Source organism: Lissotriton helveticus, chromosome 1_1 (genome assembly GCF_964261635.1).
Source record: "Lissotriton helveticus chromosome 1_1, aLisHel1.1, whole genome shotgun sequence".
In the NCBI taxonomy this organism is placed as follows: domain Eukaryota; kingdom Metazoa; phylum Chordata; class Amphibia; order Caudata; family Salamandridae; genus Lissotriton; species Lissotriton helveticus.
In genome coordinates, this window is record NC_136057.1 from 53,999,701 (window position 1) to 54,288,058 (window position 288,358).

Here is a 288,358-nt window from a genome sequence, read left to right on the forward strand (position 1 = left end):
TGGGCCCTCCCCCACCAGGCTGGCCCCACCCCCCCGTGGGTGCGTCCAGTGTCCCTGGCCTGGCCAGCACCAAGAAATTCCTTATAACCAGTTCCAGCTGGTTCTCTCCCTGCCTGCCCCTTTTGGAGACAAAGGGAGCTCCTGTATAAAAGGAGGGTGGGCCCTTTTCTCTCTCTCTTCTTCTTCCTGCTTGGGACCCTGCCAGGGTCGTGCTGCTGCTTGGGCTCAGGGAAGGGCGTGCCTCCCTGGGCCCTGCCCTGCTCCTGGACTAATGGGGTCCCTTTTTTCCCTTCTGAGCGCTGATATGCTCCACCTGAGCCCCTGGGCTCTTCCTGGACCTTGCTACTTTTCCCCTAGCGCTTGGGAGCGCTGTTCCGCTGACCTAGCGCCGAGGAGCGCTGGCTCCTGCCTCTAGTGTTTGGAGCGCTTCTTTCAGGTGGCCGGCGCTGGGAGCGCTATACCCTACAAGCCGGGGCTTACCCGGCGCTGTCCCCGTTCTAGTGAAGTGCCGCTTCATTTCCCCAGCGAGTGCCTTCTTCGCCTACTTGCACCCGTGATTGCTATCCGGATAGAGGGAGCCTGAACCCTCGTCAATTTCCCCGAGCTCACCGCCGCCGCCCGGGACCCTCGTGACGTCATCCCCGGGCCGCGCTGGTATTGGGCGCCGGCCCGGGATTCCCCTGTCACGTGGTCCCCCAGGCCGCGCCGTGATTGGCTGCCGGCCCGAGGAAAGGAAGGAGGCCGGCCGATGGAGTGCGTCGAGGCAGGAGCCGCGGGAGCCTACTCCGCGCTCCTGCCCTGCCCCGAGAAGCTGCCGACACCCCCCCGGGGCTCCCGAGAGTGAGGGAGGGCCCCGGGGAGCAACGAGAAGCCGGCGCAGCAGCAGAGACCGGCGCGTCGGACCGGTGAGTGCTGCAGTGCGCGAGAGGGAGGAGGGGCGTCGGGCACATTATCGGTGCTCGCCCCTCCCCCGAGTGAGTCCCCAGTCGTACCCTGAGGCCCGTGGGGCCCCCAGTGATGCCGGGTCCCCCGACGGGGACCCCGCCTGCCCTACCTTGCCTCCTGGGCCCCCGAGAGGCTCCGCCCTTGTCCTTCGAGCCCGAGAGGCTCCACCATGGCTCTTGGTTCTACGAGCCCGGAGAGGCCCCATGTGCCCCGCATTTCCTCGAGCCCCGAGAGGCTCCACCTTGGGCCCTTGCCCTGCCGAGCCTGCTAGGCTCACGCCCCGCATCCTCGTTCTTGAGCCCTAAAGGCTCCCTTCATGGCGCTCATTCCTGCTGAGCCTGCGAGGCTCCACCCCTGTCCCTGTGGTCCGAGCCTGCGAGGCCCCAACCTGTGCCCTCATCATTTCAGCTGCCCAGCACTTCGTGGGCAGCTGCCACGTTTAGGCTGATGGTAGGCTACCTGCAGCCTACCCTGACATTGAGACTCTAAGGCGCCCCTGCCCCAGGACGGTCATCTGGCCTAGGGGGTGCTACTGACTAATATCAATGTGATGCTGAGAATTACTATGTGTTGCCCTGCTGATTTACTATGTGTTGCCCTGCTGATGGGGGCCTCTGTTGTGTTATGTACCTTGTCCTTTCCCTCCTGAGTACCCAATGTCTCATGTATGTGATCCCTGGTCAGAGTGGGTTCTACTTCTAGTTCTAGGAAGCTCCCAGGAGATATGTGTTCTAATGCCAGTTCCATCAGATGCGTACCACTGGCAGTGGTCCCTTGGCCCTGCCCTGTACCTTTTCCCTGGTAACCCCTGCCGTGCCTTGAGCCCTTGTAAAGTGTATGTTCCTATGTGTCCTGTCTAATACAAAGACTATTTTCATATATACTTTGTGTGGAGTTCCTTTTGTGGGAGGCCTGGGATGTTGCTGTTGGTGGGTGCGTGCGCAAATGCTTCACACATGTCCTCCGAGATAGGCCTGACTGCCCGCGCCGCGTTACTTAGAGGGCGAGCAGGGGTCGACTTTATATAGGAGTGGCGGTCTCTGACTGGCTGGGGCGCAAGCCCTGGCCGGCCGGGGGTCCCATTTCCTACACTGGTGGCAGCGGTGGGATCCGGACTTGTGTTTGCGCAGTACCACAACGATAACTGGCCTCCCTACAAAAACTCTGTATTGTAACTGGTCGCAAAGAAAGGAGATTATTGTTTTTAGGAGGTTACTTAAATTCTGTTCTGTGAAAAATGTGTTCTGGTTAGGTGACCCTAGCCCGGGAGGGTAGATCTACCCCCTAGTGCAATGTGTTTTCTGGATTCACCAGAAGGGTGGGATCCAGTGGTGGCAGCGTAATTGTGTTCAATGTGTATGGTCCCTGTCCCTTCCCTGGAGTAATGATACCTGCGCCACATGGGGTCAGGTCAGGTTGCTAAAAATACCTGTTCTGTGGAAAGTTTTAAAGGTTACTTAAATGTCGGTTCTGTGGAAAAAGTGTGAGTGTACACTGTTAGTTAGTTGCCCCTAGCTTGGGAGGGTAAATCATCTCCCTAGTACAATATGGTTTTCTGGATTCCCCGGAAGGGTGGGATCCAGTGGTGTCTGCATAGTTGTGTTCAAATGTATATGGTCCTTGTTCCTCCCCTAGAGTAATGGTACCTGTGCCACAAGGGTCAGGTTGAGGAATCAGGGGCGGTGGAAACTGTCTTACCAGTCCAGGGGAGGGTGCATGGATGAATGTTGAGGTGTGCTGAATAATGGAGTGTAAGTTCTCTGGGATGGGGAGCTTGCTGAATCAACGATAATCCTGTCCTTCCTTACCCCGCTGAATGTGTTGGATGCATCAGGTTTCCTTACCCCGCTGGTTGTGTCTTAGGCGTCAGGTGTCGCCCTGGCTGAATTTATGTTGAGTTGTACTGAGACCTGCTGGCGCTGCCGCGGCTCATCTTGTGGTGTTTTAGGTGTCAGGTGTCGCCCTGGCTGAATTTATGTTGAGTTGTATCCCGGACAAGGAAGACCTGCAGGCGCTGCCGCGGCTTGCCTTGGGGAGAGCTGAACACTGAGACCTGCTGGCGCTGCCGCGGCTCATCTTGTTGTGGTTTAGGCGTCAGGTGTCGCCCTGGCTGAATTTATGTTGAGTTGTACTGAGACCTGCTGGCGCTGCCGCGGCTCATCTTGTGGTGTTTTAGGTGTCAGGTGTCGCCCTGGCTGAATCTATGTTGAGTTGTATCCCGGACAAGGAAGACCTGCTGGCGCTGCCGCGGCTTGCCTTGGGGAGAGCTGAACACTGAGACCTGCTGGCGCTGCCGCGGCTCATCTTGTTGTGTTTTAGGCGTCAGGTGTCGCCCTGGCTGAATTTATGTTGAGTTGTACTGAGACCTGCTGGCGCTGCCGCGGCTCATCCTAGTACAAGAGGGAACTCCTGCCTGCGGAGGGAGGAGAGGAAGTGTTAGATTCCATTTTTTTCTTGTAAAAAGTCCTGGTGCGCCAGGCATCTGGCCGGTAGGGTACTGCCCGCGGTTGGGGAGCCAGTAGTCGGTGTTTCCGGATCTGGACGTCGGGGCGACTGTAGCCAGTGTCCTGGCCGGTTTTGTCTTCAACATGATCCGGTGAAGTTAGTTCCCAGGTGGAAGACCAGTGCAGGGAGGCAGTTCCAAGACTGGTAGGAAAGTGTGTTCTGAGGGTGTTTCTCCTGGGAGAACGCGGAACCTCAGAAGTAGAGGTAGGGTGGGGCATTCTTGCCCGTGACCTCTGGCAAACCTGAGGGTGCGGACCCTAGGTGGAAGGAACAGTGGTAGTCATGGCTACACTGAGAAAGGGAGTGGAGAATGGCTATTGTGGGCCAGGGGTACCGCCCCCCCACTTCGGATTAGCAGGGACCAGTGGTATCTGGATGGCTTAGGGCCTGGTCCTAGTCATGGACAACTAAGGAGTACCAGGTGGGTAGCCTGGTTGGGCCTATGTCTTCCTTTTTTTTAATTTTTTTTTGTTTTAACGTTTATGATTTTTTAATCTGGGTATGTCTATTGGTCCGGCAGTGCGGGCCGCGTCCACTTCCTATCGCCCTGCCGCAGGGAAGTCCATCACGGTAGTGATTGGTCTGCCCTGCGTTTGGGCTGGGAGGGGCATGTGTTGGACTTGGCCCGTCTGGCAGGTCCGCCCCTGAGGTTTTGTGCTTATTATATGTGACCGGGGGATGGTGATTCCCCTTCTGAGTGTGTGTGTGGTGAGAGAGACCTGCCGCCCATAGGAATGCATGGGGGATGTATGTGGCTCGGGTAGTTCCTGAGGCGGGGGGGGCGTGCCGGGCCGTGTTTGGTATGTGTGCGCTCGTGAGGTTGAATGCTACAAGATGATGTATGCGGCATGCGTGTGGCTAGAAGGGAAGGGCCACTTCTAGACCTTGGTGTATGTGTGCAGTAGGTGTGCTGGCGCCTGATTGGCTGAAGCCGGCTGGGCCCTCCCCCACCAGGCTGGCCCCACCCCCCCGGGGGTGCGTCCAGTGTCCCTGGCCTGGCCAGCACCAAGAAATTCCTTATAACCAGTTCCAGCTGGTTCTCTCCCTGCCTGCCCCTTTTGGAGACAAAGGGAGCTCCTGTATAAAAGGAGGGTGGGCCCTTTTCTCTCTCTCTTCTTCTTCCTGCTTGGGACCCTGCCAGGGTCAAGCTGCTGCTTGGGCTCAGGGAAGGGCGTGCCTCCCTGGGCCCTGCCCTGCTCCTGGACTAATGGGGTCCCTTTTTTCCCTTCTGAGCGCTGATATGCTCCACCTGAGCCCCTGGGCTCTTCCTGGACCTTGCTACTTTTCCCCTAGCGCTTGGGAGCGCTGTTCCGCTGACCTAGCGCCGAGGAGCGCTGGCTCCTGCCTCTAGTGTTTGGAGCGCTTCTTTCAGGTGGCCGGCGCTGGGAGCGCTATACCCTACAAGCCGGGGCTTACCCGGCGCTGTCCCCGTTCTAGTGAAGTGCCGCTTCATTTCCCCAGCGAGTGCCTTCTTCGCCTACTTGCACCCGTGATTGCTATCCGGATAGAGGGAGCCTGAACCCTCGTCAATTTCCCCGAGCTCACCGCCGCCGCCCGGGACCCTCGTGACGTCATCCCCGGGCCGCGCTGGTATTGGGCGCCAGCCCGGGATTCCCCTGTCACGTGGTCCCCCAGGCCGCGCCGTGATTGGCTGCCGGCCCGAGGAAAGGAAGGAGGCCGGCCGATGGAGTGCGTCGAGGCAGGAGCCGCGGGAGCCTACTCCGCGCTCCTGCCCTGCCCCGAGAAGCTGCCGACACCCCCCCGGGGCTCCCGAGAGTGAGGGAGGGCCCCGGGGAGCAACGAGAAGCCGGCGCAGCAGCAGAGACCGGCGCGTCGGACCGGTGAGTGCTGCAGTGCGCGAGAGGGAGGAGGGGCGTCGGGCACATTATCGGTGCTCGTCCCTCCCCCGAGTGAGTCCCCAGTCGTACCCTGAGGCCCGTGGGGCCCCCAGTGATGCCGGGTCCCCCGACGGGGACCCCGCCTGCCCTACCTTGCCTCCTGGGCCCCCGAGAGGCTCCGCCCTTGTCCTTCGAGCCCGAGAGGCTCCACCATGGCTCTTGGTTCTACGAGCCCGGAGAGGCCCCACGTGCCCCGCATTTCCTCGAGCCCCGAGAGGCTCCACCTTGGGCCCTTGCCCTGCCGAGCCTGCTAGGCTCACGCCCCGCATCCTCGTTCTTGAGCCCTAAAGGCTCCCTTCATGGCGCTCATTCCTGCTGAGCCTGCGAGGCTCCACCCCTGTCCCTGTGGTCCGAGCCTGCGAGGCCCCAACCTGTGCCCTCATCATTTTAGCTGCCCAGCACTTCGTGGGCAGCTGCCACGTTTAGGCTGATGGTAGGCTACCTGCAGCCTACCCTGACATTGAGACTCTAAGGCGCCCCTGCCCCAGGACGGTCATCTGGCCTAGGGGGTGCTACTGACTAATATCAATGTGATGCTGAGAATTACTATGTGTTGCCCTGCTGATTTACTATATGTTGCCCTGCTGATGGGGGCCTCTGTTGTGTTATGTACCTTGTCCTTTCCCTCCTGAGTACCCGATGTCTCATGTATGTGATCCCTGGTCAGAGTGGGTTCTACTGCTAGTTCTAGGAAGCTCCCAGGAGATATGTGTTCTAATGCCAGTTCCATCAGATGCGTACCACTGGCAGTGGTCCCTTGGCCCTGCCCTGTACCTTTTCCCTGGTAACCCCTGCCGTGCCTTGAGCCCTTGTAAAGTGTATGTTCCTATGTGTCCTGTCTAATACAAAGACTATTTTCATATATACTTCGTGTGGAGTTCCTTTTGTGGGAGGCCTGGGATGTTGCTGTTGGTGGGTGCTTGCGCAAATGCTTCACACATGTCCTCCGAGATAGGCCTGACTGCCCGCGCCGCGTTACCTAGAGGGCGAGCAGGGGTCGACTTTATATAGGAGTGGCGGTCTCTGACTGGCTGGGGCGCAAGCCCTGGCCGGCCGGGGGTCCCATTTCCTACACTGGTATACTTGTCCTTTCTGCCATACTCAGTCCTCTTGCAGAACACTGATCATGATCCACCCTTAATGGACTCCTGCAGTGGAAGAGAGTCAGTCTTTCTTTTGTGTTTAGCCTGCTGCTCCTTAGTTTTGAGGGCAGCCTTTTCTTTACCAGAAACCTCCTATTCGTTTTTTGCTTTGACTTGCAGTTTTGCAGCTTGAGAACCTAAAATATTCCGGCCACAAAGGAGCAGATTTCTGATTGATTCAGTATAGGATGCTCCTATTCACAATCACAATCCTAAACAGGGTGTGCAGCCAAGCGCTAGCTCACTCCCAGAGCAGACCCTTCTCCTTGAATACTGCGATAAACGATCAGGGAAAATGTTTCAATATTCCATATTGACCTCATAGCTAAATCAACAGGTGGTGCGGCTTGATAGGCTTATTTATAGAGCGTACTTATACCCAGAGGTGTCAAGGCGCTACAGCAGACAAACGAGGAGAAATGAAAGAAGTACACCTGTAGCAACCTTAGTTGAGATAAGCCAGGTTTTCAGATGTTTTTTAAAAACCGGAAAATAGTCCACGCTGGAGGTTATGGTGGGTAGGGAATTCAATAGCTTGGCGGTCTCTACCGAAAAGGAGCGACCACCCCATCTGGTCCTGCAAAATTTGAGATTCACATGTTTTTTCTGTGAAGGGGATCTCAGGAGCCTCCCTGGTGTGTACCATTGAAAAGAGTTTTTGTAGATGTGGCGTACCAATACTCCGCATGGCCAATGCAGGGAACAAATCCCATTCCTGGCTGACTGGCACTTTGGAATTTTAAGACTCAGCCACGCCGCTGCGTTTTGTACCACCTGGACCTTGTTAAGGGAGGCCGCATTGATGTTCAGGTACAGAGCGTTGCAATAGTCCAGCCGAGACTGGAGTGATGATGATTAACTGGTGCAGTTCGGACAGAATAAAAGGCAAAATATTTCTAAGAGTCCTCAGAATATAAAAGCAAGTGCTAACTGTGCTGCTGACCTGTGCGTCAAAGCTGAGACCATTGTCAAAGATGACCCCCACATTTTTGCTGCCCTAACCCGGGACAGGGAGAGACCACAAACTGCCGGCCACTAAGGGTTTCACCAGATGGAAATCTGCGAGCCAAATACCAGCACTTCAGTCTTGTCTGCATTGATCCTCAGTGAATTGTCCTTCATCCAGCAGATAATGCTGGACATCCACTGATTGAACCTCTCCGAAACAGATTGCAGGTCATTCGAGATGGAGATGATGATCTGCGTATCATACGCATAGGATAGCACCTGGAAGCCAAAGGACTGCACCAGGTCGGCTAAAGGAGTCACATAAAGATTAAAATGGGTGGGGCTCAAAGGCGAGCCTTGGGGCACCCCACAAGCAAGACTAAAGGCCTCGGCTCTAAAGCTTCCACATCTGACGAGAAGGGCCTTATTTGACGTAAAAGAATGGAGAAGCTGCAAGACATTCCCAGCGTTTTTCCGCTTGACACATGCACTGAACTATACGCCCGGGGAAACGGTGTCGAATGCCACCGATAGGTCGTGCATTATCAAAACCAACGCCCCTCCCTGATCAACCTTGGCGGGGATACAGCCAGTAGCCACAATGAGAGCAGACTCGGTGCTGTGACCAGGGTGGAACCCGTTCTAAGACAGATCCAAGATCTCCAGGGATTCAACATATTTCTTCAGTTCTTTATTGATGAATTTCTCCAGGATTTTAGCAGGGGTGGGGAGAAGAGAAATTAGGCAAAAGATTTTCACATCCAGGGGGGATCAGCATTAGTTTATTTTATTTTTTGTAAACACATTTTATTTGGTTATTTTGCAATATAATGGGCGTAGGCCCTACTATGACCTGTGTGAGCATAAGGATAATAATCGCATCGGTAACCCTTGTGATGATAATGAACAATTCCTGCCGAACATGCAGGTAAAACAATAATACAACCAATATGCAGATAGTTGTCAATCTCCGTAATACAGTACATGATTCATCAGATACGAAATATGCATCATGGCAGAGTAGTAATATGACCAAATGATAAACCATAGGGTGATACACGCCAGGGATCAGAGGGTGCCACTCATGGATCCTCCTCGGGCAGGGGGGTAGGTTGATTCCACAATATGACGCCCACCGTGTCCAGATCTTGCGATGTTTTCTGGAGCAACCCGGGCCTCAAAGACTGCAATCTCAGCCCCCATACATTTATCCAATTCGTTCTTCCATTTGCCTATAGTCGGGGGAGATGATGCCTTCCACCCCTGTGCAATATCCATTTTGGGGATAGTAAGGGCAAGAAATAACAGATGTTGTTTATAGCGGTTCCCCCCGATGTTGTCTGTGGAGTGTAATAGAAACAGTCGGAGGTCCAGTGGGAGCACCCACCCCAACACCTCATTAAGACATGACCGAACCCTGTTCCAGAAGGGCTGTAAGGCCATGCAGCTCCAAACCGTATGTAGGAAGGGTCCATCTTCCCAGCCACACCTCAAACACACTGGGGACTGAATAATCTCCATGCGCCACAGTCGTACCCTCGTGTAGTATACTCTATGTAAGTATTTGAACTGGATGAGCTGGTAGTGTGTGGAGACTGCCGCACCCCTCGGGCTGGCTATCGCTTCAGCCTAGTCATCGCCTGTTAATTCAGGAATGTCTGCTTGCCAGGACAGTCGGGTTTTGTCGAGGGTGGTAGAAGTGTGTGTTGTCAATGTTTGATGTATTTGTCTGATTTTGTGCAGACCGAGGTCCCCCATAAGCAGATGGCCCTCTAAGAGCTGGAACTCGGGGAGAGCCTCTATATTATGGATCTGAGGGGAGAGTACGTGGCAGAGCTGTAGAAATTTATAAAATTGTGATTTTTGGAGGCCAAATTCTGTCTGCAGTTGTTGGAATAACTTTAGGGTAGTGCCCCATAAAATATCCCCAAGGGTCGAGATCCCCACCAGGTCCCAACCCCGAAACCCGCATAGTGTGGTTTGGAAGTATGTGCTGTGCCACAGGGGAGTTTGTTTAGTGAGTTTCCCTTTCCACCCCATTTGTCTGGTCTTGGCCCTCCACAACTGTATGACCACCCTGACAGCCGGTGGTAAGTGGTCTAACCCTGTGGAGCTATACAATAAGTGAAGAAGGGGGACTTGTTCCATTGCTGCATGCTCAATAGCATATACCGGATCTGTAGGGGAATTACACCACCATTCGTTGATTACGAGGATGTGAGACGCGCGATAGTAGAATTAAATATCGTCTGCCACTATCCCCCTACAGTAGGTGGACTGTGCACAAGTGCGGAGTGCCACACGAACTGCTCCACCTCCCTAGAGAAAATTGTTTTGTATAACGTTTACCTGCACAAACCACGCGTGAGGGAGAGGGTAAGGAACATTTTGGAGGAGGTATAGGATCTGAGGCAAAGAAACCATCCTAAAGATGGCTGAGCACCCGTAGAGGGGGAGGGGAAGAGCGGACTATAGCATTGTTTCATTTTTAAGGCTAGTTAACAATGGGGTAATATTATGTGCCCAGGAAATCTTGGGGCATGGGGAAATATAGATCCCTAAATATTTGAACCCATCTGTAGCCCTGGAGAGCTGTGTGGTCCATGAGTCTGCGACCCTGATGTCCACACACAGGGCATAAGATGGACTTAGCAGGATTGGCGTGGAGGCCCGTGGTGCCACCAAATAACCTATACATTTCCAGTATATGGGGTCCAGAATACCAAGGGTCCATCATAAAAAACATCATCAGCATTTAATGCTATATGATCTGATTGCAAACGGGACCAGTCAAACCCCCTGAGCACTGGGTTGCTTCTAACCCAGGCCTCTAGAGGTTCGACTGCGAGGGCGAACAGAAATGGAGAGAGTGGGCAGCCCTGACGGGTACCCCTCTGGATCTGGAAAGAGTGTGAGCGGTGCCCTGCAATCCGTACTGATGCAGTTCAATCTGTGTATAACAGGCGTATATATGTCAGGAAGCGAGGCCCAAAATTGATCGCCTCGAGCAGTTGGAAGAGGTAGACCCAGCTCAGCGAATCAAAAGCTTTGTCAATATCAGCTTACAACTGAGCAGCGGGTCGGCCCAAGTTAGGGGCTCGCCTGATATTGTGCCTAGTGGCTCTCTGAGGCATAAAGCCGGACTGGTCAGAGTGTATCAGGTTCGTAATACATCCCCGAAGGCGATCAGCCAGGACTTTCCCTAGCAGTTCGGGTTCAAAATGAATAAGGGAGATGGGGCGATACGAAGAGGGGTCCTCTGGGGGTCGACGAGGTTTGAGAAAGAGCACAATCTCCGCGTGTCGCCAGTCCCGTGGCAAACTTGCCAGGTCTTCGGCTTCCGCAATGGTCTCCAGTAAATGAGGCCCCAGAAGAGACGTGTGATCGGAGGAACTCCATGGGGAACCCATTTGGACCCGGGGCTCAACCAGGGTGTTGTGCATTAATGGTGCCAGTCAATTCCTCCAATGTGATTGGGGTCTCTAGTCGTTCCTGGACGGAGTGGGGGAGCCGTCGAGGAGGAATGTCCACTAGAAATTCCGCAAGGATTTTGGCAGAGATCTGCTCCTTCCGGGCGTATAGGGATGTGAAGTGCCTCGCGAACTCCCCCGCAACACCTTCTGGTGTCGTATATATGGACCTATCTGGACCTCGAATAGTGGGCGTACGGCCGGGGTACCATTTGCTTGGCACAGAGCATTAGGTTTTTTTGAGAAGCGGTGAAACAATGGCTTCCTTACTGATGGCCAGATAACTACCACATTAAAGTGTGTTGTTAAACACGTTGCACAGGAAATTGGTCACTGGATCTGGAGCCAATTTGAGTATGGAGGGCGTACAAGGGTCAGATGGGGTGCCCGATTTTAGGCTCAGCCAATGTTCCTTCGTTTTCTGAACCATGATCTGTGGAGAGGTGGTGAAGAGATTCTTCCTAGAACCCTGAGTTAAGTCCACAACGGCCGGTTCCTTCCCTCCAGAGGGGACGAGGTCTTGAACAATCTCAAGGACCTTGTCCTGAAAATAGACCGCATCTTATCCCCGAATTCTTGGAAGGGGTTCAGCAACTATGTACTCGGTGTCTCAGATATCTCCTTCATGACTTTAAACAGCATACTAATGGAATTGTCAGCCTACTTGATCTCTGCTTTCCTTTTTCACCGGGCAGAGGTTAGTACGCCATTTCTGTTCTTGTCTTTGACATTCTCGCCTAAGGGATATGGGGCCAGATGTACAATGGTTTTTAGCGTGTGCAAAAAGGTTTTAGACCCGTTTGCACACACTAAAAACCATGCGCATATTTACAAAACTTATTTTGCGAGTTGCAAAATAGGTTTTCTGACTTGCTATTAGGAAAGGGCGTTCCCTTCCTAATAGCGACTCATGAGGCATGTATGAATATTTTGCAACTGCAATTGCGGTCACAAAACACTTGCAAATTACAATGTAATCGCAAATGGAAAGGTTGCAAATGCATGTAAAAATATTGCATGCCCTTAAAAAACAAGCATTGGCAATGCCAATCGGTCTCGCCATTAGGATCTTATATGTATTTAACTATGCAGCATAGTGACAGGGCTGGGTTTTAATTCTCACCCACTAATTTGATCCAATTTTTGTGCTTGAAATGTCCGGCTTAATTTCCCTTTGACCATTATTACCTTGATTGAGCTAAGAATCTGGGGCGCATCTACGAACAGTGCAGCAGGTGCAGTGGCACCGGAGACCCGGAATGTTGGCTATCGACCCCAACTAGGGCTGTGTTACTACAAACTGTGCGGAGCGGATGGGTGGAGGGAGCATTTTCACTGTTTGCAGGAGGGCCCATTGACCCTTTGCTATGCCACTGCTGAACATTCAACATTAGGTTTTTACACTGACGTCCACAGTGCTGACATAACGTCACACGTAGCTATGTGCTTAAGACCATTGAAAGCCTTAAACAAACAAAATGGTGCTATGAAAGAACAGTCGGTCATCAGTCACGTTATAAGACTAAAGCTGTGATGACTTACTACCATATAGCAAACAGGTTTGCATTCGTAATTGCAAAGCTGTCCGTTCACAGGTGAGTCGGTGCAGTATAATCACCTGTCTCTCCCATGCCTTTCTTGTTCTGCTCGGCCAAGCTTCTTATGCCATGCCACTAGATTTACTTGGATTGATCAAGCACTTGTGGCTGATACACAACTAACGCTGCATTTTTAGGCCTTTTTAATGGTCAGTAAATTGACTTAATGCTTTTTGTCGCTTTGCGCCATGAGAGCACGCATGCAAAGCCACTGTAAATAACTCCGTTGGGATGTTGGTGTGCCACTGTGTAGCTGGGTTGGCATGTAGTGGTAATGAGCTGCATAGGGCGAACGCTGCTCCAGGTGGGACATCCTACTTTTGCCTTCATTATGAGCAACAAAGCGTGCATCAGGGTTGACTAAATTACGCGGCAAGAAAAGCCAAAAACAAGTACGTTACAACCAGCGCCACTTGAATTATATCATTTTGTAAATGCAGCATTTTATGCATAATTATGGATAATGGATTTACCACATTGACACATAACCCTCTGTAATGTCGGGCGCTAGGCCCGCATTATGCTAAATAAGTGAGACACAGACACCAGGATGATTGGCTAGTGAATGGGCCCCGAGCACGTGCTCTCCGCCCTCTTTATTGACTGGGTCACGTGACTCGTGACACTAGTGGTGGGTGGGTGTAAAGTATGGGTTACAATATTTAAAACAACTAGACCGTGTCCAGCAGGACACTACATTCCTCCCCAACTTTAATAACAGTTGAGACAAAACAAAGTCCGAACCTGTGGGAGGAAAAACACAAAATATGCAATCTCATAACTTTAGAAGGAGTCTCTTCAGCTGCTTGCTAGAGGACGCCGGTGGAACTTGACGCTGAAAAATTAGTCTTCTCGGGCCCGACGTCCTGGTTCTCGGTGGGCGTGCTCGTCTGGACTTGCGCCATGGCAGTGTGTTCTTCAGTCCATTGAGATCTTGCTTTTGGGGTGACACCGAACAGGATGACCAGATGGTAGACTTGATAGAGGTTGTCTTCTATTAGTCCGTCGGGTTTCTTCCTTGTAGGCAGCTTGGCTTCACATTGCAAAGGAGGGAGTGGATGAAGGACATCCCTCTCATTGAGACGTCCCACTCGCGGGTGTTCTCCTGCCACGAGATGTCCCGGAGGCCCTCTTCTTCAGGTTTCTGCTGGGCTGGGTGTTCTCTGCAGCGTTGCTCCAAATCCACAGTCTGGGTGTGAACGGAGGAGGCGATGAGATTACTACCTCGCAGTCCATGGCTCCATCTGGAGGGTGGCTGTTGACTCCTGCCTTTGCGCACAAGTTCCTCTTCTTCCCAGGATGTGCAGGATAGACGGCGGTGGATCCATCTCTCTTGTCAGGACCCTCTGCCACCGGTGTCCCTGAGGCCTTTGCCCCTTGGATATCCACGGGCTGGTGTGGAGTGGTCAGTTCTCCTTCTGCCGGACATCTGAGCGCTCTCCGCATCCAATCTTCCACTCAATCCCAAAGGTAGGTGTCACCAATGGTCCAGTCTGTACTCTCCAGTCGTAAAGGGGGGACTTGTAAATAGATGCATGTTCTGTTCTTAGTGCCATCAATGTTCTCCTGGACATGTGGGTCACTGTACGCAGTGTTGTGGTGCGTGTCACCTCTTCTTCTGGTGGGTGTGTAAACTTGTCACACCTCTCCTCACCTTTCTGGATGTTATTGTTCTTGATGGCGTCGTGCCACTTGACTCCTTTCTTCTTCCCCTTTTCCTTTTCGCGAAACGGTCTGGTCATCTCGCTGTCCTTATCTTCCTGACTAGGCTTCTCCAGGCAGCGTGCACTCTGCCTGTTTCCCTCTGGTCTTGTCCTGGCTTTTGGACACTGTCTTCTTCTCTTCTGTGACTGGACCGGTCGTTGCGATCTTTCTTGCTTCCTGTTACTTCTGGTTCTTGTGGGTGTTGCGTCCGTCCCTTCGAGTTCTCTTCCGGACACTCTCTTGGGCATGTGGTTCACGGACATCTTCTGTCTTCAGAGCAGACCTCCTGCCAGGTCTCTCTGCGCTGGCGACCATCTGACTGGTCGTTCCATTTTTCTTTCTAGGCGATTCTCTGGCTTAGTCTTCCTTGTGACCAGGCTGGGTGGTCACCCTTTTTCCTTGCAACTTCATCTTCGTTGGCGACCAGACAGGGGTTGGCTTTATCTTCTCCTTTGCGACTTCGCCCTGCTTGCGACCAGGCTGGGTGGTCTGTTTTACCTTCCTTGCGACCAGACTGGGTGGTCGGCTTCCTTTCCTTTGCGACCAGGCTGGGTGGTCGGATTCTTCTCCCTGGCGACCAGACCGGGCGGCCGGCTTTCTTCTCCTTGTGACCAGGCTGGGTGGCCGGCTTTCTTGTCCTTGCGACCAGGCTGGGTGGCCGGCTTCTCCTGGTGAGTCTTCATGCTGTACGTGACCCTTGGGACCGCCGCTTGATTCCGTTGCAGTGCTTTTGCGTTGGCGCGCTTTTGTCCGCGCTTTCGGGTGCTTCACTGTGTCAGTGTAGTGCTTCAGGAGGGTTGCGTCACCGCTCCGTTGACCTTTGTGTCTGGTCTTTCTTTTCGTACGCTGATGGCTGTGCTTCTTGCTTTCTCGGTCGCACTCGCTGCGCGTCCTCTTATGTGTTCTGTGTGGAGTTGCTTCACTCCTGGTGCGTTCTTGCGTCGTCTCTATTTCCTTAAAGGCAGTGTAGCGATTTTGCGCCCCTCGGGCGTGGCAATGTTCTCGCGTACTCTTCCTGCGCTCGCTGTCTCAGGAGGGTTACGTCACCGCTCCTTGGCCCTTCTTCTTGTTCAGGTCGCTCCCCGTTACCCCGCGGGGTGTGCTTGCTTTCTTTCTGGGACCCTGGAGCAGTGTCGGCGGTTGTCGCGCTTTCTCATTGTGTCGCACTTGCCTGGTGGGGAGTCTCGGGACCACTGTCTCTTCACGTGGTGGTGCTCCTTTCTCTTCCTGCGGTGCAACGACAACCTGTAGCCATCAGGTGCCGCTCTGCCTTCGTTGGTAGGTCTCCGTTTGGCTCAGTGCGTCCGGTGGTCTGTGCCTCTGCTCCGTCGTCCTCCTTGGTGCGTGGAGTACCTTCACTCCTTGCGCCGTCCTGCGCGGTGCAGCGCTGTCATGGTGTGTGGAGTTCCTTCACTCCTGGCGCACTTCTGCACCTTGTCACACCATCCTCCGGGGCTGCGTGTTGGCGTCTCCACACAAACAACCAGATGGAGCTGCCTCTGCAGCAACTGTACATCCTGGCAGTCTCTGCTTATGGTGGCACCTGGTCGCAGGCCTTCATCCTGGGGTTTGTCGCTCTTGCTGTTATGCTGTCTTACGTCACTGTGCAGTGTCCCTTTGGTGGCAAAATTCAATGGTGACCTGGCACACCTTACCACTGTTCGCAACTTGTTCCTCAGGGGGTTCTGTCGCTCCTACGCGTGTGCTGTGTGCAGCCTGCTCGGTACTGCCATTGCGCTACCTTGTCTTGTCCCAGGCTTGTTTTACACTGTTGTTTCTTTTCCTTGATTTGTTAAAGGCTTGTTTATTCCCTTTTCTGCAGTTCAGGAGGGCACCCACTGGGTGGCAGTGTTTCTTAGGAGCTCGTTCAAAACTCCGGTATTGCAATGAGGCAGGTCTTGTGCTCACGGCTCTCCTGAATGGGCCCTCTCCACGGATGCCTGTCACTCTGCACACCTGCAGGGCGATCCATGGGGCACACGCATTTAGGCACCGCCGGGAGACTCCTCTTGAGTGCCGGTGAGTGGCTCTTCATTTGTAGGGCCTTCACCTTGTCCTGGCCCGCAGCAGCCTCCCAGCACCTGCGCTGCGCGGGGGCGTGTGTGTGTGTGTGCATATACCTTGGGCTCTTCTAGTGGGTGGGCTCCTCTTTGCTCTGTTAATGCCCTGCAGCTCCCCACATGCTGCGGGCCCATCCTTGAGGATCTTCCACCCCCACCGCCGCAGCAGCTCCAATCACACGCTCTGCGCAGCGGGGGAGTCAGCGCATGCTTCCACTGGGTGCAGCGAGGTGGGCTCTCGCTGGCCTTGCGTCGTCAAGCACTTTGCGGCTCCCCTCAGGGCTGGAAGCAGCAGGGTGAGCTCCCGCTGGCTCTCGGCAGTCTGGCGCTTCAACGCGGGTGGGCTCCGCTTACTGTGCATTTCTTAGCGGTGCTAGCTGGCAGCCGTCATAACTTCTCCTCCGGCCACAGCGGGTGGGCTCTGCTTGCAATGCATTTCCCGCCCGGCAGCTCTCCACACGCTGCGGGCGCTTCGCTCCTGAGTTTATTCACCCCGCCGCCGCCGCAGCCTCACATCACACACGCTGCGCGGCGGGGGACAGTGGATGCTGCAGGCAGGCTGCGGGTGGGCTCCGCTGACCCTCTTGCACTCGGGGCATGTACCTTCTATCGCGCAGTCCCCCCCCCCCCGTCTTCTCTCCGGGCTCACCTCTGTCCGGCGGGCCTGTTCGACCACGCGGGTGGGCTCCGCGTGGTCCTCAGCATTCCGGGGCTCCGTTGCGGCCATCTCGGGTGGGCTCTGGTCGGTCGCTTCCACGGTGGGGTCACTTGGTTGCGGCCAACGCGGGTGGGCTCCGCTTGGCCGCGACGTCAGACTGCTTCTCTGCAGGCGGTGGCGGTGGCCGGCAAATTAGCAGTCCAGCCATACACACAGGTTCCTCCTTTTTCCGGGGCTTCGCCTGGCAGACAGGGCGGCAGGCATTAACGGGGTGGGCACCCGGTCGCCGTATCTTCACCCCAGCTTCACAAGCGCTCAGAAGTGCTTTCACAAGCGCTCAGAAGTGCATTCACAAGTGCTCAGAAGTGCATTCACAAGCGCAAACAAGTGCATTCACAAGTGTTCAGAAGTGCATTCACAAGCGCTCAGAAGTGGATTCACAAGCGCTCAGAAGTGCATTCACAAGTGCTCAGAAGTGCATTCACAAGCGCAAACAAGTGCATTCACAAGTGTTCAGAAGTGCATTCACAAGCGCTCAGAAGTGGATTCACAAGCGCTCGGAAGTGCATTCACAAGCGCAAATAAGTGCATTCACAAACGCTCAGAAGTGCATTCACAAGCGCTCAGAAGTGAATTCACAAGCGCTCAGAAGTGCATTCACAAGCGCTCAGAAGTGGATTCACAAGCGCTCAGAAGTGCATTCACAAGCGCAAATAAGTGCATTCACAAACGCTCAGAAGTGCATTCACAAGCGCTCAGAAGTGCATTCAAAAGCGCTCAGAAGTGCATTCACAAGCGCTCAGAAGTGCATTCACAAGCGCTCAGAAGTGCATTCACAAGCGCAAACAAGTGCATTCACAAGCGCTCAGAAGTGCATTCACAAGCGCAAACAAGTGCATTCACAAGCGCTCAGAAGTGCATTCATAAGCGCTCAGAAGTGCATTCACAAGCGCTCAGAAGTGCATTTACAAGCTCTCAGAAGTGCATTCACAAGCGCTCAGAAGTGCATTCACAAGCGCCCAGAAGTGCATTCACAAGCGCTCAGAAGTGCATTCACAAGCGCTCAGAAGTGCATTCACAAGTGCTCAGAAGTGCATTTACAAGTGCTCAGAAGTGCATTTACAAGCGCTCAGAAACAGCCCTCGAGGCTCCCTGCTTTATTTATCCTTTATTTGCCAACGGGTCACATGGATTGATCCCGGCTGAGGTTTTCAAAGACATTTGTTGCAAGCAGACTGTTCTCACAAGAGTTCCCACAGGGCGAGTGATGCTGTGTCTGGATGGAGATTGATACTGTTAGCCTAACCACAGAGGGACCTCTGTGAGTGGTGCCCGGAGAGGCGGTCAATGAATGCACCTTCCTGCGGACTGCATGGTATGTGAAAGACAACAGTGGCTTCTGCAAAGCTCCCCTAGAGATGTGTGCACGAGACCCCTTCTATCCGTGCATCATCATATGCACCAGTACTCGGGTAAGATGGGGGAGGGGGTGCAGCCCCGCCCCCTCCAGGGTCAATTAAACCAGACCTTTTCAAGTGAGAGAGTTGACAGAAACTGACTGGGATACAGCTTTTTAGAGAAAGAGTTTTTTTTACCAGAGTGTTGATTCAATTATTAGTTTCTTCTTTGAGACTGTCAGTCTTTTGCTTGCCGTCCAAAACAGAAAAAGGTGCACCTGAACGTTCCCCTTAAATCGAACAAATTGAGTGACTTACTTTAACCTGTGGTTCAATACGAGTCGAGCCGTGGATGAAAGAGGTCCACAAGTGGGACCAGTGGAAGCTGCGCCGGCGGAAGCATCACCATTCACCGGACTTTATATAGAGCCGGTGACCTAGGAAGTTGATAGACAGGGTATACTGTCGCGTCTACCACCCCAATCCTAAATAAGGCTCTCAATAAACTGGCTATACATTTTATCCCAATAAACATGGAACTATATAAATCTGGGCCGCCACTGCTGCTGTTAATAAGGAGATGGAGGTCAGGGCATTGCAAGCTGTGGGCCAGCCTGAGCCCTTGACTGATGTGATCCGGCATATTGGCTATTTAACATAAAACCGCATCAATCAGCCACAGCGCCCACTCTGGCAATGCAGGGAGTGGGCGTGGGAGTGCGGAGAGACAAATAAAACAAGCATTGGCAATGCAATAGTATGGGGGTGTGAGGAGGCATCTGAAGAAAGTAATCTGTGCAGTAAAGGGGCCAATAGCTGTGGAAGGACACAAATGAAGACATGTCCATCATAAGGGGGGGACTAACAAGCCTACAACCAATCAGAAGGAACCATTTAGGACACCAGCCATGTCTCCCCTCTTTTTACTGCACGCTTATTTGTTTTTGTATACAGTGTACTGTCTTTATCACCAACCACCACATGTCACTTTTTCACCACAGTCATATATTCCATATTGCAATTGAAATTGTAAATTGCAACAGCCATAATTATTTGATATTTTTTCTGAATAGACAATTGAATTCTAATTTTGGTGTGTGTTATATTATTTTCTCTTCTTTCGCAAATCATGGATATGTGTTATAAGTAAGCTGTAGCTACTTGCTCAAAGCAATTAGAAATTAAAATAAGGAAAGCATGTCGCAATAGCTAAGGAATTAGGTACTATACATTCTTATTGCTCTTTGATCTACCTGACTTTTTAAATCTATTCAAATTATTGATCGTTACCTAGAATTTTCAGATCAATTGTATATATACTTTTCAAATAATCTGGAGATTTGGATGGACGGCACTGCCTTATCCTGGTTTGCTTCATTCCTTGATAGTCACACTTTTCAAGTCTTTTCTGCTAAGGCACCATCTAAGATCTGCGTATCAGCATATGGAGTCCCACAGGGATCCATTTTAAGCCCCAGCTCTTCAACAATTATGTCAGACCTCTGGTAGAGATTGTGGAAGAGGCGGGTCTTTCCCTATATCCGTATGCGGATGATACGCAGATTGTATTTTCGTTTTCCACCACTAAAGACGCTACAACATCTGCCCTTCAGTGCGGCCTCTTCCAAGTGACAGAGTGGATGCGACTTAACTTTTTGAAGTTAAATAGGGATAAGACTGAGGTCCGTATCCTGGGCAAGCGCAAGGACCCATGGGGCCCTCACCACTGACCTCAGGAAATGGGTTCCTTTCCTCTACCTGTCACCCATGTCCGTAATCTGGGCATCATTATTGATGATAGTCTCTCTATGAGACAACAGGTGGCGAGTGTTGCTGCCATCTGTTTCCCGATCTTGAGATGGCTTCGTAAGATCATTTGGATGCTTCCTGCCTCAAACCAACGCACGGTAGTACAGGCACTCATCTCCTCTCACCTCGATTACGGCAATGTTCTCTATCTCGGTAGCTGCCAAACGGTATTGAGAAAGCTACAGGTAGTCCAGAACTCTGCAGTACGCCTTCTTTGTCAAGTTCCTAGACAGGCTTCCATCTCGCCGTATTTACGTGACCTTCACAGGCTTCGAATTGAACAAAGAATTAAATTTAAAACCCTGTGTTACATCTTAAAAATCAAACAAGGAGTGGCACCAACGTGTCTGCAAGAGCTCATCCATCCTTACATTCCTTCTCGTCCCCTGCGCTCTACAGCCCACGGAGACTTCGTGATTCCAATATTTAAACTTGCAAGAATGGGAGGCCGTTCCTTTTCTTGTCTTGGCCCCAAAATCTGTAATTCTCTTCCGGTGTCCCTGATGAGTGACCCGTCCTTTCTCAGCTTTCGAAGAAATCTTAAAACTTGGCTTTTTTAGTAGCAAATGGTTCTTGACTGCTCTTTCTCTAGCAATTTGTGTGCTAGGCGCCGGGAAAGCCTTTTTGGGTAGCTGTGTGCGTTACAAAAGTAATTTAATAATAATAATAATAATGATGGATAGCGGATTTTTGTTGTTTGTGTTTAGATATTTGTATGTGTTTTTAACTATGCACTTTTATGGTTGTACTTTCCTTTTCACCGAATAAAGTTTATTATCTGAACTGAGATCTCCAAGGAATGTGTTGTTCAGAGATAGTATCTGTTCTTCTGCAGTATAGTCTTCTGTTTGCTGGAAAACCCATTTTAAGATTAGGTGGATGGTAGATTATGTGGAGGTAATGAGAGAGTGAGGATGCAACTTTGAAGTATTTGAAGGTAAATGAGTCAGGTCTTGGCACCTGAGTACAATCGAAGGGCTTTTTGTGTAGGTTTCCCCCATGTTTGAAGTCTATCTTTGTAAATGATCTCACAATTTGGTTTCGACAAAACAATGTGCTAGTACTACGTGATGGTTTCAGAAATTTCACAAAACAATGAATAAAACAATTGTTCTGTAAAGACCACGGATTCCGTCTGCATAAATCTTAGAATTGGATTATTTTATTTTTAGCAATTTTTTCAATTTTTTTTTTTTTTAATTTTAGAGCAAAATACACAGACAGTCTATTTACAGATTATGTCCTTATATTAGAAAAGGAATATGTACAAGACATTCAAAAGAGAATCAGTGGTCCTTACAGAACAATTGTTTTATTCATTGTTTTGTGCAATTTCTGAAACCATCACACAATGCTGGCACATTGTTTTGTTGAATCCATTAGCGGCGTGGCCTTGCTGCGCTTTAGCCAAACCCCTTTGTTTTTATGTCTCACAATTTGGTGGCACTAAGGAATCCATCATGGGATTTAAGAACTCATTCAACCACATTTCAGTGATATAGAGGATAACAAGGTGACGTGTAATGACGGGGTCTGCTGTATACCCACGGTGCGCGTTAGGAGATCTGATGTTGGACGGTATACGCGATCGTTTGAAGTGAGACGGTATGGTAGGATGTGGTGCTTGGGTTGGAGAGGTATTTGAATGTGGGTGACTTGTTGTCAGGGGGCTTTGTTGTTGTAAAATGGTTAAGACCTTGAAGCCGATGATTGATGCTTGTAGCAGGATAAGGAAGGTATCTGAGGATGGGCCTGGAGTCAACCCTTGGATGTAAACACAAGATGTTTATAGTTCTCGATGCAGAGCCTGGAAATCTGGACGTTGTTGTGTTTCTGACTGGTTCTAGTGGTTATTAAGCCTCGGGCGGCTAATGATGGCTGTCGAAACAAAGTCAGCTAATAAGGAGGAATTACCCAGAGTGGATGAGGGGTAGTTAAACCTATGATGTGACACAGCAAAAGGATACTTTAGAGCCGTGTACCGGCTACAATTAGCCAGCAGCAGTCTGTACTTAATCATAATGCTGATTCTGGTAGTAGATTAGAAGCAGACTGTGTTCAATTCTGGGGCAAATATTTTATTTATGTTTCTGAATACAGATTCGGCACTCCTACTTCACTTTTGATGACTAGACAGTTTAGGAGTGTCACTATCTTATTATTGTGATGACGAAGCAGCTTTATTTAGTCCTTTCCTTATTTATTTATTTTTTGCTTGGCGTCATCCATATCGCCATTCCTCCTGCACCTCCTTTCGTGCCGTGTGACCTTGCCCACATCACTCACTCATGCCAGGTAGCCATACTCCCACCCAGGGTCGGATTGGGATCACAATTCGGCCCGGGCACCCCTTAAAAATGTGGCCCACATTCGCGGATTTCACCCTTTTATAAAACAGCATTTGGCTAGTCTCATTGGGCTCATTTTCAGGAAATGTTTGATAAATTACATATTTTAAAGCTCATAGAACCATACACATTGGTGAAAGCTGGAAGCGCTACCTTTCGGCTGGTAGAGTGAGGTGAAATAAAGTGGCAGAAACGCCAGAACTCCTGTTGCAGACTCTTAAAACTTGGCAAACTGAAGATTATTTCTTATTGTAATTTTAGAGTAAACTCAGCCCGAGGGCAGTGATTATGTGAGCACCAGTCACATTCAAAAAGATCAAATTAATGTCTATTTTAGACCTTAAGCAATTAGGTTATTTGCCCAGAATCACAGCATGTTGCGTTGAAGCTCGGACTGGAACCTATTTCCAAATTCAGCAGCGCTGACCCTAACATTACATCCTCTTAATTTTTCTCGCTGAAGATGCCTCACAGTGAGGCCTATCCAAACATATACCCATCCGTCTACCAAGACCTGAAACACTCTGGCACTAAGGTGCCAACAATAGGCCCCCAGTGGTGCCCTTCACTTACCCTTCAAACTCCCCAGCCAAGTAGAGCCTCAGGGCGATGACATAGCAGGGAGGGGTGAAGTAAAGTACAAAGCTGCTGCTGCTCCAGGGAGCGGAGGTGATAATGGCCCACCATCCGCATAACCTGCTCCCAGCCAGGCGCCTCCGTTTAACAGCACAGCAGGGAAGTGAGACACTGCTTCTGAGCATCTGCCCCGGCCCCACAGGGGCCAAGCTAAAGTCTGCAGGGGCAAGTAAAAAGATCAAACACCCCTGATTTAAGGACAGTTGTCGGATGGCCAAGTTAGCATTAATATAGGCAATCAAAACAAGAGATAGACCCCTAATCAGAGAAAAGACGGTGCTATACAGAGCTAGCATCACCGAAGCAGAAAAACAGTGGGAGCTGGACAAGTGGGATACTTTGAAACAGGCCCTATCCACCCATGACATGAAGGCTTTCAGGTGCATAGTTAATACAGGTAGAAGGTAAAGGGAAGCAGGCCATCGAACCAAACATTGCAGCCGATGTATGGAAACAACATTTTGAGGCCCTGTATCTTAGGTTGGAGGATGAGGGCACTAGTGAAGATTTTTCTCCCCCACAGGACATCTGCTCCGAGGCCCCTTCGATAACGCTTACAGAAGTTATCAATGCCATAAGCAAAATTGCCTTCTCCAAAGCCCCAGGTCTTGACAAGATCCCAGGAGAACTTTTTCACACCGAGCCTACTATTTGGGGCCCCTATTTGTGGACCTTGTTTAACGCCGCACTGCAGGGAATGGCAATCCCAGCAACGTGGACAGGTGTGGTAATTTTGCCAATTCACAAGAAGGGTTCTCCACTTTTCCCCCTCCAACTACAGACCCATTTGTTCTATTGATGTTAGCCAGAAAATCTTTGCCCGGGTACTGTTGGATCGTCCCCAGACCTGGATGGATGAATTTAAAAGATGGAGCCCATTCCAAGCTGGCTTTAGGAAAAACAGGTGCACTATAGACCAAATATTCAGGCTCTAACTCTTGTCCTGGAAAACAATGACCATAGGGGCCTCTATCTGATCTTTGTGGATCTAAAATCCGCATTCGATCTGGTACCAAGAGATAAACAGTGGGTTGTCTGAAGGGATCTGTGAGTGCCGTCCTATGTTTGTTATATGTTTAGGTGTTTGCACGAAGGCAATTATGCCCAAGTCAGGTTCATCAAACATGGTGAACTTACCACTCCCATAGCTATAGATGGAGGGGTAAGACAGGGATGTGTGCTAGTGCCCAGTGTTTATTTATTTATTTAGAAAGTTTTATATAGCGCTAGCTAGACCCGGGGGTATAGGAGCGCTTTAAATGCACAAAGGAAAAGAAAATGTTGCACTACATTGTAGGACAAGAGGATGCATAAAATATACAAGCAAAGACATCACACTTAAATATATATTGAAGGAGTGAAAAATGCAGGAGGTTGAAACAGTCAGATAACCCCCCTCCTTGAAAGTCTGAGTCAGAAGGGAGACCATTAGTCTGTTAATGCCTAGGTTGGTTGAATTGGTCAGAGAGGTATTGGTTGAGGAGCAGTAGTTTCAGGTCCTTTTTGAAGCGAGGGAAGGAGGGGTTGCATTTTTGTCTATTTATAAATAGACTTGTAGATCCATAGAATGTGTGGAAGGATAATGATGCACCCAAGATAGCGAACTACAAAGTACCTTCCATGATGTTTGCCGACGTCACTCTCCTGCTTTCAAAGTCACCGATGGGTATACAGATTCCTCGACAACTTCAAGGCTTTCTGTGACAGTAGAGGTCTTGTGATTAACTTCCAAAAGACCAAATATATGCTCTTTAATACAACTAGCTCAACTTGCCCTAATCCCAGCTTGCACGGTATCCCACTGGATAGGGTCTCTGTATTTGAGTACCTTGGGGTCACTCTAAAGGAAAAAATGGACTGGGGGCCCTAATCGAAGTCTGAAGCTAGCGCAGAACACAGGAGGGTTGATGTAGATATTCAGGAACTCCTTCCATAAACCTATAGGACCACTTTTGGAAATCTATAAAGTGAAAACAAGAGGCGCTGCAATGTACGGGATGAACTCTGGGGATACAGGGGCATATTAGCAAGAACATCGCTAAAATTATCGCCCCATAGTTCTCTCAGAAATATCACCAAGTCCGAGAACACTTTACCAGGCACTTATTTGGTCTACCCCTCAGCTCTCCCTTTACACCGCTTCGTTTGGACTTGGGGGTTAAGCCAATTGCAAACGAAATTGGCCTTAGAGCCCTGATTTATTGGCGTCACATATGGGTAACCCCGGAACTGGCTGTGTATAGGGACGAGTTAAAGGAGATACTGGGCCTACAGGGCGCAGGGAAACTACCGTGGCTAGCGTATGTCAGGAACTCATTACTGGAGCTGGGCAGAGCGAGTTTATGGCATAACTCTGAGGTAGCTTGTACTACAATCGCTAGAAAGGACCTGGTTTGGAGCTACAGGGAGGGCAAACTTGCCCGTTTACAGGGCTGCGCAGCAACAGGTTCACTAACAGTTGCGTTTCTGAGAATCAAAGACCAGTACATCTTCGAGTCTGTCCTGGATAAGATACAACCTGCGCTAGCGAGGAAACTGTGTATTCAGTTTAGACATGAGGTTCTCCCGCTGCACGCTTTCTCTACAAATGGGCATGTACACTCTCTCCAGGTTGTCTGTCCTGTAACAAAGCAGTGGAGTCAGAGCTGAATGTATTCTTTTTCTGCCATGGCTAAAGAAAATCCAGAAGCCGTTGGCTGATCCAAATATGTAGAAACCTTGGGACCCAACACTGTGAAGAGGCTTTTAGATTGATGAAATACAACACTCTATCCCCAACTGTATGCGCAGTGTCCACTTCCTGCTCTCTATGTAGTGTATGTGCACGTCGCTTCTGAAAATTAATGCACAGGATTAACCTGACAAGACCATCTTTTTCTATTTTTAATCGGGCTCCCTCTATCTTTCTTAAAGTAATTTTTATATGTGATTTTAAAGAGTGTTTTTTAATGTTTTATTATTCTCGGATGTATCAGATCTATTTCTGTGTATTAACTGTATATTTTATTAATACGGCACTATGTATGTGTTGTTATGTACCTTGCTTATTTATTGGGGTGTGGGATAATAACTTGCAATAGTAATATAGGACCCTGGGGCCTTGAGTTTAGGCCCTGGTGGATACTTGTATTATAATTTTTATGCACTTGCATTTTTATGGTCTAATGACCACAATAAAGTATTTGGATTGAATTGAATATCAAGTCTTTCCACATATTCGCCGATTGTTTCACCAACGTTCTGTTTTTCTTGCCTGAAAATATATTGCTCATAATAAAAAATTGGCATTGGATTGAATTTTATATTGAGCACCTCTGTGATTTGATGGTAAGAAGCCTCGTTCGCTTGTAATATATTCTTTATCAGTTGCTTCACTCTTTCACCTGCAAGGTTCTTGAGGTATTTGATTATCTTTTTGTTATCTACTTCTTCCAATGCATTAATGAAATCATCAAACGTTTCAATGCAGGCAGTCCACAATGCGCCAATATTTTGGTTCTTGGCTGTATGAAATGGAAGCGGTCGTTTTAGGAATGCATATGCTGTTAAGTGTAACCTGGGACTGCCGGATAAACTAATAATAAACATTGAGGTTGGAGGTAGACGGATATGGAACCAAGATGATGAAAACCACACAAGTACCAGTCAAAATGACAATGTATGGTCGTGGTTTCCAAACAACTTAAATGGAAACAAACATGAAAAGACTGTTAAGCTTCCTTTTTGGCAACAGCTCCACTATCGTCTTGTGAAACATAGCGGGTTTAAACCTTGATAAAATATCTCAGTTCCTAGGTTTCCAACTTTCAATAGTATGCCTACAGGAAACTTGGTTAGTCGATAATTTTGACCAATAAAACTACTTAGTCTTCAAAACTGCAGCCACAGGGACCAGACGGGGACATGCAAAGGGAGGCCTGGCTATGCTGTTATCAGAAGAATTAAGCTGGGACCAAGAAATATTTCACCTAACTAGCCCTAATGTACAATGGCTTAACCTAAAGCACTTAGATAAAAATGATCGTACTAAGTCAATATTTCTGTTTAACATTTATTTATGTGTCTCCTGGGTTTGAACATGATACAATAGTCTTAAACATATTCGACCAAATAAATATCACCCTAGGTTCAAATGAGAATGCACAGATACTCCAAATGGGTGATTTTAATGCAAACATTTCTAATTCTTTACTGCATGCATTTCGGAATTCCTTCCTGCTCTATCCCAGCTGCAGTTTTCCCAGACCATGTCAAAACTAATAAAAGAGGGAAAATCATCTTGGAACGAATCAATGAAATCAACAGGATAATTTAAAATGGAAGAACAAGAGGAGATGTGCCAGGTTCATATAAGCGGAAGGGTCCATCAGGGCTATCTATATTGGACTATATTATCAGCAGTTACGACTTATTCAATACATTTTGCAGTTTATCTACACAATTTGTCCAAAGAAGTGACCGCGCAATACTTCGTCTGGAAACAGACCTCCGTCTTCAGCCAGTTTCTAAATGGTCTCTATCACATGGTAGAGGAGAGGTATTAGTCAAACAAAAGCCAGCCTGAATATTTTGGAATAGCGAGAATCAGAAACAAATTAACAAAATAATTAATAGGATAATTGAGTTCCGGTCGCTTGAGCACACCAACAAGAGAGCCAATCCAATCTCCTAGTTTGAAAGTACTAAAATCTTGATATCGAGTACTATACAGAGGAAGTCACTTCCCATTAAAAATAGTCCCTTAATAAAAGAAAGACTCAATAGCAAACCTCCTTTCTAGGAAATTAAATAAGCTAATCAAGCCGCAATTTACAAATTTCTTTCCGGCTGGGAAGGCCAAAATTTCAACATTGAAGAAAAAACTAAAAAGGCTCTGCATGAAAGAAAATAGAAGAAGAATGGACAGATACTGGGTAGACCTGCCAGAAGCAGTGCAACAAAAAAACACCAAGGCCTTCTGGGGTATATTTACAGAAGCCAGCGTAAACAAAATATCCCTGACAGCAACTCCAGTCACACAAAAAGAATGGGTTGCTAATTTATCCAAACTGTATGGAAAAAACCTATCAACTATCGACATTGGGAAATCTCTACGTGATGGAACCTGCAGCAAGATCTATCAGCAGATAAAGTTGCCTACTGAACACCAAATTGCCGTATATATAAGGAAAGCGAGAGATATAGCAGCAATGGGACCAGGCAGGATCACGGTGAAGGTCCTAAAGAAAAACATCGAAGGATGGAGTAAATTCTTGGCCCATCGTTTTATGTACTGCCACCAAACTGTCCAAATTCCGAGCTCTTGGACGGGCAGTATAGTGGTCCCTCTTCTGAAAAAAGGTTCCAATTTTCCCCCAAATAATTATCGCCAAATTGCCCTCCTTGATGCTAAAGGTAAAATATTTGCAGCCAGCGTTTTGGACCTTCTGAACGACTGGGCTACAGCCAGGGGGGTAATTCCTATGGTACAAGCAAGCATCCGTCGAAATCACACTGAGATTGATAATATCGCTAGCATGAAAACTATTATTGATAAATATGTAGTTAGTAAAGCTCAGGTAGTCTAGAGTTTATTTGTGGATTTATCTGCAGCTTTTGACGAGGTGGATAGGCCTTCCCTGTGGAGAAAAATGTTGAAGTTAGGTGTTCCTTATTTAGACTAATAGTAGCGCTTCATACATCCACGTGGTGTAAGGTACAAATGGGAGGAGATAAGGGTTTAACTCAAGAGATTTCCATGCAAAACAGCCTTAAACAGGGATGTTTACTTAATCCCCTCCCCTTTTCACTATTTCTTAGCAACTTACCGAATTGTTTCCAGAAGGTAAATCATTTTCCACTTCAATTAGCATCACAAAAAATCCATATTTTAATGTACGGTGATGACGTGGTTATATTTGACTTAACCCCAATTGGGCTGCAGCGCAATATGGAGGCTCTTTTTAACTACACAGAGATTTTTTTATTTGAATAATCAATTTTATTGATTTTGAGAAAAAGACAAGAAAAGAACATAAACAGCGGAGCGCATTGCTGTACTGAGCGTCTCGTGCGCTCGTGTTTTAATTTTATTCTTAGACTCGCTTTGCGAGTTATTGGCCCTAGGGGCTGTCCGTTTTTAATTACCCACTCACTTGCATTTTAATCTGTGCCCACACCGCCGTTTGGCGGGCTTGGTTCCCGGGTGGCCGCCATCTTTGCCTGGGCAGGGGAGGTTGCATTGACCAGCGCGTGACTGCGCATGAGCGGAGACAGGACGCCTACTTAAGGCGAGTCCTGACAACTTCTTCCTGACAAGACAGCGGAGCGCATTGCTGTACTGAGCGTCTCGTGCGCTCGTGTTTTAATTTTATTCTTAGACTCGCTTTGCGAGTTATTGGTCCTAGGGGCTGTCCGTTTTTAATTACCCACTCACTTGCATTTTAATCTGTGCCCACACCGCCGTTTGGCGGGCTTGGTTCCCGGGTGGCCGCCATCTTTGCCTGGGCAGGGGAGGTTGCATTGACCAGCGCGTGACTGCGCATGAGCGGAGACAGGACGCCTACTTAAGGCGAGTCCTGACAACTTCTTCCTGACAAGACAGCGGAGCGCATTGCTGTACTGAGCGTCTCGTGCGCTCGTGTTTTAATTTTATTCTTAGACTCGCTTTGCGAGTTATTGGTCCTAGGGGCTGTCCGTTTTTAATTACCCACTCACTTGCATTTTAATCTGTGCCCACACCGCCGTTTGGCGGGCTTGGTTCCCGGGTGGCCGCCATCTTTGCCTGGGCAGGGGAGGTTGCATTGACCAGCGCGTGACTGCGCATGAGCGGAGACAGGACGCCTACTTAATGCTCCTCCCCTAGCGTAGCGGGCGTGTCCTCGCGTGGCCGGAGTCGTGCCAGAGTCCTGCCCGTCTGCGCCCGTCCGCGCTAAGGACGCGCAGGACGCGGCGGGCTCTGGCCCGCCTTTGCCCCTTCTACCGCCATGATAACATACTCTAGGGAGCGATTGTATTCCATCGGCAAGGTGAGTTGTCACTGTACTCTGCAGCCCGTTTTACCCCTATATGGTTCTTACCGTTGCCCTTGCAATGGTTTGGTGCTTGGTCCCCCGTTGCCTCTCTCCCGGTGTAGTCCTTCCGCCGCTCAGCGTAGTAGAGGCTTGCCATCATCATTGCGGATATTGCATCTCAATGTCAGGTCGCTTCTGAAACATCAGCAGAATGTGTACGATCTGATTGAGAATGAAGCCCCGGACATTTTCGCTTTAACCGAAACATGGCTTCAGGCAGCTGACACTGCCATCCCCAATCTTGTATGCCCTCCTGGCTATTCGATGTATGTTGCGAATAGGCCGTCCAGAGGGGGGGGCATAGCCTTAATAGTGAGATCTAGCTTTGCTTGTGTATGGACTGTCCTTAAGACTGCGGGATGTGAAAGTGCCTCCTTTAAAGTCCTTGTCAGCCCAGAATTTACACTCTCTGGGATGGCGGTATATCGTCCGCCGGGCAGTGACGTGGCGTTCAGGAATGCTTTCCCGGACACTGTTGCCACTTTGGTCACTGACTGCGCCAATTTTTCCATTCTTGGCGATTTAAATCTGCATTTTGACGACCCATCCTGTCTGACAGCACGTACTATTCTTATGGACTTAGAGGCCTTTCAACTATCTCAGCTGATCTCCCAGCCTACTCATTCCGGGGGACATATTCTCGACCCGGTCTTTACTAACCTGACAGAGGCCAAAGTCACGTCGATTTCTCCTGTAGAGTGGTCTGACCACTCTCTGGTATCAATTTATTGTCCTATGTCAGCCACGACCTTTACTGCTCCAGCTATACGGGTACCCAGGAGACCCTGGGGCAAACTTAAGCTGGAAGACTTTTACCATCTTTTGTCTCTGGCACCTTTGGGCCCTTTTAACAACGTAGAAGAAGGGTACGATCTCTTCTGTTCCTGGCTCACTGGGGCTCTGGACACCTTGATACCAGTTGTAACGACGAAGATCAATCCTCGTGTGTCGAGCCCTTGGTATAATGACGCTTTGCGTGCCCTGAAGGGAGCCTGCAGACGGGCGGAGAGGGCTTGGCGGAAGACGTATGGGGCTGAGTTAAAAGCTGCATATGCCATGTCCGTCAAGCTCTACCACCGGGCTATCTGTCGTGCCCGAGCAGCTTTTTACGCTGAGGAATTTCGGAACAGCACGAACCCGGCGAAGGCCATCTTTAGGGCGGTTAAAGACCTTATGTCTAAGCGGTCAACTGTTACGGCTGAGAGCTCTGTCGCACATTGTGAATCTCTCGCCTCATATTTCGTGGGAAAAGTCCAGGCTATATATCGGACATTCCCGAATACGGGTAATGTGCTGGGTAGCCCTAAGGAGACACTACCCCAGACCACCCTGCTTTCATTCCCCCCCCTCACTCAGGAAGGGTTTGACAAACTTGCTGTGCAAGTTAAAACTGGGTCTCCATCTGACCCAGTGAGGCCGGCCCTCTTCCGCGACCAGACTTTCCTGGGACGTACGGCCATACGTTCCCTGGTCAACCTCTCCCTTGAGACGGGGGTAGTCCCCACTAGTTGGAAGCAGGCGGTGGTGTCTCCGATCATTAAAAAATCTACTCTTGACCCGTCTAAACCGGATAACTACCGTCCCATTTCGCTGCTACCCTGGCCAGCCAAGTTGACAGAGGCCCATGTCAACCTGGCCCTGTCTGAACACCTAGCCCGATCCAACGCCCTCGACCCCACACAGAATGGCTTCCGTGCTGGTCACAGCACGGAGACTGCCTTACTGGTGATGGTGGAACATCTCCGTGCGAGGTTGGATGCAGGTCAGACAGCGGCGCTGATTTTGTTAGATCTCAGCGCCGACTTTGATACTGTATCACACAGCATCCTCCTCCAGCGGCTCGAGGAGACTGGTATCGGTGGCCAGGCGCTGCAGTGGTTCCGCTCCTTCCTAGACAACCGCTCCTTCTGTGTTGCCATCCCTCCCTTCAAGTCCAGGTTCCAGCCGCTGGCCTCGGGGGTTCCGCAGGGTTCCTCGCTGAGTCCCACGTTGTTTAACCTTTACGTGAGACCGCTGGCTGATGTCGCAAGGCAGTGGGGCCTAACTTTGGTCTCATATGCCGACGACACACAGCTGGCGGTTACTCTCAGCGGGGATGCGGAACAGGATGCCCCCAGGTTCCAGTCCGGACTGAAGGCGGTGGCCAGCTGGCTGACAGGCAACTGCCTCCAGCTTAATGCCACAAAAACAGAGGTCATGGTTGTCGGGAAGGGAGTGGAGCTTTGGGGCGATCAGTGGTGGCCTTCGGAGCTGGGCCCCACTCCGACCCCGGTGTCGGAGGTGAAGAATCTAGGGGTCTGGTTAGACGCCGGTCTCACATTCATAGGGCACACCAAAAAAATCGCAGCCTGCTGCTTTGGACTCTTAAGAGGCTTACGGCCAGTGCTTAGGTTCTTTGATGCCCCTACCAGACAGCTTGTAGTCCAGGCAACTATCATCTCTCGTCTGGACTATGTTAGCTCTCTGCTGGTCGGGGCTAACCAGGCTGAGTTAACCCGCATGCAGCGGGTGCAGAACGCCGCGGCGAGAGCCATTGTTGGCTTGCCTAAGTTTTCTCCGGTGACCAATGTCCTCCGCTCCCTGCACTGGCTCCCGGTTAGGAAACGTATTCTGTTCAAGGTCCTGTGTTTGACCTTTAAAATTCTAAGAGGCATAGGTCCTGAGATTCTGGCCAATTCCATTTCTTTCTATGCCCCCACCCGCAACCTCCGGTCTCAAGGTCAGGCCCTTGCCGTTGTTCCTAGGTTTAGGCTCAGCAGGATGGGAGGTCGCTCTTTCAGGGTGAAAGCAGCATTAGTCTGGAACACCCTCCCAGTCGAAATCCGGTTGCTTGAGGACCTGTTGTCCTTCCGCAGAGCCATCAAGACTTTCTTGTTTTAGCTTCCTCTCCGTGGCACTGTATCCTAGTTATGTTGTGTTGCTCCGTTGTCTCTGCGCCGGGATGCCCCTTCGCTGGGGTCGCTGAGCGCATTATAAATTGTTATAACATAACATAACATAACATAACATAAACAGCATAGCACCTTCAGCAGTGTAATAACAGATGATAAAAGGCAAGTAAAACAATATTATGGTGGTTTACATTGCCATATCTCCACCCTCCGACTGATACATAATGTTAGACCCAGAAGAGACGAGGACTCTGGGGCCAGATTTGCCGGCTCTGCAAGGAAGAGTAGGACGTCAACTGCGTATAAAGCGATTTTGTCCTCATAAGAGCCTCCAGCCATGGACCCGGTCATCAGCACGAATAAGCCTGGCCAGGGGCAAGATTGCCGGGCGAAGAGATGGGGCGAGAGAGGACATCCCTGCCTCGTCCCCCTCCTTATTTTGAATGTGTCCGAGAGTGCTTTATTGACAAGCACTCTTGTGGTCGGTTTGGAGTACAGGACCTGAACCAGATGGCGGAAGTCCAGGCCCATGCCCATAGCGGCCTGGACATCATCCAGATATCGCCAGTTGACTGAGCTATCTTGGGCTGCTCGTTGGGCTTTAAGGTGGCCCGTGGTGAAACCGAGTATGGTGGCCTTACCCACCTCCCAAAGGGTACCCGGGGAGGAGACAGAATCTTGATCAGTGAGAAAGTACTGCCTAAGTTCCCACTCTGATTGCTTCCTTGAAATTCTAGTCTTGGAGAAACCAAGCGTTCATCCTCCACATGAGGCAAAGTGTATCAGGGCGGTCACCTAAGGTTAGGAGCAAAGGTAAGTGATTCGAGATGCCTCGGGGGGAGGATAACTATTTCTCTGACCCTGCGACAATCGGGAGCTGGCATAAAGATCATGTCGATGTGGGCGTGAGTGTTGGGTGCTGCTGAGGTTGAGTGTATTGGGTGTCCTGCGGGTTCAATGTCCTCCATACGTCACAAATACTCCATTCTGGGCCCACCTCGGAGGTCGAGGACTCAATCACCGTCTAGTTTTGTCCCCAGTACTCCTGTGGCCTCCGATTGCTGCTTATGTTTGATGCGGGGGCCTCAGGAATGTGTCGGGCCACATCTACATCGCTGTGAGGAAGGAGGGTGATCTCTGGCCTTTATGATTTGGTGTGGTGAGTGTGAGCCGCCATTTTGTCAGGGGTGCAGTTGGGAGGCCCGGGCAGATCCAACTGCTGCCCCTCGCATTTCTTGGTTCTGCTCCATGCCAACACCCCCCCCCCCCTGGCTGGGGTTAGATGGTATCTCCGCTGGAAGGGGAGGACAGCTGCCTATGGTGGCGGATACTCGGAGCGGATGACATAGGGGTCCGGAGCACTCTCAGAGTGCGACCGCCATCTTTACGCTCCAAGCCACGCCCTCCAAGAAATTTTGTTTCAGAATAAATATCTCAAAAACAAAAAAATAGTACCTTTTGCCTGGAAATTAGGAGGAAATCCAGTAGATACTTACATTTATTTAGGGAGAGTTTTCTCCCAGTCTATTGGAACTGTGTTGCATTTTCAATGGACTGAATTAAAAATAGTATCCCATGCTAGCGCTATAAAAAAGTTACTGGGAGGCAACATTTTTCAGCCCTCTTGGAAATTTATCGAACAAAGATTACCCCTATTTTAACGTATGGTTTAGAATATATTCCTATAAATCGATGGGTTTTTTTTTATCTCAAGGAGGGAAAACTCTTACGTATGCTTACTACTACAAGTCAAGCCACTCCTGTTCGCGCACCTCAACTGGAATTAGGGGTAGTGAGTGCATTTACAAGAGCCTTTGCAAACCTTGTCAGGTGGGCTTATAACATATTGCACGCACCTGAAGGAACATTGAGAGCAATTATATGTCAAGAAACTTTTAAGGCTGGGCCAGAAATAAATACGTTTAAAGGAAATTTAGAGATTGCTTTGGAGCACTCCCAGTGCTCCAAGAATCTTTTAGAAAGTTGGTCTCCAGTACTCCTAAAGTTTTTTCAGAAATAATCTTCTCCGAGCTTGCGCTGTGAAATGGATAAACTTTATTGTCAACAGTTATTGCATTATAAGCTCTCACTAGCCAGGGTGGAGTATAAAAAGATCCCAAAATATTTGAGTTTTACACTAGACAGTAAGGGTAGGCGTTGCATCCTGATGCTTAGACTGAGGACATTACCGCTAAAAGATATAACAATAAAATGGGGCAGTAATTTTGATAAAACCAGCCAATGTGATTTGTGTAGAGGAGGAATCCAAGATTTGGTACATGTCCTATTTATCTGTCCAAATTGATGCACGCAATTGATTCTTAAAACCGATTTGCACTAATTATAATATTTTTAGAACAATGGATCTGCTTGAGCTTATAAGAACCCCACCAGATTAATTTGTATGTCACAAAGTTTTACATTTTTTTAAAGCGTTTCTCCCACTATTTTAGAGATGTTTAAATTAAGAATAATAATCTCTTTTGTATATAATGTATTTCATGATATATCATGGTACTATGGAATTGGAAACATGTATAAACTATTCAACATATTCTGGATCTTGGAAGAGGTCTATACCAATAACATTTAATTTAATTTCACTAACACTCCCTCAACTCTCCTGATATTGTCACACCTCTTATCCGATCCCACTCCATTCCCCTTCATCATTAGCGCGGGCCGCTCTCATACCACTGCTGGCCTGGACAATCCCATGAGCCTCTGCAGTCTCTTCACACCTTTGACCCACCTAGGGCTTTAAAACTTCATGTTCATGCTCTTAACTTCATTTCTCAGAGATGACTTAAAAACCCTAACGTCACCCAGGTCAACAGAGCAGACCCCGCTCACATTTCACATGCTTTCATCCATCTTCCATTTCCTAAAAGATTTTTGTTTGTTCAGATGATGTGTTTCTGTGTCTTTATTACATACAACATATGACTATAATGTATTACAAATGGTAAAGCCGTCCCCCTCAGGTCTGGGTGAGCTCAGACTGTGGTTGGGTGTTTATGATGGGCACGATTGAGAGTCCGGAGACTGACGGCTCGACATGTTTCTCACAGTGCTGCCAATGCAGGGTGGAGCTTGTGAGATAAACAAGGGACACACTCTTGTATTCCCACATGTTAAACTGGAGCGGTGCACCTGGCTCTCGTTATTACTGGTAAGAAATATGAGAACTGCCCTGCAAACGCAAGGGGTAACAAAGATGGGAGATCTTTTTCACACAGTAAAGGTTGGGAATTGGAGGAATATCCCTGAGCAAGGCACCCCGCCATCAGCCCTGACTCTTTATCACTGCCATGGAGTCCGGTATGAATTGAGAGAACTATTAGGGCAAGTCTTGCAAGAGCCAACAGACATTCCGGCACGTTCTGCCGTGATACAGACAAAGCCCCTGACAAGTTAGTAAGAGTGCTCTATGCTGATGTGCAGGAAGCGCGCAGACCCAGTGCGATTGAAGCAAGATCGGACTCGCAGAGAGACTTGGGTAGGCCCGTAGAAGAGAAGGTATGGCTGTAAATGGGAGACACCAGTTAATACACTTTAAGTACATAAACTGTGTGTATTATACGCTGGAAAGATTGTTCCGATATGGCCTACGTCAGTGGTTCCCAAATATTTGACTCCTGAGGACCCCCATTGAGTCACCACTGGAAGACGGGGACCCCCAAGCAATTTGCATGATTTAAATTTAATTAAAACATTAACTTGAAAAAAATAAGCACATGTGCACAATAAACAAATACTCGAATTACTAAGGATTTTAGTATTTTATATTGAAAGAATTGCTAAAAGTGATATGTGTTAATAGGAAGGTTGGTGCTGCGTCTCCCTGACTGACTTTTAAATGCTTTGTTTTATTTCACGATAAGAGGCTCCTGTCAGGGGCGGACTGGAAACCCAAAGAAGTTCTGGCAAATGTTTTCAGAGCAGTCTACATACGGTGCACAGCAAGTGCAGTGAGTGAGCCTGGCCACAACAAAGGGGACTTTGGGAGGCTCTCCCCCAAGAAAATGTAGGGAACAATAGTGATTCTAAAACACATTTATCATTATATATTGAATTGTCTTAGCTTTTAAAGAATCGTAAATTATGGCCTTACTGTGTACCAGGATATGACAATCTTTCCTGGGGTTCTTCAATGATTCCTCACTATCACCCTCCAAGAGTGCCTCTCATCTCTCCTTAGCCCCTCTCTCACATGTATTTCATTTGTTTTATAGCACCTCTTATACCAGTGTAGGATGTCAGAGCACTTTACATATCAGACATATAGAGACAATGAATCATACGTGTAAATCAGCGTTTAGAAAATGTTACATAAGGCAAAGGAGACTACAAGGTGTAGGATCCACACGTCATCCCACTGGTCGGCATTTTGAAAGAGTGCTTGTTCTGGAGAACCAAAACCCCAGGATTCAGAACATAAATTGGTTAGCATGGACTTTATTAAAAAAAAATGTATTTCTGCACAAATAAACCTTTTTAGCAGCATGAAGATAATGAAAGACTGGGAAAAAACATAAGTTACTAACTTGTACCATGCAGTTTGCAAGCAGCTCTTTAACAGTTTACAGGTCACTGTGTTAGATTACAATAGTAACTTATGAACTGTGAAGTAACAAAAGAATATCAGTGAGAAAAGCAGTAACTTACTGAGCTATGCAAATACAAGTGTTTTAAACTGTATGGTACACGTTCTTTGCAGGAGGCATATTAACCACCTGTGCTACCTTAGATAACTCAAAGCTGCTACTGGACAAAACTCTAATCTCTCTCCAGCAGGTACATTAATCACTGGTGTTCTTTTGACACTTTTTTTGGGGGGAATCTTTTTATTGAAACAAATCAGCTCCATAACATGCACACATCAGTTAGCAACGGAGGTTCATTGAGAATTCATACAGAAAATCGGCCACAGAGTCAATAAATAAAAATCAATTCGCCCCAGCCACCCCGCCTTTGCCCTCCCCCCACACACTGAAGAAGCCCCAGTAGATCTCCAATTTTGAACCCAGCAGCACAGACAAATTACAAACCCCCCCTCCTCCCTCCCCCCATAAGCGTAGAGCATGTCCCGCCCCAGAAGAGTCCCAACTAAACAAGCCTAATGCACCGCAGTCTCTCTTGACACTTTTATTGTTGCCCAAAAACTTCTAATTATACAAGGAACTTTGCAGAGCTTTTAAAACTGCGGACTGTGGACCCCCTGGGGTTGTGTCACGGACCCCAGTTTGGGAAACACTGGCCTACGGGGATCTACAAACTGCCTGCGATGCAATGAGCAGGAAGCAGGGGTTATACATGCAGCTTGATACTGTCCAGCGATACTTCTATTCTGGGAGGGAGTTTTCCAGGTATTGACGGCCTCACTATACAAATGGAACCAATGCTCTCATCTTATTTCCTCCAATTTCTTCCTTTTTATCTTTGGTTAATTTCCCTGTATAATTTTCTATACTATACGTTCTATTCTTTTATAATTTTCTGCATTGATACCTTTCCTTTATTATTCTTCATTTTCTTTCTACCCACATTTGCTTAAAAATTACTTTGTATCTCAGCATAAGTCATTAGAGTTTTTCAATCAAATAGCTTATTGTTTTATTCACAACTCAATTCTTTTATCCTCCTTTCATCTTATTATTGTATTACTTGTATTAAAATAAGATACAGTCTTCATCCTTATGAATTCCTATATATTTACCTTTATGTATTACTTCCAATGTAATTTATGTTATCATATTGCACATTTCTGTATTTTATTGCTTTTATTGTCTTATATTTAATAAATGCTAATAAACCATTTCAACACAAAAAAAGAAAGCTAGTAGCTAAAGGACTACTATTAGCTAAGCGCAGAGAAGCGATGCGCTGGGCAAGGGGCCCTACCCCAAAATTGGGGGATCGGCACTCGGACATGGCATACTGTAATGAGTAGTTGGACACTTTTAATGAGCTTCAGTCTGTGCAGAACCGCCCTAGGGACTACTGGGCCCTTTATAAGGCATACTTAGTGGACAAATGCAAAAATGCCGAGGAGGAAGGGCACGCAGAGGGGCGATGCTGGACACAGGATACTAAAAGAGGATTGCAGGTTGCAGCGTGGTGGGCTATGGAATGGGGCTGCGGTAACACCAGACCCCCGCAAAGGACGAACGAATGTATACAGTTGAAGAATGTACGGACGACAGGTCCTCTGGGGCAGATGTGTGGGGAGAGGTCTATCGAATGATTGTCAGCAGCAGAAAGGTATACTGAAGAGCGCCACTTACCACTGAATGCTTTGTACTACTTTATGTATCATACAAGAACTATGTTGTAAAGTGGGACTAAGAGGTGGTCAAATATGCATATGTGATCTTTAAAATGTTAATAAAAAAGAATAAAATTAAAAAAAACAGCAGCAAGGGAGTTGGGCAAAAAAAGAAAGGAAGCCCCTGAGAGTGTGAAAGATGTTTCTGGACTATACAGCTGTTTCTGATATTTCAGGAATTGCCTTAAATAAATGAAAGCTCCAAACTACTTGCGCGTGGAACGGTGGAGGATGAGTGCAGCCTGCAACCTGCAACCAATTATAAAGTAAAGTAAAGTCCACATTTGTAAAGCGCACAATCACCCGTAAGGGTCTCTAGGCGCTGGGGGGCCGTCGGGAAGATTAAGCGAGCTATTGCCCAGAGTCACATGGTGCTGGGCTAACCTGCCGCCGGAGCCGGGGATCGAACCGTGGTCCCCAGATTCCAGCGTCAGTCGCCCTGGCCGCGGCGCCACACCTCTCCCACCTCTCCCACACCTCTCCCAATTATCAATTGCATTTTGTTTTCGGTGGACTGGTAATGGTGGGCCGCAGCACAGTGAACATGAAATGCAAAGTGCCTCAGAAAGAAAGTGCTTGTAGCTACTAAACAAAAAGGTTTAGGCGATCCTCTAAACCAAAAAGTTTGTTGATCCTCAGTTACAATTTACACACATACACCGTTGTTCCTGTGTTGTAGTAAGCATGTAAGGTAGCGCAGCTGGTTAACGCATCCACTGTGAACATCTGCAGCATGCAGAGCACAGGCTTGATGCCTTTTAAGATGCAACACATCCTCGACCCTTCTTTTGTGAAGGCGTATCCTCCTTATGATGGGGAATGCTATACAACACATGGAGTGGAGTATAATGGACATAAGGTGTGGATATTCTAAAAAGGGTTGATGCGTATGTGTGTCTGTTTTGTATTTCCAAAACACTTGCAGGTATAATCCTATGTGCTGTTCCTCCCACTAAAAGCTAACTTTGCCGTTGCATTTAGGAAACAAACTGTGTTGTTAAATGAAACATACGGGAACCTTATTTTAGGCAGAATGAAGTCCCACATGAATCAAGAAGAGGTAGACGAAGGGTTCCTGCTGCTCAGGCGTCAGCAGTGCAGAGACTCGTAATAATGATCATTTTATCTGAGCATGGTCCTGAGAGATCGACTCTCCTTCCAAAGCGTACAGCCCCCCTCTCCATCAGTGCTAGCAGTGACGCCCAGCTCGGGTTTATGCATATTTGTGGAAAGACCAGGATGCCATGAGCTCAGGTGCAAGCAAAGGAAATCACCAATTTGACTGTTGTTGGGCTGCTAATATACAGTAATTTACAGGGTTAATTAGCCCCTCACAGTCCTGGGCCCCGTGCCACTGCACCTGCTGCACCAATGGTAAAGTGCACAGAAGCATAAAGAGTCAGCAAGCACCAGCAGGAGTGTACGATGAATGGACCAAAAACAGCAGGAGCATCTGCCGTCCGCTGGGAAAACACGAACACGGACTTCAAACAAAATATTATCTCCAAGCCTAAGGCTGAAAGAGACATCTTCAATCATGAGGAGCGCTAATAAATGAATGGTTGCAGTGATTCATTTGTTTAAAAAAAAAAACGAAGTGCCAGTACTCATGCCACAGCAGTTGCTGCACACATGCAAAGCTGGCGCTGCGCCATTAGTTTAGGGCCCTATTGGCTAGTTCTCCTGCTGGGGGAGTAAATCATTAGGGGCCACTTGTACAAAGCATTTTTGCAGTCGGAAACGTCCAACCACAAAAATGCTTTTACAAAAATGTACCAAATACAAATTGTGATTCGGTAACACGCTACCTACTCGCAATTAGTGTGTGCGATTTGGTATTTAAAAGGGGCGTGTTTACGGCATTTCTTCCAATTACTGAATCTGAATGTGCTGTATGAATGTTTTGCGACTGAATCAAGGTCAAATTTTACTAACTCCCTGAAGTAGGTGGTAACCCATTTGCAAATAGGTACGGGTCCTTTGAAGAATGGATAACACATATTTTTAAGAGCAGGCAGCAGTCCCACGGACCCCCCTACTTATCTTAAGAATTAAACGGAAAAGCTTATTTTTTTTCTTTTTAAATGCATCCCATTATCCTTTAAGGAAAACGGGCTGCATTAAAAAAAAACAACAGACTGCTTTTTTAAAAATCAATCATAGACATGGTGGCCTGCTGACCTCAGCAGGCTGCCATCTCTGTGATGGTTTTGATTCCAAATGGGTCTCAAATTGCGACCTACCTCACTAATATGCATGAGGCAGGTCTATTTGTCACTCGCTAGCAATCGCTAATGAAACTCAAAAGAGTTTCATACATTACGTATCCTGATTTCCAAATTGCGACGCGTAGAGTTTCGCAAATAGGAAATCGGTATTCCTGATGCTAGTACATCCTGCCCTAAGTCTTGTTGTATTTTGCATTCTTCGAATGAGGAAAGCAAAAAAGGGCTGGGAGCTGAAAAAAAGAAATTAAAAAATCAGTCTGGACAGAGTACTTACTCCTTACAGGAGGTAAATCAAGTTATACCTGGCGGCACTCATAGATAAGAGGCTGCTCGGTGGGTTAGCTGCTTTCCATTTGGTTGTGGCCGCACTCTTCATTACCGAAGCCTGAGCGCTGCAGAGCTTACAGAGCGACACAAAAATAAATGTACGCCCTATAGGAGGGGATCTTAAATGCACAGAATGCTGACTCGAACCCATTGAAATGCAAGATACAGCAGGATTTATTTAGAAAAAGATGTCTACATACATCTGCAATAACCACAGTTCAATTACTAACTCTTAAACATATGTGGTAAAAGGTATGAAGGGAAGGGAAAAGTAATCACACACCACAAAGAGCGAGCAGCACCTGGGCTGAAGACGGAAGCAAGTCTGTTCCGCGAGGCGAGTACCTCTGTGCGTTGCAGAGGGGCATCGGGCTTCGATTTGTTAGCACATTGGCATCTGCAAATAGGGGGCTGTGCTGAGAGCCCTAGCTGTGAGCTCAAAGTTGTTGTGACGTGTAAGTAGTAGTTTAGTGTGTGATTCGTAAGATGGCATGAGAGCGTTGCGGCTGTGCCCTCATGTAATGGCGTGAGCGAGGTGGTAAATGAATCCTATATTCGGTTGGTACAATAGAATCAACTAGCAGTGAGATATGCTCTGGACATTTATAGAGAACTAACACGAGGATGTGATTGGTTACCAATCATATCTCCTTACATTCTTGTATGGCTGCTAGCAATCACGCTTCACAGGTGACCAGAGCTGCAATTACGGAGCCGGGAAAAAGACTCATCTGAATGATGCTGCCTCACTGGGGGCACATATGACTAAGCATGCTTGCGGCAGAGTCAGAAATTACTTCTCTAAATACGTTTAGCACAGGCATACCATTATGCACCGAGTGCTTGCCTTTTGAACACTTTTAGCTGGGACTTAAACATCAGTATGACGCACATCGTGCCCTTAAATACCGAACAATGCTAATTAGTGCATGGACTTTTAAAATAAATTAATCTGCAAGGCGCAGATCATGCCCGGACAGCCACTGCTGCCTGTAAAGCCCTACAGCCTCTCTCAGAAACTAGTGCAGCAAACAGCATGCGAAGAAGAAACATGCTGCACAACTTGTGACCCTCGGCAATCTGATACCTGCCGTTTAAGAGGCACGCTGCAACGTTCTCCCCTCTTCCACTGTGGTATCTTGCTAGGCCCAAGATCTGCTCTCTGTGCTCCTTCACGCTAGAGATCTTTTTTTCCACGCTGCTCGCTTTTTAAAAGCAAGAGCTGCAAATGGTGCCTCAGTGATGTGTGAATTGTATGTGCTTCGCAACAGAGTTTGCGCACTCAGGGTTATTACACTAAATGCACGCTCCTTACAGGGAACACTGGCCATTAGGAATTTATGACTATAAGCCCTCGCTAAGTTGCAACATTCCAGTAAAACTTACTTTGGGGTAAGCAGGACATAAGATTGTTACAGTGAAAATGGATCTATTTTGTTTTTATTAACTGGTGTTGTAGAAACTTTCGTTTTGAGTGAAGTTCCTGGCATAAACTGCGCAGTGATAGGGTTCAGTTTAGTGAGTATTATTTGGTGCCGTTGCATATGTGCCTTACCAGTAAAGCTCTTCCCACACACTGTAGTGATAAGGCCTCTTTCCTGTGTGTGCCCTTTGATGCCATACATGGCCTTTCTTTCTAAGGAAAACGCTTGGAAGACACTTTGCAGTGATAAGGTTTCTCTCCAGTGTGTTTGGTGTTACGAGACTTGACTTTTGATTTAAGCTCTTCTCGCACACCATGCAGTGAAAAGGCTTCTCTCATGTGTGTACGCTTTGATGCTGTACAAGGGATCCCTTATCAGCGAAGCACTTGGAACACACTGTGCAGTGATAAGGCCGTATCCCCGTTGTGTGTTCTTTGATGCAGTACAAGGTAAGACTTACGAGAAAAGCGCTTTGAACACTCAGCGCAGTGATAAAGCTTCTCTCCTGTGTGTACAATTTGATGCCGTACAAGGGCGCTCCTATCAGCAAAGCGCTTGGAACACAGAGTGCAGTGATAAGGCTTCTCTCCTGTGTGTGTTCTTCGATGCAGTACAAGGTTTCTCTTCTGAGAAAAGGTTTTGGAACACACAGTACAATGATGAGGCCTCTCTCCTGTGTGTACGCTTTGATGCTGTACAAGGGTCTCCTTACGAGAAAAGCACTTTGAACACACAGTGCAGTGATAAGGTCTCTCTCCGGTGTGTATTAGTTCGTGCTTTAGTAGATGCGCCTTTTGACGGAAGCTCTTCTCACACATGGTGCAGTGAAAAGGCTTTTCTCCTGTGTGTATGCTTTGATGCAGAAGAAGAATTTTCTTTTGAGTGAAGCTCTTGGCACATACTGTACAGTGATAAGGCCTCTCTCCTGTGTGTACGCTTTGATGAGGCCTCTCTCCTGTGTGTAAACTTTGATGAGGCATCTCTCCTGTGTGTACACTTTGATGAGGCCTCTCTCCTGTGTGTACACTTTGATGCCGTACAAGGCCTTTCTTATAAGCAAAGCGCTTGGAACACACTGTGCAGTGATAAGGCCTCTCTCCTGTGTGTAAACTTTGATGAGGCATCTCTCATGTGTGTACACTTTGATGAGGCCTCTCTCCTGTGTGTACGCTTTGATGCCGTACAAGGCCTTTCTTATAAGCAAAGCGCTTGGAACACTCTGTGCAGTGATACGGCCTCTCTCCAGTGTGTGTTCTTTGATGCTGTAAAAATGTTCCCTTTTGAGTGAAACACTTTTTACACGTTTCGCAGGGATATGCCCTGAGGCTGGTGTGTCCTTTTTTGTGCCTCACATAAAGTGTCTCATTGATAAATCCTTTGTCACACACATTACAAGCAAAGCGTCTCTCCCTCATGTGCATTCTGTGCCGTTTCTTTAAGTAGATATTTTGAGTAAAATTCATCTTGCCTCCGGAACCTTTATGGCTTTTTTTTCCATTCATATTTTCTAGATGTGATTGTTGTTCTGCAAAATAGAAAAAACATTGAAAATTACATGAAGAAAATCTTTCTTGAAAAAGCTGCATTGATATAATATGGAGAAGTGAACAGTTACAATTCAGGCAAAAACATGTATGTTCTAGGAAAAAGAGTCACACTTCCCTTTGAGAAACAAATGGTGGCTAGTCCTCCTACATAAAGTGCGGTGACTTAGTTCTGCAGCAGGAGCATGCTGGGAAATCAAGTGATTCACAAGAACCACTGTTGGACATGGGGTTTCTGGTTGGCTAGGGTAGGCACCTAAGCCAGGCAGAATCCACCACTCTAGTCAGGGTAAGCCAGATACACACCTGAGATAATCTGCGCTCACCCTCTGGTAGTTTGACACAGAGCAGTCAGGCTAGTTTAAAGAGGCAATGTGCAGAGCATTTGTGCAACACACTCGCGCAGCAACACAGTGAGTAAACCACAAAAGGGAATCCACGCAGGATTAGGTAAAAATAAATTCTATATTGTAAATCATACAAGACCAAAATGACTTAAATCACACCGTTAGTGCAAATAATGCAGGCTTGATAGAGAATAACACAAATTAATATGAAAACATAGGTCACAGCGCACCTGAGCTCCTATTACACTTCATACGGTAACTGTAGTGAACGTGGTTGAAGTGATTGCATTTAGAAACCAAACATACGGCGCAGGAGCACCTACTAAACGCTAAACAGTAATTGAGCTTGAGTCTTCCAGTGTAGTCTAGTTCCTATATTCCCAATAGGCTCTGTGCATTGGAATAATATAAACAGCAGTGTAGACGTAGGACTGAGGTCGACTAGGTCTCTACTGACTATATTAGACTTAAGGTTTGCCAGCTAGCTCAGAGGTCACTAGAAACTTTCTCGAATAAACGAGGAGGAGTTTAACCTCCCTGGATAGACAAGAATGGATTAGCTTCTGACCATAAAACATGACAACTTTGCTCCCTCAGAATAAGAGTGTATCTCTAGAGTCGTGTGAAAACAATAGACAGTTATTTCACTCAGTCACGTGTGCGTACTTAGTTTCACCAGAATGCAGAGAAAAGAAAGACGGGCGTTTTCAATAAAAGGTGTGATTTATTGAGCAGTCTGTTTTCTCATACAAGAGAAATGAATTGCCACAATTGCAATACTCATAGTAAAGTAAAGTGCGTACAGTAAAAGGAGGATTATAAAATAATACTGTAAAAGCATTGATATGATTTCTTAGCCATATGATACTTTAAAATAGATAAAATATATACATACATATATACATTGACTAACGTACTCAACTGGTGCTTCTAAATACGCCTACCCCGGTGTACCTGACCTAAGCCTAATATGTGGGAAGGAGTAAGTAAGTAGCAGTTTAAGTTAAGTTTGTTTTTGCCAATAATCTGACTCAAGAATTCTCTTCAAGGGTTTAGTCAGCTCCGTACCTGGGTAATAGAAAGCAGGAGGTCTTGTATCTCTCTTTCAGGACTCGATATCCCAGTAACCCGCGAAGGTATCTGGAAACACCGGAGCTGGATTTCTCGGCAGGTGAAAAGACAGCGTCTATCTCAGTGCGTCAAAGGGGAGGGGCAGTGTCCGTGGGCTCTCGCATCAGCTGGGCTCTCGGGCAAGTAGATAGCTGCTCTGCTCCAAAACCACCACCGTGTGTTTGCTTAAGGCAACGTTGGTATATTTATACCTGAAAGGTGCCGGGTTTGACGTAAGGTTGGACATAAGACGTCAATAAAGATGTCACTAAGAACTGGCCGTTCTTACAGTGTTTCACCGGAGTTCTAGGACGAAATCAAAACAAAATCAAGGGGGATTTCCCAGGTTGCTGGAGGTTTGGTTTGTTTAGAGAACTCGTTGTGCTTTCTAGGGGTCCGGGGAAGTAGCCTTGCTTAATGTGACTGCATGGGCTACGACTGAATATGGATATGATTACTATGCCGTTATAGGGATATTATTGATTATAACCGAGCAAGGGCATAAAATAGAAATATCGATATAGGTTCCTAGATAAAAACACAATACCCACTCCACGATCTAATGTCCATCATTACTAAAACTAAGCAATAGTAAACATTTTAAAGGTGCATGTGTATTTTGCATTTGAAATGGAGTATGCGAAATACATGAAAATGATTAATAGTACTGTACGCTTTGCAAGCAGTATAATCATTCAGTCAAAACGATGCATATATATAATTAGCTGAATGATTTGCGAAACTTACACATGAAATGGCTCTTAATACAGAAAAGAAGGTCGAGACCATTCCATCACATATAAATACAGTTGCTGAAATGTGCTAGAGGCTGAGGTAATATATTGTCTCTAAAGTTACTAAAAATAGAAGCTCTGTTCTTTAAGAATAGTTCTACTTTAAGCAGAGTACAAGTGCCAGAAAAAAAAGGTAAATATTTTGGAATTGGGAAAAAATAATTTTGTTTTCAGGAGAAAATAGTTCCAAATATTTTCAGTTGCTTTTGTTTATCAAAGCTGAAGGCCAAATTCAGAGTTCAGGGAACGCTGTGTGCTTGTTGCTTAAAAGTTTATTCTTTTGGTTCAGGGGAGAACATAATTTCAGATAGACTCGCTAAAAAGTTGTCTACGGCTTCAGGTGAAAGTTCGACCAAGTTTGAAAATGCCGCAACTGAGCAGTCTCGAGCATGATTGCTATCGTCGATGTCAGGATCAGCAATGCTCACAGAAGGTCGTACCTGGGTGATGTTGCTCTCATCTCGTACTTCACTACCACCTAATCGTAGTGGCGAAGTTTCAACGAATGCCTTCATCAGAATGGGTGGCCGCTGGGGACAACACGATGCATGAGCCGTTACAGGACTTAGCAAAGTATCTGTATCCAATGGTACTGCTGATGGTAGTGTAAGACAGACGTCCAACACGCATTCTTCTCCGCATAGCATACATCGAAGCACAGGTAAGATGCAATTCTGCCAGATGGGTCTGAATGAAAGAAACCAGGTCATATTCAGATCTCTTAGCCGGGCTAATCCAAGGACTTTAGTTATGCGGTCCCGATAGCGTATAGCTAGGATCGTTTCTTCCATTGTTGCTGGAGTCTTGTCTGCGACTTGGCTTGCCATATCGGAGCAGAAGTATCAAAAATAAAATTCCTGCTACGAGTCCCAAAACAAGTGGTAGGCCGCCAAAGACAGAATGGACAAAATTAGGAAAAATGCCCAGAACTGTTTTGAAGGGTGTTAACAGTCCCGAAACAATTGTCTTAAATACATGTGGGATACCACTGGTATCAGACATATTTAAGATTTGGCTTAGCAGCATTTCTGCGAAATGGACCGGGCAATTTGTTGATAAAAGGCTATGTCTCTCTGCCATTGTCCTTGCAACTTGCAGATCATACGTTTCTTTTGATGACGTTATGGGCACAGTTGTCTGTAAAAAAACAGACTTCATTCTGCTTAAAGTATCAATTCGAATAGAAGAGATATTCAAAGAAGGCCAAATTTTTGCTTGGATACAATACTTGCATACAGCAAGTGACCATGGAACTAACGCTCACAAGATAAGCTTTCCCTGGCACCATGCCACAACAGCTGTGGTCCACTATTAGAATATAGCTCCCGTTAGAAAGCAGTCTAAAGAATGGCTCTATTTGTGTTGCAGGTGTGCCATGCTGGTGACATGAAAGGTTATTTGAAGTCCCCTCACAGGCCCCATGCAAATTAATACCTTGACACAGAAGTATACCACTTAGTGATCGTTTACAATTGCTACCACTAAGAAATACATTCTGTTTCTTTTCACTATAACATGTGTGTGTATAAGGCAATTTCCATGATGACTTAATGTACCCTTTACCCAACCTTTCATACTGGCCCGCTGGTATATACTCCTGACAGTATTTAAATTGGAAAGTTGTTATCGGAATTGTTATTATCCCGTGTATTATCCATTCAATGACAGGTCTTTCTGACATTGTCAATGGTAATCTCTCAAGTTTTTCAATGCTCAGAATCGTATAGTCTGCTCCTTTTTGTGCCAAACTGATTTGTTTATCAGTAAGGTTAAAGATAGAGAATAATGACTTTGTATTGATTAAACGCCATGGTACGTAGCCTGAACGCAGATTTTGCAACGTCCAGCCAAGCTGTACAATAGAACGTAATTGGGACTGACCGTGTTGTAACATTAGTAAGTCCTGCTCTATTATATCAATAGCAGATGATACAATACTGTCCAGTGAATAAATTCTGGAGGACAGAGTCATTAACCCATTGTCCACAACAGAAAGTGATTTTTCCAAATTAATACGATCAATTTCTCGTATATTTTTTCTGCTGTTTCAATTTGTGTTTCTTTCCAAGCTTCGTTGTACGCGGCGTATATACCGGCCGCTATGAAACGTTTTTGACGCTGTTTGCGTGGTCCCATTATGAAATCACGCAAGTCAGCACCGTCTTTAAGTAAAGTCAAGTGTTGCTTAATTTCTGCCAGTGAGGATTTTTGTAGCCATTAGAGGCATAGTTTCCCTACACTGTATGTTGTAACTATCCCTGGATGTTGTCTCTGGGAGTATCTAGGGTCTGGCCTGGTCAATTTGAACCCCTGTATTTTGTTCAGGAATCTATCTTGACAGTTATTTGTGTCTGTGGGCCAGATCAACCATTTTTTCCAGTCAGGATGTGTTCTGTTTTGGTTAAAAATATGGGATACGTCTATCTCAACATCTGTAGTGCTATTACTGTCAGGTGTTGGCTTTGGAATAGACGGTTTGTTTAAGTCTTTAATTTTGGCTAGGCCAAGACAGGTTGTCTGTTGAATTGTGTCATTCAAGAATATAATTTGTTCTGGGATCATGCAGGCTCTAAATAATGCTTCTAAACCTTGGACCTGCCAATCTTTCGTACCCCAGATGTTTTTCGTTTCAATGTTATGTTTCCAAAAATCAAAAACAAATGTAGTCATTTTTTCATAAAATGTTTCCGAATAGATTAATTTAGTGTTTGTCAGCATTGTTTTTACCCCTGTCTTATTTAACAGTTTGAAATAAAATGTTTCTGCTTCACTTGTGTTAAGCCCTGAGAAGTATGGGAATTTTTCGTAAAATGTTATCGAACTACCTTTTGGGGGAGTTGCACAATGTTCCCATTGATTATAATTAAACACATTTCTAGGTTGAGCAGTTTTATGCAAATAATGGTGTGCAAAGTGATTGTAGCAGTACATTTCTTCATAATTAGATGAACCCTGTAAGTAATCTTGTTCTGTGAATTTTGCTGACATAACTAAATCTGAGATCTGGCATTAATGCTTTCAAAGTCTCAATCATCAGAGAATGTGCTCGGTTTTACAAAGTCACTTAATGAAACCTTAAACTGGTGTGGATACTTCAAGAGCTCGACCGGGCCATAGATTTCGTAATCTGTTTTGTCCCAAGCTACCCCACCGGGTATTGGATTGGCTGTGACATTCACTGATGATAGTTCTCTTTTCTCGATGTGTGATGACTTGTGTGGCTTTAGGACCAAGTTGATATTCTGACTTGCTGTGTCCATTGTACTGTATTTTCCCTCAATTAATTTTCCCAAACAAAGAACCATGATGAGCCAAAGCAGGAGGAAAAGTACATCTAACACAATCCAAAATTCAATCCATGGAGAAATCAGATAGGTTTCTTTGAGTTGATGAAATAGTTCAGTTACTTTGTCTTTAAAAGTTTTTGTTGCTGGTGTTTCTTTCGGTTCGCTTGGATCTTCAGAAAAGTTATCGAAATTGATGAAGTAGCCAGATGCAGTTCTGTCAATTGTTGGAATTGCTTCCGGATTTTCATTTGCTTTTGGAATTTTCTTTGTTTCATTAGCATAGTCTGAGGCTACATCGTTGTAGACAGGTGTTTCTTGACGAACTGTTGCAATTTGGGTTCCAAGAGGCATAAGTTCCATGGCTTTGTTGCATAGTCCTTTTTGATTCACTGCAGGTTTATCAAATGTGATTAGTCTCTCAGTTTGAACCTCTTGTATTGTAGCAAGTTTTGGTACTCTGCTATTTCTTGGGAGTCCACTGGGCCTACTACTTATTATTGGCCACATGATTGTGGTTCTACCAGGTCGATGGATACAACTCGGTTCTCCTTTTTATCAGCAAGGGGCGGTAGCACAACTGATCCCGTTCCGCTGACAGCTAAGACAGGTACTGCTTTTCTGTAAGAAGGCCCAAATTCCTTCTTCACCGCGATCTTCTCTCTGACCAGATCCCCAATCTTTGGAATCCAGACAGGCCTTGCTGGGACAGATGGCTTATCTTCAGTGGCTGTTGGCTGCTGTTTTAACTTTACGTTGCTCAGGCCTTTTCTTGTTTCATTTAGGTCCTGTAAAATAGCCAAATGATCTTTGATATCAAAGCATTTCTCTTCTACCACTGAAGTCTGTCTATCTAAGTCCTGAATATGCATTCTAGTCCCGAACAATAGTTCGTACGGACTGAAACCTTTTAGAGAATTTCTTGGCAGATTATTAAGACTACGTTGGACACTTGTTAAATGTTGGACCCACCCATCACCCGAACCTAATACCCTCGCCGTTATAGATTGCTTTATGTCTCGGTTTTTTCTTTCCACAATCCCATTTCCCTCAGGATGGAAGGGACAAGAGTACCGCAATGCAATGCCCATGCTGGTCATGGCCTCCTTATAAGCTCGAGAGCTAAAAGCAGGACCCTGGTCAGAATGTAGCATGCCAATTGCGAATGTGCCGATATAGACTCGCAAATCTTTTATAACAGTTCTGGCATCAGCCAAGTGCTGGTGTCTACATTTTTAAGTGAATCTAGTCTCTATATGTTAATGTGACACATTTTTCCCGCTGGGTTTTGTGTATAGATAGCCTTTTGCGTTATCTATTAGAAGAGCCATGGCAATACTCCGGTCGGTTCGCCACTGCGATCTCTGTTGCAGTTTGGACAGTTTATTGCAAATTTGTGTTGTTGCAGGCTCATTCCCGGCCACCAGTATTCTGATTGCAATTCTTTCAGAGATTCCTTGATCTTCTGGTGTCTTAGACCCTCACCCATGTGTGCGTCTGCTATTAACAAGATTCTCCTGTTCGTGTTTGGAATTACTCTATCCCCCACTCCAGGGATTCGAGCAAAAGGAACGGAGTTTGCATCAATTATGTATGTATAATTGAGTGGATAGTTTACGGGTAGTGCTGCACAGTCGCTTTTTGAAGACGTTTTTACCGCCAGCATGGTTTCCCCGTCTATGTATTTTTCTGAACTTTTTTTGTGGCTACGGAAGCCGTATTAGTTGCTTCCGCTGTGGCTGTGTCAGCCAATGAATTCCCTGCAACGTGAACGCCATTACGATGATGACTCAGTGTATGTATCACGTGAGTCTTTTGTAGTTCTTTTTGTAAAAGAACTACTTGTTCCCAAAGCGTTTTATGCTTGATTGTGGCACCTGTGTCATCTTTGTAACCATTTTGAACCCAGTTCTGCAAGTCATTATTGTAGGATTTGACGCAGTAATGCGAATCGCACACTATTAGTGTCGGGAATTCGCGATCGGCAATATCGAGCGCCATTTTTAAAGCCAATAATTCAGTTCGTTGACCTGAACTGTCTTTTATAGATTGAGACATAGTTACCAGTGGTCTCAATTTACCTCCGTGCCACCGGCATTTAACAACCGCGCACGTAGCACTGTAAGCTTGCTTACCCCAAACTGAGGGTTGTGCTAATCCGTCTGTATATATTACACAGGCGTAAAGTTGTAGGGGCAGAATTTCGATTGGCAGAGGATATTCTTTTTCATATGTTAGATTTTTCACTTTTTTTATGTTCGGGTCAAAATAGTATTTCACTTTTTCTGTTGCAAGAGAATTTTCCCATTGTATCCATTTTGGATCTAATGCCACGGTAGTTAAATTGCGTGGGCTTGTTAATGCCTCAAAGGCTGATTCTGCTGTTAAAACTGTTATCTGTCTGCCTTGGGCTCTTTCTTTTGCTACAGCTGTTTGAACCGCATTTACAATATTTTCCGCAAGACTGAATGTTTTTTCAGCTTGTGTGTACAAATGTGATTTGTAAGCTATTGGTACCGTTTCTCCCTCATTAGAGGTCAGGTACGTGAATCCGCATCTTCCTGGGATGACTTGGATTACAAGGTTGCGTGTGTTTTCGCGAGTTTGCAATTTTGTTTTAGCATGTCTGTTTGCAATGATCTCAAAATTTCTGTGTGTTTTTGAGTCCAATTGATTGGTTTAAAATCAGGTTTTATTAGTTCATAGAGAGGTTTAACCCTCTCTGTATAATTTAGAATGTAATTCTTCCGAAATTCAGAAAACCTAGTATTGATTGTAAGTTTTTCAGCGTTTTTGGTGCTTGGAGTACCGCGCATTTCTCTAAGAAAGTGTCCGCTAGGCTTTTGCCTTCACTTGATAATTCATATCCTAAAAACAGGACTGTTAGATGGGCAATTCGTGACTTTTTAAAGTTGAATTTGTAACCCTCTGCAGCAAACCCAAGTATAATGGTGTCCACTCTTTTAGCATGTCTGTTTGCAATGATCTCAAAATTTCTGTGTGTTTTTGAGTCCAATTGATTGGTTTAAAATCAGGTTTTATTAGTTCATAGAGAGGTTTAACCCTCTCTGTATAATTTAGAATGTAATTCTTCCGAAATTCAGAAAACCTAGTATTGATTGTAAGTTTTTCAGCGTTTTTGGTGCTTGGAGTACCGCGCATTTCTCTAAGAAAGTGTCCGCTAGGCTTTTGCCTTCACTTGATAATTCATATCCTAAAAACAGGACTGTTAGATGGGCAATTCGTGACTTTTTAAAGTTGAATTTGTAACCCTCTGCAGCAAACCCAAGTATAATGGTGTCCACTCTTTTCAAGTGAGTATCCAAGTCATCATCTGTTAGATAGATGTCATCGACATATGATAATGCCTCATCATCATATATTTGTAGTAACTCTGTTACTCTTGCTGAGAATAATCTGGGCTATTCTTGAATCCCTGTGGGAGTCAACAGAAATTTTTCTGCAACCCCATTATTGAGAAAGCGGTCAAATACCTTCTTTCAGGTGCAATGTTTTGACAAAAGAATCCATTAGAGATATCTAATGTCGTTTCTTATTTTTTGCGCACGATGTTATACATCAGTGCTGCACTGTGTGAATTTTGTACTGCAAAAGTCTTGCAACATGAGTTGAGGTGTCTGTAGTCCAAAACTAGACGATATGAATCGTCTGGCTGGGAGACAGGAAATAAAGGATTGTTCATTTGTGAGGTGCATGTTTCAATCACCCCCTGGTATTCAAGTTGATCTAAGATCTCCCTGACTTGTTTTTTAGCTTCTTGCTTAATTGGGTACTGCCTTTGTGCAGTCAGTTGACATTTTAACTGGATTTTGTGAGGAGGAGAGTCCTCATCTCATCCCACATGATTTTTATATAATGCAGGAGCTTGGGCTACTGCCCATTTTCTTGCATATGTGTATTTTTTATTAATTGAAATATGATTTGAGAAGGCAGGCATAATCATTTCTTTGCCACGAGGGCACTCCCTGACAAACTCTGGTGGCCAGTCTTTCTCAGCTAAAAGGATGTCATAGCCTTTGGAAAGGTTATCCCAAAATAGACCCCTTACTTTCCTAGTCTTATCTCCCTCAATACGTAATGGTATTTCGTATATTTTATGAGGTTTGCTAACTCTGGTATCTGCAGTTTCCACCTGAATGTATTCATTCGTGTCCACTGTCTCCAGATGATTCATCAGGATCTTGCGAGCTATGGTCACTTCTGCTGCACTGTCTAGCATTGTCTGGGCCCACTCTCCGTTTTTCAGTTGTGCACTCAGTATCCACGGCATGTTTGATTATTTTAATACTGGCTACCTTCTTTTTTGGAAAGTGTAATTTTTTACTTTGATGAGCAGGTTCCTTGTCTTTGGACTTGATGTGCTCCTCCCTGTGTTCTGACCGTCCTCTTCTTTCCGATTTCTGCGAGGTCTGAAAAGATCGAGAGGGACGTGTATCAATATCTTGATATCTATCAGGTTTCTTCAGATTATCCCTATTTCTAAGGTTCTATCTTTTCTCAGAGGGCTCCCTCTAGGGAGACTTGTGTCCTTGGTCCGGAGATTTTTCTCTCCGCCGAGGAGACCTTCCTCTGGACTGGAATCTTTTTTCTTTGGGAGTGGATTGTTTATTTCCATCCCAGCTCTTTTTTGGAGTGTTTAGATTATTTTTAATAAATATCTTTTCAGGATTTTCAGTTAGTTGGGGTTTTACTGGTTTCCCACCCAAACTATCTCTTCCTAGTTCTTCATAGGATTTTTCTATGATTCTGGCAAGTTCAAATGGCTGTTCTGCTATATCTGTTTCTTTCAATTTCTGGCGGATCGCCACAGTTGCTGCTTCTCCTTTTATGTTGGCTAATAATATAGCCAAGACCTGCTTGATGTCTTTCAGTAATTTCATACCCAGAGTTAAAGCAGGTTCTGGACCGTATTCGTTTTGAATCTGTCTCAGTACATCTGGTATTATCGCCATAGACGGAACACCATGTGTTTTTGTGTAAATGGAAGCAAAGACTGTGCCCCAAGTGTCACAGTCCTCCACATGTCGTGCGATCCCCATTGGAAGGCAGATAGTCAGAATTCTGTGTTTCTCAGAAGGGGTAGTATCCGGAAATACTGCCTCTATTTGAGTGATTTTTTGTGCTAACCAGAATGGAATTTGTTCCTGTTTTGCGGGTACTTTACCCAGACATGATTGTATGTTCTGTGGTGTAATTTTGTTTGTGTTCCCCTGATGAGGGGTCAGCTGTGGAATGTTAATAGCTGGTTGGACTGTTGAAGTCCGCATTACATATTGGACTAATTGTCTATGTATTTTAATCAGTTGTTTTAGCTGTGCTAATAATTCCCGGTCTAACATTTTTTCTATGTCGGGATGTGGTGTGTAGCCGGCTAGAACCAGCCACGTTGCTCCTGGTCTACCTAGTGGACCGAGCCTGTTGATGTGCTTATTATGTTTTAGGGCGCCTTTAAACCAGAGCAGGTGCTCTTGGTAATTTAATGGGATTTCCACCTCCTCGAAAGGGGTGTATTCTTCCGGAGGTTCCTCTATTTTGTAATAGTGGAAGTCGTGTGTGACAGCGTTTGCTGCTGGAAAGTTTATCCATGAATAGAATACCTCTGTCTGCTGATATTCGTGTGCCTCAATTACGAATATGACTGTACCACTTCTTGGTGTCAGTCCATTTTCTATAAGTTTAAGAGTTATAGTTTCTCTTATGGTGACCGGAATGAGTATAGCATCCGGGTCATTCTGTTGGAGACTTGTGTCATCCGCTAGGAGTTGAGCTGCTATTGTAGCTGCCTCCCTTTCGTCGTCACTTTCTGACATTTTTACTGACAGAAAGGTTTTTGTTGCAGATCAGGTTTCAAGGAAACAAAGATTAGGTGCACTATATTTTAGAACACTGTATCCTTCAACGTTGACTAAACCAAAAACTATACATAGAAATCTCTTCCTACTAAGTTCCGGCGGATTTTAACCTTTTACCCACTCCAGACGTCTTTTGGAGTATTTACGGGAAAAAGGGTCTGTGTGAAAAAGCACGACTGAGTTAATCTAACGTCTTGCGTTAGATTTATCGCCTTACCAAACGTTGGGCGCCATGTAGTGTAGTTCCTATATTCCCAATAGGCTCTGCGCATTGGAATAATATAAACAGCAGTGTAGACGTAGGACTGAGGTCATCTAGGTCTCTACTGACTATATTAGACTTAAGGTTTGCCAGCTAGCTCAGAGGTCACTAGAAACTTTCTTGAATAAACGAGGAGGAGTTTAACCTCCCTGGATAGACAAGAATGGATTAGCTTCTGACCATAAAACATGACAACTTTGCTCCCTCAGAATAAGAGTGTATCTCTAGAGTCGTGTGAAAACAATAGACAGTTATTTCACTCAGTCACGTGTGCGTAATTAGTTTCACCAGAATGCAGAGAAAAGAAAGACGGGCGTTTTCAATAAAAAGTGTGATTCATTGAGCAGTCTGTTTTCTCATACAAGAGAAATGAATTGCCACAATTGCAATACTCATAGTAAAGTAAAGTGCGTACAGTAAAAGGAGGATTATAAAATAATACTGTAAAAGCATTGATATGGTTTCTTAGCCATATGATACTTTAAAATAGATAAAATATATACATACATATATACATTGACTAACGTACTCAACTGGTGCTTCTAAATACGCCTACCCCGGTGTACCTGACCTAAGCCTAACACGTGGGAAGGAGTAAGTAAGTAGCAGTTTAAGTTAAGTTTGTTTTTGCCAAGAATCTGACTCAAGAATTCTCTTCAAGGGTTTAGTCAGCTCCGTACTTGGGTAATAGAAAGCAGGAGGTCTTGTATCTCTCTTTCAGGACTCGATATCCCAGTAACCCGCGAAGGTATCTGGAAACACCGGAGCTGGATTTCTCGGCAGGAGAAAAGACAGCGTCTCTCTCAGTGCGTCAAAGGGGAGGGGCAGCATCCGTGGGCTCTCGCATCAGCTGGGCTCTCGGGCAAGTAGATAGCTGCTCTGCTCCAAAACCACCACCGTGTGTTTGCTTAAGGCAACGTTGGTATATTTATACCTGAAAGGTGCCGGGTTTGACGTAAGGTTGGACATAAGACGTCAATAAAGATGTCACTAAGAACTGGCCGTTCTTACAGTGTTTCACCGGAGTTCTAGGACGAAATCAAAACAAAATCAAGGGGGATTTCCCAGGTTGCTGGAGATTTGGTTTGTTTAGAGAACTCTTTGTGCTTTCTAGGGGTCCGGAGAAGTAGGCTTGCTTAATGTGACTGCATGGGCTACGACTGAATATGGATATGATTACTATGCCGTTATAGGGATATTATTGATTATAACCGAGCAAGGGCATAAAATAGAATTATCGATATAGGTTCCTAGATAAAAACACATTACCAGCAGTTCTCCTCTATGGACAGCCCTGCACCATTCTTGCGGTCATCTCCAGAGCAGAGACACTGCTGAACAAGAAATGCCCCTCAAGCTCTTGCGAATTTGGGGCCCGCCGGGGGCGCTTGAATCGCGTCTCTTTGCCCAAGGGAAACCAAACCACCCGTGAAGGGGAGCACGGTGGCTTTAACCCTCTTCTAGACCCAACCCGCCTCACAGTACCTTTGTGGGTGCAGGGTCACTGTCCTCAGGGCATCTGTAACTTGCTAACAATGTTGTCATGTCTCAGGAGTGTGACCCAACGTGGAGAGCTTTGTGCAGTATACGCTTTAAAACCAGAGGGCGAGGCTGGCTGGAATGAGCCTCAGAATGCTGGCCCGACACATGTTACAGAACAACGTGTCGTCGAAAGGCCTGCCTTGAAGGCTTTGTGCAGCTCCTGTAGCTCTGCAGCCTTAGACGCTGCACTGTACCACCTCAGAACAGTACAAGTCTTCAGGGGGCTGTTCCTCGAGGCTCACGACCAGAGGGGCCACACTAGTTTATGGTGGCTTCTGATGGTGGAGATATCCTACCAGACTCCGGGGGTGAGGTTCAAAAAACAATTCAGCTGCAGTGAGCACGCTGGCTCAAGGACGTGTTTGTTTCTCTGGTAATGCCTCCAGGCGAAACAACGCTGTTCATGCTAGAGAAAAAACGCTCACCACGTGCTGGTTTGTAAAACATGGAACACTTCCCTAGAATGCACAAAGGCACTCCCCTGGTCAGAGCGCTGCACTGTAGTCCCATGGTGCACTGTCCTGTAATGCACAAAGTTTTACCTTGGTGCAGAAGGGAGCACTGGCGATATGCTAGCCCTTGTAAAATGGGCTCACCCAGCAGAAGTCTTGGAGAAAAGAGGCAACAGGGTCTTTGATGGCCCTAAGATCTCGAGAGAACAGGGGGCAAGCAAACAAGCCCTTGGAGAGCACTCTGGGGCACAAAAGGAGGTGGCAGGCAGCAGACAGCACATACAGTTAGGTTGCAAATTGGTAGTCCGTCCTGCAGCCCAGCTGCAGCAGGTCAACACAACAAGGCAGTTAGTTGAAATGGTTGTTGCTCCTGACAGCACAGCAGTCCTCACGGCAATGAGCAGTTTGTAGTGCCAACAGTGTCTGGCTACCAGTCCCAAGAAGCGTCTAAAAACATGGGATCAGAGCTCCAGTACATATACTCAAAAATGTCTTTGATGAACGGGTGACTTCAAAGGAACCCTCAGAAGTGTGCAACAGTCCCTTGCAGCCCATTCCTGGCTCCAGACAAATCACTAGGGGGTAAATCAGCCCTTTGAGTGAGGACAGGACACAACCTATTCAAATGTAAGTGTGAACCATCTCTCTACCTGCCCAAGAAGACTATCAGCATGCAGATATATCCCCGGTCACACCCAGCCCCTCCCATTGGGAAAGCTTGGTTGTCATGACTCTTCCAAACATGATAGTTGCAGGGGTTTCCTCTGTGGTTGAGTAAGGGGGTCAAACGCTAACCTCAAAGAATAGTGTTCAAAGCACCTTCGAGGTCGAACTTCCTCAATTCAGAATGCTGAAGAGCCTTCTTTAGAGTACTCATGAGGCGTTCTACCAGACCATTGGCCTGGCGTCAAAGGGGAGTGCTTCTTGGCTTGGCTGGGGCAGCCGTGCGCTATACAAATTCCCATAACATAACATAACATAACATTTTGATTCTTTATATTGAGGTGATTTAGAAAGTTTTTGAATTCTTGACTATTAAAAGGTGGGTCGTTGTCAGATTTTAAGATTGCAGGTACAAGTCATGACGCAAAGATGCCATCTAGTTTTTGAATAACCCTGCTCATGTGTAGTGGATGAAAGGTCTTCTACCAATGGAAAATGGGAGTATTGATCAACAATAACTAGAAGATAATGTCCATTATCCAGAGGGCCATAAAAAAAATCAATAGCAATTCTCTCCCAAGCATGATGGGGCAATTCTGACATAATCAATGGTTGCTGACTAACTTGAGATGAAAGACAGTTGCATATGTGACAAGTCTTCAATTCTTTTTTGACCCTTTTGTCAAGATACGGAAACCAGACTCGATCACGGAGAGCTCTCTTAGTGGCAACCAATACTCGATCTCCTTCTTGGGCAAATTCAACTACTTGTTGTCAGAGACTTTGGTGAATAACAATCTGTGTACCTTGTAGAATGAGGCCTTCCTGCGTTACTGAAAGTTCATCTCACATTTCTGAACTTCATATACTCGCTGCCATTAGTGAGAGGTCTAGAATACTGGTTCCACAACTTTTAATCTTGACATGCCACTACCTTGGCTTGTGGCAGTGGCAATTTGCTCTAAAGACATGGCAGTTGGTGAACTCGATTTCACAATAAATTGGATGTAATCCTCCACTGTCTTACATGGGGTACCAGGGCATAATCAGCCAGTTTCTGATCTTTCCCTGGACGATGAAGAATTGTTTAGTTGTAATTCTTGTGACCTCAAACCCCTAGCGCTCAATTCGAGGAGGCACTTTTGCTGTGGGATTGCCAAATACCATCAACAATGCTTGGGGATCAGCCACTAATATGAAGGGCTTTCCATACACAAACACATGGAAATTATTCACAAGCCCAAACCAGTGCCACACTTTCTTTCCCAGGGTGCGAGTAAGCACGTTCAGTTTGTGACTGGCTCTTATTGGCATGTACCACGATATGTCTCCAGGCATTTTGTGGTCCCTTGTGCTGTGCAAGGATTGTGCCTAACCCGACAGGGCTAGCATCAACTACAACTTCTGTATGGAGTTTGGGATCAAAGTCGAGCATTTCAATGGCGCTCTCAATGGCTTGTTTGATTTTTTTGGACGCTCTTCTCACACTCATGTGACCAATGAAAAGACACATACTTTTTGGTTAGTTCTGGTGCAATGACCTTAGCAAAGTCTTGTATGTATCTAGAACAGTAATTGACCGTTCCAAGAAATGACTGTCATAGAAATGCCTTGTGGGGGATTTGCAGTAGACAGTGCTTGCACACTAGCTGGATCAGGTTTCATACCCCCATCACAAAAGACAAGGCTGAAGAATTTCAAGCTTTTCTTCTGGAATTCGCATTTGTCAGCATTCAGAGTTAAGGCTGCATCATTCAGCAAACGACATACTTGCATGATTGTTTTGTAATGCTCTTTCTGTGCAGCCCCAAAAAAACAATATATCACTACAGTTAAATGCATTTACTAGATGCCAAATGACGACTTGGAAAAGTTCTGCAGCAGAGGATATACCAAAACTCAATCGCTTGTAGCAAAACAAACCAATATACGTAGAAAAGGTTGCAACGTATCTGGATTTTTCTTCATGTTCCAATTGGTAAGATCCTTTATTTAGGTTGAGTCGAGAGAAGAACTCTGCGCCATTCAATTGAGTTATCATATCAGCAATGTGCGGACTGTGAGGTTTCTCTCGCTCAGTTGTCTTGTTGGCCTGACGCATGTCAACACTTATGCATACAGCTCCTTCCCGGTCTCTTTTAGGCACTGTTACAATGGGAGAAAGCCATGGTGTCGGACCAATGGAGAATTCAATGATGTCATGTATAAGTAAAAAATGAAGTTCCTTTTCAGCAGCTTCTTGCAAGAAATGTAACTCGTCTATGTTTTTGATGAAAATTCTCATTTATGTGTAACCTTACTTTCATTGTTTGAGTTTTCCCGACCCATGAAATAATGAAGGAAATTGACTTACAATTTCACGATGAGCGTTCATAGTGTAGTTCACTGATATCAGTTCCAAGTAAGCAGCACTATGGAAACTCAGCAAACACTTGAAGCTGTTCCTTGAAGTACATGAATAGGCGCATTCACCACAGTTTTCTTAAGTTTCATCGTGGCTACAAATTTTTTATTTGACTTTTGAAAGGTGTTAAGGCAGCCCATGAGTATACTTTAGTCTTTGAATTCATAAGTTGTGGTACCGGAGATAATTCGCGATAAATCTCCAGCGGCATAATATTTATCGACGCACAGCTGTCTTCATGTTGAATTGTCTTCATTTTGGATTTTTTCTCACATTCGACTAACCCCATATGGGCATGCCTTTTTGAAGTAAACATCAATATTGCACAATTGTCATGGTCCCTTTCATTGTAAACACACAGGGAGGAATTCTTTCTCGATGATTTAGACACGATTATCAACTTCATTTTGCGTTGATTTGCCTCAATTGGTGTGACCGCTTAGCCTTGTGGGAGTACGTCGAATGTCACTGATATAGCGTTTGGTCGGCCATTTTGTCTTCACGCTGCAACACACTTACTTTTATCTTCGCGTTGCAAGTCGTCACGAAATGATTCGCTTTACCACAGTCTATGCATATCTGTCCAATGGCGGGACATTTACCTTCGTGTGGAAATGACAGTCCGTATCTGTAACACGTTTTGTTCTTCTGTGGAGACAGGACCTTGTGTCCCTCGGCCTTGTACCTTGGCTTACTTTTCGTGCTCATGACCGACGCACTTTGGGCACCTACGGCCTCCATGTCAGTCACTTGGCGATAAGTACGCTTGTCAGCGCAAGCAGCCTTGAGGACTTGATACAAGCTCAGTTTCCATCAGCATTCGTCATTGAAATGCTTACGACAAACATCCATTGATCACTCTGAGGAGGGTAGCCTCCTCATCATAAATTAATTGAATTTACAGTGATTTACCAAACATCCAGTGTTTCAACAAACTCATCAATGGTCTTACCTGGTCTCTGGATGAATATATATCTTTTATAATTCACATTTGGCACTGGCTTGAACTTGACATTAAAGGCCTATTGGATTTGATCATATGTCTTTTCACCTTCTTGTAAATTCTTTTTCATGGCTTCTTTCCTCCTTCACCGGATATGTTTCTCAAGATACTTTATACTCTTTTTCATCTATTGCATCTATGAACTCTTCAAAAGTCTCTATCCATCCATCTATCGCCAATATTCGGTTTTTTTGCAATATCAAACACAGTTGGCGGAATTAAGAATGCTGAGCCGTACATACATTGGAGGACAGTAGTGGTCTCTCAGGCACTGCCTGTGGAACTTGATCAGACAGAGCTTCTCTAGCGCCTCGTGATGTGCTGGCTTCGAGGTCAGCCTTAATGACTTTTGGAGCTTGGATCTCACCCTGGCTCTCCATCGGAGCTCTGTATGTTATGGCTGTCTAAGGAGTTGCCCTGGGCACCTTATGCAGCAGCTTTGGTGGTGGGCCGCTTTGTCTGGGGAAACTCAGCAAACCCAACCCAACCCGCTTTCTGGGACTGCTCACCAGCATGTTGTGAGACAATGATTTGTTGATGGTTTAGAGAAGGAGATAAATCTTTGTACACTACAAGTACATGAAAGCTGATAACACTGTTCGATTTTGTGCTGAAATGTTTCTTCACAAACACCTGGTTAATCTCTGCTTCATAGCATATGAATTTCAGTGTAATATGTACTTCACTATTTCTGTGTGCTTTCCTTCTCCACCTTTAGTTTTCTTACTCCATATAGCGTAATCGTATTAATTTGCGTAATGGCCCCATATATTGAATTAGAAGCTGTTTCGTTCAGTTCCTGTCCAGCGACATGTAGACGTTCAGTGTCGCTGTCTTTATCTTTAAGCATTTTATTCAGGCTGGCATTGCACTGAGACTCCACCAGTGCCAGCATCGATTCTGCACTTCAACTGAGGCACATGTGGCACGCACGAGCAGCGTGCTTGACCACGGCAAACTCTCTGGAAGAGCGCTTTTAGTGTACGGGCTTCGTATCCCCTATCTTGTCACCAGTTATAGCTTCCTTCCAGCCCAGGTACTCACCAATAACCAAGCCACACATGGAGAGCAGTTGAACACATCTTGATTAGACTGCGTGTACGTCTGACCTCAACGTTCTACACCGGCCTTTAACTCATCTCTCCAGCGCTTACGTCTTTACCGATGATATACCTTGGAAGTCACTTATGAAGGATCGATGCTACTACTGCAAGAATAAGCTTGTTAGTTGCACTGAAGAAAACAGCTATTGAATTTGGTAGACATGGCCCTCTCTACATGGTCACCCCCAAACTGGTGCCTTCACCCTTCCTATTACTGCTGAATTAGTTTCTGTTGGCCTTAGGACACCCTCCTGTTCTACGCCACTGTGAACCCATGTGGTACCCTTTGTAAAAGCTCTCAGGAACAACTAGGCTACCCCACTGGTACTTCTTAGCTGCCCGCGGCCAGGACCAGGCCCTAGGCCACCCAGATGCCACTGGTCCTTGCCTATCCACAGAGTGGGGGTATTTGCCCCTGGCATATAGTACCTATTCTCCACTCTTCCCCTCATAAGGGCAGTTCAAGACTGCCACTGATCCTCCAGCCTAGGGTCCGCACCCTCAGGCTGACCAGAAGTCAGGGACGAGGCTCTCCTCCCCTACCTCTCCTCCTAGGGTTCAGCACTCTCCTCCTTTGAGAGGCCCCCCCAGAACACAACTCTCCCACCAGTTCAGGACCTCTCTCCAGCAACTGGTCTCCAAACCTAGGGTCTAAACCCTCAGGTTGTACCGGGGTCAGAGGCAAGGGCTCCCTCCCTCTGCACCCACTTCCAGAGTTCTGCACCCTCCCAACTGGAGCGGTACCCCTGAAAGCCAAACTGGTCAAGACACTGGTTACAGATGTCCTTCTCTCCAGGTCAGACAGATCCTGAACCTGTCCTCCCAACCCAGGGACCAACCCCTGCGGTTGAACACTTGCCTGGTACGCCAGGACTTCTGAGGGCGCACACAGCCTCAACCCCATGAGGGTAACACATGACTCATGTGTCGTGTGAAAGTCTGCCTGGCGCAGATCTCCCGACCCCTGTTAATCTGACAGCATGCGAAGATCCCCCAGGACAGAAGTGGTGGCACCATTGCCATTCATCGGTGACTCAGCCCTTCTGGCTGGTCCCTGACCCACTGGTTCTTTCACTGGGGAACACATCCCCCTCTCACCCCTCAATCCGGACTTCTGCACCCTCCCAACTGAAGCGGTACTACCAAACACCAGAACCACTGGAGCTCCGTTTACAGATGCTCCAGGGTCTCCTAACACTAGGAGATCCCCCTCAAATGGATTTCTAGTACAGCCTAGGCCCTCAACCTGGTGTTCCCTTAGGGAACCCTCCAGGCTCTGAGACTGGGTTTCGGGCACCTGGGGACACACAGTCCCACACTCACTCCTACTCCACTGAGACAGGACGTGAGCCCCTACACCCCTCCCACTACACTGGGACCTTGCTGGGCTACACTGAACCTCTTCCCCCACACAGGACGGGAAGGTACCCAAGCCGCTACTTTTGGAATCACTCTCCAATGCTTTGGCAGAACTTCGGGCATTTACCCAGAAGTCTGCTTCCTGTGCAAGTTCCCAAGGATTAATGGACTCACACTCCAACAGGTGTTGGCACAACCCCGGCAAACAACAACTGCGCATGTGCTCTTTGATAACCTAATTGATCAGTCCCTCAAAATCATGCTCCGGGTTAAACGTCACCCAATCAACCAGTTCATCATAACATTCATCCGCAAACTCCCCCCAAGACTGGTGAGACAGTTTCTTACTGTCCCTGAACTTCAACCTGTACTCCTCTTCTTGGGAACAAGGTACCATACTTTGGGAACTGGGAATGGGACTTCCTGCACTGGACTCCATATTGCTACCACCACTGGACCCCACCCTCACTGGTGAATCCAGAAAACCACAACTGCACTCAGGGGATAATCTACCCTCCAGAGCGAATTTCTCCCTGGCGAAAGTCCTCTCAGCCGCTGCCATCTTCTCCTGTGCTAAGACCCTTTTGGTCTCAAGCTTTTTCTTCTCCACCCTCAGCTGTGCTATCTCCTTGGCTTGCTCTAACCTGAGCTTCTCCAAAGCCATCTGATGCTCCCTTTCTTCCCTCTTATCTACCCACTCCTCTGGGGATAGGGAAAAGGATGAGGCACTGCCCCCGACACTGGACCCAGCTAGGGACTCCCTATCTATGGGGTCCTCACTATCTACTAGTGTCCCGGTCCTGTCATTTTCTTCCTCCCCTTCAAACTCCACAGGGCCCCCTCAGACCCACTACCCTCTTGGCATGCGTCCAGGGTCCTCATCTCCTCATTGCGCACACATTCCCATTCACCCTTCTGCCATTGGATCAGGTTTTCCCAAACTTTTGATGTGGTGTCTCTCCCCTAACAGAATCCCACCAACTCCCACATACTGTATCTAGGCAGACCATAGAAATTAAAGACAGGCCCCCTTTTTGAATCGTTTTGGCCACTACAAGTGTGGAAGGGTATGCTCAGACATGAGTCCCTTGCTCACTGCACCATCAGGATTCAAGCAAGCCGGGCCGAAGACGGCTGTAATGCCAGAAACCGGTCCCCGGAAGCTTGTTTCCTTTCCAGTAAAGAATTGGCTTGGTAGTTTGGTCTGCCCTGTTCCCATGATGCACTGGGCCAGGGACAGACTAATTGGCATATAGCCAGGTTCTGAACTGGGATGGTGCAGTGAGCTAAAAAACGGTGATAGATCAAGCCCTGATCTGTTGACTGGGTATGAGTGTTCCGATTAACTCAGATACTCTGTCCATCACCACCCCCTTTTTTAATCGTTTTGGCCACTACAAGTGTGGAAGGGTATGCTCAGACATGAGTCCCTTGCTCACTGCACCATCAGGATTCAAGCAAGCCAGGCCGAAGACGGCTGTAATGCCAGAAACCGGTCCCTGGAAGCTTGTTTCCTTTCCAGTAAAGAATTGGCTTGGTAGTTTGGTCTGCCCTGTTGCCATGATGCACTGGGCCAGGGACAGACTAATTTGCATATAGCCAGGTTCTGAACTGGGATGGTGCAGTGAGCTAAAAAACAGTGATGGATCAAGCCCTGATCTGTTGACTGGGTATGAGTGTTCTGATTAACTCAGATACTCTGTCCATCACCACCCCCTTTTTAGGGCGAGCTGACGTTAGCATTCATGCGAAGCATGAATGCTGTCAGGTCGCCAACTAATGCTATCCGTATTTGGGAGAGTGGACACCAAAGTGTCACGAGCTTTCCCAGTGTCGGATTTCACCGCGGGAGCGAGCGCGCTTGCGCAGACCGCAGGGCTTGCATGCAAACACGGCGCGCACACAGGCAGGCCCCATCCCCTACAGGCACACGCGCGCGCGCGCGCGCAGACAGGCACAATACACGCAGGCACATACAAGCGTGCGCACCCCCCCTCTCCCCTGTTACAAACCCGCACACACACACTCCCAACCCCGCTCACCGGGCACAAGCAGTGCACACAGACACGCAAGCACGGAGCCCCACTCACCGGACACATCCAGCCCCCACCCCTCTGCATGCACGCACGCACACACAGGCGCGCGCGCGTACACACACACATACACACACACATACACACGCTGCAGCCCCACTCACCGGGACTTTTACTCCGCAGGACTCTTCCGACATCAACGGGCACAGGGACACCGGCACTCCGCTCCTTGGCTTCCCGGGCGGACGCCGGCTGCACGCAGGGCTCTCCTCTCTCTGCACCGGAGCCATGCGCCAGCCACTGCAGCCTGCCTCCTGGGAAGCTCCGGTCGCGTGTCCGGCCCCGCCCCCGTCCCAACAAAGGTTGCCTGGCTTCCTGTTGAAGCCGGGCTGCTGCGGTGAGTTTGCGTTTTAACCCTTTTTTTATATCCATGCCTCTGATTTTGGGACTGTGACTAGGTAATGAAGCATCAATAAGTGTAGTGTGGTTAAATAAAATCTACCCGAGCATCTGTTACTGTATTCAGGTGTTCTTGTATCCCCTGTTGCAAGGGTCCTAGGCAGTATCTATCTACGGTCGGCTTCACTCATTAGCGCAATTCTCTATCAGCTTCCCCTTTTCCCATATAAACAGTTCTAAGTTTGTTTGTACCATATTACAGGATACTAGCGAGGGCTGTGATGCTAATAATATCGTCAATTTCCTGCAAGAAGTTGGACAGATCATTCACAAGCGCTTTATCAAAAGTCAAACCAGCTTGTGGAGGAGGCAGAATTAGGTGGGGGAAGGGCAGTCCTAGAAGGACCCTCAGGCCAAGACTGGCTTCATGCCAGATGCTTTGTTGAGTGTCACATTGGTGGGACCTCCTAAGGTGGATTGTGCAGCAGAGACAGACCATCTCCGTAACTCTCCCACCAAGATCCATAAAGATTACAAAATCTTACCTGGAGTTGTAAAACTTAGACCGTTCCCCCCTCCATCCCTCCCTAGAATATTCTACATCACACGCTCTCCTCATATGAGGCAACATTGAATATCCCACAAAGAGACCAGGCAGGGATAGTACATGCAGACAAGTGCCATCAACACGATTAAGTGACAAGACACATAATGATTCCCGCACAGTATAACTTAGACAATAAACACTCACCCACCATATACATCAGGTAAGGCGCAGATAGGCACAATTTCTCATCCTCGCAAAGCATCCAGTAAGAGCATCAAGCCCTCAACAAGACAAACAAGCGTTTGCAATGCAATAGGCCTTTCAGTTACGCAAGTTTAAGCTATTGGCATTGTGAATTACAATGCCTTTTATTTATATTTTTAAAGAAAACAAAAATAAAAGGCATTGTTATTTGCAATGCCAATAGCTCAAACTCGTGTCAATGCGAGACCTATTGCATTGTAAATGCTTGTTGAATCATGTCACTGCAAGCCAGACATACAATTCAAATCAGACAGGCAGACACACAGCAATGCCAACTTCTAAAAGTATGTAACTGGGGGAGTTTACCTAAGCCTCTATTGTAAATTAAACAATGAATGTTTCTTGAGGATAAACATACATTTTTTTATTGGTCTATCCTGGCATTAAATTCTGCCAATTTCTTTCAACAAAATTTTTGATTTTTTTATATATATGTAGACTAGACAAAAATCGTCATCGACTTCATGTGTTGCCATAAAACAACATTTTACACAAGTAGAAAAAATCATGAATATTTACAATGAAATAAACACATTAGTGAACATATAATACAATAGACAATTACAGTGTGCTCACAATTTCAATAAAACATGGAACTATTACTCATTATTGGAATCTCAGTACTCAATACAAGACCAACAGTTAGAAAGAAATCTTAGACAGTGTATCAACCCGATACAATATCAATCCGCTTATATACAAGTCAGAAGGATATAAGCTAATTCGTATAAATTAATCGCTGGCATTGAATGTCGTTGAAAGGAAAATGCCGACGCGTTTCGAGTCCTGTTCTATGATTCAAAGGACTCTCATCAGGGCAGTATGAGTCTGGTCCATGGGAAATGTTTACACAACAAAAAAAGAACAAAGGGGAATTTCAGCTGAAGGGTCCTCGATCCATTAACTATTTACAATGATTGCATCATGGTGCAGCCTACCTTGTTTATTCATATCCAAGGCTGCACTTGTTATGGAATGCGGTCTCTGCCGTGGGTACACGCTGCAATAGAGTGAGTTTTTTAGGAAATTGTTCTACGAACTAGTGCTCGATTAAGAGGGAGGGGGGAAGGCGAGTCTTTACCTTTAGTCGTTTTGTTCCAGCGGCGTGTGTGCCGTCGTGCTGGAATTTGGATCTCTTAGTTGGGATCACATTTCTGTAAAAAATATATATGAACATGCATTGGAGATGTGGTATGTATTAGGTCGATTGTAAGTTTATGGTAAGTTAAGAACTCACTCGTGTCTCGACCCTCGAGATGCGGAATTAACTGCCGCTCCTTTGGCTCGAATGGGATTTTGTTCTGTAGAAACAGAAATTTGAAACGAAGGCGTGTAAGGAACTCTTCACATTTCTTGCATGGATAAGCTACTTAAATCTATCCTTTGTATATTCGAGCATACCTGAGTTATCACAATTGGAAGCATGTCTCATTCACACACGGACGCGGAGTAGATCTGCTTGCGATGATTCCGATCGTCACAGCAAGTTTGAAAGACGATCATGTGATATTCATGTAGCCTATCAGAGCGGTTGAGACCAAAAAGACCTGAGTGGTGTCTTATGGGACTGGTAGTTGTGCCCAGCTGGTGTTGTTGTTTAGAGTTCTCATGCTCTGTTAATTTCACTTAGGCAGTTGAGACCTTTATTCACACTATCGAATTTCATGATGAGATAAGCCTCTTTTTGAAGTAGAGCTGTTTCCACATTAGTATGATGTTTTGGGTCAATCCAAAACAATATAGTCCATTTGAAATCATTTTCATTATGATTACTGTTCACGAAGTGCTCCACCATTGGTGCAGTTAGAACCTTTTTCTTTATTCGTGAACGGTGTTGTGTGATCCTGGTATGGACGGCCTGAGTTGTCTTCCCAATGTACACTCTATTGCACGTGCATACCACAGCGTAGACCACATTCTTGGTTCTACAATTTGTAAATACATCATGTTTCCATGTAACACCATCATGGGAAAAAACATTTCCTTCCAATGTCGCTGCACAAGAAACGCAATTACCACATTTACGGTGCCCACATATAGGTTTTAAATTCCACTGTGTAATGAGATCACTTTTCTGCTTTGGAATATAGCTGTCTGCTTTTATGAGTTGTTGTCCTATGCTTGTGTTTTTCCGCATGGCGAAAATCGGTTTTTGGAAAGGAGGTTCTATGGTTTCCAACAAATGCCAATTACTGAGAATGATGCGCTTGAATTGGTTTGTATGCTGACCGAAGGTCGTCACACAGGCCAATTTGTCAAGCTGTTCCTTCTTTTTCACTCGTAGAAGAGTCTCCCTGGGGATGAATCTAGCTCTTTTTTTAGAGTGAGTGAGCAATTTTTTTGGGTAACCTCTTTTCGCCATTTCATTGCAGAATGATGTAGCGTGAATCTCAAAATCAGAAGTATTTGTGCAATTACGCCTTATCCTTAACAGTTGCCCATAGGGCAGATTTTCTTTTAGACATTGTGGATGTGAGCTCGTGTAGTGCAGAATTGTATTCCTGTCTGTTTCTTTTTTATGTATAGTTGTAGATAGCATTCCATCGCAACGGTCTACTGTGACGTCTAGGAAAGTCATTTTCTGTGGGCTGGAGTTCAGGGTGAATTTTATGTCATTATGGCGGGAATTTAACCATGCATGGAACTGATCGAGCTCAGTCTGGCTCCCCTGCCACAGGAGCCAGACGTCGTCGATGTATCATAACCATTGGTTTATGTGGCCCAAAAATTTATTATTCTTGTAAATGAATCGTTCTTCATATTGGGCCATATAGAGCACTGCCAGCTCCGGCGCATAAGGACAGCCCATGGCCGTCACTTTGATTTGTATGAAGAAATCGTTTTCAAATTTGAAGTAATTGCTCCGTAAGGTGATTTCTGCCAGTGACACAATAAATGAAGTCGGTACCTGGTGGGGTCTGTCACGCTGGTCAAGATATACTTCTATAACCTCAAGTGCCTCGTCTTGAGGAATTTGGGTGTATAGTGAGGCGACATCCAATGTGACCATCAATTGTGTTTCTTTATCAAATGTTTGCCCCTCTACTTTGGTGATGAAATCCGTCGTGTCACGGAGATACGACTTCACTTGCACTATGAAAGGTTTTAAAAAGAAATCAATGTACTTGGACACTGGCTCTAGTGCAGAGTCGCAGCCCGAAACAATGGGTCTGCCTGGGGGTACCTGTTCATTTTTGTGAATCTTTGGTAAAAAATAAAGAACTGGCGTTCTTGGCAATTTCTTTTTGAGGTATTCAAACTCCTTTAGACCCAAAAAACCTTCATCTAGCCCTGTTCTGGAGATTCTAGCAATTTTATCTTGAATTGCGTGTACGGGGTCCTCTTTTGACGGCCTATACCACTCGCAGTTGTTGACATGTGACTGCCCCTCGGTAAGGTACATGGAGCGGGGCCACAGCACCACTGCCCCACCCTTATCAGCCTGTTTTATTATGATGGATGTGTCTGATTTGAGATCACGAATTGCTGTGGTCATGCCCTTACTGATATTGTTTTTTATGAAGCTTTTAGTTTTTTCCAGTTTAGTGAGAGATGATAGGACCGCTTGCTCGAAAGCAATGATTTGCTTTGGAATGTTTTGTGTGGGGGTAAACCTCGATTTTACTCTCAGACAAGTGATTTCTTGACTAGACGTCACTTCGGCAGAAGCGAAGAAGGCTTTCAATCGTATTTTACGACAGAAATCTAACGCCTCTAATTTGAGTTTCGTGAAATCTGTTTTTTTGTTAGGGACAAACTTGAGGCCAAGACTCAAGAGCATTTCTTCATCCTTCGTGAGTTGTTTTTCCGAAAGATTGACTATAGCAGACATCTTCAATTGTTGTAAGTCTTGTTGCTGGTTCGCATCTCCCATGGCTGCTTGAATCGGACACGCGATTGGCCGCCCCTGGCTAAAAAAGAAGAAGATGCAGCTTGGGCACCTCGTCTTTTAGAATTGTTTTGCCTGGAATCTGAAGAAGAATCAGATGAAGTAGTATCAGAAAATGTGAGGAACCTATTCCTTGATCTGCCCTGGACGGACGTGAGTGCCCCCCGTGACTCTCCTGAAGTGTAGTAATCTTCTTTGAGAAAAGGATACACTTGTTCTAATTTGAAAGATGTAGAATCTCTATCAAATTGAGCTGATTTGATGTTCAGAGTGTTATCTTTAAAAGTCGCAATTTCTTTCTCAATCTTATCTAGGAGTGCTTTTGCTTCAGTGACGGTATGTGTATCATTAATAGTTTTAATAAGTTCCTCTATTTCACTCTCTTCTTGACTACAGATTTGTTATGCTGTCTCTATAGTGTGCACCATTAAATCTCTGCTGCACTTGGTATTTATTTGACGTCTAGTCAAGAAATCACTGGTCTGAGAGTAAAATCGAGGTTTACCCCCACACAAAACATTCCAAAGCAAATCATTGCTTTCGAGCAAGCGGTCCTATCATCTCTCACTAAATTGGAAAAAACTAAAAGCTTCATGAAAAACAATATCAGTAAGGGCATGACCACAGCAATTCGTGATCTCAAATCAGACACATCAATCATAATAAAACAGGCTGATAAGGGTGGGGCAGTGGTGCTGTGGCCCCGCTCCATGTACCTTACCGAGGGGCAGTCACATGTCAACAACTGCGAGTGGTATAGGCCGTCAAAAGAGGACCCCGTACACGCAATTCAAGATTAAATTGCTAGAATCTCCAGAACAGGGCTAGATGAAGGTTTTTTGGGCCTAAAGGAGTTTGAATACCTCAATAAGAAATTGCCAAGAACGCCAGTTCTTTATTTTTTACCAAAGATTCACAAAAATGAACAGGTACCCCCAGGCAGACCCATTGTTTCGGGCTGCGACTCTGCACTAGAGCCAGTGTCCAAGTACATTGATTTCTTTTTAAAACCTTTCATAGTGCAAGTGAAGTCGTATCTCCGTGACACAACGGATTTCATCACCAAAGTAGAGGGGCAAACATTTGATAAAGAAACACAATTGATGGTCACATTGGATGTCGCCTCACTATACACCCAAATTCCTCAAGACGAGGCACTTGAGGTTATAGAAGTATATCTTGACCAGCGTGACAGACCCCACCAGGTACCGACTACATTTATTGTGTCACTGGCAGAAATCACCTTACGGAGCAATTACTTCAAATTTGAAAACGATTTCTTCATACAAATCAAAGTGACGGCCATGGGCTGTCCTTATGCGCCGGAGCTGGCAGTGCTCTATATGGCCCAATATGAAGAACGATTCATTTACAAGAATAATCCATTTTTTGGCCACATAAACCAATGGTTACGATACATCGACGACGTCTGGCTCCTGTGGCAGGGGAGCCAGACTGAGCTCGATCAGTTCCATGCATGGTTAAATTCCCGCCATAATGACATAAAATTCACCCTGAACTCCAGCCCACAGAAAATGACTTTCCTAGACGTCACAGTAGACCGTTGCGATGGAATGCTATCTACAACTATACATAAAAAAGAAACAGACAGGAATACAATTCTGCACTACACGAGCTCACATCCACAATGTCTAAAAGAAAATCTGCCCTATGGGCAACTGTTAAGGATAAGGCGTAATTGCACAAATACTTCTGATTTTGAGATTCACGCTACATCATTCTGCAATGAAATGGCGAAAAGAGGTTACCCAAAAAAATTGCTCACTCACTCTAAAAAAAGAGCTAGATTCATCCCCAGGGAGACTCTTCTACGAGTGAAAAAGAAGGAACAGCTTGACAAATTGGCCTGTGTGACGACCTTCGGTCAGCATACAAACCAATTCAAGCGCATCATTCTCAGTAATTGGCATTTGTTGGAAACCATAGAACCTCCTTTCCAAAAACCGATTTTCGCCATGCGGAAAAACACAAGCATAGGACAACAACTCATAAAAGCAGACAGCTATATTCCAAAGCAGAAAAGTGATCTCATTGCACAGTGGAATTTAAAACCTATATGTGGGCACCGTAAATGTGGTAATTGCGTTTCTTGTGCAGCGACATTGGAAGGAAATGTTTTTTCCCATGATGGTGTTACATGGAAACATGATGTATTTACAAATTGTAGAACCAAGAATGTGGTCTACGCTGTGGTATGCACGTGCAATAGAGTGTACATTGGGAAGACAACTCAGGCCGTCAATACCAGGATCACACAACACCGTTCACGAATAAAGAAAAAGGTTCTAACTGCACCAATGGTGGAGCACTTCGTGAACAGTAATCATAATGAAAATGATTTCAAATGGACTATATTGTTTTGGATTGACCCAAAACATCATACTAATGTGGAAACAGCTCTACTTCAAAAAGAGGCTTATCTCATCATGAAATTCGATAGTGTGAATAAAGGTCTCAACTGCCTAAGTGAAATTAACAGAGCATGAGAACTCTAAACAACAACACCAGCTGGGCACAACTACCAGTCCCATAAGACACCACTCAGGTCTTTTTGGTCTCAACCGCTCTGATAGGCTACATGAATATCACATGATCGTCTTTCAAACTTGCTGTGACGATCGGAATCATCGCAAGCAGATCTACTCCGCGTCCGTGTGTGAATGAGACACGCTTCCAATTGTGATAACTCAGGTATGCTCGAATATACAAAGGATAGATTTAAGTAGTTTATCCATGCAAGAAATGTGAAGAGTTCCTTACACGCCTTTGTTTCAAATTTCTGTTTCTACAGAACAAAATCCCATTCGAGCCAAAGGAGCGGCAGTTAATTCCGCATCTCGAGGGTCGAGACACGAGTGAGTTCTTAACTTACCATAAACTTACAATCGACCTAATACAAACAACATCTCCAATGCATGTTCATATATATTTTTTACAGAAATGTGATCCCAACTAAGAGATCCAAATTCCAGCACGACGGCACACACGCCGCTGGAACAAAACGACTAAAGGTAAAGACTCGCCTTCCCCCCTCCCTCTTTATCGAGCACTAGTTCGTAGAACAATTTCCTAAAAAACTCATTCTATTGCAGCGTGTACCCATGGCAGAGACCGCATTCCATAACAAGTGCAGCCTTGGATATGAATAAACAAGGTAGGCTGCACCATGATGCAATCATTGTAAATAGTTAATGGATCGAAGACCTTTCAGCTAAAATTCCCCTTTGTTCTTTTTTTGTTGTGTAAACAGTTCCCATGGACCAGACTCATACTGCCCTGATGAGAGTCCTTTGAATCATAGAACAGGACTCGAAACGCGTCGGCATTTTCCTTTCACCGACATTCAATGCCAGCGATTCATGTATACTAATTAGCTTATATCCTTCTGACTTGCATATAAGCGGATTGATATTGTATCGGGTTGATACACTGTCTAAGATTTCTTTCTAACTGTTGGTCTTGTATTGAGTACTGAGATTCCAATAATGAGTAATAGTTCCATGTTTTATTGAAATTGTGAGCACACTGTAATTGTCTATTGTATTATATGTTCACTAATGTGTTTATTTCATTGTAAATATTCATGATTTTTTCTACTTGTGTAAAATGTTGTTATATGGCAACACATGAAGTCGATGTCGATTTTTGTCTAGTCTACATATATATAAAAAAATCAAAAATTTAGTTGAAAGAAATTGGCAGAATTTAATGCCAGGATAGACCAATAAAAAAATGTATGTTTATCCTCAAGAAACATTCATTGTTTAATTTACAATAGAGGCTTAGGTAAACTCCCCCAGTTACATAGTTCATTGAGGCCCGACCTACCCTCTTTCCCAGTGGGCCCAACCCCTGTTTTCCTAACTTCTAAAAGTGGCATTTCTCCACCACTCACCATAAATCTGTGCAGCATTTATTCTCCCGTGTTCATACATACTAAACTCGCCCCTGCACTCCTCTCATACCAGGAATTACCATGGACACATATCCCCCATGCATTCCTGTGGGAGGGCAGGCCAATCTCACCACAGCACTCAGAGAGCGCGGGCACTCTACACTGGGCCACAGTGCTAAAGTGCACAGAGGTCTAAAATCAATACCACCATGTCAGAGCTTAAGGCAAAAAGTTCAGGGGTGAGCCTGCCAAAATGGCCAAGTCCAATGCAGATGAAAAGTGAGTGGAGTCTAGGGAAGAGCGAATGCTACACTCAGCTTTAAAGTTACAAAATAAACCTTAAACGGCACGGCTGAAGCTGCAAAAAGAGAGGGGGTTGTTTGTAGTGTTGCTTCTGGTGTATGCAGCAGAAGGGGGGTAGGGTTGATGAAGCAATCAGAAAAAAATGTGAGTAGACTGACAGCAACATACTGGTTACCTTGGACTTCTGTGCATTATATACTAGTATCCCCAAATCTGAGGGCATTGCTGCCATACAGCATTTTTTTTTAAATCGGAGACGCCATTCTACTTGAGCATTCTGGAATGCTAATAGATTTGATTACTGTTGTTTTGGCTAACAATTACTTTATCGAGAGTAGTATTATTTTACAGCAAGTTGCAATAACTTAGCATGGCCAGATTATCAGGCACAATCTGTTTTAGGATTTCACCCGATGCACTTGGCTCTTCACAGGGTATCCTTCAGGATCACAACGTTGTTCTTCTTGTTCTATCCAGTGGTGGTGACTTAACAGCTGCATTTCTTATCCCTATGTCATTGTTACAATTGTGTAAGATACTTTCTATATCCTCTTGCAGCCTTGAAAAAGTCTCTATGACAAAACACGTGACGGCTGCCTGTCTGTAATAGATTTTACGTCTCCAACGCAAGAAAGGTGAATAATTGTGGAAACAATAAATCACAACAAACATCTCTGATCTTGCTGTACTTCTTTACTGGCCACAAGGCATGGCCATTGGACTTCGCTGAGTGCTTCGGTATTCCTCTGCTCATTTGGAAGCAGGATAGGCCTCTTTGACTTAACGAGGGGGAGCAGCTGTCACTTATCACATTGCACATCACAAAGGCTCTGCATGAGCACTCTCACAAAGGAGTTATCACTGGTCTTATGTGACTCCAGACAAACTGGACCCAGGGCAAGGAGGAAGGGGATGCCTGACACGTCATGGTGGTGGAACCCCATAGAAACTCCTACAAGTGGGTGCCAGGTATAAATATTGGCCTCCAGACCGCAAAAGAATAAAGGAGGTCCCAGTGCCACCCACTCTCCCTTCTAATACTTCATGCCAGTAAAGACAACTCTCAACAAAGTCCCACAAAATTATAGTGTCAGAGACAATTTACATCAATGACACCAAGTGACCCCTCTTAACATATCTCACCATTAAAATGAACTCTCAACCAAGTTCCACAATGCTAAAGTGCAAGATGTTCTCTTGCGAATATACTGTGTTTTTATATCTACACTGTTATTCTAAGCGTACATTATGTATTTATTATTATTTAGAAGTTTTCTATAGCGCTGACCAGACCCGAAGGTATCAGAGCGCTTTACAGTAGAGGGAATGATAAGGAGAACAACATGAAACAAACCCAATAAAAGAAATCAGCGGGTGACAATTTGGAAAGAAGAAAAGTTCGGACAACAGGGCTTCTTGGTACAGGAATCTACATTACCGAATGGATTCTGGGACGTTTGCAGCTCCAAGTTATCCACAACCGAGGGAGCGGATAAGGCACAAGGATTTGAGTTGACTCTTGAATTCTGCATAGGATGGTAGAGTTCTGATGTGCGGGGGATGGCGTTCCATATTTTGGGGGCATTTCCTGAGAAAGAGCAGTCCGCAGTTCTCTTCCTTCTGGTTTTTGGTGGGATGAGCAGGTGGGAGTTAGAGCTTCTCAAATTTCTGGCTTGGCCTGCTTTTTTGAGCTTGTTAGCCAGGTATTCCGGTTTGCCGGTGTGTAGGGCCTTGTGGGTTAGGCAGGCCGTTCTGAAGGTACTTCGCATTTCCGCAGGGAGCCATTCAAGTTCTTTGAGTGCCGGGGAGATGTGATCAAATTTTTTGCAGCCTGTGATCATTCTCGCTGCCGCGTGAAGTGTTGTTTTTAGTGGTGCCAGGTGCGATTTGGGGATGCCTGTTAGGATTGAGTTCCCATAATCCAGTCTTGATAGAACTAGAGATTGCGTGGCTAGTTTGAGGTCCTTGTTGGGAATGTAAGGTTTAATTTTGTTCAAAAGTCTGAGGTTGAAGAATGCGCTTTTCGCCGAGTTCTTAATGTGGTTTGTCAGGGTTAGTTTTGTTTTGCACATCTTATGCATATACTGTTATCTGTGCATATACTGTTATCTCAAGTTGATGCTGCTTCCTATCCTACCATGTGCCTATAGCAGTGACCCATCCTTTGTGATTTCTAATAGTCTATGCTGATATTGATATACTACCTATGATGTGGGTGTATAACTTGTATATATGCCCTCGAATATAAAGGACGTTTCTGCAGACTGCCCAATAAACTCCTTCAAAACCACCAGCTCCTAGATACCGTGCCCACTAAGAACCCAGTGACATCAACAGACCCTAGGCACTTTTCGGCATTCAAGGCCCCCTTTTCCTCAAAGGGATCCTACCAGATCGCTTTGGTGACCTTTTTCACATGCCTCTGACACTCGCATCCCGCTCTTCCAAAGAAGTGTCCACCAACCGTCCATAGAAAGGGCCCAATGTTACAATCAGGCGGCCATCTCAGCTGTTGGAGGCTGCCTCTTGACCACTATGCACAGCTCTGAATGCTTCTCCTGAAGTCTAACTTTGGTTATCCCCAGAAACAACTTCTGAGTATCACTTCAACTTCGGAAGCGTGGAAAGATACGCCCCCAACTCATTTCTGCAAAACCTCTCCAAACACGCTGCTAAAAGTACAAACACAAAATCCTTAAAGAACACCCAGAGACACTAATAACAGACATCTTGTACAATCCAACACACAGAAGTCTTAAAATGGACTTCATCTTCTACACTACGAAACCCGCCAAAAGGAGAGAAAACGTCATTCAACACTTTCATGTAACTAATGCTACCCATGTCCCTTATGGATCTAAATAAACTATATCCCTATTCCAGAACTTTAGCGGAGATCGGTCCATAACTATATACAGAAATGGGAACATCCTAATCCAAGCCACTGAACAAAATTATCTATTTTCCACTTTGCGGCTCTCTGCGCCGCCATGCCATTCGCTCCCACCACCACCCCTCCACCCTCTCCCATGCACGCCCTCCTCTACTAGCTGAACCTTCTACTCCCAAGCCCACTTGCACTGCCCCCACCTCTACCTCCCCTACAGCCTCTCTGATCGCCAGACACACTGAGCTTCTGTTTAGATACCAAAACTACTTGCCCCCTCTGCATGGCACACCTCCACTGCCCAGCTTGACTTATCTTCCCACAGGAATCCTCTCAGTCCTCCAACCACAGCAGGCTGGATACTACATTAGCCCAGGAGCGGCCTGTGCAGGTAAGAGCAGTGGGGGGCAGGGGGAACGCGAGAGATGACGACAAGGGAAAATTACATAAATCAATCCCCCCTCCTTGTCGTCTATTGAATCCCCCATCCGGCCCCACCGCTCCCCCTCACCGAGTGAGAGAGAAAGAAAGAGAAACAGAGAAACAGAGAAAGAGTGACAGAGAGAGAGAAGGAGAGAGAGAGAGAGACAAAGATAGAGAGAAAGAGAGAAGGATAGAAAGAAAGAGAAACAGAGAAAGAGAGGGAGAGAGAGAGAGAGAGACACCATGGTTTAAGTGAGTTGCAAATCATTTTAAAAAATAAATTAAGATGTTAAAAGCAATCCCAATAATAAACTTCAACGTGACCTTTGTGCTTTTGATCCAAGACTACCAGACAGCGCTAAAGACATCGTGGGGATATTCAGGAAGCGTGATAAGCGTTGTTTCCCTCGGGAGCAGCGTCCCTTCAGTGCACTCGGAAGAACACGTTATTTAATTGCTTTAATAAAAATTTCTTGAAATCAATTCTTGTGTAATCTTTTTATTCTTTTTCTTTGTTTTTCATATTCCACATTATTAATTCATAATGTATTCTCTCTTGTCAGCCTAATGCATTTCGGGCGTTCGCCCTTGGGGACTTAATTCTGAAAGCAACCAAGTAAGCACACATTTAATATGTACAAGTACATATGCTTATAATTGCAAATTAACATCATGCATTAAATCATGTTTATCGATTTTATCATGCAAAAAACGAATATCGGGTTGGATTTTAGTTAACAAATGAATCTTGGTGGAAAGAAACAAAAGAGGAAATGTTAGAATGAAGGAAATTGAAGGAGGGAAAAGGTAGCCAGTTCACTGAAAGAGTGCAGAATGAGAACATAGTTATCCCGGCTAGATACACCTAGGTGTATGTGAATGTTATACACTGTGATTATCCAAAACATGTGAGTCATGCGTATGCATATGGAGTAGACCAAGTGAATCCCTTGGGTCTGACCTGTTGCTGTTGCGTAAGGATACGATCAATCCCGTATGTAGATCGTAGATGGAGTCTATAAAAGATGTAAAATCGTGATAAGACTAATACAATGAAATAACCTGATCGCAGGGGTCGGGTGTTTTAACGCGTGGAACGGCTTTGGTGCTTACCGCGGGTTCTTGACGATGTGGCGTTTAATCCTCTCCGCACGAATGTGGGAAGACAGAGTGTTGAACAGCTGATGCTGTAATGTAAGTGACTCCGACATGTGTGTTGGATTCTGATTGGGTCAGCGCTCGGTCATGTGACCAAAGAAATGCGTAATCATTTCCGATAGGCGGAAAAGCGGTCAGAAGGGCTGTTGCTACGGTGATTGCGTTTTTTTGAGCGTGAAACTTTATTATTCAGAAATGTAGATGTGGGATCACATGTTAGAACAGGATGTGTGCAGGAATACAAAGAGGGAAAAAGTGGTAGTCGAATGTAATGGGAACGGTAAAGGCAAAAGACTTAAAAGTGAACACCAAGGGCAATAAACATGGTTGTAAACACAATTGGATGAAAACAAATTAAATAAAGACAAGTTTGATGAAAACACTATAGTTCAACAACTGCTAACTCCGGAGTTCATTTATAAATGGCAACTAAATTCCAAGCATTCATTGAGTCCGGTGTATCCAATACAGTTCTCTTCTGAGTAGGTACTGGGTATTGTCTCTTCCAGGTAATATTGGTACCATTTCTAGGATGCAATAACGTAGTTGACTGGGGTTGTGATTGTATTCATTAAAATGGGCGGCCACTGTGGATTTCGTTGATTTTAAACTAATGTTACTTTTATGTTCCACTATTCGTGTTTTTATTTTTCTTGCGGTTTTTCCCACGTTATGAGGCCACACGGGCATTTTAACATATACACCAAGTTTGTGCTATCAAATGTTCCATTCGTATTGAGTTTGATTTTGGTCCCATGTAGTGGGTGAGTAATTTCATTGCCTTTAATGATGGAATTGCAATTACCACAGTTATGACACGGTAACGTTCCTTTAAATTCTTTTGCGGGAACATTAATCCTATAGTTTGATAGTTCCTTGATGTTTTTAGTTCTTTCATAGGCAAATCTTGGGTTTAATGAAAATATGCCATTGAAGTCTTCCTCCGATGCTAGTAATGGCCAATGTTTTAGAATTGCTTTTTTCATGTATTGGCTTCTGCTGGAGTATTTGGATTCAAATACAGCCCTCTGTTCGTCCTTTGCATGGGATGGTCGTAGCAGTTGATCTCTATGTATTTCCTGTGCTCTGTCAATGGCCTGATGTAACGTGGTTTCAGGATACCCTCTGTCCTTGAATGTTGGAATGGTGGTAATTTTCTGTTGTTCATAGATCTCTTGAGAGGAGGCGATACGCTACATTCGAAGTAATTGTGAAAACGGTAAATGTTTTTTGAGTGATGGAGGATGGAAACTGTGAAAATGAAGGAGGTTGTTTCTGTCGGTTGGTTTCTGGTATACGCTGGTTTGTAATATGCCCTGGTTGTTGGTGACCAGGACATCCAAGAAAGATAGCTGTGTGTCACTGATGTTGGATGTAAATTGAATTCGGTCATTGACATTGTTGAGATTTTGAATTGCTGTTTGTAACTCGACGGTTGATCCCTTCCATAAGATGAAAATGTCGTTGATTTAACGTTTATATAGGATGAGGTTGTCTTGCCACTCCGTGTTGCTTAGTATATGTTCAGTTTCAAATTGGTGCATGAAAATATTGGCGTACGATGGGGCCGCACAATTTCCCATGGATGTACCTGAACATTGAGCGTAGAATTGATTTTCCCATTGAAAGTAGCTGTGAAACAGCGTGAGGTGCATCAGTTCCATCAGTAATAATTTCAGGTTTTCCTCCTTATCGCTGTTAAGCAGTGCATTCTCAATCGCTGTTAGACCCAGATTGTGAGGGATGGAGGTGTATAATGCCTTGACATCAATGGTGCTTAAGATCATATTGGTGGTGAATGATGTTTTATGTTCTTCCAGAATGTTCAAAAACTGAGTGGTATCTTTAATGTAGGTGGGTATCTTTTGGACTAATGGTTGTAAGTGCTTATAGATGAATTTTCCCACCGGTTCATGGATGGAATTGATGGTAGACACGATTGGACGGAATGGAGGAGTGGTTGGATGTTTGTGGATTTTAGGGATCATATAAATATATGGAATGGATGGGTTTTGTTTCACCAAGAATTCTTTGTCCTTGCTGGTAATGACACCTGTGTCGATGGCGGTGTCGATGATTTTGGTTAGGCTTTTAACGAATTCCTTGGTCGGATCGTTCTCCAATCGCATGTAAGTATCCTTGTCATTGATGTGTTCCATGACATTTTTCTCGTAAAACTCGGTGCCCATGATTATTAGGGCGCCGCCCTTGTCTGCTTGGCGTATCGTGATGTCTTTATTGTTCTCTAGGGTTTGAATTGCCTGTCTCTCTTTTTGTGTCATGTTGGTGTTTTTGTTTCTTGTAGATTTGAAGATCTTGATGATATCCTGGCCTACTACTGTTTCAAATGCATTGAGTACTTTATGACTGACGGGGGGTTAAAGTCTGCTAGGATTTCTGAGTCCCATAAGTATATCCGGTTTCTTCGTTTCCTCTTGGTTCAGTCTCTCAATGATGTTAGTAAAAAAATAGTCTGAGGCGCAAACTCCTTAAGAATTTGTAAACGCAAACTTGTATCTCTAGGATGTTGGAATGATTCGTGGGGACAAAAGATGTTCCTTTTTGTAATGATTGTGTGTTTGGAATCTTGTTATTTCGTGTTTGGATATATTGATTATTAAGTTCTGTGACTCCTCGTGTTTTTGGAGACTGGTTCTGTTGAGAGTCCTGTTTTTGCTCCTGTTCCTGCCCCTCCTGGTTCTTCCTGGGATCCTCGGCCTCTCTCTAAAAAAGGTATCGTTGGTTGTTGTCTTCGATTCTCTTCCGTGAGTGTGCCACCCTGGGCCTGTGTTTCTTTTCTTTGAAATATGGGACCTTTTCTGTGATGCTATGAGTCATCGGACGAAGTATCATCTGATGACCTGTCATGAGTTGGTCTCTGTTGTTGTCGGCGGGCATAAATGTCAGCCCAACTTTATACTTCTCCAGTGCGATAATCAGTGGTATCTCTCTTAAATTTCCAGGAGGAAAAAGTGACATGTGTGCAGGTTACAAAAGCGTCAATAAATGGAGGACACTCAAACTAAAAACAAACATTCAGTAGGCAATGGTGGCACTTGTGCAAGAATCGAAAGCATCGAAAGCAAACAAAATGTAAGAGGTAGCAAACAGTGTGATACAAGAGAAAAGTGACGTGTGCATGTTATAAATGAGTACCAAACATAGGTAGAAGGATAAAGTTTCACGCTCAAAAAACGCGGTCACCGTAGCAACAGCCCTTATGACTGCTTTTCCGCCTATCGGAAAGGATTACGCATTTCTCTGGTCACATGTCCGAGCGCTGTCCCAATCAGAATCCAACACTCATGTCGGAGTCACTTACATTACAGCGTCGGCCGTTCAACACTCCGTCTTCACACATTCGTGCGGAGAGGATTAAACGCCACATCGTCAAGAACCCGCGGTAAGCACCAAAGCCGTTCCACGCGTTAAAACACACGACCCCTGCGATCAGGTTATTTCATTGTATTAGTTTTATCACGATTTTACATCTTTTATAGACTCCATCTACGCTCTACATACGGCATTGAACGTATGCTTACGCAACAGCAACAGGTCAGACCCAAGGGATTCACTTGGTCTACTCCATATGCATACGCATGAGTCACATTTTTTTGACAATCACAGCGTATAACATTCACACACACCTGGGTGTATCTAGCCGGGATAACTATGTTCTCATTCTGCACTCTTTCAGTGAACTGGCTACCTTTTCCCTCCTTCAATTTCCTTCATTCTAACATTTCCTCATTTGTTTCTTTCCACCAAGATTCATTTGTTAACTAAAATCCAACCCGATATTCGTTTTTTGCATGATAAAATCGATAAACATGATTTAATGCATGATGTTAATTTGCAATTATAAGCATATGTACTTGTACATATTAAATGTGTGCCTCACTTGGTTGGTTTCAGAATTAAGTTCCCTGACGAAGGGCGAACGCCCGAAATGCATTGGGCTGACAAGAGAGAATAAATTATGAATGAATAATGTGGAATAAGAAAAATATTGAAAAGCTAAGAAAAAGAATAAAAAGATTACACAAGAATTAATTTCAAGAAATTTTTATTAAAGCAATTAAAGAACGCGTTCTTCCAAGTGCACTGAAGGGACGCTGCTCCTGAGGGAAACAGCGCTTATCACGCAATTCTCCAACCCTCAGCACAGGGGGTTTTACTTCTATGCACCACCCAACTTATGAACTGATTCCATCTTCATTTAACTCGTGTGCGATTTCCACACCCCATTTCCTGGATATGATATTCAGGAAGCATCAGTGGGAATACATTCCACCCATTCCTTATCATTGGATTTGTGGTTTGTAATTCACATCCGTCCCTCCCGCTGCCCAAACCTTGTTTACTGTATTCTTCCACAAACACGCTTTCTTTAAAAAGGCCTTTAAATCTTGTTTTTATCTGGTCACATTTGCTGTGCATTCAAAGACAGAGGTCAAATGTCAAGCTTTCTCTCTTTGAGAAAGCTTGGTGTTTACTTTTCTTCCAATGACTTCAAAATGAGAGAATGTATGTGACAATTCTGCTGAGTATCCACACAAGTGGAGAAGGTGTAAGATTTCTTTACTAGCACACAACAAAAAACAAGCACTGGCAAAGCCAATTGGTCTTGCCTTGCAAACCTACTGACTTTGCAAATTACTTTTAGCAGTGTCCCACACCATCAGTTGAAAAAGAAATATCCTACTGCATTTTGCCGGGTTACAAAGATTGACACGTAGTTACTGAGGCCTACCATTTGAATTTCAATCAAATGTGGTGGATATGATTAATGAAAATAGAGGATCACTGACATAACCTCGACAGACCGAATATCGACTGGACAAAATATTGATGACTAATTATCGACAACAAAATTATCGATTTACTATACTTACACAACAAACATCAAAAATATCGACTACACAATATCGACTACTAAAAACAACGACTACAACAATATCGACTCACAACATTATCGATTTCTAAAACACCGATTATTAAATATTTATATAACAACAGTCAAAATATCGATTACACAAACATAGATAGCAAATTTATCGATTGTAAAAAAATCGCCATTAATAGATCCTAAAATAAATGACTTTATTATTTAATAATTAAGTCATACTGATCATAAAAAAACAGATTTAGTTAATATAAATAGATGACATATATTATTTATTTTCATAACATTTACAACACACAATAAATACTAACATACATTTTATAATACATAAACAATGTTTCGACCTTCTACACATTTTTTACAACTAATTATATATATTCCTCCACTTTACAAATATCAAAATAACATTACCTAGAACATTACCTATACAAAATAAATCCTTACACATTCAATAAACGTTAATTTGCGTCACCCATATAAGGAAAGCAATTAGCATAACAGAAAAAAAAATTCAAATCAACAAATAAAAACAGACTATCCATTTAAACAACCAATCCTATTTCTGAAACAATTAACCTAATACTATATAAATGAAATAATAAGTAACTAAAAACGCAGTATACATCTCCTAAGTAAAGGAAGACGAAACTCTGCTGGATTTCTGGAAGAAAACTGATGGACTTCAACAGAAAGAGACCTACACATATCTAAAGTAAGTACTACTACATTATTAGTCAGCGAAAATGTAACTCTCAAAGCTCACACCTATATTTTAAAGCAAAATACATCAAATATATCTTTTTTTTTTAGCACTCATCCTACAGATGAAAAAAAAAAACAGAAGACCTACACAACACCTGGACATCAAAAGTTACATATAAAAAAGTAAGTATATATTAGAAATGTAAAATCGAGAATTAATAGATAGGTAACTAAATCTAAACTAGCAAAAAACGTCGAACAAATTATCATAAATAGTAATAAAATATTTCTACACATTTTCTCAACTTCCACAGGTACAAAAAGATATACACAGAAAATAACAGTTTGAAGAACATCAACAGCTGAAAATAACGACTTGAAAGCATCAAAACATTTACAGGTAAAATACAAATGTGTGAAACTGTATAATGTGATTAGAACATTTTTTTTCCTTAAAAAATATTTACATTCTCTTTTAATTACCTCCTAGCACTACAATACTATCATGACTGAAGGAGCTAAATTCATTTATTCACAAAAAGGGAAAATGCTTCTTTGTTACATGGGATATGTCTACACTCAAGAGAAACAAAAAGATTTGAAAGTGTTTTGGAAGTGTACGAAATATTATGCCAACAAATGTTATGGTAGAGCTATAACTCAGGAAACTACTGTTACTTATACTAAAGAACATAATCACCCACCCAATGTAACAGAAATAGAGATTAGACAAATGCTAGATTCCCTTAAAGAAGCTAGTACTAGCACTGATCAACCAACAACTGCTATTCTGAAACACCATTTAAGTGTACTTCCCCAACATGCTTCTAGCCAATTACCATCTATAGAATCCCTTAAAAGAACAGTAGCTAGACAAAAAAGAGCAACATGCACTACTCCTCCCACACCAAAAACTTTAGAAGAAGTCCAAATTCCACCTGAACTCTCTGTAACTCACAATAAAGAAAATGTTATACTCTATGACAACAAATCTAAAGATAAAAGAATTATACTGTTTGCCACAGCAAACAACATGACAAAACTTACCCAATGCCAAACTTGGATGATGGACGGTACTTTTTCTGTATGCCCCAAACCTTTTTATCAATTATACACCATCCATGGTCATTTCCAAAATGCAAATATTCCATTCCTTTATGCCCTTCTACCAAACAAACAGCAAACTACCTATCAAGAAATACTAACTGAAGTCAAGCAACATACTAACAACTATTTTCCACAAAAAATTATCATTGACTTTGAAAAAGCTATGATAAACAGCATCCTTAAAACATACCCACACACAGCAATACAAGGTTGCTATTACCACTTTAATCAATGTATCTGGCGACATCTACAAAAATCAACCTTGAGTATCCAATACGCCACTGATAGCACATTTGCTTATCAAATCAAAAAACTCATCGCCCTAGCCTATGTTCCACTAACAGATGTAACTGAGCACTATAACTTATTAATAGACAGCCCCTACTATAAAAGAAACGAAGATAAACTAAGCCCTATGCTTGACTACTTCGAAGACACATGGGTAGGAAGGCTACACAGATCAGGCCATAGAAGACAACCCAAATACCAAATAGCTTGGTGGAATGTCTACCTTAGCACACTAAATAAGGAAGCAAAAACAAACAATGCAGTTGAAGGATGGCACAATGCCTTCCAAGCAACTACAGGCCGAGGAACGCCTACCCTTCACAAATTAATACAATCCTTACAAAAAGAACAAAGTTACCAGGAGCTCCGAATGGAGCAATCAGTAACTTTGATTGGACCTAAACTCACCAAAGAAACTAAAAAAATGTATAACACACTCCAAAGTCAAGTTACCCTCTATCCAACTAGCAAAGGACTAGAATATCTATCAATGATTGCCAAAACTATTCTTTAAAACATTACATAACTATACACGTAAAACTAAACATATTTTTCCTAAAATTCTTCATTATAATATGTAACAAATTGCAATTAAATTATCAAATACATAATATTAACATATATAAAATGTATTTAGATAATGTATTTACAAAATGTTACATACAACGTAAGTAAAGCAAAATTAAAAACAGTTTTCCCACCCATTAAAAATCCAGAAAATACTTATATTTCTGATACAGCTTCAAACGTAATCCAATTCCAAGCAATCCATAGGACACCATTCCAAAAACCCATACAATCCATGAAAGCCCAAAAAAATGCAAAAATACAAACAAATGCATAGCGACTCCTTTCCACTTCAGTAGACACCAGATACCATAGAAAACCCAAAAATCCGTAATGGCGAAAAATAAACGCTCCAAGAAAATGTAAAAACCCAAAAAATAGTGTGCAAAAATAAGAGTATATAATACTCGTTACACAGCTGTGATCAAAAAAGAAGGGAGTCCTCCAAAACAGCGAAACGCGACGATAACCTAGAAAAAATAAATAACATACCCACCCACATAAAAACACCCATACATATATAAAAACACATATTTATACATCAAACATATTATCTTAGTAACATTTAAACATATTACCTCACCTCACACACCTACAACAAAAACGCGGTAAAAATCCAATATCGTACACTCTACCTAACACCGAACACACAATCTTCTCTAATTAACTCTACCTACATAAACATAAACACAGCACACATACACTAGCAATAAGTTCAGAAACTTATAAAACACAATTAAAACAAACTTACCCTCTCTAACGCGAAGCAGCACCCAACCGCGATCTGTTGAAACACCAAATACGCCTAAGTAACATTACGCGGTTAAAAAGTAGTCCCTGTATACAGCTAAATGCTATTTAATTTCTATATTCCAACACTTTAAAAAATACACAGAGTATTATATTAAGTGTAAATATTTATTTAAAGTGTATAAAATTATTTCATAAATATTCATAAGTTTGAAATAATTATTCAACTGTTATGTTATAGTTAAAAAATTAATTTTTGATTTATAAATACATTTAGTAAATAATGTTAATGTAAAAATAAATTGCATATATAAGTTTGTTACAAGAAATTTTATTTTTAAATTTGCAAATATTATGTAAAACATTATGTATGTATATAATAAATGTTTTTGGTGTTTATGTATTTAAAAATGAATATTATAAATATGTTCAATATTCATAATAATTATTTCCAAAAATATAACATGACTTGGTAATAAACAAAAATGTTACAATTACAAAAAAATGTACATAATTTGCAATCACAATAAATTCAATGTGTATCTGAATAAATATTTTGTTATTAAATAAAAAGTACATATTACCAATTTGTTTCAGAAACTATTTAAATGTTAATATATGTAAAAGATAAAAAAATTATGTTAATATAATTTATGTGTTAAAAACATATACATGTACTTCATATTTTTGTTATGTTAATAAAAACATTGAATGAAAATTTTTGATTATAAATAAAAAATGATTCTCTATTTACAAATAAATTTTTATATGTGAATAAACAATTTTTCATTTATGGCATTTAACCCTGTCTATGTTTCCTTCTTTATTATTGTATATAAATATTATTTGCATATTAAATAATCTATTTAAAAATACCTTATACATTTAAATATATTTAAAAATTGTATTAATATTTAAAGTCCTACAATACCAATAATTGTTTTAATGTATATTAATTGAAATATTTTATATAAAATATATGAAAAAGTAACTAATTTAATAGACATTTAAATTGACCATATTTTTACCCTGTATCCCTCTAACCTAAAACCCTAAACTGACCCAAAGCCCTAAAAACACCCCTTTACCCACAAACTAAAAACTGACCCAGAACCCACAAAATACCCCTTTACCCACTAACTGAAAACTGACCCTGACCCCTAACAATAACCCTTTACCCACTAACTGAAAACTGACCCTGACCCCTAAAAATACCCCTTTACCCACTAACTGAAAACTGACCCTGACCCCTAAAAATACCCCTTTACCCAAAAACTGAAAACTGACCCTGACCTCTAAAAATACCCCTTTTCCCACAAACTGAAAACTAACCCTGCAACCAAAAAAATACCCTTTACCCAAATACTGAAAACTGACCCTTAACCCTAAAAATAGCCCCTTACCCACTAACTGAAAACTGACCCTGACCCCTACAAATACCCCTTTACCCACTAACTGAAAACTGACCCTCACCCCTACAAATACCCCTTTACCCAAAAACTGAAAACTGACCCTGACCCCTAAAAACACCTTTATCCACAAACTGAAAACTGACTCTGAAAGAAAAAAATTACCCTTTACCCAAATACTGAAAACTGACCCTGAACCCTACAAATACCCCTTTACCCACTAACTGAAAACTGACCCTGACCCCTAAAAATACCCCTTTACCCACTAAATGAAAACTGACCCTGACCCCTACAAATACACCTTTACCAAAAAACTGACAACTGACTCTGCACACAACATATACCCCTTAATAACCAAACAGAAAAGTAACCCAGAAGACTAAACCAACCTCTTTCCCCAAATACAAAATAATATATATATGAGAATATCTATAATTATATATATATATGTTATATATATCTTTATATATCTAATTATAAATATATTATATATATGTAATTAAATGTAATTAGACAATTATATTTCATATATATATATATTTTATATTTAATTATTATAATATTAGTTATATCTATTTATATCTATATAATTAACATATTTTAAGTCTTTAACAATTATTTCATTATGAATACCAATTAATTAATTAACATATGTCATTACTTATAATTAATTAACTTCCCACCCTATACCCCTATTAACACACAACCCACTACATAACATAAAAATGTGAGATGTAACATAATTTACTATAATAGCATTAATGTTAATAAATTTACAATTACATAAAATATAATTAACATATTTAATTTATTTTACAAATATTTAATTATTCATAACAATTAACTAATTAACATAATTAATTACTTACAATTAAATTACTTCCCACCCTATTCCCCTATAATCCCACAACCCACTACATATCCTAAAAAAGTTTGATTTTACATATTCAACAATAATTCCATTTATTTAAATAAATTAACAATTAAATTATATATAATTAACATATTTTAGATAAATAACAAGTATTTACTTATTCTTACCAATTAATTAATTAACAGATTTAATTACTTACTATTAAATTACTTCCCACCCTAATCCCCTATAATCCCACAACCGGCTACATGAAAAAAATGATTTAAATAAGCATAATTCTCAAATAAGCTATTAAAATAACATATTTACCAATTACATATTATATATTTAATTAAATAGTAATTTAACAATTAATTACATATTAATACCAATAATTATATTTACATATTTAATTAATTAATACCAATTAATATATTTACATATTTAATTAATTAATACCAATTAATATATTTACATATTTAATTAATTAATACCAATTAATATATTTACATAATTAATTAATTAATACCAATTAATATATTTACATAATTAATTAATTATATTTAAAATACTTCCCACCCTATTCCCCTAAAAACCCACTACCCGCTCCTAGAAATTATTATAGTAATATAATTTTTTTTTAATTTATTAATTATTTTTAACATTAATTCTATATAAATAAATAAATAAAATTAATACATTTTAACACAAAATGCTATTATAAAACATTAAAACAATGTACATTGAACTATTACATATTATATATATACATATTAAAATTCGATATCATGAGAGTCGATATTGTGACAGTCGATAACACAACTTTCGATATTTTTAAACTAATAAACATATCGATATTTTTTACTGACGATATTACTTACTCGATATTTTTTATGTCGATATTTTTTACATACATAACAATCGATAAAAAAAAAATCGATATTACTTACCTCGATATTAATGCCATCTCGATATTCTCTAGTCGATATTATGTCCAGTCGAAATAAATGACTCGATATTAAGACTGTACACCGAAAATAGAATGCCGGGAACAGAGAGTTATTACTGTGCCATCAATAAGCTCCTTAGGTGCTGCACCTAAAAATGCTGATATTACATTTTTTTTCAGAACGCCGGGAAAGGGGACTATTAGTCTGATAAGAAGCTACAAATGGTTGCTCTCTGTTGCAGGGAATCCCAGCCCACAATCAGAGCCTGAGAAGTCCCTCCCCAAGGTGAGTAGGTTATTTTTGAAAAGTAGTTTGGCCTCGTCGCCGGTATTGGATTATTTTCCTCAAGATACCACTAGCAAAGTGCCCAATAATTCCAAATCAGCCTACGGGCTTGCTGTCTTTCACAGTATTGGGTGTAAATGCCTGAGATGTCCTGATGGTTTTCTGCTTCAATATGGCCACCACGCAGGCATGAATGTAAATTTTCAGCCCTCACACACCTTCTTCACAGCAGGCACCAGGTGTGTGTGGGGGGGATCTCCCCGCACTCAGGTGTGTTATTTATTTATTAATTAAGTGTTTTATATAGCGCAAACGTGACCCAACTGGGTATCAGAGTGCTTCACAATTCTATAGGACTGTACTTCTGACATTTGGTTTGATTAGTCCATTAAACAAACTACCAAGTATATATATTCAATTTTACGTGGAAAGCATTTCTACTTTACAAATAATACATGTCCTAAACATTACTAGAGATCAACATGCATTACAATAGTATGTGTCCTAAATATTACAACATGTGATATTTTAGAAATACATGTACTAAGAATACCTCATATCATTTAGTACAGTGGATTGTACGCAGCAAGCAACTGTTTACAGAATATATAGCTGTTATCCTATACTGCTTTCGGCCCGGACACGTTGTACAGATGGGGCAGGGTCGCGTCATGATGCTGCTGGTGGGAGCTGCCAGAGGATGCTTCAATGGCATGGCCCTCTGTACATGCCAATGTCCCCTCCACCACAAGCTGTCCTTCCAGTACCTTAGGTGCCAACTTTACAGTCGACAGTGAAGTTTCTGGTCGGAAGCAGTAGACATGAGCACTTTAGTTGAAACGGCTGCTACCATTATGCGAAGGGGAGGTGGTGAAGGCAAGAAAATGAAGTCATTTGCTTTTGTAAATAACAAGCAAGGAGAGGCAAGCAGCGATGAGTGAGATGGTGAGGAACTGGCTCTCTTACTTTGAAGTCAGAGAAAGAACAGGCTGTTTAGGGGAAACATCGTCTGACATTTGAACTCGGTCTGTGAATAAACAGCAAATGTGACGAGATATGAACAAGAATTACAGCCGTTTACAATAAAGCTTGGAGCGAGTGAAAAAAGTGCTCATATGAAGTGCTCTTAGACAAAGAAAAAAGAAAAAGTGCCTAAAGCAGTTGATAATATGGGACCATTGCAAGTATACAAGTAACGGGACGGTTCTCCGTGGGAGGGAACAATCTACAAAAAGGAGGGACAAGTAGGAAAGATTAGCCATTTGGAAGTAAGGCTGTTTAAAGGAGATTCGAAGAAACAAATAAAAAGTAATGGCGGGCAGTAAGCCCACAAAGTTAAGCGCTGTTGCGGCAAGACCTAAAAAAAAGAACTGTGCGGATGTTTCAGAATATATCAGAATTGGTATAAATGAAGCACATTTGTTTTGTATTACTGAAGTGTGGAGAAAAATATTTGAATAAGATTGAAACACATTAATACACTAAGGGATGACATTTGCAAACATTATCATTTATGCGCAGTAAAACCATATTTCGGTGTAAATATAATGATCATTTCAATTGAGAATGTGTTGTCTGTAATGGCAGGGCGCTACCACACCAAGTATACTCCACACTACGCCACTCAACTCCACACCACTCCACTCCAATCTATGCCACTCACCCCATGAAACAACACTCCACAACCCCTCTACTCCACACCACTTACCCCACACCAATCCACCCCACTCCACTCAAATCCACCCCACTCCACTCAAAAGTACCCCAGTCCATCCCACTCCAATTCACCCCATTCCAATCTATCCATTCCCAATTTACCCACCGCAATCTACCCGACTCTAACTCAATCTACCCCCATTCCACTCCAATCTACCCTAATACACTCAATCTAACCCAATCTACCCGACTCCACCCCAATCTACCGCACTCCTCTCCGATTTACACCACTCTGCTCCAATATACCCCAGTCTACCCCACTCCACTCCAATCCACTCCTCAAATTTATCCCACTCTACTCCAAAGTACCCCAATCCATCCACCTCCAATTCAACCCATTCCAATCTATCCAGTACCAATTTACTCACCGCAATCTACCCCACTCTAACTCAATCTACCCCATCCCGCTCAAAACTACCCCACTCCACTCATATTTACCCTACTCTGCTCCAATATACCCCAGTCTACCCCACTCAACTTCAATCTACCCCAACTCTAATCTACTCCAATCTAACTGACTTCACCCCAATCTACCTCACTCTACTTCAGTCCAATTTACCCCACTCCATTTCAATGTATCCAACTGCAATCTATTCAACTCATCTACACTCCTACCACACTCTACCCACTCCAAACTACCAGAATCTACCCACTCCAAACTACCACAATCTATCCAACTCCAATCTACCATAATCTACTGCACTCCACTGTAATCTACCCCACTCCACCCAATCTATCCCTCCCCACTTCATCCAATCTACCCCACTCCACTCCATCCTAATCTACCCCACAAAACTCCACTCCAATCTAACCAATTCTACTCCACCCAACTCTACCCAAACCTTCCTCATTCCAGTCGAATCTAATCCACTCCACCCTACTCCAATCTACCCTACACCACTCCATCCCAAACTTACCTATCCCAATCTACCCCATCCAATCTACCCCACTCAAATCTACTCCCATCAATTCCACCACACTCTACCCCACCCCAACCCAATCTACCCTAAACCATTCTATATAACTCCACTCCATTCTAATCCAGTCAAATGTACCGCAATCCAAACTACCCCAATATACTGCACTCTAATCTACTCCACTCCAGTCTTCTCCACTCTACTCCAATCTACCTCATTCCACCCCACTCTTTCCCAATCTATCCCACTCCAATCCACCCCGATCCATCCTACTCCACCTCAATCTACTCCACTCCACCCAAATCTACCTCATTTCAATCTACCCCACTTGACTCCAATCTACCCCATTAGAATTTAGAATTTAAAACATTTGTAGAGCGCAGCGTTCACCATACGGTTTCTTGGCGCTATAGTAGTAGGTCCAGCCACTGAGGGCGGAGTAACCAGGCGCAAAGGAAAATGGGCAGGTTACAAGGGAAAAGCCTGTCGAAACAGGAACGTTTTTAAATCTTTGCGGAAAGATGAATATTGTGTGGCCAAGCGTAGGTGATCAGGGAGGGAGTTCCAGAAAGTGGGAGCCAAAGTTGAAAAATTGGCTCCACCCCACTTTTTACGCTTAAAACGTGGAATTTGCAGGAGGGATTTGGAGGAGGAGCGAAGCTCTCTGATCGGGACATAATCGTGGATCAGAGAGGAAATAAAAGCGGGGGCAGTGCCCTGGCGAGCCTGAAAGACCATACAGCCGGTATTGAAAAGGGAACGTTCCTTAACAGGGAGCCAATGAAGCTTCTTTAGGAGGGGTGTGGAATGGTGAAAGCGGGGGAGACCATACACCAACCGGGCCGCTTGGTTCTGGATCATCTGGAGCTTCCGCAGGCTGTATGCAGGGATGCCGTTGTATATGGCATTGGCATAGTCCAGCCGCGAAATCACTAGTGCGGACTTGATCAACTTAAGTGCTTGGGGGGAAAAGAAACGGGAGACAGTGCAAATGGTTCGAAGAGTGAGAAAACAGGAAGAGACAACTGAGCTGATTTGTGAGTGTAGAGTGAGTTGGTTATTAATTTTAACACCCAGGGTTTTGACTGTGGAAGAAGGAGTGGGGGAAGTACCAAAAGAGGAAGGCCAGAAAAGTGAATTCCAGGGACTGGAAGAACCACCAGTGAGAACCAACTCGGTTTTATCCGGGTTCAGTTTGAGATGGTTGTGGTTCATCCAGTCCCTGATGAAAATCATAATAGATTGGAAGTTTAAGATAGAAAGGGGTGAGGAGGAAAGATTGAAGATGAGCTGGAGGTCATCCGCGTAATTGTACACGGTGACCTCCAGCTGCTGAAGTGCAAAGATTAGAGGAAAAATGTAAAGGTTAAACAATAAGGGAGAAAGAGAAGAACCCTGGGGGACACCACAAGTGACTTGTAGAGGTGTGGTAGTGAAATCCCCCAACCGAACCGCCTGGGTGCGGTCCCTCAGGAAGGAGGAGAGCCAGACCAGGGCTGAGCCCTCTATTCCCGCCGCCCTGACACGTGACAACAGGATGGTATGGTCCACCGTGTCAAAGGCGGCGGAGAGGTCGAGGAGCACCAGCGCCTGACGATTGTCGTGATCCATACCCTCCCTGAGGTTGTCCAGGACCGACACCACGACCGATTTGGTGGAGTGCCTGGGACGGAAGCCGGCCTGGCAAGAAGCTAAGCCGCCATTTGCTTCTACGTGGGCGCTGAGTACCGAGGTGACATGGCGCTCAAGCACCTTGCCCAGGTAGGGTAACAAAGAGATGGGGCGGTAGTTTGCTGAGATAGAGGGGTCAGCGCCGGGCTTCTTTAAAAAGGGCACTATTGTGGCTGATTTAAGAGCGGGAATCACCACTCCCTGAGTAAGAGAGCTATTAAGGAAAGTGGTGGGGGGCTGGGGACAGGCAGAGTAAATCTGTTGTAGGATTCTTGCCGGGCAGATATCTGCCGGAGAACCCGATTTAACTTTCGAGAGTATCACTAAGAATGCTTCCTCAGTAATGGGGGGAATGACATTAAGATGGTTTTGAACAGTGGGGGGAGAAGGATCAACAAAGGTAGAGGAGGGGAGGGGGATGTTGGCTTTGATGGTTACAATTTTGTCCACAAAATAGGTATTTAATTGATCACAAAGGAACTGGGTAGGGGTGATTTGGGGTGAGACTCTATCGGAGAAAGCTAGGTCGTTCACTATGCCAAAGATCTCCCTAGGTTTATTTTCCGCTGTCATTATTTTTGTTGAAAAATAGATGGTTTTGGCAGCTATAATAGCTTTTTTATACTCAGTAAGAGATGTTAAATAGTGAGTTTTTAATGAGGGGCAGTAATTTCTTCTCCATTGCCTCTCTGCTTGCCGTACGGTCAGTTTTAGATCTTTTAGGTGGTCGGTGAACCACCTGTTGGAGTCCTTGGGTCGACGGGTGGAAATACGGCGTAGAGGAGCAACCGAATCACAACCTCCAGCCAGCCAGGTATTAATGGCAATGGCTTGAGAGTTGGATGAAAGACCGGAGAGGGTCGGACAGGAATTCCAAAGCAGGGAGGTCAAGGAGAGAAGATCAACTCGGTTCCAATTCCGCGCCCAGGTGTTTTTGGCATGTGGAACCTTGGACACCGAGTTGAGAGAGATGGAAAAGGAAATAAAGGCATGATCGGACCAAGGACAGGGAGATACAGACACCAAGGAAACAGGAAGATTGAGGGACCAGACCTGGTCAAGTATATGACCGTGAGAGTGTGTGGGGACGGAAATGTGAGGGACAAAGTTAAGGGAAAGGAGAGATTCGGTAAATTCTTTAGATGCGGTGCACTCTAAAGGGTCCGAGGGCCAGTAGTTAAAATCGCCTAGCACTAAGACCGAGGCGTAGTTGACCGCCAGAGTGGCTAGTAGGTCTTGAAATGCTGGCAAAAACAGAGATGAAGGCTGGGGTGGACGGTACATCAATAGGCATGTGATAGGAGGGGAAAAAGAAAGGGAACGGACTACAAGGAATTCGGTAGGGGGGATAGGAGGGAAGGAAAGAAGTTGAAAATTAAATTCAGACCGAGCAATTAAAGCCACACCACCACCTATCCTGCCTGCAGGGCGGTCGGCGCGCAGAGCAACATAGGAAGGGGGGAGGGCAGCCAACAGTGCGGGAAGGGAAGAATCACAAAACCAGGTTTCGGTCAGGAGAAGTATGTCAGGCTTCTCGGAATCAAGAAGGACAAACAACTCTACCCCAATCTATCCCCCTTCTATCTACCCCACCAACCTCATGCCACTAACTTTTAGCCATGTCGAACAGCAGTCACACTGGTGTACATAATGGATAAAACTCGTTGCCAAAGCCAATAGCTTTCGGATAGGAAACACCTATTTGTTTTGACAATGCTTGTTTTCAGTGGGTGTTTTTTTCATCATATTCACACAGAACAGCCTACAGCCAACTCCAAGCAGGCACAGGTGTTCAACTGTGCCTGGGCACAGCAGGGGATTCCCTAAAGGGCCTGGCTTATGTTTCTTTATTTTTTATTTTTAAGGGTTCCCGGACACTTTCTTGGGGTTCTCGGACCCTTGCAAACTTGTGTATCCTTATTGGATATCGATAGGGTTTCAGACCGAGCAGCAGGTCTCCGAACATCACAAATGTCCACCAGGGTACAAGGCCAATTACTGTGCCTGCGCAGACACCTGCCTAAGGTTTGCGGACCTCAAGGGTCATGATGTGGAATCCAACCTCTGTTCAAAATCAGCAATTTCTTACTACATTTTAACATTAGGCAGCCCCTGTGCCAGGGAGAGACAGGATGCCACCACAGCTCTTTATGGCTTCTTTAGTATTTTTACAGGATGCGGGGAACAAGTCTCTTCATCATGTAATGGTTCAAGATGTAGCCAGCCAATCAGGGAGCTTCAGGTCCGCAGACCCAACTTTGGGTTTACGTATCCGAAATGGATGGGCGAAAAAGCTTCCTCATCCAATTGGATCCAATATATTTTTACATTTGTGTCCGCGAGTCCAGATGCACGGACCATTCATGGGCTAAAGGTCCCGCTAGCTCTATCTTAAATGACTAGCGGCTTGATTTGAGGACCACAAAAAAACACTGCATGAAACTAGCCATGCCAATCCCAAATAGTTTTGTGCAGATTCATTGAACTGTACCAAAGTTATTATATGTGTGTATATATATAATTATATTACATGGGATTCTGTAATCCCTGTATAAATGGCAGCCTCTAATTTCTTTATAATCAGGAATTTGTGATGCACCAAGTCAGTGATTATGAAGAAAAGACGTCAGAACTCAGCTTTTATAAGTTATTACAGACGAGTTCTGAGGGCACAATGTCTGCTGCCAGCGCCAGCAGCTGATGTGAAAAGAAGGTCAAGTCACGAAGCATAATTGAAGCAGCTGTTTAAAGCAACAAACAGAACTTTGCTTTTATTACTTCTGCTGTATGTTACTAGCTTACTATGAGAAGCAGAGGGAATATGTTTATTAGTTTCCTTAGATAAAGAAAGGGTGGAATCTTTCTGCATGTTTCTACACGTTCCGAGCTACTGCAGCTTTTTTTTTTTTCAATGGACATTTATTGAACTGTTTCTAACATCTTTTTGCAACAAATATCTAACAGTTTTTATTTTTACTTTTGCACAAGAGGTTTTAAGTTCATTCTTCATGTTTGCTGCATATATAGGAGCTACAGACCAAGGTTTGAGGGAAAGGTGATGGTGTGACCATGTATTATACAGGATAAAGTACCACCTGGTGCATATAATAAGATTATTTCAAGTCACGTCAGAGTTCCAAAAACCTTTGTGTATCTGTCTATCACGAGGTGGTGTGCACTCCTGGAGAACTCTGCAGTGACAACAACATCCCTGGTCAGCCCTGCTGTTGAGGCTGGGGGTCAGTATCGCTCAGTGGGTTCATTCCAAACCATAATCCTCCCTTCAGAGACTTTCAAAAATCTGACCATACGCATTTTGAAGAGGTTACATGTGTTAGTATGCACTCCGAGAGACCATTTATAGTGAAACACATACCTGGGGTAGCTTCAAACAGCAATAAATGTGATTTTGTATTTCCTCTCTCCATTGAGTCTTCATCTGCAGTATTTGTATCCAGTCCTAGGAATGATGGAGGCACACACTGACCCCGCTCATCAGGACAGAGCAGTTCTGCCTTGCAGTTCTGATGTTGATGCTGTGATTCAGGGTGCAGTGGTTCGAGTATGTAGTTCTGATCTGAACCCTCTGCATCAGTACAGGGAGGTTCTAGCTTGTACTTCTGATCTGAACGGTGTGCATCTGTACAGGCCGGTTCTAGATTGTCATTTTTATCTGGTTCCTGTGCTTCAGGAAGCACTGACTCTAGCTCTCGGTCCTGTGCTGCAGTGTGCATTGGTTCTAGCTTGTACTTCTGATCTGAACCATGTGCATCAGTATAGGCCGGGTCTAGATTGTCATGTTTGTCTGGTTCCAGTGCTTCAGGGCGCATAGATTCCAGCTCATAGTTCACGATTGGATCCTGCGCAAAAGGAAGTTCCTGCTTCAAGCATAGGTGTTGCTGTAGGCACTGGGTTTGTTGTGACCCCAAATCATCAAAGGACAACAGCCCAGACTCTAAGTGTTCGTCTGATGACTTCCCATCAGGTGACACGGGTTGTAGGCACTGGTTCTCCTGGCGATCTTGGAAATCAGAACACATCAATTCTTCCTCCAAGGGATCATCAGGTCCATTCCCATCTGGTAGAGCGGGTTGTGTACAGTGGTTTTGCTGTAGTTCGTGTCCATCAGGAAATAGTGGGTGTGGGCAGAGGTTCTGTTGTTGGTCCCAGCTATTATCAGACAATGGAGATGGTTCTTGCTTCAGGGGCTCATCTGGCTCCCACTCTTCTGGGAACGCTAATTGTACGCTCTGGTCTTGCTCTGGTCTCTGCCCATCAACAAATTCTGAGTGAAGACACAGCTTTGCCTCCAGTGATCTGCCTGAAGGATCTGTCTGAGGGCACCGGGATAGAGGACAATCCTGCTGTACTCCATTTCTATCTGGAAACCCAGGTTGCAAGCACTGGTCCTGCTGTGGGTGATGTCGATCAGGAAACCTTGGCTGTAGACAAAGGCTTGGCTCCTCTGGACGCCCTTGAACATCAGTTGGCGAGGAGAGCGTACACTCCTGCTTTGGTGCATGCCCATCAGAGAACACCGGCTGAAGACACAAGCTCGGTTCCTCTGACCTGTCCAGTTGAGGTGTCGCAGGAGACTGGCTAACAGCACAATCTCTAATGCTCGCCGGACAGACCATCTCCAAAGACACTGCACCATTGTCTAGATAACCTTGATCCTTTTCTATCCAGATTTTCTTAATCAGCCCAGCGACTCTAGAAGGTACGCCCTCCACAGTATTCATCTAGTTATCCAGTTTGGCTTCCAACTCCTCCAGCATGGATAGAAGAATAATGTGGGGCAGGTTCTCCGAAAGCGGTTCCAGGTCCTGGTCCCTCTGAGCATCATTTCGGGATCTTGAAGTTGAGACATCATGAAGAGGTAAAGATGGGACTGTGGCTCTTACGGATTCACGTGAACACTGCGCTGTCACTTTCTTTTCTGGAGCCCGTCTTCTGCCCATTCTGGTAAATTAATGTTCAAGTCTCAAGTTTCTGCAGAGGAGAGGAAAAGAGAAAAGACAACACGTTATCACAGGACAGTTAGCTCACAATACTCCTGATCAGAGAGAATTGCGAATTTCTAAAACCTGAAAAAAATGGAATCATTAAAATTTCACAATACCCGCAACATAGTTCATATATTATGAAAGGCACGGATTTGAAATGTGTTTCCAACATTACGTCTGTTCCTGCTCAAATTGTACACTGTGCAACCACAAAAAGAGAATACAGTAACTGCCTTGCAGCAATGAAAGGTTTATAATACCCTGGCAGACAAGACTGCGCTATCATCCTCAATTGCACTGTACACCTCTCTTTTGCAGTATTCAGGTCAGTGACTGAAGCACGCGCCAACATACCAAACCTCTACAGGATCTACAAAACGCGTGTTATGTCATTGCATATAAAGAGAGCATGTTCAACCTGGGGTTTCTTGGAACTGAATCAGAAATACATGAAAGAGGAGAAAACGAACCATAACGGGGAAGAATCTAGTCTGAATAGTCTTGTGGGCTGTCAGATTTCTGGATGAAAGGAACTTGTACCAAAGCTGCGTCCACCTGATCTGATCCTCTGTAATTTTGCAATAGCAAGTAAATTCAAGCGAGGATATCTCTGCTTTTGTACGGGTGTATGCATTTCCACCTGGTTTGCAATGAAATGAGGGGCTAGACCTCTCACCCCTTTAGGGCTGAGGCAGAAGGTCTCGGAGTGGATTTGTTATTTCAATATAGGTGTGGCGCGTGCCCACCTCTGAAGATGATGTAGTACACAAGCTGCGTCGCTGTGAATTACTTGTAGTTTATGAATGGTGATATTGGGTATTCTTACATATACTCTGTTGGCATAATGCGCTCTAGATAGGACTGCGGCCAGCGCTATTGATTTTCTTGTCTAAAGGGGGAGGAGTGGGGTTAGTTTCTGAAGCAGTTTCATCACAAATCTGCATTTAGATCCTACTGCTCCAGCAGCTGGTTCTTGCTAAGATTGCTATTGATTATCACTCAGAGGCTTTTAGCGGTGGGTTTAGGCTCCGGTAGCAATCTCATTTTTGTTGGAGAGTAAAGTTGGCTCCAAACATTGGTCTTATTCTTTCAAATTACAATCTCAGTTTGGTCAATATTCAGTTTTAGCTGATTCAACCTCATCAAGTAATCATCAAATTGAATCATATTTTGAGACTGGAGTTGTGAGGCTGACATTCCATTGATAATAATAATCTGAGAGCTGGTGTATTTATAAAGCCTGGAACCTCTTGAAGACAGTTCTCTGGCCAATAGTTTTTGCAGGTTAAGGGAGCAGAGGTATTGCCCTGAAATTCTTGGTTATATCCAGGACTTCTCCCTGGTTTTTCAGTAACAAGAGCTCTACAGCATTTTGAAACGCGCTTGGAGCGACAGCTTGAGCTGCTGAATTGATGAAAACGCTTTGCAGGGGACTGCTCAAGACCTCGCTTTTAGATGGAGACACAGCATCCTCAGTGTCCAGATACCCTTGGGGTGTGCCTTATAAATGCTGATTGATTGATTGATGAGGTCAGAGATTCCATGACTGCTGGAGGGCAAGGGTCAGTTGGTGACCCAGATTTGACCTTGATCATTAAATTCATGAAGCCTGTTTATTTCTTCAAACATGGATAAGGTGGTTGAGTTTTTTCAGACTCAACTTCAGAATTACTGCTGCTGTATTTGTTTATACTATCTTTAAAGAAATTTTTTTTGTTAAGTATTTAGATTGTCACAGAATGCCTCAATAGGAGTCAGGGAAGTTCTCATTTCATCTGGGAGCGACTAATCATTCAGGATTTTAAAAAACAATTTTCATTTGCTTCTAAGATTTGTTTTGCCTATTAAGAGGACTTTGCATGGAACGGGGTTGCCTTTATATTCCTCAAGCTCAATTTAAAAATGTGATTTTGCTCTCTTTAGCATCCCTCTCCCGCCACTGTTGACGCAATGCAGGTTTTGCCTCCTTTAACTCTGGCTTGTACCAGGGCACTGGTCTGGTGCGGTTTATAACACGCTGTTGGATTTGAGGGGTGTGGGTCACTACCCTGTCTGAGCCTCAGAGTGGATTATTTTTCTTTGGAGAGAAAGTCTTCAATTGATGGGAAGAGGGGGGAGGGGTTTGAAAGTGTTGATAACACTGGCTCTGTTAATGTATCGCCATGTGTGTATGGTTTTATTTCCTGCTTGTGGATCAAGTTAGAAAAATCTACCGAATACAAACGCTGATCAAATACTGATTGGACCATATGCAAGGAAGGAAGATTATATTCAGTCAATTCGAATTATACGCCCAGATCAGATCTAAGGGATTTCGTTTTATGTGATCTGAGCATGTAATGTGCTGGTGTAAATTCAACATCATTAAATCAGCAAATTCATTATCTTTAGGGACCAAGTTTTCGTCATCAACTCGAAACTTGAGAACGGAAAGCAGATCTACTCCTTCAGTTGGAGTAATTTGGGAACAATGATGGTTCCGGAGTGAAGAGCGGTCGAGCAGCCATCTGCCTCACGCCAGTTGCGTTCGCTTGGCTAGGCGGCCTGTGATGCGCGAGCAGAGGCGCTGGCAGGCAGCGAGGAGAGACGCGCTGCTAAGAAGAAGCAGAGTGGTAGCTTTGGCAAGAATAAGTCCTTGGGGCTTCTGCTCTCTGCCTCGAGACCCACGCAATCCTCGGGAGCGGGAGCAGACTCAGAGGACCCACTACATACAGACGCTGACCTGGCTGTTGGCAGATTTCTCCCTGGCCGCCCTTATAATTCTGGGAAACTTGGCGACCGGTTGCAGCTCGTGGTGGCGAGCAGGCGATATAATCCTTATGAGACAGAGATTGCCGATCACCGATTGAGTGAACAGAGCAGCTCAGAGCAAGCAGGAGCAACCAGGGAGGGCGTGGGAGACGCTGAAAACCGCCGATCCCCCGCTGACATTGCTGCCTTTCCTTGCGGTTGCGGGCGGTCAAGTGGGGGCGAGTGAGCCGGTCAGAACAACCAGGGTACAGACAGAGCAAGCGGGAAGGGCGCGGTAGAGGCGCCGAACCGCAGCTCCCTCGAACCGCAGCCCCCTCCGCACGGAAAATCGGCTGCTCTCCTTAACCATCTCTCCTCTCTGCGGTGAGAGGGCATCAACCCGTGGACTGCAGGCAGCGGGCCGCTAAGTGGGGCTGGGTGCGTTAAATCTGCCGAACCTCGGCCCCCCACCGTCCCACCGTTCAGGTTGGCCCCACCCATCATTGTGCTGCCAAATAATTCCAGACAGCAGCAAGCAGCAACACACATGAGGAGCTGAACAGAGTGTTGGAGCTGTGGGCACGGACGCACTGCACATCAGACGAAGTATTGGCCATTGGGTGAATTTTGCAGGGCACTGCTTCCGGTTCCGGTTCAGAGCTCAGAGTTCCGAGTCCACGACCACGCCTACGACCGCGACCGCAGCGCAGAGCATAGGGCTCGGAGATTTCGTGCCTGCCCTTAGACTGAGCCGAGCCGAGCCGACGGTGCACACCGGGTAGTGACTATCCACCGTCACTGAGCAGTATCCGGAGCACCTTGTGTACCTGGGGCGACCGGAGCATCAAGTGTGTCAAGAGCAGCTGCCGGTGTGGGAGGTAAGAGGTGGTGGTGAGCGCGGCAGCCGTTAGAGGCCGCAGCGAAGTAAGAGCCCGGGGGTGTGGTCTGAGGGGCTGCTAGACTAGGTCTCCCAGCTTGCGGCCCCACCGCGTGCCCCGCTCACCCACCCCTCCCTTCCCCCCCCTCCCTCTCCCTCAAGAAACACAGCTCAACACAGGGGTTACACAAGTACCCCCTCCCCCAGCACGAACTGGCACGAACTGGCACGAACTTGCCCGGAGACATAGAGACATATAGAGACACAGAGACTTAGAGCTACCAATTGCCATTCCAACTATTTAGCTCTGTAATATTGCAGCTTCGTAGCTCGTAGCATACGGGCAGGCGGTGTCCAAAGCCTCAACACTCTCCCTGCTTTCACACCTATCAGGTCTATCTCGCTGGGATGGGCAAGACCTTTTGCGGCCACTAATTTCAGAATCCTTTTTGGCCAAGCAATCAACATTATCAACAGGGGGAACAAGCTTCCCTCAGAAATGTGCTTCCTCGCTTCCTGTTAGAGGGTTTCAGGCACGACGACGGTTGGATGAAAGCACTCGAAGAACTCTAGGCGACGCAGTCCCCCCAGCTTTCCGTCTGTAGATTCGGTCACCCAGACAAGACACTAAATAGGTACATAAGGCACGCACTCACAGGTCTCTCCCTCAATGCTTTTAACCCTCTTAACAAGGCGGCTTACAAGCAGCGAATCTCACCGCTCTTTTTGGCCCCAGCCCCAGTCCCAGCTAACGGAGTATAAAAGTATAAAAGATGACGCTGAGGAAGACTAAATCCTGCACGGAGGACGAGGCGGAAGTGAACCCTGAGAGTTTAGCACAAAGAAGGGTAACCAGAAGTATAAGTACTCAAAAACTCCAGGACCCAGTCACTTGCACTGGCAATTCCCTCCCTCAAGGCCTCATTACACAATTCTTTCAGGCCTCAATCTGCCCATCACCCTTGGAAGAAACACCACAAGGTCCTGTGAGGTGTGCCACACCGGGGCCCCCAAAGATCCTCCAGGCCCAAAGGGACTCTCTCTCCTGCGAGTCTGTCAACTTCGAGACAACTGGGAGCCCTAAAGCACGTTTTCAGCCCGTTGCAAGGGTGAAGAGCCCGATTAGGATCACTGCCGACATTCACGACAGGCCCATATTGGGGGTGAATGCGGTCACAGACACTGAGAGGCCAAATGAGGCTGTCGCACCCTCCTCTCCAAAGAGCACAGGCAAGGGTCTGAATGCAACTGTGACATCCCGGGAAACACAGAGGCCAAACTCCCAGGGAACGGAGGCACCAACAATTTCGTTTCTATTAAAATTGGAACAGTCAATCGAACGCACACTTGAAACAACACCTATAAATCCAGGAAGAGCTAATGTCCCGTGAATCGCACAAACGGAGGGATGGAGCCCGTTCGGCTTAACTCATCACCAAGACCTAACCGACCCAATTGAAGAAGCCACTTTTAAAGATTTTAACTTGTCCGTATTTAGAGAAGTCCAAATCGATCTCTTGCAGTGGATAGCCCAGACGATAAGTTGGCAAAGCTGGAAGCCCTATTCGACGCTCAGCATGCTCACGCTGCCAGTACTAATTCCTGTGCTGCAATAATCGATAAATGGGCAAGTCTACCAGAAGTTCTAAAAGAGATGCTCGCACTAGCCAAGGGTCTGGGCGAGACAACCTCGCAAGAACAAGCCGCACAAATGCTACCAGTATTGACAACAGAGCATGCTGAAATGACAACCTATAGCACGGCGGCCAACAGTGCCCCAAAGGAACTTTTAGTAGGGCCCTGTAATAATCTCATTTTGGCTGAACAATGGAATGGTAACCCCGAGGTATCGGATTTTGATACCGCAAGTGACGACCTGTCTGTCATTACTCCTCTGGAGGAGAAGGCCGAAGGAGCATCAGCAAGCGCTAAAGCTCCGTTGTCAAGAAGAGTTAAAAAAAACTTAAAAAACAACTAAAGCAATCCAAAGCCAGAAGCAGAAACAGATCACCGGCGTCATTAATCTCGGGTGCCACTGAAACTAAAAGCACCCCCAAACCACTCTTTCCCATTTTCATACCTAAACAGGCATCTAAGATCGGCAAGTCTTATGACGCATCCCTCGTTTTTGGCAAAGCCCAAAGACAACAAATCCCTTTGACGGAGGGTCAAACCAACAAGGTTTCTCAAGAAAGGCCTTCACAGGTGGCAGTCGCCGTACCACCAAGTGCCCCCAGCCCTTTCGGCTGGGTTCCTCAACATGAAACTGAAATAAATCCTAAACTAAATCAGGGGGTCCAGCCAGAACAGCCAAGAGTGGTAGGACCACCGATTGAGGGGCCAGGAAATCAGCAGCCAGGCGACACAATCAAAAATCACCCAAATTTGACACCTGACCTGGGGGAGTGGCAAGGATGGCCGTGTGCGGATGGTCGATCTAGCATGGCGCCTAATGGGCAGCAGCTAGAAACCACCCATAAAAACCCTCCAAATTTAAGCAACCAGAGGCCAAAGCTCCCGGGAGAAGGGGCGAGCTGGTGCTCTATCGCACATAAAAATAAATTAATCACCTACGAGCTGCTATTCACCCCAAGGTATATAGCTAAAGGCTCATTTGACATCTTGAACAGGTCCAACATTGTCCGCCTCTTTGGCCACATTGATTCGCTGGCACAAATCACCTCAGAAAATATTGAATGGGTGACATTCAAGAGACTGGAGACAGACACCCACGACGACTCCACCATAATCGGATTTGTGACCCAGCAAGCTCAACAGGCTGTCCTTAAGGAAGCATCACTATTTGCTGAATGGGGCATCGAAGTCGCCGCCCCAAGGGCACCGAAATACCCACACGTCCTGATGCCTCATCATGACATACATGAACCCACATCTGTTCTCAAGGGCACAAGGTCCACCCGCCCAGATGGGGGGCGAAATCAGGGCGGGCAAGAACCCCGCTAAAAATCAAAATCCAGCAAAATGACTGGCAACGGAGAGTGCAGCGGCCTCAGCAGGTATTAGATCACCCGGAGGCCACATGGAGACAGGGTCCCTAACCTAACTAACAGCAATGTAAACAAGGCCCGTGCAAACCCACTCAGGGGACTAGTTCGCGAGTTAACCATTATTTCATGGAACATCGCCGGGCTGAGCTACATTTTTAGGGACACTGCTACACTTGACTACCTTGCACAGGGGGAAATATTGTGCATCCAGGAAACCTGGGCAAGGGCAACGACCGCCATTGGTGGCTTTTACGAACATTTTAAACCAGCGACTAAAAGGAAAATCTTTGGCCGCCCATCAGGGGGCCTTTCCATCTATGTAAGTCATGCCTGTATACAACTGAATTAAAACTGGGGTCTCCTGACCTTCAAGCCATCAAAATAGAGGGGTTGTTATCGGGTCAAAAATCCCGTCCCCTTCTACTAATCAATTGTTATTTCAACCCAATTAAATATCAAACCTTCCAGGCCATGGAATCATTCATCACAACACTGGGAGATCTTTTAATAAACTGGGAGGACCAAGATGTAATAATCGCGGGCGACTTCAATTTCAGAGGCCTGGGTCTAATCCCGGAGGCACCACCAAGCAAGAAGTCAGCCCCATTGATTGAATTTCTCGCTAATTTTAATCTGCACTCCACCCACAGAACACAAAAAAAGAGCCACCCAGAATGGACCGCCAAGTCAACTTTTAGAAACGTCTCCATCATAGACTACATTTTCACCAACGAAGGGCTGGCCCGCAAACTTAGCAACTTCATAGTGGACGACAGAGTTGAAAGCGACCACAGGCCCCTCCGCGCCACATTCAACCTGGCGCGGGAACAAACGGAATCACAAGAAGTCATTGGAACCACCACGGGCGAAGAACATCACAAAGTCCTTAAAAGAATAAAATGGTCAACCAATCTCAGCCATGGACTGTTAGGTTATGTAGCCAGAAGGGAGGAAGAACTAAACCCAGTCCACACTGAGAACATCACACACCTCTGGGAAACACTGACCTCCGACATATTGAAACGTCTGGGCAATAATCACCATCTAAGAAGCTGCCAATTCCATACTGGGTCTCGCCGTTCAAATCCGCAGTGCCTGATACAGAGTAAGCGTGCTCTCAACAAGGCAATTAGGGCACAAAAGAAAGGCGCCCATTTGCCAGGGAGGCACTCCATTGCCCCTCTGCCCACACAGACCGGCTTTAGGGCTAACAGCTCCACCCTCGATAACATCATAGCCCTTTCCTACCTTGCGAAGAAGGCCAATATGAGGAATAAGCCGCCCCTGTTTTGCTGTTTTATAGATTACTCTACAGCCTTTGATCGTGTGAACAGAGGTCGGCTTTGGGTAAAACTTGATTCCTGGGGGCTACCACAAGTCCTGCTAAAAGCCATAAAAGCGCTCTACGAGGGGACCTGGGTCAAGGTGAAATTAAGTCCTACAATAACAACGGCAAGAATCGACACCAAGCAGGGGTGCGTCTTGGCCCCCATGCTTTTTAACTTGTATACTGCGGACATGGGGACAGCCCTGAAAGATGCCAACTTAGCACCCCCAAGGTTGGGGAAGCTCGTCTTGGGAACGCTCCAGTATGCTGGCGACACGGTGATCATGGACCACACTAGGGTGGGGCTCCAAAGAGCTTTAAGTAGCCTTGCCTCATATAATAAGGCAAATGACTTACGGATCAACGTGAGCAAGACTAAGATCGTCATCTTTGGTAAATAACCCCACAAAAAGAAGCTTCATGGACCCTGGGGGAGCACCGTATCGTTACTGCCTCATCCTACAACTATCTGGGCACCTGGGTCTCCGAGAGTGCCACAGGAGTCAAACACCTGAAGGAGCTTAAACCAAAAACAGACAGAACCATACTGTCGCTAAGACGCTTAAGTCATCGCTTGGCCAGTCCCTCAGCTGAACCAATGCTGAGAGTGCTCAGGGCTAAACTGATCCCCGCCATCTCGTATGGGCATATAGCCTACCCAGGCGCATTTGACAAAGTGGTCAATGCGGCCCAGGCGAAAGCCTACAAGATGGTGCTACAGGCCCCCAGACATGCAAGGAACAATAGGCTAAGGCTAGAAATAGGCCTTAAGCGACCAGAGCTGGCACTACTGGGGGACCTGTTAAAATTCTATATTAGAGTATTGAAAGCGCCAGAACACACCCTAAAGCACTTCCTAAAAACAATCTTTGGTGAAGTGGGCTCCCCATGGCACTCCAAGGTGGAACAAGCCATTGATGCACTGAAAATCGAGAGAAGGAGCCTGCCCCTGCATGAGATTCCATTTTCAGCCTGGGCCCAAGCCGTTAAGCGTCAAGTCCAGACCATCTCTTTCGGGCTTGACCTTGCATCCCTTCGGCACAACCCACTAACTCAGGCCCTGGACAAATCATATATCTCTGGAAAACCCCAAATATACCTGCAAGACCCAGTATCCACCCACGCGAGAAAGAAAATTCTGTATTTTCGCCTCTTGGCCCTCAGGACCGCGGACTTTAACCCTAAATGGCCACGAACGGATGGCGCCATAGCCTGTCGTCTATGCAATTATCGCAGAGAATCCTGGCTACACCTGCTGTGTTGTTGCCCAAAGTTGGCCAACGACCGTCATCGTTTGCTGCGTCCGACCTTACGGAACTTAGGCTACAGAACTTGCAGAGAGGCCTCGGACTGGTGCCTCTCTGTCTCCACGACCTGTCTGATAGCCAGAATTGGGAAATTCATACATCTGGTAAAAATGGCTCTCGACTCCCACTTAACGGCAACTAATCCTAAGGGATCCGATATTGGGGTCTGCGCCCTACCGGTGGCCCCAATGATGCTAGCTCACAGCTAACTTAGCGTGTGCCTGTAAAGCAACTGGAATTCATCGGCCCCAGTCATTTAATCTTGGTTGGTCTAAGGGCCCAACGAGGAACCCACCTATCGTCAACTGGCTTTGGTGTATGAATTGATTCTACTGAACTTCTATGCGCCTCTCTTCATCTGTTGTGGAACAATAGAGTGACCATAGTCTCCTCCTTTTAAAAGAACTCTGCTCTGGACAATTGAGCAGTATTAATTGTCACTATTTTAACTCAAAGTGATATCTACTTTTTATGTGTGGATGGGGTACGTCGGGGGGGATGTTCATTAAGTTTTTTTACTGTAAAGATTTTAAGTAATCGTGCAGTCCATCAATAAAAGTGATATAAAAGTGGTGTGGAGCAGGGGAGTCCCGGAGGGGCCTGAAAAACTGTATTAATATGAGCGGCAGGGGGATCAAGAGAGGGAGCAAAGCCAAGAACGTCACGGAGCCTCGAGACAATGCTTCAATGGAGGGCGACACCTGCAACAGCCGCACCCGGCAAGAGGTTAGTGGTGCTAAAAAACTGCTTGGAAAACCCGGTGGGGCCGGGGCAGACGCAGGCGCAGGCAAAGACTGTACTAATACAATTGGCGCGCCCACACTAGCCAAAATCTTCCAAGGGGCCAAAGGGCAGATTAAAGGACAGAGTAAAGGATTAAGCCATAACATTAGTGCAAACAATAACCCTCTGCCGATAGTCTCCCCAGACCTGGACATAACCCTGTCTAAAACTCTTGTACCCACATTAGCCCAGGACCCTGAGATTGACGTAGTACATGGGGGGCTGGAGGTATCGTCTAAAAATAACCCTGTGGCTGCATCAGAACGAGTAGTTGGAGTGGAAGACTTTACTCTCTCATCTCCCCCAGCTGACACCGACACTGACACTGACCAGGCAAGCCAACTGGGTCTAAATGGAACACACAAGGGAGATCTACTTGCACAGAGGTCTGAGAAGCCTGGAGCCCCACTAAGTACATACGAGGCCAGGATAATCAACTATATCCAGGCCCTGGAAGCAGCGGCTGGCTCTCAAGCACCCTGGACCCCGGACGTAGGGCCCGAACATTTTTATTCTGTCTCTGATGGTACCGGGGCATCTTCAGACAAAGGGGGCCTTGGCTCAAGCGAAGGGGATGGCGACAGTGAGGAACAGGCCAAAGACACAGGGACAGTGCGCGCCAAAAAGGGAAGAAGCAAAGGAAAAAGAAGGAGCCAACTGAAGTGGGACTACTCAGACTCGCAAATGTCCTACCCCCTGGATGAAGATGAGGAGGCGCAGCAGACTGACTGGGAAAAGGTAAAGAGACTGCTAGCCGCCATTGATTCATCCGAACCCTCTTTAGCTTCAATACTGGTGTCTATCAAAGAATTCCAAGAGGAGGTGCGGGCGGACAGCCAGGCAGCAAAGAATGCAGCTAAGAAAGTGCAAGGTGGCCTCAGACGTCTAAATAAAACATGCACAGACATAAGTGATCGTGTTACTATGATAAAGGGGCGCACGGAATATCTGGAGACCGAGGTTACGGCAGTCAAAAAGCAAAGCAAAGCCACCACCGCTTGCCTGGGAGATATAATGACAAAGATGGAGGAGCAGGAAAATCGCCAGCGAAGGAACAACCTACGCCTGCTGGGCATTCCAGAAGGTAAAGAGAGGGAGGACCCCAGAAGGTTTATTGTGAAGCTCCTACGAGACCATCCTACCGGGGACTGGGACTGAGAGGTGCAGAGGGCCCACCGCTTCCCCTTCAACCTAAGGAGACAGCGCGGCGGCGTCAACAGCGGCACGGAAAGTGGGCACCCAATGGTGTTTCTAGTTTATTTTGGAAACTTTATACTAAGACAACTCATCTACGATCAAGCCCGTCCTAACTCCAAAAAAGGGGCTAATGGGATCAGCTTCTTTGCTAAACCAGACTTCTGTCACCAGGCAGTGGAGCAAAGGTGGCGCCTAAGGCAACTGATTTCTCCATTTCAGCAGGCAGGAGCAGAAGCCTATCTCATGAACCCTGCCAGGCTCAAAGTCATCTTTAGCGGGAACTCTCAGGTCTTCTTGTCCGAAATTAAAGCCGGCAAATACCTTGACGAGATTAAATCTAAAAAAAGAAGTACCTAGATTAAAAGCATCAAGAGAAATGCTAAAGGAACTTGTCAAATATAGACATTAACAGATATTAACATGAAATGTCTTTCTTTTTTCTCTAAAAATGTCGTACTAATCTTAGGAATAATTCAGATCACGGTTTTTGCATTTGCTTTTTCACCTTTCCACGTGCGAGATATATTTTATAAGGGGTACTTCTTCAGCTTAACTGAAAATACTGGCCTCAGTCACACAGGGTGGCACTTAGCTGTTTTTTGACCTTATGATTAAAGAGGTGTGGGGGGTGGCTGTACTTCACTCACGGCAACCATCACTCAGGTTATACCTGATTGCTAGGGTCTCAAGGGGGGAGGGGGGCAGGAGGGGGGGAACACAAAGAAGATCAGCATGTTTCAGGGACATCCTTTGTTTCACAGTTATTCACCTATTTAGATACTTGTAACGAAGACTACGTCCACGTTCGCTTTAGAGAGGAGGGGGGGAGAGGAGACTGGGGGGGAAATTGGAAAGGAAAGGAGGGAGGAGAGAAATACAATTGCAGAGATTTTCCGACTCGCCATCTCTTTAAAACAAACCATTAATGGCTAGCAAATGAATTCTTAGATTTATTTCTGTTAACGTTTGTGGGTTGAATGATAACGGGAAAAGACAGAAAGTGGCGCATGGATTAAGGTCTTTAGGGGGGGATGTTATATGTCTCCAAGAAACCCATCTGGAGGGATCACAAAAACAGCTGTTGGACAAACTAGGCTAAAAAATCACAGGAGCTACCACACAAGGAGCAAAAATTAAAGGGGTGGGAATATTGGCTGAAAGAAAACTATCTATTAAGAGCCCAAAGGTGAAATCCGACGCACTAGGTAGATGGGTGATAGCGGAATGTCATCTTCCTACAGGCACCCCCTTCACACTATGCTCAATCTACGACAGCAATACTGACAACCCAAGCATTATTAATCAGATATCCGGGGAGCTAGCCCATTGGCCCACTCCAATAATTCTATGTGGCGATCTTAACATCAACTTGCCGCACAATCTAGAACTAGGAAGTGAAAGGAATTACAAAGGCAGGAAGCCTCTAGTCTATAAAGCATTAATTAACCTAGCGCAAACACACAGGCTTAGGGATGTTTGGTCTAAACTTAACCTTTCACAACCTGGATACACATATTTCTAATTTCCACATCAAACATTCGCCAGGTTAGATTATTTCCTGATCTCAACTTCTCTGCTAGACAAATGCACAATAGGCCTAGCCCCACGTTTTATGTCAGACCACAACCCACTCATTCTGACGGTTAGGGGGTTCGAGATTGGGAAGGACACCCCCAGGTGGAGCTTTGAGAAAGCACTTCTACAGGATACTAGCTATCGGACCCATATGCAAGCCTGGATTCAGGAGTTTCATGAAATAAATGTGGGGTCAGCATCCAACACAGTAGTTTGGGACACGGTAAAAGCTGGTATCCGGGGGGGAGACGCTAAGATTCTCAATTAGGAAGAATAAAACAGAAAAGCAGTTAATAACCGACCTACAAATAAAGCTAACTGCAGTAGAAACCGCATTAATCCAAAGGGTCCAGAACGGAGCTGAAACAGAGAATATACAAACTGAAGCAACACTGATTAAGGCTAAAATAGGAGCAATATTCTCGGAAAGAGCTGCATCTAAGTGGGCAGCCGCCCGTGAGACACTATATGAGTGTGGCGACAGTATTGGCCATCACCTCGCCGTCAAAACAAGACAAAAAACGGTAAACTGCGAAATATGTACAATCCGTCTACCTTCAGGGATAGAAACCAGTGATTTTAATAAAATACAAGAGGGTTTTCAAGATTTCTATGGAACTCTTTACTCAGAAGGAAACACCCAGCCTGACGACTTAGCAGAGCAAGAAATTACTAACTACTTGCAGGAAATCTAACTAAGGTAACTTAATACAGGCAACTCTGCCCAGTTAGAGAATGTGCCAGAATGGGACGATATTACAGCTGCCCTATTCAGTTTACTGGATGGTAAAGCGGCGGGTATAGATGGTATCCCCGTAGAATTTTATAAGGTCTTTGCGCCCCAAATAAAGCATTTTTCGTGACATAATCACCACTATTTTTAACGGAGGGCCACCCCCTGCGTCCTGGTCTAATGCAAAAAATTCTATCTTCCCAAAAAAGGATAAATCACCATTAGAAATGGGTTCTTATAGACCCATTACCTTGATAAACTGCGACTCTAAGATCTACTATAAGTTGCTCGCAATCAGACTGTCCATGGTAATAGAATCTCTGGTCTCCGAGTGGCAACATGGATTCATTCCAAAAAAGGGTACCACGGAGCATATACGGAGAGCCATCACCCTGTTTGATGCCGCACAGGTGTCAGGAGAGCCGATGTCCCTGATTTTACTAGATGCCGAAAAGGCCTTTCACCGGGTCTCCTGGCGGTTCCTGTGGGGCATCATGGAGAGGATGGGGTTTGGACAAAAGTTTACGCAGGCAGTGCAAGCACTATACTACCATCCGACAGCCTGTCTAGTGTTAAACGGGAGGCTATCCAAAAACTTTAGTATATCACGAGGCACCAGGCAGGGCTGTCCCTGCTCCCCTCTGCTGTTCGCTCTTTATATAGATCCCCTAATAAAAAAATAGAGAAAGATCCATGAGCACACAGGGACTGCAAACAAAGATACTGGCTTACGCAGACGACTTGGCCATTACCACCCCTGATCCCGAAATTGCTATGATGGCACTAGAAGCAGAGGCCTATAGGTTTGGAAAAATCTCAGGATACGCGCTAAACATCTCCAAAACTCAGATAATACCTAATAGTGAAATTCACTGGAATAACAGCAGGGTAGTAACAAAAGCAAAGTACCTGGGAGTGACTATATCTGCAAATTTGGACAACCTGGTAGCAGAGAACTTAGTCCCTTTGGCCACTGATACGAAAAAGTCCCTTAAGGCAATTGACAATCTGCACCTTACAATAGTGGGAAGATGCAATGTAATTAAGATGACATATTTTCCAAAATTACTTTATTAGTTTTGCTCTATTCTGCTAGAATTCACCAAGATACAGCTAGCAATGTTTCAATTCCAAATAGGAAGCCGCAAATATGTGTTGCCCGGGCCCCACAAATCATTAGTATATCAACGAACTAGAAGTCAGCTTCATTTGCTAGTTATGAATAAAACAACCACCTTACTTTAGGGAACAAAGTGTGGATATCAAAGGGTTCAATGTACAGAACTGTGGACAAAGGTGCTTAATAAAGACATGTATACTGAGAGAAGAAACTAATATTGTTCTGTAAAAATATGCTTTTGATTCCTCCTAGCATACCTCTTAATCCATTGCAGAGACAACCTCCCACTGAATACAAACATCAAAGAACAAGGTCTGAGCAGGTATTGGTGAAAATCAGTAACAACTCCAAACGGACCCATTCTGGACGAATGTATGATGTTACAACGTATACATTTACAACACATGCACTTACAACGCAGTTTTTATATTGCAACATCCACTACAACGCATTCCATTGGATCGCACGACACTACATTGCATTTTAAAAAACTACCTTTACAACGCATTTCATTACATCGCATACTACCTTTACAACGCAAACCATTACATTGCATTTAAGGTAAGTATTGGATAGTATGGGGATACAAATTACTATTCCAACTCCTGAGGGTGCAACAGTAGGGTAAGTGTTGGATAGTGGAGGGGTAAAAATTACTATTCTATCTCCAATGGTATGCGTTGTAATGGTATGCGTTGTAATGCCTGCGTAGTAGTGAATTGCGATGTAGTATCATGCGTTGTAATGCCTGCGTTGTTGTGTCATGCCTTGTAAAGGTTGTTGCGATGCAATGCCTGCGTTGTAAGGGTGGTGCGATGCAATGGTTGCGTTGTAAAGGTTGTTTCCCATTTTCCAGATATAAAGGAGTTAAGACCACACACTGAGGCCACAGTAAATCTTTGATGTATTATAAGAAGGTCACAAAGTGACCCCCTTGCACAGTACACTTCAAGTCCTGAATTTCAGCAAGAATACATAGCATTCTGGGACATGTAGCTTGGATCTAAACACTGTTAATATGGGTGTTTAAATATCATAATGCAATGTTCTTTAAAGAGCCATGGCTAAATGAAGGGATTCATATACAACAGTGGGCCATGTAGTCTCACAATTATTAAACATCACACACACACCTGCAGGCTGCATTCACAGCCCCCCCTCCATCTAACGCCTCACTGGCCTGCTGAAAGTGAAGGGACCTGCAGACAGGCTCCTCCTTGCGCTGGACAGACGGACAGAGCACCAAGGCTTCTCCCTCCTCTGCTGCAGGCTGGGCACCGCTGCTGGTGCTGATTCTGCCGCCGCCGACCCGGAAGCAGACACGTGTGAGAGGGCGGGGGCGGGGCTTCATTCCGCCTCTGCTGCTCGTGCTGATGCTGCCCCCGGTGACCCGGACACTGTTCTTCTCAGGCCTGAGGAGAGCTCCATCGGCTCCGTTGCTTCTGCCGACTCTGCCCCGGGTGGCCCGGAAGTGAAACTGTTCATGAGTATCCAACAGTGAAGGAGAAGAAACCCAGGAGAGAGGAGAGAGGGTGAGACTGAGGAGGAGGGGAGGGAGAGGAGGCAGAGAATTTTATTTATGGGGGCGACTGAGAGGGGGCAGAGGAGAGAGGGTGAGTCTTAGGGGGGAGAGGGGAGGAGGGTGGCACAGAGGGGGCAGAGGGGAGGAGGGGGGGCACAGGGGGCAGAGGAGGAGGGGACATGAGGGAGTGGGTCGAGGTGGGCAGAGGAGGGGGCAGAGGAAGGGGGAGAGGAGGAGGAAGGAGGAGGGCAGAGGAGGGAGAGGGAGGAGGCGGCAGAGGAGGGAGGGAGAGGAGGCGGCAGAGGAGGGGGCATAGGAAGGGGGCAGTAGAGGAAGAGGGGGCAGAGGAGGGGTTGAGGTGACAGAGAAGGGGGTGAGGGGGGCAGAGGAGGAAGAGGGAAGGGGGCAGAGGAGGAAGAGGGGAGGGAGAGAGGAGGGAGAGAAGAGGGGGGCACAGAGGGGGCAGAGGAGGGAGAGTTGGGGGCAGAGGGGGTGGGCACAGAGGAGAGGGGGAGATGGGCAGAGGAGGGGGGTAAGGTTGCAGAGGAAGGGGGGCCGAGGGGCAGAGGAAGAGGGGGGGGACGACGGGGGGGTGAGGGGCAGAGGAAGGGGGATGAGGGGGGCAGAGGAGGGACGGGGAGGAGTGAGTAAGGGGGATCTTAGGAGCATCTGAGGCAGAGGAGGCGGGCAGAGGGGGGTGTCTTAGTGGACCCGTTGGGCTTTAAGGTGGGAGTGAAATAAAAAAGGCAAGACTTGGCCTTCTATAGATATTTTTAAATATCATATCCAAATATTCTTGTACCATATGTTAGAATGTTATTAGTGATGATTCGCTCAGCAATAAATATCTGTTATAGAAGATACCCTTCGAGGTGAACATGCGCTATCCAAGAAACACGTTATGTCTCAGAGATGTGAGACCTTTTACTGCAATTCTTGTAACTCGGCCGTGAGTCGGTTTGACAGTAAAAGGCCTCTTTCCCCGTCTTACACCCACTAGTGCAGGTTACAGTGAAAGGCCTCTTTCCCTGTTTTACACCCACTAGTGAAGGTTACAGTAAAATACCTCTTTCCCCCGTCTTACACCCACTAGTGCAGGTTACAGTAAAATACCTCTTTCCCCGTGCTGTCAGTGTTGGGCGCAGTGCTGGGGGTTCCCACTCCTGATGGACTATTTCACAAAGCCGCTTTAAGATATACGTGGAATTGCGTCAGTATGTGGCCGACGAGAGTGGCGTTCTCATAATGCTTTGTTCCGTTTACCACAGAAAAAAACACAAACTTGTAATAACAAGCATTGGCATAGCCAATTGGTCTCGCCTTTGGTACCTTATAAGTATTTAGCTATGCAGCACAATATCCTTGGTGCAACAACATCAACTGTTCCATGGCTAAACACTTATAAGGTCCCAAAGGCGAGACCTATTGGCTATGTCAATGCTTGCCTTTTTTTGCAAGGGGATGGTGTTTGGGGGGGGGGGACCTTTGTATGTGGGAGCTTGTTGTGGGGAGCTTAGTTTTTCGAGGGGCTGTTTGTAGGGGCCTTGTTGCATGGGTTGGCTTGTGGATGAGAGTACGTGAAGCTACTTGGGGTCGTCTTGTTTGAATGTGGGAGCAGGTGGGGAAATATTGTTTTGGTGTGGGGATGGTTGGTGAAGAACCTTCTAGTATGCTGTGGCTTTTTTTTTATTTCCTCATTTTGCGATTGTATGTATAAGGAGTTTCAGGAGTCTGTTGTTTCAACGTTCTGTGCCGTCACTGCCCCGTATTTCTCATACTTGGATGGGGAGTATCCCTTTACGTGTTGATTGTAAACAGGTTTCTCCTTTATCCTTTATCATTGTCAATAATTCTGATTCTTATGTAGGAGAGGAGCTAGCCATCCTGGCTACTCAGCAGAATTTAATCCACCTGAATTATTGTCATCGCTTTAATCATTGGAATGGTTAGTGGGTCTTTCGGAAGTATTAGTTAGCTGCTTGTAAGTGCTGTTCCCATAGTTTCCAGAAATTCAACTTTTTACTTTTGTTCCCCTTCCTATCCAGTTTATTCGTTGTCATTATAGAGTTTAGCCAGTTTGCATGCAAAGGAGGTGTTGATTTAATCCAGTTAATACAAATCTCTCTCCTTGCCAATAATATTAATACAAACAATAGCTTTTCCTGCTTTTTGGTAAGTTTACTTATCTCCAATTCATTTGTAAGAAGAATCCCCAAAATAATTAAAGTAATACTTACATCTATTTGATGACCCAGTACCATAGTTATTGTCTTACCAACTTCATGCCAAAAAGCGGTGAGTAGTGGACATTCTTGGAACATATGGACATTGTTAGCCTTCTCCAATCCACATTTGGGGCAGGACTTTATGTTTGCTCCTTTGAATTTCGACAGTCTTTTTGGGGTCCAGTATGACCTATGGATTGTTAACAAGTGGTTTCTTTTCAAAGCTGCTGCTTTTAAGCTTGACCAGCATTTTTCTAGCGATTTTTGCCAGAGGGTATGAAGGTCTAGGTCCGGCATGTCTTTCCTCCATGTTGTTTCGGGAACTGAGCATTCTTCCTCTCCGACCTCTACAAGGGCCCAGTACCATTTCGATATTTCTTTTTTTTATTGCTGAGGATTTTATCATTTCCTTCTCTAAGCCTTCGTTGCCCGTTTTTTTTCTGTTAGAGCATTAGCCCAACTGGTCAACTGGTAAAATTTGAATTTTGATAAGTTTAAATTAGTGGCTAAGAAAATTTGATCCCATTTGATTATTAAGAGTTGCCCCCAAGTTTGAAATCCAGCTACTTTCAGAGGTAGAGCCAGTGAATCTTTTAAACAATCTGGTGTACCGGGGGAATCCCATATTGGTGCCATGTTGCTGTAGTATGGTATATTCACTGTATTTCTGATTTGGTACCAAATTTTTGCCACGTTGTATAACATCTTTCGTTTTATTTATTTTTTTAAATTTTGGGTGGCCGAATTTGAACAAAAAATGATCCACTTTCCCTGTCATATTATGTAGGTAGTTTGGCTAGGCTTGATATTTTCTAAGCAAGGGTCTCATATTCTTAAAGTGGAAAGCCCTGTAATATTCAAAAAGATCTGGGCTGGCTATTCCTCCTTGAACTTTCTTTCTTCTTAATTTACTCCATGCGATTCGTGTACATTTAGATGCCCAAATAAAGCTGGCTAGTTCACCCTGGATTTTCTTTAATGCATCTTTCTGGAATTCCAGGGGAATGGTGTTAAATAAGTATGTGAACTTTGGTAGGATTGACATTTTAATGATATTAGATCTTCCCAGAAAGGTTAGGGGTAGCCTTTCCCACACTTTGAGTAGTCTTCTTGTTTCTGTGAGGACTCTATTCAAGTTTAGTTGAGGGATTTTTTCCAACTCATCGACCAGGTTTAGCCCCAAATACTTTATTTTATTTCTGGAGTATGTTGTACTGGGTTGTGTGTTCCAACTCATGGCTTCAGTTTTTTCTTGATTTGTTAAATATCCTGATACGTTGCCAAACTTGAAGATCGTGTCCTCTATTGCATTGGTGGAAATATCATAGTTGACTGTAAATATCATCAAGTCATCTGCATAGATTGCCACTTTCTTTGACCATCCGCGATAAATGAAAGGGGATATTGAGATGTGATTTCTCAGGGAGCATGCGAGTGGCTCGATGTAAAGGTTAAATATGAGGGGGGATAGTCGACACCCCTGTCTTGTCCCTTTTTGTATTTCAATTTTGCTGGTGAGTGACCCATTAATTAATATTTTTGCTCTTGGTTTCTTGTAAATTCCTTTTATCGTTCCGCCAAATCTTGTCCCTAGGTTGTATGTTTTGATGACTTGGTTTAAAAAGGCCCAGTTTACTCTATCGAATGCTTTGGCTGCATCGAAGGTGATTATAGTTAATGGCATTTTTTCACAGATGGCTATGTCATCTGCAAATAGTTCATGTGTTATTTCATATAATTGTCTACCTTTTGTAAATCCTTTCTAATCTGGATGGATTAGTTTAGTCATCACTGTGGATAGCCTTTTTGCTATGACTTGCATGAATATTTTGTAATCACAATTTAGCAATGAGATTGGCCTGTAGGATTCACACTGTTTCGGGTTTTTTCCTGTTTTTAAGATAATACTGATCGTGGCGTCATTCCACGAGTCAGGAATATTTTCCTGGTCCATATAAACTTTATTTATTAAATCTGTTAGCTGAACTACTACTGAGTCCTTCAGTGCTGAGTAAAATTTGGCAAAGCATCCGGGCCAGCAGCTTTTCCTCTTTTTAAGTTCTTTATCACCGCTCTTACTTCTTCGACTTTTGATTTCACAATTTAATTCATTCTCCTCCTCCTTCGTTAGTGATGGTAATGAAACAGTATCTAAATAATTTTTGATTAGGTCGTCAGTTGGATTTATATCTTCTTCATATAGTTTGGAGAAAAACATTGCAAACTCCTGCTTTATCACGGAGTCCTCAAAACTCAGAGTCATTTGGTTGTTCTGAATACAAGATATTGTATTTCTTGTCTGGTCTGTCTTAGTTCCCCACGCCAGGATTTTTCCGCATCCTTACCCATATTCGTGGTTTGACAGTTTGCTTCCTTCCCACTTTTCTAGGAGAGGGAGGAGGAAGATGGCGGCCGGCTAGGACGCTTGGTCGGGAGCTCCGAATTCACCTAGCATAACGTTAAGCAGAAACATGCCTTTTCCTCACTTTGCCCCCATGCAAAACTGAATGACAACCACTACATGAATACCGATTCGATCGAGCATACCTGGACTTTTGTGCTTCTATCGGATGACCCCCGGGATGCAATTTTCCCTTCGACGAAGCAGCCTTGAATCAGACGAGACGCCGCGCACCGGGACCTGGGCAGCAGCGCAGGAGGCTAGTAGAAACTGCCGGAGGGCGCTGGGAAGAATCTCCTTCCTCTTCCGGGGCAGTCAGAGTAGTGGCCGTATGAGGTACTGGGTTTTTCAGAACCGGTACCGAACCGGTAACCCAGTGGTGTCAGGGAACACACCCAAATTTTATTTTATTTTATTTATGGGTTTGTATTGCGCCGGAATCACACCCGAAGGTGTATCTCCGCGCAGAGCTGTACAATGAGAGTGCGATGGGATGAGGCATTTAGTACTGAAACAGCACTGTTTTTAAAGTTTCCTGAAAATTAAATGGTTGGTGCATTGTCTAAGGGGGAGAGGGAGGTTGTTCCACAGCAAAGGGCCCATAACAGAGGGGGCACGTCCTCCTTGTCTGGCTTTTCGGACTCGGGGAACCTGAAGTAACAACTGGTTACTGGAACGGAGGTTGCGTGTGGGGCGGTGGGGGACAAATCTATCAGCCAGATAGAGCGGTCCCAGGTTATGCAAGCTTTTATGCACCACACAGCAGATCTTAAATTCGATACGTTTTCGAATTGGTAACCAGTGTAGCTGGTCAAGAAGGGGCCGGGACGGAGTTCTGGGAGGGGCATTTACCACCAGTCGAGCGGCGGTGTTCTGTACTACCTGCAGTTTGTTCAAAATTCCCTCATTAGCCGCCAATAGAAGACCATTACAATAGTCCAGGCGACTCAACACGAGAGCCTGAACCAGAGTCTTCCTAGAGCTATCAGGTAGGAGGGGGAACACCTTTCGAAGAAGACTGATGACGTGAAAACAGGTCCCCACAATGATGTTGGTATGATGTTGAAGTGTGAGGTCTTGGTCGAGGCGGACCCCCAGATTTTTCACCTCCTGTTTAGGAGAAGGTGCCACTCCTAGGCTGGCGGGCCACCAGTCTGAAGTCCAAAGACCTCGAGTACTTTCCTGATTCAGACCACAGAAACTCAGAGTCTTCTAGGTGAAGTCAAGGATTGATTTTTATTGGCTGCAACCAAGTAACAGGTCCTAGAAGTACAACAACACGGGGTGTATGTTCTCAGGAGACTGCTCAAATTTACAAAGTCAGGCTTCTCTCTTTATACGAAATATTCAGCTTCAGGCAAACATTCTTGGATTTACAGTATACTATTCGCATATTTACATTACAAAAGAAAAGCAGAGTCATGGTGACAAGCCCATATTTCACTTCGTCCAGCCCACAATAAATTACCCGGCAAGGCCCAGCATTTCCATCAGATACCGGTGGACCCCCAATAAAAACGGGCACCTCCCCATCATAAAGCAAGTGAGAGAGAAAAGAGCAGGGACAGATGTGAGCAAGATTCGGCAGGGTGTGTGTGCGATGAAAAGGGTTTATGGCCTGTGGAGCCTTGATGCTATCTCGTTCGGCCACTGGGAGATGAACTGACCAAACAGGTTTGGCCTGGGGCAATGGTTCTAACCTGCCCAGGTCAGAGAAAAGTCAATTAAGGTGTACGTGTCCTTTTGGAATCGAATTTAGCTGGATTATAAGCCTATGTAAAGGGCAACTCACAAAATGGCTGCCGTACACAAAATGGAAGCCAAGGGTTCAGAACGAAAATGACGATTTCGAGTTGAAATCGTCACTCGAATATGACGAAAATGCTTGTACATAGTGTACTAGCCATTTTCGGTCTTTTGATATAAAAATCGTCATGCTACGATGAAGTTTAATTCTCGAGTCCAGAATTTTCAGAACTACAAACCCTCCTTTTGCCCTTACATAGGCAATTAATCTATCCTCATGCTAATCTGAGTCCAGATCTATATTCCTAAAGTCATTGAGATGTTGCTGTAACATCATTCTATTACTTAGTTCGTCTCTTGACACAGGCTTCCTTACACATGATGTAGCACAGAGGTCACATATTGCAGGAGCACACTGCACGCACAGACAGAACAGGAAAAGAATGGCTAAGACATCCCAATGACCATCAGAATTTTCCATCCCCAGGCGGATATCAGTTCCCAGAACCATCCCATTAACGACCAATCTCCTTTATCCACATGAATAGATTCGGAAATCTTATGTAGTTTGGAGATGGCCTGGTACACTGTTGGAGCGTTATCTGGAATGAAAACACAGCAACTCGATTGGATCAATCTACATACCCCACCTCGGTCTGCAAGTATGACATCTAATGCGACCCTGTTCTGAAGGGTCATAAGACGATCCTACCGGAGCTCAGCAGTCAGGTTACTAAGGGCACCGGCAGTTTCAACTACTGTGGACTCAACTACCCTTGTCAATTGCCTTATGTTCCTGCTGTTAACCATTGGTCCCCAGAACGGCAGAAAACCCTTTGCGAAGTCCCCAAATTCTTGTTCTGCAGTGTCTTCTTTACTCAAGACACCTCTAACTATCCTCGTCTTGTGGTAATCTGCCGCTGCTGTGTAGGTGGGGGGCAACAGGAATGAAACAAAACATGAGCCCGAAAAGTCAGGGGGCAACCATGTATAGGCTCTATCATGGCAGATGAAATAGGTACCCTTAGCTGCTAAAAATGCAGGGGAAGTCTGAGATCCAAAAACATACGTTTCAGTACAGACACTCTTCCCTAACTGAGCTCTGGGATTCTTGCCAGTACCTTGCAGACACAGGTGACCCTGATGGCGTACAATCCAAATCGGGGACGATCTCTTAGCTTGCTGTTTCTCACTTAGAGTAGCTCCATATCCTGTTCCGTTCCATCCTATATAGGCAAGTGTCTCATCTTCGGGGGTAGTTTCATAAGAAATATCTTCCTTAATCATGTCGACTATACCCTTAACTAGAGCACTATTCTAAGGATTGTCTTTTACAGAACGTAGGGGGTGGACTTCACGGGCATATATGAACATTGTTCTGTATGCCCACACAGAACCATTGTGGCTGAATGGCAGGACCAGATAAGGGATACCTTTGTCCATGGTGTGAGGCATAAGACCACACACCCAACAGTTAGTCGTGTTCATTACAAGTTGGTGTTGGTGCAAGAGCTGAACAAAGGAGTTATTAATAAACTCTAATCTCCTAGCGGATTCGTGTTCAGAAAGGGGTTGAAAAGAATGTGAGGAAACAGTAGAAGGAGGAGGTATATGCGATGTAGTGGGTGCAAATGTTACTCGAAAAGAGAACAAAACATAGCTTATTAAAAATATCATCACACTGAATAACATAAAAATGCACAATATCAAGAAGCTTTTCTTTGTCATTATATTACATATCTTGGCTTTAAAGTTCACTCTTTTGGCAGGTCTCTCCATCTCGGAAACCTCCATCCTCTCTAAAGTGCTGCCCGCGATGGGAGGTTGGTTCTGCTAAGGAATGCTTCTGTCAGTCCAGGGCAACTCCCTTAGACCGACCAGAACTGCGGACCTAACGTCATCAGCTGCACCCCAAAGACTTTGGGCAATTGCGGCCCTAGCAGCGGAACCCGGATGGCGGTTCGAAAAACAAAAATAAGCAAGTTTCTCAGATGGGAGAGCTGCACTTTCAAAAATAGCAGGATACATTTTTATTTTATTTGTCCATAGGTCTCGGTCTCAAATTGTAGCGCTTTCTCCCAGGTACTGTTTGGTCTTTGAAAAGGAGTTCAGGTTCTGTAGTGTCCAATGGAATTGACGGTGATACAGCTGGTTGCAAAAGTTTATGACTATCTTGTCACTGAAAGGCAGAAAACGTGGCACAGTTTCAGTCTCTGAGTCGGCGACACCCTTCTGGACCCACTGGTTGTACGGCAGAGGCAGGGGGATCCGCTTGCAATGGATCCCGTGGATCCAGTTTTTCTTCCCCTCCACTCGAACAGCTGATCTTGTGGAAAGAAGGACGAGGTGCGGTCCGGTCCACCTGGGCTGCTCGTTCTTGGTCCGCTGGAAGTTTGTCACGAGGACCCAGGATCCAGGGTCGATTGCGTGGCCTGGAGTTTCAGAGACCGGAGGCAGGGCGTCATGAACCTGTTGATGCAAAACACGCAATGTAGCCGTTAATTCGTACAGATAATCAAGCAAAACAGGGTGTTCGAGTTCGCTGAACTTAGTGGGCCTTGGCACTCCCCATATGTTGGCCGGGCGGCCAAAGACAATTTCATAGGGACTAAGTTTCACTCGCGAATGTACAGTCATTCTGGTGGATAGGAGTGCTAAGGGTAGAGCGTCAGGCCATTTAAGACCTGTGCTCGCTTGAATTTTGGCCAATTTTAACTTAAGCGTGCCATTATATCATTCTACTAGTCCAGCTGATTGGGGGTGATTTGCAGCGTGGAACTTTTGCTGGATGCCTAGCCCTTCACATACTCTCTTCATCACTCGACCCACAAATTCACTTCCATTATCACTCCAGACCATTCTAGGCATTCCGAATCTGGGGAAGAACTCTTTCACAAGGGCTTTAGCTGTGGACAAGGCAGTATTGTCTTTTAGGGGATATGCTTCTACCCATCTCGAGAAGGCACAAACAACAACAAGTACGTATTTTAAGTTGTTGCACCTCTCCATGTGGATGAAATCTAGCTGCAAAACTTCGAACGGATACGTAGGAGGCGCAAAATGACCAGCTGGAGTTGGGGTTCCCCTACCAGGATTGTGTTTCAGACACACCATGCAACTCTTGACCACATTCTCTGCACACTTTGGAATTCCTGAATTTTGCCATACTGGAGCCAATAGCTTGAAAATCCCTTTCACGCTGATGTGAGCCATTCCATGAGCCATTGTAACCACTGCAAGCACATACGCATCGGGCAACAACCATCTCTGATGCTCTGACAATACAATCCAACAACCATTTGCATCCATTCTACCCGTACTTTCTCTCCACGTGCTCAACTCTTTCTCTGTGGCCTCAGCTTGAATAGACTTCACACTCCCTATCGTGTCTTCACACATTCCAACATCACCAACCCATCTTGCAGGGCCTGCAACATACATTCGGCTCATCACATTCCTTGCAGTTTCTTTCGCGATTTCGTCGGCAAATGCATTTCCACGACCAACATCATCAGTCACCTTCTTGTGAGCACTACATTTCACAATCGCCACTTGCAGAGGCAAGGTCAGTGATTCAAGAAGCTCATTCACCAACTGACCATGCTGAATCTTAGCTCCATGCGAAGTCAGGAACCCACGTTCTTTCCACAATTGTCCAAAACTGTGAGCCACTCCAAATGCATACTGACTGTCGGTGTAGACAGTCACTTTCATTCCTTTCGACAACACACATGCTCTCGTGAGTGCAATCAATTCTGCTCCTTGAGCTGAATTATGTGGAATACGTGCAGCTTCAACAATTGTATGCAAAGTCGTGACAGCATATGCTGTAGTCGTATCACCATTCGAGAGCTTGAAACATGAACCATACACCCATAATGTACCATCACATTCAGCAAGAGGAGTATCTAGGAGGTCTACTCTTCCTTTCGTTTCTTCTTCTGTTCTAAGAAAACAATCATGCTGTTCTGAGGCGCCTAATTCTTCTACAATTGGCAACAACGTAGCTAGGTTTAACACGTTACATCTTTTTATGTGCACATGACTCGCTAACAATGTTAATTCGTAACCTGACAATGGAGCACTAGTTAAGTGCTGTGTCTTGGTTTTATTTAACAACGTGTCTACTGCATGTGGAACCATCACGACTAGCGTATTATTCATTACTAGACCAGCAGACTGTCGAATAGAAACAGCTGCTGCCGCTGTGGCTCTTAAACAACTTGGCAACGCTCTAGCTACCGGATCCAAAGTCGATGAAAAATACGCACATGGGCGCTGCCTATCTCCAAACAACTGAGTCAACACTGACAATGCACAACCTTCTTTCTCATGGACATACAATGTAAAGGGCTTACTGTAGTTGGGGGTACCTAACACAGGAGACGAACATAATGCTGTGCGCAATTCAGAAAAGTTTTTCTGAACACTCTTCAGACCAAGGAACGGGATTGGGTGTATCTTTACACGTTAATGCCACCAAAGGTTTGGCTAATAACGAAAAATTTGGTATCCATTGTCTACAGTACGATGTGATGCCTAAGAAAGCACGCACTTCTCTCTGTGTTCTTGGCACACTCAATTTCGCTATTGCCTGACTTCTCTCTGGGGTCAGTTTCCTTCCCTCCTTCGATAAGAGGTGACCTAAGTAGGTCACTTCTTGTCGACAATATTGTAATTTGGAAAGTGACATCTTGTGATGTAAATCACACAGATGACGCAACAATGACAACGTGGCTTATTTACATATTTCCTTAGTATCTGCAGCAACAAGCAAATCATCAACATACTGAATGAGGGTAGCGCCGTCAGGTAAAACAATTGTATCAAGCTGTGTCTTTAGAGCTTGACTATATATTGATGGACTTTCACAGTAGCCCTGGGCAGCGCATTTGAAGCGGAAGCTGCGTCCTCCTAAACTGAAGCCAAAAATGTCCCTGCTCTCCTCAGCAATCGTTATTGTTATTGTTATTGTTAATTTAGATTTGTATCGCGCCAATCACCTACAGGTCTCTAGGCGCTCGGAAATCGATGGATTCATACAATAACTATGTGTCCCACAAGAAGGTAATACAGCAGCCGGACTACATTGTGCCCAGAACCCTCCCAAAAAGTAATGTCTTTAGACACTTTCTGAATCGCAGGAGATTCACCTCTCTGCGTAGTTCCTCAGGCAGCTTGTTCCACAGTTGAGGAACCAACACAGAGAAAGTTCTCCCTCCCTTAGTTACGAGCCTAAACCGAGGGCAGGTCAACAGCTGAGATTCAGAGGATCTAAGATTTCTTTTTGGACAATATACTTCCAGCCGATCTCTAATATATACTGGGGCATGGCCATAAATAGCCTTATGGGCCGTGCACATGCTCTTAAACTCTACTCTCTCCTTTATAGGGAGCCGAGGTAGGTTCCGTAACAGAGGAGATGCTCTAGTCCTTCTGGGGAGTCTAAAAATCAGTCGCGCTGCGTCATTCATGACGACCTGCAGTCTGTTCATGAACGTTTTTGGGAGGCCTAGATAAAGGACATTTCCATAGTCTATTCTTGACATAATTGTTGCTGCCACAACTGTTCGCAACATAGACTGGGAAAGGATGGGTGCTAACTTACGTAGCTGTCTGATAATATTCGTGCAGCTCCCGACAACGGCAGAGATTTGACTGCCCATTGACAGGTCGCAGTCCAACTTGATCCCCAAACTCTTTACATTTGCCTTTGGAGTCGGGGTTGGGCCTAGCTCCTGAGGCCAGTAGAGATCATTCCAAGGTGAGGTGACTGATGAAATTACCAAAACCTCAGTCTTGTCTGGATTGATCTTTAACAGATTTCTCGTCATCCAGCCGACCGTGAACCTCAAGATCTTCTGCGCTTGCTGCTGCGCAGCCTCGGTATTATCGATGCTCAGTAGAAGCTGAGTATCGTCAGCGTAGTTAAAAACTCTACAGCCCATGCTAGCCAAAGATGCGATCAGGGGTTGAAGATACAGGTTGAACAATAGTGGGGACAATGCGGAGCCTTGGGGCACCCCACATTTTAGAGTCCCCACGTCTGATGGGATCGGGATGCTGAAGAAAGCATTCTTCAAGTCAATCACCGAAAACCAAGTTGCAGAAGCTGGAATCATAGTTAACAGGGCAGTAATGTCGGGAACAACTGGGAATTGTGGCACAACTATTTTATTCACCTCTCTAAGATCAATCACAAATCTGTACACAGGTGGCTGAGAGGGATCAGTTCGTTTTAAAACAGGCAGAACAGGGCTATTGCAAACGTTGCCTCTTGTCTCTTCAATCACGTCTTTTTCAATTAGCTCGTAAACGATCGCTAGCAAAGCTTTTTCACCTTCACTAGAGATTCTATATTGGGGAATTCGTGGCATTTTAACATTGGCTTTCAATGTTACAACATATGGTGGTATTTCCAAAAGACCCACATCATTAGAACCAGTAGCCCAAAGAATATCAGGAAGAAACGACAATTCTGTTGGAAGTTTATCCCTTGACAAATACATTGGGGAAACCACTTTCTTACCTAAAGTAAGTTGTACTCCTGAAGGAGAACAGTACAAAGTCGCATACAATCTTTTTAACAGATCCAATCCCAACAAATTTTCACCACAACCTGTTGTCAGAATAAGGGGTGCTTCGAATTCACAAGGACCAACAGAAAGAGACAAAGGGTCAGAAATCGGGTTCCTAAGCAGGGCGCCAGAAAAACCTACAGAAACATTTATTTCGCCAGACAAAGGTGCGCCAGGGAGTTTGGAGTGCATAATAGAACTCTTTGTAGCACCAGTATCCAACAGAAAAGGCTCTGACACACCTGATGTAATCACCTCAACGTATGGTCCACTCTGATCTACTGGAACTGAAACAACTCCCTCTCTTTGTCTATGGCTGTCCTAGCAATCATTACCTTCCCAATGCTCATCTTCTGTATAGTAATCATCAGTATAATACTGAGCTGTCCTACCAGATGCGTTATCCTGCTGATCGAACCTATTCATAGAATTTTGAGGTGGAAGGGGACGTGCGTTCTGGGGGACGTTTACACGTCCTCTACCTCTAGGCGCTTGCTGAGCACCTCTACCTCTCGTGTTTGAACCATCATTTGCGCGCTGTAACAGAATAGGGCAACTAGACTTAAAATGACCTTCTTCCTTGCAATATGAACACTGGTTGGGACCTACAGGGACACGTGGTTGAGTATACTCGACTCTTTGCGAGTTCCTCTGATACTGTTGAGGCTGTTGATAATTATTTTGATAGTTACTCTGACCACCACTATTTTGACCACCACCACCACGTGGCGGATATGCTTGTTGTAACAAAACCTTTGTTTTCAGCACTTTAGTTTTCTTTTCTGCTTTATCTTTCTCATCTTTGTCTCTATTTTCGTAGTACTGTGCAGTAGCTAATATCTGTGCTGAAGAAGAAACTGCCCTAGAACTCTCTGAATCCTTCAACTTTTTACACAACTCTGGAAGCAGATTGTGCACGAATTTATCAACAAACAATCGCTGACCACCTTCTGTGCTCATATCTTGACCACTGTGGTCGACAAAAGTTTCTTCGAACCTGGTGAAGAAATCTGACACCGTTTCATCTTTCTTCTGCTTACACGCAGACAACTTATCCCAGTTAACACGTATCGCAGGCATTATAGTTTTCATGTAATCAATTATTTTACCAGGAAGTTCTGCTACTAAAGGCTCAGGTTTAGCACCACCAATTTGTAGGGCATTTGCAGCAGCAATATTAGCCCATGAGTCACCTAACTCCTGATCATGATCTGTATGACGAATCTTACCCCATAAAGGCTGTGGAACAACATTCCCAAATAACATATCGATATCGGCTAAATTCGTGATGCATGACCCAGCAGTCTGTGACAACTCTTTGTAATACCCTGCGGGATTTTTACGGAGATCAGGTAATGTCTGTTTAAGGGCTAAAACTTCAGCTCGCTTCCATGGCACATGTACCCAAACACGCTGAAAGTGTGGCAGAATAGGTGGGTTAGCATTTGCGTCACCCTCTCTCCATTGTGGGGGAACCTCTCTCATGGGTACTGTCGTGCCTTTTTCCTACCGGATGCACCACGCTCAGATTGCGATTGAGAAGTGCTCCCCTTACTCCGATACGACAACAATATCTCAACTGCTCTCTCAACATCGGGACCTACAATCATGCCTTCTGCGAAATCGAACCGCACACGACACAACTCGGGCGGGTTGCATTCCAGATCATTGTCTTCCAAATCCTCACAGAGAAAAACACACATCTGTTCAAAAACATATCTCTGCTTTGGTGCTTCCCATTGACGGAAGACTTCCCTGACAGACTCTACATCGTACCTTACAGTGTCCATAACCCATTTATGCGCTAAACGATTCAGTAAATCTCTCTTTTGATTGTCAGGCAGTTGACTCTGCGACTGTCTTCGTTCCGGGTTAGGGGTCGTATTAGGCGACCCGAGAAAAGGTGAGAGAAGATTAGTAACAGTGTTGGCCATTCTCTGTCGAACGGAAGGAGAAACTGACAGAAGAACGGGCGGAACAACAGTGTGAGATAAGGCAGGAGCAGAGGCAATAGCAGAGGGAGCATTAGGAGAAGTGGAAGGTGCACTAGGCAAAGTCGTAGAAAACACAGTTGAAGCAGATGTGATCGGTGGGCCTTGAGGAGGCTGCACCAGGGGGGCAGGAGCCAGCTGAAGAACAGCTGGTGGGTGCTGTGGAGGAACAGGAGGCAATGCCATCACAGGTTGCGCAACTAAAGGTTGCGGGGGTGCCGTGGCAGTTTGTGCATGGGGGGTGGCGAACTTAACAAATGTGTCATTAACGGATCTTTCTCAAGATCTTTTGCTGCATCTTGCTTAAGAGTCGGAAAAACTGGATAACATTTGTCTATTACCATTTTACGTTGCCTGTGCAACTGCTCACTTATCTGTTCTTCTTCATTGTCTTTAAACTGCATAGCAGCTTGCATTACTGAAATACCCCTTTCTCTCTTATTTTTCTTCTCTAATTTAATTTCTTTCTGTTTGGCTTCCTTACGCCATAGGTGGAAAGCGTCAAACATCGCCGGCCGGGCTTTCTTCTTGAAAAGTTTAACTTCGAGATTATCTAAGATTTCGGTATCAAAACTACCATATTGGGGCCATTTTAAAACACCATCTTTTCTGGTGTATTTGATCCACACTTCGTTATATGTGATGGGGCCTACTCCATGTTTCACATATAATTCATATGTTGGAGTTCCAATCGGAGGAACCGGGCACGAGTCCTCCAATCGGGAGTCCCTATTATTACAACCAAGACAAAACAAATTTCCAAATCTGCTAAGACCAGGCATCTTCGCTCTCTAGTCTTGCTTCAAACTTCAAAGGATTATCGATTACGATATTTCTCGTGAATACACGAGTCCTTCGGTTTTGGCGCTTGCAAGTTCCAAACAAAGTGATCCCAAGGGGATATCCAAAACTAAGAGCAACTAAGGACTGGGAGACGCTCCATTTATACTTAACTGAGATATCGACGACGTCACCAGAAGACTCGTCTTATCGTTTCGCTCTACCAAACTTCAAGGGTCCAAATCAGGGTGATAGCCAGGGCAGCAGTACTTTGTAGCCGTCGGTAAGCGGGGAACCTCGCAGCAAAGACTTTCGGACCACGTCGACATGCAGGGGTCGATGAAGTGGTTGGCCGTCCTCCAGAATTTTCAGACGAAGCTCCTCACGAACCTCTGGCTGGACCGGTACCGCTGGTATCGCCCCACGTTGGGCGCCAACTGAGGTACTGGGTTTTTCAGAACCGGTACCGAACCGGTAACCCAGTGGTGTCAGGGAACACACCCAAAGACCTCGAGTACTTTCCTGATTCAGACCACAGAAACTCAGAGTCTTCTAGGTGAAGTCAAGGATCGATTTTATTGGCTGCAACCAAGTAACAGGTCCTAGAAGTACAACAACTCGGGGTGTATGTTCTCAGGAGACTGCTCAAATTTACAAAGTCAGGCTTCTCTCTTTATACGAAATATTCAGCTTCAGGCAACCATTCTTGGATTTACAGTATAGTATTCGCATATTTTCATTACAAAAGAAAAGCAGAGTCATGGTGACAAGCCCATATTTCACTTCGTCCAGCCCACAATAAATTACCCGGCAAGGCCCATCATTTCCATCAGATACCGGTGGACCCCCAATAAAAACGGCACCTCCCCATCATAAAGCAAGTGAGAGAGAAAAGAGCAGGGACAGGTGTGAGCAAGATTCGGCAGGGTGTGTGTGCGATGAAAAGGGTTTATGGCCTGTTGAGCCTTGATGCTATCTCGTTCGGCCACTGGGAGAGGAACTGACCAAACAGGTTTGGCCTGGGGCAATGGTTCTAACCTGCCCAGGTCAGAGAAAAGTCAATTAAGGTGTACGTGTCCTTTTGGAATCGAATTTAGCTGGATTATAAGCCTATGTAAAGGGCAACTCACAAAATGGCTGCCGTACACAAAATGGAAGCCAAGGGTTCAGAACGGAAATGACGATTTCGAGCTGAAATCGTCACTCGAATATGACGAAAATGCTTGTACATAGTGTACTAGCCATTTTCGGTCTTTTGATATAAAAATCGTCATGCTACGATGAAGTTTAATTCTCGAGTCCAGAATTTTCAGAACTACAAGTATCTGCAGTATTTTCAGAGGCAGCAGTAGCGCGGACATAGAAAGAGCGCGATCACCGCAATATCGAGCAGTAAAAAGCAGAATCTCCCAGTCTGGCAAGAACCCCCTCAGCCTCCTGAGTGACACCAGCAGCGGCAGCGGCGGAAGGTCTGGAGATCCGGGAAAGGGAATAAGAGAAGAAGCGGTGACAGCAAGAGACCCCAACCCGGGGTGGCGCCGAAATCCACCTAAAATTTCAAAGTGGAAGGAGGAGACAGAGTCAAAGCTCAAATTCATAAGACGTCATAAGAAGTCACAGACCCACAGAACAAACCATCAAGCACTGCAGCAAAAGCCTGAGATGACGATCTACACGCCCATGCTTAAGGTACAGGGGGAAGAAGGAGGTGGGAGATCAGCTGCTCCAGATTTAATCACCGGGTGTAAACAGCGCGACCCTGCAGAGTACCAAATAGAGCTCCAGGGTACACAACAACGGGCACTAACTAGCACTAGGACCAGGGCTGAGACTGGGACTGGGACTGGGGCTGGGCAAGGTAATTTTACAGGGGGACGCAAGGAGGAGGTGTGGACTAGAGACACAAACAGAGAGGTAGATATTACACCAAGCACCCAGGAAGCAAAAAAAGTAGAGGGGGGTAAGATTGTGCAACCCTGCAGTGAGATCAGTGGCAAAATACAATCATCCTACTGCCTCAGGAACAGACAATTCTCCAAGCTAAACTTCCCATCAACAAAACAGATCATAGTCCGTAAAACTACAAAAAGAAAACACAAAGGGTCTCCCCAACTGGAAAGTTTATCGCAAAATATAAAGACCAGAGCAGTTAAAGCGAAAGAACAAGGAAAACCTCAACTAGAGCAAAAGGTTAAAGTCACCCCTTCTTTAAGATCTTTCTTTAAAGTCCAACAGCTACTTCAAGTCAGGGGTAGAGGTACTGCCCAACAAGATAAAAACGGTCACCTGAACCCACATATGAGTAAAATTGGGGAATTGACTCCCCTAATGGCTGGCAGAATGGAAATAGCAAACGCAAAAGATACTGCTGCTGTAAGTAGGGGAGAGACCTCACAAGAAGCTTCTCGAGTGGAATCAACATTGAGCCCTAATACTCCTCACATAACAGAACAGCTCGAAGTGACCCTAGAGGAACCAAGGTCCGATCTCACACTTAATCAGACCGAACAGCTGATGGAAAAAATTCTGGACAAAATGATGAGCGAAATGAAGGAGAGATTCACAGTGTCAGAAACAAATCAGAATAAAATACATGAGATGTGTGAGAGCCTAGATCAAAAACTAAACGACCTAGGAGAAAGAGTCACTGCAATTGCATCTACAGTAGAGTCACTCAGCAAAAAAGTTGACATAAACCATAAAGAGATAAGATCGTTAAAAGACAGTGACAGGATCATTAAAGAAAAACTAGAATCGCTAGAGAATCAAGCGAGAAAAAATAATTTAAGAATCTTAAATGTCCCGGAAAATCTGGAAGGGTCGGACATTAAAAGTTTCATTGTCTCAATATTAGAAGAATCCTTTCCTTGGACCAAGGAGACTAATCTGAGGGATGACATTCAAAGGGTCCACAGAGATCCCTTTGGAAAGAGGAAAGAAAGAAGGTCACCACGAAAGATCCTAATTAACTTTAAAACATACACATTAAAACAGTGGTTCCCAAACTTTTGACTCCTGAGGACCCCCAGTGAGTCGCCACTGGAAGCCGGGGACCCCCAAGAAATTTGTGTGACTTAAATTTCAAACATTACAACAGTAATTCGAAGAAAAAAAACCACACATGTGCACACACAGCAAAAACTCAAATTACGCAGGATTTTAGGGCATGTTTATAAGCAACTATTGCCATGGGAACGTCACTTTTTGTGACGATCCCGTGGCGATAGGTGCATCGCCTTATTTACAAGGCAGTGTTAAGCCACTAAACATGGCTTAACACTGCTTTGTAAATAAGGCCCCCTTTCATGCAATGCTTAGCGTGAAAGGGGTGGGCAGTGGGTTTTGCGGTGGACATTCCACCGCAACACCTATTGATTTTGATGTTGTCCCTTATTTACAAAGGCAGCGTAAATAGGATGCAGCGCCAAAATTAAGACCAGGAAAAACTAGGTCTTAACTTTGCTAAACAAAACAAGGAGAAATGCTTTATTTCTCCTTGTATTTGCTTTTTCCATGTGTGCTGACTTGTGCAGCACACATGGAAAAAGCAAAACTCGTTGGATTGTTTATGTTCAGGAAGGTGACCCTTCCTGCACATAAACAATATTTAAAAAAAATAGCATTTTGTATCTTTCATGTGGGCTGCATTAAGCAGCACACATAGAAGTGACAAAACTGCATTGCAATATTGTTTAAGTGCAGGAAGGGCGACCTGTCTGTACATAAACAATCTTCCCCTGCACGCACACACCCTTGCACTGTGGTGCAAGGGTGTCTGCGTTGCCGCTACACTGCTAAGTGTAGTGCCAGCACGGGAGGAAAGCAGGGATGCACAATATTCTTGTAAATATGGTGCAGTCCTGAGTTTCTGAAGTGGCAGAGCGTGTCTTCTGTTGTAAATATCCCCCTTAGTATTTTACATTGAAAGAATTTGCAAAACACAAAACATTTTAATGGGAAGGTTGGTGCTGCATCCCTGGAACTAACTTTTAAATGGTTGGTTTTATTTCTCAGTACGAGACTCTTGCCAGGGCCAGACTGGAAATCCAAAGCAGCCCTGGAAAATGTTTTCAGACCAGTCCCCATACAGTGCACACCAAGTACAGTGAGTGAGCCTGACCACCACCAAGTGGGCTTTGTGAGTCTCTCCCCCCAAGAAATCTAGGAAACAATGGTGCAGTCTAAAACACATGTATCATTATATATTGAATTGTATTAGCTTTTAACGAATAGTAAATGAAGACCTTACTATGCACCAGGATATGACAATCTTTGTTGGGGTTCTTCAATGGTTCCCATATTATCACCCTCCAACAGTACCTCTAATCTCTCCATAGCCCCGGTTGTCACACGTATTTCATTTGTTTTATAGCATCTCTCGTATCATTGTAGGATATTAGAGCACTTTACATCACACACATATAGAGACAATGAATCATACGAGTAAATCAGTGTATAGAAATGTTACATTAGGGAAAGGGGACTACAAGATGTAGGATTTGCATGTCATTCATACTGGTAGGCATTTTTAAAGAGTGCTTGATCTGGAGAAGCACCAACGTGGTATTTACAACATAACACAGTGGTTAGCATTGACTTTAACAATAACAATTTATTTTCACCCAAATAAACCTTTTTAGCAGCATCAGGACAATGAAAGACTGGGAAAAACCATACATTACTAACTTGTACCATGCAGTTTGCAGGCAGCGCTTTGATGAAAGTTTATAGGACACTGCTAGATTATGGTTGTCGCTTTTGAACTGCACAGTAACAAAAGAGTCTCTGTGGCAAGAACAGTTACCCACTCACCTCTGCACATAAAATACTTTGTTTTTAAATGCAGGGTACACGTTCTTTGCAGTAGGCATATCAACCCTCTGTGCTACATTAGACAACTCAAAGCTGCCACTGGACAAAACACTCATCTCACTCCAGCAGGTACATTAATCACTGTTATTATCTTGACACATTTATAGTTGCTCGAAAACTGCTAATTATAGAAGGAACTTTGCAGGGCTTTTAAAACTGCTGCCTGCGGACCCCCTGGGAATGTGTCACGGACCCCTGGGGGTCCGCGGACCACAGTTTGGGAAACACTGCATTAAAAGAAAGAATTCTAAGTGAAGGGTTGAAAAATGGAACGCTCAAAAAAGACGACTGGACTTTTAGGATCCGCTCTGATATGTCCAAAGCCACTCAGGACAGACAATGGGAACTGGGGCAGTTCATGCAGGAACTAAAATCCCTTGGAGCCACAGTACAAATGAAGTTGCCTTTAGCTCTCCGAATTATGTGGCGGAACAAAATGCACAACATAAGGGACCCCAGTGAGGTAGAAACTTTCATTGAACAGATCAAGGACCAACTACGAACAGAGAAATAAAAGGAGAAAAGAAGAAACTAACGACAAAAAAAGTGGGAGATAAAGAGGAAAAAGTAAAACTTTTGCAGGTGAAACAGGAGCTCGAAAAGGGCGAAGAAGAATACCGCCCAAAAAGAAGAAGGGAGGCTCCCTCAGGGAGGGAGAAACTAATTCATTATTTCAAAATAAAACTAGAACACGGGTGGGGAGCAAGATAGGGAAAAAAAAAGAAAAAAATGTCCTCTCTAACTAACAAAAAAGGAGTTATCGGGAACTACATAATCCAACTCAACTCAGATCACATAAATAAATGACGACAGACCAGAAAAAAATTAACATCCTCTCTTGGAATGTCAATGGCCTAAGAACGGTTAACAGGAGGAATAGAATTCTAGAATACCTAAAGGAAACTAATAGTGAATTAATTATACTACAAGATACTCATCTCTTGAGAAAGGAGTGGGACCAAATAGTGAAAAAACTAAACTGGGTGGATGCCTGTGTCTGCACTACACAGAATTGTAATATCAAGGGGGTAGCAATCCTCATCAAAAAATCTCTTAAAGCAAAAACTGAATACGAAGCAGTAGACCGCAACGGAAGATGGGCCATCACTAAAGTGAGAGTAGACAATAACACCTTTTCCATAGCCGGATACTATGGTCCTAACTTAGACGATCCAATACCACTGCAAAAACTTTATTCGGAGCTTCTATCCACCTCTGGCCCCATAATTCTAGGAGGAGATTTTAATATACTACTGGATCCTAAAACGGACAGATCGCCTCCTAGTAAACATGTGAACTTACCCAAGATGAGGGAATGGCTAGGAGTCTATAAAAAAGACCTAAACCTGATAGATATCTGGAAACAAAAGGGGGATAGCAAGCAGCCATTCACATATCATAACAAAAAACTGGGCCATAGATCTAGGATAGACTTTTTCCTGGTAAATAAGAGCCTATCAAAAAGCGCCAGAGTATCGAACACATACCAGAACATCTGTCTGATCACTCCGCAGTTCAACTATCACTAAACATTACAATTAACTATCAACCACCGAGGTGGACAGTGGATCGAACTATATTATCTGACCCACAAAGCATTGAGGAACTAATTAAGGTCTCTGAAAATTTCTTTGAGGATAATCAAATTGGAACATCAAAACAAATTACTTGGGACACATATAAAGCGGTCGTCAGGGGGAAGCTGCTAAGCTTGGGAGCATACAAATCTAAAATCAAGAAACAAGAAATCAGAAACATGGAAAACGAAATTAAACTAATGGAAGAGAAAATTAGGTTAGGAAATTCCTCAGAACCCAAAGAACGGTTAGAAAAAAAGGCCCTGCAACTCAAGGAGAATCTATCTGATTATCTGGAAAATATAGTAGTATGCTGTGGCTTGTTGAAAGTGCTTGACAAGACGTGTGTGTGTCTGTGTATGGGGGGTCCCTGCTTGGAAGTTGTGGCTCAATAGAGTATTGCTTGGACACAAACCTATTGGGTGTCTTCATCGAATGGCTGTTGAGGGTTGTTATTTTCATTGTGTGTGTGGGGGGGGTTCGTTGGGAAATAGTTTGCTTGGAAGTCGAGACTGGTTGTGAAGAGCTTGATGGGTTGTTGGGGCTGGTTTCTTTGGGCGTGGGGCTCTCTGGGGTATTGTGTAGGCATGTGGGTTGCTGGGGGCAGTCTCCAATGGGTGTGGGTCGTGGCAGGTGGCTATATGGTTGAATATGGGGAATGGATGGGGTGTTCTCCTTAAGATGTGGGTGTTCACAGGGCTAATTTTGCTTGGCTTTTGGGACTGGTTGGGGAAGTGTTATTTTGGTTTTATGCAATGTAGAGCTTGGGAAGAGCTTGCCACGGTGTCAGTCCATTTGGTGGTTTGCTCTTGATTGACGTGGAATCACTATGGGATATTGCGTGGGCGCTGTTGCGGAGGATTGTTCAGGACGTTGGGCTTGGTGTACCTTGAAATTGAGTTTTGATTGGTATTGTTTTGGTTGCATGTGGTGCATGGCTGTGCTGATAGTAAGGTTTGTTTGGAAGAGGGTGGGTAGATATGAGGGTTGGACTTACTTAGACACACGGGATGTTGGAAAGTAGCTGTTAATTGGTCTTATGTTGGCTGGGTGTGGGGACTGCTTAAATCGACTGACTGGAGAGTGGGGCTGGTTCGAGGGAGCATGCATGGGCGAGAGGGCTGGTTGGGAGTTGACCTTACTGGCATCTACATCGTCCTTCATCTGATGGTGATGTTGATGGCACTTACTTTGTTTATCTGCTGCCAGCACATGTTGGTGGTCATGCTCAAAGGAGGGGTGCACTGAAGTGTTTTACCAGGGGTTGCGTTTTGCGCACATGTGGATGATAGTTTGGGTGCTTTACCTTTCGGTGGGATGTGAGGGCTCGTTTGATGTCGTTCCCTGGGTTTTATTGGTAGGGAGTCTCGCGGGAGTCTTTTCACAGCGGCTAGAGCAGTTTTATCTAGAGGTTGGAGTGCTGAAATCATGGAGCGCTGAAATCCTGAAACTACGCACCAGCATGAACTACTCCGCTCAGTATCATCTGTGTAGGTGTGGGGGGAGGTGGCGCCAGTCTGACCCCCCCCATGCACAGGTTCTGGGGAGGAGGGGCCTCGCTCCGTGCGCTCTCACCCCTCCAACCCCGGCCGTGCCTGGGCTCCCCGGGCTCTCACCCTAATTACCAGCAGCCCGGGGGGGGGGGACGGGATGTGTCCTGAGGTACCCTTGGCAGACACTGCCAGGGAGTGACAAGCAGACGAGAGGGAGGCGGGGACCGGAGCACCGGGGCAGGGGGTAGGGACAGGGAGCAGGGAGGAGACTGGGGAGCACCAGGGAGGGGGCAAAGACCAGAACCAAGCTCGGTGTGGGGGCCGAGGGGGCTCCTCTCCAAGTCCCCGCACCCCCTCGTCCCTCCGCCGCCGCGTCGCACCGCTGGTAAGGAGAGGAATGAAGAGAGGCGCACACTAAAGAGACGATAAAAAGGGAGAATGGGAGCGACCCCACACCCAAGAGAAGGGTTACCACAGGTAATTAAAGAGCAAATCTCTCCTGGGAAATTGATTTCGTTGTACTAATTGATCCTAACCATCCATACTCATGTACTCAAAATCATTTATCCCCTAGATTATAACGTCACTGATCACAACCACATATAGGGACAACCAGGGCCCCAATAGTCAGCTAGGCAGAACAATACTCATAAACACATGATATGCAAAAGTAAATGAATTAATATAATGTATAGAACTTACACAATGATTAAAAGTACTTACACAAAAAGGTATTTCATCTGATACATACGTAATAAAAAACACCAGTGTGCTAGCAAGATAAAAAAATAAAATAAAAAATGAGAGAACAACAAACAACAATGTATAATCAAAAAAAATCAAGAATTTGTTACTCCATGTAGGATTCATTGTTGTATTATCTCTTGGGTGTCCATGAATCATTTCATTTAGTCACAACCCAATCAAATCCTTGGATGTAACACCCAATAGTACGTCGACGCGTTTCGATGGCCTTTATATTATTATGCACCACCTTCATCAGGACAATGTATATAGAATGTTCTCTTTCAATTTAAAAACACCAGTAAATACTCACAATCTCACTGGGGTGGTTCAGGAACTGAGACTGGGGTGGTTGAGGAATTGAGATCGGGTGCCCCCAGGCACCCGATCTCAATTCAGCGACGACATCACTGACTTCGTCAGCCCGCACGCCCTCGCCTCCGAGAACTACATTCTTCTAGGAGACCTCAACTACCACCTTGACAACATTCTCGACAACAACACCACCACCCTTCTGGACAACTTGTCCAATCTCGGACTCAAACAACTTGTTGACACCCCCACTCACATAGCCGGACACACGCTCGACCCTATCTTCACCTCCAGCAAGCACATCTCCTTCGATCATACTACAGCCCTCCACTGGACGGATCATAGCTGTGTTCACTTCAGCTACAAAACAACCCTGACCCACAACCGTCTACAACCCATTCCCCGAAGAAAATGGAACAAAATCACCACCGAACAACTCCTCACATCACTCAGCCAAAACACTCCCACCTTGGCAACGGACCCAGACCTAGCGGCCACCAACCTCAGGCAATGGATTACCCACAGTGCGGACGAACTAGCACCCCTGAAAAAACACCAGTCGAAATCATCCAGCAAAAAAGCTCCCTGGTTCAATGATGACCTTAAAAAATCCAAGAAGACATGCCGCACCCTGGAGAAGAATTGGAGAAAAGAACCAACTTCAGACAACATGGCCTCCCTCAAGGCAGCCACCCGCAAACACCACCAACTGATCCGATCCGCCAAGAAATCAACACTTAAGGACCGTCTCGACAACAATTCTCATAACAGCAAGGAACTCTTCAATATCGTCAAAGAATTCACCAACCCTCCCGCAGCATCCAACGACATCACTAACTCCCAAGACCTCTGCGATGCGCTATCCTCCTTCTTCTACAACAAAATTGCCGACATCCACAACAGCTTCAAGAATACTCCCAATGACCAACTCACCCCACCCACTTCAGATCCCACCCCTCCAACTAACTACCTCAACTCCTGGAACCCAATCACCATTGAAGACACCATTCGCCTCATGAACTCAATCCACTCTGGCTCCCCTTCTGACCCCTGCCCCCACTTCATCTTCAACAAAGCTGACTCCATCATCGCTCCCCAACTCCGCGATGTCATCAACTGCTCCTTCGACTCCGCCACCTTTCCAGAAATATGGAAACACGCCGAACTCAGCGCCCTTCTGAAAAAAACAACAGCAGACCCCTCAGATCTGAAAAACTACCGACCCATTTCCCTCCTCCCTTTCCCGGCCAAAGTCATCGAGAAAGCCGTCAATAGCCAACTAGCAGCCTTCCTTGAATCCAACAACTCCCTGGATCCCTCACAGAACGGCTTTCGAGCCAAACACAGCACCGAAACCGCCCTCATTGCGGCGACCGACGACATCCGAGCACTCCTGGACAACGGTGAAACAGTGGCCCTCATTCTACTCGACCTCTCCGCCGCCTTCGACACTGTCTGTCACAACACCCTCATACAACGCCTCAACAACATCGGCATACAAGGAAAAGCCTTGGACTGGATCATCTCATTCCTAGCCGGGAGAACACAGAGAGTCCGACTCCCCCCATTCTACTCAGAGCCCACCGAAGTCATCTGCGGCGTACCTCAAGGCTCCTCACTCAGTCCCACCCTCTTCAACGTCTACATGAGTCCCCTCGCCTCCATCGCACGTCAACGCAACCTCAACATCATCTCCTACGCCGACGACACCCAGCTAATCCTTTCCCTCACCAAAGACCCCAACACCGCCAAAATCAACCTTCACGAAGGTATGAAAGAAGTAGCCGAATGGATGAAACAGAGCCGCTTAAAACTCAACTCAGACAAGACGGAGGTGCCCATCCTAGGATCCTCCCCCTCAGCTTGGGACGACTCCTGGTGGCCTTCCGTTTTGGGATCTGCGCCCACACCCACAGACCATGCACGTAACCTTGGCTTCATTCTAGACTCCTCCCTCTCAATGTCCAGACAAGTCAACGCCGTATCGTCCTCCTGCTTCAACGTCCTTCGCATTCTCAAAAAGATCTTCCGCTGGATCCCCCTCGAACTAAGAAAGACTGTCACCCACGCACTGGTCACGAGTCGACTGGACTATGGCAACACACTCTACGCCGGAATCACAACAAAATTGCAGAAAAAACTCCAGCGCATCCAAAACGCATCAGCGAGACTCATATTAGACATCCCACGCCAAGAGCACATCACCGGTCACTTAAAAAACCTCCACTGGCTTCCCGTCAACAAAAGAATTACTTTCCGCCTTCTTACCCACGCACACAAGGCCCTTTATAATCTAGGACCCGAACGCCTCAACACCCGACTGTCCTTCTACTATCCCACCCGCCAACTAAGATCATCCAATCAAGCCCTCGCCGCAGTCCCGCGCATCCGAAAAACCACCATGGGTGGCAGATCCTACTCCTTCCTGGCTGCCAAGACCTGGAACTCACTCCCCACCCACCTCCGCCTTACTCAGAGCCACATCTCCTTCAGAAAAGAACTGAAAACATGGCTATTCGATAAAAAGTAAACCGCTCCCTCCAGCGCCTTGAGACCCTCTGCGTGAGTAGTGCGCTTTATAAATACATGAACTTGAACTTGCCCCTGTAGTATCCCTGCCTCCTCACACTGTCTCTTCTGATGCGTTTGCGAGAGTTAAACATAGTTGTTCCCTCTTGTGTTAGAGCTTGGACGCTATTTCCCGCCTAATGATGCTTGAAGGGAGTTGGACAGTAAAGTTTGTTGACTACTTTTCTGTGGTGCTGTCTGAAGCCTGATGGGGCTGAGCCACTCTAAACGGGATCCAGGTCAACAATAGCCGGTCACATCACAAAAGGTGTGGCTTAATGGCTCAAATGCGGCATTTTGTCCCAGCTCCAGGCGGCAGGTTGTATGCATGATGTGCAACAAGAGGACGTTAGTCTATTCATTATCTTGCTTGGTGTTGAACCTGGTACCTTCAGCCCCCCCACCCCACCCTTACGTTGACTGTCCCTGTTGTAATTGCATTTGTATAGCGCCTAAACCCTCTTGAGGTGTCGAGGAGCATCTGCTTAAGCCAGCACGGTAGGCCATGGGGTAGTGTTTGGATGAACGAATGTGTGTTGAATTGCGTTCGTGTTTTGGGGTCCTGTGTGTCTAGGAGTGTGCTTTTCAGTGCTTGGCGGTGTGAAGGTGCGACGTGGGAGCAAGGAGGTGGCAGTAGCTGAATGCACTCTGTTGCACAGGCCCTGCACATTCACAATTCGTGGCTGCTTATCTCTGGAGAGATGCGCCTTCGGACGTATGCAGGCTCTGTGTAATGTTAGTTGTGGAGGCGCAGGAGGTAGGGGAGAGTGCAGAAACGGATGCTGAGCGCTATTCTGTAGCCAGGGATTGTTGCTTTAGAGGCAGAGGCTGCAGGGACGGGCTAGATTTAAGTCTCCCAGGGTAGATGTTGTAGAGGGTGGTTATTGCACTTTAATGGGAGAGCCATTCCTCCCTTTGTCCACATGTTCTTAGTAAAAAGTTTGATTGGTTTGGGAGGGTTGTTGGTGAGTACACCATCGTCACGTGGTTTGCACAGAGGTAAGTGGCCATGTCATGAAGGTCTTCCTTACTCACCCTGTGAGGATACAAAACCAGCCCGTGGTCTGAGAATGCTTCATCCAGTCTGGATAAATATTTATTCTGGAAAACCCAGTTGTCTATAATGCAGTGATTCGTCTGCACTCAACCCACTGCTTGTGAGTAATATTCAGTTCTCCCCTATTGTGTTTGAACTAGAGTGGCCCTGGGGTCATGCCCATCGCTGTGGGCACGTGGGGCATAAAAACCCCATAATACATGAGTGACCCCAAAGAGTGTGTGGGCTTTCTATCTCTCTCCCATTCTAGGAGCTGCATGTTATCTCTCCACAGATCACAGCTTCACGTACTTTGCTTTCTGAGTCTCTTCCTGTGGTTGTCATGTACTGTCTTGCTCAGGCCAAGGGCACAGCTTGGTCAGTAAGATTGGTGCAATGAAGTTCTGATTTTCCGAACAATCTCACTGCAATGCTTGTTAAAATAGACCATGAAAAGCAGGACAAGAGGGGGTGTAGGGAGCAGTGTGAAGAGGAAGGTGGGCTCTTAAGGGTACTTAAAACTAAATATTTTTCAAACTAACCCTTCTTTAGGGCCTTCAAAACAGGCAAGACAGTGTAATGCTGCAGGGATGGTGACTTATGTCACTTGCAGTAAAACTACTAGTATTCCATGGTATAGAATCCGGTGATTCCAGTGTAGCTGCCTTTAGATCACCTTTCCGTCGTTGTGAGCGCATGGGCAGTCTTGAATGAAAGGCCGTGCAGACCGGGGGGGGGGGGCTCTATTGGGGCACTCTTAATGGAGCAAATGCAAACTGGTTTACTCCGTGACGGTTGGCATAAGACCTCCAGATCTGTACCTGGCGGAGCACCAGGGAAGTGGCATACACTCACCGGGTCAATCTCTTCATCCCCCCCAGGCTGGCACTCCTAGCATTGGCTTCATCTGCAGCTGACCTACTTATTATTGGGTCCTTATCCCAGGCCTGGCAGGCAGCCTGGTGCTAACTGCACCCTCTGGGAAGGTTTGGCGTATGGTTTCCTCTGGGTAAGTGCTGTGAGGATAGTTGCAGCAGCTTTGGCCAAGCTTCCCAGTGGTGTATTTGATGGGCTGGATCACCTAATGCTCTAACTCCACTTTTATCAGGACAGGAGTCCAACTAGGGTTCAGGGAGGCCTCTGACCACTCAAAAGGTACGGTGGCGGCTAGTCGCTCACCGAGATGTAAATCAGGCCGTCCTACCTTTGCAAGGGAATGAATACTTGTTCGTTCCTCAACACCCGTTGGGCTCTGTAGAACGGTGATACCCAAGGGAATCAAGATAATTATGCATCTTTGCCCTCTTTTCTCCCCTCCCCCCAATGCCATGCTCTCCGGTGACATTGTTGCCTATAGACACTCACAATAAAGGGAAGGAAATCTATTTAAAATAGCTTTTGGTTGTGGTGACGCTGACTTGAGAAGTACCTATTCCTATAAATGAAGTGGAGTGAAACAGGTGATTGTGTGAGATGTGAGGTAGACCATGTGGTGTATGGTGATACTTTTTAAAAGATGCATAGTCAGAGGAGCAGTTTGAAAACTGGATTTCCTCATGGAGATGAGGCTTATTGCTAACTGGGGGCTAACAGGGGGCTCTTGGACGATGGGCAAACGGTTGCGCTTGTCCTGCTTGATCTAAGCGCGGCCTTCGACACCATCTCGCACAGCAGACTGCTTGCCAGGCTGAGTGAGGATGGTGTCGGAGGGACAGCGCTGGACTGGATCGAGTCCTATTTGTGCAACCGGACGTTTCAGATCTCGTCCTCTCAGGCTCAGTCAGGCACCTTTGTTTCACCCCATGGCGTGCCTCAGGGCTCAATTTTGAGTCCGCTATTTTTTAACCTGTATCTCCGCCCTCTCGCCGATCTAGCAGAGCGAGTAGGTCTAGAACTCATGACCTATGCGGATGATTCGCAGATTATTTTTTCTCTCACCAACTCGGAGCCTTCATCCCCCTCTGCGCTGAAACTAGGTCTTCACGAAGTCTTCAGCTGGATGTCAACGAACCAGCTGAAGCTCAACGGGGAGAAGACGGAGATCCTTCTCTTAGGTAAAAACAGAGACCTGTGGCAGGATATTCATTGGCCGCCATCTTTGGGCGCTTTTCCTATCCCGGCTACCCAGGTCAGAAACTTAGGGGTGTGCATCGATGATTCACTATCGATGAAACAGCAGGTCAATAAAGTGGCTGGCACTTGTTTCACTATCCTCAAATGGCTGCGGAAGATTATCTGGATGCTGCCTGTTGATACCCAGAAGACCGTAGTCAATGCACTTATTACATCTAGGCTTGACTACGGTAACATCTTATACCTGGGTTCCAACTTAGCCGTGATCAGGCGGCTTCAGCTAGTCCAGAACTCCGCAGCCAGGCTGCTGTGTAAAATCCCCAGGACAGCAAGGATTTCGAAGCACCTTAAGGACCTACACTGGCTCAGGGTTGAGAACCGGGTTCGGTTCAAAGCTTTGACCTATATGTTTAAGATCAAGACAGGAACCGCACCAAAATATTTGCAAAAACTAGTTAGGCCCTACTCTCCTGCACGCAATCTCCGCTCTTCAAATGGAGCAAATTTTGTGGTTCCTAGATTTAAACTGGCCCGAGTGGGAGGGAAATCCTTTTCCCATCTGGGACCACTCCTTTGGAACTCCCTTCCCCCAGCTCTACGAAAGGAGGAGAACTTTGCCAGCTTTAAGAAAAGCGCTAAAACATGGCTTTTCAATAAATAATTGTGGTCCTTGGCCGTGTTGCTTTCTGTGTTGTCGGTCTCGTAGTCCTGGCGCCGGGAAACCCTTTGTGGGTATCTGCGCGCATTATAAATGCAAAAAATAAATAAATAAATAACTGCCTGGACAAGGGAACCCAAACCCTGCGCTTGACCAAGTCATGAAGTTTTACTCTCGAAGAGAAGCTGTATCTTGGGGCAGTGCAGGCACCTGGGTGATGTTCAAGGCCCCAAAGGGCATTTAAGCCATCGGTGGCATTGAGCACACTCCACCGTCCCCTGCAGACCAGGCCCTGGATACAAGCTTCTTCAGAAATAGCTGGGAGTGTCAACGCACCTGCTGCACAACTCATTCTGTCCAGCAGGCAACTATAAAAATTTTAAGATAACTCAAATGATCTTTCTGCTGGAGAGCCAGCGGAGTCTGGTGGGTCATCCTAAAGTATCGTAGAAGCAGGGCTCGAGTCGGGGTACCACCAGGTGGACGGCGTCCTCCCACTTATTTTACCGGGTGGACAGCGTCCCCCCGCCAAACAGCTGGACTTCACTCTTTGGCCTCTCTGGAACGAGGAGCTCAGAGCACGCTGCTCATGCGCTGATTTCTCAGATGCAATCGGATCTAAGGGGTGAGCGAGGGGAGGCAATGAGCCCGATGGGGCAAGCCACCTTTTCTGATGTCACTTCCTGTTGTGACATCACTTCCGGTGACAGCGTCCCCCCACTTCTTTTTTTAGGACATGTACCCTGCATAGAAGGTTTATATGCCTGCTACAAAGAATGTGTAACCTGTACATCACGGAACTGTTTTTTGTAGATAGCTCACTGGGCTACTGCTTATGTCACAGATCCTTTTCTTACAGTTCATAAGTTACAATCCTCATATAACGCATTGAGCTATGAACTCATCAGAGCTGTATGGTAAAGATTAGAAAGTTATGTATATTTTTTTAAGTCTTTCAGTATCCTAATGTTGATGGATTTTGTTTGGGTAGAAATACATTCTTAAGGCCATTCTTGTATTACATTTTAAATCTTGTGTGTGTGCTTCAGCAGACCAAGCAGTTTTGAAGTATCCTGCCTCCCAGTATGGCTGACATTACTTTTACGCCCTGCAGACTTCATTGTTATGTATACACAGTTTGACACACTTCAGATCGTCTTTGTAATGTGTGTGGTAAGTGTTTGGACACACTGCACTTGTAGTGCTATAAATAGAATACATGTGAGAGGGGAGATGACAGGCTTTGTTTGAGGGTGGTAGTTATGGAATCTATGGGGTAAGCGATACCAGGGGGAGGGGCAACAAAGAGAGTCTCACCAGGCACAGCGCCAAAGCCGCCCCTGCCTGACCCTGTCAAATGGCTTCTTTGCTTGCCCCTAATCTGCGAAAATCAGATCAACACACAGGGATCTGGCTATTATTCCTTCTACTTCCCTTCACACCAGCTGTAAAGTTAAGGAGAGAATAAGTCCTCATGTGACGCAACTGGTGCTATGTAAAGTGCTCTGATTCCTTTGCGTCAACTTCGCGCTATATAAAATTCTGTAAAAAATCAAATAATAGGGGGCTCTTCATTTTGGACTGCCAAGTGCATTGAAGGTTAAAATGAAGCCTTCATGAACCCCTTTCTGTTGTCTGTCTTCATAATGATCGAGTCCTGTTTCTACTACTTTCCAAATCCCTGGGGAGCCTACACCCACAACCAAGAACGTCATATTCAAAAGAGGTTTCATTTGACTGCATTAGTGAACACAAGTGGGGAGTAACTGCACTCACCCCCCCCCCCAGTCAAGATATTTGCTGATTGTCAAAGTGAGACCCTTCGTGCAGTGATCTGACCTCACTTTCACTTCACAGGTGTCCTTCTTGTGTATATTCGGCATATGGCCGCGCTTGGGTCTGTTGCACCAATCTTTGCATCAAGATTGTGAGGACAGTGGTCCTACTGCCCAACATTTGCCTACAAAGGGCCTGAGTCATAAAAGTAATTTGAGTCACAATCCTTACTTTACTACGCCTAAATACTTTTTGTGAATGCCGAAAGTCGTAAAGTTAGGATTTTGCCTCAGATTACTTTTGTGAATCGGGCACAAAATGGTTCATTTTTCTGCAATCAAAGCATGAGACCTACCATAATTACCCACAAGCACCTGCTCTGTGTACGGTCAATGCTGCATGACTGGGTTGATGGACCGCAAAAGCCTGGTCTGACATTCAGCAGTAGAGTGTCAGACTTCAAATCTGTATTCACCCCTGGGACTCTTTCTATGGCTTTTCAAGGCAGCTTGCTGGTTCCTTTGACTATTTCCAGTGTCTGCTGGTCCTGGCTTCTCTGTTGCATGATTGCCAAATAGCCACAGTTGTCTCCATGCCTCTTTCCCGGGTTTGAACTATTCTTAATAGTCAAGTCAAGTCAAAAAGCTTTATTTCGATAAAATATCATTATCATAAAAGCAGTTTAAAAAGAAATGGTAATTAATAATAAAATAAGTAACACATATCCAGTTAATAACACGAAATATAACATTTACTAAAATAAATATTGTTTAAGAAAAGATTAAACAGAGTATTTAAGCTTTCTGGCTCGAATAGCCCAAGCCCAAAATAAAAATTTTGCTAGGGCACAGGCATAGGGTACATAACTGTCCGAAACAAGTATCCTGATTGCCTCATCATGGCTCCTAGTTCCCAGTTGCCGACACAAGTTTTTCAGCCACGCCCTTCTTGGATTGGCATATTCCTTGCAGACAAATAAGAAGTGGGCTAATGTCTCTGGGTGGGCTGAACATGATGGACACAAATCAGTTTTGTCTGTACAGGATTTCCATGTTTTGGTGAAAGTGTTCAGTGGGAGAGTACCCGTTCTGAATTTAAAATACAAGGACCGGGCAAACGGTTTCCCAATTATGTCTAAGTAGGGTTCTCGCCTGGGACAGTCTTTAAACATCAAAAAAGCCTCTGTAAGCCTGCCAATGGATGAGCTAGAGTGCCTTTGGGAGCATGTCCAATCCCGATAAAGGTTTTTAAGTACTTGTTTTGGAGGAGAGGTTCTGCTAGACCAGGAATCCAATAGGCCCAGGCTCGACAATAAGGTTTTCATATCAGTTAGCCATTTGACTCTAGCCCAGTGTGGTGACTCCATTATTTCTTCCAGACTTCTGGCATAGGCACTATTCTTAATACTTGAAGTTCTGGAGGCATTCAAGGTCTTCAAAATCTGTACATTTGCAAGTTGTAATAGTCCATGATGAGTCTCACCCCCTGCTTCAAACCCCGCTCCTCTTTTCAGGTGAAGGGTTTCAGAGGATTGACACTGGGTTAAACAAAGCCCCTTTCTCCAGAAGAGCTCTGCACTAAGGCTGGCTGGAATGTAAATGAGACTAGTTTCATGTGGGTAATGTCGCACATGCTTGTTCGAAACTGCATCATTATGCAACATCATGCAAGGGCTCACAGTTTACAGTAAATTTACAGCACCTTAAAATAACCCCACACTGAAATTCACCCGTGCTGCAGAAAATGGCGCAAGGGTGCATTTTGAGCTAAAATATGGTGCTAAAAGTCAGTGTTGCTTTCTCTTTTGTGCAGATTTTTGAAATTGTGCATAATTGCACAAAAACAAATTGCGTGGATTTTACACATCCACACACACACACAGAATTCTGTCCCTTGGGTGAGTTAGTGTTCAGTAACTGAGGGGAAAGCAGCCTGCTGCACTGCAGGAGAATCCTCAACTTGTAACTCTAGTTCCCAGCCTGCTGAAACCTGTGCTCTTTTATAACCTGCAGTTGTCTATGGAGTTGTCTTCCATATCTTAGTCGAGCAGAAGAACGCGCATGGCTTCTTGCGATGGGCCATGTCCAGTGCCTTTTGTTGCTGCCTATACGTAGGCCTGCGGCAGGAACCTTGCAGTGCACCACAATACCACAGGGATCTCTGGAGAAGAGTTGCTCTGACTGCTCCGTCCCATCCCCTATGCACGCATTGGGCTCCCAGAGCCCCTCACAACATCCCATTGTAAGTCTACTTGCAGAAGAGTATGTGGTTCCATAATGCATTCCCCACTCCTGAGAAGAGCTTCTGAGCCACTGGGGTTCTCAGCCTGGAGTGAGTACTTTCTTAATCTTCATGTACTCTAGAATCCACAACCGTGCCAGGATTCTACTATTATCACTTCTGATGCCACCTCTGGCAAGATAAGGGGGGCTTCTCTCAGCTGGTGCAGCCCTGCAGGTACTCCATTTTAATGGACATAGAACTAAATACAGTAAGTTAGCTATACATTGAAACTGGTACATCAGAGTTGGATATCCCCAGGATGTTTAGAACTGACTACATCTGCAAGATGGGATTTAGTTCAGTGCATAGATCAGCATCTCACTTTTGTTGTTGTCCTTGACAAATGATGCATGCTTTCAATATCGCCCCACTCTATGGTCCTTGTGGGTTTTTGTGTGTTTTTTTTGGGCATTTCAAATTCCAGGTACTTTGATGCCATGTATTTAATTTTGAGTATTTCCCCCCCCAATCGGGGCATGTTAATTAAAGTAAAGTTGTATTTTATCATCCAGCCAGAATAAGTTTCCATTTGAACATTCGCTTTACTAAACATTTTATAAACCTTTACAGTCCAACCTTTATAACCGTCACACCAGGCATCATTTTCATACAGTCCTGGTTACTGCATGGATGGCTTCAAGAACTGGCTCAGGTTTGTAGTTCAGCTATTAATGGTTGACATGATCCAAGTCGAGCCAGTCCCAGAAGATCCACTAGTTGGCTCACTTTGAGTGGAAAAAAAAGCCTAACACAACATACAAGTTCCGTAACAGACCCCACCCCATTTGATCAACTAAACCTTTTGGAAAATTACATTTCATGCAGCTATATGGATCAGAAACTGGCCTGTCAATTGTTTGTGGTGCACTATGTGTAAACTTGCCTCGTGGGAAGTGACTTTGCACCATTAGGTCTTTTTAGGTCTCCCTGAGCCAGCGCATGCGCTGCTCGGAGAGACATTTAGTAGGTGAGTTTTCAAAGTGCTACTGGCTGGCCTAGCGCTTGCGTTCATGCGCGCAGGCCGGCCATCTGTCTTTTATTAGCACCACTCGGCCGCACGTCTTTCACTTTGATCGCGATCAATTTTGCTTTCACGGCCGCGCAACCATTACTTTTACTGCCGCGCGGCCGCTCTCTTCTTGTTTATATGACCTCCAGAGGCAGTTATCCATCGTCTCTCACACTGCTTGTGTGGTGTTCTCTTTACAATTCTTTAAAAAATATCAGGTTTCACATGATGGCTAGAAGGCTTCCAGTTTCTTACACACACTTTCTCGAATCGCGTCATTCTTAAGACCGAGCCCAAAAATGCTTTGGTCTCTCAGACAGACTCATAAGTGATTTGGTGTCAGGCGCAGTGACTACAGGTCGACTCGACTGATCTCCCAGATGTGCATTGGTTCCTGACACAGAGCTTAGAAATAATTGTCCCCTATGCCTTGGTCTCCCCTATAGCAAGCACCTCTATGTACTTTGCTCCTACTCCTCTGTATTCTTTTTTCCACTTTATTTTACTGGGTTTCCCTAGAGGCCTGGAGCCTGTGCATAGCGCGAACTTGGCCCAAGGGCATTAGGGCGCTTTACACGAGCATCCGATTGTAATACCGTTTTAAGCACCCGGCTTTAAAGGGACATAGTCAGCCCATTGAGGGTAATTGCCAGCTTGCTCCTGGATGCAGAGTCGTTTGTGTTGCAGTGCTAGCCTTCTCTGCATGCTAATGAGGCCGTGATGTCAGACAGTCGTTCTCCCTGCACCGGGACAGTAGGGGTTTGCCATGGCCAGAGCCTGTGTGTTTCATTTCGATGCAAATCAGCGCCCCTTGCTTGCAAATCAATAATCCCCAGGGTAGTTAAGCGAAACGCGAATTCCCCTTTTAAGCGGGTGCGCATGTTGCTGTTTGAAATTGTTGGCAATGCAGCAACAATCAAAACAGATTGCTTTAATGGCGCTAATTATTCAAGAACGCTGATGCTCTTGGTAGTTGACCAAAAAGTTAGCATACTTTCCATTACGGGTTACTGCTTTATATTAAACGTGTGTTTCCTGTATTGCCGATGCATCTGCACAGCTGAGTTACGCAAGCAAAATGGCTCCAGCCCTACAGAGGGGTTTTAGCGGTGTGGAAAACATCTGCAGCCCGTCAATGTTGCACTGGCATGCTCGCCTCTGGCAGGCCATAACGATGGAGCGTATGTCTGCCATTCTTACAGACACTAAGTAGAGTTTTGACTTTATTTAGGCTCCTCTGGTTCAGTTCCTCTCTTCGGGACTTCCACTTTTCTCCTGCCCCGCCCACAAAAGGGCACTCTATCTCTTTCAAATTTGACGTCTCCAGACTTCATTGTCACCTCACAAATCCCTGCGAAATAACATAGGCTCTCGCCATCCATTTGCTTATCCTGAGCCTTCCTTCCGATGATGTAAACTATTAGTATTCCTCTCACTCATGTTAATTGTTTTCATTTATCCCTTGTTTAGGATGTTTTGGTGCTATTGTTTTAATGGGCAACTGACATGTTTGAATATTCTCTACCGGGCAGATGATGTTGCATGTATCTACTGCTATGCAATTGTTCCCTATATTACTAGGTACTGAGAGCGACTCGCTATGAATCTGAACCTTTCATTAGCTCCATGAAGGGACAGAGGGTCCTCATCTATTGTAACATTGTCATACTGCTTACTTGTGCTTTAAAAACTCAATAAAGAAAGTTTGAGGAAAAGTAATTTCACACAGAATGAAAGGAAATTGAGAAAACCTATTTATAGCCCAAGGCCGTCAGCATCCCAAAAAACAAATATGCATTGCCCCTTAAAAAAACGTAATCCTACAAGGGCCTCTACTCCTAACTTCAGGCCACCCAACAACAAACAAACAAAAAGAAACAAGCATTGGCATAGCCAATAGCTCTCGCCTTTGGGACCTTATAAGTGTTTAGTTATGCAGCACAATATCCTTGGTGCAACAACAACATCAACTGTTGCTGGCTGAACACTTATAAGGTCCCACAGGCGAGACCTATTGGCTATGCCAATGCTTGTTTGTTGTTGTCCTTCTCCCTATTTTTGTCTCTTCTGCTAAGCACGAAAACTTGCTGTTTACCCAATTCACTAACATCTAAATGTTGCCATATCTATTTTTCCATTTGCCTGTTTCCGACTCTTTTGCCTATCTCCGGATCACTCACTTTTGCCCTCTCCCCCCACCCGTCTTTCTTCACTGGTTGGCAGTTACTTGTCCTTTCTCGACAATCCTGTGGTTTAGTTTTCTGCCACTTAACTGCATATTTAATTTGCCTAATATTGTACCTTTTTATTCTCATTGCCTCTTTTCCACTTCTCTTCCTGTTCTCTGCCTCCGTAACCCTTCCCCTTTCACCCTTCCATATGATAATTTTTCAACGCATTGTCACCTATCTCCCTTTATCTCCTCTGCTTTCTCCCTTACTATGTTTCCATCTCTTCAGTTTTCTCCATCTCTTTTTCTCTTACTAACCTCCTCCATTCCCAGTCTTCCTACTCGACACATTCTGTGGTGTGCACATCATGCACACACTTGACACATTCTGTAGCGTGCATATCATGCACACACTTGACACGTTCTGTAACGTGCACATCATGCACAAACTTGACATGTTCTGTAGCGTGCACATCATGCACACACTTGACACGTTCTGTAGTGTTCACACCATGCACACACTTGACACGTTCTATAGCGTGCACACCATGCACACACTGTGCACATACTGGGCCCGCTCTGTAGTGTGCACACCATGCACACACTTGAGACGTTCTGTAGCGTGCACACCATGCACACACTTGACACGCTCTGTAGCGTGCACACCAATGTGCACACCATGCACACACTTGACAAGTTCTGTAGCATGCACGACACGTTCTGTAGCGTGCACACCATGCACACACTTGACACGTTCTGTAGCGTGCACATCAATTTAGTGCACCGCGATCAGTCGGGCTTTATGCCCCACAGGAACACGGCTCTGAATTTGCGTAGACTACACGGTGTTCTGGCCAGGGCCCGAACATTGCAGGAACCAGCTATAATCGGGTCACTTGACGCAACAATGGCATTTGATACGATTGAATGGCCTTATTTATGGGCGGTTTTGGCTAAGTTTGGGTTTGGACCAGTGTTCATTGCCTGGATACGTTTGCGTTACTCACTTACGAAAATCACTTATGGTGGTTTTTGATGTCTTGGCATCCTTTGGGATCAATTCGGGGCTATCAATCAACTGGAAGAACTCGGTCCTGTTTGTATTAAGAGGGGACCCCCCAGTACCTCTTAGAAACTGTCCCATTCGGGTTAATGCAGAGGGGTTTAAGTACCTTGGGATCTTCGTGTCCTTGGAACCCTCCATTAGATATTCCCGAAATCTTCTTCTCCCTTTTCATCGGCTTCGGAGTGATGTTTCCAACTGGAAGAAGCTTCCTCTCTCACTGCTGGGTAGGGCTGCCCTCTTTAAAATTATGGCTCTCCCGCATTTTATATACGCTCTGCAAAATACCTTAGATGTAGTCCCCTAGAGTTATTTCCATAAAATTGAATGCTTACAGCGGGACTTGTTGCGGGAGGGCAGACCTCGTATTGCCTTAGATAAGCTGACTCTTTCTTGGTATGACGGAGGCATTTCCCTCCAGGATATCAAGAGATATTATTGGGCTGCCCACCTTGCAGCAATTAATCACTGCACCTATGGCCGAGTCGATGACCCAGGCTACGCCATGGATAAGTGGCTTTTTCCGGGCGGTAATTACAATAGGGCCCTATACTCTCGTCCCAACAGGGTGCTGTTAACAGGTCCCACTAAACATTCTACACATATCTGGCATGTGGCCACGGGATCCATGGGTTGGAGAAATAAAGTGACCATGGCAACCCCACTATGGGATTCCGAACAACTTGGTAAGCTGTGGAAGTCGAAAGGCTTTGACAGGTGGGAATTCATTGGCATCTCCACGGTTGGAGATATCTGGGGGAAGGGGAAGATCAAATCATTTGAAGAATTGCAAAGGGAATATAAACCCGCACAATCAGAGTACTTTCGATATGGACAGGTTCGACATTCCCTCCGCTCGGCGTTGCCCGGTGAGACGGAACCTTCGGAGGCTTCCCCTTTGGTAGATAGAATATTAGATGGACACCTTCCTGACAAGACAATTTCTTTAAACATATAGAAAGCTGATTAATCATAGGACTGACTCCGTTAAGGCATTAAGAGATACGTGGGTGCAGGACGGCATTGAGCTGGATGAGGAAGACTGGCAGATAGCTGTGTCCTCACCTAGGGAGGTGGCAATCCCAGCTCGCCTCCGGCTGGTGCAACTCAAAATCTTGCATAGAATTTACCTTACGGGACCCAGATTGGTACGTATGGGGCTTTCAGAATCTGGACTGTGTAAAAGGAAATGTGGTCAAGTCCGTACTTTTATGCATATCATCTGGGAGTGCGAGCATGTTGCCTCCTATTGGAGTAGCATTCATAACATCATACATGGAGTACTTGGACTGTTCCTATCTCTAGAGGCCAGGAGATGTTTGCTTAATGTATGGGAGCCCACTGATTTAAACACTTCACAGACGCAATGGGTCACTCTATGTCATATGATCGCCAAGCGAAATATTGCCCAGCCGTGGGGAGCGGAGCAGCCACCTTCCCTGGAGGGGTGGGAGAGAGATTTAGATTGGTCTATGTTTAGAGAAAAAACTACGTACCTAGCTAAGGGACGCCCCCAGAAGTGGACATTGGTGTCGGGCCTTGGAACAGCTATAGGGGAGAAATTTGTACACCACCAAGGGCCGCTGTCCTGGAAGAATCCCCCTCCCCGTGAAGTTCCAATGTAATTGGGAATATTGTCTTACCTGTATCCCACGATGTATGCTCAGCTGCCATATTTGACCCTCTGTAATGTATATTTTTGCTGATGTTTGTTTCAATAAAAAGAAATATAAAAAAAATGCTCAACCCAAACACCGTAAAACACAAAAAAAACCGGACGCCTAAAATTCCCTATTTCAAAAGTGAAAGTATATTAGCAGCACTTGTCCGTGATATTAGCAGTTCAGGAGAGATGCTGGCAACTGGAGACAGTTGCAAAGCTTGCATCTTTGCTGCATTATGCCTTCAGTTTTGGGCCAGACCAAGCTTCAACAACTAGACCGCAATTTAAAATGGCCGACTTCTAAGTAACCTCTGGTTATGATAGATGGGTTTATCCTTGCTGTCACTCAGCCGTCCTGTCAGTAACCTCTTGTCATGTTAGATGGGTTTAGCCTATCTGTCACTCAGCTGTACTGGCAGTAACCTCGGGTTATGATGGATTGGTTTTTCCTTTCTGTCACTCAGCCATCCTGTCAGTAACCTCTGGTCATGTTAGATGGGTTTTCCTCGCTGTCACTCTGCTGTCCTTTTAGTAACTTCTGGTCATGCCAGATGGGTTTATTCCAGCTGTCATTCAGCCATCCTTTTAAGTTACCTTGGGTCATGTTTGATAGGTTTGTTATTGCTTTCACTCAGCCATTCTGTCCGTAACCTCTGGTAATGTTAGATGAGTTTATCCCTGCTGCCACTTATCCGTCCTTTCAGAAAACTCTGGTCATGTTAGATGGGTTTATCCTCGCTGTCACTCTGCCGTCCTTTAAGTAACCTCTGGTCATGTTAGATTGGTTTATCCTTTCTGTCACTCAGCCGTCCTTTAAGTAACCTCTGGTCATGTTAGATGGGTTTATCCTCGCTGTCACTCAGCCGTCCTTTAAGTAACCTCTGGTCATAATAGATGGATTTCTCCTTGCTGTCACTCAGCCGTCCTTTAAGTAACCTCTGGTCATAATAGATGGATTTCTCCTTGCTGTCACTCAGCTGTCCTTTAAGTAACCTCTGGTCATGAGAGATGGATTTCTCCTTGCTGTCACTCAGTCGTCCTTTCAATAAACTCTGGAAATGTTAGATGAGTTACTTTGCTGTCACATCCACGGTGAATACTATTCTGTCTTTTGGAGGATCTTCATTAACTCACGTCTTCTTTCTGAAGTTTCTGAAAATCTTCATTAATATTTTCAATTATTTAAACTTATAAAAGTGATCATAATTTCCCAAAAATCTCTTAGGCTTAGTCTTAATGCTCTAGTACTATTCCATAGGTAGCTTCCTTTGACGTTATGTGATTGGGCGGCCAAGGCTAATAGGGGTTTCAGAGACCTCCAAGTTTATTCCAAGGGCAAATATGTACGCTGGAGAATCCACTCCTGGGCAGAGCACTGGTTATAGTGGGGAAAGTGGTTGTCAGAACTCGAGATCTCAGACCTTGAGGACAAGGTCTCCGTTCAGCATCAGCCCAGCTCTTTGTTCTGGTTGTGCCCTTAAGGGGACTGAGGAAGGTGTCACAGTCCACAATCACTAGAGACATCTTCTTTTAAAAAAAAGGAAAAATAGTTTTACTTACTGTGGTCTTGTAGAAGGTCATTGATAGTGGGATGCACAAGCACTTTGGTGTCTTGTATAAAGGCATTGATAGTGGGATGCAAGAGTGCTTTGGTGTCTTGTGTAAGGTCATTGATTGCGGGATGCAAGAGCGATTATGTGTCTTGTAACAAAGGGTCAGTGTTGGGAGGTATATGAACCCTGCCCAAGCATTTCTGCAAAGTTGTTAGGCTCACATAGAAACAATGCTGTCTTTCATCATGAACATATTTCTTAAGTTGCCTTCCCTTTCACACAATAACCTTTTACACACATGTGCGTGTGTGACAATGTTGGATTCGTTTCTTTGAAACCTCTTCGCTTACAGCGTCCACTTTGCTTAACCACTTGCATGCTAATGACAAGGTCAACTCGTCATGGTGCACAGCTAAGCTGTGCTCATGACAAGGTCAACTCGTCATGTAAAATGGGATTTTCAAATATGCAGCACAGCACGGTAAAACCCCTTAGCAGCCAAGTGGTTAAGAATATCACGACTCCTTGAACACCAAGGCCCGACATACATTGTGCAAATGTTCTATTTTTCATTCACGGGTGACATAGCTATCTGTAGACCATAACAACGCTGTCTTGCACAGGACTCGCAAGGATGCTTTACATTATAAATAAACATCCGTTTCCTGGTGTTGTAAGAAGAGCGATTTGCCGTCATTGGCGAGGTCTCTACATGATGATGCTTCGGCCCAGTAGCTTGCTGATATCTCTGCAAGGGGTGTCCTGCTCTTGACCACAATGGAGACCTCCATTCTTTCCCTTCAGGTAACAAGGGTTGGATCATCCAGTACGTGGATTCTTGGCAGAACACACACACGCCCTTGCCACTTAGGTTAGGGACGCATACTTGGAGTACGCCAGATTTCTATATTGTTTTATATGCTTGCATGTATAAATTGTTTTAGCACTATGGTGGAACTTTTCATTCTGTTTACTGTCCTAATACTTCTAATAACTTTCATTTGCTTCTGTCTATTGCTCATTGCAGCACATATATTCTACACAAGAATCACGTTGGTTCAATAAACTTTGAAAACATCCCACTGTGTATTCCTAATATATTTCTCTGAGAGGACGAGAGCACGAGTGACTGGGCAAAAGGATTCTTAATCTGTGCTTGGTCATGGTAAAGCCTCATTGCCAAGCATGTGTTATGCAGCATCTGCAGAGCTTTTAAGAGCTGACAAAACCAGATCATAGAGGGAATGTTATTTTCCAAAATCAGCTTCCAACGCCACACGATGTCACTCAATACCAATTTAAGGATCTAGGTGACACAAGATTATCCCAGCAAAGACCTTCCCAATAGTGCCTAGATGTATGGTTTGCCTGTCTTGGCCATGGAGCTGACCACTCTTTGCAGACTGAAACAATGGAAGTCCCAGGTCAACTAATGGAAGTGCGTCTGAGAGGCAGGAAATGTCCTAAACAAAAAAAGAAACCTACCAGCTGGAAGGAAACTTTATGTCCTTAATAGAAATCCATTCCGAGCAGGGCATTTTCACCTCTAAGAAAGATGATAAAGTTCTTGATTTGTAACTGGTCCTTTAAAGAGCCACCACAAGCCTGCATGGTAATGTTCATTTAGGGGGAACAACAGGCTCTTACCTTACTCCAACCATGACTTTGCCGTATAATTTCCACTCTACGGTAGGAACTGCACGTTTGTGGATGGCATAACTGTTGGGATGGTGCCAGACTGATTCCAAGCACCCCCTCAGGATGTGTTGTCCTTTAGGCCAGCTAGTTCACAGTGCCACCACAAGCCCCTCTAAACCTAGACGAGTAGCCATGCTAATGATGCCTGCCCATCACCAGTTCTTCCAGTTACCTGTTTTGATTCCCTCCCTACCTGTCTGCGCTCTCGTCTGTCCAGACTCCTCTTTAAAGTAGGTCGACACGTTTGGCCCCAACATTTTGAATTCTGCCAATGGTATCTCTGAGAGGTGGTTGTTCGAGAGCTGGTGGTTCAACTCTTAAACTGTTCTATGTTTGAACCACGGTTCACGCTTTAGCTGTATGAATACGGAAAGTGATCAGTCTTTATTTTTATAAAACACTTTAGTGTAGAACTTAGGGAGCTGCATTAGACTGGATGCAACATTTTGCCTTGACTTTACCAACTGTAGGTTGCACCAGCTTACATAAGAAGTTCATAAAGAAGTAAATATACAAATGTCCGTCCAATGTTGAGAAAAATCAGAGTTCTTTATTCTTCTTTACAATATTGACAATTGTACACCAAACAGCCAACACGTTTCGTTCTATACGAAGAACTTCATCAGGGCTTTAAAACAATATGTAAAACACATATGTAATACAATATAATGAAATGCATATTTTTATACATATGATTTATTGTATACAAACAATTAATAGCATAGCCTAAAAAACAGGAGAACCTGACTTATCTCCAAGAGATTGACAATACTCTCATTTTTAACCTAAAAACCTCACAGATGATTATATTTGTTAGTTTAACCTAATTCCTACTTGTTGACGTTTCTCACAAGTGTTCCTTGTTAAGACCTTTAAAAAGTATACATTATTGCCCATTGGTTGGACATAATTTCTCTCCAGAGTGAAAAGAATTGTACATTAAATCTGCATTTTTTTTAGAAGAAGAGTCAGCATCAGAGCATTTTAGAAAGCATTCCCCAGTTTCAGAACTCAGGTATACCGAGTAATCAAACTCAATTTCATCAAATATGACCCTCATATTAGACAGCCAAACCCATTATTCATAACAACAGAATTGAACCTACCAAATCAACGTACGTTTCTGGTTTGGCCTGGTGGGATTGCTCTGAGATAGATTTCAACTGGAAGGCTAATATCTTGCTACTTGCGCTACCTTTGAGGACGATTTGGCATACGGGACAGTGATAATTACAGAGGGTTGAGAACAGGAGTCGTTTGTAGAGCAATAGTGTATCTAATGCAGTGGGGGAACCTAAATGTCTCTCCATATGGGTATGTGTATGTCGTAAACTATCCAAATATGTATAGCTACGAAATAGGAATGGGCGCCTTTACTGATGAGAGAATATATATTACATATGAGACGAATTGAGGCCGGCCGCTTAATGGTGTATAATTTTATTACAGGCACATCAGCCGTTCATATTTTTTCCGAATCGGATACTGGCCTGATGCAGTTCTTTTATTAGGTAAGCGGGTGCTCATTATTTTGGGCATCAGAATAGATTGGAAGGGCTGAGATTGCTAAATGGGGTTGAATTACCATAAATATACATTTGGAGACTGGAGTTCCGACGGGTTCTATGAACGATGCGTTTTTTTGTTATTCCCTTTTCAAGGGTGCTAGAACCAGCACATTATAGTATGCCAAAGGCCTTGAGAACATGACTATCGTTTTATATTTTCTCTCTTTGATATTTTGCAGGCATAATTAGACTTAATTAGTCTCTGCCTGCAGACACTGTAAACAAAACCGGTAGGCCACGGTGATTGACCAGTGGAATACATTAGAAAACTACGCATGCACATTTTGAGTCGGAATTTGGAAACATCTAATTGATTTGGTAGGTGCAATTCTGTCGTTATGAACAATGGGTTTGGCTGTCTAATATGAGGGTTATATTTGATGAAATTGAGTTTGATTACTCGGTATACCTGAGTTCAGAAACTGGAGAATGCTTTCTAAAATGCTCTGATGCTGACTCTTCTTCTAAAAAAAAATGCAGATTTAATGTACAATTCTTTTCACTCTGGAGAGAAATTATGTCCAACCAATGAGCAATAATGTATACTTTTTAAAGGTCTTAGCAAGGAACACTTGTGAAAAACGTCAACAAGTAGGAATTAGGTTATCGGTAAAAGACACGAAGGCAATAAAAGTGAGTGATGTTAACTGACAAATATAATCATCCGTGAGGTTTTTAGGTTAAGAATGAGAGTATTGTCAATCTCTTGGAGATAAGTCAGGATCTCCTGTTTTTTAGGCTATGCTATTAATTGTTTGTATACAATGAATTATATGTATAAAAATATGCATTTCATTATATTGTATTACATATGTGTTTAACTAGCCCTGATGAAGTCCTTCGTATAGAACGAAACATGTTGGCTGTTTGGTGTACAATTGTCAATATTGTAAAGAAGAATAAAGAACTCTGATTTTTCTCAACATCGGGTGGACATTCGTATATTTACTTCTTTATGGACTTCATATGTTAGGTGCTGCAACCTAGAGTTGGTAAAGTGTATTTGGGTTGTTCTAACCGCCCCAGAGGAGCGGCAGGGGCAGGGGAGTTGCACACATTGTGAGCAGAAGGCTCAGTTTTCAGTTAAAACTATTGAGGAGATTCTATAAGGAGTGAGGTGCATCACAAAACCAAGGGAGATTTTATATAGGTTGGCCGTTCTCTTGTTACTTTGAACTTTTTCCCTTGATTTTCTCGTTTTAAAATGTTTCTGTTCTTTTTTCATTCCCTTTGCAGACAGTGGATCGCAGAACATCAACATTCAGAATGTGGAGAGCGCAGGCTTCAGAAAGGGATGGAAAAGTCCTAAATTCACCTGAAGGTCTAAGAGCAACACTTGCAGCCTTTCCAAGTCATAACTTCTCTGCTGCAAGACCACGACCTGAAGATCTCCACAGACCTGGAGGCGCCAACAACCTGGGCTCCCAGATCTGTGGATGGACCGCCCAGGAAGAGTTTGGAAAGCTACCAATGCCAAACACTCTGCTTTTTGGGTCCTGCCAAGAAAGCATCCTCATAAATGCTTTGGAGAAGGATGTGAACAACTACAGCACAACTGTAAGCAGGACTCGCACCCCCCCTAACATGACCTCCGATGCGCACAGTGGTCCTAATCCAGAGTCCCATGTGGGGCACCCTCCCACTCTGGGAGTGTTTGCCATGCTAGAGCGGCTGGAAACCAAACTCGATAACTTGCACAATTCAGTGGGAGAGGTGCCTTCTCGAGTTGCACATCTTATGGAAAAGATCTGGGTAGAAAAGGGTCGAGATTTCCTAGAAGGTGATGCAGTGTCTTTGGAGGCAGTGAGTCCAGCAGGCGTCAGAGATTGTAGCTTCCCCAGGTCCCTTCCAACTGCTCGTCCAGCGCGCCCAGGGGTGCCTAGCCCAAGTCTACAAGTCTTTCCTGATAGTCATGACCCAATGCGGGCCCCCGGCTTACCACCAGTGTTTTCAAGTGAGCCGGAGTTAGATGAACCCTTGAAGCAAGAGCCATTGTCTGTTGATAGTTGGGACCCAGAAGACAGCCAATTCATGAAGCCACCATCCCCAGGGGTGCATGACTCGCAGAAGGACCAACGACCAGGGCCCATGCTGCAGACTCGGCTGGACCAGCAGAAGGAACTGTACCTACATCCAGGACTGCTGGGGGGGCAAGACCTCAGCATACATCTAGTTCTTCCAGCTGGACAGGGACTGCAGCGGGACCCATGCAAGGAACCAGGGCATGAGCCACAGCAGCACCACAGCTTGGAACTAATGCTTCCAGATGGGAAGGAACCAGGTGAACACCTAAAGCCAGACTCATTGCCCGTTGGTGGGCATGGCCCAGAGTGGAACCAGCGCACGCAGCCGGTGCATCCTGATGTATATGAGGCAGATGTGGATTACAAGGTAGTGTCACCATGTACTGATGCCCACAGTACAACCGCACCCACATCATGCCTCGGACGGGACACTCTCCGTGCAGGTGGGACGGCTCTCACAAGCTCATTGGCGAGAAGAAGTCTGGAATCGGTTCTACTACCAGCCATGCCAGGTATTTGTTTCACAGTCTGTGTTTACGCAGAAGGGTACTTGGCTGTGTGGTGGTGGTTTGTTGGTTAATGTGCACACTTCAAGATCTGTAGGTGTAAGGCATGGGCTGCGGGTGCTGGGACGGGCAATGCGCACCCTACAAGAACCTCCGCGTACAAGACGGAGCCTGTGTGATGTGGTGTGTGGGACAATATGTCCAGTGCAAGGGCCCTGGAAACTAAGAAGGGGCTGTGGTTGTGGACTGGTTTCGGGCATTGTGCACTGTACAAGAGGGTCTGAAATCAGAAAATGTCTCTGTTCTCGGTTTGAGGAGAGTTGAATATCAGAAGTGGTCTGCCCTCTCCTAACATCCTGCAGACCACCCCTGATATTCAACTCTCCTCGTACTCTGCACATTGCCCTGGACACCCCAATGCACCGACAGTCCCATAGGGCCTTGTACTCTGCACGGTGCAGTCACATATACTGCCGCAACGGGTGAGAGTGTTCTATACTATCTCATGGACCCATACCCATACTGTCTGCTTGGGGCAAGAGAGTTCAGTACTGTCTCATGAAGTCACCTATACTGCCTGCTAGGGGCACGAGCATTCTATACAGTCACATGGAGTCACCTATACTGTCTGCTAGGGGCGAGAGCGTTCTACACTGTCTCATGGAGTCACCTATACTGTCTGCTAGGGGCGAGACCAGAGTCACCTCTACTGCCTGCTAGGGGCAAGAGAGTTCCGTACCGTCTCATGGAGTCACCTATACTGCCTGCTATGGGCGGGAGAGTTCTGTACCGTCTCATGGAGTCACCTATACTGCCTGCTAGGGGCAAGAACGTTCCATACCGTCTCATGGAGTCACCTATACTGTCTGCTAGGGGCGAGAGAGTTCCGTACCGTCTCATGGAGTCACCTACACTGCCTGCTAGGGGCGAGAGCAGAGTCACCTAGACTGTTTGCTAGGGGCGAGAGCGTTCCGTACCGTCTCATGGACTCACCTATACTGCCTGCTAGAGGCTAGAGCGGAGTCACATATACTGTCTGCTAGGGGCGACAGCGTTCTATACAGTCTCCTGGAGTCACCTATACTGCCTGTTAGGGGCAAGAGCATTCTGTACTATCTCATGGAGTCACCTAAACTGCCTGCTAGGGGCGAAAGCGTTCTGTACGATCTCATGGAGTCACCTATACTGTCTGCTAGGGGCGAAAGCGTTCTGTACTGTCTCATGGAGTCACCTATACTGTCTGCTAGGGGCAAGGGCGTTCTGTACGGTCTCATGGAGTCACCTATACTGCCTGTTAGGGGCAAGAGCATTTTGTACTATCTCATGGAGTCACCTATACTGCCTGCTAGGGGCAAAAGCGTTCTGTACTGACTCATGGAATCACCTATACTGTCTGCTAGGGACGAGGGCGTTCTGTACGGTCTCATGGAGTCAGCTATACTGTCTGCTAGGGGCGAGAGAGTTCCGTATGGTCCCATGGAGTCACCTATACTGCCTGCTAGGGGCGAGAGCAGAGTCACTTAGACTGTTTGCTAGGGGCGAGAGCGTTCCGTACTGTCTCATGGACTCACCTACACTGCCTGCTAGGGGCTAGAGCGGAGTCACATATACTGTCTGCTAGGGGCGAGAGCGTTCTATACAGTCTCCTGGAGTCACCTATACTGCCTGTTAGGGGCAAGAGCATTCTGTACTGTCTCATGGAGTCACCTATACTGTCTGCTAGGAACGAGGGCGTTCTGTACGGTCTCATGGAGTCACCTATACTGTCTGCTAGGGGCGAGAGCGTTCTACACTATCTCATGGACCCATATCCATACTGTCTGCTTGGGGCGAGAGCTTTCTGTACTGTCTCATGGAGTCACCTATACTGTCTGCTAGGGGAGAGAGCGTTTCGTAATTTCGCATGGAGTTACCTATGCTGTCTGCTATGTGTGAGAGCGTTCTGTACTGTCTCATGGAGTCACCTATACTGTCTGCCAGGGGTGAGAGAGTTCTATACAGTCTCTTCCCTGAGGCAGTCCAACATAGCACCTTCCCTGAGGCAGTCCAGCATAGCACCTTCTTTGAGGCAGTCCAGCCTAGCACACGCCAAGGCAGTCCAGCCTAGCACACGCCGATGCAGTCCAGCATAGCACACGCCGATGCAGTCCAGCATAGCACATGCTGAGGCAGTTCATCATAGCACCTTCCACGAGGCAGTCCAACACAGCACACACTGAGGCAGCCCAGCATAGCAAGCTTTAGGTCTGGCGGTACCATTCCAGTAGATGTCCCTTTCATAGTTTGTCATACACCGCTGCCTCTGGAACCAGTCCACCACCACGGGGCATCAAATATGTAGAGCGAGTGCGCAACTGACTTTATTGTTAACCGGTGCAACATGACAATGTGACCTACTGATCGTTTCTGGAGCTGTGAATAAGGTCTACGCGCTTACACTTGGACACTGAGAACCCCCTTCTTTTGGTGTGGACCGGTTTAGTGACCGCAGACCAGCCCTGGTGTCGTGTAGATTAGAAAGGAGCCGTGCAGGGGTGTGGCAGCGACATTAAAAGGCCATTAGCATTAGTGAAAACACTTACTTTACACTCTTCTGTTGTGCACAAAACCTAGTTAGTGGCCAAGTCACGAAGCTGCAATTACTTGTGTAGACTTACTCCTGCACCCAGGTGTAAATCTGCACTTGTTTGAGGATCACCATTCCTGAGTGCACATTTACATCTACTTGTTCACTTAGATGTCTACACCCCCTCAAATTAAGGGGGTGAAGCTTTCTTTAAAACGAATTACAAGGGTATTGGTACTAATAGTAACTTTTCACACATAGGTGGGGGTCTTTGGCAATGTGGTGGAAATCTCCCTATAGGAAAGTGCAAGGAAAATTATTAAAATGTATTGTTCTTCAAAAAATAATGAGCAATATGTATTTTTATTCACCTAGAACGAATAAAAAGAAATGTTCTTACAGAACAACTCATTAGATTAAATGTTTTTTTTAATAACTAATTTAAATATATTAGTTTAATTTATAAATAACGATTTAATAATTGTATTTAGAAAATCCTACCCTCACTGACATTTTTATTTTTAAATAATACTTACTAAATTTAATTAGAAGCCATGTGGTTAGTTTAGTTAATTTATTTAGTAAATGTTTTTATTTTTTAAATTAGGTTTATTTTTTTACTTTTATGATCATATTAATGCTGTGCTCCTTTGAAACAGACTCTATGACCGCCTGCTGTGTGTCTTCATTAAAAGAGACAGAAGATCTGAGACCTGTTGATGATGACACCGAGAGTAAACATGGCAGTGACTGTCCCTCGGGTGAGTGACACGTGGTGGAAGTCTCAGAGCACAAACACACACATGGTCTCACATGACACACACCAAGGAAGCTTACCACCTGCTCTCCCCTGGGGAGGCTCTCTGAGGGTCCTGTATGGGTGTCAGGGGTGCCCTAATTTGGCCAGAGTGTTAAGTTGTATTTCTTCTAACCCGCAGGCCCTGCCCTTTAAAAACGCTCTCCCTGTGGTGCTTCCAGACTGAACACAATACGGTCTGTGGTGGGTGGGACTTCTCCCTGTAACTGTTCTTTACTGGACAGCATGTCTGGATTCACAGAGGAGGTCTGTGTTTCAAAAGTCCCGCCTACCGGCCACACCACATTACTGTGGACCCCCATATATATAGACAAGCATTTGCAATGCAGTAGGTCTCTGTAGGAACTGGGGTCACCAGTTCCCCGGGGGTAGCCTGGCACGAGCAGGTAGGCACCCGAAAGCTCAGGTGTTAAGATCTAACTCAATGTGCTCTATCTTTGTTGCGTTCATACTAAAAATATTGGAACAAACGGGCATGCCTCTACTTTTAAAATGTGAATGGTCAAACTAAACTTTGGTCAAAATGAATTTTTATTGTTTCCTATTATAAACGTAGTTTAAATAGTGCAAACTCAGTTTGCTTCAGATTTTTTAATATAGCTGTTCCAAAGATCAGGTTTGATTTTGAGATTGAAAATCAGTTTATTATAATAACATCTTTATGTGGCACTTTGTACAGTACTTCTACTGGTTCAAAGTGCTATAAATAAGGTTTGTTTCTGAAACTTAAATTAATGGCACTCAGTTTGCCTCCCTCGAAAGGATGAAAGCGCGAGTTGGCCTTACTCGTGACCTGCAGATCACGGTATTTGTCAGCACTGAGAGTTTAACACCTGTAGCCCTCTGGTATGTGATGGGGACTGGAGTTAAGATCTGTTCAAACTTCTCGTGTCGACAGGTTCACTGGCTCTTTCATGGCGGCTTGAGACTGGGCGTGGGACGTGACAGTGGTGGAGTTCCCATTCGTGATGTATGTTCAAGGGTAAGGCTGGCACCCGTGTGCAGTCTATGTGAGAAAGAATGAAAATGAAGAGCATGTGTGACCGCCCTGACTTCGTCAGACGCGGTCGCTCCCTACTGCCCTTGCCCTCTCCTGCCTACTCTACCTGGGTATCGTTAGCGCTGCTCTGGTGATATTTTTAGCGCTAGACCGTGCCTGCATTATTTTATTATTTCTAAGTGCCTGTATTGTTTGCCTTGCACTGTTTCATTGATTTCGAGTGCCTGTGCTTGCTCGCATTGCCGGATCGTTTGTTTACTTGCTGCTGTGACCCATTGCTTGTGTGCTCCGCTCTTCAGGCGCCTCGCTGACCACCGCGTAATTATTTAATCAATTTCCGCCAACCCAGCCTGCGCTTCCGTTTTCGCCGCCATTATTGTTGTTGTTGTGCCCGGAGCCCGCCCCCTCCACCACGCACCCGCCTCCCAGCTGCTCCTCCCTCCCACTAAGAGGCAAGGCTTCTCCCTGCCCACTGAAGCGCTGTGACCGTCCTGACTTCGTCAGACGCGGTCGCTCCCTACTGCCCTTGCCCTCTCCTGCCTACTCTACCTGGGTATCGTTAGCGCTGCTCTGTTGATATTTTTAGCGCTAGACCGTGCCTGCATTATTTTATTATTTCTAAGTGCCTGTATTGTTTGCCTTGCACTGTTTCATTGATTTTGAGTGCCTGTGCTTGCTCGCATTGCCGGATCGTTTGTTTACTTGCTGCTGTGACCCATTGCTTGTGTGCTCCGCTCCTCAGGCGCCTCGCTGACCACCGCGTAAATATTTAATCAATTTCCCCCAACCCGGCCTGCGCTTCCGTTTTCGCCGCCATTATTGTTGTTGTTGTGCCCGGAGCCCGCCCCCTCCACCACGCACCCGCCTCCCAGCTGCTCCTCCCTCCCACTAAGAGGCAAGGCTTCTCCCTGCCCACCGAAGCACTGTGACCGTCCTGACTTCGTCAGACGCGGTCGCTCCCTATTGCCCTTGCCCTCTCCTGCCTACTCAACCTGGGTATCGTTAGCGCTGCTCTGTTGATATTTTTAGCGCTAGACCGTGCCTGCATTATTTTATTATTTCTAAGTGCCTGTATTATTTGCCTTGCACTGTTTCATTGATTTTGAGTGCCTGTGCTTGCTCGCATTGCCGGATCGTTTGTTTACTTGCTGCTGTGACCCATTGCTTGTGTGCTCCGCTCCTCAGGCGCCTCGCTGACCACCGCGTAAATATTTAATCAATTTCCCCCAACCCGGCCTGCGCTTCCGTTTTCGCCGCCATTATTGTTGTTGTTGTGCCCGGAGCCCGCCCCCTCCACCACGCACCCGCCTCCCAGCTGCTCCTCCCTCGCCCCTCCCTCCCTCACCACCCATTCATGACAGATGCGTCTTCGCGCAGCGTTCACGCGCAGCGGTCGCGCCCCATGCGCGCCGAAGGTGCGCCAAAGGTAAGCCTGTCTACGCCCGTCCGTGCCTGGATCGCGCCCAGCGCCAGACCCCCTGGTCCCCGCCGCACCCAACCCACTAGAGTCACATATGATGCCGCAACTCTCCTCGCCCTCAACCCCGGACGCACACCACAATGCTGCGATGCCATCCCAGGACGTACCCACGGCCCATTCTCCTGCCTCTCCTGCAAGTTCAACTGCTTCAGGACCCTCACCAAATCCACTTCCTCCAAACATAGCTCCGAATCTAACCACCTGAAGTGCATCCTGCTTAACACCCGCTCGGTCTCGTGGTACCCGCACTCAATTCAGCGATGACATCACGGACTTCATCAGCCCACATGCCCTCACCTCCGAGAACTACATTCTACTGGGAGACCTCAACTACCACCTTGAAAACAAACACGACAGCAACACCTCCACCCTTTTGAACAACCTAGCCAACCTCGGACTCAAACAACTTGTTGACACCCCCACCCACATAGCCGGACACACGCTCGACCCTATCTTCACCTCCAGCAAACACATCTCCTTCGACCGCACCACAGCTCTCCACTGGATGGACCACAGCTGTGTTCACTTCAGCCACAAAACCACCCTGACCCACCACCGCCCACAACCTATTCCTCGAAGAAACTGGAACAAAATCACCTCCGACCAACTCCTCACATCACTCAACCAAAACCCTCCCCCCCTCTCACTGGACCCAAACCAAGCGGCCACCAATCTCAAGCAATGGATCACCTACAGTGCTGACGAATTAGCACCCCTGAAAAAGCACCAGATCAAATCAGCCAGCAAAAAGGCTCCTTGGTTCAATGATGACCTTAAAAAATCCAAGAAGCTATGCCGCACCCTGGAGAACACATGGAGAAAAAACCCAACCACCGACAACATGGCCACCCTTAAGGCAGCCACCCGCAAACACCACCAACTGATTCGATCCGCCAAGAAATCAGCATTCAAGGATCGTCTCGACAACAACACTCACAACAGCAAGGAACTTTTCAACATCGTCAAAGAATTCACCAACCCCACCGCAGCATCTAATGACATCTCTCCCTCCCAAGACCTCTGCGATGCGTTATCCTCCTTCTTCTACAACAAAATTGCCGACATCCACAACAGCTTCGAGAATACTCCCAGCGATCAACCCTCCCCACCCCCCTCAGCTCCTACTCCGCCAACCAACAACATTAGCGCCTGGAACCCAATCACCACTGAAGACACCATCCGCCTAATGAACTCCATCCATTCTGGCTCGCCAACCGACCCCTGCCCCCACCACATCTTCAACAAAGCTGACTCCATCATCGCACCCCATCTCTGTGATGTCATCAACTGCTCGTTCAACTCTGCCACCTTCCCAGAAAGCTGGAAACACGCCGAACTCAGCGCCCTTTTGAAGAAACCCACAGCAGACCCCTCTGAACTTAAAAACTACCGACCCATATCCCTCCTCCCATTCCCAGCCAAAGTCATCGAGAAAGCCGTCAACAGCCAGCTCGCCGCCTTCCTTGAATCCAACAACTCCCTTGACCCCTCTCAGTCCGGATTTCGAGCCAAACACAGCACCGAAACCGCCCTCATTGCAGCAACAGACGACATCCGAACACTACTGGATAACGGAGAAACAGCGGCCCTCATCCTACTCGACCTCTCGGCCGCCTTCGACACAGTCTGCCACAGCACCCTCATACAACGCCTCAGCAACATCGGCATACAAGGAAAAGCCCTGAACTGGATCACCTCGTTCCTAGCCGGGAGAACTCAGAGAGTACGACTTCCCCCATTCAACTCAGAGGCCACTGAAGTCATCTGTGGAGTTCCACAAGGATCATCACTCAGTCCCACCCTCTTCAACGTTTACATGAGCCCACTCGCATCCATTGCACGCCAACACAACCTCAACATCATCTCTTATGCCAACATCACCCAATTAATCCTTTCCCTCACCAAAGACCACAACACCGCCAAAACCAATCTTCACGAAGGCATGGAAGAAGTAGCCGAATGGATGAAACTCAGCCGCCTAAAACTCAACTCAGACAAAACGGAGGTGCTCATCCTAGGATCCTCCCCTTCTGCCTGGGACGACTCTTGGTGGCCTTCCGCTCTGGGCACTGCACCCACACCCACAGACCATGAACGTAACCTTGGCTTCATCCTAGACTCCTCTCTCTCGATGTCCAGACAAGTCAACGCAGAATCATCCTCCTGCTTCAACGTACTTCGAATTCTCAAAAAGATCTTCCGCTGGATCCCCCTCGAGACAAGAAAGACTGTCACCCACGCACTGGTCACAAGTCGACTGGATTATGGCAACACTCTATACGCCGGGATCTCAGCAAAATTACAGAAAAAACTCCAACGCATCCAAAATGCATCAGCGAGACTCATATTGGACATCCCTCGCCAAGAGCACATCACCGGACACCTAAAAGACCTCCACTGGCTTCCCGTCAACAAAAGAATTACATTCCGTCTTCTCACCCACGCACACAAGGCCCTCTACAATCTAGGACCCGAATGCCTCAACACTCGACTATCCTTCTACAAACCCACCCGCCAACTAAGATCGTGTAATCAAGCCCTCGCCGCAGTCCCGCGCATCCGAAAATCCACCATGGGAGGAAGATCCTTTTCCTTCGTGGCGGCCAAGACCTGGAACTCACTCCCCACTCGCCTCCGCCTTACTCAAAACCACATCTCCTTCAGAAAAGAACTTAAAACCTGGCTTTTCGACATATAATGAACCCCTTCCCAAGCGCCTTGAGACCCTCTGGGTGAGCAGTGCGCTATATAAATGCCCGAACTTGAACTTGGTCTAATTTGGAAGGGTCTTTCCAGACTACACAGCACACACATCCACTGAGACAATAAATGCACGCAAAGACTGAGTCCACACCAGTGAGTCTTGATTTAAAACAATATGCTTTTATATAAGATCAAGGTTCAGGGTAATAAAAAATTAAAGTATTTCTATTTCAGCAAAGTATTTCATCAGAGGGGAGTAAAGGGAGCAGTTCAATAATCAATGTAGCGTCTTGCAATAACCATTTCATTAAGGGATTAGCATTCCATTTCTTCACAATAAACATTTCCTTGCATCAGAAATCAGCATCTCATTAAACCAGGGGAAAACATTTCATTTGTTAGAAGTAAACCTCTCAGTAATCACTTTGCGCTGAGATAGACACTCCCTTACGCCAGGGTGAACATCTCCTTAACCAGGAAGAACATTTCATTAGGCATTAAATGACCAGGCACCCAGCGAAGGTGAGCATCTCATTAGGCATGAACAACCAGCTCGTCAGGCAAGGATGAGCATATCATGTAGCAAGAGTACACATTTCATCAGGTAAGTAACCTGTTCAGTAGGCAAATAAATTCACTTCTCACCGAGCAAGGGTGAACATTTCATTAAACTCTTTAGCAGGAATAAACTGGTCATAAGACAGGAAGAACCAGTTCATTTCTCAGCAATAAGCCTTTCATTTGAACTCCGGCATAAACCTGTCCTCAGGCAGGGGAAGAACATTTCATTAGATAGGAATTAAAACTTTTCATCTGGTAAGAATAAAAACATTTCCTTAGGCAGGAACAACCATTTCCTTTTTTTTTTTTTTAAATGATTTTTATTGATTTTATGGCAGTGGAAAGTTGCACAGTACATACAGATCCCAAAAAATAAAATAAAATAGACATCAAGAAGAATAAACACTAATATTTACAAAAAAAATGCAATATATTCAGCTGTCAGATTATAACACAAAAGAAACAAATTAAATCCGGTTACTAATGGGTGAGCCAAAGTTTTTGGCCGAATGCCCTCTTATTTCGCCCCATTCAACCTGTACAGCGTGTTTTCTCTTTTTGAGAGATTAACATAGTGTTAAGTCAGAAAAAAAAATGGAGTTTTGATCCATTTTTCAATCGGTGACCATAATTTTTGGCCAAATAACTTTCTTTTCCGGCCCTTAAGTTTATACACAGCCTTTTCTAAACGATAAGTACTAAGCAGTTTCAATTGCCATTGATGAAACAACGGTGGATCAACGTCCAGCCACTGCGAGGTTATACAGAATCGATATACAGACATAACCAGAAATAGAAAACCTTCTTCTTCTAAAGTTCTATTCCCAATCTGATCAGTTTGAATTCCGAGAATGACTAATTCTGGTGATAAAACAACAGTTGATTCCACGATCAAATTTAGAAAATCTTGTATTTTAGATACAAATTGAGTTAGTCTTGGACACTGAAAAAACATGTGAATCGAATCCGCAGCTAAGAGACCACAGCGGCTACAGTTGGTACCCTTCTGAGCATTCCATTTTGACAATTTAGAAGGTGTATAGTATAAATCAAAGGTAGACATGAAATGTTGACTCTTGAATGATCCATTAAATATGACCTTAATGCCCACTTCTAACGACCTAACAATATCCACATTCTCTATACCCAGATTTCCTTGCCATTTGTCTATATAAACATCTAGATTATCTTGTATTCTGCTTAGCATCATTTGATATATTATACCGATGCAGTCTTTTTACCGACAGCTTTCGATCAAATCTATTTTATTCATACATTCGGTACTTAGTAAATTCTTTGACTCTAGAAAACTACGAATCTGCAAAAATTTAAAGAAGTCCCCTCTATTAAGACCATATTTTTTCTGAAGCTCGGTAAATGATGCTAATCGCTTATCTTGATACATGGAACCTAGAAGACAGATGTTAGGAACATTCCATCTATGCATGACCGAATCACTAAAAATCCCGGGCAGTAAAGGATTCTTTAGGAGGGGCGTATAGTAATTCAGATTAGACAGAAGATGAAATCTTTTGTTAATTTGTTTCCATATCTGTATCGCCGAGACCATTATTTTAAATTTAGTTTTTTTATAATAACTCGGTTCTAAGATCCTAAAAAAACATTGTCGAGCTTCTGCCCCACGCAACATTTCATAGATTGATGGCTGTGTCGCTTCATCTATACTCAAATCTTGGAACATTAAGATACCCATTAGTCTCAATGTAGCTGCCCAGTAATATAATCGAGAACTCGGAATTCCCAAGCCTCCCCTTAGTCTTGGTAAAATACACCACTTCAGAGATCGTTTTGCTCTCCGATAGCCCCATATAAATCTAGAAATAATTCGTTCCAGTTTACTAAAAAAAAGCGAAGAAAACAAGAGAGGAATAGAGCGAAATAAGTAAAGAAATTTTGGAAAAATAATCATTTTAATTACATTGGTACGGCCATAGAGAGATAGATGCAAATTATTCAATCTCTCAAGTGTCCTATTAGTGGAAAGTAATAGGGGATCAGAATTAAGGCTGACAATGTCTTCAACTTTAGCGGAAATTGTAACCCCAAGATATGAGGCGGTAGGTGCATATAAACCTCCTTCTGGTCTTCCTTCGGACGAGTGAATAACCTGGGTCTTTGAAATATTCAATTTATATCCCGATAACTCGCCGAATTCCTGAGCAAGTTCGACAATCTTGGGTAATGTTAAGGTTACATCAGAAGTGACAATCGCGACATCGTCAGCGTATGCAAGAATTTTGTGTTCTAACTGATGTAATATGACAGGAGGAATTCCATCTTCATTTATAAGTCTATTCAAGTATGGTTCAATGTATAGCGCGAACAAAAGGGGGGAACAGGGCCAACCCTGTCTTGTCCCCCTAGTGATCGGAAAAGGACTAGAGGCTTCGGTTCCCACACGAATTACAGCCTTAGGATAAGAATATAGCGCTTGAGTGGCCGTAATATATTCTGCAGGGAACCCCTTCTAGGCCAAAACAGACCACAAGAATCCCCAGTCGACCCTGTCGCAGGCTTTTTCGGCGTCCAACAGGACGCCGCCGACCGGGGATCCCGTGGCCTGTCCCCAGTCCAGCAAGGTAATAATACGTCTCATATGATCAGTGGTATCCCTATTCTTAATAAATTTATTTATTTATTTAGTTCATTTATATAGCGCAACAGCTACCCAACAAAGGGTTTCCCGGCGCTAAGGATCCAGTAGTTTGATTTGAAGCAGGTCTTTTTAGATGTTAAACAGCCAGGTTTTTAAGGCTTTCCTGAATTTCATGTAACTTGTCTCATTCTGTAGTGTCTGTGGTAGAGTGTTCCAGAGTGAGGGTCCAAGAAACTAAAAGGATTTGCCACCCATGCGTGACAGCCTAATTTTAGGAATTACAAAATGGTTAGCCGTGGCTGATCGAAGGGTTCGAGATGGACGATAGGGACGTACAAGATTTTGTAGATACTTTGGGGCATTATTAGTGAAGATCTTATGCATAAAGCATAGGGATTTAAATTTTATCCGATTCTCAATTTTCAGCCAGTGCAACTCCCGGATGTACTTGGAGGTTGATGTGGAGATGGGAATTTTCCACAGTAGTCTCGCTGCTGCATTTTGGACTGTCTGCAGTCTGCGGATTGTAGCCTTTTTTGCCCCTAAGTATAACACGTTACCATAATCAAGCCTAGAGGTTATTAAGGCATTGATAACTGTTTTCTTAGTATGTTCGGGAAGCCATGCTGAATCTTTGAGACCAGGATAGGCATTATAGCATTTAGTCTAATGGCTAGTACTTTAGAGAAAATCTTACAATCTCATGTAATAAGTGAAATCGGTCGGTATGACCCTAGTTCATTAGCATCTTTCCCTTTCTTTTTGAATACCACAATAGTAGCCAGAGACCTTGAGGCGGGTGGATGACCTAAAAAAGCTTGGTGGAATATCTTGAGTAATTCAGGTTTAAGGATGTTTCTAAAGCTACGATAAAATTCTAGCGGGATTTGATCCGTCCCCATTGCTTTCCTAGGAGCTAGACTGAGGATTGCTAATTCGATCTCTTCCCAAGTTATAGGTGCTGCTAAGATAGTTATATCTCCTTCCGTCAATGACGCATTATCGATATTCCTCAAATATTCTGATGGATCTTTGGCGCTATGGATTTCGTTACTTGACTTATTGTATAATAACTTATAGTTGCTAGGGGAACATTCAGCAAGATGGCTCATCTTTTTTTTTTTGGCTTCTTTGGTTCTTTTGTACAATTTTAAGAAAACGGAAGGTACGACTTGTTAAGTTTAGATCTGAATGTTCGCTAAAATGGTTAGAAAGATTAAGTTATGCACACTGAATGCCAATGGCCTCAATGACCAAAGAAAATAGGGGTTTTACGTAGATTTATTCAGCTACTATGTGTAGATATTTTGTGCATTCAAGAAACCCATATCTCATGGGACAAAAGGAACACACTGAAGAATTTGGGTCTTGAGGTCCTAGTAACTTCTAAGCAAACTGGTGTTAAAAGAGGAATAGCAATATGTATGAAGCAAGGGACCGGGAAATGTCTCAGATCATTAGCGGATAAACGGGGAAGGTGGGGGTTGGCAGAAGTAGTTGTTGATGTTAACAAATTTATTGTGTATATGGTCCTAACTTGGATGACAACGAGGTTTTTAACACAGTCAATTTAGAGTTTGCATCCTGTTGCCAACCGGTAATTTTTTGTGGTGACTTAAATATTCATGTTGATTCTAATTGTGACATCAGAACCACTGGGAATTATAGAGGTCATAAGAGCAGGACCTATAGAGCCTTAAGAGATCTGGTATTAACTAACGGATTGTATGATGTTTGGAACAAATTACAACCCAGTGATCCCGGTTATACTTTTTTTCCGATCCCTCACAATAAGTTTGTTCGATTGGATTATTTTTTTATCTCCTTTTCGCTTCTGGAAAACGTTGAAATTGAAGTATTACCTCAGCTGGTCTCAGATCATAATCCTGTCATATTGCAATTACTGCTACCCTCTTATCGCTGTTATACCCGTAATCAATGGTCATTTCAAAGAAGCCTTTTGTCTGATGAAAATTATCTCCGTCATATGGCCGAAATTATTAAAGATTTTTTTGAACGAAATAACAATACAGCTTCAATTCAAGTCGTGTGGGACGCTTTCAAATCTATAGTCCGGGGGGAAACTATTAGTTACTCTAACTTTCAGCGGAGGAAGACACTGGTAGACTTCAAGAATAAACTTGAAAGAATAATGATTCTAGAAATAAATTTGGCTGCCAGTATCCAAACAGGTCAGAATGCTGAAGAGGCTCAAAGACTCCTAACTATTGAAAGAGCTGTGTTATACTCTCATATAGCAGATCAGGTTCCTGCTAAATATAAACAATATAAAACGGAGTGTTATGAATTCAACGAGCAAACGGGGAGAATTTTAGCTACAAAATTAAGGCAAAAGGCCACTGCTAACGAGATAACAAAAATTACAGATATGACAGGAGGAATTCAAGATTCTAAAGCGGGGATATTGAAGGCATTTAGTGACTTCTATAAGGAACAACCATTTCCTTAGGGTAAAACCAACACATTACCTGAGGCAGGACTGGACATTAGACTATCCCCATTAATCAGGGATGGACATTTCCTCAACCCGGCATTTTGCAGGAGTTAACATGTCATTAGGGTAAAACCAAACACTTCATTAGGGCAGAGTAAAGCATTCCATTAGCAGTAACTCATTAAGGTAGTTCTCCAGGAGAGTACAGGAAGCAATTCAATCATCAATCGACATGTTTCAATAACCATTTCATAAGGCACTTAAACGTTTCGTGACTCAGCATTACTCATTTCATTGGAGTGGTAAACGCCCCAATGGAGTATCTAGAGGCATTCAGGAGCCACTTCATTAGGCGGGGGTAACACATTCCCTGAAGCAGGAGTAAAACATTTCATTGGGAATAACCATTTCATTATGTAAGCAACCTTTCCATTATAGAACTGTAGGCGTTTCAATCCTCAGGTCCGTGAGTCAGAATAACCGTTTCAGTAATTGACTAGGCAGGCAGAATCTCATAAGCATGGGGAAGACATTTCATTAACTGGGCCATCTTAGCCAGGCATCTCCCAACAGCCCCTAATCAGGGGTTACCTCTCTCTTAGCCCACAACTACTAAATGTTTACTGGGGGCACTTGCCCGGTCCAGAGCGCGTTGTGGGTGCAATAGGGGCCAACGGGGCCCAACAACAGTCTTTCCGGGGGGAGGGGCGCACTCGGGGCCTCCCGCGTGCCTCCCCAGGCATTACCTGCCTCTTTGGTCCTCCAGGGCCCTTTCGGCGATTTCAGCAGGCCTCGGGAGGAAGGGGGCCTATCCAGGGAGGCCCGCTCGGCTCCGCTGCTCCTCCTGAGGCTGGTTGGGGCTCTCGCTCCTTTCGAGCGCTGGTGCTGGCTTCTCCTTCGGTCCCGGGCCTCCCAAGCCTCACCGAGCCCAGGACCAATCAGTGAGCTCCAGGGGAGGGGCGCGCCCGCGGCCGCCAATGGCAGCGCGGCCTGCGGGGCGTCCCGGCCTTCTTCCAATCGCCGGCAATGAAGGCGGGGACGCGGCCGGTGACGTGGCAGGCGTCCCCCACACCACGTGACGGGGGTGATACAGGCTTCACCCCAGTGAGGCCTACCGCGGCCTGACTGACACGATGCGGCAGCCCTCTCCTGGCTCCGAGGGCCGCCAGGGCGATGCGGGCAGAAGTGGGGGCCTGGACAGCCCAGCGCTGGGCAGCAGCGGGGAAGGCGGACCCTCAGTGAGCTTTCGGGCGGCGGCAGGAATGCAGGCGGCGCTCAGATGGCAGGACAGCGGACCGCAGCGCTAGCAGGGTCACAGGTAGGCGGCGCTTCCTTTAATACAGCGCTTCCAGGGGCAAAGGTGCGCTTGGGGCATAACAGTGGTCTCTCGCTTCACAGCGCTTTCCTTAGGGACACATCGGTCTCCAGAGCCCCAGCAGGTCGGAGGGATACAGCGCTTCGAGGATCACAGCACTCCTCGCAGGCAGCGCTTCACGGGGCACAGCGCTGGGGTAGGTAGGCAGACAGCTCTTCAGTGGAGCACTGAGGAGCAGCCCAGTTCAGTTCAGTCAAGGCAGGACAGCAGAGGGCATGATGCAGGACAGCGCAGGGGCCCAGGTTGAGGTAAAGGGACGCAGAGTGGACACGGCCCTGTACCTGGTTGATCCCCAGTAGTCCTGGTTAGCGCAGTTAGGCTTCTTCTTGTCGCTTGATGGTTCTGGCGCCCTTTTGTGGAAGCAGGTTCCTTGTTTCTTGAAGGGGGAGGGTTGAGTTGAAGGCTGCTGACAGGATTCCTCAGCAGGTCGCTGCAGGTGGTCCCTGGGTTCCCCTCCCGCCGGGCCAGATCAGTGGGCTAGTTCAGTGTTCCTTATACAGCTTGGTGGGCAGCGCCTAAACCCTGTCACCCCCAGTGGTATAGGTTTCTGACTAGGCCCTACCGCCTAAGTCTCCTGCGTAGGGTCCCCCAGGTCAGTGATGCCCCAACTGACTGAAAACTTTCCCTCTTTTTCCTTATATAGGCCAAGGTCAGGTGACCGCCCTCTAAGGTGGCAAAAACAGGCTCCGCCCCTATTCTAGAATGTTCCAGGAGCTTCCCTACTCCAGCTACGGGCAGGCAAGGCAGGCTGGAATGGTAACAATGTTTAGGGGTTCCAGCCAGCTCCTGGCAACTAGAGTGTGACTAAAAAGACCACGCCGCAGTAGCAGGGGTTAGTGGCAGCCATGATGGAAGTAGAGAGCACCTGCACCTTAGCATTGATTTTAATATTACACAGGGCATCCCAACCTCACAGGGCCTATACAACTTCGTTACAATGGGGGGACATCCTGAATTAGGGGAGCGAAAAATTTTACGGAAAAGGGCCAAGTCCAAAAGTCTCGCATTAGTGAGCTATTGCCGTTGCAAGTGATAACGTCTGTTAAATTATTTTTGTTTGTCAAAAAATATCCCAGCAGTAGCATAAGGAATAAAAGAAAATCCACAAAGCAAGGAAATGGTGCAGTACCACAGGCTGCTAAGAGGTGTCCCTGTGACATTGTAAAGGGACCTCTATTGATCACATACGGTACTGCATCCGTACTGCAATTATAAAGAGAAACCTTGTAGCTGAGCACAAGTTTCTATTTTGTTTTATTGGACGTGAGATTTTTGTTGCCTTGCGTTTTAAAAATGCACTATTGTTGTTTATTTAGCATCTCATTTCCAATAATAACAAATGGAAACGTTTGCTCAGTTGCAATCTTTCTCTTTATAATTGCATTAAGGGTGCAGGACCTTATATGGATTTACAACTCCACAGGACACCTAGTAACAGCCTGTGGTACTGCACCCTTTTCTTGCTTCGTGGATTTTATTTTATTACTTAAGCTACTGCTGGGAACCGATACAGAAGCAGGGGATAGCAGACAGTGCCTAAAACAGACAACAAAGTGTAAACGTGCTGGGATCGGGAAGCACATGGACAATGGAAGGTAAGTAGCCTTGGGGAAACGCACGTGCAACGGAGCTAGGGTGCGTGTTGATGTGAAGTAAAAGGACAAAGGAATGATAGGGACGCACACAGACATCAGAGGGTGGTGGCATGCAAGAACGGCAAGAAGGTGGGTGGGAATTAATGAAGCAAGAGGGGCAACTGAAGGAGAGTGAAGGGGAAATCCAAAGGCAAGAAAGAGGATGAGGAACTCGAAGTGCATGAGCGAGACAGCTGGAAAACACATGCACTCTCCTAGAATGCTCAACCAAAAAGATAAAAAGTAGAAGCCTGAAAAGGGAGCAGTGGAGAGATGCAAGTAATCAGTCTGTGCTCCAGGAGAGGAACACATACCAGAAGAGGAAGGAAAGCCACAAAAGCTGACTAATAAGAGTCAAGCAAATGTGGGTAAAGACAACCAATGGTAAGCAATGGGCGGGCCTGAAGGCCACTGTAAGTTTAAAATAATAGATCTAACTCAATGTGCTCTATATTTGTTGCGTTCATACTAAAAATATTGGAAGAAACGGGCATGCCTCTACTTTTAAAATGTGAATGGTGAAACTAAACTTTGGTCAAAATGAATTTTTATTGTTTCCTATTATAAACGTAGTTTAAATAGTGCAAACTAAGTTTGCTTCAGTTTTTTTAATATAGCTGTTCCAAAGATCATGTTTGTTTTTGAGATTGAAAATACGTTTATTATAATAACATCTTTATGTGGCACTTTGTACAGTACTTCTACTGGTTCTAAGTGCTATAAATAAGGTGTGTTTCGAAAACTTAAATTAATGGCACTCAGTTTGCCACCCTCGAAAGGATGAAAGCGCGAGTTGGCCTTACTCGTGACCTGCAGATCACGGTATTTGTCAGCACTGAGCGTAGAACGCCTGTAGCCCTCTGGTATGTGATGGGGACTGGAGTTAAGATCTGTTCCCACCTCTCCTGTCGACAGGTTCACTGGCTCTTTCATGGCGGCTGGAGACTGGGCGTGGGAGGTGGCAGTGGTGGAGTTCCCATTCGTGATGTAAGCTCAAGGGTAAGGCTGGCACCCGTGTGCAGTCTATGTGAGAAAGAATGAAAATGAAGAGCATGTGTGGTCTAATTTAGAAGGGTCTTTCCAGAGTACATGCTGTTTTTATTCACCAGAAAATATAAAGTCATTTATTTTACCACCTTTAGGCAAAGTGTGGGCGCGTTATTTCACACTGCTCATGGGCACTGTGCCAGATTTTAATATTTTGTACATGTATCGTTGGGGCCTTTTTATTAAATTCTATTTTCACCGAACATATTTAGAAAATTTTGCTGCAGAATAAAAAGTTGGCCCCGTTTATTTATAAAAAATATCTTGGTGGTGTGGGCATGACAATAATGAAACTGTTCTGGTTTCCATTAAAGTTGATTTACCACCTTTGTGATCGGGGCACTGGGTTGGGACGGCGCATGCATGGCCGTTTATTGCACTAGCGGCCCCACAGCAAAAAGGCGCAGAGGAGAGATATTGTAGCCTCAGCCGCCCGGTGTAAAACAGCCAAAGACCACAAAGGAGTCACTCAGTCCATTTAGACTCCCAAAGCAAGAAATAAATTTCCAAAAGAAATCAAAGATAATTAACTTCATCAGCCTTTCAGAAGAAACACAGGGATAAAAATGTTTCTAGCTGACGCGTCAAGAATTTTCAATTCTATTAAGGAATCGGAGGCGAGGATTTTGGTTCTCTTTCTTTACTGATAAACACAGCAGCCAATAAAACTTTAAATAGCATAACCCGAAAGGACTGCCACGCCACGCCATGGTATGCACCAATCATGTAACCCCCAAAGGTATAAATGTCCTGAACACTAATCGTCTTCCTCTTTCTTTACAAAACATCAAAATGTTCATATTGAAAATTGTAATTTCATGCAATGTTATGTATAATGATGTTGGGTTTCTTCCCGCCCGTAATAATGTTTGAAGTATATCCAGTGAGTGGTATATTACGGCTTATATTCTCTTATATTTTCAGGAGATCAGAGAAAGCCGTAACATACCACTCACTGGATATACTTCAAACATTATTACGGGCGGGAAGAAACCCAACATCATTATACAGAACAATGCATGAAATCACAATTTCCAATATGAACAATCCATATCACATATTGAATATTAATGTTTCTAGGGTGGGTTAATCCTCGCCTCCGTGTCCTTAATAGAATTGAAAATTATTGACGCATCAGCTAGAATTCTTTTTATTCTATGGCAGTCCACGGAGGCTTCGGATTATGCTAGTACAAAGTTACTCCCCCACTGTAGATGCCACATCAAAAAATGGCTTATGATAACATGTCTTAAAAGTAGAATCGGAAGACCAATCTGCCGCAGTCATAATGTCCTCTAATCCTGAACCTGTAGCAAAAGCTTTAGAAGCCATAGCTCCTCTCACCGAATGGGCTCCCAAAGCCAAAGTGTCAATAACTGCCAGACCTAAAAAACCTAGTGACCCACCCGGCTAAGGTTGCTGCAGTGACTGGGCGAAAAGGTCTCTATAAGGAAATCAACAACTGTCCTGCAACGTCATTTCTAAACTCTCAATTACAATCCAAATAGCATTTTAATCATTGTACAATACACAGTTTACTATGGAGAGGAAACACAGGATAAGAAATACACTTAGAGTTTGTTTTTTGAGATTGTAAATAAGACCCCCGAAGGAGTGAAAACCCTACCTGCTAAGTCCAGTGCTCGCACGTCAGATACTCCTCTTCATGAAACTAAACATAACAAAAGTGTCAGTTTCGCCGACAGTTGCTTACGCGACAAACCATCATTTGAAGGCCAATTCCTGAGGAAACACAGAACTACGTCTACATCCCACAGTTGTGAATATCGTGGTTTTGGAGGATTCACCAATCTGATGCCTCTCACTATCTTGCATACCAAAGGATGCTACCCCACCAGCCTATCGTCCACATGAAGATGACCGGCTGAGATGGTGGACCTTAAATTATTAACTGTCCGATAGGCCAAAACTTTAGTCGCCATCTCCGACAGGAAATTAACGATCATATGAGTTCCTGAACCCACGGGATCCCCCTGTCGTTCAGAACACAAACCAACCCACTTACGCCAAGCTAATTCATATCGTTTATGCGTAGAGGGAGCCCAAGATTGAGACAGGAAAAACATTACTTCCTGCGAAACTCCCGGCATTTACCAACGTCTCCTGAAAGTTTCCATGCCATGATGGACAATTGTTCCTGAACCACTAAGGAAAACGGTTGACCCTGAGGGTACGTCAATATCTCTGCATATATAGCAGACTTTTTGGAGGAGTACAACACAAGGTCAGCGCTGCTGGGAACCAAGCTTGTGCTCTCCAACACTTAGATTTCAACAACACCTCACCTTCCAGCCCACAGATCTGCACAAATACTCTCTGGATACTGACAAACGGAGGAAATGCATACAGCATATCCGTCATCCACGTTTGAAGAAATGCATCTGAGTTGATCGCCAGAGGATCTGGTCGCCAACTATAAAACTGAGGCAATTGCGTCTTCAGTCTGGACGCAAACAGATCAATCGAACAAGGACCCCACTTGTTGTTTAGCTATTGGAATACCCTTGGATGAAGTTTCCAATCACTGGAGTGTCGAAGGAAACGTGAGTTCCAATCCGCCACCACATTTCAGGTGCCCAGAATGTACTCCGCTGTCACCGAGGTGTGACGTAGGAGGCAGTAGTGCCAACATTCTATGGCCATTTCTAATAAAAAGACAGGACCTCGTGCCAACTAGACGATTGATGTATCTCACTGCTGAGAAATGTCCATCCGCAGGAGAATACAGCAACTCGCCTTCTGTGGAGAAACATGCCCGCCAAAAACTCTAGACAATTTATATGGAGTTTCAATTCCTCCGCGGACCATCTGCCCCCCATCTCCACTGAGCCGCAGCGGGCTCTGCAGCCCCATCTGCTTCCATCTGATTCTATCACTACTTCTGGCACTGACGCAAATATGGCCAAGCCATTCCATGTGTCCATGTGCTCCAACCACCAAGAGACTTCTGTCTTGGCCTCCTCGGAAAGCAGAATCTGTTCCACATACTCAGGTAAGCTACTGTAGCTCTTGAGCTAACTCTGAGTAGCTCACCTGTGTGCAGCCCAGCTTATTAAATTAGAAAGATTTTGCTTAGTTGAATGAATATACATATAAAGAAATTGAAATTATACTGCACTAATAATATTAGTAGCTGTTAATGTGTTTTATTGAACATAAGTAGCTCTCAGTACAGAAAAGGTTGGAGACCCCTGCGCCCAGGCCTTTGTGTAAATACATAATTTTCAACCTCTGGAGAGCCGTGTAGTGAAGGGGACCCGGAAAGATAGCTAGAATCGATGAGGCTAACAGGCCTACTAACCGGGCTAACATCCTCAAGGATATAGTCGGAGAAGCAAGTGCTCTCCTCAACTCCTTCTTGATCGCTATTCTTTACTTCAATGGGAGCAATAACTCTGCCACTATTGAGTTCACCTGGAACCCCAAAAACTCAGTTGATTGTGCCGGAGTCAGAATAGAGTTGTCTGAATTGATGACGAACCCCAAATCTTGTAAGAGTTGAGTCGTCCATGCTAGATGTCAAAGAACTGTATTCCCATTCTGTGCCATAATAAGGATGTGATCTAAACAAATGATGAGTTTCACACCTCTCTCCCTCAAGAATTGAACCACTGGTTTGAGGACTTTGGTGAAACATCAAGGAGCGGATGAAAGTCCGAACGGCATGGCAGAAAACTAGTACCATTTGGTTCACCATTGGAATTGAAGAAACCTCTGATGTGGAGGGAAAATAGGCACCGCTAGATACGCGTCTTTTAAATCGAGACACACCATCCAGTCTTTTTCTAAGAGCAGATCTCAAAGTAAATGTATGCCCTCCATCTTGAAGTAGCGATACACTACTGAAGAGTTGAACTCCTTGAGGTTTAAAACTAATCTGAACCCCTGATCCGTCTTTGGAACTAAGAATACGGTGCTGATGTAACTGTGATTGTGAGGGGCTGTCTCTACAATTGCCCCTTTTTTCATCAGGTACGCCACTTCGTTGTCTATGAAAGACATTTCTGACCTGGAAAAACTTAGAAGTTGGTCTGTTGTGGGGCCGCATAAAACATTCAATCTGTAAACCCTGTACTGTCTGAAGTACCCACGGGTCGCTCGTCAAACTCTCCCACCTGTGTAGAAACAAGGCAATCTGGTCTCCCACTGTGACCTCCACACTGAACCAGGTTTACCTGAGCAGGAGCCGTCTCTGCTGTTATTCTGTCCTCAATACCCTCCCTTGTGCTGCCTGCCTCTGCCACCACGGTTTCGAGTGGGGTAGAGGCTGGATTGCTGGGCTCAACCACGTCCTCTTTGATCAAAGCTTCTGGATGTCTGATTGAATTCACGGCCGGTCACTCGACCCCTGAAGCGTCCGACCCTGGTAAAAACCTTCTTGATGTTACTTTGGGCTTTGTCTAGTGCCGAGAATGTCGCCACATATTTCCCCAACTCTTTTACAAATTTGTCACCAAATTGTAGCTCATTCGCCAGGGTACCAGCTTCCGTCGTAGCCATGTCCGCAAATTGAGGGTCAATTCGCATTAGGAATGACCGTCTCCTATCAGTTGATAAAGCGCAATTTGGATTGCGAAGAAAACAGAGTGCTCTCTGCCCCCTTTCTAGCATCTCTGTTGCATCTATTGGGGTGTTGGAATCTTTAGCCTGAATGGCTGAATCAAGGATCTTAGTGAGCGGTCCAGGTATATCCAGTGGTTTATCCTGGCACCCTCTCCATGCCGTCTAGCCTTTTTTTTTGTTCTTTAGCAACTTTTTCATAAATGTAGCCATATTAGGATCCAATTCTAGCGTGTCCGCCACTTTGCCCAATAAGGATGGTCTAGGGTATTCTGACCTCAATGTAGCACGCACCTCGCCCTCAGATCCCTGTCTGAGATTTTCCTGTACATGGTGTGCTACCTCAACACGCGGTACCCATTAGGTAGACCTTGGGTGGTAATGTTTCGGGGTTCGAATAGCAGGTTTTTATTAGGTGGGCCACTACTCACATTGTGAGTTTTGGGCTTTCTTTTGTTCGCTTTTTAGGCTCTTCTCTGTCCTGTCCTGCTCAGAGTCAGAGATGTCCGGGGCAGCAGGAGGAGACTCCTCCGCCTCCCCTGGGTTCAGTAGAGCTGAAATTCCAGAAGGGAGGGACCCGCCATAGCCATGGTCTTTAATGACATTAGGCGCCACCAGGGAAAGGACTTCAGCTGAAGAGTGAAATGATGGCTCGCCCCGAGATGCCTTAAATTTGCGCTTTCCATAGTTCTCCAGGGGTTTAGTAAATGGTTGTAAAGCTTCGACCAGCGCCCTGTTCACAGACCCCTTGACGTGGGTATCCAGGGCTTCCACCAACTGCTCCTCCATCTGTTGCTCATAGGGCACCTCCTCAAATTCCGCGTAGTCATTATAATCTGCCCACTGGTCAACCTCCTCGGGTAGTACGCCATCGTGCTATTGGAGGTGTGGAGAAGGTTCCAGAGGGGGGGACCCAGTGGTGAAAAAGGCCCTACAATCCCTCCCTAACCTGAGTATAAGTTATTCCAGGACCAAAGCCTATCTCTTTTATATCCAATATATTTGCAAAAACTCTGTATCCCAACTAACTAGGAGACTAACTAACTAGGAAAAACTATTTACTTTAAGTGTGGAGGGAGCCACCCCTTTATTCCTTTAGGGCAGTGCCCTGCAACGCTTATCCGCCCCGTCGCGCGTTCACTGAGGACCGGGGATTGAGCTGTCCTTAGACGCGTATGCGCACTCAGCCAATCGGTAATAAAAACCTGATACAGCTGTTTGCGCATGCACGAATCCAGTGGCAATGAAAAGAGGACTGCTCCCCTGACGTCCAGAGCGCGTCTGTCCTGCTCCACTCAAGCCACCAGTAAATATATATCGGCAACAATACAGCAATTTACTTGTAACGCGGATTGATCGTGACCATTAAAACACAGTATACATTTGAAATAAATCGCATAGTAACCACATATCACTCTAGATATAGTAAAATTAATGCACTTAACTCGCTGCTGCAGCAGCAAAGAAAGAGAAAGAAGATTAGTGTTCAGGACATTTATACCTTTGGGGGGACCTGATTGGTGCATACTATGGAGGGGCAGTCCTTCCGGGTTATGCTATTTAAAGTTTGATTGGCTGCTGTGTTTTTTCAGTAAAGAAAGAGAAGCATAATCTGAAGCCGCCGTGGACTGCCATAGAATTAGTTTCAACAGAACTGTAACTTTTATTCATTTATAGTAGTGGGTATTTGTTTTTTGTTTTTTACGCCTGCTGCACGCTCTGCTTTCCCAGAACCCCCTTTGAAATCAGATGCATTAATCCCGGCAGGGAGTCCGACAAAATATGTCAGGAAAAGTAAATAAAATCAGTTCATTATTCTAGACAAAGCCAACGCTTGGCTAATGGAACTGGATGAAGGTGGACAACACACCAACCACAAAGCGGCGGCAAGAGAGCAGTGCCCTGCGTACCCCATGCCCAACCACTCCGCTCCTTCGGATACAATCTCAGAAGGGGCTCATGTGCCACCACTAAACCAACTGGGCTCTCTGCAGGACCTCCAGGCGCTGCAAGCATAGTGCATTACATAACAAGCAACAACAATGGCCGAACAGCAACAACAACTCTACGCAGCAACAATAATAAAACAAGCAGTGGCAAAGGCCATCATTTTGGCTTTTGTGTAGCGAACAGGATTGCAAACACAGATCAAACACTGCACATGATTCTCACGCGTAGGACATGTGTGGCATGGGCAGTAGCATAGGTATGTGTGGCATGGGCAGTAGCATAGGCTTGGGTGGCATGGGCAGTAGCATAGACATGGATGGCATGGGCAGTAGCATTGGCATGGGTGGCATAGGTAGTAGCATAGGCATGGGTGGCATGGGCAGTAGCATAGGTATGTGTGGGATGGGCAGTAGCATAGGCACAGGTGGCATGGGCAGTAGCATAGGTATGTGTGGGATGGGCAGTAGCATAGGTATACGTGCCATGGGCAGTAGCAAAGGTATGTGTGGGATGGGCAGTAGCATAGGCATGTGTGCCATGGGCAGTAGCATAGGCACGGGTGGCATGGGCAGTAGCATAGGCACGGGTAGCATGGGCAGTAGCATAGGTATGTGTGTGATGGGCAGCAGCGTAGGGAAGGGTGGCATGGGCAGTAGCAAAGGCACGTGCCATGGGCAGTAGCATAGGCACTGGTGGCATGGGCAGTAGCATAGGCACGGGTGGCATGGGCAGGAGCATAGGTACTGGTGGCCTGGGCAGGAGCATAGGTATGTGTGGGATGGGTAGTAGCATAGGCACGGGTGGTTTCCAAGCGCCCCTCGCATGCAGATTAGTTACAGTGCAGGCAGAAGAACTATGAGTCCTTAAAACAGAACAGGTGCAGCCTGGGCACTAGCTGTGCAAGCTTCTTTATAACGAGCAGGAAGAACTCCGGCAACTTCCCAAACTCCGCTTACTCAAACATACGACATGCACAAGCTGAGGCACACAGGTGCTTCTGGCACTCACAAAGAACACTTGTTTTTTGGTTGTTCCCTGCAAGAATGTAGCTTGTCTTTATGCGGGCTAAACCTTTGCAATGCAAGAAGCCTCACATCAGCAAGTAACAGGCAGTGTTGTGAGGGTGCAGTACCACAGACTGTCAGTAGGTGTCCTGAGGGAACTTTTTGACCACATACAGTACTTCACCTGCAACCTGGCCAAGGAAAGGATATGGCGCAGCGGTGGAAGCTGCAAACTGGGAAGCTGGGGATCCCGAATCGAGTCTGCAGTCAGCTGGATTCTTTAATCCCCCCCCCCCATGAGCAAGTGCGCTATATAAATAAAAGCAACATTTTTTAAATATCATAAAAGCAGTGTTGTGAGGAAAACATCAACGGCCTCAGAGGGGTGTGGGGGTCTGGAGTAGTGCTGTGGGAGGAGTCAGGGGGAGGCACTGGGACCCCACCACAAGCAAATTAAGCAAAAGGAAGTTTAATTGCACAAGTAAACAGAACACTTAAGGAGCAAAGACACAGCCCAATCAAAAAAAAGAGTTCTGCCTAAATAAATAACCTGAACAGTAAGAACATGTGTAAGAGTGCCAGTCCTCAGGGGAGGATACAAAATTCTAAAAGCAGGGACTATTAAGTGTATTCACCAATGAAAAGACAGCATTTCTAAAGGACAGCAATAGGGAACCTGTGAAAATGATGGGTATTTTTACAATCCTTTACCCTAGATACTGCATGTCTCGAAGAGACAGCGCTATTGCTGTCTAGGCGAGACCTAAAAACAGGATGAAGTATCCTCTGCTGTAATTATAAACATATTACAAGTCACCAAGGACTTCCCTTGTGCAACAGATGAATGAGGCTGAAGGGCAAGTGGTTTTGCAAGATCACAGAACTCAGAGGTCACTTGAGTTATGAGACATGGATAGTACATGTCTTTATTTTCACAAAACAGATTACATTAATACAAGTTTGAAATTTCTTGCAAACACATTTAATCAGTTTAATGTACATCGGTGTCAGTTGGTTTTGGCTCCCCTGCTTTGAACTCTACCGGTGCAATATATACAGATTATCATGTAGAAAGGAGTGTGACAAGCTGTCTTCCATTTAATTATTTAACCAATTTTTAAGTGTTTTGCTTTACACCCTGTCGTCTGCTGTTACTGCTGGGTAGGTGCGTAATTCAGATGAGACAGGTGTTTGTACACAGTCCTCAGCCCTCCATGTTTTACATGAGGTGTAATGCTTCGCCAACTATGATTCAGAAAGAGTATCGGTTTCACCCCAGCGACTGATATGTTTGTGTTTTTTGGGGCTTTTCATAATCTGGGTAGCTCTGTCTTACTAGAGAGAGTGAGGGATGTGGCAGCCGCTGGTTTAAAGACGAGCGGTTAAATCCGCAGCGGAAAAACCTATTCAACTCCAATCTAACTCCTCAGCTGACACCCATACAACAAATCGTATAAACTAAAGATACAAACCAAGATCAGGCTGCAATAAACAATAGCGTCACTCTGATTGAATGCTGGATGCATCACAACATCGCGGCAGACACTTATTGACTGTAACTCATGCCACGCTTAGGAGGTGAGAGATGAGTGTGTCAGTCCATCGTTCAGGAGGAAGAGAAGGTTGGACTTTGTAGGTACACTTGGGAGAGAGATGAGTGTGTCAGTCCATCGTTCAGGAGGAAGAGAAGCTTGTACTTTTAGGAGTCTGCTTCATAGCCAAGATGCACATGAAGACCTGGGGACGCGTTTTTAAATGTGGTGCATTTTCCTTGTTAGTGCCTGGTGCAGCTTTTAAAAGGTGTGCCAGGTGCAACCCGGGAAAGCGTTTTCTTATGTTCAATGGGCTGCCCCGCGGGGCAGCTGCAAACTCGTGCTGCCCTGAGGGCTGTGCATTCAGTGAAATACAGCGCAGCTTTGAAGCAGCCACCCTGTGTTTCACTAGACAGGTGGCAACCCCCTGCACTTTTAAGAGGGGAAAGAGACCACCTTGCAGGTGGGTGCAGTGAGTGACTGCATCTGCCTGCCCGGGGATGTCTGGGGGGTGTGCATAGAACCCCCTTTTCCACCCACCAGAGGGCTACTATCTGGGGCTGCACTGACATTGCACCACCTTTTGGGTGTCTTTAGCTGTCATAGCACCTCCTGACACCTTCTTTGCCTCCGCGCCCGTGTCTATAATCATAAGCGGGCTCAGAGCCAAAGAGATTCCCTCATTTGCAAGAAGCCACGCCCCCATGCAAATGAGGGAACGTCCTCCGGTAATTGCACTGGCGCTATATGTGAGTCAGCGCTATCTGTATTACAGAAAGGGCCGCACAAACTTCTGCGGCCATTCCGGTGATGCCAAAGTGCCACAGGCGTGTGCAAAGCCAGCACGCATGCCCATTGAGCCCCCATGGCACTTTTCATAATACGGCACCTGCACAGATACACTTATGGGGGTTGTGTAAAGAGTTCCTTTTCCTTCATTCTTTGCTCATCAAGTTAGAGTTGTATGTTCCAGTTGTGCAAAGCATTGGGGCTTTGTGCAGTCAGTCAGCAGATTTCACACTCATGCAGACAGTACATTGAAATGCAAATGTTGTAATTATTTTTTGGTTTGAATTCATTTTAGGCTATGGGACGATGACCAATATAATTTCGGTCATCATTAAAGAGGAGGAGGAGGAGGAGGAGGAGGAGGAGGAGGAGGAGGAGGAGAGCCATCCCACTACCTATCCGAGGCCAGAGGAAACACAAAACGTCAGTTGTGCTCCAGGTAAGAAATTATGCTTTCCTACATAGAATCACGCGAAGGCTGACCGCTCCAGCTGGGATTACAGTGACACATGCCTCCAGTAAGTGTCTGCCTATCATCACTTCTGGTATTAGGGGAAGACGTGCATCAACCGAGCACCTGGCCATCTACACTTACAGGGTCGTATTATGGAAAGTGTCCTAGGGGCACAATGAACATGGTTGCCCACTTTACGTGCCCTGGGGCACTTTGGTATTACTGAAAGGGCCACAGACGCTTGTGCTGTCCTTTTTGTAATACAGATAGTGCTTGCGCCAATATAGTGCCAATGCTATCACCAGAGTGTGTTCTCTCATTTACATGGGGGCATGGCCCATGCAAAGGAGGGAATCCCTTTGCATTCTCCCTTTGGAGATGCGGGCGCACAGGCAAAGAAGCTGTCAGGAGGTGTGCTGACAGTGAGCCTCCTGATAGCAGGCCTCTGGGGCGGGAGATGGGTCCCTTGGACCCTTAGGGCCCCCAATGTTGTACATCTGTCAGCTCCTGCACTGACTCCTCCCCCCTTCACCCCAAACACAGCAGCACAGCAAGATCCAGACCCCAGGACACTTGGTACACGGACACTCAGACGGATGAATCACCACTGAAAACAACTGGAGAGCAAACGGAGAACGAGCCAGGACAATTGTTAGAAGGGGCGATCCCAGAGGCCAGGATATGCTCTCCCGACAACCCGTGACCCACCTCTCCCAGGAATACTGCAGAGTCCTAACGTGAGGTCCTCGCCGGGGAGGACTTTGTGTCTAAGATCGTACACACTGAGCTCAAACCACACTTATGAACGGACACCACACCGTGGATTTCAGTAAGCAAGTTCTTTATCACACAGTAGAGTTTGAGGCAAAATGAACATGTATTTACAAGCAATCGAGGGATCGTAAAGTCTCAGTGGTAAGGAGGAGGGAAGCGGGACAGTCTCAGTATTAGGCCAGTACGAAACGTACCCTGCGCACAGCTCTCAATCCTTGAGCCGGGGGATACGGAAGATGGAGGTCGTACTGGCTGCTCCACGCACTTCTTCTCGAGCCAGGTCGTGTTGGTAGCGTCGATGGTCCAGCCGGACCAGAGTACTCCTCGAGCCGCGACGAGGTCAGCAGGGCTCGATCCAGAGTGAACAGAGTGTCTGTTGGTTCTTGAGGAGCCGCGACCATGTCAGCAGGGCTCAGGGTGTTCCACGAATGTCCTTAAAGTTCAAGGATGAGCCGCGACGAGGTCAGCAGGGCTCTGAGGTTCCAGTTCCTTCTTCACGAGGATGAGCCGCGACAACATCAGCAGGGCTCGATAAGTTCCAAAGTTCAGTCTTCTCCCCAAGGGTTGAGCCGCGATCAGATCAGCAGGGCTCTCTTGTCCAGGATACAACTGCCCGCTAGTTCTTGGGCGGGCCTTGATATAGCGCAGTGGCCCTTTGATGTCCGAACCCTCGCAGGCAGAGATCTCATGCCTCGGGCCTGGTCGTCGGAGTGTTCCATCGGCTGGCCCTTTGATCCTTTTGAAGATGCGTCCGGTGATTCCCAGACGCCCAGAAGGTTCTGGAGCCAGCTCTCGGGGAGGCCAGAGGTGCCATCAAAACTCATTGGTCTTATCTCACTCAGGAAACCCTCTACCCCCCAGCCGGGCATGGCGCGTCTGAGGTAACGGGTTTTTAGGAACCCGCTGGTGCCAGGGGATAACACCCGAAGACCTCTGAGTTCTCCCTTGTTCCGGACCACAGAAACACGGAGTCTTCTAGTTACCGTCAGAGATCAAGTTTTATTGGCAGCTATCAAGTAACAGGTGTCCTAAAAACACGACAGCACGGGTTGTGTGTTCTCAGGAGACTGTTTGTTTTTACAGAACCAGCCGTCTCCTTATATACAAAAATAATAGCTGCAAGCAAGAATTCCTGAGTTTATGATATGGCTATACACATATTTCTACAATAATACAAAAGAGCGAAGTCATGTAGGCAAGCCCCTATTTTAGACGTCCAATTCGTGATAGATTACCCGGCCAGGCCCGGAACTCCCATCAGATATCGACGAAACACCAATAAAGAAAGGCACCTCCTAGTCATAAAACTGGCCATAAACAGGGTGCGTGGACAGGTGTGTGTGTGTGTGTAAAAACATGATCTGGATGTAGTGAATGGTTTGTGGTATGTTGTGCATCGATGCTATCGTATTCGGCCACTGGGCGAGGAGCTGCCCAAACAGGTTTGGCTGGAGGCAATGGAGTCAGTTGGGACAGGTCAGGGGGAAGTCAAGGAAAGGTGGACGTGTCCTTTTAGATCAGACTCGGCCTTACTTAATTGACTTATCATGAGGGCAAGACACAAGATGGATGCCGTTCACAAAATGGAGTCTAAGGGTTCGGAACGGAAACTATGATTTAAGGGTGTTGGCATCCCCCAATCATGACGCAAATGCATAGGGATGATGTCCTAATCATTATCGGTCTGTTGACACCAAATTCGTCATGGTACGTTGATGTTTCGGGACACGGGTATCGGACCTCGATACCGGGACAACAGCAGGGTCCAGAATTTCAGAACCACACACCCTCCTTTTGCCCTCATAAAAGGCAATAACTCATGTTAATCTGAGTCTAAATCTGTATGGAGAAATTCGTGGAGATGCTGCTGTAGCATCATTCTGTTGCTCAGTTCGTCCCTTGACACAGGCTTCCGTACACATGGGGTAGCACAGAGGCCACATAGTGCAGGAGCGCACTGTACACACAGGCAGAACATAAACAGAAGCGCTAAGATCATCCCAATGAAGATCAGTGTTTTCCATCCCCAGGCAGTAATCAGTTCCCAGAACCACCCTAGCAAGGACCAGTCCCCTTTTTCTACGTGAAGGGAACCAGATATTTCATGTAGCTTAGAGATGGCCTGGTACACTGTCGGCGCATTATCAGGGATGAAAATGCAACAACTGGATTGGATCACTCTACACACACCACAACGATCGGCGAGTATGATATCTAGGGCAACTCGGTTCTGAAGGGTCATAAGTCTGACTGAAGCTCGGTTGTTAAATTGCCAAGGGCTCCGGCCGTTTCAATCACGGCAGATTCAACTATCCTTGCTAATTGACGAATATTCCTGCTGTTCACCATAGGCCCCCAAAATGGCAGAAAACCCTTTGCAAAGTCAGCGAATTCCTGACCCGCGGTGTCGTCTTTACTCACGACACCCCTAGCTGTCCTTGTCCGATGGTAATCTGCTCTGGCCGTGTAGGTGGGAGGCAGCAGAAATGAGATAAAACATGTACCTGAGAAGTCAGGGGGCAACCATGTGTAGGCTTGGTCGTGGCAGACGAAATACGTGCCTTTGGCTGCTAAGAGTATAGGGGAAGTTCGGGAAGCGAACACATATGTTTCCGTGCATATGCTTTTTCCTAATTGTGCTTTGGGATCCCTACCGATACCTTGTAAACATAAGTGACCTCAGTGGGGTACTATCCAAACTGGGCGGGATTTCTTTGCTGTCTGGCTCTTACTCAGGTAAACCCCATATTTAGTTACGTTCCAACGAGTGTAGGGACTGAGTTCATCTTTTGGGATCGCAAGATAAGTCTCGAACTCCCTACTCATATTTCTTATCCCTGCCACTAGTGCCTTGTTACTGGAATCGCTCTCAGTGGAACGGGTCGGGTATGGTTCTAGGGCGAATAGGAACATGGTCTGGAAAGCCCACAGAGAACCATAATAACTGAATGGCAGGATAAAGTATGGGATACCCTTATCAGTTGTGTGTGGCATGAGTCCGCATATCCAACAGTTTGATGTGTTCATTATGGACTGGTGTTGGTGTAGAAGTTGAATGAATGAGTTATTTACAAATTCGAGTCTTCTGGCAGACTCGTGTTCAGGTAGAGGGTGAAAGGAGTGCGGAGAGAGAGTGGGAGGAGGCGTTGGCCGAGTGTCATTTGAAAACAAGGAAACTCGAAATACGAATAGAGCATAACCAGTCAAGAACATCGCTATGCTACACAGCATTAAAACACATATTATCAGTAATCTTCTTTTGGACAGTATCGTGCATAATTGTCTTTCAAAGTTCGTGAATCTGATAGGTCTCTTTACCCTAGGAAACTCCATCCTCTAGTTGCTGCCCGCGGTGGTAGATTGATTCTGCCAGGGAGTGCGCTCTGTTCAGTCCGGGGTAACTCCCGTGGACCAACCAGAACCGTTGACCTAAACGTCCCCAGTTGCACTCCCCAGACTTCAACCGCGACCCTAGCAGCAGAACCGGATGGCGGTTCGAAAATCAAAAATGAGCAAGTTCCCTGGGAGAGAGAGCTGAAAAAATCAAAAATAGTTCTTAGGGGAAAAGGGAAATCACATTGGTTTGCTTTTTATTCGTCTCTTTGTCTAGACCTTAGATTGTATCGTCGTTTCCTAGGTACGGTGTGGTCTTCAAACAATGTTTCAGGTTCGGTAGTGTCCAACTGCATAGACGGTGGCACAAGTCCTTGTAAAATATGATCACTCTCCTTTTCGGAACCAGTCTCTTTCAAACGTGCATCGCTGAAAGGGATGAAGCGAGGTACGGATTCTGTCTCAGAGTCGGCAAGTCCTTCATTGACCCACCGGTCGTATGGGAGGGGTAGAGGGACCCGTTTACAATGGTTCCCGTGCACACAGTTCTTTTTGCCTTCCACCCGAACAGCTGATCTGGTGGAAAGAAGTACCAGGTGCGGTCCGGTCCACCTCGGTTGTCCGTTGTTTGTGCGCTGGAAATTCCGCACCAAGACCCACGTGCCGGGTTCGATGGAGTGACCTGGATCGTCAGAGGCTGGCGGAGAGGAACTGTGAACCTGTTGGTGTAAGACACGCAATTTAGTTGTTAATTCGCACAAATAGTCAAGCAGTACGGGGTGTTCTATTTCGCTGAGTTTCTTTGGCCTTGGCACGCCCCAGACGTTGGCTGGGCGGCCAAACACTATCTCATGGGGGCTAAGTCCTAATCTGGAATGGACGGTCGTTCTGGTTGACAAGAGTGCTAGAGGCAAGGCGTCAGGCCATTTAAGACCTGTACAGGCTTGGATCTTGGCTAATTTGAGCTTTAACGTGCCATTGTAGCACTCTACTAATCCAGCTGATTGGGGGTGGTTTGCAGAGTGGAACTTTTGGTGTATGCCTAGACACTCACACACTCTCTTCATCACGCGTCCTACGAATTCACTTCCGTTATCACTCCAGACAATTCTAGGCATACCAAATCTAGGGAAGAACTCTTTGACAAGGGCCTTGGCAGTTGACAAGGCGGTATTGTCCTTAAGGGGGTACGCTTCTATCCACCTGGAAAAAGCACAAACATCCACAAGCACGTATTTTAAGTTGTTGCACCTCTCCATGTGTATGAAATCTAGCTGCAAAACCTCGAACGGATACGTAGGAGATGCAAAATGACCAGCTGGAGTTGGGGTTCCTCTACCGGGATTGTACTTCAAACACACCATACAGTTTCTGACCACATTCTCTGCATATTTTGGGATATTACTATTCTGCCATACTGGGGCCAATAGTTTACATATTCCTCTCGAACTGATGTGTGCAATTCCATGAGCCATTGTTACTACTGCAAGTACATATGCGTTAGGTAATAGCCATCGCTGGTGTTCCGACAGTTCGACCCAACAACCATTCGCATCTAATCTACCTGTACTTTCTCTCCATTCATTCACCTCTTTCTCAGTCGCCTCGGCTTGTATAGATTTCACGCTTTCAATGGTGTCCTCACACATTCCTACATCAGTAATCCATCTAGCGGGACCTACAACATACATCCGACTCATCGTGTTCCTTGCAGTCTCTTTCGCAACCTCGTCTGCAAATGCATTCCCGTGGCCAACATCATCCTGAATCTTTTTGTGTGCACTGCATTTCATAATTGCAACTTGTAGTGGCAAGGTCAATGACTCAAGGAGTTCATTAACTAGCTGACCATGTTGTATCTTTGCACCATGTGACGTAAGGAACCCACGTTCACGCCACAATCTCCCAAAACTGTGAGCCACACCAAAGGCGTATTGGCTGTCAGTGTACACATTCACTCGCTTTCCTTTCGCCAACACACATGCTCTTGTAAGTGCAATTAGCTCTGCAGCTTGTGCAGAATTGTGGGAAATGCGCGCGGTCTCTATAATGGTGTGTAATGTCGTTACGGCATATGCTGCAGTCGTATCACCATTCGGCAATTTGAAACATGAACCATCAACCCATAAAGTATCGTTGCATTCAGGAAGGGGAGTGTCCTGTAAGTCTACTCTCCCTTTTGTCTCTTCTTCTGTCCTAAAGCAGCAGTCATGTTTATCAATCTCGTCTGTTTCTGTCGGGATGGGTAGTAGCGTAGCGGGGTTGAGTGTATCACACCTCTTTATGTGGATGTGACTTGCTAACAGTGTACGTTCGTAACTGGATAGTCGAGCGCTAGTAAGATGTTGTGTCTTCGTCCTGTTTAGCAAGATGTCTACTGCATGCGGAACCATAACGATCAGAGTATTATTCATGACTAATCCAGCAGACTGTCGAATGCAGACAGCTGCTGTGGCGGTAGCCCTCAGACAACTTGGTAGGGCTTTAGCCACAGGGTCTAGAGTTGCCGAAAAATACGCGCATGGGCGCTGTTTGTTCCCAAAGTGTTGTGTTAAGACTGATAATGCACAACCTTCCTTCTCATGGACATATAATGTAAAAGGCTTACTGTAGTTGGGGTTTCCCAACACAGGAGCCGAACATAATGCATCATGCAACTCGTGGAAACTCGTTTGGCAATCTTCAGACCAGGGCATAGGATTGGGCGTGTCTTTGCAGAGTAGTGCCAGCAAGGGTTTAGCTAGTAGTGAGAAATTCGGTATCCATTGTCTACAGTACGATGTAATGCCCAAGAAGGCTCAAACCTCTCTCTGTGTCCTTGGGGCACTCAGTTCTGCAATTGCCTGTATTCTTTCTGGTGTCAGTCTCCTTCCCTCCTTCGATAAGATGTGACCTAAGTAGGTTACTTCTTGTCGACAAAATTGTAGTTTGGAAAGAGAGACTTTGTGCTTCATGTCACATAAGTGACGTAATAATGATACCGTAGCTTTCTTGCAAATTTCTTCAGTGTCTGCAGCGATCAGCAGATCGTCTACATACTGAATTAAAGTTGAACCATCTGGTAGAATAATCGTGTCCAGTTGTGTTTTCAGAGCCTGACTGAATATTGATGGGCTTTCGCAGTAGCCTTGAGGAGCGCACTTGAAGCGGAAGCTTCGTCCTCCTAAATTGAAGCCAAAAATGTCTCTACTCTCCTCAGCAATCGGGATGCTGAAGAAAGCGTTCTTCAGGTCAATCACCGAGAACCAAGCTGCTGAAGCTGGAACCATTGTCAATAAAGCAGTAATGTCGGGGACAACTGGAAACTGCGGGATAACTACCTTATTCACTTCTCTGAGATCAATCACGAACCTGTACACAGGCGGTTGTGAAGGATCAGTACGATTTAAGACGGGAAAAACTGGACTGTTACAAACATTACCTGTTGTCTCTTCGATGACATTTTTATCGATCAGATCATAAACGATCGTCAACAACGCCTTTTCGCATTCGCTAGATATTTTGTATTGGGGAATACGTGGCAACCTAACGTTGGCTTTCAAAGTTATGACATACGGTGCTATCTCCAAACGACCGACATCATTAGAACCATTAGCCCAAAGTATATCAGGAAGTGATGACAATTCAGTTGGAATATTTTCCTTTGACAAATACATTGGAGAAATGACTTTCTTACCTAAAGTAAGTTGTACTCCCAAGGGGGAACAGTATAAAGTCGCATATAACCTTTTTAGCAAATCCAAACCTAACAAATTTTCACCGCAACCTGTTGTAAGAATGAGGGGTGCTTCTAACTCGCATGGGCCAACAGAAAGTGATATAGGACCAGAGATCGGGTTTCTAACAGGGGCGCCAGAGAAACCTACTGAGACATTCATTTTGCCAGACAAAGGTGCGCCAGGAAGTTTCGAGTGCATAATAGAACTTTTTGTAGCACCAGTATCCAGCAGAAATGGCTCTGACACTCCTGAGATAATTACCTCGACATAAGGTCCATTCTGATCTACTGGAACTGAAACGACTCCCTCTCTTTGTCCATGGCTGTCCTAGCAATCGTTGTCCTCATTTTCGTGTTCGGTGTAATAGTCGTCAGCATAGTACTGAGCTGACCTAGACAATGCATTATTCTGTTGGTCAAAGCTGTTTATGGAATTCTGAGGCGGAAAAGAAGTTGTATTCTGGGTGAAATTTCCACGGCCCCTACCTCTAGGGGCATGTTGAACACCTCTTCCCCTTACACCTGAAACGCCGTTTAAGCGTCGCGCAAGAGCCGGACAATTACTTTTGAAGTGACCCTCTTCCTTGCAATACGCACATTGATTCGGGCCATACGGAAGACGCTGATGGGAAAACTCGTTTCCTTGCGCGTTTCTCGAATACTGCTGTTGTTGTTGATAATTGGGCTGACTAGCCATACGAGGCGGATAGGCCTGCTGGAGAAGAACTTTAGTTTTTAAATCTTTCGTCTTTTTGTCTGCCTTATCTAGCTCGTCTTTGCGCCTATTTTCATAGTACTGGGCTGTAGCTAAAATCTGCGCTGACGTAGAGACAGCCCAAGCACTCTCTGAATCTTTTAGTTTAGTACACAGTTCAGGAAGCAAATTATGTACGAATTTGTCTACAAACAATCTTTGGCCACCCTCGGTAGCCATATCCTGACCACTATGATCGGTGAAAGTTTCCTCAAATCTCGTGAAAAAGTCAGACACATTCTCATCCTTCTTCTGCTTGCACGCAGATAGCTTGTCCCAGTTTACGCGTACTTCAGGCATTATTGTTTTCATGTACGCGATAATCCTACCGGGAAGTTCAGCTATTAACGGCTCAGGTTTAAAACCACCAATTTGTCTAGCATCTATAGCGGTAATATTAGCCCATGAATCACCTAGTTCTTGGTCATGGTCCGTATGACGAATTTTACTCCATAAAGGATGTGGAACAACGTTCCCAAACAACATGTCTACATCTGCTAAATTCATTATGCATGAGTTTGCAGTCTGCGATAACTCCTTATAATACCCAGTCGGGTCTTTACGAGGATCAGGCAGTGTCTGCTTGAGTGCTAAAACTTCGGATCTTTTCCAGGGGACATGTACCCATACACGCTGGAAATGAGGCAGAATTGGTGGATTTGTATTCGCATCACCTTCCCTCCAAACCGGAGGAACCTCTCTCATGGGGTACTGTCTCGCTCTTTTCCTACCTGATACGTCGTCTTGGTACAATGATCTAGAGACGTTTCCCTTACTCCTATAAGAGAGCAATAACTCTATCGCTTTCTCAATATCTGCACCTACAATCATACCTTCATAGAACTTAAAGCGTGTACGCCATAGTTCGTCCATTGTGCATTTGGGATCATTTGTCTTCACATCTTCGCACAGATATACACACATTTCTTAGAATACGTGTCTCTGAGTGGGTGCATTCCATTGACGAAAAACGTCCATAACATGCTGAACATCATATCTAACAGTATCCGTAATCCATTGGCGGGCTAGTTCATTCAGCACTTTTCTTTCCTCGTAATCAGGCAGTTGACTACGTGACTGTCTATGTTCTGTTTTAGGGGTCGTTTTAGGCGACCCAAAGAAAGGTGAAAACAGACTAGTGACGGTACCTGTCACTCTTTGTCTAGTAGATGGAGAACCTTGCGGAAGGGCAAGTGCATCGGAAAAGACATGCTGAGGCAAAGAAGAAGTAGAGGCAATAGCAGAGGAAGTTGGAGCGGTAGCAGACGTAGTATCATAGAGAATAGTTGGAGCTGTAGGCAAAGTCGTAGAAGTAGATGGAGTAGGTAGCAGAGACGGCGGCCTTTGAGAAGGCTGCGCCGGCGAAGTAGGAACCAGCTGAACAGTAGCTGGCGTTTGTGCAAGAGCTGTGTTACGTGCGCCGGGGCGCGGTATAGTAAAACGCTTTGGGGGTGCCGTAGCGTCTAACGCATACGGTGGAGGTGAGCTTAATAAGTGGGACATTAATGAATTTTTCTCGGATCTCTCCTCTTGACCTTGTCCCTTATGTGGTAACATCGGGTAGCATTTATCTACTGCAAGTTTCTTGCTCCTAAGCATTTGTTCGTTTTCTTGCTCTTCCTCGTTATCCCTGTATGAAATGGCAGCTTGCACCATTGACATTCCTCGTTTATTCTTTTTTGCTAATTTTATTTCTTTCTGTTTGGCTTCTTTGCGCCATAAGCGAAAAGAGTCAAACATCGCCGGCCGGGCTTTTTTCTTGAACAATTTGACCTCTAGGTTATCTAATATTTCTGAATCAAAACTACCATATTGGGGCCATTTTAAAACACCATCCTTGCGGGTGTATTTTATCCATACTTCATTATATGTGATAGGACCTACGCCGTGCTTTACATAGAGCTCATATGTTGGAGTTCCAATTGGAGGAACCGGACAAGAATCCTCTAATCGGGAGTCCTTACTACAACCAAGACAAAACAAGTTTCCAAGTCTGCTAAAACCAGGCATCTCTGCTCACTAGTCTAGCTTCAAACTTCAAAGGATTATCTATTACGATATTTCTCGTGAATACACGAGTCCTTCGGCTTTGGGGCTTGCAAGTACCAAATCAAAGCGTATCTCAAGGATACCAAAAACTAAGGACAAACTAAGAACTGGGAGACGCTCCACTTATACTTAACTGAAGTATTTGAAGATCTGTGATGTCGCTAGAAGACTCGTCTATCGTTTCGCTCTACCAAGGATCACTGGGTCCAAAACAAGGCGATAGTCAGGGCAGCAGTCCTTCGTAGCCGTCGGGACGCGGGGAACCTCGCAGCAAAGACCTTCGGAACCACGTCGACATACAGGGGTCGCTGAAGTGGCTGGCCGTCCTCTGGAATTTTCACACGAAGCTCCTCACGAACATCTGGCTTGGACCGTCGCCGCTTGATACCGCCCCGAGTTGGGCGCCAACTGATGCCAGGGGATAACGCCCGAAGACCTCTGAGTTCTCCCTTGTTCCGGACCACAGGAACACGGAGTCTTCTAGTTACCGTCAGAGATCAAGTTTTATTGGCAGCTACCAAGTAACAGGTGTCCTAAAAACACGACAGCACGGGTTGTGTGTTCTCAGGAGACTGTTCGTTTTTACAGAACCAGCCGTCTCCTTATATACAAAAATAATAGCTGCAAGCAAGAATTCCTGAGTTTATGATATGGCTATACACATATTTCTACAATAATACAAAAGAGCGAAGTCATGTAGGCAAGCCCCTATTTTAGACGTCCAATTCGTGATAGATTACCCGGCCAGGCCCGGTACTCCCATCAGATATCGACGAAACCCCAATAAAGAAAGGCACCTCCTAGTCATAAAACTGGCCATAAACAGGGTGCGTGGACAGGTGTGTGTGTGTGTAAAAACATGATCTGGATGTAGTGAATGGTTTGTGGTATGTTGTGCATCGATGCTATCGTATTCGGCCACTGGGCGAGGAGCTGCCCAAACAGGTTTGGCTGGAGGCAATGGAGTCAGTTGGGACAGGTCAGGGGGAAGTCAAGGAAAGGTGGACGTGTCCTTTTAGATCAGACTCGGCCTTACTTAATTGACTTATCATGAGGGCAAGACACAAGATGGATGCCGTTCACAAAATGGAGTCTAAGGGTTCGGAACGGAAACTATGATTTAAGGGTGTTGGCATCCCCCAATCATGACGCAAATGCATAGGGATGATGTCCTAATCATTATCGGTCTGTTGACACCAAATTCGTCATGGTACGTTGATGTTTCGGGACACGGGTATCGGACCTCGATACCGGGACAACAGCAGGGTCCAGAATTTCAGAACCACACGTCTGCAGCCTAAGTTTCGCTGGGGCCGGGGTCAGGCAAGGACTTTGGAGTCAGGGGCCTCGGGAAGGGTAATGGCGGCCGGTGGCCCTGTGGGGTGATGAAGGTTTGGGCGCACGGTACCGGGAAGAGAATGTGGGAATGGTCGTCCGTTGGTAGGGTCGTGTAGGGAGCGGGGCGGACAGGGAACGGGATGACCAGGGGTTTCTGGGTGCAGGGCTAGGCTAACGGGGCGCTGAGGAACGGGGAGAACCATGCCACGAGGCCAGATCCAACACGAATGCAGACAGGAGCACTGTCCAAATCCACCTTCAGACAAGTCCACTAAAGTGAACTAGCCACCAAACGTGCCGCTCCGGTGGATCGCATCAATACCAGCACCAACAGAAGCAAAGAAATGTTCACCGTTGTGAAGGATTTGACCTCACAGGCCGCTGCCTTCAACTCAATCACCCCTTCGCAGGACCTCTGCAGCACTTTCAGTTCTTCAGCAACAAAATCACCACTATCTACAGCAACTTCAAACCTCAAATGGACCGGACAGACCTCTCCAAAGGCCTCCCGATCTTATCCAAATAACTTATGCTCGCCATCACCTCATAAGAACTGCTCCCAGCATGAAGTCAATCAACTCGGGAGCCCCATCAGAACCCTGCCCCCACCACACCATCTCCAGAGTACTGCATTCCATCAGCACCATGCTCACACTCATTCTGAATGCTTCCTCCTCTTCCACAACCTTCCCAGATGCTTGGATAGGCACCGGTTCTCCCATTGCTGATGGAACCCCCCACTGCCCCGTCAATGCTTACCAACTGAAGACCAATCTCCCTGCTACTGTTCCCGCCCAAAATCTTTGAGAAAATCATCAACAAACTCCTCACTGAATACCTCAATGACTACAAACGTCTCAACATCACTCAGTCTAATTTCAGACCCAACAACAGCACAGAAGCTGCCATCATCGCTGCCACAGATGAGATCCGCATGACTCTGGATGGAGGAAACATGGTGGCCTCATTCTCCTGGAACACTCTGCAGCATTTGGCACAGTCTCCTACCCCATCCTCATCCAAAGCCCGCACAACATTGAAATCTAAGGACACACACTCTGATGGATCTGCTCTTTCCTGACTGGATGGACCCAGGCAACTAGCCTGATACCTCGGATGCCGGTGACCTCATCTGCAAAGTTCTGCAAGGATCCTCCCTGAGCCTGACCCTCTGCAACGCAGAAATGATCTCTTTAGCCAGCATCATCCACTCTCCCAACATCCTCTCCTATGCCAACGACACACAGCTCAAGCCCTCCCTCACAGACCAGAATGACTGAAATCACCCACTGGATGAAAACCAGTTGTCTAAAGCTGACAAGACTGAAATCATGATCTTCGTGAAGAGCACTTCACCATGGGGCTTTCCGTGGTGGGCAATAGTTTTTGGACTGACTCTCACCCCCACCATCCACACCAAGAACCTCTGGCTTGTCATCGACAGCAAACTCGACATGACAGCTCAAGTCAATGCCGTCACAACCTCATGCTTCCATACCCTGAAGATGCTGAAGATGATTTTTGAACGGCTCTCAATCAGCACCAGCCAAACCGTCATGCACACCCTGGTGACAAGCAAGCTGAACTACGAGAACATCCTCTATGCCAGGATCAACAAAAAACTCAGAGGCCTGCAGACCATTCAGAACTCTACACCAGTCACTTTCAACCTCCTATGCCGAACTCAAATCATTCCTCACCTGAAGGACCCCCTCTCGTTATCCATACACAAACGAACACAATTCAAACTCCTCACCCACACTTTCAAAGCATTACATAGCACTGGCCCAGCATGCCTCAACAATTGCATCTGCTCAAAGAAACCTTCCAGACACCTCTGCTCGTCCGCACTCCTTGCTCAAATCCCACAGACACGAAAAACCATATCTGTCAGTCACACCTTCTCCTACTTCACTCGTAAAGTGTGGAAGGACCTGTCACTACACATAAGAGCCTTCCCCTCACTTCTTGAATGCAACAATAAGATGAAGACCTGATTTTTCGAGTAGTCCCACTAGTCCATAGGTTTGGTTAGACTCAAACCTGCTCAGGGCCAGGACTGTGCCGTCTACAAATCTGCATAACATGGCATACCACATGGCTGTCCAACATGCGTCCTTCATTTGACTAATGTGGGTCTGTCACATGACTGACATAAGTATGCCTCATGAGCGACAAGAGTCTGTTATCTATCTGACATTACCTGAGTATCCAACATTTGTGTATCAAAGGAATCCTTGGTACTGCCTCTCATTGTAACATGCAAAACATTCCTGTAGCAGTACTGCCAACCACTGAGATGTAATATCACACATTGGTGCTCGTTTATGTAAACTATTTCCCTGTTTCTTTACATTTCTTTTCATTCAGCAGCCTTCCAGTCAGAAGAAAGAAGTGTGAACTGGGGAGAGACCAGTACATCCACGGAGTGTAAGACGTTTACTGACAATTTCATCCTAAATCAACAACACGATCTCCAGACAACAGAAAGACGCTTGACCAGCAGTGAGTGGGAGAAGGCATATAGGACTAAGATATTTTTTGCGGCACATCAGAGACCCGACAAAGGGCTGAGACCCTTTCCCTGCACAGACTGTGAAAAACGCTTTACTCTAAAGTCTGATCTCGTAATTCACAGAAGAATACACACAGGAGAGAGGCCGTTTCAGTGCACTGACTGTGGGAAAAGCTTTACTAAAAAAGGAAATCTCCTAAATCATCAGAGAACGCACACCGGAGTGAGGCCATTTCCCTGCACAAAATGTGGGAAAAGGTTTACTGAAAAGGGTTCTCTTCTAAGACACCAACAGATACACACTGGAGTGAGGCCCTTCAAGTGCACAGAGTGTGAAAAGAGTTTTGGGGTGAGAACAGCTCTTACACAACACCAAAGAATACACACAGGAGTGCGGCCCTTTACCTGCACCCAGTGTACAAAATGTTTCACTGTTAAATCTGCTCTATTACGGCATCTAAATATTCACAAGGAGATTAGGCCCTTTCACTGCACAAACTGTGAGAAATGTTTTATTGATAAGACCGCTCTTTTACAACACCAAAGAATTCACACAGGAGTGAGACCTTTTAACTGCACCGAGTGTGATAAGAGTTTTACTCTGAAACCATCCCTCATACAACACCTACGAATACACAGAGGTGTACGACCCTTCAAGTGCACTGTGTGTGAAAAGAGTTTCACTCTGAGCACAACTCTAATACAACACCAGAGAACACACACGGGAGAGAGGCCTTTTAATTGTACTGAGTGTGAGAAGAGTTTCACTGCAAAACAATCTCTTTCACGACATCTGAGACTACATGCGGAGAAGAAAGATGGAGTTGGTGTAACGAAGAGTGCCGCTCCTTAAGGACACAGATCCTTTAACTATGCTGGCAACATCCCGTTTTCTGCTGACATTAATTGATTTTATGTTATGCACTGACGTACAGCATCTTTGTTGGCCCTTAATTCATTCGGCGACCGAACTTCTGACGTTTGATTTCTCCTTCAACAGAGTGAACTATAATTTCGCAAGCATTATATGTAATTTTGTACTACCCTAGGTGGTCTTTGAACTAAGTGGCTCATAAGACGTATTTTTTTATCTGCTGTGTCTTACTAGGGAATAATTGCATTTAAATCAGTATTTCCCTGCCTCTTGCAGTGCAGGTAAAAAACATTTCTTTGTTCAGAATTCTTTTAAACAATTACAAAATGGGCCCTTTGGCAGTTCCTGATAATCTTGTAATGGAAACAATCACACCTTGATTTCAATTTATATAATTAGCTGAGAAATTAATCAGTTTATAAAGTACATTTCAAGCATGTATGTATAATGTATTGCAAATATAGAATGCACCGAAAATGCTCTCTTCTTTTTTTATTTGTAATAGGACTTCCCTAGTATAATATATTTGTTGACATTACCAGTAAACATTGACACTTTTCCACTGGCCCAAATCCACAGTAAATGGATATACATTAGATTTTACTTTTGCCTTGAACCTGACATGCTGTAGAATATGTAATGTAAGTATCACAAGTACATTACTAATATCACAAGTACATTATAAGTATCACACGCACATTACAAGTATACAAGTATTTCACATACATTACAAGTATTCAAGTATTTCACATACATCACAAGTATAAAAGTATTACATGTAAATTACAAGTATTACACGTACATTAGAAGTATTACACGTACATATCAAGTATACAAATATTTCACCTACATTACAAGTATGTAAGTACTTCAGCTACATTACAAGTATTACACGTATATTAGAGGTATACAGGTACTACATGTATATTTGAAGTATACAAATATTACACGTACATTACAAGTCAAGTATACAAGTATTTCAGTGTTACAAGTACATTACAAGTATAAAAGTATACTGTGTGCAGAAATCTATCTTATTGATGTAGGAGTCACCGAGTGATCTTTCACAAAGCAACGTCCATGGCTACTGGTCTGCCTAAGGCACAAGCCACACTGTGCACGTAATCCACATTTTCCGGTCGGACACGGTTCCTATTAAAATATAGTGGTTGGATGAATCCCCATCACTTCGGAAGAAGAAACTGATAATGGAGTTCATTCAAGGGTATTATTCAAACAGCTGATTTACTGAAGGGAGCTGAGTTCTTGTCCTTCAGTTTGCTCAGAACGTGTGGAATGCACATGTCAGAATGTTGGCAGTGCAAAATATGGACTCCTGTTTTGCAAGAAATTCTTCTGGCATTAGTGAGTGGACCTTAGTGAGAGTAAAATATGTTTCTATATTTGTAAAGATCTTCACATATGCCTGTATAAGGTGAGTAATAGCTAACCTGTTGCATTTCAAGAGGCAAATTGGTGGGATTTTGTACGTGTAGTGATTATCTGATCAGCTTCATTGTCTGTTTCTGTAGTACACAAGGATAATATACCAGGGAGATTCTTACAGCAGAACCCATTTTTCAGGAAGATTTGGATGCCGGCACTGATAAAAACAGTAAAATTATGTTTTTTCGGTCTTGTTCCAGAGAGGCCTCACTGTGATGTTATAAACACGTACTTATGTCGATGCACACAAATAATATGAGAGGGACCAAAATATATCTTTGTGAACGATAATAGATCATATTCCAGAATTATTCCTCTTGATTCAGTCGTAATCAGTGCCTGCAAGTCTTTCATTGTGCAGCTGTTTTTCAGGGCAGCAGTTAATTTTTAAAACAACTGTTCTCTATTGCTGAAATGATCGCAATCGAACCTGTCATATAATGTGTCTGGCTAAACAGAAACATCCTGGAGATATACTCTTCGTTAACTACGACTATATCGTCTGAAGGACAAACCAAGATGAATCGGTTAAAGACAGTAATTCTATGTGAGTGCAGGATGAATGTCATTATACTTTAACACTCTCAACAACGCCTTCTTACATTATAATTAGGGCTCCCGGTTTTCCGTTTAAACAGATTTTTACATATAAATACAGACGGAAAAATATTTTTCTTCCGTCTATATTTATACATAGAAACGGAATAATACGACCAAATTGGAGTCTGAGAATTGCTCGATCGTGCTCCAGCCCAGGGATGCCTCCCCACGCCCCTCTTCCTGATTGCCCTGTATGCCTGCCCACTTTAACACCTGCTGGGCCATTAATCTTTGGTAGGCGCGGGAAAACATTTCCTAGGAGCTCTTGCCTCTGACCTGCCCACCATAGCCCTGATGATGTGGCTGTTACATCTTTTTAGCCAATCAGCTGATCATTCATCATCTCCGGAGCTCTGGCTTTGTAGTGAGCGCTGCGCCAGCACAGCAGTCTGTTTTAAGTTACTGTGAAGTGAAAGGGTGGGGGTGGAGGTGAATATGTGTTTCACGGTTTGCACCTCTAAGGCAGTTTAACTTTGAGAAGGCGGGGGAAGGTGTTAGCAGCGCCAGTACTTTGCGCAAATGTAGGACTGGCAGAAATGAGTGTGACCCAAAAAGGCCAGAAAGTCCCTGAGGCATAAACACATTAGGGAAATTAAGCCGCATTAGCTTTGGGATACTTTCAGGCCTTAAATTGAAATTTATTTCTGAAATGAGAGCTCCCTGCTTCACACTAGAGGAGGTAGTTTACTCTCTCAGCTGTGGATAGTCAGCGCGCACCACAGAGAGACGCATGAAACTGACAATAAGGAGAACGAGGCATTCAATATCTGTAGGCATTCAACAACTGAATACCCTAGGTGATTTCAATATTCACTGGGAGAATCATGCTGACAATCAAATCAAACTTTTTAAATCTTTCCTGGAAGAACAATCCTTAGTCCAGGGATGTCATCTCCCCACCCATTCCAAAGGTTCAACGTTAGACTGGATCATAGCCAAAGAAAAAGGAATTGAGAACATTACAATCACACCATGCGATTGGTCCGATCACCACATAATTACATTCGAAATTCCTCTGAGAAAAACTAAACCGACTTCACAAGCTGTTAAGCCAAAAAAATGGACCAGGGACACCAGAGGAATCAATATGGAAAACATAGCAGCTCGTTGTGAAAATGAATTGCAGACACCCAAGAACATGATTGATGTCAATGACCTCACTTTGCACTATAATAAATCTATTTTAAGCATCATCGAGGAGGTCGCCCCTCTAAAACTTAAAAGGATCTCTGACAAAGACAAAAATCCATGGTTCAATAGTTCCCTAAACGAAGAAAGACGTTCACTCAGACTCTCTGAGCGTAAATGGCGTCAATACCCTACCGCATCAAACTTAGGCCAACTGAGACAATACAGGAAAGCTTATAACAAAAGCATCCTTAAATCAAAAAAAGACTTATTTAGTAAAGAACTAGACAATGCTACAAACAGACCTAGGAAACTATTCGATATTCTCAAAGAACAGTCGAATGAATCTATCAAATCAGCACCGATCTTCGCCAAAACAAGCTTAAATAGTGAGGATTTCTCAGTCTTCTTTAACAACAAAGCTAACTCTCTAGAAAGGGAACTTAAAAAATCAGCGGATGACTTGGAAAGGGAGAAAGGTTACTTGGATGAACCACGATTCCAACAAGAAGATGACAATCCTAAAAACAACGAGCGATGGTCAGGATTTAAGCCAATTAGCGAATTAGACATTTCAAAGATCATTGCATCTACTAAACCTAACAACCATTATAACGACCCCCTTCCAGCAAAGTGCTGGTCCTCACTTAACCATTTGTTAATCCCATCGTGGACTAAGATCATAAATGCCTCGTTATCTCAAGGTCAAATCCCAGACTGCCTAAAAACTGGGCAAGTCACTCCTCTTCTAAAAAAAACAACTGAAAACCCTTCCGATCCAAACAACTTCAGACCTGTTACTAACATCCCTATGCTTGCCAAAGTTCTGGAAAAATGTGTCCAGCAACAATTGAGTCTTCACATCTCGGATTTCAATCTTCTAAATGATTACCAATCAGGGTTCAGACCGAACCATAGTACAGAAACTGCTATACTGCAAATAGTAGATGACGCACTAAGAGCTCTCGATCACAATGACACATGTCTCCTAATACTGTTGGATTTATCATCTGCGTTCGATACGGTAAATCATGCCAGAATCTTGGATAGGTTGAAAAAGAGAATGGGGCTAGATGGTTTAGTACTTAAGTGGTTCAGCTCCTTCCTAGAGCATAGATCTCAAAAATGCATTGTCAACCAAACCCTGTCAGGGTCTACCAGAAACACAATTGGAGTTCCTCAAGGCTCTACGTTATCCCCGGCGATTTTCAATCTTTATGTAGAACCACTAACGGCTATACTACAAAATGTGAACATTGCATTCCATATGTACGCTGATGACACGCAACTGTACATCAAGGTGACATCAACGGAAGACATAAAAACTATGATCCAAGCCCTTACGAGTACCCTCCAATGTCTAACCCTAAATCACCTGAAGCTAAACCCGCAAAAAACTGAATTCTTACTGATTACACCTCAGAAAAGTAAACTTAAGTCAGCAGAGTGGTCCAACTTTATCACAGCTCTAAAATGCACCCCGAAGATTGTCGACTCAACTAAATCCTTGGGAATTACTCTTGACAAAAATCTGAACATGACTGCACACATTAACAGAACGCCCGTTTCCACCTAATCTACCTGCGGAAACTAAAACCATTCCTAAATAAAACAGATCTGAAAACAGCAGTCCAGTCACTGGTCATCTCAAGAATAGAATACGGGTGCACTACTCTGGCAGGGCTTCCTAAGATCACAACAGCCCCTTTGAAAGCATGTCTTAATGCAGCCGCAAGACTGATATCAGGATCAAAAAAGTACGACCACATCTCCCCCCATCTGAAAGTACTCAACTGGCTACCCTTCGAGGCAAGAATTCACTTCAAGTTAGCGTGCATCACCCATAATGCATTGCACCATAAAACTCCGGTCTACCTTGCACAAAAACTCACGCTGTCAGGAGGAAACGGAGGCACCAGGAGCAAAGACAATCTTCTTCTGCAACCAGCTCGTTTTTGTAAGAAAAACACATATGACCGAGCGTTCTCTGGGGCAGCACCACGAATTTGGAACGCTCTCCCCCCTAGCATTAGAAGAATTCCATCCACCGCAGCATTAAAAAAAGAAGCGAAATTGTTCTATATGGGAACATTTCTACAATGAGTCCTGACATCATTAACTCTGGATATAATCTCTCCATATTTGTTCCATTCACACGCCAGCATCTCTCTTCACTCTTTGGAGAGGGCACAGTCGTAACATACATGGTGGGGTGATTTAATTGCGCTTTGGATATATCTGTTATACACTTTCCCGAAATGTACTGTTGTAAAGAGTTTGTTTGTTTTCTGCAATCTATGGTTAATAATGGTTCTATTATTGAGACATTTCTGTAGAGCGCTCTGATACCCCTTACAGGGTCATGTTCGCACTATAAAAAACATGAAATAAATAAATAAATAATATATGAAGAACGTAGACAGCACTTTCATGCAATCTTTAGCCAGGTCACTGAAAGTGCACATGTGCACTCATCTAAATTCTAAATGTGTTTATTATGGCCTGTGAGATTGTTTTCAATATTGTAACACAGCAGCTGACACTAATATTACTTTCCAATAATCTCTGTGACACCCTCCCATTTCGCATATGCGAGGTCCTGTTTTGATCTAACAGTAAAGTTTTTTTGTGAAAGTTGTATGAAACATACACAACATTGGTCTTCCAAATGTCTATAATAGACTCTCACACATTGTATTGTGTTTACTTAATTTGGAGCATATATACATATATACATATAGCTAATCCTATAACAACTGTGTGCACTTCCTATTTAAATAAATGTGGAAAAATACTAGTTGCAGCGTCTTTTTTGGCTAGCGACAAAAATAAATGCGAATATATACAGATAAAATGACAAAAAAATTAATAAGGATAAATACAGACGGAAATGTTAAAAAAATAAATACCATAAAACCGGGAGCCCTAATTATAATAGTGAAGATGTGTCCTTTCCGCCATGTTCTCCATGTGCATATGGACAGATGCTCACTTCATTTACCACAGAGAGCAGGGCACTGATTTGACTGTGACACATATGGGGCTTACAGGCCATGTGCACTCTTTTGAGTCAAACAAGTTGGCTACTGTGGTGATTGATAGCCGGGTCTGGTGGCTTAATAGACAAATGCTTCCTCTGTAGGGGCCTGTGCTTGACCTTGTGGTCCTAGGTTCAAATCCCGGTGGGTCCACCCAGCCTTTACTCCTTCTGAGTTTGATAAAATGAGTACCATTGAGTTGGGTAACCATAAACCTCTATCATTCAGTGCCAAGAGGCCCTTCTGGGTGAACGCACACTTTACAAATACACGTTATGTTATTGTGGACCAGGAGAGTGACTGGGATGATTCACAAAATCTGCTTGTGGAGAAGCAGGCTGGTGATTTGATCGCAAGCTGAGCACAATAGTTTTGCTTCCCAGGTGACGTGACTCAAACTGCGGCTCCAGGAGATGCGCGGGGAAATAATCCTGTTTCAGCAATGAAGGTGTTGGCTGCTTTTTTACCAGCCGTACAAGTGGAACTGCAGACAAACTTCAGAAAATCTGAAGGTTAACCAAAGAATCAGAAGAATATAGATCACAGGGAAAACCTTGGCCCTTGCCCCTCCTTGAGCACCTTAGACACAACCTGGGCCCTACATTGACTCTGTCTCTTTTGAAACAGGTCATCCACCTCAAGTGTTTCTGAGCCCTTGACTACAGCTCCTCACCCAATCGAGTCACTACCACAACCTGTGGCTGCAACTCTGCTCCACCCGAGGGGATCGTCATTAATAGACATGAGCACTGAACTGACCCACCCACGCGTGGGATCCACAAGCAATTATTACAAAACACACATGACAATTTACGCTTTTATTTTGGAAAACACCAAAGAATATGAAAAGTTTTACGGCAACCTATGAAGTGCCATATTGGCCAATTTTCAGCTATTTACCTAAAAACAATTATTAGGTACTCACTAGGTATACAACCCGTTTTTAAAGGAAGGAAGGATGAAAAAAACAGGTACAATGTTGACTAATAGTCTCAAGACTGAGAAGCTGGTAAAACTCTGCTGCTCCTTGAAGGCATAGGATACCTCCAGTATCCCATCATGCCCTGGAGATTGCAGGTGGGCCACTAGTTTGTTTTCCTGCTCCTGCTGCAAGAAACCTGGAGCACTGAGCTTCACCTTTTAGATGTTTTATTATTTGTAAACCTTTGCAAATCTTTGAAAAATGTGTTCACTCAATGTCTTTAAATACAGGCAGCACATTTTGTTCTATTTCTAGCCGGAAAAAATATTTTTTCTTCACAAAATGTTGTTTTTCTAACTGTGGGATAAATGAAGCTCAAACACACCCTCAGGCAGTTTGTATTGTTTGCCTTCCTTCTTCTCAAAGAATTCTGTAAGATTTCAACGAGGCCTTTCAAAGACCCAGAGAAGATACAACTAAAGGGACTTCCTGGATGATCCACAGAGGCTCGAAGAGGCAGAATCGTAAAGATCTGATGGGCATGGACAGGGCGCTTCTTCTACCTCCACTCCTTCCTCTGTTGCCGCGGTTTGCCTACGGGGGATATCCAATGAAAGGTCCCTGTTAGAAATGTGGTTTGTGGTCGGCTAGGCTATGTACCTAAGCCAGGAAGAAACCCCCTACTCTATTCAGGGCAAGCTAGAAACACAATGAAGATAACCTTGGCCCACCCTCTGGTGACTTCGTGCAGAGCAGGCAGGCTTATCATCAGAAGCAAAGAGTAAAGTATTTGTGCAACACACACACTCACACTCACACACACACACACACACAGAGTAACACAATGAATACACCACAAAAAGACTCCACACAGGTTTATAAATATAGATTGTTATATTCTGAACATATAAGACCAAAACTATAAAAATAATATACGTACTTTTCAAGTTATCGTGTTTGTAAGTATCACATTCAATGCTTAAAAACAATAACATTAGCGCTAAAACTAAACTAGCTGCTCTGGGTTTCAATACTTTATGATTAGAGCAGGCAAATGAGCTTTTAAAGGGAGTATGCAGGTATGGTGCTACAAGAGCACTTGAGTGTTTAGTCTGTTCCTTACGGTACACAGGGGGAATGGACTATGATCCAGAAGCGGCTCATGTCAGGGAAAAGAGGGGTGTGGGGGGGGACAACGGAGACAAATTATAAACTTTTTTATAGCAACTTACCTGCCGCCTTCCAGGACCGCACTCTTCTGCTCCTCTCCTCTCCACTGGCATGCACATCCTCCCAGACTGCCCTGCAGCCAATCATGAAGCTGCTCTCATGTACGACAGCAGCTTTAGGATTGGCCTGAGCGCCGAGGATTTGCGCTCTCTTACAAACTGGGAGCCTGTACATGCACTCTCCTACCCGGCAATGCAGATGGGGTTGGAGAGAGCGTCACTGCGCATGTGAGTTTGGCTGGCCTGAGAAGACCGGCCGAACCCACATGCACAGTGAAGGAAGTGCCTACCACTCCCCCTCCAGCCTGTCATCGCCCTGGCCGCACCCCAAGACATGGCACAAGAAGAATAAAACCGGTTTTAACCCCATTTTATTATAGTTTTATTTTTCATGTTTTTTTTTTTTTAAACTTTATTAATATGAAGGCATAGTATAGAGTTAGTACGATACATTCAAGCTGGCATTTTCATATATGTACGGTGTAGTCCTGGAATCTTATATGATATTTTCTAACCTGCATTTATGGCTCGTTTCTTCTCTTATAAATTCTATGCATGCTCTACCGTAGTTTCTCACCTAAGTTAATAAAATATACCAGTGTTTCCCCGTTAAATGTTGCCCAACATGGGGGTCTCTCGTAAAACTCTAAGAGACATTCCCCCCTCCATCCCCCCAAACTCAGGTCATCACTTTTATGTACGTTTCCCACTACCTCTCCCAACATCAGGTCCCCCCGCCCCATTGTCTTCTCATAGGTAAGTTAATGCAATACGTTGCTGCGTGTAGCACGAGGTAAGCGGACATCCCCAACTCCATTCGCTACTCCTCCTCCCCCTCCGAGTCCAGATCGTCTCCCTCTGGTAAGGGCTCACATAATCTCACCCCTATAAACATTCCACGCTGACCACACCTTATTCCATTTGCGGGGGGAAACTCGAAGGACATATACAGTTCTCTCCGTGACCATCAGGACATCCATGTTTCTAGTCCATCTGCTCGCAGTGGGCAAATCCGGAGCCCCCCATTTCTGTGCGATATCACGCTTAGCCACTGTTATGGCTAGCGTAGTCCAAATTATCCCATACCTATCTAGGTCATTTGGGTCCCAGATATTCAAAAGGCACTTACGAGGTTCTGGTAAAATGGAAATCTTGAGCGCCTGGGAGATTGTGCGCATGATTTGCCTCCAGAATTCCTGTATGCGTGGGCAGTCCCATAGTGTATGAAATAGTGTTCCCTCCTCCCCGCAGCCTCTCAAGCAGAAGGGATGGGGCGCTCTATGGATTTTGTGGAGTAGCGTCCTGGTGTAATAGATGCGGTGCAAAATTTTTAATTGCACCAGTCTGAACTTTGCCGAAATGCCTACTTCTTTCGGGGAGGCCAAAGCTTCGTTCCATTCCGATTCGTCCATTACACCTATGTCCTCTTCCCACCTGTCTTTAAGTTTCAGCGTGGGGTCCTCTAAGTTGTTGATCAGTTTTTTGTATGTGAGTGAAGTCGCGCTCTGTTGCATGAAGTCTGTCAATAGCCTGTCCTCAAGTGGTGAGGATTCCGGCAGAGCAGTGCCCGTTGGGATCGCTTGGAGCAGTGCGTGCCTAATTTGTATGTACCTAAATGTTTCCGTGGGTCCGAGGTCATACTGCTGCTGGAGTTGTGGGAACGGTATAACCGTGTCTTTGTCCCAGAGGTCCCCCACCGTGGAAATACCTATAGAGTCCCACTGTGTAAATCCTGCACACCCTCTAAGGTTTCCCAGTGATTTCGTGTCCCATAATGGTGTCATTTTGGTGATTCTTCCTTTCCAGCCCAGTTTTGCCTGTGCTATATGCCAGAGGGCCACCGTGTGTTGTGTCGGGCCGCGCAGATGTTTGAGTTGCGTTTTATTATATAGTGTCGAGAGCATGCAGTTCGTCCCTAGCTGTGACCAGTCTGCCCTGTAGGCTGGGTCGTCTCTCGGGGTGTGTAGCCATTGGTTAATTATTTTGAGTTGGGCTGCCCAGTAATAAAGCTGAATATTGGGAAGCGCAATCCCTCCCTCATACCAACCCTTCACTAACTTGTCATATGCTATACGTGCTGGGCCATTGTTCCAGAGTAGGTTGGAGACTAACGCAGCAATTTGTTTGAAGTACCGCGGTGGGACAGGATATGGGGTGTTTTCTAATATGTATAGAAACCTGGGAAGCGCCATCATCTTATATAAGGCTGCCCTTCCCAGGAGGGTGAGGGGCAAGGTCGCCCAGTGCTTAACGTCTGCGCGTAAGCGATCCAGAGGTGGTTGGAGGTTGTTAGCGAAGAAATCTGCTTCAAAATGTGCGATGACAATGCCTAGGTATTTGAAGGAGGTCGTCGGCGCCGCCAGGGGGCAGTCTTCTCGCAATCTCGGTGCCGGACCTTTTAATGTATATATCACCGATTTGGACCAGTGTTGCATATTTCCAACAGGGCTGGGATTCCGTCATCAGGGTCTACCATGTATATGAGCATGTCATCAGCATATAGGGAAATTTTGTCTTCCCAGCCCTCTTCCCATTGGATGCCTTTGAATAAGGGCGTTGTCCTGATCAAGATCGCTAAGGGTTCAAGTACTAACGCAAAGAGTAAGGGTGACAATGGGCATCCCTGTCTGGTCCCTCTGCCCAACGGGAACACCGGCGAGATGTGGCCATTAGCCACTACCTGTGCCACCGGTTTCGTGTAGAGTAGTCGTATCCAGGCTATATATTTCGGCCCAAAGCCCATACGTGCAAGCACCTCGAAGAGGTATTCCCATTCAACCAGGTCAAAAGCCATTTTTGCGTCAAGGGAGAGAATTACGGCCTGCTCTGGGAGGAGGTGTGAACGAGCCAGTACTCCATGAACCCTCTGGAGATTCAGCGCCGTACTTCGGTGGGGTATAAAGCCTGATTGGTCGGGGTGGATCAGGGTGCCCAGGTGTGGCATCAGACGGTTGGCCAGAAGTTTAGCCAGCACCTTGGCTTCCACATTTAGTAATGATATCGGGCGATATGAGGTGTATTCGGTTGGGGGTTTACCCGGCTTCGGTATAGCTACGATTGTGGCCGTGCGCTGATCCAGCGGTAATTCTGCCTTCTCCCTACTCTCCATATACATGTTCAGTAGGGGTCTACTGAGTTCCGATGCCATTGATTTATACCATTCCACCGGCAGTCCATTAGGACCCAATGCTTTGCCCGATTGCAGCGACTGTATCGCTAGTTGAATTTCATCCTCTGACGGATCTGCCTCTAAGTCTTGCATAGTCTCTGGTGATATGCTGGGAATGGCAACGTCTGCCAGTGAGAGTGTCGCCATGTGTGCTGTGACGATGTGGTCCGGGGTGTATATGTTCTGAAAATGATTTGCTAAAGTGTGCACAATGTCTTCCGGGTGCGTTAGTTCTCGGCCGTCCGCAGTATACAGTCTCTGAATACCTCTTGTGCCTCCCCCTCTCTTTTCCAGCCATGCCAGCATTTTCCCTGCTTTGTCGCCCACATCATAAATTCTATGTGTTGTGTTGGCGATGTAGCCCCGCACTGTCGTTTTGAGGTGGGCCTGGTACTGTTGTTGTCGTAGCTGCAGCGTGTGTGTCGTAGCTGGGGAGGGGTCTAGCATATGTGCAGTGTTTGCGTTGTGGAGTGCTAATTCTATTTCTGTAAGTTCCTTCTGGGAGTCTCGTTTGTGTCCCGTAATGTCCGCTATTGCAGTCCCCCTAAGGACGGTCTTGTAAGCTTCCCAGAGGATTGATGGTGAAGCCACCGTCCCAGTGTTTTCAGCAAAATAGTGTGTTGTTGCTAGTTTCAGTTTCTTCCGTATTTTAGGGATTTTTAAATAGTTGGGGTAAACTGGGTAGATCCTTGCGCATTTCCGTTCTCTAGTGGCAAGAGTGAGAATTATCGGGGAGTGGTCAGATATACCTCTGGGTAGGATGCCAATGCTGTCTACCGATCCCATACCCACCCCCAGGAACAAAAAATAGTCTATGCGAGATAGGCTGTCGTGCACGGCGGAGTAAAAAGTGTATTGAGTCGCTGCTGGGTGTAGATGTCGCCATACATCCACAATACCCAATGCTTCTAGAAAGTCAGGGAGTGGTGCAGTCCTTCTTGAGCTGGTTCTGAAGGGAAAGGCGTCCAGTGCAGGGTCCACTATTGCATTGAGGTCACCCCCTATGATTGTGTCACCTTCAGGGAGGTCTATAAGGAATATTTTTCATGTTTTTGAGAGTGCTGGCGGGGTGGCAATGCTTGTCTGCCATAGCGGAGGACTCACTGCTGCTATGGTCCCAGTCGGATCAGACCCTCGGCTTCCTTTCCATGTTAGCGCAAAAACAGTACTTGCTGGGAGTTGCTAAAGGACAAACTGTCCTAACGGATTACGGGAGGCTTAGGAAATCACCCAGGGTGGGCTGCCCACGAGAGTGCAGGTAGGCAGTGGAGACCACATAGGTCTCAGCAGTCTCAATTCCTTTCCTTTCATGTTGTTGGTCTTCGGTTTCAGTCCAGGATGGTGGGAGCCTCTTGGAATGCAATCCGAAGCAGTGCGGAGCCACACAGAAAGCAGGCGCGGCAACCCGAGGCACAGGGTTTTGATGTGGCATCGTACCTCAATCTGTGATTGACCGGCAGGCAAATTGATTCTTTGGCAGGTTGCACAGCACTGGTACGAGGAATCCATCCCAAATTTGAGGGTGGTGTGCACTGAGCCAGGCTGGGCAATCTTCGATGTTGCAGGGAAAAGCAATGGTCGGCAATCAAGCTGTAAGGCACAGGGATACATGGACATCGCACAGCACCAGTGCGAGTGATTTGTACACCCAAAACAGCTGCAGGCACTCTGCCCTGACTTTAGATCTCGCTGAAGAAAATCAAGCAGAGTTGAACTTGAAATTGGTACAGCCCAGCAGCAAGCGCTGTGTATGCTAACTCTTTCATGGCCTTCAGACTTCTAGGAACAGGGGGCAAGTGAACAAGCCCTTGAAGAACACAAATAGGTTGCACAGCACAGAGGTAGTGGGCAGCAGGCCAGCAGAGCAAGGCAAGTCAAAAAAGTGTCATTCCCTGCTGCAGCTCAACAAGCAGCAGGCCAAAACACAGCAAAGCAGGTAACAGAGTGGTAGTCCCTCCTGGCAGCACAACAGTGCCTTCTGACAATGTGTAGAATTAGAGCCAGTGATGTCTGGTTACGGGTCCAAACGTGTCTGATTAGAAGGGGTCAGAGCCCCAGTACTTATACCTTAAAATGCCTTTGGAGTGGAGGTGTCTTCAAAGGAAAGTTATTGATGAGCACAGGTCCCCATTCAGCCCAGTCCTGTCTGCCAGGCTACCCTAGGGGATTTATCAGTGATTTGTGTGAGGGCAATACACTACCTATTGAAGTGTGCTACCTCCTCCAAATCCTGCCCAGGGAGCCCCCTCAGAATGCAGATGTATCCAGATACAGCTGAGTGACCCGTGTTTGTGGCTACCTCGAGGGAATGCACAAAGTGTAGTTGTCACCTAAGCCCAGATGTGTATTGGAGACAGGCTGTAAGGCACACAAAGAGCTAAGAGAGAAATGCACACTTTCTAAAATGCTGAACATTGGCAAGCATTCACTCCCAGTCACAGATCTGGGTTTATTTCATCGTTCTTTAGATCACTTCATCACCCCAGTTTAGACCCAGAATGTGCAAATCAAACGTGAACCTGCTCCCCTTGGGAAAAGTCCATCCCGAACTGCCAGGTCGTCCCCTGACTGGTAAACAAGCATCCTGGGACTAGTTGTGGGGTATCACTTCTCATCAGCCAGGCTAGCTTGAATCCAGTGGCACAGCAAACACGGGGTGAATATTTGACATTGTTCAGTATTACGACCATCAATTGTTCTTTTTGCATTTGTCGCCCTAAGTGGGACGGGTATGCCCAGCTGTGGGTCCCGTGCTCTCCAGGTGCTTCACCAGATATACAGCTGACTCCATAGGGGGACTGAATGGGAGCCAGTTCAGTCTGTAATTTACACTGAACTATCTTGAGGCATGATGAAGTCACAAACTGTCATCAAATGTTAAGGATGCCACTAATTTGTGCTTCATTTAAAAGCTATGGCAAAATACTAGTTTTATATCAGGAGTTTTCTGATAGCTTTCACGATGTACATAGTAGTATCCCACCAACACTCAGACTGCTGTATTGATCTTCAACCAGGAACTGTTATCATGTAGTCGTTACTTTAAGTGAGCAAGAAAGTGAGCACCTGAAATAATACTTTGACCCTCTGCTAACGACATTCATCGCTGCCGGTGTCTTCACCAGGGGGCCTCTGCACCTGCAGTGGGCATTAAACAAAATTATAATTAAAAAACACTATTGTAGGGGGGGGCGTGGCCAGCAGCCAACGATGGCGGCAGCGTAGAAGGCGAGCTCCGCGGTTGAAGCGGCCTCCTTAGAAATCCGACCAGTAATCCGTACAACACCCATTGACTCTGGAAGGGTACTGAAGCCCAGGACCGGGCGGCACAAGCGGAGACCAGCGGATCCTGAATCCGACGGTGAGAAAGGCATTTCCCAACGTGACCAGTCCGGGCCGTTGGTACAGGCTGGAGCCGGGGCGTCAATTGCAGTAGAGATCGGGCAGGAAGTGCACCAACTGGGGAGAGGCGCCGCCGGAAGTGCCCGCTCGGAGACGAGACTGGGAAGGTAACGGAGACGGCGAGGCGGAACCGACAACAGATCGGAGTTTCCCGGGTGCAGAGGACCGGGGGCTGCAGGCAGAGACTCGACGGGATTCCGAGACTCGCACAGCTCACCCGACCAGGCGATCGAGGCGGAGACACCTAGGCAGACGCAGGAGCCAAGGGCACCATCTTGTGCACCGAACACGGTGAGGTCCGAGGACTTAAACAGACTGCCAGCAGCGCGGGCCTTTGTGCATCCCCACCGCCCCCAAGAGCAAAGAGACCCATCATATGGACAACAGCCTCCCCGGGGGGGAGAGGGGTTGAAGTAGGCACGTCTAGCAGACGGCAAAGACGCGAACGCTAGAACAGCAGAACTGGCGCTTAACACACCCCAAGCACTACACGAAACGCACTATCTCCTGGGTGCGGACCTGACACCACGGAGCCCCGTGTCCCGTCGGGTGCGGGGGGTCACCGTGGAGACATGGTTTGAACACCGGGACGAGGGTGTGCACACGGCTGCGCCTCAACTCGGCATAGGGAAGAAGCGACGCACAGCTTCACCTGGCTGGCCTCATGGTGGCATCGCCGTTATAACAAACGCGACACTAGCGCCCAGACAGATCGTGCCTCTGGCTGCACCCGCCATTGGGGGACAGAGAAGAAAGTGCCGATTCGGAGTGCACGCAACGGGGGTCTGAGGCTGGAAGGGCGCAGCGGAACTCAGAACGCAGTTGCTCCAATATCCACAGCATACCCCCCAGATTGTCAGCAAGCAGCGAGGAGCAAGGATCGCGCACACCACTGGTTCAATGAGGCAGCGGCAATACGAAATCGACCCACACGACTCCGGAGGGGTCGACACAGAGGTAACTTCCCTTTGGCCCCTGCACCATCGGCGACTTTGCACGTGGGGGTAAAACCACACTCTTGAATACCAAGTCGAGAGTAAACACCGGGATGGCTGGTAAAGGCACAAAAGGCGGAGCCGCACAAGCCCGGCTGGAAAAATATGCTTATGACAGAGCTCCCTCCTCTTCGCAAGATCCCAAAACACCACCGGGCAAGACAATGGAGGCGGCGGGAGGCAAAAAGGCGACCATAGATGATGTCATGAAGGCCCTCGCTCAGGTGCAGGTTACGGTGGGATCAATATCGACTGAAATCACACTCATAAGAGCGGACTTCCATAAAATGTCAGAGAAAGTGCAATCAATGGAAGTAGTAACCAAATCTTTGGTGGAGGATGTCTCGGAACTACAACTAAGCATGGAACGGATCACAAAGGAGAATAAGGCCCTGCGCGACAAGCTGGATGATCAAGAAGGGCGCTCAAGACGAAATAACATACGTATAATCGGGGTTCCGGAATCGGAAGGCACCAGAGCTATGGACCTGTACGTAGAAGAACTCGTCAAGCAACACCTGCGACCAAAAGGACTCTCTGCCTTTTTCACGGTAGAAAGGGCGCACCGGGTTCCCGGAGGCCGCCCGAAACAGGGAGCTAACCCAAGGCCGATCATCGCTCGCCTCTTCAATTTTAGAGACAGGGATGCGATCCTGCAAGCGGCGAGGAACTCCCCACCAGTTCGAATTCTCAACTCTACGCTGGCATTTTTCCCGGATTATACGGCGGAAGTTGCCTGAAGGAGGAGAACATTTTTCGAAGTGAAGAAAAAACTCAGGGCCAGAGAAATTCCTTATTCAATGCTCTTCCCAGCTAAGCTCAGGATAGTAGCGGACAATAAAACATGGTTCTTTGACTCACCAGAGACAGCACAGGATTGGCTGGAGGGATGGAGATCAACGACCCGCCCGCGCCGTTCTAACAGGACAAGTATGCAAAACAACGGGGACTCACTTCCGAGCTCCCAAGCATCCGGAGGAGACACGGACCGCCGCTCACCTCTGCACGACATTCCGGAAACAGAAGACACGGAAGAACAATTACTTCTCACGACTACAGTTACAGACCGACTGCACCGCTGACCGGGTGTGTCGCCATGGACACTGGGCGGAGGACCTCAGGGACTGAGGAAGGGGGCCGCTGACTCCGGAGGGTCCTTCACCCCAGCGTGCAAGTACTATGTTTTGGGAAGGGATCAGGGACTCTGCTGAGTTGGGGGGGCGGGCAGTTCTAAGTCCGTTGAGCAGGGGGGCAGGGTGGGGGGTAGTTGGGGAGGGGGGGGGTTTATGTTCTCAAGATGGTTACACTGATGGGGATTGGAAATACACGGCATACTCATACCACATAGCAGGTACTAGGCAAAACAATCGAGCTCAGTCGGGGCGACACGATGATGCACTCACACACGGAGCCCATGGCAGGAACGACACGAGTTGAGCAGGAGAGGGAGGACACGGGATCGAGGCGAATATCTCAGTTAGGCATTATGTCATGGAACGTACGGGGATTGGGGGACAAAGTCAAACGGGGATTGGTATTACAGAGTATACGACGCCTTAGTCCAGCCTTGGTTCTATTGCAAGAAACACACCTAACGGGCACAGCTACAAGAGCCCTAGACAGGAAAGGCTACCGTATGATCACCCACGCGGAGTTCACTAGGGGATCCCGTGGTACTGGAATACTCATGCACCGTTCCTCGGGGTTCATTGTTCGATCCACAAAAACAGACACACAGGGTCGCTTCGTGGCCGTACATGGTCAATGGGAAGGGAGGCCGCTGAATGTTGTCTCGGTCTATATTCCACCGGCACTGCACGCAGTTGCTCTCCCTGAATTGGGAAAATTTCTGTTGGAACTGCCTGAGGGAGATCTGGTCTTGGGAGGGGACTTTAACGCTGTGGCTCACAACACACAAGATAGGTTCCCGATACGAACACACAACCCTGGGCCTTCCCGCCTGCATGGCTTCCTGGAGGCACAAGGTCTGGTGGACCTTTGGAGGCACTTTCATCCGGAGGTGCAACAGTATACCTATCACTCGGCGGTCCATGACAGCCCATTTAACGAATTGACTATTTTCTAACACTAGGACATGGCCTCCTCACTATTAATGATGTACAAATTAGACCTAGGGGAGTTTCAGACCATTCACCGTTAACACTGGTTATCTCAAACCCTGAAAAGACAAGAACACGAATTTTCCCGATATACTCAGGGTACCTTAAAGTCCCACTGATAGCCAAAACACTAAGGGAGGGTACGAGGTCCTACTTTACCGAAAACGAGGGATCAGTGGAGTCTCCCACCACTTTATGGGAGGCCTATAAAACGGTTCTTCGGGGGCAGGCCATCTCTGTGATCACGAAACACAAATGTACACAACAACAAGAACTTTTAGATCTAGAGAGCGAATTGGGCAAGGCCAGTACTGACCATGAGGCGGACCCGACAGCAGACACACGACACACACTCCATTTGTGCCAGCGGCGTCACACTGACCATCTGCGCAGCAGGGTGATGGATAGTTTAACGACCACAAAACAAAGGATATACGATATGGGCGACAAGGCAGGCAGACTCCTCGCCTGGCTAGACAGGAAGAGAGACGGACAAAGGGCCATACTACAATTGAAGGATCGCACGGGTACATTACAGACCCACCCTTCTCTGATAGTCGAACTTCTGGCGGACCACTTTCAGGCAGTTTACACCCCTGAAACCGAGGTTACTCGGGAGATGGCGGAGACGTCTCTCGTAGGGATACCCACCCGCATCCTATCGCAGGCCAAAGTAGATGAACTAGAAGTAGATTTGACCACTGAGGAGATTCACGTGGCTATAGCAGCCTTGCACCCAGGGAAAGCTTTAGGTCCCAATGGTATACCGATAGAATGGTATAAGATAATGTCCGAAACGCTCTCCACACCCCTACTCAATATGTTTCAGGATAGTCTGGAACGGGGACAACTACCGCCTGACCAACGAGCGGCAACTATAGTGACGATACCAAAGCCAGGCAAACCGCCTGAGAATTGCGGCTCATACCGCCCAATTTCCCTACTAAACGCCGAGAACAAAATCCTGGCAAAATTACTGGCCAATAGATTACTGCCACATCTGGGGCTTCTAATACACCCTGACCAATCAGGGTTTATGCCGCGTAGAAGCACGGCGATGAACCTCAGGCGGCTGCATGGGGTGACGGCACGGGCGCCACTGTTAACGGAACCGGCGGCGATCCTCTCACTGGACGCTAAGATGGCGTTTGACCTGGTAGAATGGCGCTATTTATTTGCAGTACTGGAACACATGGGCTTCGGCCCGAAATTTATAGCATGGGTCAAACTACTATACCAAAACCCGGTGGCGCGAGTGACGACCAATGGCCGTCTCTCCAGAGAAATATCATTGAAGAGAGGCACGAGACAAGGCTGCCCGCTCTCGCCGCTGCTATTCGCCCTGGTCCTGGAACCATTGGCTACTGTTATTAGGACTACCCGGCTACTACGAGGAGTGCAGTGGAGTGATGGATGGGAAGACAGGGTGTCATTGTATGCGGATGACATGTTAATCTACCTGATGGATTTACAGGTGGGTATACCGACACTACTGGCACTGTGTGAGAGGCATGGGACGGCGTCGGGTTGTAAAATAAACTGGGCCAAATCGGTGCTCTACATGCTACACGGCACACCGCCGGTTCTGAGCACAGACTGTCCATTGATAATGGAGGACGTCTCCTTCAGATATTTGGGGATCCATATTACACGTGAACATGATACCTTCCAGGACCTGAATCTGCGTCCACTGCTCGAGAGACTGAAATCAGACGTGCGACACTGGAAGACCCTCCCCTTGACATTACTAGGCAGGGCAGCGCTATTCAAGATGATGGCACTGCCCCGTTTCCTCTATGTCCTGGAAAATACACCGGCGATCGTCCCAGCGCGATTCTTTAGACAAGTTTCTGCTCAACTTTCGGGCTTGTTATGGGGGAACAAGCCAGCGAGAGTGGCGCATTTGAAATTGGTCAGGGACTGGTATAGTGGAGGGATAGCACTCCCTAACCTGGAACTGTATTACTGGGCAGCACACCTCAAGGTGATCAACCGATGGTTACATGGGCCGCAGGATGACCCGGCATTGATGGCAGATAGACAGCAACTAGGCACTGCCACCCTTTTAGCCCCGCTCTATAACAAAGGCATGATTGGGAGGCTGACAGGGCCCACTAGACACACTGTAGCGCTGTGGCATAAAGCCCAGACACGACTGAAATGGGAGGGTGTGATCACACGTATGACGCCGTTATGGGACTCCAAGATCTTGGGTAGTCTAAGACACAGCAAGGGCTTTGATCAATGGGACACCATAGGGATCTCTACAGTTGGGGATCTATGGACGGGGGGCGGAGTAGTGCCATTTGAAACACTCAAGGAACAATACGAGCTGAGGGTAACTGAAACATACATACAGATCCGACACGCGTTAATGACCTCATTAGAACCTGATGCTACGGTCCCGGAGTCGGCTCCCCTGGAGGACCGCTTATTGACAGGCTACATGGAGGACAAGGCAACTTCTCTCACTTACCGTAAACTAATAAATAACCTGCCTGACCCATTACAGAAACTAAAAAACACCTGGGAAGAGGAGCTTGGGGAGTTAGATAAGGAAGGTTGGAATGCCGCACTGGCATCGCCCAGGGAGGCCGGCATATCGGCGAGATTTAGACTGGTGCAGTTTAAAATACTGCACCGAGTCTACTACACACGTACCTTGCTTCACAAAATACATAGAGCTGACAACCCACACTGCCTGCGGCAATGCGGAGCACAGGGGACACTGTTCCATACTCTTTGGGATTGCCCTAACATCATGGATTACTGGCGGAGAATAACACGCACTATGGCTCAAACTTTACAACTACCCATCAAACCTGACCCCAAGGTTTGCTTACTAAATATATGGGGCCCGAATGATCTGACGACCTATGGGAGGCGATGGGCGGTGATCGGCATGATGTTGGCAAAACGTGACATAGCGCAAAAATGGGGTGCAGCAGACACGCCTACCCTGGCACAATGGTGCAAGAACATGGACATAACAATGGTGACGGAGAGGGCGGTGTATAAGCAAAGGGCTAATCCACGTAAATGGAATAAAATATGGCTACCCTGGAATACATATAGGGGGGATCTATGCGAGCCTCTGCCGGAGGAAGAAGACATGGATAGCTCGAGGGAGGATGACGACGAGGAATAGGGGTTGAAGGGGAGAGGGAATGGTGCAGAAAATGGGAAAGCTACAAACACTGTAAGATCACCGGGCGGGGCTGCAGATTATACACTACATAGAATGTTCAGCCTATACTAATGCTTAGCTCATGAATAATGTAATGAGGCTTGTTATAATCGATGCCAAGTATCCAATCAGTGACATTGTTAGTTAATAGTTATAAAAACAGAAAATGTAAGTTGCGACACTGGTTGATTGTGGCTGAATGTTGAAGCTACAATGACGACAACTGATAAGTATAAATGTGAGTACTACAATGCAACAATAAAAACTTTTAAAAAAAACAAAACACTATTGTATCCTCTGCCTTTAAGTGTTATTTGATCAGGTATGCAAAGACACCATTTATTCCAAAGTGGACTTGCCCGGGTTGTACCATCTTATCACATCTCAAGATAGAGGTGAGTGGAAGACCACATTTTGGATTAAATATGGGCTCCATGAGTAATGTGTCATACCTTTAGGCTCTGAAATGACCTGGTTGCTTTCATTTTATTTATTTTTTAATCAAAAATGACTTACTTCAAGCCTTTTTCCATGTGTTTGTCATTGTGTATTGGTGATATTTCAATATATCCATAATTAGAACAAGAACATATTGCCTGTTCAAGGAGTTTTACAATGCTTTAAAGAGCACCCTCCTTACGCAAAATTAGAAACTGCACATTTTAAAGAAATGCATTTACATTTTTAGGATTTCTGTTACTACTCTGAACTGAATAATGGTAAGGAGATTCAAAGTTTCAAAGTTTTGCAGCATGAATCTTTCTGGATTCGCTATGCTGTGTATTATTCCGCGGTCTAGTGGTTGGGTCCGGAATCATAGTATTTTTTCTCTCTTTTTTTTTCATAGCCCAGGTGGGCGTTGACGTCCCACCATTTGGTGTCCTTCCTGTGACGTTGGCCCGCTTCCTGCGGACGCTCCCACCTTAAAGCGCCATCTTCAGATTATTTTTTCCGCAGTTGGGTCTGGATCGTCACCGAGAGGTTCCAGAGCTTTTGTAGAAAAGGAGAAGAAAAAGACAGAAAACCACAGAAAAATTGGCGAATACATCTTGCAATCAACACCACTGAACCGGGACGACGAAGGAGGAGAATATCGAAAACTTCGACGTCCAATGGAGAATTCGCATACAGGGGGCCTCCTGAGAGCAGGAATGGACAAAACACCCTATAAATTCTGCCGTAATTGCCACCACAAATACGCTCAGAAGGACCAGCATCCGGTTTGCAACCTCTGCCTGCCGGCCTACCACGAGAGCAAGGATTGCAATGCCTGCTCGGATTTTACCCCGAAGACACTCAGGATAAGAGAAAGACAAAGGAGAGACAACTACAACATGCAAGGCCAAGGTCAACATCCGTCGCTCCGGGACTTGGGCCTCTCCAGTGGGGAAGAGGACAACATCGCCAAGGGGCCAGATGACTACACGGTCGTAGAGACCGATACGAAAATCACAAAGAGATACGTCGACCCCTAAGACCCAGACAGACTCTCAAAAATCAGAGTCAGACTCTCGAAAAACAAAGTCAAAGTCCTCGAAAGGAGCACTGGCACCAAAACATTTGACGAACGCAGCTGCATCCAGGAACAAACAGCCCAGGGGATCCTTCAAAAAGGACTCCCAGTCGGCGAAAACCCAAGACAAGCCTAGGTCGTCGAAGCATGTCCCCGAAAAGGTGCGCTCGACACCGAAGGAAAAGGACCCGAAAACTTCGACGTCGATATCTAAGAGATCGCCCGTAACTCTCGACGCTGAACATGCCGCCGAGATGGAGAGAAAAAAGAGAAGCCTCGAGGCTGAAATGGACAGTATCCTGCAAAGGAAAAAGGAATTTGACGAGCGGATGAAAAGGTTCACCATCCCGTCGAAGCCGACGACGTTCATCGAGGACGAAGAGAAGTTCAAAGCCGAAGAGCCGCCGAAAACTCTGGAGTCCCAGGAACACCAAGAGGAAGAGGGCCTATACTATTATGAGGGAGAAGGCGAGGAAGACCAGCAACAGGTTTGGGGTCGGCATCCTGTGTGGCACAGGACCTGGATTGGCAGGACCTCGACGCCGAAAGCCCGGAAGAGGCCGTAGAAATGTATCCTTCGAGTCCTTCACCACCAGATGACATTGTGATCTACAATATGGTCATCAGAAATGCAGCAGCAGCATATGGGGTGAAACTGGAGGAAGAGAAACCAAAAGCCTGCTTCCTCTTAGAGACCCTACTCCCCACTCAAACTAGGAGTCATATGGTCCGGTATGCCCGCCACCCCTTCCACCATCCATCCCAATGGTAGGAGACAGACACAGTTATGAGCTTTTGGAAGGCAGGGGGGGCCTCGTGACCCCCACGGCCGTATTTATTAAAATATGAAACAAAAATGTTAAACTTTAAATAAAACGTTTCATTTATCATGTACAAAATTAAACTTTCATTACACTTGATGAAGACAGGTATTGAGGCTAACCTTAACAAATCTCTAATACAAAGATTTTCCTGAAACCATCGCAATGGACCGCACACCGCTAGCCCCTCCTCCGGATCGCCCCTAGGGACTCTGGTACATGGAGTTCTTGAGTGGTTCACCCCAGTGGGTGCAAGTAGGTACTTGTTGGACTGATGATCTCTAGACCCGAAACATGTCCCGGGTTTTTGGATATCGCCCGAGACATGGCTCGGGTTTCGGGATAACTTCCCTCATCAGTAGAGAAAATAGTTAGGGGTGGGAGAGAAGGCCGCCAAACAACCGTCAATGGCCTCGATGCCCGAACCGGCACGCAGGTGCGTCGTCCAGGAGCCCGTCGGCTCAAAGCTCAAGGGAGCCAATTTGTAGAAACCATCGCAATGGACCGCACACCGCTAGCCCCTCCTCCTGATCGCCCCTAGGGACTCTGCTACATGGAGTTCTTGAGTGGTTCACCCCAGTGGGTGCAAGTAGGTACTTGTTGGACTGATGATCTCTAGACCCGATACATGTCCCGGGTTTTTGGATATCGCCCGAGACATGGCTCGGGTTTCGGGATAACTTCTCTCATCAGTAGAGAAAATAGTTAGGGGTGGAAGAGAAGGCCGCCAAACAACCGTCAATGGCCTCGATGCCCGAACCGGCACACAGGTGCGTCGTCCAGGAGCCCGTCGGCTCAAAGCTCAAGGGAGCCAATTTGTAGAAACCATCGCAATGGACCGCACACCGCTAGCCCCTCCTCCGGATCGCCCCTAGGGACTCTGGTACATGGAGTTCTTGAGTGGTTCACCCCAGTGGGTGCAAGTAGGTACTTGTTGGACTGATGATCTCTAGACCCGATACATGTCCCGGGTTTTTGGATATCGCCCGAGACATGGCTCGGGTTTCGGGATAACTTCCCTCATCAGTAGAGAAAATAGTTAGGGGTGGAAGAGAAGGCCGCCAAACAACCGTCAATGGCCTCGATGCCCGAACCGGCACACAGGTGCGTCGTCCAGGAGCCCGTCGGCTCAAAGCTCAAGGGAGACAATTTGTAGAAACCATCGCAATGGACCGCACACCTGTGGAAAAGTACATTTTGCCATGTTCTGTGTCCCTACGCGTCCTCCATCATATGTTATGTGTGCATGATTAATATGCATATGTATTCCCCATGTTCGATTAATGACGCAATTACAGTTGTATCCACCTCTAGTATGTCAGTTTCCAGTTCTCGTGAATACTACGAATATCAGGCCTATGTAAAGCTACGTTGCCACGTTTCTCAGTGTGCACGTTATTTCATTGTAAAGTCCCCGTTCCTAGGCCTCAAAAGGGCCTGGACACCAGATTCAGCTCCTGTCTCCTGAAGCCTCGCTGAGGAGCGATACAGCCCCCACCTGTATCCTCGACCCTTCACTTACTTCCTGCCTCACAGTGCCCGGTTCAGCCTGGCTCTGCCTCTGAGTCTGCCAAGAGTATGTTATGATTCTAGCTATCAGTCCAGCCCTCCTTCTCTGCATTCCTAAGCTACTGAATCGCATCAACAGTTTCCGTCATTGTCTAGCCTTCACGTCTCCACGTTAGAGAAATACTGCATTTAATGGTCATTTAATATTCTTCATCACGCACTACATGTAGAATAATGCATGCACCATTCTTAGAGTCTGTTAGCCTTTACCCCGATAACTTTTGGATTCTATCAACATGTTCTCTAAACATCAGATACTAGATAGTGCTTAGGTACATGTCGCCCTGACTCTCCATACTTCAGTCTCTGCTCCTAGCACAGAGTTCGAAGCCCCCAGCTTCTCCTAGTAACACGTCATTGCCAGTTTGCGCGCACCATTAGGTCAGAGGTCCTGGCTCCTTAGGTAGCCCCCTCCATGTTTCCACCCCATTCATGACATATTCTGTTACGTTTGCATCACATGTCTATGTATACGCCTCTGTTACACCTACTTTCACCCTTATCTTTCGCGACTGCTATTGACCACACCCACTGCTCCGCCTATCATATGTATTGTAATGCAACTGTTTTAGTATATATATTCGTGTATTGTTATTAAATGTTACGCCGATTCCGATCCTGCCCCCGGCAGCGCTGCCATCCTATTCCTGTGCAGGTTGTCCTGTTCCTGTCCTTATGCTGTATTAAACCTGCAAAACTCCTACTACCTCGAATCTTGACTCCTTTTTTTTTGAGCTATCTGTTATTGCTATGCCTAGACAAAAATAGATCCGGTATTATTTATTTATATACCACATAATGGCGCCCGAACAGGGACTTGCCCTTTCCCCACGCGTCGGTGAAGCCACGCCGACCCCCTGACCCTCTGCAGTCGTGACGGAACTCTTCTGCGCACCGGCAGATATTTCTGCTTCAAGTATCCCTCAGGCCCACGGAGGAGACGGAGGAGGCGGTCCAGCATCCAGACGAGACGGTGGAGGAACGCGGCGAGTCCCGACCAGAGCCCAAGCCGAGAGTCCAAGGTCCGAGGTATCCGGAGGCCCACCCGTAACAGAAGTCCGAAGTTCGTCCGTCCGGCGTCGAAGCAGTCCAGTCCAGTCCGAGGCCTTCCGTTCTTGCTGCCCGGTGAGTACCGTTGCTGGGGTAGTATCTAGACAGGGTCAATCTAATTGACTCTGGTCCGTGGGTTGGTGGTACACAGACCCACAAACGAAGTGTCCACTTCGGTGGATGCGGGTCCTGACGTGTCTCTGTATGAGACCGGTAAGTTTCGTACTGTTTCAGCAGTGCATCTAGTTTCTGTTCTAGTCAGTTCTGTTCTCGAGAAAATTCATGTATTCTGTTTTCCGTATTCCAGGTAGTATTCTGTTCGAACTGTTATTCTGAATGTTATTCATGTATTTTAATGTCGTGGTATGAGTGTGAAGTAATTATCGTGTTTATTGTTTATTGTGTATTGTGTTGTGCCCAGATTATAGTTCAGTCATGCCGCTATTTTCAAAACTGCGTCAGTTAAAAACCAGAAAAGGTCTGTTAGAAGCAGCAGTTCCTGTCCCGCCTAGGGACAGTCCAGGTCATTTCATGTATCAAAAGCATGGCATAAGTGCCATACTATATCTAGATTTATGGGTAGAGTATACCAAACAGTTAGAAGAAAAGTATAGATGGCCTGTATCAGGCACATGGGATGCCGAGTGCATCATGAGAGTAGAAGAAGCATTATGGAAAAAGAAAGCCAGACAGTCACAGAAAGATGCCATTGAGTTATGGCGCAAAGAATCTCATAAAAGAACCGAAAAAGAAATCAGAAAGTCAGAATTAAGTAGAGAATCCTTAGAACGAGCCCAAGAAAGGGAATTAATCGAGATTGGTGAACGAGTTAAAACCGAACAGTCAGACAGACAGAGGCATGCTCTTATCAAGGGTATGTATCCTCTTCTTGCCGAGGGCTTGCCAAAAGCGACCCCAGAGGCATCCAGTAATTTCCCGCCACCATTAGTTCCGACCAAGCTACGTCACAAACCGACCGCAGCTGATATTTTCATTTCGTCCTATTTGGACGACACAGTCCCAGAATATGCAAATCCTGTTCCTGCTCCGCCAGTCCCTGTAAATCAGGCACTTCCCGCTCCTCCAGACACCGGAGTACCTGTTACGGTACCCCCGGTCCAGCCCGCCATACAAGTCCAGCCTGCATTTCCATTTCCCACTCTGCCAGGACGAAGAGCATCAGTAGACGACTCTAGTTTAGGGGCCGCAGGGGGAGGTCCTCCTCAAACCCCGCCGCCACACAAGCGTTTAACGTTAGCCGAATTACATGCACAAGCGTCACAGCGTACGCCCAGGTATCAGTCTGTTGCAGAAATAAGAAAAGCCCTTAATGAATGTGGCTATGATCCAGTCCCAGGCGAGGATAGTATGGTTTTATATTCATTACGCGTGAGAAAGGTGACCGAGTATCTAGTCACCCTACCAGATATGAAAGAAGATCTAGACAGAATATATCGTTTCATCCGTACAGGGAATGATCCAGAAAGTATTAGTGACGTCATGTGCCAAAGAAAAGTTGAAGTCCAGCTCATGATATTAAAGTTTCTGATTAATTGTCTAATAAGGGAACAAGATTATCCGACCAAAGATCGAGCCGAAATGAAAGTCCTGACAAGGTGGAGTGATAATATAGCCGATGGTAAGCATAAGACTATCAGTAGTATAGAGAGTATGTACAAGAAGATTCGTAAAGAAATAATAAGGGTACACGAACAACGTAAAGAAGCACAAGTAAGCGAGAAAGAAAATGACTCTTCTACAGAAGAGGTAGAGGACGAGAATCCCGACAGAATAGCGTATGTAGGAAAATCTAGATTTCCAGATCGCCATTTGCGCCTAGAACACAAGTCAGTTTTACATCATCCAGCATCAGAACAAGGTTCTCTAGAACAAGTATTTCAAGCTACCGATCACATTCTGAAATCACGAATCGGTTATAGCGAGTTAAGTACTATGCATGAACAAGAACTAGTCCGATCAGCAGTCCGATGGATTACTGATTCTACCACTTTTCCAGACGAAATAGTGGCACAAATGTTTCTGAAAATGCCCCCAGCCGAGCAACGACTGGCGGGTATGTATATGATCCAGCATCTCATTACATTGTATGAGGGTCAACATTCTGATCCAGGTCCGTTGCATGATGTCCTGAACGAGTTACTCCAGTATAAATGGAAAGGTTTAGGTACCGATTTGATTAGTGTCATTCTAGAACAGCGCCACAAATATAGAACGTTTCTGAACCCACATTTTGTTCATGTCTCACCCCCAGAAAGTAAACCGTTTTTCATAGACAGACAGAATCCGTTACGAGAAGTACATCCAATTAAGACAGACGGTGGTGAAATGCAACGAGTGTTTGTTTACACCCCGATCACAAAGATGGAACTCTTAGAGATGAAAAAGTTAATTCCCTGTCATGATAAAGATCCAGCAGGGTTCCACCGAGAATTAAAAGACATGCTCCGTATGGGAGAATACACGTATCCAGATATCATTAAAATGTTAAAAATCTTGTTGCCCGCAGGGGTGTATGAGAAACTCAAGGAAAAAGAATGGGAGGTGGGAGAGAAAAAGATCGATTGGGCAGTTCTAGAAGCTGAAGATAAGGCACGAGTACCAGGTACCGGTCTTGGAGATAAATGTAAAGAATTACCAGAATTATTAATACAAGTTTTGCCTAGGTTATTGACAACTAGAAAAGAAGACTGGGATGCAATCTCAGCCTGTAAACAGAAACAAGACGAAGATATTAGTGATTACTATTCCAGATTTGAGAAATGTTTTACCATAAACACTGGCCTCAAGACGAGTAGCGAGTCATACCCTCATCTTTTTGTTACTAAATTAGTCGAGAATTCAAGTCCACAAATTAAGAATCGAGTTTTGAAAGTCGAAAGTACCTGGCAAGCTAATACCCCGTCCCAGATGTTACAGATGCTTCAATATCACCAGAATAGAATCAGAGAAGAACAAGATCACGAGAGAAAACGTATGAAAGACACGAAAATGAAAGTACTAGTTGCACAATCTGTTCCTCAAGACAGTCAAAAGAGGGGTACAAATCAAGCCAGTCATCCTGCAGCTCCCGTTAAAGGAAACTGCAATTATTGTAAACAGCCAGGTCATTTTATAAACGAGTGTGCAGTTCTGAAACACAACATAGCTACCGGTAAGACTAAAGAAAGACCACGTCCGCCGAGACAAGAACAAGTTACACAGACTCCTCAGTCACAGAATGCACCACAGACAGTTACAACTCCGCAGCCTATCGCTGCAACACAGCATGTTACACAGCAGATGTACCAGTATGCACAGTCTGAGTATCCAGAGTATCAGCCATATTCATGAAACAGCCTAGAGAGGGAGGTAGGCTTGCCTCTCATCGAGATACCTGTAGATCAAGAAGGTCCCTATGTTCATAGTCAAGTATTAGGGAAAGACAGAAAGTTTTTGATTGATACAGGGGCAAGTAGGACCACTATAAGTCACGCCGAAGTTCCAGGGGCTCCGCTCTCAGGCTCTAGAAATGTTTCCCTTGGATTTTCAGGAAAACCTATTGTAAATGAAATATCAAAGCCAGTTACTCTAGAAGTGGGTCCATTGTCCCGCACTACTGATCTGTTACTTACTAAGTCATGTCCAGAGAATCTATTAGGCATTAAGACACTGAAAGAATTAGGTGCAGTTATATGCTGTTCCCCAGAGGGAATACGATTGTTCCTACGAGACTTCAAGGGTCACTATGTATTACGAGATTTTGATCCCAGATTGTCCAATGTTCCGCAGCATCTATGGGCGCAAGGTCCAACTGATGTTGGCTTTATGCAAATCACACCCCATCGTGTGACTCTCAAGCCAGGTGTAGTGTTACCACGAATCAGGCAGTACAGATTGCCACCTGAGGCTGTAGCAGCCTTATCCAAAATTATTGACGAGCTCATGGCTCAAGGAGTAGTTGTAGAAACCGACTCCAATGTATGTAATTCTCCGATCATTCCAGTCATGAAACGTACTGATCCAAATGCACCTCCAGTATATCGTTTAGTGATTGATCTCCGAGAGCTTAATAAATGTATTATTCCCCAGTACCCAGTTGTCCCAGATATCTCTTCCCTATTGACAGCCATTGATTCAGAAGCTTCATTTTTCACTGTCATAGACCTCAAGAATGCGTTTTTCAGTGTTCCCATTCATCCAGACAGCCAGTTTCTTTTCGGATTTTGTTTAAATGGAAGGAGCTATATGTTCACACGCGCTCCTCAAGGTTTCACAGAAAGTCCTAGTATTTACAGTCAAGCACTCAAGAGACAACTAGACAACATTCACATGCCAACTGACACTGCCCTGCTCCAGTATGTCGATGATCTCCTGATCACAGCCCGTTCTGAATGTGCTTGCGAGCGAGCATCACTTACAGTCTTGTATTTCCTAGCCGAGATGGGACACAAGGTGTCCCCTTCTAAGCTTCAATTCTGTGTCCAGCAAGTGGTCTACTTAGGACACTTACTGTCCAAGTGGGGTAGGCAGTTGACACCAGACCGTATCCAGTTAATAGCGAGTCTTCCTCAGCCAAGGACCCAGAAGGAGGTACGTGCTTTTATTGGCCTCACTTCTTACTGCAGACAATGGATTCCTCAGTATGCATTTCTAGCCAAGCCACTGATACAGTTAACGACACAGGAGGCAGCCGTATCGACTGCCCTCCCTTGGACATCTGAACATACATTTAGTTTTAATGAGTTAAAGAAAGCCCTATGTCAAGCTCCAGTTCTAGCAACACCGAACTACAGTAAGCCTTTTACACTTTTCGTCACAGAACGTGAAGGTACAGCATTATCTGTTCTCACACAAGATCAAGAAGGACAATACAAGCCCTGTGCCTATTTTTCGAGCACATTAGATCCTGTAGCCCAGGCTCTGCCTGCGTGCCTCAAGTCAGTTGCAGCCACAGCACTAGCTATCAGACAAAGTGATTCCATAGTATTAGGACACTCCTTGACAGTACAAGTTCCACACTCCGTGGAAGTTCTTTTAAACCGAACACAAACTCAGCACTTGACAATTGCACGTTTAACAGGTTATGAATTGACACTGTTCCAGCCACACATAGAAATCAGACGCTGCAACGTTTTAAATCCTGCTACATTGTTACCATCAGTTACTTCGAATTCTGCCACACACGACTGTGTGGAGGTAGTTAACATTATGACCAAGCCAAGACAAGATCTGACAGATATTCCATTACCAGACTCCGACCTGACACTTTATGTGGATGGTTCATGCATGAGAACTAGTACAGGAGAACTAGTAGCCGCGTATGCAGTGACTACTGACACTGAAGTTATTGAAACACACCGTATTGACACCCTGTCTGCTCAAGCAGCAGAGCTAGTTGCTCTGACTCAAGCCTGCATACACGCCAAGAACCTGAAAGTTAATGTTTACACCGATTCACGTTACGCATTTGGAGTTGTACACGACTTCGGAGTGCTCTGGCAGGAGAGAGGTTTCATGACTTCTCATGGAACCAAGATTCAGCATGGTCTCCTTATTCAAGCTCTGTTAGATGCCATACATTTACCGACATCCATTGCTATCATGAAGTGCAAAGCACATACGAAAGTTACTGACACTATTTCCCAAGGTAATGATCTAGCAGATCGCACAGCCAAGCTTACAGCTCAGACTCCAGACACTTCAGTTAATCCGACACAGACACACACTCCAGATCCGACTACATGTATGACAGTTAAGGACCCTACTCAAGATGTCATAGATATCCAGTTACATGCTACTCCTGAAGAAATCAAGAAATGGTCCGAACAAGGAGGGGTCCAGACAGATCAGGGATGGGTAACGAAGGGTAAAGCCACATGGTTTCTCCCCGACTCCATGGTTCAAGTCATTATTAATACCGCACATAGTCCAGCACATTTAGGAGAAAAAGCTATGTTAGATAGTATCCAGAACATTTGGTTCAACAAACATTTACGAGCTGCAGCCAAGCAGAAGGTCCGTACCTGTATGATATGTTGTCAGTTTAATCCAGGTAAAAGTGTCCCGGTGGAACAAGGTGGATTCCAGCCCCCTGACCACCCTTTTGAAGTCCTCCAGATGGATTACTTTCAGATGGAGCGATGTCGAGGTTTCAAGTATGTCCTTGTAGTTGTATGCGCTTTGTCTAGGTGGACGGAGGCATATCCAGTCCCAGATTACACAGCCGCGACCACTGCCAAGCAGTTGGTTCGTGAGTTCTTCCCCCGTTACGGACTCCCTAGAGTCGTATATTCTGACAACGGCCAGCCATTCTCATCTGAACTCATGAAGCACGTGTCCCTTTTGTTAGGGTACCAGTGGAAGTTCCATTGTGTACGCCATCCTGAAGCAGCCGGTCTCGTAGAGAGACATAATCAGACCCTGAAAATTCGCATTGCCAAAGTTTGTCAAGAGAAAGGTGTGGACTGGCTAGTAGCTCTGCCAGTCGCTTTGTTTTATATGCGCATGGTCGCACATTCCAGATCAGGTCTGTCCCCGTATGAGGTCGTTTTCGGCCGCCCCCCCTAACATGTGGGGTACACCTAGACCCCGAAGTATTACCGATGTTTCAAGTAATATGCTGACAGATTACCTAGCTTCCTTGATGTCTGCCCTCAACTCTTGTCGTTCACAGGTTGCTGCCGCATTTCCAGACAATACCGAGGTGGCACCGCATGAAATCGTTCCCGGATCCATGGTCCTAGTGCGAAATTTCGATCGCTCAAGTCCGCTGGAGCCTCGCTGGAAGGAGCCCCGACAGGTCCTCCTGGCCACCCGTACAGCCGTGAAGTTGGAGGGACGCAAAGGCTGGGTGCATCTTTCGCATATTAAAAAATTTTATGGATTGAAGCCAGTCTCAAAGAACATTTCCCAGGATTCAAAGGACTGCCAAAGTACTATTCTTAAGGACTGTCCCGCAAAAGACAATGATACTGCACCCTCCCTGTTAGAGAAAACTCCGCAACAGGAGTATAAGCTTAAGTTAAGGTCTAGTAAAATAAGTCAGCCAGTTTGATTGTCTAAGTCCTCCCCTAGGCGAAACGGTTAGACCGGTTTCTGACATGTATAAAATAGACCCCCATAGTGAGAGAGTTAGTCAAAACTCAATCCGATGTATCGTTTTTCTAAGTTTCATATTATTTCTCAGCATTATGATTTCCTGCACCAGTTATGCATTTTACCTGTATTTTCCAGTTTCTTATGTAAATAAGTCTTCTAATGCTACAGTAGAGCACACGTTTAGTGATCTGCCTCCTCATGAACTCTCTTACCGCCTCGCTATGCGTAACAATTCCTTTATCCGCATGTTACATTATTCACACCAGACCAGCAATGCCACAAATTGTTGGGTGTGTGGTCGACTCCCCCCTTTCCAGACACCGAAGGGAGTTCTGCCACTCTTTCCTTATCCATTTTCACATAATGGTTCGTGTGGAGCATGGTCCACGTTAACGTCATCTTTAACAGATATGTCTTTTCTTAACAGTACATGTTTTCCAGACAAGCAAGGTCTTCCCCACAGAACAGGGTTGGATCTAGAAAACGAAGTTTACAACTTAGGTAATTATTCTTCGAATTTCATGGTCCTGAATGTTCAGTCTGATTCCACTCCAGATTTACCTGCTATTTCAGTACTACCAGTCAAAGGCGAATTATGTGTTAGAAATAATGGTTCCGTACATGTAGGACATAGTGATTGTACTACTATTGTCAAATATAGTGACAGTGGGAAATCTATTTTCAAAGCTTCACGCCATTCTTATTTTATTTGTGGTCAGACCGCATATGTTCGTCTGCCCCTCGATTGGGAGGGAACCTGTTACATTGCCTTCCTACTGCCACCTGTTTTCCTAGCCCCATCTGATTATCATAAAAACACACATCTAGTACACATTAGACATAGAAGGGAGTCCCCCATTGTCGATTATACTGAAACTGCTCTAGAACAGTATACAGATTTCAATAGAGGTTTCTTCTTCTTTATAGGACCTATCCAGAATAGTAAGCTAATTCGTAGGTTAACCAGAACCCTTGAAGTAGTAGTCAATGAGACTGCCTCTGCTCTAGGTAACTTAACCGAAGAGCAATCTGCTATGAGATTTGTCGTTTTACAGAATCGTCTCGTCCTTGACGTCATATTGGCCGATAGGGGCGGGGCCTGTAGAGTCATCGGATCTAGTTGCTGCATTTTCATTCCAAATAAGAGAAGCGTGGCTCAGTGGTTAGAGGCGGCAGACCCGGAAGCTGAGATCAGCCGTGGACCAGGGTTCGATTCCCCGCCTCGGCGGGTCTCGGGCTCAAAAATTCCACGGACTCGACAATTCTCGCTCCGGTGCCTACTCGACTCATGGGGTCACACTCTGCAACTCTGGGCAATAGCTTGCTTAATCTCCACTACGGCCCCTCGCGGCGGGATGCCTGGCTTTCACCTTGTGAATACCCTGCCGGGGTATCTCACAGGGGAATACCAGGACGGGTTCCCTAAGCAAGCGCCTTGAGACCCCTGGGTGATTTGTGCGCTATATAAATCGAAATACATTTACATTTACATAACGCACCGTCTGTTTATTCAGCTATAACCAGACTCCATAAAATTGCCCATCTGTTACACCAAGATCCAGGCACCTGGACATGGTCCGGTTGGTTCTGGAATATAATTTCCGCTTGGGGATGGAAAGTCTTGTCCTTTCTAGGTATTGCCGTAGCGATCATATTCAGCTGCTGCCTCTGTATACAATGTGGCCCTGCGATTTGCGGCATTTGTGCTACCTCTTGTATTCCTAGTCCCAAGTCCCGTTCTAAAACCCGTTCCCAGAAAATTCGAGACGAGCAAATGATACTGTATGAAATGATAGATGGTATCATGAATATTGATGTTTCCTGATGGAAACGTAGTGACAAGGAGGGAATGTGGAAAAGTAAATTTTGCCATGTTCTGTGTCCCTACGCGTCCTCCATCATATGTTATGTGTGCATGATTAATATGCATATGTATTCCCCATGTTCGATTAATGACGCAATTACAGTTGTATCCACCTCTAGTATGTCAGTTTCCAGTTCTCGTGAATACTACGAATATCAGGCCTATGTAAAGCTACGTTGCCACGTTTCTCAGTGTGCACGTTATTTCATTGTAAAGTCCCCGTTCCTAGGCCTCAAAAGGGCCTGGACACCAGATTCAGCTCCTGTCTCCTGAAGCCTCGCTGAGGAGCGATACAGCCCCCACCTGTATCCTCGACCCTTCACTTACTACCTGCCTCACAGTGCCCGGTTCAGCCTGGCTCTGCCTCTGAGTCTGCCAAGAGTAGGTTATGATTATAGCTATCAGTCCAGCCCTCCTTCTCTGCATTCCTAAGCTACTGAATCGCATCAACAGTTTCCGTCATTGTCTAGCCTTCACGTCTCCACGTTAGAGAAATACTGCATTTAATGGTCATTTAATATTCTTCATCACGCACTACATGTAGAATAATGCATGCACCATTCTTAGAGTCTGTTAGCCTTTACCCCGATAACTTTTGGATTCTATCAACATGTTCTCTAAACATCAGATACTAGATAGTGCTTAGGTACATGTCGCCCTGACTCTCCAGACTTCAGTCTCTGCTCCTAGCACAGAGTTCGAAGCCCCCAGCTTCTCCTAGTAACACGTCATTGCCAGTTTGCGCGCACCATTAGGTCAGAGGTCCCGGCTCCTTAGGTAGCCCCCTCCATGTTTCCACCCCATTCATGACATATTCTGTTACGTTTGCATCACATGTCTATGTATACGCCTCTGTTACACCTACTTTCACCCTTATCTTTCGCGACTGCTATTGACCACACCCACTGCTCCGCCTATCATATGTATTGTAATGCAACTGTTTTAGTATATATATTCGTGTATTGTTATTAAATGTTACGCCGATTCCGATCCTGCCCCCGGCAGCGCTGCCATCCTATTCCTGTGCAGGTTGTCCTGTTCCTGTCCTTATGCTGTATTAAACCTGCAAAACTCCTACTACCTCGAATCTTGACTCCTATTTATTGAGCTATCTGTTATTGCTATGCCTAGACAAAAATAGATCCGGTATTATTTATTTATATACCACATAACCTCCATCATATGTTATGTGTGCATGATTAATATGCATATGTATTCCCCATGTTCGATTAATGACGCAATTACAGTTGTTTCCACCTCTAGTATGTCAGTTTCCAGTTCTCGTGAATACTACGAATATCAGGCCTATGTAAAGCTACGTTGCCACGTTTCTCAGTGTGCACGTTATTTCATTGTAAAGTCCCCGTTCCTAGGCCTCAAAAGGGCCTGGACACCAGATTCAGCTCCTGTCTCCTGAAGCCTCGCTGAGGAGCGATACAGCCCCCACCTGTATCCTCGACCCTTCACTTACTTCCTGCCTCACAGTGCCCGGTTCAGCCTGGCTCTGCCTCTGAGTCTGCCAAGAGTATGTTATGATTCTAGCTATCAGTCCAGCCCTCCTTCTCTGCATTCCTAAGCTACTGAATCGCATCAACAGTTTCCATCATTGTCTAGCCTTCACGTCTCCACGTTAGAGAAATACTGCATTTAATGGTCATTTAATATTCTTCATCACGCACTACATGTAGAATAATGCATGCACCATTCTTAGAGTCTGTTAGCCTTTACCCCGATAACTTTTGGATTCTATCAACATGTTCTCTAAACATCAGATACTAGATAGTGCTTAGGTACATGTCGCCCTGACTCTCCAGACTTCAGTCTCTGCTCCTAGCACAGAGTTCGAAGCCCCCAGCTTCTCCTAGTAACACGTCATTGCCAGTTTGCGCGCACCATTAGGTCAGAGGTCCCGGCTCCTTAGGTAGCCCCCTCCATGTTTCCACCCCATTCATGACATATTCTGTTATGTTTGCATCACATGTCTATGTATACGCCTCTGTTACACCTACTTTCACCCTTATCTTTCGCGACTGCTATTGACCACACCCACTGCTCCGCCTATCATATGTATTGTAATGCAACTGTTTTAGTATATATATTCGTGTATTGTTATTAAATGTTACGCCGATTCCGATCCTGCCCCCGGCAGCGCTGCCATCCTATTCCTGTGCAGGTTGTCCTGTTCCTGTCCTTATGCTGTATTAAACCTGCAAAACTCCTACTACCTCGAATCTTGACTCCTATTTATTGAGCTATCTGTTATTGCTATGCCTAGACAAAAATAGATCCGGTAATATTTATTTATATACCACATAATGGCGCCCGAACAGGGACTTGCCCTTTCCCCACGCGTCGGTGAAGCCACGCCGACCCCCTGACCCTCTGCAGTCGTGACGGAACTCTTCTGCGCACCGGCAGATATTTCTGCTTCAAGTATCCCTCAGGCCCACGGAGGAGACTGTGGAAAAGTAAATTTTGCCATGTTCTGTGTCCCTACGAGTCATCCATCATATGTTATCTGTGCATGATTAATATGCATATGTATTCCCCATGTTCGATTAATGACGCAATTACAGTTGTATCCACCTCTAGTATGCCAGTTTCCAGTTCTCGTGAATACTACGAATATCAGGCCTATTTAAAGCTACGTTGCCACGTTTCTCAGTGTGCACGTTATTCCATTGTAAAGTCCCCGTTTCTAGGCCTCAAAAGGGCCTGTACACCAGATTCAGCTCCTGACTCCTGAAGCCTCGCTGAGGAGCGATACAGCCCCCACCTGTATCCTCGACCCTTCACTTACTTCCTGCCTCGCAGTGCCCGGTTCAGCCTGGCTCTGCCTCTGAGTCTGCCAAGAGTATGTTATGATTCTAGCTATCAGTCCAGCCCTCCTTCTCTGCATTCCTAAGCTACTGAACCGCATCAACAGTTTCCGTCATTGTCTAGCCTTTACGTCTCCACGTTAGAGAAATACTGCACTTAGTGGTCATTTAATATTCTTCATCACGCACTACATGTAGAATAATGCATGCACCATTCTTAGAGTCTATTAGCCTTTACCCCGATAACTTTTGGATTCTATCAACATGTTCTCTAAACATCAGATACTAGATAGTGCTTAGGTACATGTCGCCCTGACTCTCCAGACTTCAGTCTCTGCTCCTAGCACAGAGTTCGAAGCCCCCAGCTTCTCCTAGTAACACGTCATTGCCAGCTTGCGCGCACCATTAGGTCAGAGGTCCCGGCTCCTTAGGTAGCCCCCTCCATGTTTCCGCCCCATTCATGACATATTCTGTTACGTTTGCATCACATGTCTATGTATACGCCTCTGTTACACCTACTTTCACCCTTATCTTTCGCGACTGCTATTGACTACACCCACTGCTCCGCCTATCGTATGTATTGTAATGCAACTGTTTTAGTATATATATTCGTGTATTGTTATTAAATGTTACGCCGATTCCGATCCTGCCCCCGGCAGCGCTGCCATCCTATTCCTGTGCAGGTTGTCCTGTTCCTGTCCTTATGCTGTATTAAACCTGCAAAACTCCTACTACCTCGAATCTTGACTCTTATTTATTGAGCTATCTGTTATTCATTTATCCATTCAAAAATAGAGGTATTATTTATTTATTTACCACATAATGGCGCCCGAACAGGGACTTGCCCTTTCCCCACGCGTCGGTGAAGCCACGCCGACCCCATGACCCTCTGCAGTCGTGACGGAACTCTTCTGCGCACCGGCAGATATTTCTGCTTCAAGTATCCCTCAGGCCCACGGAGGAGACGGAGGAGGCGGTCCAGCATCCAGACGAGACGGTGGAGGAACGCGGCGAGTCCCGACCAGAGCCCAAGCCGAGAGTCCAAGGTCCGAGGTATCCGGAGGCCCACCCATAACAGAAGTCCGAAGTTCGTCCGTCCGGCGTCGAAGCAGTCCAGTCCAGTCCGAGGCCTTCCGTTCTTGCTGCCCGGTGAGTACCGTTGCTGGGGTAGTATCTAGACAGGGTCAATCTAATTGACTCTGGTCCGTGGGTTGGTGGTACACAGACCCACAAACGAAGTGTCCACTCCGGTGGATGCGGGTCCTGACGTGTCTCTGTATGAGACCGGTAAGTTTCGTACTGTTTCAGCAGTGCATCTAGTTCCTGTTCTAGTCAGTTCTGTTCTCGAGAAAATTCATGTATTCTGTTTTCCGTATTCCAGGTGGTATTCTGTTCAAACTGTTATTCATAATGTTCTTCATGTATTTTAATGTCGTGGTATGAGTGCGAAGTGATTCTCGTGTTTATTGTGTATTGTATTGTGTCCAGATTATAGTTCAGTCATGCCACTCTTTTCAAAACTGCGTCAGGTAAAAACCAGAAAAGGTCTGCTAGAAGCAGCAGTTCCTGTCCCGCCTAGGGACAGTCCAGGTCATTTTATGTATCAGAAGCATGGCATAAGCGCCATATTGTATCTAGATTTATGGGTAGAGTATACCAAACAGTTAGAGGAAAAGTATAGATGGCCCGTATCGGGTACATGGGATGCCGAGTGCATCATGAGAGTAGAAGAAGCATTATGGAAAAAGAAAGCCAGACAGTCACAGAAAGATGCCATTGAGTTATGGCGCAAAGAATCTCATAAAAGAACTGAAAAAGAAATCAGAAAGTCAGAACTAAGTAGAGAATCCTTGGAACGAGCCCAGGAAAGGGAACTAATCGAGATAGGTGAACGAGTTAAAACAGAACAGTCCGACAGACAGTGGAATGCCCTCATTAAGGGTATGTACCCTCTTCTTGCCGAGGGCTTGCCAAAAGCGACCCCCGAGGCATCCAGTAATTTCCCGCCACCATTAGTTCCGACCAAGCTACGTCACAAACCGACCGCAGCTGATATTTTCATCTCGTCCTATTTGGACGACACAGTCCCAGAATACGCAAATCCTGTTCCTACTCCGCCAGTCCCTGTAAATCAGGCAATTCCCGCTCCTCCAGACACCGGAGTACCTGTTACGGTACCCCCGGTCCAGCCCGCCATACAAGTCCAGCCTGCATTTCCATTTCCCACTCTGCCAGGACGAAGAGCATCAGTAGACGACTCTAGTTTAGGGGCCGCAGGGGGAGGTCCTCCTCAAACCCCGCCGCCACACAAGCGTTTAACGTTAGCCGAATTACATGCACAAGCGTCACAGCGTACGCCCAGGTATCAGTCTGTTGCAGAAATAAGAAAAGCCCTTACCGAATGTGGCTATGATCCAGTCCCAGGCGAGGATAATATGGTTTTATATTCATTACGCGTGAGAAAGGTGACCGAGTATCTAGTCACCCTACCAGATATGAAAGAAGATCTAGACAGAATATATCGTTTCATCCGTACAGGGAATGATCCAGAAAGTATTAGTGACGTCATGTGCCAAAGAAAAGTTGAAGTCCAGCTCATGATATTAAAGTTTCTGATTAATTGTCTAATAAGGGAACAAGATTATCCGACCAAAGATCGAGCCGAAATGAAAGTCCTGACAAGGTGGAGTGATAATATAGCCGAGGGTAAGCATAAGACCATCAGTAGTATAGAGAGTATGTACAAGAAAATCCGTAAAGAAATAATAAGGGTACACGAACAACGTAAAGAAGCACAAGTAAGCGAGAAAGAAAATGACTCTTCTACAGAAGAGGTAGAGGACGAGAATCCCGACAGATTAGCGTATGTAGGAAAATCTAGATTTCCAGATCGCCATTTGCGCCTAGAACACAAGTCAATTTTTCATCATCCAGCACCAGAACAAGGTTCTCTAGAACAAGTATTTCAAGCTACCGATCACATTCTGAAATCACGAATCGGTTATAGCGAGTTAAGTACTATGCATGAACAAGAACTAGTCCGATCAGCAGTCCGATGGATTACTGATTCTACCACTTTTCCAGACGAAATAGTGGCACAAATGTTTCTGAAATTGCCCCCAGCCGAGCAACGACTGGTGGGTATGTATATGATCCAGCACCTCATTACATTGTATGAGGGTCAACATTCTGATCCAGGTCCGTTACACGATGTCCTGAACGAGTTACTCCAGTATAAATGGAAAGGTTTAGGTACCGATTTGATTAGTATCATTCTAGAACAGCGCCACAAATATAGAACGTTTCTGAACCCACATTTTGTTCATGTCTCACCTCCAGAAAGTAAACCGTTTTTCATAGACAGACAGAATCCGTTACGAGAAGTACATCCAGTTAAGACAGACGGTGGTGAAATGCAACGAGTGTTCGTTTACACCCCGATCACAAAGATGGAACTCTTAGAGATGAAAAAGTTAATTCCCTGTCATGATAAAGATCCAGCAGGGTTCCACCGAGAATTAAAAGACATGCTCCGTATGGGAGAATACACGTATCCAGACATCATTAAAATGTTAAAAGTCTTGTTGCCCGCAGGGGTATATGAGAAACTCAAAGAAAAAGAATGGGAGGTGGGAGAGAAAAAGATCGATTGGACAGTTCTAGAAGCCGAAGACAAGGCACGAGTACCAGGTACCGGTCTTGGAGATAAATGTAAAGAATTACCAGAATTATTAATACAAGTTTTGCCTAGGTTATTGACAACTAGAAAAGAAGACTGGGATGCAATCTCAGCCTGTAAACAGAAACAAGACGAAGATATTAGTGATTATTATTCCAGATTTGAGAAATGTTTTACCATAAACAGTGGCCTCAAGACGAGTAGCGAATCATACCCTCATCTTTTTGTTACTAAATTAGTCGAGAATTCAAGTCCACAAATTAAAAACCGAGTTTTGAAAGTCGAAAGTACCTGGCAAGCTAATACCCCGTCCCAGATGTTACAGATGCTTCAATACCACCAGAATAGAATCAGAGAAGAGCAAGAACATGAGAGAAAACGTATGAAAGACACGAAAATGAAAGTACTAGTTGCACAATCTGTTCCTCAAGACAGTCAGAAAAGGGGTCCGAATCAAGCCAGTCATCCTGCAGCTCCCGTTAAAGGGAACTGCAATTATTGTAAACAGCCAGGTCATTTTATAAACGAGTGTGCAGTTCTGAAACACAACATAGCTACCGGTAAGACTAAAGAAAGACCACGTCCGCCGAGACAAGAACAAGTTACACAGACTCCGCAGTCACAGAATGCACCACAGACAGTTACAGCTCCGCAGCCTATCGCTGCAACACAGCATGTTACACAGCAGATGTACCAGTATGCACAGTCTGAGTATCCAGAGTATCAGCCGTATTCATGAAACAGCCTAGAGAGGGAGGTAGGCTTGCCTCTCATCGAGATACCTGTAGATCAAGAAGGTCCCTATGTTCATAGTCAAGTATTAGGGAAAGACAGAAAGTTTTTGATTGATACAGGGGCAAGTAGGACCACCATCAGTCACGCCGAAGTTCCAGGGGCTCCGCTCTCAGGCTCAAGAAATGTTTCCCTTGGATTTTCAGGAAAACCTATTGTGAATGAAATATCAAAGCCAGTTACTCTAGAAGTAGGTCCACTGTCCCGCACTACTGATCTGTTACTTACTAAGTCATGTCCAGAGAATCTATTAGGCATTAAAACACTGAAAGAGTTAGGTGCAGTTATATGCTGTTCCCCCGAGGGAATACGATTGTTCCTACGTGACTTCAAGGCTCACTATGTATTACGAGATTTTGATCCCAGATTGTCTAATGTTCCGCAGCATCTGTGGGCACAAGGTCCAACTGATGTTGGCTTTATGCAAATCACACCCCATCGTGTGACTCTCAAGCCAGGTGTAGTCCTGCCACGAATCAGACAGTACAGATTGCCACCTGAGGCTGTAGCAGCCTTATCCAAAATTATTGACGAGCTCATCGCTCAAGGAGTAGTTGTAGAAACTGACTCCAATGTATGTAATTCTCCGATCATTCCTGTCATGAAACGTACTGATCCAAATGCACCTCCAGTATATCGATTAGTGATTGATCTCCGAGAGCTTAATAAATGTATTATTCCCCAGTATCCAGTTGTCCCAGATATCTCTTCCCTGTTGACAGCCATTGATTCCGAAGCCTCATTTTTTACTGTCATAGACCTCAAGAACGCGTTTTTTAGTGTCCCCATTCATCCAGACAGCCAGTTCCTTTTCGGATTTTGTTTAAATGGAAGGAGCTTTATGTTCACACGAGCTCCTCAAGGTTTCACAGAAAGTCCTAGTATTTACAGTCAAGCACTCAAGAGACAACTAGACAATATTCACATGCCAACTGACACTGCCCTGCTCCAGTATGTCGATGATCTACTGATCACAGCCCGTTCTGAATGTGCTTGCGAGCGAGCATCCCTTACAGTCTTGTATTTTCTAGCCGAGATGGGACACAAGGTGTCCCCTTCGAAGCTTCAATTCTGTGTCCAGCAAGTGGTCTACTTAGGACACTTACTGTCCAAGAGCGGTAGGCAGTTGACACCAGACCGTATCCAGTTAATAGCGAGTCTTCCTCAGCCCAAGACCCAGAAGGAGGTACGTGCTTTTATTGGCCTCACTTCTTATTGCAGACAATGGATTCCTCAGTATGCATTTCTAGCTAAACCACTGATACAGTTAACGACGCAGGAGGCAGCCGTATCGACTGTCCTCCCTTGGACATCTGAACATACACTTAGCTTTAATGAGTTAAAGAAAGCCCTATGTCAAGCTCCAGTTCTAGCAACACCGAACTAAAGTAAGCCTTTTACACTTTTCGTCACAGAACGCGAAGGTACAGCATTATCTGTTCTCACACAAGATCAAGCAGGACAATACAAGCCCTGTGCTTATTTTTCGAGCACATTAGATCCTGTAGCCCAGGCTCTGCCTGCGTGCCTTAACACCTTGAACGCTATGGGGATTTTTCCCCTGTGCTGGAAAAGCAGCAGATGCACTTTACATGACGAGCTGGGCTCGTCATGAGCGTAGCAGGAGGCTACTGCATGACGAGCCCAGCTCGTCATGAGCGTCGAAGGGGTTAAGTCAGTTGCAGCCACAGCACTAGCTATCAGACAAAGTGATTCCATAGTACATTCCTTGACAGTACAAGTTCCACACTCCGTGGAAGTTCTTTTAAACCGAACACAAACTCAGCACTTGACAATTGCACGTTTAACAGGTTATGAATTGACACTGTTCCAGCCACACATAGAAATCAGACGCTGCAACGTTTTAAATCCTGCTACATTGTTACCATCAGTTACTTCGAATCCTGCCACACACGACTGTGTGGAAGTAGTTAACATCATGACAAAGCCAAGACAAGATCTGACAGATATTCCATTACCAGATCCCGACCTGACACTTTATGTGGATGGTTCATGCATGAGAACTAGTACAGGAGAACTAGTAGCCGCTTATGCAGTGACTACTGACACTGAAGTTATTGAAACACACCGCATTGACACCCTGTCTGCTCAAGCAGCAGAGCTAGTTGCTCTGACACAAGCCTGCATTCACGCCAAGAACCTGAAAGTTAATGTTTACACCGATTCACGTTACGCATTTGGAGTTGTACACGACTTCGGAGTGCTCTGGCAAGAGAGAGGTTTCATGACTTCTCATGGAACCAAGATTCAGCATGGTCTCCTTATTCAGGCTCTGTTAGATGCCATACATTTACCGACATCCATTGCTTTCATGAAGTGCAAAGCACATACGAAAGTTACTGACACTATTTCTCAAGGTAATGATCTAGCAGATCGCACAGCCAAGCTTACAGCTCAGACACCAGACATTCCAGTTAATAAGGCACCGACACACACTCCAGATCCGACTACATGTATGACAGTTAAAGACCCTACTCAAGATGTCATAGATATCCAGTTACATGCTACTCCCGATGAAATCAAGAAATGGTCCGAACAAGGAGGGGTACAGACAGATCAAGGATGGGTAACAAAGGGTAGAACCACATGGTTTCTCCCCGACTCCATGGTTCAAGTCATTATCAATACCGCACATAGTCCAGCACATTTAGGAGAAAAAGCTATGTTAGGCAGTATCCAGAACATTTGGTTCAACAAGCATTTACGAGCTGCAGCCAAGCAGAAAGTCCGTACCTGTATGATATGTTGCCAGTTCAATCCAGGTAAAAGTGTCCCGGTGGAACAAGGTGGATTCCAGCCCCCTGACCACCCTTTTGAAGTCCTCCAGATGGATTACATTCAGATGGAGCGATGTCGAGGTTTCAAGTATGTCCTTGTAGTTGTATGCGCTTTGTCTAGGTGGACGGAGGCATATCCAGTCCCAGATTACACAGCCGCGACCACTGCCAAGCAGTTGGTTCGTGAGTTCTTCCCCCGCTACGGACTCCCTAGGGTCGTATATTCTGACAACGGCCAGCCATTCTCATCTGAACTCATGAAACACGTGTCCCTTTTGTTAGGGTACCAGTGGAAGTTCCATTGTGTACGCCATCCTGAAGCAGCCGGTCTCGTAGAGAGACATAATCAGACCCTGAAAATCCGAATTGCAAAAGTTTGTCAAGAGAAAGGTGTGGACTGGCTCGTAGCTCTGCCAGTCGCTTTGTTTTATATGCGCATGGTCGCACATTCCAGATCAGGTCTGTCCCCGTATGAGGTCGTTTTCGGCCGCCCCCCTAACATGTGGGGTACACCTAGACCCCGAAGTATTACCGATGTTTCAAGTAATATGCTGACAGATTACCTAGCTTCCTTGATGTCTGCCCTCAACTCTTGTCGTTCACAGGTTGCTGCCGCATTTCCAGACAATACCGAGGTGGCACCGCATGAAATCGTTCCCGGATCCATGGTCCTAGTGCGAAATTTCGATCGCTCAAGTCCGCTGGAGCCTCGCTGGAAGGAGCCCCGACAGGTCCTCCTGGCCACCCGCACAGCCGTGAAGTTGGAGGGACGCAAAGGCTGGGTGCACCTTTCGCATATTAAAAAATTTTATGGATTGAAGCCAGTTTCCCCGGATTTAAAGGACTGCCAAAGTACTATTCTTAAGGACTGTCCCGCAAAAGACAATGATACTGCACCCTCCCTGTTAGAGACAACTCCGCAACAGGAGTATAAGCTTAAGTTAAGGTCTAGTAAAATAAGTCAGCCAGTTTGATTGTCTAAGTCCTCCCCTAGGTGAAACGGTTAGACCGGTTTCTGACATGTATAAAATAGACCCCCATAGTGAGAGAGTTAGTCAAAACTCAATCCGATGTATCGTTTTTCTATGTTTCATATTATTTCTCAGTATTATGATTTCCTGCACCAGTTATGCATTTTATCTGTATTTTCCAGTTCCTCATGTAAATAAGTCTTCTAATGTTACAGTAGAGCACACGTTTAGTGATCTGCCTCCTCATGAACTCTCTTACCGCCTCGCTATGCGTAACAATTCCTTTATCCGCATGTTACATTATTCACACCAGACCAGCAATGCCACAAATTGTTGGGTGTGTGGTCGACTCCCCCCTTTCCAGACACCGAAGGGAGTTCTGCCACTCTTTCCTTATCCATTTTCACATAATGATTCGTGTGGAGCATGGTCCACGTTAACGTCATCTTCAACAGATATGTCTTTTCTTAACAGTACATGTTTTCCAGACAAGCAAGGTCTTCCCCACAGAACAGGGTTAGATCTAGAAAACAAAGTTTACAATTTAGGTAATTATTCTTCGAATTTCATGGTCCTGAATGTTCAGTCTGATTCCACTCCAGACTTACCTGTTATTTCAGTACTACCAGTCAAAGGCGAATTATGTGTTAAGAATAATGGTTCCGTACATGTAGGACATAGCGATTGTACTACTATTGTCAAGTATAGTGACTGTGGGAAATCTATTTTCAAAGCTTCACGCCATTCTTATTTTATTTGTGGTCAGACCGCATATGTTCGTCTGCCCCTCGATTGGGAGGGAACCTGTTACATTGCCTTCCTACTGCCACCTGTTTTCCTAGCCCCATCTGATTATCATAGAAACACACATCTAGTACACATTAGACATAGAAGGGAGTCCCCCATTGTCGATTATACTGAAACTGCTCTAGAACAGTATACAGATTTCAATAGAGGTTTCTTCTTCTTTATAGGACCTATCCAGAATAGTAAACTAATTCGTAGGTTAACCAGAACCCTTGAAGCAGTAGTTAATGAGACTGCCTCTGCTCTAGGTAACTTAACCGAAGAGCAATCTGCTATGAGATTTGTCGTTTTACAGAATCGTCTCGTCCTTGACGTCATATTGGCCGATAGGGGCGGGGCCTGTAGAGTCATCGGATCTAGTTGCTGCATTTTCATTCCTAATAACGCGCCGTCTGTTTATTCAGCTATAACCAGACTTCATAAAATTGCCCATCTGTTACACCAAGATCCAGGCACCTGGACATGGTCCGGTTGGTTCTGGAATATAATTTCCGCTTGGGGATGGAAAGTCTTGTCCTTTCTAGGTATTGCAGTAGCGATCATATTCAGCTGCTGCCTCTGTATACAATGTGGCCCTGCGATTTGCGGCATTTGTGCTACCTCTTGTATTCCTAGTCCCAAGCCCCGTTCTAAATCCCATTCCAAGAAAATTCGAGACGAGCAAATGATACTGTATGAAATGATAGATGGTATCATGAATATTGATGTTTCCTGATGGAAACGTAGTGACAAGGAGGGAATGTGGAAAAGTAAATTTTGCCATGTTCTGTGTCCCTACGAGTCATCCATCATATGTTATCTGTGCATGATTAATATGCATATGTATTCCCCATGTTCGATTAATGACGCAATTACAGTTGTATCCACCTCTAGTATGCCAGTTTCCAGTTCTCGTGAATACTACGAATATCAGGCCTATTTAAAGCTACGTTGCCACGTTTCTCAGTGTGCACGTTATTCCATTGTAAAGTCCCCGTTTCTAGGCCTCAAAAGGGCCTGGACACCAGATTCAGCTCCTGACTCCTGAAGCCTCGCTGAGGAGCGATACAGCCCCCACCTGTATCCTCGACCCTTCACTTACTTCCTGCCTCGCAGTGCCCGGTTCAGCCTGGCTCTGCCTCTGAGTCTGCCAAGAGTATGTTATGATTCTAGCTATCAGTCCAGCCCTCCTTCTCTGCATTCCTAAGCTACTGAACCGCATCAACAGTTTCCGTCATTGTCTAGCCTTTACGTCTCCACGTTAGAGAAATACTGCACTTAGTGGTCATTTAATATTCTTCATCACGCACTACATGTAGAATAATGCATGCACCATTCTTAGAGTCTATTAGCCTTTACCCCGATAACTTTTGGATTCTATCAACATGTTCTCTAAACATCAGATACTAGATAGTGCTTAGGTACATGTCGCCCTGACTCTCCAGACTTCAGTCTCTGCTCCTAGCACAGAGTTCGTAGCCCCCAGCTTCTCCTAGTAACACGTCATTGCCAGCTTGCGCGCACCATTAGGTCAGAGGTCCCGGCTCCTTAGGTAGCCCCCTCCATGTTTCCGCCCCATTCATGACATATTCTGTTACGTTTGCATCACATGTCTATGTATACGCCTCTGTTACACCTACTTTCACCCTTATCTTTCGCGACTGCTATTGACTACACCCACTGCTCCGCCTATCGTATGTATTGTAATGCAACTGTTTTAGTATATATATTCGTGTATTGTTATTAAATGTTACGCCGATTCCGATCCTGCCCCCGGCAGCGCTGCCATCCTATTCCTGTGCAGGTTGTCCTGTTCCTGTCCTTATGCTGTATTAAACCTGCAAAACTCCTACTACCTCGAATCTTGACTCTTATTTATTGAGCTATCTGTTATTCATTTATCCATTCAAAAATAGAGGTATTATTTATTTATTTACCACAAGACGGAGGAGGCGGTCCAGCATCCAGACGAGACGGTGGAGGAACGCGGCGAGTCCCGACCAGAGCCCAAGCCGAGAGTCCAAGGTCCGAGGTATCCGGAGGCCCACCCGTAACAGAAGTCCGAAGTTCGTCCGTCCGGCGTCGAAGCAGTCCAGTCCAGTCCGAGGCCTTCCGTTCTTGCTGCCCGGTGAGTACCGTTGCTGGGGTAGTATCTAGACAGGGTCAATCTAATTGACTCTGGTCCGTGGGTTGGTGGTACACAGACCCACAAACGAAGTGTCCACTTCGGTGGATGCGGGTCCTGACGTGTCTCTGTATGAGACCGGTAAGTTTCGTACTGTTTCAGCAGTGCATCTAGTTTCTGTTCTAGTCAGTTCTGTTCTCGAGAAAATTCATGTATTCTGTTTTCCGTATTCCAGGTAGTATTCTGTTCGAACTGTTATTCTGAATGTTATTCATGTATTTTAATGTCGTGGTATGAGTGTGAAGTAATTATCGTGTTTATTGTTTATTGTGTATTGTGTTGTGCCCAGATTATAGTTCAGTCATGCCGCTATTTTCAAAACTGCGTCAGTTAAAAACCAGAAAAGGTCTGTTAGAAGCAGCAGTTCCTGTCCCGCCTAGGGACAGTCCAGGTCATTTCATGTATCAAAAGCATGGCATAAGTGCCATACTATATCTAGATTTATGGGTAGAGTATACCAAACAGTTAGAAGAAAAGTATAGATGGCCTGTATCAGGCACATGGGATGCCGAGTGCATCATGAGAGTAGAAGAAGCATTATGGAAAAAGAAAGCCAGACAGTCACAGAAAGATGCCATTGAGTTATGGCGCAAAGAATCTCATAAAAGAACCGAAAAAGAAATCAGAAAGTCAGAATTAAGTAGAGAATCCTTAGAACGAGCCCAAGAAAGGGAATTAATCGAGATTGGTGAACGAGTTAAAACCGAACAGTCAGACAGACAGAGGCATGCTCTTATCAAGGGTATGTATCCTCTTCTTGCCGAGGGCTTGCCAAAAGCGACCCCAGAGGCATCCAGTAATTTCCCGCCACCATTAGTTCCGACCAAGCTACGTCACAAACCGACCGCAGCTGATATTTTCATTTCGTCCTATTTGGACGACACAGTCCCAGAATATGCAAATCCTGTTCCTGCTCCGCCAGTCCCTGTAAATCAGGCACTTCCCGCTCCTCCAGACACCGGAGTACCTGTTACGGTACCCCCGGTCCAGCCCGCCATACAAGTCCAGCCTGCATTTCCATTTCCCACTCTGCCAGGACGAAGAGCATCAGTAGACGACTCTAGTTTAGGGGCCGCAGGGGGAGGTCCTCCTCAAACCCCGCCGCCACACAAGCGTTTAACGTTAGCCGAATTACATGCACAAGCGTCACAGCGTACGCCCAGGTATCAGTCTGTTGCAGAAATAAGAAAAGCCCTTAATGAATGTGGCTATGATCCAGTCCCAGGCGAGGATAGTATGGTTTTATATTCATTACGCGTGAGAAAGGTGACCGAGTATCTAGTCACCCTACCAGATATGAAAGAAGATCTAGACAGAATATATTGTTTCATCCGTACAGGGAATGATCCAGAAAGTATTAGTGACGTCATGTGCCAAAGAAAAGTTGAAGTCCAGCTCATGATATTAAAGTTTCTGATTAATTGTCTAATAAGGGAACAAGATTATCCGACCAAAGATCGAGCCGAAATGAAAGTCCTGACAAGGTGGAGTGATAATATAGCCGAGGGTAAGCATAAGACTATCAGTAGTATAGAGAGTATGTACAAGAAGATTCGTAAAGAAATAATAAGGGTACACGAACAACGTAAAGAAGCACAAGTAAGCGAGAAAGAAAATGACTCTTCTACAGAAGAGGTAGAGGACGAGAATCCCGACAGAATAGCGTATGTAGGAAAATCTAGATTTCCAGATCGCCATTTGCGCCTAGAACACAAGTCAGTTTTACATCATCCAGCATCAGAACAAGGTTCTCTAGAACAAGTATTTCAAGCTACCGATCACATTCTGAAATCACGAATCGGTTATAGCGAGTTAAGTACTATGCATGAACAAGAACTAGTCCGATCAGCAGTCCGATGGATTACTGATTCTACCACTTTTCCAGACGAAATAGTGGCACAAATGTTTCTGAAAATGCCCCCAGCCGAGCAACGACTGGCGGGTATGTATATGATCCAGCACCTCATTACATTGTATGAGGGTCAACATTCTGATCCAGGTCCGTTGCATGATGTCCTGAACGAGTTACTCCAGTATAAATGGAAAGGTTTAGGTACCGATTTGATTAGTGTCATTCTAGAACAGCGCCACAAATATAAAACGTTTCTGAACCCACATTTTGTTCATGTCTCACCCCCAGAAAGTAAACCGTTTTTCATAGACAGACAGAATCCGTTACGAGAAGTACATCCAATTAAGACAGACGGTGGTGAAATGCAACGAGTGTTTGTTTACACCCCGATCACAAAGATGGAACTCTTAGAGATGAAAAAGGTAATTCCCTGTCATGATAAAGATCCAGCAGGGTTCCACCGAGAATTAAAAGACATGCTCCGTATGGGAGAATACACGTATCCAGATATCATTAAAATGTTAAAAATCTTGTTGCCCGCAGGGGTATATGAGAAACTCAAGGAAAAAGAATGGGAGGTGGGAGAGAAAAAGATCGATTGGGCAGTTCTAGAAGCTGAAGATAAGGCACGAGTACCAGGTACCGGTCTTGGAGATAAATGTAAAGAATTACCAGAATTATTAATACAAGTTTTGCCTAGGTTATTGACAACTAGAAAAGAAGACTGGGATGCAATCTCAGCCTGTAAACAGAAACAAGACGAAGATATTAGTGATTACTATTCCAGATTTGAGAAATGTTTTACCATAAACAGTGGCCTCAAGACGAGTAGCGAGTCATACCCTCATCTTTTTGTTACTAAATTAGTCGAGAATTCAAGTCCACAAATTAAGAATCGAGTTTTGAAAGTCGAAAGTACCTGGCAAGCTAATACCCCGTCCCAGATGTTACAGATGCTTCAATATCACCAGAATAGAATCAGAGAAGAACAAGATCACGAGAGAAAACGTATGAAAGACACGAAAATGAAAGTACTAGTTGCACAATCTGTTCCTCAAGACAGTCAAAAGAGGGGTACAAATCAAGCCAGTCATCCTGCAGCTCCCGTTAAAGGAAACTGCAATTATTGTAAACAGCCAGGTCATTTTATAAACGAGTGTGCAGTTCTGAAACACAACATAGCTACCGGTAAGACTAAAGAAAGACCACGTCCGCCGAGACAAGAACAAGTTACACAGACTCCTCAGTCACAGAATGCACCACAGACAGTTACAACTCCGCAGCCTATCGCTGCAACACAGCATGTTACACAGCAGATGTACCAGTATGCACAGTCTGAGTATCCAGAGTATCAGCCATATTCATGAAACAGCCTAGAGAGGGAGGTAGGCTTGCCTCTCATCGAGATACCTGTAGATCAAGAAGGTCCCTATGTTTATAGTCAAGTATTAGGGAAAGACAGAAAGTTTTTGATTGATACAGGGGCAAGTAGGACCACTATAAGTCACGCCGAAGTTCCAGGGGCTCCGCTCTCAGGCTCTAGAAATGTTTCCCTTGGATTTTCAGGAAAACCTATTGTAAATGAAATATCAAAGCCAGTTACTCTAGAAGTGGGTCCATTGTCCCGCACTACTGATCTGTTACTTACTAAGTCATGTCCAGAGAATCTATTAGGCATTAAGACACTGAAAGAATTAGGTGCAGTTATATGCTGTTCCCCAGAGGGAATACGATTGTTCCTACGAGACTTCAAGGGTCACTATGTATTACGAGATTTTGATCCCAGATTGTCCAATGTTCCGCAGCATCTATGGGCGCAAGGTCCAACTGATGTTGGCTTTATGCAAATCACACCCCATCGTGTGACTCTCAAGCCAGGTGTAGTGTTACCACGAATCAGGCAGTACAGATTGCCACCTGAGGCTGTAGCAGCCTTATCCAAAATTATTGACGAGCTCATGGCTCAAGGAGTAGTTGTAGAAACCGACTCCAATGTATGTAATTCTCCGATCATTCCAGTCATGAAACGTACTGATCCAAATGCACCTCCAGTATATCGTTTAGTGATTGATCTCCGAGAGCTTAATAAATGTATTATTCCCCAGTACCCAGTTGTCCCAGATATCTCTTCCCTATTGACAGCCATTGATTCAGAAGCTTCATTTTTCACTGTCATAGACCTCAAGAACGCGTTTTTCAGTGTTCCCATTCATCCAGACAGCCAGTTTCTTTTCGGATTTTGTTTAAATGGAAGGAGCTATATGTTCACACGCGCTCCTCAAGGTTTCACAGAAAGTCCTAGTATTTACAGTCAAGCACTCAAGAGACAACTAGACAACATTCACATGCCAACTGACACTGCCCTGCTCCAGTATGTCGATGATCTCCTGATCACAGCCCGTTCTGAATGTGCTTGCGAGCGAGCATCACTTACAGTCTTGTATTTCCTAGCCGAGATGGGACACAAGGTGTCCCCTTCTAAGCTTCAATTCTGTGTCCAGCAAGTGGTCTACTTAGGACACTTACTGTCCAAGTGGGGTAGGCAGTTGACACCAGACCGTATCCAGTTAATAGCGAGTCTTCCTCAGCCAAGGACCCAGAAGGAGGTACGTGCTTTTATTGGCCTCACTTCTTACTGCAGACAATGGATTCCTCAGTATGCATTTCTAGCCAAGCCACTGATACAGTTAACGACACAGGAGGCAGCCGTATCGACTGTCCTCCCTTGGACATCTGAACATACATTTAGTTTTAATGAGTTAAAGAAAGCCCTATGTCAAGCTCCAGTTCTAGCAACACCGAACTACAGTAAGCCTTTTACACTTTTCGTCACAGAACGTGAAGGTACAGCATTATCTGTTCTCACACAAGATCAAGCAGGACAATACAAGCCCTGTGCCTATTTTTCGAGCACATTAGATCCTGTAGCCCAGGCTCTGCCTGCGTGCCTCAAGTCAGTTGCAGCCACAGCACTAGCTATCAGACAAAGTGATTCCATAGTATTAGGACACTCCTTGACAGTACAAGTTCCACACTCCGTGGAAGTTCTTTTAAACCGAACACAAACTCAGCACTTGACAATTGCACGTTTAACAGGTTATGAATTGACACTGTTCCAGCCACACATAGAAATCAGACGCTGCAACGTTTTAAATCCTGCTACATTGTTACCATCAGTCATATCGAATTCTGCCACACACGACTGTGTGGAGGTAGTTAACATTATGACCAAGCCAAGACAAGATCTGACAGATATTCCATTACCAGACTCCGACCTGACACTTTATGTGGATGGTTCATGCATGAGAACTAGTACAGGAGAACTAGTAGCCGCGTATGCAGTGACTACTGACACTGAAGTTATTGAAACACACCGTATTGACACCCTGTCTGCTCAAGCAGCAGAGCTAGTTGCTCTGACTCAAGCCTGCATACACGCCAAGAACCTGAAAGTTAATGTTTACACCGATTCACGTTATGCATTTGGAGTTGTACACGACTTCGGAGTGCTCTGGCAGGAGAGAGGTTTCATGACTTCTCATGGAACCAAGATTCAGCATGGTCTCCTTATTCAAGCTCTGTTAGATGCCATACATTTACCGACATCCATTGCTATCATGAAGTGCAAAGCACATACGAAAGTTACTGACACTATTTCCCAAGGTAATGATCTAGCAGATCGCACAGCCAAGCTTACAGCTCAGACTCCAGACACTTCAGTTAATCCGACACAGACACACACTCCAGATCCGACTACATGTATGACAGTTAAGGACCCTACTCAAGATGTCATAGATATCCAGTTACATGCTACTCCTGAAGAAATCAAGAAATGGTCCGAACAAGGAGGGGTCCAGACAGATCAGGGATGGGTAACGAAGGGTAAAGCCACATGGTTTCTCCCCGACTCCATGGTTCAAGTCATTATTAATACCGCACATAGTCCAGCACATTTAGGAGAAAAAGCTATGTTAGATAGTATCCAGAACATTTGGTTCAACAAACATTTACGAGCTGCAGCCAAGCAGAAGGTCCGTACCTGTATGATATGTTGTCAGTTTAATCCAGGTAAAAGTGTCCCGGTGGAACAAGGTGGATTCCAGCCCCCTGACCACCCTTTTGAAGTCCTCCAGATGGATTACATTCAGATGGAGCGATGTCGAGGTTTCAAGTATGTCCTTGTAGTTGTATGCGCTTTGTCTAGGTGGACGGAGGCATATCCAGTCCCAGATTACACAGCCGCGACCACTGCCAAGCAGTTGGTTCGTGAGTTCTTCCCCCGTTACGGACTCCCTAGAGTCGTATATTCTGACAACGGCCAGCCATTCTCATCTGAACTCATGAAGCACGTGTCCCTTTTGTTAGGGTACCAGTGGAAGTTCCATTGTGTACGCCATCCTGAAGCAGCCGGTCTCGTAGAGAGACATAATCAGACCCTGAAAATTCGCATTGCCAAAGTTTGTCAAGAGAAAGGTGTGGACTGGCTAGTAGCTCTGCCAGTCGCTTTGTTTTATATGCGCATGGTCGCACATTCCAGATCAGGTCTGTCCCCGTATGAGGTCGTTTTCGGCCGCCCCCCTAACATGTGGGGTACACCTAGACCCCGAAGTATTACCGATGTTTCAAGTAATATGCTGACAGATTACCTAGCTTCCTTGATGTCTGCCCTCAACTCTTGTCGTTCACAGGTTGCTGCCGCATTTCCAGACAATACCGAGGTGGCACCGCATGAAATCGTTCCCGGATCCATGGTCCTAGTGCGAAATTTCGATCGCTCAAGTCCGCTGGAGCCTCGCTGGAAGGAGCCCCGACAGGTCCTCCTGGCCACCCGTACAGCCGTGAAGTTGGAGGGACGCAAAGGCTGGGTGCATCTTTCGCATATTAAAATTTTTTATGGATTGAAGCCAGTCTCAAAGAACATTTCCCAGGATTCAAAGGACTGCCAAAGTACTATTCTTAAGGACTGTCCCGCAAAAGACAATGATACTGCACCCTCCCTGTTAGAGAAAACTCCGCAACAGGAGTATAAGCTTAAGTTAAGGTCTAGTAAAATAAGTCAGCCAGTTTGATTGTCTAAGTCCTCCCCTAGGCGAAACGGTTAGACCGGTTTCTGACATGTATAAAATAGACCCCCATAGTGAGAGAGTTAGTCAAAACTCAATCCGATGTATCGTTTTTCTAAGTTTCATATTATTTCTCAGCATTATGATTTCCTGCACCAGTTATGCATTTTACCTGTATTTTCCAGTTTCTTATGTAAATAAGTCTTCTAACGCTACAGTAGAGCACACGTTTAGTGATCTGCCTCCTCATGAACTCTCTTACCGCCTCGCTATGCGTAACAATTCCTTTATCCGCATGTTACATTATTCACACCAGACCAGCAATGCCACAAATTGTTGGGTGTGTGGTCGACTCCCCCCTTTCCAGACACCGAAGGGAGTTCTGCCACTCTTTCCATATCCATTTTCACATAATGGTTCGTGTGGAGCATGGTCCACGTTAACGTCATCTTTAACAGATATGTCTTTTCTTAACAGTACATGTTTTCCAGACAAGCAAGGTCTTCCCCACAGAACAGGGTTGGATCTAGAAAACGAAGTTTACAACTTAGGTAATTATTCTTCGAATTTCATGGTCCTGAATGTTCAGTCTGATTCCACTCCAGATTTACCTGCTATTTCAGTACTACCAGTCAAAGGCGAATTATGTGTTAGAAATAATGGTTCCGTACATGTAGGACATAGTGATTGTACTACTATTGTCAAATATAGTGACAGTGGGAAATCTATTTTCAAAGCTTCACGCCATTCTTATTTTATTTGTGGTCAGACCGCATATGTTCGTCTGCCCCTCGATTGGGAGGGAACCTGTTACATTGCCTTCCTACTGCCACCTGTTTTCCTAGCCCCATCTGATTATCATAAAAACACACATCTAGTACACATTAGACATAGAAGGGAGTCCCCCATTGTCGATTATACTGAAACTGCTCTAGAACAGTATACAGATTTCAATAGAGGTTTCTTCTTCTTTATAGGACCTATCCAGAATAGTAAGCTAATTCGTAGGTTAACCAGAACCCTTGAAGTAGTAGTCAATGAGACTGCCTCTGCTCTAGGTAACTTAACCGAAGAGCAATCTGCTATGAGATTTGTCGTTTTACAGAATCGTCTCGTCCTTGACGTCATATTGGCCGATAGGGGCGGGGCCTGTAGAGTCATCGGATCTAGTTGCTGCATTTTCATTCCAAATAACGCACCGTCTGTTTATTCAGCTATAGCCAGACTCCATAAAATTGCCCATCTGTTACACCAAGATCCAGGCACCTGGACATGGTCCGGTTGGTTCTGGAATATAATTTCCGCTTGGGGATGGAAAGTCTTGTCCTTTCTAGGTATTGCCGTAGCGATCATATTCAGCTGCTGCCTCTGTATACAATGTGGCCCTGCGATTTGCGGCATTTGTGCTACCTCTTGTATTCCTAGTCCCAAGTCCCGTTCTAAAACCCGTTCCCAGAAAATTCGAGACGAGCAAATGATACTGTATGAAATGATAGATGATATCATGAATATTGATGTTTCCTGATGGAAACGTAGTGACAAGGAGGGAATGTGGAAAAGTAAATTTTGCCATGTTCTGTGTCCCTACGCGTCCTCCATCATATGTTATGTGTGCATGATTAATATGCATATGTATTCCCCATGTTCGATTAATGACGCAATTACAGTTGTATCCACCTCTAGTATGTCAGTTTCCAGTTCTCGTGAATACTACGAATATCAGGCCTATGTAAAGCTACGTTGCCACGTTTCTCAGTGTGCACGTTATTTCATTGTAAAGTCCCCGTTCCTAGGCCTCAAAAGGGCCTGGACACCAGATTCAGCTCCTGTCTCCTGAAGCCTCGCTGAGGAGCGATACAGCCCCCACCTGTATCCTCGACCCTTCACTTACTTCCTGCCTCACAGTGCCCGGTTCAGCCTGGCTCTGCCTCTGAGTCTGCCAAGAGTATGTTATGATTCTAGCTATCAGTCCAGCCCTCCTTCTCTGCATTCCTAAGCTACTGAATCGCATCAACAGTTTCCGTCATTGTCTAGCCTTCACGTCTCCACGTTAGAGAAATACTGCATTTAATGGTCATTTAATATTCTTCATCACGCACTACATGTAGAATAATGCATGCACCATTCTTAGAGTCTGTTAGCCTTTACCCCGATAACTTTTGGATTCTATCAACATGTTCTCTAAACATCAGATACTAGATAGTGCTTAGGTACATGTCGCCCTGACTCTCCAGACTTCAGTCTCTGCTCCTAGCACAGAGTTCGAAGCCCCCAGCTTCTCCTAGTAACACGTCATTGCCAGTTTGCGCGCACCATTAGGTCAGAGGTCCCGGCTCCTTAGGTAGCCCCCTCCATGTTTCCACCCCATTCATGACATATTCTGTTACGTTTGCATCACATGTCTATGTATACGCCTCTGTTACACCTACTTTCACCCTTATCTTTCGCGACTGCTATTGACCACACCCACTGCTCCGCCTATCATATGTATTGTAATGCAACTGTTTTAGTATATATATTCGTGTATTGTTATTAAATGTTACGCCGATTCCGATCCTGCCCCCGGCAGCGCTGCCATCCTATTCCTGTGCAGGTTGTCCTGTTCCTGTCCTTATGCTGTATTAAACCTGCAAAACTCCTACTACCTCGAATCTTGACTCCTATTTATTGAGCTATCTGTTATTGCTATGCCTAGACAAAAATAGATCCGGTATTATTTATTTATATACCACACACCGCTAGCCCCTCCTCCGGATCGCCCCTAGGGACTCTGGTACATGGAGTTCTTGAGTGGTTCACCCCAGTGGGTGCAAGTAGGTACTTGTTGGACTGATGATCTCTAGACCCGATACATGTCCCGGGTTTTTGGATATCGCCCGAGACATGGCTCGGGTTTCGGGATAACTTCCCTCATCAGTAGAGAAAATAGTTAGGGGTGGAAGAGAAGGCCGCCAAACAACCGTCAATGACCTCGATGCCCGAACCGGCACGCAGGTGCGTCGTCCAGGAGCCCGTCGGCTCAAAGCTCAAGGGAGCCAATTTGTAGAAACCATCGCAATGGACCGCACACCGCTAGCCCCTCCCCCGGATCGCCCCTAGGGACTCTGGTACATGGAGTTCTTGAGTGGTTCACCCCAGTGGGTGCAAGTAGGTACTTGTTGGACTGATGATCTCTAGACCCGATACATGTCCCGGGTTTTTGGATATCGCCCTAGACATGGCTCGGGTTTCGGGATAACTTCCCTCATCAGTAGAGAAAATAGTTAGGGGTGGAAGAGAAGGCCGCCAAACAACCGTCAATGGCCTCGATGCCCGAACCGGCACGCAGGTGCGTCGTCCAGGAGCCCGTCGGCTCAAAGCTCAAGGGAGCCAATTTGTAGAAACCATCGCAATGGACCGCACACCGCTGGCCCCTCCTCCGGATCGCCCCTAGGGACTCTGGTACATGGAGTTCTTGAGTGGTTCACCCCAGTGGGTGCAAGTAGGTACTTGTTGAACTGATGATCTCTAGACCCGATACATGTCCCGGGTTTTTGGATAACGCCCGAGACATGGCTCGGGTTTCGGGATAACTTCCCTCATCAGTAGATAAAATAGTTAGGGGTGGAAGAGAAGGCCGCCAAACAATCGTCAATGGCCTCGATGCCCGAACCGGCACGCAGGTGCGTCGTCCAGGAGCCCGTCGGCTCAAAGCTCAAGGGAGCCAATTTGTAGAAACCATCGCAAAGGACCGCACACCGCTAGCCCCTCCTCCGGATCGCCCCTAGGGACTCTGGTACATGGAGTTCTTGAGTGGTTCACCCCAGTGGGTGCAAGTAGGTACTTGTTGGACTGATGATCTCTAGACCCGATACATGTCCCGGGTTTTTGGATATCGCCCGAGACATGGCTCGGGTTTCGGGATAACTTCCCTCATCAGTAGAGAAAATAGTTAGGGGTGGGAGAGAAGGCCGCCAAACAACCGTCAATGGCCTCGATGCCCGAACCGGCACGCAGGTGCGTCGTCCAGGAGCCCGTCGGCTCAAAGCTCAAGGGAGCCAATTTGTAGAAACCATCGCAATGGACCGCACACCGCTAGCCCCTCCTCCTGATCGCCCCTAGGGACTCTGGTACATGGAGTTCTTGAGTGGTTCACCCCAGTGGGTGCAAGTAGGTACTTGTTGGACTGATGATCTCTAGACCCGATACATGTCCCGGGTTTTTGGATATCGCCCGAGACATGGCTCGGGTTTCGGGATAACTTCCCTCATCAGTAGAGAAAATAGTTAGGGGTGGAAGAGAAGGCCGCCAAACAACCGTCAATGGCCTCGATGCCCGAACCGGCACACAGGTGCGTCGTCCAGGAGCCCGTCGGCTCAAAGCTCAAGGGAGCCAATTTGTAGAAACCATCGCAATGGACCGCACACCGCTAGCCCCTTCTCCGGATCGCCCCTAGGGACTCTGGTACATGGAGTTCTTGAGTGGTTCACCCCAGTGGGTGCAAGTAGGTACTTGTTGGACTGATGATCTCTAGACCCGATACATGTCCCGGGTTTTTGGATATCGCCCAAGACATGGCTCGGGTTTCGGGATAACTTCCCTCATCAGTAGAGAAAATAGTTAGGGGTGGAAGAGAAGGCCGCCAAACAACCGTCAATGGCCTCGATGCCCGAACCGGCACGCAGGTGCGTCGTCCAGGAGCCCGTCGGCTGAAAGCTCAAGGGAGACAATTTGTAGAAACCATCGCAATGGACCGCACACCGCTAGCCCCTCCTCCGGATCGCCCCTAGGGACTCTGGTACATGGAGTTCTTGAGTGGTTCACCCCAGTGGGTGCAAGTAGGTACTTGTTGGACTGATGATCTCTAGACCCGATACATGTCCCGGGTTTTTGGATATCGCCCGAGACATGGCTCGGGTTTCGGGATAACTTCCCTCATCAGTAGAGAAAATAGTTAGGGGTGGAAGAGAAGGCCGCCAAACAACCGTCAATGGGCACGATGCCCGAACCGGCACGCAGGTGCGTCGTCCAGGAGCCCGTCGGCTCAAAGCTCAAGGGAGCCAATTTGTAGAAACCATCGCAATGGACCGCACACCGCTAGCCCCTCCTCCGGATCGCCCCTAGGGACTCTGGTACATGGAGTTCTTGAGTGGTTCACCCCAGTGGGTGCAAGTAGGTACTTGTTGGACTGATGATCTCTAGACCCGATACATGTCCTGGGTTTTTGGATATCGCCCTAGACGTGGCTCGGGTTTCAGGATAACTTCCCTCATCAGTAGAGAAAATAGTTAGGGGTGGAAGAGAAGGCCGCCAAACAACCGTCAATGGCCTCGATGCCCGAACCGGCACGCAGGTGCGTCGTCCAGGAGCCCGTCGGCTCAAAGTTCAAGGGAGCCAATTTGTAGAAACCATCGCAATGGACCGCACACCGCTAGCCCCTCCTCCGGATCGCCCCTAGGGACTCTGGTACATGGAGTTCTTGAGTGGTTCACCCCAGTGGGTGCAAGTAGGTACTTGTTGAACTGATGATCTCTAGACCCAATACATGTCCCGGGTTTTTGGATAACGCCCGAGACATGGCTCGGGTTTCGGGATAACTTCCCTCATCAGTAGAGAAAATAGTTAGGGGTGGAAGAGAAGGCCGCCAAACAATCGTCAATGGCCTCGATGCCCAAACCGGCACGAAGGTGCGTCGTCCAGGAGCCCGTCGGCTCAAAGCTCAAGGGAGCCAATTTGTAGAAACCATCGCAAAGGACCGCACACCGCTAGCCCCTCCTCCGGATCGGCCCTAGGGACTCTGGTACATGGAGTTCTTGAGTGGTTCACCCCAGTGGGTGCAAGTAGGTACTTGTTGGACTGATGATCTCTAGACCCGATACATGTCCCGGGTTTTTGGATATCACCCGAGACATGGCTCGGGTTTCGGGATAACTTCCCTCATCAGTAGAGAAAATAGTTAGGGGTGGAAGAGAAGGCCGCCAAACAACCGTCAATGGCCTCGATGCCCGAACCGGCACGCAGGTGCGTCGTCCAGGAGCCCGTCGGCTCAAAGCTCAAGGGAGCCAATTTGTAGAAATCATCGCAATGGACCGCACACCGCTAGCCCCTCCTCCGGATCGCCCCTAGGGACTCCGGTACATGGAGTTCTTGAGTGGTTCACCCCAGTGGGTGCAAGTAGGTACTTGTTGGACTGATGATCTCTAGACCCGATACATGTCCCGGGTTGTTGAATATTGCTCGAGACATGGCTCGGGTTTCGGGATAACTTCCCTCATCAGTAGAGAAAATAGTTAGGGGTGGAAGAGAAGGCCGCCAAACAACCGTCAATGGCCTCGATGCCCGAACCGGCACGCAGGTGCGTCGTCCAGGAGCCCGTCGGCTCAAAGCTCAAGGGAGCCAATTTGTAGAAACCATCGCAATGGACCGCACACCGCTAGCCCCTCCTCCGGATCGCCCCTAGGGACTCTGGTACATGGAGTTCTTGAGTGGTTCACCCCAGTGGGTGCAAGTAGGTACTTGTTGGACTGATGATCTCTAGACCCGATACATGTCCCGGGTTTTTGGATATCGCCCGAGACATGGCTCGGGTTTCGGGATAACTTCCCTCATCAGTAGAGAAAATAGTTAGGGGTGGAAGAGAAGGCCGCCAAACAACCGTCAATGGCCTCAATGCCCGAACCGGCACGCAGGTGCGTCGTCCAGGAGCCCGTCGGCTCAAAGCTCAAGGGAGCCAATTTGTAGAAACCATCGCAATGGACCGCACACCGCTAGCCCCTCCTCCGGATCGCCCCTAGGGACTCTGGTACATGGAGTTCTTGAGTGGTTCACCCCAGTGGGTGCAAGTAGGTACTTGTTGGACTGATGATCTCTAGACCCGATACATGTCCCGGGTTTTTGGATATCGCCCGAGACATGGCTCGGGTTTCGGGATAACTTCCCTCATCAGTAGAGAATATAGTTAGGGGTGGAAGAGAAGGCCGCCAAACAACCGTCAATGGCCTCGATGCCCGAACCGGCACGCAGGTGCATCGTCCAGGAGCCCGTCGGCTCAAAGCTCAAGGGAGCCAATTTGTAGAAACCATCGCAATGGACCGCACACCGCTAGCCCCTCCTCCAGATCGCCCCTAGGGACTCTGGTACATGGAGTTCTTGAGTGGTTCACCCCAGTGGGTGCAAGTAGGTACTTGTTGGACTGATGATCTCTAGACCCGATACATGTCCCGGGTTTTTGGATATCGCCCGAGACATGGCTCGGGTTTCGGGATAACTTCCCTCATCAGTAGAGAAAATAGTTAGGGGTGGAAGAGAAGGCCGCCAAACAACCGTCAATGGCCTCGATGCCCGAACCGGCACGCAGGTGCGTCGTCCAGGAGCCCGTCGGCTCAAAGCTCAAGGGAGCCAATTTGTAGAAACCATCGCAATGGACCGCACACCGCTAGCCCCTCCTCCGGATCGCCCCTAGGGACTCTGGTACATGGAGTTCTTGAGTGGTTCACCTCAGTGGGTGCAAGTAGGTACTTGTTGGACTGATGATCTCTAGACCCGATACATGTCCCGGGTTTTTGGATATCGCCCGAGACATGGCTCGGGTTTCGGGATAACTTCCCTCATCAGTAGAGAAAATAGTTAGGGGTGAAAGAGAAGGCCGCCAAACAACCGTCAATGGCCTCGATGCCCGAACCGGCACGCAGGTGCGTCGTCCAGGAGCCCGTCGGCTCAAAGTTCAAGGGAGCCAATTTGTAGAAACCATCGCAATGGACCGCACACCGCTAGCCCCTCCTCCGGATCGCCCCTAGGGACTCTGGTACATGGAGTTCTTGAGTGGTTCACCCCAGTGGGTGCAAGTAGGTACTTGTTGAACTGATGATCTCTAGACCCAATACATGTCCCGGGTTTTTGGATAACGCCCGAGACATGGCTCGGGTTTCGGGATAACTTCCCTCATCAGTAGAGAAAATAGTTAGGGGTGGAAGAGAAGGCCGCCAAACAATCGTCAATGGCCTCGATGCCCGAACCGGCACGAAGGTGCGTCGTCCAGGAGCCCGTCGGCTCAAAGCTCAAGGGAGCCAATTTGTAGAAACCATCGCAAAGGACCGCACACCGCTAGCCCCTCCTCCGGATCGGCCCTAGGGACTCTGGTACATGGAGTTCTTGAGTGGTTCACCCCAGTGGGTGCAAGTAGGTACTTGTTGGACTGATGATCTCTAGACCCGATACATGTCCCGGGTTTTTGGATATCACCCGAGACATGGCTCGGGTTTCGGGATAACTTCCCTCATCAGTAGAGAAAATAGTTAGGGGTGGAAGAGAAGGCCGCCAAACAACCGTCAATGGCCTCGATGCCCGAACCGGCACGCAGGTGCGTCGTCCAGGAGCCCGTCGGCTCAAAGCTCAAGGGAGCCAATTTGTAGAAATCATCGCAATGGACCGCACACCGCTAGCCCCTCCTCCGGATCGCCCCTAGGGACTCCGGTACATGGAGTTCTTGAGTGGTTCACCCCAGTGGGTGCAAGTAGGTACTTGTTGGACTGATGATCTCTAGACCCGATACATGTCCCGGGTTGTTGAATATTGCTCGAGACATGGCTCGGGTTTCGGGATAACTTCCCTCATCAGTAGAGAAAATAGTTAGGGGTGGAAGAGAAGGCCGCCAAACAACCGTCAATGGCCTCGATGCCCGAACCGGCACGCAGGTGCGTCGTCCAGGAGCCCGTCGGCTCAAAGCTCAAGGGAGCCAATTTGTAGAAACCATCGCAATGGACCGCACACCGCTAGCCCCTCCTCCGGATCGCCCCTAGGGACTCTGGTACATGGAGTTCTTGAGTGGTTCACCCCAGTGGGTGCAAGTAGGTACTTGTTGGACTGATGATCTCTAGACCCGATACATGTCCCGGGTTTTTGGATATCGCCCGAGACATGGCTCGGGTTTCGGGATAACTTCCCTCATCAGTAGAGAAAATATTTAGGGGTGGAAGAGAAGGCCGCCAAACAACCGTCAATGGCCTCAATGCCCGAACCGGCACGCAGGTGCGTCGTCCAGGAGCCCGTCGGCTCAAAGCTCAAGGGAGCCAATTTGTAGAAACCATCGCAATGGACCGCACACCGCTAGCCCCTCCTCCGGATCGCCCCTAGGGACTCTGGTACATGGAGTTCTTGAGTGGTTCACCCCAGTGGGTGCAAGTAGGTACTTGTTGGACTGATGATCTCTAGACCCGATACATGTCCCGGGTTTTTGGATATCGCCCGAGACATGGCTCGGGTTTCGGGATAACTTCCCTCATCAGTAGAGAATATAGTTAGGGGTGGAAGAGAAGGCCGCCAAACAACCGTCAATGGCCTCGATGCCCGAACCGGCACGCAGGTGCATCGTCCAGGAGCCCGTCGGCTCAAAGCTCAAGGGAGCCAATTTGTAGAAACCATCGCAATGGACCGCACACCGCTAGCCCCTCCTCCAGATCGCCCCTAGGGACTCTGGTACATGGAGTTCTTGAGTGGTTCACCCCAGTGGGTGCAAGTAGGTACTTGTTGGACTGATGATCTCTAGACCCGATACATGTCCCGGGTTTTTGGATATCGCCCGAGACATGGCTCGGGTTTCGGGATAACTTCCCTCATCAGTAGAGAAAATAGTTAGGGGTGGAAGAGAAGGCCGCCAAACAACCGTCAATGGCCTCGATGCCCGAACCGGCACGCAGGTGCGTCGTCCAGGAGCCCGTCGGCTCAAAGCTCAAGGGAGCCAATTTGTAGAAACCATCGCAATGGACCGCACACCGCTAGCCCCTCCTCCGGATCGCCCCTAGGGACTCTGGTACATGGAGTTCTTGAGTGGTTCACCTCAGTGGGTGCAAGTAGGTACTTGTTGGACTGATGATCTCTAGACCCGATACATGTCCCGGGTTTTTGGATATCGCCCGAGACATGGCTCGGGTTTCGGGATAACTTCCCTCATCAGTAGAGAAAATAGTTAGGGGTGAAAGAGAAGGCCGCCAAACAACCGTCAATGGCCTCGATGCCCGAACCGGCACGCAGGTGCGTCGTCCAGGTGCCCGTCAGCTCAAAGCTCAAGGGAGCCAATTTGTAGAAACCATCGCAATGGACCGCACACCGCTAGCCCCTCCTCCGGATCGCCCCTAGGGACTCTGGTACATGGAGTTCTTGAGTGGTTCACCCCAGTGGGTGCAAGTAGGTACTTGTTGGACTGATGATCTCTAGACCCGATACATGTCCCGGGTTTTTGGATATCGCCCGAGACATGGCTCGGGTTTCGGGATAACTTCCCTCATCAGTAGAGAATATAGTTAGGGGTGGAAGAGAAGGCCGCCAAACAACCGTCAATGGCCTCGATGCCCGAACCGGCACGCAGGTGCATCGTCCAGGAGCCCGTCGGCTCAAAGCTCAAGGGAGCCAATTTGTAGAAACCATCGCAATGGACCGCACAACGCTAGCCCCTCCTCCAGATCGCCCCTAGGGACTCTGGTACATGGAGTTCTTGAGTGGTTCACCCCAGTGGGTGCAAGTAGGTACTTGTTGGACTGATGATCTCTAGACCCGATACATGTCCCGGGTTTTTGGATATCGCCCGAGACATGGCTCGGGTTTCGGGATAACTTCCCTCATCAGTAGAGAAAATAGTTAGGGGTGGAAGAGAAGGCCGCCAAACAACCGTCAATGGCCTCGATGCCCGAACCGGCACGCAGGTGCATCGTCCAGGAGCCCGTCGGCTCAAAGCTCAAGGGAGCCAATTTGTAGAAACCATCGCAATGGACCGCACACCGCTAGCCCCTCCTCCGGATCGCCCCTAGGGACTCTGGTACATGGAGTTCTTGAGTGGTTCACCCCAGTGGGTGCAAGTAGGTACTTGTTGGACTGATGATCTCTAGACCCGATACATGTCCCGGGTTTTTGGATATCGCCCGAGACATGGCTCGGGTTTCGGGATAACTTCCCTCATCAGTAGAGAAAATAGTTAGGGGTGGGAGAGAAGGCCGCCAAACAACCGTCAATGGCCTCGATGCCCGAACCGGCACGCAGGTGCGTCGTCCAGGAGCCCGTCGGCTCAAAGCTCTAGGGAGCCAATTTGTAGAAACCATCGCAATGGACCGCACACCGCTAGCCCCTCCTCCGGATCGCCCCTAGGGACTCTGGTACATGGAGTTCTTGAGTGGTTCACCCCAGTGGGTGCAAGTAGGTACTTGTTGGACTGATGATCTCTAGACCCGATACATGTCCCGGGTTTTTGGATATCGCCCGAGACATGGCTCGGGTTTCGGGATAACTTCCCTCATCAGTAGAGAAAATAGTTAGGGGTGGAAGAGAAGGCCGCCAAACAACCGTCAATGGCCTCGATGCCCGAACCGGCACACAGGTGCGTCGTCCAGGAGCCCGTCGGCTCAAAGCTCAAGGGAGCCAATTTGTAGAAACCATCGCAATGGACCGCACACCGCTAGCCCCTCCTCCGGATCGCCCCTAGGGACTCTGGTACATGGAGTTCTTGAGTGGTTCACCCCAGTGGGTGCAAGTAGGTACTTGTTGGACTGATGATCTCTAGACCCGATACATGTCCCGGGTTTTTGGATATCGCCCGAGACATGGCTCGGGTTTCGGGATAACTTCCCTCATCAGTAGAGAAAATAGTTAGGGGTGAAAGAGAAGGCCGCCAAACAACCGTCAATGGCCTCGATGCCCGAACCGGCACGCAGGTGCGTCGTCCAGGTGCCCGTCAGCTCAAAGCTCAAGGGAGCCAATTTGTAGAAACCATCGCAATGGACCGCACACCGCTAGCCCCTCCTCCGGATCGCCCCTAGGGACTCTGGTACATGGAGTTCTTGAGTGGTTCACCCCAGTGGGTGCAAGTAGGTACTTGTTGGACTGATGATCTCTAGACCCGATACATGTCCCGGGTTTTTGGATATCGCCCGAGACATGGCTCGGGTTTCGGGATAACTTCCCTCATCAGTAGAGAATATAGTTAGGGGTGGAAGAGAAGGCCGCCAAACAACCGTCAATGGCCTCGATGCCCGAACCGGCACGCAGGTGCATCGTCCAGGAGCCCGTCGGCTCAAAGCTCAAGGGAGCCAATTTGTAGAAACCATCGCAATGGACCGCACAACGCTAGCCCCTCCTCCAGATCGCCCCTAGGGACTCTGGTACATGGAGTTCTTGAGTGGTTCACCCCAGTGGGTGCAAGTAGGTACTTGTTGGACTGATGATCTCTAGACCCGATACATGTCCCGGGTTTTTGGATATCGCCCGAGACATGGCTCGGGTTTCGGGATAACTTCCCTCATCAGTAGAGAAAATAGTTAGGGGTGGAAGAGAAGGCCGCCAAACAACCGTCAATGGCCTCGATGCCCGAACCGGCACGCAGGTGCATCGTCCAGGAGCCCGTCGGCTCAAAGCTCAAGGGAGCCAATTTGTAGAAACCATCGCAATGGACCGCACACCGCTAGCCCCTCCTCCGGATCGCCCCTAGGGACTCTGGTACATGGAGTTCTTGAGTGGTTCACCCCAGTGGGTGCAAGTAGGTACTTGTTGGACTGATGATCTCTAGACCCGATACATGTCCCGGGTTTTTGGATATCGCCCGAGACATGGCTCGGGTTTCGGGATAACTTCCCTCATCAGTAGAGAAAATAGTTAGGGGTGGGAGAGAAGGCCGCCAAACAACCGTCAATGGCCTCGATGCCCGAACCGGCACGCAGGTGCGTCGTCCAGGAGCCCGTCGGCTCAAAGCTCTAGGGAGCCAATTTGTAGAAACCATCGCAATGGACCGCACACCGCTAGCCCCTCCTCCGGATCGCCCCTAGGGACTCTGGTACATGGAGTTCTTGAGTGGTTCACCCCAGTGGGTGCAAGTAGGTACTTGTTGGACTGATGATCTCTAGACCCGATACATGTCCCGGGTTTTTGGATATCGCCCGAGACATGGCTCGGGTTTCGGGATAACTTCCCTCATCAGTAGAGAAAATAGTTAGGGGTGGAAGAGAAGGCCGCCAAACAACCGTCAATGGCCTCGATGCCCGAACCGGCACACAGGTGCGTCGTCCAGGAGCCCGTCGGCTCAAAGCTCAAGGGAGCCAATTTGTAGAAACCATCGCAATGGACCGCACACCGCTAGCCCCTCCTCCGGATCGCCCCTAGGGACTCTGGTACATGGAGTTCTTGAGTGGTTCACCCCAGTGGGTGCCAGTAGGTACTTGTTGGACTGATGATCTCTAGACCCGATACATGTCCCGGGTTTTTGGATATCGCCCGAGACATGGCTCGGGTTTCGGGATAACTTCCCTCATCAGTAGAGAAAATAGTTAGGGGTGGAAGAGAAGGCCGCCAAACAACCGTCAATGGCCTCGATTCCCGAACCGGCACGCAGGTGCGTCGTCCAGGAGCCCGTCGGCTCAAAGCTCAAGGGAGACAATTTGTAGAAACCATCGCAATGGACCGCACACCGCTAGCCCCTCCTCCGGATCGCCCCTAGGGACTCTGGTACATGGAGTTCTTGAGCGGTTCACTCCAGTGGGTGCAAGTAGGTACTTGTTGGACTGATGATCTCTAGACCCGATACATGTCCCGGGTTTTTGGATATCGCCCGAGACATGGCTCGGGTTTCGGGATAACTTCCCTCATCAGTAGAGAAAATAGTTAGGGGTGGAAGAGAAGGCCGCCAAACAACCGTCAATGGCCTCGATGCCCGAACCGGCACGCAGGTGCGTCGTCCAGGAGCCCGTCGGCTCAAAGCTCAAGGGAGCCAATTTGTAGAAACCATCGCAATGGACCGCACACCGCTAGCCCCTCCTCCGGATCGCCCCTAGGGACTCTGGTACATGGAGTTCTTGAGTGGTTCACCCCAGTGGGTGCAAGTAGGTACTTGTTGGACTGATGATCTCTAGACCCGATACATGTCCCGGGTTTTTGGATATCGCCCGAGACATGGCTCGGGTTTCGGGATAACTTCCCTCATCAGTAGAGAAAATAGTTAGGGGTGGAAGAGAAGGCCGCCAAACAACCGTCAATGGCCTCGATGCCCGAACCGGCACGCAGGTGCGTCGTCCAGGAGCCCGTCGGCTCAAAGCTCAAGGGAGCCAATTTGTAGAAACCATCGCAATGGACCGCACACCGCTAGCCCCTCCTCCGGATCGCCCCTAGGGACTCTGGTACATGGAGTTCTTGAGTGGTTCACCCCAGTGGGTGCAAGTAGGTACTTGTTGGACTGATGATCTCTAGACCCGATACATGTCCCGGGTTTTTGGATATCGCCCGAGACATGGCTCGGGTTTCGGGATAACTTCCCTCATCAGTAGAGAAAATAGTTAGGGGTGGAAGAGAAGGCCGCCAAACAACCGTCAATGGCCTCAATGCCCGAACCGGCACGCAGGTGCGTCGTCCAGGAGCCCGTCGGCTCAAAGCTCAAGGGAGCCAATTTGTAGAAACCATCGCAATGGACCGCACACCGCTAGCCCCTCCTCCGGATCGCCCCTAGGGACTCTGGTACATGGAGTTCTTGAGTGGTTCACCCCAGTGGGTGCAAGTAGGTACTTGTTGGACTGATGATCTCTAGACCCGATACATGTCCCGGGTTTTTGGATATCGCCCGATACATGGCTCGGGTTTCGGGATAACTTCCCTCATCAGTAGAGAAAATAGTTAGGGGTGGAAGAGAAGGCCGCCAAACAACCGTCAATGGCCTCGATGCCCGAACCGGCACGCAGGTGCGTCGTCCAGGAGCCCGTCGGCTCAAAGCTCAAGGGAGCCAATTTGTAGAAACATCGCAATGGACCGCACACCTCTAGCCCCTCCTCCGGATCGCCCCTAGGGACTCTGGTACATGGAGTTCTTGAGTGGTTCACCCCAGTGGGTGCAAGTAGGTACTTGTTGGACTGATGATCTCTAGACCCGATACATGTCCCGGGTTTTTGGATATCGCCCGAGACATGGCTCGGGTTTCGGGATAAATTCCCTCATCAGTAGAGAAAATAGTTAGGGGTGGAAGAGAAGGCCGCCAAACAACCGTCAATGGCCTCGATGCCCGAACCGGCACGCAGGTGCGTCGTCCAGGAGCCCATCGGCTCAAAGCTCAAGGGAGCCAATTTGTAGAAACCATCGCAATGGACCGCACACCGCTAGCCCCTCCTCCGGATCGCCCCTAGGGACTCTGGTACATGGAGTTCTTGAGTGGTTCACCCCAGTGGGTGCAAGTAGGTACTTGTTGGACTGATGATCTCTAGACCCGATACATGTCCCGGGTTTTTGGATATCGCCCGAGACATGGCTCGGGTTTCGGGATAACTTCCCTCATCAGTAGAGAAAATAGTTAGGGGTGGAAGAGAAGGCCGCCAAACAACCGTCAATGGCCTCGATGCCCAAACCGGCACGCAGGTGCGTCGTCCAGGAGCCCGTCGGCTCAAAGCTCAAGGGAGCCAATTTGTAGAAACCATCGCAATGGACCGCACACCGCTAGCCCCTCCTCCGGATCGCCCCTAGGGACTCTGGTACATGGAGTTCTTGAGTGGTTCACCCCAGTGGGTGCAAGTAGGTACTTGTTGGACTGATGATCTCTAGACCCGATACATGTCCCGGGTTTTTGAATATCGCCCGAGACATGGCTCAGGTTTCGGGATAACTTCCCTCATCAGTAGAGAAAATAGTTAGGGGTGGAAGAGAAGGCCGCCAAACAACCGTCAATGGCCTCGATGCCTGAACCGGCACGCAGGTGCGTCGTCCAGGAGCCCGTCGGCTCAAAGCTCAAGGGAGCCAATTTGTAGAAACCATCGCAATGGACCGCACACCGCTAGCCCCTCCTCCGGATCGCCCCTAGGGACTCTGGTACATGGAGTTCTTGAGTGGTTCACCCCAGTGGGTGCAAGTAGGTACTTGTTGGACTGATGATCTCTAGACCCGATACATGTCCCGGGTTTTTGGATATCGCCCGAGACATGGCTCGGGTTTCGGGATAACTTCCCTCATCAGTAGAGAAAATAGTTAGGGGTGGAAGAGAAGGCCGCCAAACAACCGTCAATGGCCTCAATGCCCGAACCGGCACGCAGGTGCGTCGTCCAGGAGCCCGTCGGCTCAAAGCTCAAGGGAGCCAATTTGTAGAAACCATCGCAATGGACCGCACACCGCTAGCCCCTCCTCCGGATCGCCCCTAGGGACTCTGGTACATGGAGTTCTTGAGTGGTTCACCCCAGTGGGTGCAAGTAGGTACTTGTTGGACTGATGATCTCTAGACCCGATACATGTCCCGGGTTTTTGGATATCGCCCGATACATGGCTCGGGTTTCGGGATAACTTCCCTCATCAGTAGAGAAAATAGTTAGGGGTGGAAGAGAAGGCCGCCAAACAACCGTCAATGGCCTCGATGCCCGAACCGGCACGCAGGTGCGTCGTCCAGGAGCCCGTCGGCTCAAAGCTCAAGGGAGCCAATTTGTAGAAACATCGCAATGGACCGCACACCGCTAGCCCCTCCTCCGGATCGCCCCTAGGGACTCTGGTACATGGAGTTCTTGAGTGGTTCACCCCAGTGGGTGCAAGTAGGTACTTGTTGGACTGATGATCTCTAGACCCGATACATGTCCCGGGTTTTTGGATATCGCCCGAGACATGGCTCGGGTTTCGGGATAACTTCCCTCATCAGTAGAGAAAATAGTTAGGGGTGGAAGAGAAGGCCACCAAACAACCGTCAATGGCCTCGATGCCCGAACCGGCACGCAGGTGCGTCGTCCAGGAGCCCGTCGGCTCAAAGCTCAAGGGAGCCAATTTGTAGAAACCATCGCAATGGACCGCACACCGCTAGCCCCTCCTCCGGATCGCCCCTAGGGACTCTGGTACATGGAGTTCTTGAGTGGTTCACCCCAGTGGGTGCAAGTAGGTACTTGTTGGACTGATGATCTCTAGACCCGATACATGTCCCGGGTTTTTGGATATCGCCCGAGACATGGCTCGGGTTTTGGGATAACTTCCCTCATCAGTAGAGAAAATAGTTAGGGGTGGAAGAGAAGGCCGCCAAACAACCGTCAATGGCCTCGATGCCCGAACCGGCACGCAGGTGCGTCGTCCAGGAGCCCGTCGGCTCAAAGCTCAAGGGAGCCAATTTGTAGAAACCATCGCAATGGACCGCACACCGCTAGCCCCTCCTCCGGATCGACCCTAGGGACTCTGGTACATGGAGTTCTTGAGTGGTTCACCCCAGTGGGTGCAAGTAGGTACTTGTTGGACTGATGATCTCTAGACACGATACATGTCCCGGGTTTTTGGATATCGCCCGAGACATGGCTCGGGTTTCGGGATAACTTCCCTCATCAGTAGAGAAAATAGTAAGGGGTGGAAGAGAAAGCCGCCAAACAACCGTCAATGGCCTCGATGCCCGAACCGGCACGCAGGTGCGTCGTCCAGGAGCCCGTCGGCTCAAAGCTCAAGGGAGCCAATTTGTAGAAACCATCGCAATGGACCGCACACCGCTAGCCCCTCCTCCGGATCGCCCCTAGGGACTCTGGTACATGTCTCGGGCGATATCCAAAAACCCGGGACATGTATCGGGTCTAGAGATCGTCAGTTCAACAAGTACCTACTTGCACCCACATGGGTGAACCACTCAAGAACTCCATGTACCAGAGTCCCTAGGGGCGATCCGGAGGAGGGGCTAGCGGTGTGCGGTCCATTGCGATGGTTTCTACAAATTGGCTCCCTTGAGCTTTGAGTCGACGGGCTCCTGGACGACGCACCTGCGTGCCGGTTCGGGCATCGAGGCCATTGACGGGTGTTTGGCGGCCTTCTCTTCCTCCCCTAACTATTTTCTCTACTGATGAGGGAAGTTATCCCGAAACCCGAGCCATGTCTCGGGCGATATCCAAAAACCCGGGACATGTATCGGGTCTAGAGATCATCAGTTCAACAAGTACCTACTTGCACCCACATGGGTGAACCACTCAAGAACTCCATGTACCAGAGTCCCTAGGGGCGATCCGGAGGAGGGGCTAGCGGTGTGCGGTCCATTGCGATGGTTTCTACAAATTGGCTCCCTTGAGCTTTGAGTCGACGGGCTCCTGGACGACGCACCTGCGTGCCGGTTCGGGCATCGAGGCCATTGACGGGTGTTTGGCGGCCTTCTCTTCCTCCCCTAACTATTTTCTCTACTGATGAGGGAAGTTATCCCGAAACCCGAGCCATGTCTCGGGCGATATCCAAAAACCCGGGACATGTATCGGGTCTAGAGATCATCAGTTCAACAAGTACCTACTTGCACCCACATGGGTGAACCACACAAGAACTCCATGTACCAGAGTCCCTAGGGGCGATCCGGAGGAGGGGCTAGCGGTGTGCGGTCCATTGCGATGGTTTCTACAAATTGGCTCCCTTGAGCTTTGAGTCGACGGGCTCCTGGACGACGCACCTGCGTGCCGGTTCGGGCATCGAGGCCATTGACGGGTGTTTGGCGGCCTTCTCTTCCTCCCCTAACTATTTTCTCTACTGATGAGGGAAGTTATCCCGAAACCCGAGCCATGTCTCGGGCGATATCCAAAAACCCGGGACATGTATCGGGTCTAGAGATCATCAGTTCAACAAGTACCTACTTGCACCCACATGGGTGAACCACTCAAGAACTCTATGTACCAGAGTCCCAAGGGGCGATCCGGAGGAGGGGCTAGCGGTGTGCGGTCCATTGCGATGGTTTCTACAAATTGGCTCCCTTGAGCTTTGAGTCGACGGGCTCCTGGACGACGCACCTGCGTGCCGGTTCGGGCATCGAGGCCATTGACGGTTGTTTGGCGGCCTTCTCTTCCACCCCTAACTATTTTCTCTACTGATGAGAGAAGTTATCCCGAAACCCGAGCCATGTCTCGGGCGATATCCAAAAACCCGGGACATGTATCGGGTCTAGAGATCATCAGTCCAACAAGTACCTACTTGCACCCACTGGGGTGAACCACTCAAGAACTCCATGTACCAGAGTCCCTAGGGGCGATCCGGAGGAGGGGCTAGCGGTGTGCGGTCCATTGCGATGGTTTCTACAAATTGGCTCCCTTGAGCTTTGAGCTGACGGGCTCCTGGACGACGCACCTGCGTGCCGGTTCGGGCATCGAGGCCATTGACGGGTGTTTGGCGGCCTTCTCTTCCTCCCCTAACTATTTTCTCTACTGATGAGGGAAGTTATCCCGAAACCCGAGCCATGTCTCGGGCGATATCCAAAAACCCGGGACATGTATCGGGTCTAGAGATCATCAGTTCAACAAGTACCTACTTGCACCCACATGGGTGAACCACTCAAGAACTCCATGTACCAGAGTCCCTAGGGGCGATCCGGAGGAGGGGCTAGCGGTGTGCGGTCCATTGCGATGGTTTCTACAAAGATTTTCCTAGCCGAGTCTAACATCATGGGATCGTGCATTGTATATGAATTTTGTACATCCTATCGTTAAGGGCCAACGGCAAGGTCTTAACCGGTGTCAAATCCCTATCACCAAATCCGCCCTCTCGTAGGGGCGCATGCGCAGAGGGCTCTACCCTCGTAGCACCGTAACTTACCTAGTCCTGGGGGCCCCTTTTCCACTCGACGCCATCTTAAGGTCGTCCGAGTTCCCGTGCGGGGTAACCGTAAGAAGGACAGCGTAGACTCCCCCCCTTTCCCCGCACTCTCTTCCGCCGCAGCGGATATCCGGCCCCCGGGAAATTCGTGGGAGGGGCATATAGCTGTCTCCCCCTGGGAGGGGCCTATGGCCGTCTCCCCCTGGGCGATCCCATCCGTACTGGGTGCCGCCCCCCCCGTGGGAGGGGCCAATGGCCGCCTCCCCCCGGGCGCTCTCATCCATACTGGGTGGCGCCCCCACTAGGGACCTTGAAAACTGCTCACCGATCATGACCTTACCGCCCGACCAAAGACTAATAAATACGACAATTTAAGAACCTACTAAATGGAGAAAAGACAACCTATGCAAAAATTTATATCACAACTAGGTATATTTCTCACTGTTACCCCCGTCCTTGTGGAGCGGAAGTCCCCAATCCTATAAACATTGCTACAATGGAGAAAAGGTCATATGATACCGTTTATACACTACAAAGGAAAAGAGGCCTATGAACAGGTAGTCAGTTGCATAGACAATCTCCGAATCAGTCTGGACACGACGTTCTCTGCGCCCTAATCACATGCTGATCACTCCTTTGCGTAATCCCGAACTTCTGAATCAGGGGCTGGTGTGTGGGTCAAAAACTGCTGCTTGTTCCCTTGAGGGCTCATGAGCGACGAGTGGTGCAACCTTCAGAGCGCGGGAACAAGAGGACGCCTGCTTGGGCCCCGCGCCATTTAACCTTCGTCGGGTAGGCAGGGCGGCATCCCCCCCGCCCACAAAGTGCCCGGGGATTTAGGACAACCCTCTTATGCGGCGGGGGCGTGCTCCAGCCACACCACTTTGGGCATACCAGCCGGAGCTACGCCCCCTGCCTGCAGAAGGTTTCCCGGGCGGGCGGGCGGGGCACCCGGCCATACGTTTGGGGTGACCGAGGGGTCTCCCCTTTCCAATTACTCCCCATGCTCCTAAGTGTCCTGGATCAGGGAAGGGAGCTTTCAAGGAATCATCAAGCTGCAGGTGTGTCACACCTAGGACAGAGAAGTATAAACATTCCTCCAAGGACCCACCATACATCCAGGGGTCTGTCACGGCTGACTCCATCATTGCAGCAACAGCCAGAAAGAGGGCCAACTTTCCCACAAACTCAGGCCCATCTCCAGACAAGAAAAGTAAGAGGACTGACCCCATCCTAAAAATAGAAAGGACAGAGGAGAGAACAAAAAAAACATAGACAGTCCTATTTGTCATCACAATACATATCTTGGAAAACAAATACAAGCGACTAATCCAGGACACGTTTACTTATGATGTCTATGACAAATAGGACTGTCTATGTTTTTTTGTTCTCTCCTCTGTCCTTTCTATTTTTAGGATTAATTGTTTTTAATGTTTTTATGAAGAGACAATTTTGCTGAACATTTGAATGTAATTATGATTTATTGTTTTTTTAAGGTGATGTTTTGTACAAAGAAACTGTCCTCTGTTTTTTTTAAAAAAAATTGAAAATAAAAGTAAAACAATTTTTTAATAATTTTTTCAGTTGATCATTGACACTCACTTCTAATATATGGGCTAGAGCATAGTCGTTTTTGGACATTTGTTGTGGTATTCAAATTTACCAAGGGATTTCTTTTTCACTACTACGTATTAGTACCTTATTCCCCTGGTGTACAAGGGGTCTCTCTCAAAAAATGTTGTACCCGGTGATAGAAACAGTACCGTTCCAAGAAAGGAACAAGGGAGTGTACTCAAACTACTTCCTCGTACCAAAAGTGGACAAAACATTAAGACCCATCCTGGATCTACGGTTCCTAAACAAATACATAAAGACTCAAAAGTTCAAGATGACATCCCTACAAGAGATTATTCCTCAGATAAGGGACGGAGACTTTATGTCCACCATAGACCTCAAAGACGCCTAACTACACATTCCCATGAACAGGAAACACAAACATCTACTGAGATATGCCATCAACAAAGCGCACTACCAGTTCCCAGCCCTGGCCTTCAGACTAAAATCCGCACCAAGGGTCTTCACCAAATGCCTCGCAGCAGTAGCAGCGCACCTATGGAGGGAAGGGATTCGTGTATACCCATACCTCGACGAATGGCTAATAAAGGCAAGCTCCTACAAACAATGCCAACTACATGCACAGCGGGTCACAGAGACGCTGACAGAACTGGGATTCGCAATACACTGG

At 46.2% G+C, this 288,358-nt stretch overlaps 2 protein-coding genes across 2 annotated transcripts; one reads left to right on the plus strand and one right to left on the minus strand.

The window, feature by feature from the left end:
* Positions 1-44,495: 44,495 nt before the first annotated feature.
* On the minus strand, positions 44,496-117,987 carry LOC144822678 (uncharacterized). Its single transcript, XM_078680491.1, has 3 exons — positions 117,845-117,987; positions 100,425-102,040; positions 44,496-44,893 (listed from the first exon to the last, which is right to left on the minus strand). The coding sequence occupies exons 2-3, from the start codon at positions 101,788-101,790 to the stop codon at positions 44,496-44,498; spliced, it is 1,764 nt and encodes a 587-aa protein (XP_078536617.1). The 5' UTR covers positions 101,791-102,040; positions 117,845-117,987.
* Positions 117,988-118,154: 167 nt separating this feature from the next.
* LOC144758169 (uncharacterized) lies at positions 118,155-211,312 on the plus strand. Its single transcript, XM_078646415.1, has 5 exons — positions 118,155-118,243; positions 165,307-166,606; positions 169,826-169,927; positions 195,007-195,150; positions 209,502-211,312. The coding sequence occupies exons 2-5, from the start codon at positions 165,337-165,339 to the stop codon at positions 210,497-210,499; spliced, it is 2,514 nt and encodes an 837-aa protein (XP_078502541.1). The 5' UTR covers positions 118,155-118,243; positions 165,307-165,336; the 3' UTR covers positions 210,500-211,312.
* Positions 211,313-288,358: the final 77,046 nt, after the last annotated feature.

Coding starts and splice junctions, on each gene's coding strand:
- LOC144822678 (XM_078680491.1), bottom strand. CDS start 101,790: ATGAATACTGTGGAGGGCGTACCTTCTAGAGTCGCTGGGCTGATTAAG. Junction 44,894..100,424: donor GCTGTTTGAAGCTACCCCAG/GTATGTGTTTCA, acceptor TCTATTTTGCAG/AACAACAATCACATCTAGAA.
- LOC144758169 (XM_078646415.1), top strand. CDS start 165,337: ATGTGGAGAGCGCAGGCTTCAGAAAGGGATGGAAAAGTCCTAAATTCA. Junction 166,607..169,825: donor TCTACTACCAGCCATGCCAG/GTATTTGTTTCA, acceptor CCTTTGAAACAG/ACTCTATGACCGCCTGCTGT. Junction 169,928..195,006: donor TGGCAGTGACTGTCCCTCGG/GTGAGTGACACG, acceptor AATTCATTTTAG/GCTATGGGACGATGACCAAT.